At 45.2% G+C, this 264799-nt stretch overlaps 1 protein-coding gene across 2 annotated transcripts; it reads left to right on the top strand.

The window, feature by feature from the left end:
* Window positions 1-32737: 32737 nt before the first annotated feature.
* On the top strand, window positions 32738-252121 carry LOC135899988 (uncharacterized). 2 transcript variants are annotated; one of them, XM_065429406.2, is made up of 7 exons: window positions 32738-33164; window positions 233894-236067; window positions 236577-236644; window positions 238892-239049; window positions 241264-241394; window positions 244271-244480; window positions 246159-252121. In XM_065429406.2, exons 1-7 carry the CDS (start codon window positions 32999-33001, stop codon window positions 246774-246776), a joined length of 3525 nt encoding a protein of 1174 aa, XP_065285478.1. In that variant the 5' UTR covers window positions 32738-32998; the 3' UTR covers window positions 246777-252121. The 2 variants fall into 2 exon arrangements, with proteins under 2 accessions (XP_065285478.1, XP_070393858.1); XM_070537757.1 differs by lacking the exon at window positions 32738-33164 and adding an exon at window positions 126423-126459.
* Window positions 252122-264799: the final 12678 nt, after the last annotated feature.

The raw sequence follows: 264799 nt of genomic DNA, 5'->3' as shown, positions 1-264799 counted from the left end.
AAGCATATTACGAGGGCTCAACCCAGCTCCTCAGGCGCGGCGGTGACCATGAAATCACGTGACACCGTGACGTCACGACAGAGGAGAAGTGGCTTTGGCTCAACTCTTGCAAGACGGGCTGGGTGGGAATCGAACCAGGGTCTCCGGAGTGTGGGACGGAGACGCTGCCACTGAGCCACGAGTACAACGCTTCAAAGCGGTACAAAAGCGCCTCTAGTGAATGCGGTGTTGCCTTAGAAACGCGCTGTTTCTAAGGCGTGCGTCTCTTGCTCAGGCGCACATTTCGTTGCCGCGCCGAACGCTGCTTTGCTCGACGCTCACCGCGTCCAATGCGGGGCGCGTAGTCGCTGCCCTGTAGCCCATTGTCTTACACCCCTTGGCGGGTCGACGGGAACGCTGTCGCGTTCCACTCTTGAAGGCGAAGAAGTAATGCATGAGTTGTTTCTTCGTCTAGCCGAACCAAATATAGCCAAGCAACAGCAGTTCACCAGGCTAAACAGTGGTTCAACAACTAAAATAAAGGCTAGTATGCTTCGCATCCTGGGCTTAACCTTACCTAAGCCACAGCCATTTTTTTATTCTCATTCTTTCTCCCTTTGCAGAGTAGCATGTCAGTGTTCACATGCACACCGGCAAAAACACCTGCCTTCCGATAAGAATCTTTTCTCCACCCTCTTTCTCTCGATTTATTTTGCTCTTTCCGCAGTTGCTCCACTGCTGTGCGATTGGTCATGAGTATCGCATACAACACCTTTATGAAAGGGTAGCTTGAGCGTGTGGCCTGCGATAAGGTGCCGTCGTTTACGGCGTCACCGCTAGATGGCTCAAAGCAGCTTGAAAGATATTAGCCGCAACTACACTTGATGATTCGATTGTCGCCGTAAGTTGGCGTGCGTACAGTCTATCTGAAAACCGGTACGTACATCTAGTAGCTTTCGGGCCTGGTCGCCTTGCCTGCCGGCGGCGCCAAGAGGAAGCTTTAGCTCGGGTGCTCCTATCTAAATACATGTAAATCGAGCATCCGTTTTTCTCAGCAACTACTGCACCAAATTTGATGAGGTTTGTTGCAGTTAAAAGAAAAACTTAAAATACAGTGACTGTTAGTATTCGAATTTTCGATTTACATCCACAATGTTTTATAAAAAATTGGCAAAAATTCAAAAAACGCAACTATAATGTTTACAACTCTGTAACTCAGCAACGAAAAATGATGATACAATTCTGTGAGTTGTATGTGGTAGTACATCTAAAGCGGACAAAATTTTTGTGCTGCACATGAATCTAAAAAAATTTAGTAATATGGAAATACAGCTTTTTCAGAACCCTTGTAAACAACGTAACAAATTCACGTAACATGTAAAATCACATATCGAATATGTCCGCTTTGAATGATCTAATACATGCCGTTTACAGAACTGCAATATCTGCTCTTGATGCAGAGCTATGAATTTGTAAACTTCGGGCTTCTATTTTTTTCAGACGTTTGAATTTTTGAAAATCTTTTTAACAATATTCAGGACCTAAATCGAAATTCCGCTTGCAACCGTACTAGAATTTAACTTTCTCTATCAAATCTATCTATCTCTATCAAACGTTTTTTGCATTTTATATGTATTTGAATAGGCCACGTCGCAGTTGGGCCTGAGCTAAAGCTTCCTCTTAAGATGTGGTTCGGGGAGCAGGTTTAAAATTCTGAGTCAGAGACGCCTCCGAGGACCGCAAGGGCCGAACGGCAAGAATCACCGCACACAAATATTGTATTCAAACATCCAAAATATATGTACACGGGCACAGGGCATGGGGGCAAGCAAGATCAAGCGTCCCTACACAGCGCTCAGAGCGGCTACCTCCACGCACTCACAGTTTGGTTGGAGTTGTGTCGCTGGACAAATTTTAAGAGCTGAGGTGGCAGGCGGGCTCTCGAAGACAGGTTGGTTGGCTGGATGACTGGAGCAGAAGACGTGTCGATTAGAGGTCCCCTCGTGCGTGGGCGGTCGACCGGGTCCCTCCGACAGCGGTTGGCCTCTCGGACGTTGACGTCCGTCCGAAGCCAACGCTGGCTCCTCTTCCCTGCTCCGTTTCCCTGCCGACGGGGGTGGGGTCTCTTCGCCTTCTCCAGGCTGCCTGAGCCACGAGTTTCTTGCCGATTCGCTGAGCGATTTGTTCTTGAACTTGCTTATTCGTCGTTGTTTTATTGCGATAGCGATTATATATTGCGATTGTATGGACATTCCAGGCGCATTTCTGGCGTCACCGTCAGCGTCGCCGCTAGTTTCCGTATGAGTGAAAGCGTTGAGGGTGAGCCTGCGAACGCGGTTCAATCTCGCGTCCGCGAGTGAGGAACGCGGCCCGGATGCGTGTCCTCTCCTGTGGCGCGCGAGGCAAGGGGGGTCAGGCGAATGAGGATGGGTGTCTTCCTCGCGAGCCGCTCCGTACAGACTGGAGACGACCACTGCGACGTTGGCCACGCGAATCGCGGACGCCGTAGGGACGCGTTGCTGGCGCTTGTGTGTCTTGAAAGCGATCTGTGACGTGGCTAAAGTACGCGCCGGCGCGGGACTCATCTTAAAAGCGATCTGCGATGTTTTCAGAGTGCGCGTAGCTTCGTATGCGCTGTTTCGTCGCGCTGAAGCGCCGACGTTTCGTTCGCACTGAAGCGAGACATGCATGAAGGTCAATTCGCTTGCTGCTGGCGCGATTCCTGACTCCAGAATTTTCACAGCGAGCTTCCGCTCTCAACGAGCGAGATGGGTTCATGTTTGGCTGTGCGCAATCGTGACACCATGCTGGTTAATTTCGTTGAAACGCAATGACGGGCTAGTTTGTTTGAATGCATGATAGAATGCGTAAGCGCGACTGAACAACGACGTAGAAAAAAGCAGACCCACAAAGACAGCGCTATCTCTGTTTGTCTGTCTCTTTCTACGTCCTCTTGAGTCACGCTTACACATTCTATCATTGTCAATCTAGTTAGTAAGCGAATGTTTGCAAGTCTACATGGCACGTAAGACTACTATTCTTACTTTGTACAGCTATCCACTAATTCGCTATCGCTTTCGGTGCTTCGCCTTTCATGCGGAACTGCAAATTTTTTCTTCTTTATTTTTCTTCACTGCACATGTGACACCGGCCATCTCGCGCTTCCACACTCGAGCGCGCGCACAACCACGCACAAGGTTGTTTGCTACCGCGGGTGTGCCGTGACACTCGGTCCAATTAATGGCGTCAACTCCACAGGCGCGCCACTTCTTAACGCGACAGCGTTAAAGAGCTCGTGTTGCCAAAAAGCCGGTGTCCTTGGCATCGGCATCGGCGGCGTTGGCCATGAGCGAAAAATGTCGGAAGACAATTTATAAATAAAAACAACTCGCAAGATGGGCAGGGTGGGAATAGAACCAGGGTCTCCGGAGTATGAGACGGAGACGCTACCACTCAGCCATGAGTTCGATGTTTCAAAGCGGGACAAAAGCGCCTCCAGTGAATGTGGTCGTGCCTTAAAAATGAGCCGTAGAAACCGTTATACTGCGGTGCATTTCGGTAATTATGAGCATGTGAATGACAGAAGTCTCAGTTAAACGCATAGCGAAGTACGTTCCCGCTACATTTCTTCTGCGCTTGGCGCACACGCAGAGCCATCTTGCGGCAAACACAGAAGACCCCCTCCTCGCAATGTAGCGCGTTGCCCCGACAGGTGGCGCGTCACTCGCCCGCTCCTCCCATTCGTCTCCTTTGAGCGCATTGGGGCCGTGCGGGGACCGGTGCGAGGATGCCCCAATACCCTTGCGTTTAATAAGTTTTGTCGCTCCCTCCCCTTCCTACTTGCAGCGTGCGTCACTCGAACCCTCGTGTTTAGGCGACGCGGCTCTTCTTTCCGCTCACAGCGCGATTCCGAGGTGCAGCGTCCGATGCGGGACGCCTCTGACGTGATCGCTGTGCCATAGCGTGTCAGGTGGGAAAGCATCCCATGCGATGTGTGCCGTGCTGCTGGCGAGGAGTCATGCGTCTGCGTGGTGCTCCCATGTGAGATAGAGGATGATCCCATCGAGGCGTCAGCCCAATGATCGCGTCCGCCTTCGTGGCGCGTCGCGGCCCGGCTGTCCGTGCCGATCGCTACGTTTGGCTCCCGTAGATCGTTTCTCCCTCCGAGACACCGAGTTCTTTGGTTCGCTCCACTTGCTCAAGCGCACGTTTCGTCTTTGTGCGAATCAAAAGCATGCCGAGCGAATGAGTGGGTGGTGCGAACGGGGTGCGATAACGCTATCGCGTTTCAACCCTTGAAGGCGGAGCTTAAAGGGACCCTGAAACGATTTTGGCGATTTTCTACAAACGTACTGAGTCGTTAGAGTAGGTTCTTCTGATCATTAATTGACGCATCTAAGTGCTCTGCGTAAAGCGTGTATTTATTATAAGGTTTTAAAAATACACATCGCTGCCGATCGCAGCGCAGTGCTCGGCGGAATTTTAAGCCGCCCCTACCCATATGATGCAAATAACCCATATTACGTCACATGGGCGAGCTATCTGATTGGCTGACCAGGGCGCGTGGTCGATAATTTTTCCAACTTTATGGTGAACAAATGATGCTCGTAATAGTTGGAATGTTAGTTACTTTGTTTTTGTAAAAAGAAAATAACTTAAAGAGAATACACAAGAATAGTTTTTTAGTACACTTCAGCACTTCCGGCACACAGCAAGTGTCGTCTGCTTGTGTTACAACGTACTCCATTTTGACGAGAGCTCCGCGGTCAGGGTCGGTCTCAGTCTTTTCGCGAGCACTATGATTCGACTTTGTTGCCTTGTGGACTGCAAACCTAGCGACCTGCAAACCGCGAGTCCAGTATTAGGGCAAACGCAAGCGCAAGGGGACAGGGTCTGGCCGCTTGACTGTGCCGGGATGAGCCACGAGATGAGCAGAAGGGCAAATGTGAACGGTCTGCACGGTGCAGCCACCTGGTGGCACAGAGCGCAACCATACACAGTAGCAGCAACGAAGTGTATTCTTTGCTGCTGGTCTGTATTTTTCGCAGGAGTGTAATCATCAACACGTTGATTTATAAATGTTTAAAATGCTTTACACTTGGTTAGAGCCATATTAGCGCTTTGTTTGTCTGGTTAAGCGCTGCGCCAGCAAGTGTCTGGACCGTGCAGACCGATCAGGCTGCTCACGTACGTCTACGCTAAAGTTCCTTCATCAGCTTGAGTTTATGCCTCCAGTCATTTGCCGAAATGACCAGCTTGCCTGTTTTTAGCGGAGTACCGGACACGTTCGGCGCTACGACAGAATGCTCGCAACGCACGCTGCTTCGATAGCTCTCGGTCGACGGCCAAGCGGCTAGCGGAGAGGTCTCGCGCGGGAGGGGGCGTGCTCCTAAACAACCGGAAGTGAGCGATGTGACGTCGCATCGTGACGCTAAACCAGTGAAGGCGGAGCTTAGCGCCGCTCGCTCGGCGAGCGAGTTGAGGAGGAAAAGCATAGCTAGGGAGGAGGGTAACTTCTAATCGCTTGCAGCTCCATTAATACGTAACGCTTCACTTAAATTGTGGTGCGAATGTTCTACTTAAGCTGTACCCTACGCGCCTACAAAATTTGTCCGAACCGTTTCAGGGGCCCTTTAAGCGTCCTCTAAGTTTTCTTCGTCCCAGCTGCGTAAGCCATACACTCGCGTGTTGCCTTTCATGAGTGCGCTGCGTGTATATGAATTTTTCAGCAATTTAACATAGAGAGAACTCTGGCGAATGTATATATGTAGAAGCTGGAATGATGGCAGTTTAGCCAGCATGGGAAAGACTGTTAGTAAATGGGCTTGCCTAAACTCCGTCTTTGTGGCTTCAGGGGGCTTTGCTGCGTTCAACAAAATATGGAGTAATAAACACAGCAACCAGTAATAATTCTGCATGTGGGCAGAGTCTTACTGCCTTTTGCGTTTGGAAATATAGAATTGATTTGAAAGTTAGGCCAATCGAGTCAGATAAAGAGCTGCAAATAAAGCCGCAAGAATGCTTCAAGTCACAAGCCCGAAGACCAGACTATCATCATCATCATCATTATCAGCCTGGTTACGCCCACTGCAGGGCAAAGGCCTCTCCCATACTTCTCCAACTACCCCGGTCATGTACTAATTGTGGCCATCTTGTCCCTGCAAACTTCTTAATCTCATCCGCCCACCTAACTTTCTGCCGTCCCCTGCTACGCTTCCCTTCTCTTGGAATCCAGTCTGTAACCCTTAATGACCATCGGTTATCTTCCCTCCTCATTACATGTCCTGCCCATGCCCATTTCTTTTTCTTGATTTCAACTAAGATGTCATTAACTCGCGTTTTTTCCCTCACCCAATGCGTTTTTTCCTTATCCCTTAACGTTACACCTATCATACTTCTTTCCATAGCTCGTTGCGTCGTCCTCAATTTAAGTATAACCCTTTTCGTAAGCCTTCAGGTTTCTGCCCCGCACGTGAGCACTGGTAAGACACACCAGACCAATCCTTCCACTAATCATCACTCCTATGCTAACTAAACGGTCGTAGCGGCTGTGTTCCCTCTAATTATTTCTGCGGGAAATTCTATGCTCCAAACGCGACATTGTCCGGAATGCGTTATTCGACCCAGAACTGCCCACTTCTGACGTAGTGTATGCTCAGGCATGCCTGCAGCGAGGATCACAAACCAGTTTTATCACGAAGGGAACGATCGTGCTGTATATTTATTGCTATATTTGCATTACGTATTAGCTGCAGGTCGTTTTGAGCGCTTCTTGATCTACATTAAGCAGTGTGAGCGAGAGCCCTAGAACCCGACGGAACCGACAGGTATTTTTTACTCGGAGTATTCACATCTCCGTCGACAGAATGAGAGAGGGAATCTTGCGAATATGGTGTTCGTTCTTTTTTTTTTTACGCAGTGACTCATGGCAGAAAGATAAATAAAGAATTGATACTCAAGGTGTTCACGGAAAAGTTCTGTGCCGTGCTGCCCATCCTGCGTGCATATATTTACATTGACAAAATTCTGTGCTCAAATATATGCGAGGTGTCTCTCCCAACTCGGAAAATTGAATATCGGCTCTTCTCAATTCCGGAAAGCTCGCGAGGCAATTCGGTGCGCCGCGCTTTGCTTACTTACGTTTGTAAGCATACCAGAGTTCTCGGTCGTGTTTTCACGATTGCTGTCCTGCATATGAAATAGTTCTTGCATACCATTTCCGGACGACGCCATACGGCCGACGAAGTAACTAAGGCAAATATTTTCGAACCTATGCAGTTACAAAGAAGTGGAACCTGAGTTGATGACATTGCAGATCTCTGATTTCTCGAACATTCTGTTCGTTGTACCTTTTTTATCTTATAATTGTTCTTTCCCTTTCTTTTCTTTTTATTAACGGCTGGAATTTATGATCGTATATATGTATGACGATATATCGAGTAGACGCGTAAATATATTGATCTGCAGAATGTTCATGTCCAAACTATTTTCTACTCCTGCTGTTCCACGGCTACGCTCATACTCGGCGTGCATCCATTTAAAGCATTGTAGCAGGGCCAGATTATGGAACACAGTAGTCTGGAACTAATGACTGCTTCGCCAATTTATAACTCTCTACGCGAGGACAGCTTGATTATACAACATTTATTGGATATCAAATATACTTCGAGGCACATTGTTAGGACAGATACCTCAAACCTTGAGCTATGACCTTCGGATATCTGCAAATGAATATTGTTTCGTAAACACTCGGTTGCGACTCTGTAGCTATCACTTACGGCCTACAGGAAATAATTAGGAAGCTAACTAGAGAGGATTGTTAGCTAACTGATAATTGCGATTTCTCTAGGAAATAATATCAACATTTTGAAATTCTTAACCAAATAAGCACAACTGCAGCATATGCCACCACTGACAATACTTTAAATGTCTCTATAGAATAATATAAATAATAAGGGTACTCTCTGACCACCCACATGGCATACAGAAAATTTTACCTGTCTGATCACTGCACCTAGTTCTTTGTTGCTCTTATCCCCCTTTTATTCCCATGGTGCGCGTTGCACAGTTACACAGAATTGTGCGGCTCCTAATAAAAATAAGGGAAACACTAGAGATTACAAACGCAGCAGTATAATAAGATCAGGTTGTAAACACCTGTGAGTGCAACAGCGTGACCAGCGCTCCTGTGACAGTAATCTGTGGTTTAATAGTGTAGTGAAAGCTTCAACTGCAGGTCTTGCAATGCATAAGATGGAAAATAGTCTGCTGTGTAAAACAATAGCCGTGACGTTTACACGATGCTATAACAGCGATGCGTGGCACTGTGCAAGAACGTCCCTCAAGAAAAGTTCTTCTTGTATTATTGCAATGTCAAAGCATAAAGTATCTTAAATTCCATTGCCAAAGACTAATTCTATGTCAGATCACGTCTGCGTTGTATGATTATTTCTTTAAATAGAGGTAAGTCGTTAAATTTGTTGAGCGCAACAGTAAGCGAACGTCTTTGCACACAATACACCAGACAGTGATGAAGAATGTGGCTGATAGTTTCCTCTTGAGTACAGTCGGGACAGGGTGCGTAGTCGGCTACTTCCATGTGGAAGACAGCGAAAGTGTTATTCTACTTCTTGCGCGCCATCGGACCCGGTGAGCGCCTATAGTAGCAGTCATTGTTTTTTTTCTCTCCATCCTTCTCTCTTCTTTCTAACTCCCCTTCTCCTAACTCACGTGCAGGGTAGGAAACCGTAGACTAGCATGTGGTTAACCTCCCTGCCTTTGCTCTCCTTAAGTAAGTAATTTGATCAGAAGAGCTTCTTGGAGAGCGATACAATCCACCCAGAACGTATGTGATTCCCTTATGTCGTATTGGCACGCAGATCAGCTCCAGTGGGATGTCAAGTGAAATCAAAGATGGCTGACAGTCACTTTTAATGACAACTATCACACCACTTCCTCCACCTTCGTTCCTATCTTTAAGAAGTATCGCGAAGTGGTTAGGCAGAGATAGCTCGCTGTTTTCAATATCTGCCAAAAACCACGTTTCAGTTCCAATAATGATATCTGCCGAACACGTGTTTATCATTGAGTTTGCCATATCAGTTTTTTCGAGTATGCTGCGGAAGTTGGCGAGCTAGGATAATAGATGGCTGTCTACCGTTTTTACGTGTACTGTGCGCTGAATTTTCTGTCAGTGATCATGGCGCCCTCCTTGTTCAACTATCTGTTTTACACTTTGTGAAAGTGCATCATATGTGTAGGTCTTGCCGTGAAGGTGTAATTTATTTTATCGTAGTGTAAAAAGATTCGTTGTTCACGTGGTTGTTTTTCGCAGTCTGTCACTTTTTTACACTGTAGTTGAATTTTTGGTGAAAAATTTTCCTCTAGCCACTCTTTGGGTGCACGTACGTTATTTCGTACGCATTCCTTAAAATTTGATCCTTCATTTTGAAATTGAGAAACTTAATAATAATAGGGCACATTAAGTCGGTCCGGTGAGGGCCAATGTGGTGGGCACGTTCGATGTGATTAACTTCCAATTTTAAATTCAAATTAATAGTCACAAAGTCTCGAAATTTTCTTTCAGTTGTCGCATAGTCCTCAACATATGAATAAGGCAAGCCCTTTACAAACACATTATTTCGTGTTGATCTGTTCTTAAGGTCGTCAACCACGCTACCGACTTCCCTGTTCGTCTTTGACACGGCTGATTTAACCTCATTTGCTGAACCTCTAAAAGAACACACATTGCTTTTTTAGTTCAGAAGTACCATACATGTTTTGCTCAATGAGGCTAACCTGGGCCACTATTTTGTCAACGTCCTGTTTAATTTTGTTCAGAATCTCAAAAGTATTGCTCCATGTTTGTTCATTCACAGCCATGAATACTTTCAGAAGGACTATAACATCTTCAGTCTTAGGCCCAGGGTTTGCCTCAATATCACCAGTGCGAAGAAGTAACAAGGCAAAGCACGCAACTGAGAGCAGAAAGCATGGTCTCGGGAGTAGTAAACTAACGAACGCGGCGTCTACATAACACTAATTCCAGTGCCTTTGTCGCACCGCCAAGAAACGTAAGTCCCTATTCGGACTCGATATGTACTGACATCGACACCCATAGTGCGTTTCATCGTCAAAGAAAGTATAAAACAGTTCGGTTGGGATGAGCAGCCACGTAAACTGCTATCAAAACAGAAAATTTTGAAAACCTACCTAGAACAAGGCAGAACTGTGTTTGCGCGTGCCACGCGTGGCTGCAAATCCCAGAGATTCAGTGATGCTTCACCGTTCTTATACGGTCAGATGATTGTGCCAGGAAGGGTGACGCCATGCAGCGAAGCAGGCAGGAGTGCCACCAATTTCAAGGCACCAGAAGCGAGGGTGACACCATGAAGCGACGGAGTGCCGGAATCGCGTCAATGCTGGTATCCGCGGCCTTACAACAGCGATGACGGAAGAAGTACCAGGGTGTTTCCTCCTGGTGTCCGGCGGTCAGGCAAGTCAAGGATACACGCTCTTTGCAGATGTTGAGCAGATCCAGAACAAGGCAGAACTGTGTTAGCTCCTGCCGCGCGTGGCTGCAAATCCCTTGCCTTTATACAACGCCTTTGACTTTATGTCACCAGCGATGATGTTCTGGCACTCTTTCGTAGGTACGCTCCTGAAAGTGAGCACATGAGTGAATTGCATTCATAGCGCCTTTTAGCATGACACCTTGAACTGACAGTCCGACCTAACAACAGCCACAACTGAATCCACACAAGGTTTCGGTATTTTTTGGTGAAAATTAGATACTCTTGTTCCTGAAGGCGTTCTATTGCCCGCCTAATTTTTCACTCACGTTAGCGCATTTGCCATTCAACGTTATCAACAGAGCAAAGTCATTTTGGCAGTAATACTCAACCGCGTCTGTGTTTCGCTTTCAATGTCCAGTTGTCGGAAATAACTTTTTTCAGTGCAAGTGACACTTGGCTCGCCACTTGAGTTATGATGACTGCGGCTCTTTGTGTAGTCATGGTAAGAAAGCATATTTTAAGAAAACACACACACACACACACACACACACACACACACACACACACATACACACACACACACACACACACACACACGCACGCACGCACGCACGCACGCACGCACACACACACACACACACACGCACACACGCACGCACGCACGCACGCACGCACGCACACGCGCACACACACACACACACGCACGCACGCACGCACGCACGCACGCACACACACACACACACACACAAAAACACACACAAACACACACACCACACACACACACACACACACACACAAACGCGCGCACACACACAAACGCGCGCACACACACACACAATGTGCGCAATAGGCTGTAAACAAACCTGCGCCTTAACGCCTCTCCATAGATACTTTCTCTATTTGAACACTGGCGCACTAACCATTTCGTAGAGGCCCTTGCATCATATGTATAGTTTTCATAACAGAGAATTACTTCCAGGCAAAAGAAAGAAATATTGATATGCGTTGGATCCTTTTTCTTTTTAGTATACCTTCAGTATAATTTGAAAAAAGAAGATAGAAATCTTGACGTTTAAATGGTACACCATAAGGTTCATAAATAACAGTTAACTTCGCTCATTGCCGCACTCGGCAACTATCCGGTTATTGTGCAGGTGGCGATCGCATCTCTCTATTGAATCTGCATTGGACAGTTCTTTATGGTAAAACGTATCTCAATACAGACAGAAACCGTCTTTCAAGTTGTTTTACTGTACAATATACAATTTCATTTCCATCAGTAAAGATGAAGGAAGCTGTGGGTCAGAACTGCCCCTAAGAGCAGCTTTATAGCAGCCCACAGCGTGCTCAGTATATTGCAATCGGCAATAGCAGCAAACGTGAGACACTTCACTTAACGCGGAAACTCCTATCAACCAGATGGCAAGGAGAAAAAATAACAGATTGAGTAGATGGGCACTCGTTTACTCGTCGTCATCAAAGTAAGTAAAAGCAACAGGACAATTCGTAACTTTAATTAAATGATTTATTTACGTAACGAAATACTAATTCTAAGATTTCGTTGTGCAGTTCTTAAGATATCAACTCCAGTTCTATTGTGGTCGGTCAATTCAAAAGTGTAGGCAGCACACTTGGCAACTTTTTGTTTGAGTAATCCGTTTGTGCAGTTACCACCTTCCAGATGTCTTTATGGCGAGTGGCACATGACGTCACGTTATGTTGAAGCCCAGCAAGGTTGCCTAACAATCTGCGATTCTCCCTTAATTATTTTATGAAAGCCATGTTTAGTTTGTACTGGTGTAAGGCAAATATGAATAGTGTATCTGCCTGTGGGAATAGGCCAGATGTACTGAATTGCACTTTCACAATCAGTGACGTCTCAACCAGCGTGTTTGCAAGAAATATACTTTTGAAGGTCTTATAGCCATTTGTAACCTGCATAAGGCACATCTAATTTGGTCCCTGAAAGTGTTGTATATTTTTCATGGTATCTTTAATTTAGGCAGGTTTCATCAAGCGCAACTTTCCTGAAACGTGTGCTTAGAGTCGTCAAGTTACGCAGAAATCATTCTGGGTAAACACGAAAATTTATGAACCATTCACTTTGCACACCGGCTGCTGGACTCTAATGCGCTGCGCGAACAGTGCGTGCATAGCGAGTGAGCCACTACATTCGCCTAAGCAGGCGATGCGTCACCCTCTAGCACTTCCTTTATCCTTTTGAGAGAGTGCCGTGGACATTTGTGAGCCTCTCACCGGACGTGCGCTTCATCCCTCCGTATAGAGCCCGAACGTGCGCCCCAGCGCCCCAGCGGCCAAGCACAGCAAGGCGGCCGGAGTCGTAAACAGGCTCAACTTGCCTGTAAAGAGAATAAGCGCACCGTTCTCCGGAAAGTGGGTCAGCGTCGTGGAATATGACCACTGAGGCTGTTGCTGATGTTCAGTCGAGCCATCCGAGAAAGGCTGTCCCCACATGGCTTCTCCTACGAATAGTATGCAGCAGTGTCGAGGCTTTACCTGGCGCCACTTAGCCAACTGTTAGAAATAATTCATTCCAGTCCGCGAAAAGTAATCTATAGACGATATCTGCGTATAACTTGTCTAGAATGTCCAATAAGTGATTCGTAGTGATCGGATAATTATTACGGCGTTATACACCAAGGCGAAGGAATCCAAGTAGGAAACGTAGTCTATCAACGTGATATCGATGTCTGTCAACGGCTGTTCGAATATATCTTGATGAGGCGATGCATTAACCGACTCATAAAGCTCAACGCATGTGAAAACGGCTCGACCTTATGTCGCCCGTGTAATTATCAATCACCGATTATTTGAGTCCTGCAATACAAAGCGCGCAGGATCGTTTTTAAATCGGACCAGCATTGTCACCAGTTGTCTGACTATGCGAAAGGGACGCTACCTTGCACTGTGCTGCACTGTTTAAGTGCACTATAATGCCGAAAACTGGCTTGCTTTCCATTGCAGTCCTTCCTATCTTTGTTCCTTAGGCTCTTACCAACATTTTTTTTCTTACACGACCCTCGGACGTGCAGCACTGCCAGAGCTTTTTCAACTGAGAGGATTAGGTGCTTTGTCGTGGACGCGATCGACGACCCAGCTTCAGTTTCGTTGGAGAAACGCGTTCTCTCCTTGCAGTTTATTACGTCTTTTACTATTACTTTCTCATTGGGGGGAGTCTGTAGGGGCGTTGGAAAGTCTGTGCGTATAGTGTTCATTATTGTTGTTGGTGACTTAGAACTTTTAAAGAAGTTAATGATAGTGAGACCTCGGTTCTGAACAGAGCGGTATTTCTTTTTCTGCTTAAGAGATCTGCACAAGCGTCCATCATGTCGACGAGGCTTGGTCGCGGCACCACGACGCGTCCACAACGCACTCGGACATACGCGAAAAAGATACGCGAAAATAAAATGCATGGGTGCACTTAGCAACTAACCGTAGCGGTCTCTATTTCCAAACAATTCCTTCATGTTTCTCACTTTCAAGCGTATGTTTCACTTGTTTTCATTCTGATTTGTAGATACAAAAAATAAAGGTAATAAGTACTTGAGGCCCCGAAGCGTTAACTTCTCGCCCTTTCATTCATTTTTTAAGTGAGACACCCGGTTCTCAATAAATTTATTTTGCTTATCTGCACTTCATTCAACTAGAGCGGTAGGATACTCATAATAGGCGAAAAAATTGCAATCTGCACCATTTGCACAATTTATTGCACTCTTTTAAGTTCAAGGAAAGTGTGTTCTTGAACTTTTCTTTGGATGAAAACTTTGTTAATTACTTTTATGTTCATTGTCATATTGTGTTTCTGTGGTATAAGGAGTGGAATGGTGATTGCAGGCGGATCTAGCCTTGCACTTCTTTGTGCTATTGCTCCGCGCAAACTCATCGTTTTAGGAAAGTTTGATGAACGCTAAATCTGTAAATATTTCGGTCAGAGTGTCACCATTCACAAGCGCCGATTGAGGAAGGTAAACAAGGTGACACACACAACGAGGCTGATCAAGACGCGAGCCCGCAGCTTGCGGGCATTCAGCGCGCGATGCCACGCAGGCCCGGCCACACACCAAAATGAGCCTCGCAAATGTTTTGGAACGTAAAGAATGCAGCAAACGAAAACAGAAAGAACAGACGCCACGATACGCTGACTAACAACTGGATGTTTTATTGCAATGGAAACAATAAATTACATTAAGAAACACGTGGAAACGAGAGTTTATTGCCGATTAAGGACGCTAGATCACATCGCACGATTAGAAAAAAGAGCTGTAGAGCGCAATATTACATGCAGTACGTCTGATATTGCTCGTATGGTATTGATTCGAGCAAATTTTCAAAGACGTACGTAGAAATCTGCATTCGAGGAAAAAAAAAATTTCTTCAATGTCGACTCTAGTCCATGTGTCTGTGCCAGGCTATACTGCTTTAGTACTTGTCCTCTCCTCCTTGTTTTTGTCTTCTTTTCATTTTATTTTTCTAAAGTGTACCGACCTCTTTGATGGTAAGCTAACCACACGTCAGGTTTTTGCTACAAATAAACCTCTCCCTCTCTAGCTCACGTCACCTTCCTTTGTGGAGGGTGGCGCTCCGCGGTAGTACAAAAGTGCATATACATGGCTTCTTTCTTTTTCTGTCCTATCTTGCCTTTAGCTTCTTACTGTTACTACCTTCTTGCCGTAGCTAATTTCTTTCAGCTCGGCGGTGTTTATAGATCAGCTGTAGAGCGTGGCGTCAGCCGATTACTGCTCGCCAGTTGAATTATTCTTTTCTTTTGTAATATCTGCAGGATCACAATATTATGCGCCGGAAGTCTCGCACATTTTCGTGCGGGTGAAATAAACACCCAGAGTAGCGCGCGGAGCAATCGCCCATCGAGGAGATTGATTGATTGAAAACATCTTTATTTACAGGATATTCGTAGAACTCGTGGGTGGGCCGCCTATTCCGGTAGCCCACTGGTTACTGCTGCTGCGCTGGCCCTCCCCACCAGCCAGTGCTGACGGTCAGGATCATCGCTGAGCAGAATAGCCTCCCACTGCTCTTTTGAGGGATTTGGGATGGGGTCAACTATGGGATTAAACTGGCAAGCCCACACCATGTGGTAGATGTTAGCTGCCGCTCCACAGTGCGGGCATTGCGGGGAGTATAGTGTAGGGTACCACTGGTGTAACTTAGCTGGCGTTGAGTATGTATTAGTTTGTAGCCTCCTAAGAGTGTTCTCTTGCAACTTATTGAGGGATTTATGTGGTGTCGGGTACTCTTTCCTGGCTGCTCTGTATGGTGCGAGAATGTCAGCATACACTGCTAAAGCAGTTAGGTCCCAGCACTCTTCACGGTCATCAGGGGGAGACGCCCGGTATAGAAGAGCTCGGGCATGCCTGTGAGCGGCTTCGTTTCCTCCTGGTAGTTCCAGGTGACCGGGAAACCAGATGACTGAGGCTTGGCTGGGTGGATGCTTAGTCAGCAATGACAGCCCTGACCTGTGAATTAATCTATTATTGAGGTTGCGACAGGCGTTCTGGGAGTCAGTGAGCACATCGGCGTTGGGGTTAGATGCTATAGCTAATGCAATAGCTGCTTCCTCTGCGTGAGTGGGGTTGGAAGTTTTCATCGAGGTGCAATTCACCATCGATCCTGAAGGCGTTGAGACCACAATAGTCATCACTCCATTCTTTGGCCCTGCGGCGTCCACATAAAGGGTATTAGGTTGCTCGTCCCATTTCTTCTGCAGGGCTTCCCCTCTTGCTTTTCTTCTTTCGATGTTATATACGGGATGCATGTTCCGCGGAATGGGGTACACGTTGATGCGTCTCCTCACATCATGTGGTACCTCTTCCCTTTGGTCTATCGTATAGGGCAGATTAATATGGATCTTTTCGAGCAGATCTCTACCTGGTTTTGTGAGTGCGAGCCTATTGAGTTGTGAGAGGCATTGTGCTTCCCACATCTCTTTCAGGGTATTATGTACTCCTAGAGCCATGAGCTTTGCCGTTGGCGTGGAGTTTGGTAGCCCCAGTGCCGTCTTGTAGGCCTTCCGGATCAGCGTCTCCAACTTTTCAATTTCCGACTTGAAGAGGTTAAGAAATGCCGTCCCGTACATTATCCGAGAAATCACGAAAGCCTGCACTAAGCGGATGGCGTCCCTTTCCTTCATGCCATGGTGCTTATTTCTAATACGATGCATCATCCGAAGGATTTGCTCGGTGGATGTTGTAAGCTTCTTCACAGTGGTGGTGTTCTGTCGCCCCTGCGGGATATACAGCCCTAGGATCTTGATCTCCGTGGGTTTCGGTACTGAGTGGTTGTCTATATACACCGTGATGTTCTGCGCCAGGGGCGTCCTTGGGTTCTTCAGGATGAGCAACTCGGACTTTTCCGGCGCACACTGGAGGCCTCTTTCCCTTGCGTACTGGTCCACCGTGTCCGCTGCTGCTTGAAGACGCTCCTCGATCTCGGCGTCACTGCCCGAGTTGCACCAGACAGTGATATCATCCGCATACAATGTGTGTTTGATACCCGGGATTTCGGAGAGAAGGCGTGGGAGATCTTTCATAGCCAAATTGAACAAAAGGGGTGACAGTACCGCCCCTTGCGGAGTTCCTCTCGGGCCTAGAGTGATGGGATCAGATTTTATTCCACCGAAGTTTATAGTGGCTTGCCTTGCTGATAAGAAGTTTTTGACATAGTTGTAGGTTCTGGCGCCACAGTTGGTGTCGGCGAGGCTTTGAAGAATATTTTTATGCAGAACGTTGTCAAACGCTCCTTTCAAATCAAGTGCCAGGATGGCCCTTGTCTGTGACTTGGGGGGTGTCTCAAGGAGATCCTTGTACAGGTACAAGAGGGCGTCCTGGGTCGATAGGTGAGGGCGAAAGCCGAATTGAGTGTTAGGTAGGAGGTTGTTCTCTTCTAAGTATCTACTGAGTCTCGTGTTGATGACCCTCTCTATGAGCTTGCCCAAACACGAGGTCAGCGATATCGGTCTTAGATTATCCAGTTTAAGGGGTTTGTTCGGCTTTGGAATGAACCGAACCTCGGCCGTCTTCCAGGATATTGGTAGCGTTCCTGTAGCCCAATGCTGCTCGTTGAAGCATTCCACCAGCGAGGTGATGGTGTCATCGCTGAGGTTAAACAAGAGCTTAGCTGTTATTTGATCTGGACCTGGAGCTGCATTTTTTCTCATGGCCGCTATTTCTGCTTTGATCTCTTCCTTCGTGAGTGGGATGTCCAGCTTCGCATTCGGCAGCCCAGAATACTCCGGTTGTTCCACGACTGGGTCCGTGCACAGATACCTGGTCTTGAGCTTTTCCATCAACTCTGTGTCCGTACCCGGGATGGTGTGTACAATCTTCGTGAGCCTGTCTTTAGTGGCCGACTTGCTGCTGCTGGGGTCGATTAGGACACGCAGGAGCTTCCAAGTCTTTGACACACCTAGCTTCCCCTGAATACCATCGCAGAGCGTATTCCAGTTCTGTCTAGCCAAGGATATGGCGTAGGATTCTGCCTTTTTGTTTATCTCGTCTATTTTTTTCCTGAGTTTGCGGTTAAGCCGTTGTCTTCGCCATCTCTTTGTCAATGAATGTCTTGCTTCCCATAAATGCAGAAGGTGCGGATCGACCGCTGGGCAATCTTCTGTCATGCAGACCTCTTTCGTGAAGGCTTTCAAAGCTTGCACCTCACCCTTAACCCATTCCTCTAGGTTTGTAATAGAGTTTGCAGTAGATGCCCGGGCCTGTCTCCACCTGTCCCAGTTCGTAATTCTTGCGACACCTATTTTGCGTTTGCACGCGTTTGTGCTTATCTCCAGAGAGAGGATGAAGTGATCGCTTCCCAGGTGCTGTTCGGTATTCTTCCAAATCGCGCTGTTTATATTCTTGGTGAACGTCAGGTCCGGACACGTGTCTCTACTAACACTGTTTCCCAGCCTCGTAGGGTAAGTGGGATCGGTGAGGATCGATAGCCCTTCTTGCGTCACCACTACTTCCAGTTTTCTGCCTTTTGGTGTCGCCGCCGGGTATCCCCATGAAGGGTGCGGTGCGTTGAAGTCGCCCCCAATCACGCAGGGGGCATGGCCCGCTAAGCTCAGAAATTTCTTTATTAGGGAACCCAATCTTGCGTGCCTGTCTTTGGGAGGGCTGTAAACATTCAATACATGCGTGCTTGTCGCTCCTCTTTGGAGAGGAAGAATAGTAATGTAGCAGTGCGCAATATCCGGCTCGAAAGGGTCGTGCAGTATGGCAGTGTATAGTTTGTGCACTAACGTGGCAGTTAACTGGTCTTGCTGATAAGTCACATAGCCTTGGAGTTTGATAGGTATTAGGTGGGGTTCTTGAATTAGGATAGCTGCCGGTGGGTCAGATTCCTGAGATAGTAGGAGATTAAGAGCCGCCTGCTTTCTCCGGTAGCCCCGGCAGTTCCACTGCCAGATCTTTATTCTAGGTTTGGCTGGCATGGTGAGTCTGTATCGGAGGGCTCGTCCACTTGCATTGTACGAGCGAATTTGGACTTATGTCTTTTATCCGCATGTTCCTTCCGAAGTGCAGAAATTGCCGTCTCCGTGTACCGTCTGTTGTTTGCAATCTGCTCTCGAATTTCTTGGAATTGGGCGTTCACGTAAATTGGAAAGGCTCGAAACTCCTCCTTGAAGGATCGGAGTTCTTGGATAATTTGTTGGTAGACCTCGCCTAAAGCAGGCTGGGAGCTAGGTGCTTGCTGTGTTTGGCTTTGAGGAGTCGGCTGAGTTACCGGCGTTATTGCATTAGTAGTGGCTCGCTTAAGCTCTTGGTTTTGGATTGTTAAAGCGCTGACTTGTTTTTTAAGACTTTCTATCTCTTTTTTGAGTGCTGCCAACTGCGTGTTATTATGGGGTGGGGAGGACGAGGGGAGGGGAGGCCACTCTGCAAAGCTCACCTTCGAATCTGAGAGCTGACCCCAGGACGTCTTCTTCAGCGCCCCGGTGGTCTTCGTGTGGTTCTCCTTCCCTTGTTCTTTACCCGCCTCCACGTGACTGGCGTTCTGGTTGGAGCCGGTTGCCCGGCGTCTCGAGCTCGAACGGCCGCGAGAGGTGGAACGAGAGTGGGAGACTGATGACGACGCTCCTCGCCATCGCTGTTCAGGTTGCTTCTTCTGCCTTGGCCTGCTCCTACCTTCTTCAAGTTCCGTTGTTGATGCCGCGTTTGAAGACGTGGCACTGGCGTTCTTGTTCAGTGGTCTGTGGAATTTCTCCTTGCAGTCCCTTGAATAAGTCTTGTGCGGACCCTTGCACAGCGCGCAAACGGGTGCGCACTCGTGCGTCTCATCTGGACTCGGCGTTCCACAGTTCTGGCAAGCAGCCCCCTTGGGTTTCGGGCAGACGTCTGCTCGGTGACCTCGATGACCGAGGAGAAGAAGAGACCTTCATTAATTCTGGAGGTAACTTCCCTCGGTAGTGAAGTGGAGAAATACGGCTGTTCCTTCTTCCTGTTTCATTTACTGCGTGTTTGCCTATTACCGCTGACTTCATTTAAAATCGTTCACTTGTGGGCTGGTTCATAGGTAAGCCGCAGCGCGTGGCATCAGCCCATTATATAGCTGCAAAGCTCCCTTTGCTACCCTACCTGCTCGTCCTCCAGTACTCTTGCCCATCGCGACAACCAACCGTCAGCAGGAGGCGTTATATTCTGCTCTTGGCGTGTCCGTGAATCTTGCTTCCAGGCCATCCAAGAGGGTTGCCTTAGAGAGGGTAAAGAGCACGCCATAACATATTACGTAATTCGTATAGTGGAACACGCTGTATGTGCTGCATGTCAGATGTCGCGGTAGCTGCGGCTTTGAAGTAAAACGGGTAAGGTAAGACAAAGTAGACTTAGAACAGATTAAGAGATTCAGAAACGAACTACTGGAGAACTCGTATGCAAGCTAACTGGACGTCCAAAATCTACAAGAGGACGAAAGCAGACAACAAGAAAGAAATACTGCTCGACAGCTCCTAGGAGAGCGAGAGAAAAAGAAAGACAGTGAAATCCCGTGAGGTTAACTAGTGTCTTTGGCTACTACGCACGGTGGAATGGAGATATCAGATTGAAGGAAAGAAATAAAAGGGTAAAGAGGGAAGAGTTCCCGTCCACTCGTATAGCAGTAATTAGAGTATCATTAAGCGTTTTCTCAGGCCCGTTTATTTAAAGAAAGTCATCAAAGCGAGCGCAGTTATCTGAATTGATGATAGGTAAGACGTGCACCCACAATACTTGCCTCTCTAAAGGGTTTGTAGAGGCGAGACTTTCCCTTATGAGCCCAGGGCTGGCTGCTTGAAGACAAAGTTTAATGTCTTAGGGGTATTTACCGCAGCTGTTAAAGACGGCGAATCGATGGAACATATCTTCATGATTTGTAATCCTCCTCGTTACTAAGTGAACAATACAAGCACCAAGCCCTCAAGGGCATTGCGATTTAAAACCCGATAAATGGAGATTAAAACTAAGAGGTAGAGATAACCAAGAGCATTCCGGAGAAATGGTGAACAAAGAGTGACAGAATAGGTTTGTCTGGGCACGAATGAAATTTTCTCTTTAGGGTTAGGTGACGCCTGTAACCACCACAGCTCAAAGAGAGGCACTTAAATATGTATCACTACATTCAATAAGAATTGGTTTGCTAAAGCGACACTAAGCTGAATAAGACAGGCACACGTGGTTGCCTGTCTCAGGGTTATTCGGCGTGCATCAGTCACATTTTGAAGATAACAAAAGAAGGAAAAGTAGCGACATTAACCAGGTTACAACTGGTTTGCTGCCCTACAGTGGGCGAGGGAGAAAGAGAAGAAAAAGGAATTCTTTATGATGTGAACGCGGTGAAAAGCGTGGATGAGTGAACATACTTGATATCTATGACTACTAAAGTCACGCGTCCTTGCGGGACATTTGCTGTCATGGCACGCAAGTCTGGTGCTATTAAAGTGCGCGTTCAGCTAACGGGTTTATGAAGCGTTCTTCTACGCGGCTCTCCCCACTTGCGGTGGTGTGAAATTTCGATTGAGTATCATTCCTATTCTTTGGCAATAAATTCCCGGTGTTATAGCTTCTACGAGAAGAGCGAATATCTCAGCATTCGCCATTTTAGACCAAAATTAAACCCTCCGATCAAAGCGTTCTTCTCTTCTCGACAACTGATAACTTATTCCAGCGCCTTCAGTGTCAGCCTGAGGCGCTTCCGCAGAATAACGCGACGCAATGCAAGCCTCTTGTGTGGGAATTTATTGACAAAGGCGTACTGGGCCGTTGTCTAGCGTATTTGACTGGCAACAGTGTGCGCAATCTACGTAATGCAAGCCTCCGATAAACAAATGAAATAAAGAAAAGCGATGAAGCAGCTACAGGAAAGAAAGCATCAATGGCGCATTTCTTTCTTTCTTTCTTTCTTTCCTTCTTTCTTTCTTTCAGGATGTTGTGCCTTGGCTATCAGAAGAGCACAAAGGTGGCAGTCGTCAAAAGAAACGTTCAAAGGTGTCGCGAAGTTGCACTTATTGTGTCTAGAACGCTCGGTTACACCATCTTATGGCACGTATACGGGGTAAATAAGCTGGTTGCACTCCCACCTGAGCACCTGTCGCAATTCTGTTTAGAAGAGCCTAGCCTGTTTGATAGCCACTGTAATATACAGTGTGTTCTATATGACATCACATATGCTTGATACCATTGTATACATGCGAGTATACTAGGATCCAAGCATAAGCGGGCTCAAACTGATCGGATAGCAGCGTCGATCTGCATTGATATTAATCTTCACTAAACTAGTTCGTCTTCACCAAGGCCTTGCTCGACTCTTCAACCAAGTGACAACCATAACTAGCGCCTTGTGATTGAGTGATTGTGTTGGAGGCCGCCGACATGTTTACAAAAAGAAGCATGGGCGCAGCACAGTATCAGCCGCATTACCTACTAAGAATTTATTTATAGAGAGCGAGGTATGTGTATCTGTATTTTATCATTAGGCACACCGTTATTTATACGTGAGGGCTTTCATGGAAATAAAGCTTTGTTGACATTTGTTGTCTCCATTATGTAGCTCGTCTGCAGAGAGAAGCAATAGTAATGGAAGCTGGAGTTATTGGTCTGGCCACACGCCGAGCATGCTACCCCAGAGGACAGCGATGATGCGTGAAGCGACCCACTCATACATAGTATACACGTGCACACATACCAAAAGCACAAACCGTAACAGCCACTAGAATGTCTAACTTAGGCCAATGCTCCAAAGCAAAACTAAGAGGGCCTTCGTTGCGCGCGAAGCACTACCGGCTTTGTTACAAAGTCCAAATGAGGAATAGCGTGAATTTAAAGCGGATTGCGTAACGACTATTGGCACAGCAAAGCATGCAGACACAGGCAGACGCATGCAATTCATCGTGCAGATTGTGCCCATTACAAAGTGCCGCCCGCAGTTCACCTATGAGACTCAATGCTGATTATGATTATGACGAAGCTAGCTCCCATGATTGGCGTTATTAGGAAAGGCTCTTACTGCCATACAACTTCTCTTCACGTGTAAGTTTTCAACAGAGCGTTTCGTTATCGTGTGACGAACTCGTTCGTAAAAGAACTTAGAACAATATTCCTGAAAGGACACGCTACTGAACTTAAAGGAATTCTCTGTTAATTTCAGCAAATGGTCGCTGATGTGTACTTCTTGGACGCACTTGTACAGTTTTTTCGGTGATTATGTATTTGGCGTTAAGCTTTTTCTTAAAGTTCATGTTGTTGAGATATTCGTGGCCTCATGGGCTTTGCAAGGGCAATGGTCGCTAGCTAGAAAGTTGTCCCACTTCTAATATCGCTTTTTTTTTCTCAATATACACAAGCTTTCTTTTCTTTCCCCTTTTCTCTCTCCTCCTACGCAATTTTTTTCTAGTGTTTTATTATCCCCTTCCAACTGATTATCTATGAACAGCACGCACTTTTTATACGGCCGCGTTCCTTATGTACAAATAAAGAAACCTACGCGTTTACCATGTTTCTATCTTCCAGCCTTGCCTGCTTCCAATGCACTTCACCAGTCGGCTCTTCTGTACTGCTCTTGCATCGCCTTCTCTGACTGAACCGTATCCCTAGCCTTTGTTCGATCGCTTCCTTCTCTTCTCGATTTCGCCTGCGATGCTGTTTGCGCGTCTATACGATCCGTCCCCGGCGACTTTGTTGTATTCCCAGTGGTGCACACCAATCAAGCGCTCTGCCCGCCAAGGTCGATCTATGGCTAGCTCGGCCAATTCAAGCTGCCCCTTGAGCGTTTGTTGACAAAAATGTATGGACGCGACCCACACTCTTGTAATGCGGCCTGTGTGGCTTTGCCGTTCGCTTTTTGCGGAAGTATAGTGAGCATACATGAACACTTTTTTTAGTGAGGTACATCGTATGCAGCAGGAGTGTACAAAATAATTCCAGGGAGACTTTTAGGATGATTATGAGAATAAATATAACATATAGAGTAGCAGAAAATGCTATTGTCAGACCAATTTATTTAGATCACTGTAATATTTGTAAAACTGCCACCGATGAAAAACAAAGTTCTTTCCGAACATGCCAGTGATGAGTAATCAATAGACTAAATTTAGTTGATGAATTAATTCTCATTTGGAGGCAGTGACTTTAGTAGAGGCAGGTAGTACTATTCTGGAGATTGTCGAGTTCTGTCATATTGGGAAATTATCTGTAATGGCGAAATACGAACCAATCAGAGAGGCCGTAGCAGCTCTCTGGGCCAATCGCAGCTGACAAGATGGAGAATTCGACAATATGCCGTAATTCGACAATGTCCGGAATAATACCAAAGGATTTGTGACAGTGAGATTACTCGCCGTTGAATGAATGGCGCGATGGTTTGCAGCGTGTTTCTTTCACCAAGTGCATTTAAACTTGCAATAGTGGCGCGGCTGTGCTTGGGCGGCCTATCTCGAAGGTAACTCAGCGTTATGGCGTGAGCCCTCCTCTCGGCTGCGAGCTAGATTAAAAACTTTTCTCACGCGCGACAGGCTTTCTGCGGGAGGTGTTGTAGTAGCACACTAGCTGCCCTTTTGTCATGGAACGAAAACGTAACTGTGGCACTTTAGAAGGGGCCATTCGCCCAGCTTCAGCTAGCGTACTTTTCTGTGTCCTAAGTTAGCAAAAATTATTCCAGAGTCTTTTATTACGGCTGCAGAAGAAGGAGACAACGGTGAGCGGACGCCCCCACGTCGGGTCTGTGTTTCTCGAGTGATTCTTGGCGGAAAATCACGAAATCCAACGGAAAAAGCCCCACGGACCGACGCAGCAAGTCATCGCGATCATCCTGACACCTAATTCAGCTGGGAGGACAGATGTTTTACCACATTACGCCTGCACGGCAGCCATCTGCGGCTTCGCCGCACCTCTGGCGACGTGGCTTCCCGCGCGCTTAGTGGGCTAGAATTTTAGCAAGATGAAAGTATCGGTGGAAGAAGAAGACATTGCGCAGAAAGGCTACGAGCATAGCACAGGCTGGCATCCGGTTATACGACGTAAAGCCAAGGAATCAACGCCACAGCGGCAACACGTGCCATCCCAGTTGACGGGAGTAGGCAGCAAAGAGATAGAGCGGCGTATGCGACAGACCACCAAGGCGAACAGAATGCCGTATCTACCCAAGGGGGAATACAAGATAATAGTAACACCAAGAGGGGGTTTTCGAGTCTCCGACTGCACGAGTGCCCACATTGTCCAAAGCATTGTCAAAGTGGCCAGCCTACCCGAAGAAGCACAAGAGCGAGACACGATATGTATCAACTATCAACAGAACATAATAGTGATCAGTTCTCCCACAGAAGAACATGCCGACAAGTGCAAGAAGGTCGTCTGCATCAGGACGAATACACAGGAATATGAAGCTGGCGCTTACGAAGCGGCCGCGGACAATATAACCAAAGGAGTGATCCGAGGCATAGGACGGGACGACAGCACAAAGAACATCGTAAGAAAAGTAATAACTGCAAGAAAGCCTGCGGCAATCGCCGCCAAGCGGATCGGCAACACAGCAAACGTGATTGTACTGTTCTACAGATACATGGTTCCAAGCTACGTGAATTACGGTACGGCCTTGTTCTGGTGCACGCTATAGAAGAAACAACTGGACATGTGTTACCAACGTGGACGATTTGGACACAGAGCGGACATGTGTTCTAACCCCGACGACAAGATTTGCTGAAGATGCGAGTTGGTGGACCCTCCCTAAAACCATCAATGCAAGGCTAAGTGTCAGCTTTGCTACATAGATCACCCTACAGCACATCGAGAATTTAAGGCAAGATACAAGATCCCTTTCCTGGGGAAGAAACGTCGCTGGGAAAGAATCAAACAAGAAAGAGACAAAGAAGAAGAAAACTACACGACGCAAGATGAGCCGCAAGGCATAAGCATCTTGAATAATCAGCCGGAACCCCCTTCGAAACCTCCGAAAGAAGGGCGTAGCAGATCCAGGTGCAGGAGCCGAGCCAGGTCCCAGGCCAAGGAACCCCGGAGCTCTGGGCGCACTACGGCAACACCAACGGTGAGCTGGGCAAGCGCGCTCAAGGAGAAGCGCGCGGAGGTGGAGGCTGTAGCTAATCATAAATTACAGGAAGAGCTGGCACAGCTGAAACAAGTCGTTGCAGCAATGAAATAATAAATGGTAGTATTGAGTGAAGAGAATAAGAAATTATAGGAAAAAGTTTACTTACACCGAGCTGAAAAAGGAAAACATAGGGAAGATACAACAAACAACAAACACAATGGAGAGCGAGAATGTGAACATGGAAGAAAACAGCGATACTCCGCAGCTTAAACGCAAGACGGTAGAGATTATGGAAGACAACGGGTGCAAACTGAAGAAAACTAAAACCGCTAGCATAAGAAAGGAATGCCTAGAAGAATTTGAACCCAGACTTGAGAAAAAGATAGAAGGGCGCATGAGCCAGACGGAGGAATCGATAAAGGGAGCCATGGTCAGCATAGTCACTCAACAACTACAACCCGTACAGCAACAGCTTGATAATATAAACGCAAGAGTAAAGAGTTTAGAAAAAAGAATGGACGCTGTAGCCCCTGCAAAGGAAATAGAAACATTCAAGGCAAATCCCAAGTCTCCCTTACTGCTCAAGCCGTCAATACTAGACGCGATGGTCTCTAAAATCATAGCATAATCATGGCCAGGCAAAGAAAAAGTAGATATACCATATGGCGATGTAATTGCAGAAGTTACCAAAATAAAAAAGGCTGATCTGTATCAATACTTAAAAACGAAAGACAAGCCAGACGTAATAATTCAACAAGAAACGAATGGTCTCGCCAGACTATCAGGGTACCAACCCATAGGCAATGCTGTAGGAGAAACTAAGGCCCTTACTACCCTAGTGAGAGGAGACGGTACAGTTGTACAAAACGATACACGAGTCACACACAGAGACAACATACTAATTGAAATTATACCATCAAGGAAGGCACATAATAGGGTATATTTATTCTAAACGTATACAGCACTCCAAAGTTCAAGAGACACAAATTCTTAACACTATTCAAACACACGCTTAACATAGCAGGTGATCGGAAGGTGACAATAGTTGGAGACTTTAACGCCGCCCACATCACCTGGAGGTACAAGTACGTCCATACCAAAGGCAAAAATCTATGGATCGATTCCAAACAGGAAGTTCTAACCCTCGCCAACTCCGACCTCCACTCAGACTTCCTCGACGTGAAGCTACGCTTCTCTGTCGCCTTTGGCTAGGAGTTGCCTTTACAAAAGCATACTCTACATTAATTGGAATGAGTGACAGCACAGCATGCGAGGTCTGTGGCACCGAAGAAAACATCGACCACCTGCTGTGCCACTGTCCACAATACACCCCTGAGAGAGAAGAACTTTCCAAAGCCTTTCAAAAACTGGACAATCGGCCGCTTTCTGTGCAGGTGCTGTTGGAACAGCGCCCCCATCGCCCGTCGGCCCATAAAGCGGTGAAGGCACTTTTGCGCTACTTAAGGACGACGGGCTTGTGCGACCATCTGTGACTATTAATGAAATTTCTGTAAGCCCACACACGTCAGCGAACTCACCGCAATTTCCTTCTTTCTTTCCCTCCTCTCTTTCCCTGTTATCTTTGTTATCCCCTTTCCCATTCCCCCGGTGTAGGGTAGCAAACCGGACGTTATTCTGGTTAACCTCCCTGCCTTCTCCTTATCTCTTTCCTCCTCCTCCCTAACCCTCGCCGCGGACCCAGCGACGCCCAAAAGGCAAGGCAACAGCGTCTGTGACGACTCCACACCAGACCTCACCTTCGCTAAGAATATACAGTCAATAAGATGACTGAGTCAATAAGATGACTAAGTAAACAGGAAGACCTAGGGAGCGACCACACGATAATCAAAATCCAGCTCAATGGAAGCCCCAAAAACGCAGGGGTAATCAATACAAATTAGTTGATTGGGTGAAATTCAGGAAAATAAGGGAAGAGAAGAACACAGAAACCATTGCAGACATTGATCAGTGGAGAGCCAACTTAAAGGAAGATATCTGCAAATCAATGCACGTGATCCCGCAGTAGGCTCAGCTACAAGCGATAGACAGCAGGCTCTCGCACATGCGGGAGGCCATACAAGGGCTGCAGAAATGATGGAAAACGCAGAAACATAACAAGCGAATAAGGAAGAAGATAGTCTTACTAAGCAAAGAAATAGAACGATATACACAACAGCTCCAAATACAACAATGGAGAAACTATGCACGGGTATAGATGAGCAACCGAGCACGAGCAAGACGTGGAGGTTGCTCAAATATCTCCTTAACCCAGAGGAAACAAAAACGCTGCACAGGCAAAACCTACACAAGATCCTATACGCGTATAAAGGAACTGAGCAAAAATTCTTGAAAGAGGGCGACCTCAAATACATATGACAGGCATCGCCGTGTATCCATCCCGATTACGAGGGAGAACAGAATTCCGACCTCGATGAAGAGTTAGCGAATCACAAATAAAAGCAGTCCTGCACAAACTAAACACTAAATCGGCACCGGGCCTAGACGCCCTCACAAACAAGACACCCAGAAACCTGGACGACGCGTCCATTGACAAACAGAATATATCAACGAGTGCTGGAAACAAGGAAAAATACCGCAGCAGTGGAAGAGGCACAAGTCATCCTAATGCCCAAGCCTGGCAAATAGCTACAACTCGGGAATCTAAGACCCATATCGTTAACTTCCCGCGTGGGCAAACTAACGGAGCCTGCCTTCCTCGCAAGGCTCACCAACTACATAGAAGACAATGGCTTACTCCCAAAAACGATGATAGGATTCCGAAGTAACGTGTCTACACAAGACGCCATGCTGAAACTGAAGCAGCAAGTAATAGACAAACTAGGGATGTCGACTCCAGCCATCCTCGGGCTAGATCTCAAGAAGGTACTCGGCACTGTGGCACACCAAACCACACGTCATCAAATGAGCAACCTTGACTTGGGCAAGTGGACGTACAACTATATACGAAACTTCTTAATGGGCAGAGAAACAAAAATCACGGTAGGAGATCTCGCGTGCAAGAAAGTGCCTATTGGCATTGGAGGCATACCGCAGGGATCGGTTATATCACCTATGGTCTTTAACCTGGCTCTGATTGGTATTCCTAACAAACTACAGGGAATCGAAGGACTTAACCACACAATCTATGCAGACGACATCACGCTATGGATAAACGATGGAAGTGATGGATCGATTGTCGATTGAACAGAGACTACAAGAAGCAGTTGAAACAGTCGAGAAACACCTAGAAGGCACCGGTCTAACATGCTCAGCCGAAAAAGCTGAGCTGTTGCTGTACAGACCAACGCTAAAAGGAAGACCTCCCAAGGACCACAGCACACAATCCTACACAGACACACAACTCAAGACCCAAGATGGACAGCCCACACCTAAAGTCGAGAAGCTAGGGGTGTTGGGAATGATCAGAGAAGCCAAGGGCACCAATGGAGAAACCATTCGCAAAATCTAAGCCAAAGTTTACCAGATGATGCGCTTGATCAAAATAGTCACCAACCGGCATGAGGGCTTGAGAATCATCCAGGCGTTCGTCATAAGTCAGATCACGTCATCATCATCATCATCATCAGCCTGGTTACGCCCACTGCAGGGCAAAGGCCTCTCCCATATTTCTCCAACAACCCCGGTCATGTACTAATTGTGGCCATGCTGTTCCTGCAAATTTCTTAATCTCATCCGCCCACCCAACTTTCTGCCGTCCCCTGCTACGCTTCCCTTCCCTTGGAATCCAGTCCGTAACCCTTAATGACCATCGGTTATCTTCCCTCCTCATTACATGTCCTGCCCATGCCCATTTCTTTTCCTTGATTTCAACTAAGATGTCATTAACTCGCGTTTGTTCCCTCACCCAATCTGCTCTTTTCTTATCCCTTAACGTTACACCTATCATTCTTCTTTCCATAGCTCGCTGCGTCGTCCTCAATTTGAGTAGAACCCTTTTCGTAAGCCTCCAGGTTTCTGCCCCGTAGGTGAGTACTGGTAAGACACAGCTATTAAACACTTTTCTTTTGAGGGATAATGGCAACCTGCTGTTCATGATCTGAGAATGCCTGCCAAACGCACCTCAGCCCATTCTTATTCTTCTGATTATTTCTGTCTCACGATCCGGATCCGCAGTCACTACCTGCCCTAAGTAGATGTATTCCCTTACGACTTCCAGTGCCTCGCTGCCTATTGTAAACTGCTGTTCTCTTCCGAGACTGTTAAACATTACTTTAGTTTTCTGCAGATGAATTTTTAGACCCACTCTTCTGCTTTGCCTCTCCAGGTCAGTGAGCATGCATTGCAGTTGGTCCCCTGAGTTACTAAGCAAGGCAATATCATCAGCGAATCGCAAGTTACTAAGGTATTCTCCATTAACTTTTATCTCAATTTCTTCCCAATCCAGGTCTCTGAATACCTCCTGTAAACACGCTGTGAATAGCATTGGAGAGATCGTATCTCCCTGCCTAACGCCTTTTTTTATTGGGATTTTGTTGCTTTCTTTATGGAGGACTACGGTGGCTGTGGAGCCGCTATAGATATTTTTCAGTATTTTTACATATGGCTTGTCTACACCCTGATTCCGTAATGCCTCCATGACTGCTGAGGTTTCGACAGAATCAAATGCTTTCTCGTAATCAATGAAAGCTATATATAAGGGTTGGTTGTATTCCGCACATTTCTCTATCACCTGATTGATAGTGTGAATATGATCTGTTGTTGAGTAGCCTTTACGGAATCCTGCCTGGTCCTTTGCTTGACAGAAGTCTAAGGTGTTCCTGATTCTATTTGCGATTACCTTAGTAAATAGTTTGTAGGCAATGGACAGTAAGCTGATCGGTCTATAGTTTTTCAAGTCTTTGGCGTCCCATTTCTTATGGATTGGGATTATGTTAGCGTTTTTCCAAGATTCCGGTACGCTCGACGTTATGAGGCATTGCGTACACAGGGTGGCCAGTTTCTCTAGAACAATCTGCCCACCATCCGTATGTGGCGGCATACCGCAGGTGGAACGCCGCAGAAAAGAAGAAGCTGGACGGCCTGATTAGGAAGGTATATAAACAAACAATTGGACTCATGCTAAGCCCGAGCGCAGAGAAACCCTTAGAGCTGGGACTGCGCAATACGCTAGAGGAACTACGAACGCCACTCGAAGACGACTGCAGAGACATCCTAGATAAATTAGGGATCCGCTACCACGCACAACACGGAGACAAACGGGAAATAAAGGCCAAACTCATGGTACCCCCACTACGCAAGAATATGCATCCTGTACACCACGAGGGCAAGAGAAAAAAAACAGGGCAAAGAACATGGCGAAGAACTACGGAAGAAACAAGGGCGCGGTCTCTGTAGATGCCGCACGTTAAAAACACAAACGCAGCTTTGTAGCAGCAGTACTTAACCACAACAGACAATGCCGTACAAGCTTGAATATAAACATGACATGCATCGAAACGGTGGAGGAAGCAGCTTTAGCGTTAGCCATAGCACTAACCAACGCGTACTACATAATCAGTGATTCCCAGATGGCAGTACGCAACTCCGCGAACGGCTGGATGGCATCTGAGGCGTTAAACATACTCAGAAAAGCAACACAACAAGGGAAGACAGATGCGTCCAAATGCTATGGATACCAGCACACACCCCCGACTCAACGGGAGAGGACAACCCTAACGCGGGAGCACACAACGTAGCTCGAGGACTCACTTTCCGAGCTGCCACGAACGTAGACCCCTGGTCAGGGCCCTCCAAAGTATGGGAATGGGAGGACAGAATGACCAGGTTCAACGACATGAACAACCATTGCAAGATGCATAGATGCACTTATCCACAACTCAGTAGATCGCAAGCTGTCCAGTGGCGACAACTACAAACCAAATCATACAAGAGTCCGACACTAATGCGGGCTAGTTATCCAGACATGTACACAACGGACAGACGCAAAGTGTGCGGCACCAAAACCACGCTAGAACACATGCTATGGGAATGCCAGGGACTAATACACGAAAGCAAGAGCAAGACTTCCATGGACAGCCTCTGCGCTCGACGGCAGGCCACGCTGCTCAGCTCGAACCTGGAAGAACAACTCTGGGTTGTCCAGCCGGCCAAGGAAGCCACCGGGAAGCAAGAACTGTTGGCCGTAACCTCGGCGGGTGCCGCAGCCCACTAACTTGCCGGACGCGAATCGTACTGATATCGTACTCACTTTTATTACAAAGCTGGGCATTCTCTGACAGTTAATCTCGTTGGCAGGTTATCATCGGTAGGGGAAACGAATTCACTATGCAACACACCGGTCATGCACGATGGTTGTCCCGTAAAGCACGCTTCTCCTTAGTGACAGCAGCTCGCGCGCCCTCCGTGAAGCAGCTCCCTCTCAGCGGGCTGTTTCGCATCCCGGAGGAGGAGCAACGTCTGAAAGAAGAGCCTGCACGAAGCGGGAGGCGAGCGTTCGAATCTTCCTCGTGCGAGGAGAAAGGAACCGCAACAACAGCAATGAAGTAAGCGGATTCCGTGAGAGTTATAGGTGAGGATGGAAAGAGAAGGTGTATATGCGTGCGTGTGTGACCGGACGGGTCTCCCACTTTCCACTTCCCGAGGCTACCGAAAGGCGGCGCTGTTCAGGCGAGCTGCCGCCGTCAATCGACCGCGCGAGAACCACGTGCTCCTCCTCGTAGCGGGGCGCTCCAGGCAGGCTCCTCCGCAGAAAGAAAGCGCACAGCAGCGCGTCACAGAACGCGCGCTCCGCTCGTGTGCTGTGCAGCTGCGGACCGGAGCCCCAGTTCCAGGAGCAGTGAGCGAAGCCGCGCCTCCGTCGCGCGCTTTGTGCTCTCCGTGTGTGTTTCGTGGGCGCGCGCGCGCGCGTCAGCCTCTTCAGGGTTTTCGTTTCTGCGGCGGATACACACGTGTCACGAGACAACGACGGCGCCTTAGCCGTCGCTGTAGCGGAGAAGGCGATGCGCTTCCCATGTGAATTCTGCGCCGCGTTATTGGTGGTGTTCGCACTGGCGGTCGCCGTACTGTGCGAAAAAGACGGCGGGAGCCTCGTCGTTGCTACGGCAGTGCCCGCTCAGGATAACCCCCGCATCGGAGAGACTGCCCAGACGAAACACGCGGAAAACGGTGAGTTGGTGCCGTTCCTTCCGATCGGTAATGCGTTGACCGGTAATCGTGGCTGCCTCTGAAACGAAGACCACTACTGAACAGCACTGGCACGAGGGCCCTATCTGCGGTGCACGTGGGCATTTGATGGGAAAAGCCGCGTGTCCTAGCTGATCGCTATCTTCGAAGAACAGTGCGATAAGCAGGGGACGAGAACACGACACAAGCGCAGACTGGCAACGTCAGAGACAGTCGCTAGTCTGTGCTTGTGCCGTGTTTCCTTCTTTTCTCTTGTTTATTGCGCTAGTCTTCCTCAGTATGGTATACCAACACGCCTAGCATTCGGTGCTTCTGATCGGTATCTCGTGAAATCAGAGACTGCACTGCTCGCGTAGAAATAGCATTGAGAGGAATACTGCTACTGAGAGACGTCTAGGGAACGAAGATCTTTACTTACGGTACACATAGAGAATACACCTGTGGCAGTACGTTCCCCTTCTGCGCGCGTCACTGCGACTCGCGCGTGTTCTTCCCGTTCTGTCGCTGGGCATGACCTTGTTGGCGTTATAACCACTACCGCGTTCTGAAACAGGCGATATGTGAAGGAAAAAAAGTGAACTTATCGCTAGTTTCGTCTCGATGTTTGACATCGTCTTCGGAGCTCTCCAGAAATTTTACGATGCTTCATAAGACCATGGGATGCTAGCAGATAACTTTTGCATACTTGGAGAAAACGCCGTGTCGTCTGTGCCATCTGTCACCGGTGTCAGTCAGCCACCAGTGAATAGTAGTCTATGAAGCAGAGTCAGAACAGATGCTTACCTCTCAGCCGTTCTTTGCGCTCGCATTAACAAGCCAAGCAACGAACAGCTGCCTTCTTCAAACAGTAGCCGCGACTGCTCTATGTCATTACCTGAATCGCCCATGGCGTAGCACAAGGGCGTTATCGTCCAATGAAAAAATTCATTCTAAGAGGGCATAGGAAGTCTATAGTGGATGTTTTTTCGAGTTGGTAAGACTATCTATGGTAATCCATATACTTACGGCACGTAGGTTTGATAAAATATTGTCCCACAAGTTCGATAGCTTACGTCAAGAATAAAAAAAAACGAATTAAAAATAGACAAAGTAGTCCATGAGTTATCTATATATATGATGTATAATTTGGTGGTTCTTGTCTATTGTTTAATATTTGTAATTTTTGTTTAATAAATGACATGGGCGGGTTGGGACAAAAAGGCGTTCTGTATTTGCCACTGGATTGACCAATGGCAGCCTGGTTCACTGAGGTAAACTTCCAGTATAGGCATTGTATGGATACGGCTCTTTCTTGGCTCACGATCGCTGACAGTCATTCTGAGCGGTGTTCTGACAGTGCTAAGAAACCGACTTCACGTCTGATCGGGGGGTGGGGGGGGGGGGGGGACTCGAATATGACCCTCGCAAAATCGGCGCTGACAGGTCTACTGTGACAAAAGCTTTTACCGTGAGTTGCTGCTGTTCGACAACCGAGTTTTAAAGCGTTTAAGTCTTTGCACTACGAACGACATCGAGAAATGAAATATATGCGACACACGCAACCACTTCTCGTTCAATACACAAGCCCTTGGGCGTTTTATGAACTCTTGTTCAATTTTGTTATTACTAGCGGAACATTAGCAGTAAAACGACTCCGTGCTATACTGAGCTGAACGTGTACTGATATAGCCCAGTGATATTGGAAGAGGTACCCAGGTGGGGCAACTGCTATCCTCGATCGCTTCCTTCTGTTGATTCAATTCCCGACCAACAGCACTGTCTGCGAACTTACTCCAACCTGCTGCACGGCGAGAAGTTTCCCTTTTGCTCATTTCCTGTGACGTCATTTCTTTTTTTCACAATGAATGCTTCTGCAGTTGATGAATTTCTTCATTGCGCTTCCTAGTGCAACTTTCAGGGGTGCGTTTTCATGAAATTCCTTGCACCATCATTTTTCGCGTACGTTGGAGAGTTAAACCTCTTTCCTCGAGTAATGGGTGCAATCGCGACGGTCTTTCAATATCCCTTCAGCCCCATTTTATAGTGGCGCATCAGTTGTATTGGTCTCTACGTCTGCACAGCTTAGTTTTAATCCACCCTTCTCATCTGTAATGGGACTTTTCTTGAAAGTATAACGATACGGAATGAGGACAGCTTGCGCAGTTGGCTAAAACCTGCTAAACAATATTACTACTGAAGAAAGACGCGTAGGACTTTTCCTCAGCGCATGTTGGAAATGGTGCTGTGCAGGGTTTGTCGGTCTTTCGCGCTAAAGCTTCCGAATCGTGTCGCCCTATATATTTTCCTTTAAGTAAGGTAGCCATAGCAAGAACACTATATTTTCGGGGTTACTTAGTAGCCAGCATAAAACGTGAGTTTCCTTTTTCTGGTCACAGGCTGAAGCTATGCAGCGCGTCAAGTGAGGAGGATGTCGGGTATAGAAATCGACACATTTCTATTCGGTGTGTTCGGAAACCACAGCCTTGATCACGCTATGGGCTTGCAGCGAATACTTTCTTTCCTCACTGACGTCATCTCACCGCGCGGGGGGTGGACGAACGGCGTGGGAGCTCGCGCATGCGTGGGATCCCGCTCTTTCACGGCATTGCCGTGTGCGAACAGACTGAAGTGCGCGGCTGTTTACCGGACCGCGTGGGAGCTGTGTCAGATGCTCTGCTTTCGGCCTGAATATCTGCCTGAATACGCGCATTTCGCATGAGTAGTGTTGTTCTGCCATAAAGGGGTAAATTAAATGTGTGGAATTCAAGATCCTTACATCCGTATGCATTGCACGCCTTGGGCTGGTATGCGTCTGGGAATTAGCGACGAAAATGACGCTGACCTCTGGAACATTTAGTAACGCATCACAAACAGTGAACAGCTCTCAGAATCTCTTACGTCTTAACGCCGTTGCTGCTATGAAAATTCCTCGCTCATCATGGCACCGTGAGGAATTTTCAACACATCCTCTTTACGTTCAGCAAGAAAGGCGAGGGCAAGAGATTTCAGTCCCGTGGCCGAGAGAGCACGACAATCTCCATGGTGACCTTAACGCGATGGGCGAAGATAGAGGACAAGAAGTTGTAATATCGCTTTCTCAAATAAAACTAACAACGTTTGCCGATAGTTATATTGTTCTACATATTTCATAAAGTAGGCGGCGAGAAAACCCTTCTTGCAACCTTGGTAGATTTGTTGCCCTTTTTCTATGAGATATAGCTTATTGAGAATAAGTAACCCAGTAATTTTACCAACTTTCCGACTTTCTTGAGAGTTTGAATGAGGACAAATAATATCGTAATGTCATACATATTCTGAATCCAGTGCAGAAATGCTCGTCATGAAACGAAGCGGTGTCATGATAGCCGTAGTCGTCAGAGGGAAGCACACAATTACACGCACAGGTTTCCAACAAATGTGAAATGGCTGGCTGAAAAAAAAAAAAATACTCGCTAACTTTGCCACACTGCGGCTTGCCGCGTCACCGAGCTGATTGTGTTTACTTTTCTTTTGCTGGCTTAAATGTATCACGCTGTTGCTCATATTTCGGATTTTCTTTGTAACAGTCAACCAATTTTTATTTGTTATATGTGGTTCATATGCACAGCTCCAAATTACACTCTATGTGAGTCAATTTATATGTTGTAGGAAATGACACGTTATTCGGTAACAAATGATTTATCGCATCGGCATAAAAAAAAAGTAATGGCGTGTTTATTCAGGATTGTTGTCCCTACAAGTGAAACGTAGTAGCACTGTCGAAACATAGGGTCAGGCACGTACCCAAGGGGGGGCCCGGGGGGGCCCGGGCCCCCCCCCCCCGAAATCAAGTGGCATACCCCCCCCTCTCCACCCACGCCACCACTTCTCACACATTCCTAAAGCGCTGCCAGATCAATGTTGAGACTTGGCAGCTATTCATCGGTCAGCATTATGCTGCCTTTTTCACTCCTTTTGGATGGCGGTAGTTATCAGCATCTCTTGGGATGTGAAGGCCAGTTTTCATAGATCCGGCGCCCGCGAGATCAACTCAAGATGCGTTCATTTGTAACCATCCATTCAACTGTCACGCGCATAGCTGTTGCTTTTGTTAGTTCAACCTTCTTTGTTTAGGCTCATCCTGGGACCAGGAAAGGGATGCGGCTGTTAGTCAGCTGGTCTGTACTCTCGTGGAACGAGTTGCGGGCGGAGAAAACGCGAATTGCGTTTAACGTTTCCTTTTGCTTCATTATTTCCTTGAATGACAGCTCGTCGAGACGCTGGCAGATGCCCGGAATCATATACACGTGATATGGGTTAGATAAGGTGGGAAATAAAATAATGTGAAACAGCATCCATCACGAAAACCTGCAATAACCCTCAAACCGATAATCAAGATGACTGTCGCCCGTTACCTCGTCTGGGTTTTCCTTAATGGATAGCACTTTTCATGCAAAATTGGCAACTGGAAACAAAAATCGCAAGGAGTTGAGAAATCAAGCGGTCTACTAAGGGAGAGAGCCAAGGCAACAACCAAACTGCAAGGAAAAGCGAATTTAACAACAAATCTAACAAATATAACCCTTGCTTCATAAAATATTTATGGATCAACATCTTTTTATTTAAATAGGAAGTAGAGAAAACGCCGTCGGAAGCGGAGAACAATTACGTGTTTTGAATGACGGTTCTACAGTTATCGGTCGAACTGCCTCCCGTAGCCACTTCTCTATTGTGCTTATGTGGGTGTTTTTCTAACCTTTCGCGGTGGGCGCAGTACGTCTACAATCGCAGTATCCTGCGCTCTACGCGGTTGTATGGGACTGGCGGCCACACAGCGGTACGCAACTTCCCAAATAACCACACGAGTCGTTTTCGCACTTGGAGCAGTAAACGAGGAATCCAAAAGAACTGTGATTGTTCCGCAAATATATATTTCGCTGTAATTCTTCCAGAGCTAATACAAGAACTGCTACTATAGTCGGAGACAACTTAAGTGTACAGTGAAGCCTCGCCCACGCCCTCATTACAACCAGCCACTGTTCCTCCACGAGGCTTCCAATAATCCGTACTTCAAACTTTTCCTGTTACCCAAATAAGGCGGTAACCACAAAATAGTAAAATTATTAGCGCTTAATTTTACACGTTTTCCCTCGCCTATTACAGTGGAGTGACGAAAGCCTAATTCTTTATTGAACTGAAATGCTTGCTTCGCTGCAACCATTTATTGTCAAGCTTCACTTCAGTTGACAGTGAAGTTTCATGAGTAAATCGGCTCAGCAGTGAAAAGAACTGTCCCGCAGACTTTTGAAGAGTGAAATATACTCAGACTCTGTACACTTTGTCCATGCCTGTTGCATACCTCATTGGTTCCGCCGATGGAAAAACTCTTCAAGAACAGCGGACGATCCGGAGCTATCAAGCACGACGCCATTTTGATAAGGCCGCATGACGATGATTTTGTTTGCTTCTGTGATTAACTGGCGGAGTAATATTGCTACATGCGTGTGGTATTTGTTTGAACGAGGCGCGTGGGTGCCATCACTCCAGAAAAGAGGAGGAAGAACGAACTGGGCTCGCGCTGTGAATCTAACCGGTCAGCGCTGCAAGCGTTGTTGTAAATATAACCTATAAATAGTTTATCGTCTTACTGACTCGTCTTTCGCGTAAGAATATCTACAGAGGTTCTACAGCTACCTTAATTCTACACAAGAAAAGCAGGGAGATACCTATAGAGAAAGGGGTCAGTCAGGGAGACACAATTTCTCCCAAGCTATTCACTGCTTGCTTAGAAGAATTCAAGCTATTAAGCTGGGAAGGCTTAGGAGTAAAGATCGACGGCGAATATCTCAGCAACCTTCGGTTTGCCGATGACATTGTTCTATTGAACAACAATGCAGACGAGTTACAACAAATCATTGGAGACCTTAACAGAGAGAGTGTAACCGTGGGGTTGAATATTAATATGCAGAAGATAAAGTTACTGATAAATAGCTGGGCAAAGGAACAAGAGATCAGGATCACCAGTGGGCCTCTAGAGACTGTGAGACTGTGAAGGAGCACGCTTACCTAAGCCAATTAATCACAGGGAACCCTGATTATTAGAAGGAAATTCACAGAAGAATAAAAATGAGTTGGATCGCATACGGCAGACATTGCCAGCTCCTGACTGGAAGCTTGCCATTATCATTGAAAAGTAAGATGTGCAATCAGTGCATTTTGCCAATGCTGACATATGGGCCCGGGCAGAGAGTCGGAGACTGACAGAGACGTTTGAGAGCAAGGACCACGCAAAGAGCGATGGAACGAAGATTGCTAGGCATAACATTAAGATACAGGAAGACAGTTGTTTGGATCAGCGAGCAAACGGGTATAGACGATATTCTAATTGACATCAAGAGGAAAAAATAGAGCTGGGCAGGTCATGTAATGCGCTGGTTAGATAACCGTTGGACCATTAGGGTTGCAGAATGGGTACCAAGAGAAGGAAAACGCAATCGAGGATGACAAAAGACTAGGTGGAGCGATGAAATTAGGAAATTCGCGGGCGCTAGTTGGAATCGGTTGGCGCAGGACAGGGGTAATTGGAGATCGCAGGGAGAGGCCTTCGTTCTGCAGTGGACCTAAAAGAGGCTGATGATGATGATGATGATGATGATGATGATGATGATGATGATGATGATGATGATGATGAAGGTGGTGGGCCCCTCCCGAAAAAAAATCCTGGGTACGTGCCTGCATAGGGCGTTGTAGCTCCGTCGGCTTTAGTGCAGTGGCGTCACTGTCGCGTGTACTTCTTTCAGAATACAAGCACGGCATTTCTATATCTTTTTGTCGGTGCGAAGATACGGTGAACCTGCGGTATCCGAGATAGACTCTTCATGCAGCTTGCTTATCGACGTTCTATTACACTAAAAAAAGAAAAAAAAAGCCAACGGAAGACGCCCTGAAGAGGACAAATGTTCATCTCTAGACAACTCTAATGGTACCACGGTTCATTACAGGTTGCAACTATTCGCCCTTTGGTCGCCTGACGAGAGTCAGTGCATTTGTTATTCCACGCGCTTGACCGAATGAATTACAGCGACGGAAATGATGAGAAAGACCGATTCTTTACATACTGGACATGTCCATAGGCAGCATGCAAATCCGTTTTCTTCTGCGGTAGGTGTCCCTCAGCTGATTATTTCTTCCATTTCATCCATGAATAACTTCACACATTTCCAATCACATCGCCGATGTCAGCAGGGCTGTAAAGTAGGCTGTACCGTAAAAACAGAAGTACTGTGTTTACTAGGACAGATCTTCAGCATTGAATTTTATGGTGTGTAACATCCATAATAATTTGGTTTGTTTGTAGACACACTACTCTCAACTCAAACAGCGCTCTTTCTCCTTCTCTTTTCCTTTTTTTAGTTTTGCTATCCATCTGCGAAATTCGGCGCTGTCGTGCTCCCAGTTGTCAGAATCACTTATGCTTGTCCGCATTCGACCTCTGTTGGGACGTGTAAGGGTGCGTGCAATAAACAGATCATGAGAAATACTCCGCATTTCGTCTTTAAATTCTCTCTTTTCTTCTCCACTTTTTTTTTTATCTTGCATCTCTCTGCAAGATTGTTGGGGAGCATCAGGCAAGGAGCCTTTCATCTCATCATCCCTATTTTCGCCATGTGTACAGGGCCCCGAATCAATTGCACCCGGCGCGCAGACGCGTCGGCACCGGATATCGTGCGCCGTAATAAAAAGAAAAAGGAAAGAAAAAGGAAAAATCGAAAGGTATAAGCAGCAGTGGGTGCGAAAGGAAGAGCAGATGAGCAGGAAGATCCGTTCCTTGTCGGGAACTCTTCAGTGTGTTCGCGCTTCCGGTGGCCAGGGCTGCAGAAGTACGCGCACCGCACAGTGGCAGCGTCGGCCCAGGCGCAACGACGGAAACAGGAAGGAGGCCCCATGATTCGCTGCAGAGATCCACGAGTCGCCAGTGCACACATGACCGATGAGAGGCGCGTGACCGTGGTTGAAAACAAGCCTGCGTGTGGGGCACTCGCGCGCGCCGTGGTTTCGCGAAGGTTGAGGGAAAGGCCGCATTTTTCGCTATTTCGCCCGCACGAGTCCCCCGAAGATGCTTGGTTGTAGTTATGCGCAACTGGGCGCGTTTCCTTTTACCTCCCGCGCCCTTGCTTCTTCCGCGCTTACCGATGAGGGCTGCAGAGCCATCCGAAGTACTTTGCCCGGGCTTTGTTCTTTCGGCTCTGAAGTGGGAAACGCTGCTTTCCCCGTTCCCAACTGTCTCGCCGAGAGGGATTCGAGGATGCTTCTTTGCTTTCACCTTTGATCTATTATTGCTTTTCTTTTCGTTGTTATTTTTCCGCGTGAGCACCCATCTCACGATCTTCTCAGGTTACGAGAAAGAAGGGAAGAAAAGCGCGCGCGATGTTTCTCAGCGTCTTCCATGGCCTGTTGTTTTCCTTTGCGTCGCCACTGCAGTTTTCGGCACTGGCGTTCTTCAATCGCCACTCACTCTTCGTCAGCGTTTCCAACTTTCTCGTCGCAGTCAAGTTTCGAATCTATTTTCGTTTTGTTTCGCTTTCGTTCATCTTTTTATGGGCGATTTATTTTACTACTTTGGCCTGCATCTCGGGACGTTTCCAGAACTCCTGTGACGTTTTCGGAAAGCGAAATGGCCATGACGTTTATACCGGCGTCGTTCGCATCTTAGTGTTCTTTAAACTTTCTTTCGTCGTGGCTGTTCTTTTCGCATTCGCGTTTGCCTCGCTCCGTGCGCAATAGTATTTCTTGGCGTGCAATCTGCACTAGGCTAGAACGTTGGAGACGTCGTCGAGAAGGATCAGCTCAAAGTAATATACCTCGCCGATACATGTATAAAAAGTGAGAATTAGCGTGGTGCGAACAATACTTAATATATTTTTTTAAGGACAAATAATAGAGAGGCTCGAAAACCAGGCGTCAGCATGCAACATCGTACCGTGCTAAATCATGTAAATTTACACAAAAAATGAATGAGGAGGTTTCACGTGCCAAGACCACTATCTGATTATGAGGCACACCGTAGTGGGGGACTGCAGAATAATTTCGACCTCCTGGGGTTCTTTAACGTGCACCTAAATCTAAGTGCATGGACGTTCTGGTATTTCGAGCTCATTGAAAGGCGGCCGCCGTGTCCGGGATTCGATCTCGCAACCTCGTGCTCAGCAGCGCAACGCCATAGCCGCTAATCAACAACAACGGCTTACATAACGAAATGTATTGTATGCTAGTGAAAACCACTACAGTGACACTGTCAGTATATTGATTGAGAAGAGAATTCTAAAATGACATATTTTAAGCGCAAATCGTCCCTGCGGAATATAAAGCGAGTGAGAACTGCCTAAAGAAGAACGTTTTACTGTAAAAATAAACTAAAGGGAAATATTAAGTTCAGCTGATTTGAAAGATTAGGCTTCTGTAATAACGAATTCGTCATTCGTAGCGAGAACAGAGCGTAGAAAAATACGAAAATCGCAATGGAATTTTCACTCATTTAACAGCTTTGTTTTGTGCCTCCACGCTGAAATAATCGCTCCGCATTTTATAAAGAACTAGCTACGTAAAGAAAAAAATAACAAGAAATAAAAAAGAAAAAGAAAGGTTCCACGAGAAAGTTCTGTGACTTAGGAAAAAAAAAAAATACGCCTCACCGTAATCATGACGCAATATTTCTTCAAGTATGGCGCTTAATCTTCACAGCTCTGATTCTAGAATTCGTGATGAGATGCGTCGCTGTCCTATTGCAAGCGTATTCGCCTTGTCCAGCCGCAGCAGCCGCCTAGTTTCGAGATGCGAGTAGGCTCCTTCGGGAGGCGTCTCTGCGTGGCGATATTGGTGTCTTCCTTGATGTTTCCATCGAACAGGGAGTAATCTCCGAGGGTATTTGTATGCATGTATGCAGTCAAGCGCCGAGAAATCTCTTGCGCCGGCTGCCGAACAGAACACGCATGTTGCTTGCACTGCGAAAAACAAGCATTGCGACTGAACGCAGAGGAGGTGGAGGAGGGGGGGGGGGGGGAGGGGCGCAGGTCGAGAAGAGCTACTCGCGCATCTGGCATGTGTGCCCTGGAATTCTTGGCGAACCGAACCTTTGTTCTTGCGCAGTTTCCAAGCAGGAACCTCGTGGCATATCTTGCACTCCTGATGCTGCTTTATGCTTCGTTACTTCCTCTTCGCAATGCCACTCTCTCTCTCTCTCTCTCTCACCTGCCAAGATACAACACGTAGGGACATATTTATTTTTCTTATTTAAGAATAGGTTGTTGCAATTCAATGCGAGGAACCTTCCAACACGTTGTACGTCTCGTAATAGCCTATGTGCTACAGTGTGGTGTACTGTATTGAACACCTAGCCGTGCATACGCATCTGACCTTCTAGCCCACGGTTGATGGCACGGGAACATGACTGCGAGCACGCTAACAACAGATGACACGCTCGTTAGTATGGACGCGCGACGTACAACGTGGTATACATGAGTGGCATGTGTCGGAAACATGCAGGTAACTGCACCTGGTACTAGAAAGATAGTCATCGTAAATATGTTTACAGCGCCAGGCTAAACGTAGACAGCGACAAGAAACAAGAAAAAATGCGACCAGCGCTGTCGTTTCTTGTCTGTGGTCGCTGACTGCGTTTAGCTTCGGGCTGTAAAGTTGTTTAGGATGATGCACCAGTAAGCCCATATTTTTACTTTGGTGGAAGGATAGTTTGTATCAATATGATGAGGGAGTTAGGGAACCCTGAAAACCTAACAAGCTCTAAGCTCAAGAGAAGAGCTCCATCACAGCTGAAGTATTTGCTAAGGTATTTGTCCTTACTGCCAAGCAAGATTTATCTCCAGTAGATAGCGTGAAACCTCAGTACAGACTATAATGAACGCCGCCGTGCAACGCGGGTACGATTGAGATAGCCCGCCTATTGGTATGTATTCTTATTACAATAACTGCACCCACCTTTTGGTTGGTTCCCAAGATGTACTGAATACTATCTCGCTTGGGTAAGAACCTCTCGGTACACTAGCATTCAGTAAGAACCACGATTGGGTAATAATAACTGTGACGCCTTGAACAAAAAAATTAACCGAGTTCTTGATTGATCACGTTCGTCGATGTCAGTTTGTTCAGAATTTCGAAGTACGAATCGGACGAGGCATTTGATTACAGAGATTTGATAACCTTGCGGGTTTCCGCAGAACTATTACTTCATACAGAGTTTGATGCTTGATTGCTTCGATTATTCAATCGGGACCAAACATACCGAGTCACCACGATTATTGTATAGAACCTGCGGGCCACAGAAAAGCATTAGTGCATATAACGAACAGTTCATTTAAAGAGACCGTTGTATGCTAACTAGCACGTGTGTTGAACTTTCGCTTATTGTTCACTTGAAAGCTGCTGAGCCGATCGAACTCCAGAGTTGAATAGCATTGTGTTTGTGCCACTTTTTGCTTCTTTGTTTCTCGTTCCCTCTCCTTCTCTTAAATTTAAGAAGCAGGATACATTGAGAGTGTAACCTTTATACTAGAAGCTTGTGTTTTACAAACATTCATAGATTCAGCAACTACTTCAACACCTGTGATCGCTCTGGGCAATACCTTAATCTCCGCGTTGCATTATAGTACTGATGTATATAGTCACAGGGCAGTACGCGCAACTTTTGATAACGCTTGTAAAAAATGTGGACGAACGCATATTCCCTTCGTTACATCTAACTCGACTTCTTTTATCGAGTGTGCGTACGCTGAATGGGATATTTGCTAAAGTCATCCGACGAACATGCGGCTCGAGGATACACCTTCACAAGCTTTCGGGCATCTTTCTCATAACATAGTGAAAATCTCCATTACATACTTAAACGACCTGTCAAGCGCCATTATCTTTATCAATGTGGAACGACGCAGGCATGTTTAATGGTCATGAAGAACGTTGACCAAGTGGGTTTTTCGACAATTTAGACTGAGGCGAGAATCATATTGTGAGCTCAACAAATGCCCCTGCAGTGCGTATATACCTGACGACCTATTGACCTGGAAGCCGTTTCTTACGTGCGCGACGCCTTCTTTTTGCGAAAGAAATATTGACTGAAAAGAAAGGGCTTGGAAGCAGGATGCGATTCATAGTGCTCTCGAAATAAGACGATGAGCACGAGCTCGTGACCACGTCGTTTTCCTTGGGGCGTGCGTGTGTGTCTTCTCGGGCTCAGATACATTTCTTAAGATGTTTATTCACCTCGCCCCAAAATAGGTTTCTCATTAATCGGATATCTTTTTGGCAATACGTTAGAACTCGAAAATGTCGACTGTTGAAAGTCATATACAGACGACGAAATCAAAAGACACTGTACTTGAGCAAATGATATTGCCGCGGAAAACGTGGCCTTGGGCACCTATACTTCCCAGCAGCCATAAAGGCCTCGTTCTAAATGATTTCCGTCAGGAAATGCAAACTACTTTTGGGGTCGCGTACAGGGTGCGTGTGGGTGCATTGCAAACACTCTCCCCGAACGAGCAAATCTGCGCTAATCGACGCCAAAAGGACGCCGATATAATCGAATGCCGGCTATGCTGTCCAAACACCGTCGGAAACAAATTACCGCCGGTGTTATCAGCAAGCGTGGTATGTAGAAACGTGCGACACGCCGGCGCGCCTGCGCGATATTTTTTTTTCTCTCTTGTTATTAAGTCAGAGATACCAGCACTGCTTTGCATATTGAGTTCTTGTTTTGTTCTGGTGCTGGGAACGTTGGGTTATCTACAGTAAGAAAACCTTCTTGGGCACTGTTGTTCCGCTGTTTCTTTTCGTGAAGTAAGCCGTGAAACCTTCTCTGCAGGCGCCCGGTTTCCGCAATTGAAGGCAACACAGAAACGTGTGTTCTAAGAAAATTACCAATTTCAACTCAATTTCTGTGCAAATTTTGGTCACTTAATGCTTCCAAATTTGTCGTAATTAAACTATCATTGTTTATAGCACACCTCCTTGTGTAATGTCTATATCTGATCGGGGGTGTATATCGGAAAACCAGCTCATAAATTATTTTGTGATAGCTACGACAAGAGCTCTTTGACCAGTGTCACCTGCTTCTACTGAGTCCTACATAATTCCTTTACACGTGTATTTTGTGAATGATAAAGAAAGCAAAAAGAGAAAGCTGCAAGCAATGCAGCTCTAAATCTAATTGTACCAGGTAACCTCACATCACAAGAGTGGGGTTGAAGATTAATATGCAGAAGACAAAGATAATGATGAATAACCGGGCAAGGGAACAAGAGTTCAGGATCGCCAGTCAGCCTTTAGAGTCTAGAAGGAGCACGCTTACCTAGGCCAATTAATCACAGAGAACCCTAGTCATGAGAAGGAAATTCAAAGAAGAATAACATTGGTTGGATCGCATACGGCAGACATTGTCAGCTCGTGGCTGGAAACTATGCATTATTATTGAAAAGGAAGGTGTACATTCAGTGCATTTTACCTGTGCTGACATATGCGACAGAGTCTTGGAGACTCACAAAGAAGCTTGAGAACAAGTTAAGGGTCGCGCAAAGAGCGATGCAACGAAGAATGCTAGGCATAACTTTAAGACACAGAAAGCCATTTGGGTCAGAGAGCAAACGGATATAGCCGATATTTTGAGTGACATTAAGAGAAAAATATGGAGCTGGGCAGGTTATGTAATGCGCAGGTTAGACAATCAGTGGACCATTAAGGTTACAAAATGGGTGCCAAGAGGAAAGAAGCGCAGTCGAGGACGGCAGAAGACTAGGTGGAACGATGAAATTAGGAAATTCGCGGGTGCTAGCTAGAATCGGTCGGTGGTAATTGGAGTGCAGGACAGGGGTAATTGGAGATTGCAGGGAGAGGCCTTCATCCTGCAGTGGACAAAAAATTGGCTGATGATGATGATGGTGATCAACCTCACATTGTCTGCTTTCGTGTCAGAAAACTTCGACATTCAATTGCTGCTCCAGCTAACTTTTTTTATTGTTCACTTCAACTGTGAACAAGACCTGATGTGGCGGGATCTCCGATTCCACAGAGGGCTTCCGGGACAGACGTTTAAATATGGCTATTAACTTTCACTTGTGTCGCCGCAAGGCCTTTAATCATATGCAGCACGAAGACAGCGTCTGTCCTCAAAGCAGCAGCGAACTCCCGCCGCTGCGCAGTTGCATCAGAAACCTTTTCTGCGTACGGGCTCGCGTTAAGCGCTTCGTGACCGACGCTCCCCTTCGGGTTTGGGCGGTGCTCCGAAAAGCAAGTTTGGCTGAAGGATCGACGGCTTTCTTCTTCCTGCTACTGAAATGCAAGCCTTTCCTGCCTGGCTATCACGCGCCGTTCATTCTATTATAACCTCGAGGATCACAAAACAAAAACAAAGATAAAGAGAGGGAGGGATCAAACAGGAACGAAAATGGAAGGAAGACGGCAAAGCGGCATGTATACAAAGCTAGAGGAGCAGACGCGCCGCCAAGAACGGAAACCGTCTCCCGCTCCTGCGGGGATCGCTCGCGATCTGTATTTCGCCCCTCTTTGTTGTTCTTTTTATGTGGCTTCTCTTCTTGATTGCGTGGAGCAGGGAGCACGGTCTTTGCTCTTCTTCGCGTTTTCATTTTGTGCCGGCGGCGCCGCCGGTGTGAGGCCCATTCTATCGCGCGGAGGATCAAACACCCCCGGGCGACGGCCTTGGTGGAGCGGGCGTCGTAGCTGGAAAGTCAGGGGCGACGCCGTGAGAAGGGAGCGAAGCTTAGAGAAGCGCGTAGAGGAACAAATACAAAATAAGTAAAGCTCAAAGTTAGGAATTATGTGGCGATCGCTTCTCGATCCGGGCGACCAGAGAAGCAAGAAAGAAGCTGGGCGAGTTTATTCCCTTCCTGGCATTCCGGAGCTCGCCTTCCTACATTTTTGCTTTTTTTATCTCTCTGACGATCCCTTGTCATTTCTGTTGACGTTTCTGTCAGGTTGTGCACTTCATTCTCTGCGGCTTATCGTACTGCTAGAAGGAAAGCGCGAAGCCATGCTGCACCACTCGTGTACTCTGTGGGATGCGGGCACGAGGACGTCTATGAAGCGGAGCAAATGACGCGTCCTTTATTTGAGCCGGTGCAGTGAGCGCTTCTGTGTTTGGCACCAAGTATGATCTTCGTCGGACGTTTTACTGCCACGTTCCGTCTGGTTTATTCATGTGCGTGCGATCAAACAGATTGAACTTGTATAAAATGCAAGCTCTTAGCAGCTGCGATGGCTGTGTGGCTTTGGCCTCCTGGTACTAAGCACGAGGTAGCAGATTCGATTCCCATCAGGTCGACGCCTCATTTGGGTGGGGAAGGAGCTAACCCTTTCTGGTCCATGGATTCCTGTAGGAATCGTGATGTTTTGCGGAAAATATCTGACGTCGGAAAAAACAAAACTGTTTTCAGACATTTGAGTGCCAACAGTGCAAGCTGCGTAATTTGTCAACTTTGTGGCGCATATAAATATGGCTCTCCCTCGAATTTCACAGATGTCCATGCGTTGCATCGCGTTGAGCTTAGGCCTTTACTCTATATTCTTTAAGCCTATTGCCTATTGTGTGTAACCTGTCTTGGGTGGTACAAAAATGGTTTTCAAATATTTCGTGGCCATATTTCATACCATTATGATTGGGAATATAAAATCTGAAGAAACGCATGCTGCTTACAACACATTGAGTTTTTGGTAAGTCACGGGAAAAAACTTCTATTTATTGCCAACAGGTTTAGGGAGGAGTTTTTGTTATTTTTCTAATACTCTTGTCATCGAAATGCTCGTAATATAAAATTTTCACTTCATTTAAAGGAGATGATTTGGAAAAGGCTAAATACAATGTAATTCGTATTTTCCGGAGAATAAGTTTATGTGTTATTTGGTGACAGCTACCTATCTCCAACATGGCAACATATATAGGGCTCTGCACACCAAACAACAGGAAACATTGAATCTGCACTGCCTTTTTGAAGGCGTGTACCCCGACACAGTTACGCGTTAAAGCGCCTCACGCTCTCTAGACTACGGCATCTCTGATGACCCAGTGGGCGGATATTGGTCTAAATCGCCATACGCAAGCCTCTTAGTGGTTGAAGCGTGCTTATGCTTCTATCCCTGTGTATGTGAAAATGGTGACAGACGTTCTCTTCGACAGCACTAATGTATATGTTAAAGTAGAGAAAAAAAAGAGAAAACATATTTTCCTTACCCGTGAGCCCTTTTTGTTACTCCATCGTTCTAACTACGAGTAGTACGTCTGTAATCAGCGTTCTTCGTTCTTTCCCCGAAGATTGAGTTACCGGAGAGATTTAGCTGTAAGGCTTTCGCTCGATGAAGACAGGAAATTTGCATCAAATTATTATGGAGGCTCATTAAGAAACGCATGCTTATTTTCATACTTGTTCAGCTCTCCTATGCAAAGTAAGGGTCATCAGTGAAATAGCGCATCCTTATCTACTTGGTTGAGTTCAGACACATATTCGAGCCTGCGATCTCCCTCTTTTCCACATTTATGTTAAAATCTAGTGCGAATTTTTTTACTTCCTCCTTTTTTTTCGATATTTGCTTCTCTCGTTCATTAGCCAAATCTACTATCTTATTGCTTGTAATAAAGAACAAGAAGCACTCGCAGCTGAGAAAGTTGCATCTTGAAAATTATTGTACACCTGTAATTCCTTGTAAAAAAAGAATGATTTTAGACGTATCTTTCCTATTTATTTAGGTTGGACTTTTGCAGGTAGAAAAGAATAGAGGAAATGAGTTCTTGCTATGAATAATTTTCCCCGAGTCCTTCCATAAACAGTGAGCATGTAGCTAAAGTCAACTCCAGTCAACAGATTGTCCTTTGCCAAACGAAGAAAGATAGGCGTTAGAAAGTGTAAGAATCGTGAAATCAAAACAACAAAACACTGTTACATACTATGTATGCGTTATGTTTATCTGGTCGATTTTATTCGTGGCACACACATTGTTCAGCGGCCCAAAGACGTACGCGCAGTTATCGTATTCAGACGTCGTGGCAGCTGAGACAATCATCAAATATGGCTACAACCATCTCCTCTCGCTGTTTTGTGTTCTGTGAGTTCGATGACTTTCAGCGAGCCTCTAAATGAACACGACAGCTTGCGCCAGTGTCAGTCATCCGCAGAGAAACAAAACTCGCCTTCTTTCTGTGACAGTTCGTAACACAAGCGGCTAAGCTTCCCACAGCAACGTGAAAGCCACTAGTGGGAAAGCGTCCCAGCTGGGACAGCCGTGTCTCCTTCAGATTTCTCGCGTCACGCTTAAACTGAGCACGCGCCGTTCATTCCGAAGCGCTCTCACTCGCCGAACCTCCTCGGCCTGCGCAAATATGCGCGCTTCCTTGTCGAGTTCGTCCAAGCGAGAAAGAGGGAGAAAGGAGCGAGTGCGGGGGTAAGCCTGTTCTACCTGTCGCGCAGGCACACGCGTCTCGCCGACGCCGCCGCGAGAGATACAGCGCCGACGCGTGCCGCCCACAGCAATTTGGGCAGAAGCCGGGGCCGATCTCCGTGCCAGAGAGAATGGGCCGCAAGTCCTTCTTGGCCTTCTCGGCCGTATTTGCTGCCAAGAGCGAGCGAGAGGGCGTCGTTGTGTGACCGCTCGTAACGGTCCGCGCCATCGCAACGTGTCATGTCCCCAAGCACTGGGCGCGTTTTACTCGCTTCGGCTTTTCTCTCTCTAACGGAGCGAGCGCGACTCATCAAGGTTGGCGTCATCTTCGCGTAGGTTCTCCGGCTGGCCTTGACTTCGCTGCAGCGGGACCTCTCGCGTCTACTCATTCGAAGCGTTGTTTTGGTAGGAAATAACATGACCGGCTCTTTACGAAGACGCGCGTTCCATGTGTGAGCGCTGATCGTAGAGTGCGCCGACGTGGTGGTAGAGTTTTCTTTTACTGGCTCCTTATTCTTCGCATTTTGAGTATCTGTAATGTCCGAGCAACTCCCTATTTATAAATTTTGATTATTTCAACACAATTTTAACGTTTGTGAAAATGGACGCGTCTAAATGCTCTTCAAGTGACGGTGGCTTGACACTACTAGTCGTCTTTCACTTTGATGTGGCCGCTGATGATGCATTAGCTCCGAAATTTGGCGCCACGGAATAAGCCACGATATATCTTGGAGGCTTTCGCCCGCGCATTCTTTCAGTACATGCGTGAAGATACAAATACATATATAAATGCACATTCTACTCTTCAGTTTTTCCTATGCATGTGTCACCGCCCTGCAATGTTTTTTTCGTGTATCAGTTTGCTCAATTGTACCTCTTTGGTTTCGCGAGCTGTTTATTCGTGAACGTGCGAAGCTCAACAGATTTGTTTTATTTTATAATAGCCTATTTTCTCAACAATCGGTTCATCACTTGTATGCGTGAAAAAACAAATAAAATAAAGCTGTCATTCGTGATCGTTGGCAAACATGTTTGAACCAATGTCTCGCCCGTACAATCACGGCGAAATTGTCGTTTGCACATACGAAGGCCCACATAGCCAAGCGTTTTACCCTAAGTGCGTGCTTGCTGCACACGTTACAAATTGGATTCCCATGGCCAAAGCTGGTCACGTTTTTTCCATAATCCTCCCTTGCGCGGTTTTCCAGCACATTTCTTCATACGCCAACATTGCTAAGACTATAATTGGGTTGCCTGCCACCCTTGCAGAACCTATGCAGCGCGAGCCAAAAATTGTTTCACGTTTTCTTTTCAATATGACTTACAAGATTCCTTTAGTACGCAGCGAATAGCAGGGTTGCAGAAGCCTGCCAAGCACTTCCACGTGCGCGTGGTTCTATGGCGGGTGAGAACAACTTTCTACAATTATTTCACTTTCCACATTGACGGTGGCCGTAGTGCTTTCGATGAACTCACGGAGGCCACTCTGATGTGACAGCTTCACTAAAAGTGGTAGGGCAATATTGGTTCGACTCAATATCTCGGCATACCCCATTTATTTGTCCGAACAGGCCGTACCTCTCCCTCCTTCGGTGAGATCCAAAATTACAGTAGCTCGAATTCCCAAGAACACGAATTCTGGATAGAGCAAGGAAAGGTGCAAGGCACGCGCATAACATATTCAATCGATGTACTCTAATAACCCTACCAAAGGAGGTACGCCCTGGCAGTCGTGAACGCGATCTGCCAGCAGCAAATAACCTCATCGGCCACGGCGGGATCCCCAACCTCGGCCGAATAGTTAGTAGTAGCGATCGCCCTCGCTCACGCAGAGCTTTCGTAAAGGGACTCAGTTGAGGTCACTGACTCCCGGGAGACATGTCACATGTCTCTGAAGAAACATGTGACTGGGACTAGCTTCGCGACAATTCCCGAATCTTTCAACTACTGTCATCGCCTACTCTGGTGCCCGGGACACGCGGGGGTACAAGGGAACGAACAGGCTAACGCATTAGCTCGAGGGTGTACCAAACGAGCGACGGCATCCTTTTCCAACGATAACCACTCGCACTATCCCTTCAAAATCCCATCAATTAAAACACCAAAGACATCCTTGATCATCAGTGTGGAGTCCGCAGAAAATACCCGCCGCCTCACCCACAACTTAGCGGGAATGAGGTCGCCGATTGGCGCAAAATACAGACTGGGGTATTGCCCCATCTAAAATTGCTAAACGCCATGCTATGCACCCGCTATTGGGCCAACTGCCTTTGGTGCAGTGGTATACCCACCCTAATACATGTAACTTGGGAGTGCACTGAGCGTCCTCATAGGCCAAACAGCAATAACAAAGTGGAGCAGTGATAGGCACAGTGCGCCCGTTCCGACTTGGCAGGACAAGAGTCCATAAGAAGCCAGGTCAGGTTGCCGGCAAAGGCCAGTGGGGTCGTGGAATCGGGCGCTCCGACCACCCCCCTTAAATATCCTTTCCTGTCAGATAAAGCTTCTACATATATACACTGTGGCCTGTTTGAACTTAAGTGAAGCTTCTCGATATTGCGCTCTTTTACCACAAGTATTCATCATTTAGTGCGAGAATACAGGCTGACAGCATGATAGGTGTCAAAGCACAATCTCGGCTGTGCCGCACTAGCATGTTGCAACTGTCCTAGTGCAATTTTGGAGAGTCACCTTCTGGAGCTCATAACACCCCCCCCCCCCTCCCCCCTCCGCCTACCTTAAGAAATCAAATTAAAAAGACGCAGATGCAACACACAAATTGGAATCTACGGGAAGCGAAGGTTTAATTCGGTTGATTAAATACTGTACAACCAACGGCGAAGAGTACGTCTGCACTTACATTCAACCTATGCAACATGGTTAACCATGGAAGCTTCGCTTTAGAACTGTTCAAAATAAACCGGTACGCTTAGGGGAGAGATCCTTGAAGTACTTCAGTGAGGCTCCATCCATAATGCGTTCACGGCGTAGTAAATTAACCCACGTTAAGCTGGAACACCTGGATATCACTTCATCATAACTTCCAGGTACAGCCATGAAGAAAGTGTGAGTGTCATTAAATCATCTCTAGGACTCGAACCATTGGTGTTGCGTCGGAAAATTGCGAAACTGTGCCTTTTCCAGCGACATTATTATATCTTCCCCGAACTGCATGGAAGGCTTCTAATCCCACCAACCCGTACATCTCGTCGCCTTTTTAACTCTTGCAGCATCCAGCATATGCACGGTTCAACATTTTTCTTTAATCAATCGTTTTTGCCTAGCGCCATTATAGAGTGGAACAATTTACCAGATAGAGTTGTCAATGAGCGCAACCCCATTATCTTCAAGCAGTTGCTTACTGATCACCTTAAACCCTAACCTTATAATGACCGTACTGTGTCTTCATTCTTTTGCGATTGCCGTCTCACATTGTGACAGTTCTGCTGATTTGCTTTTGCATTCTATTCAGTGTGCCTCTTGGTTTTTTTGTTGTTGTTTGTTTGTTTTAATGCGAATCCACAGGCTGAGTCTTGTAAGAAATTGTAACCATATCTTTGTTTCTATCCTTTTCTTCTGTAATCCCCCCCCCCCCTTTTGTAATACCCCGACAGGGGTCCTTAAGGAAAAATAAATGATGATGATGATGATGATGATGATTATGATTATGATGATGATGATGATATACTACGCACGCCAGGCGCTGTTTTGTCGCGGTATTGTTTACAGTTTCGGCAGGCAAGGTTAAATTGATGTACCTTCTAGCGAGGTATGCTCAATATCCTGGCAGTTATCGTCTAGCGGGGTGCGATAAGACATTGCTTTCGAGATATAGAGAAAGCAAGGAAAGCAAAGGCAGGGAAGTCAACCAGATGAGCGTCCTGTTTGCTAGCCTACACTGCGGGTAAACAGTGCCCTTCCATTCTGTGAAGAAGGACGACCAGCGAATCTGTGAAAGTGAGCCCGCTGATCGGCCTGGTATTGCACACCTTCGGAATTGGCTCTCCTATGGGGAGTGCTTAACGCCTGTTGTTTACACGTCTTTATTCATATTTTTGCCCTTGGAGGGCTGCGGTGAACGGGTTTGGGAAGTGGCGGGGGTGAAAAGGTAAGGGAGACAGTGATAGGTGAGACTTAATTATCTACATCATGGGGTCTGACGCTTTCGCTGGTACGCTCGAGATGAAGAAGCCTGGTCCTAGTGGCTGGAGTCTCAGGTTCATCCAAGAATTCGTACAGTGGCCGCCAGAGCTCGTTGGCGGTCGCAGCCTGCTTCGCCTCCGCCGCGGGTCGGCCTGGCATTGCACTATCTTCGGCATCGGTCCAGGTATGGGGAGTGCTTAATGCCTGCTTCACCTCCGCAGCGGCTCGGCCCGACATTGTACTATCTTCGGGATCGGCTCGCATATGGAAAAGTGTTAGCCGATGTCCACGGAGATGCGATCCACCAGAACCTAGCCATAAACATCTTCGTTGTAAAAAGGGGGCAAAAGAAATAGGAACAAAACAAAGTCAACAGTTCAGGCACGTGGGAGTGTGCATAGGAGTACTGCAAACGGTCACTCCACTCATGCCGGTGCGCTTCAAAAATTGCACTAGTGCGCAAATACCTTTCGCGCCAGCAACGGATGTGGTCATGGTGCGAGTATGTTTGACTCGGGAAATGGCCTCTAGTTTAGCCGGTTTAAAGTTGCGCGGAGAGAGAGGAGTTGGACGTCATACGTGAGGGCAGATACACAAGTGCGCGGTAGTTTACTTACACCTGCAAGAGTCACGAGAGAGAGAGAAAACAAGGGTAAGAAAGGCAGGGAGGTCAACCAGAACAGCATCCGGTTTGCTACCCTACACTGGGGGTGGGGGAAAGGGGAATAGAAAGCGGAAGAAAGGGAGAGAGTAAACACTGAGTACGTGTGGGAAGGACACCAAACACAAGGACACTATAAACGGTCTGTTAAGCCCGTGCACTTCAAGTACTGCACTAGTGCACGAATCGCTTTTCGAGCTAGTGACGGGTGTGGCCACGGTCCGAGTATCTTTGACTCGGTGAAAGGTCTCGAGTCCAGTCTGCGTAAAGTTGCCCGCAGAGAGAGGCGTTGGACATCGTAGCGAGGGCAGGTACACAATAGGTGCTCGATGGTCTCCTCACACCCACAGGAGTCGCACATCGGGCTCTCGGCCATTCCCATACGGTAGGAATATGCCAGTTCGTCGATAAATGTATATAGATACAATCCTATGCCTTATGCAAGAAAATATACAGCTCATTACATATGCCTGAAGTAGATTCTTAGCGCTTGTTGCCGGTGATAATAGGAGATGAAAAATCAGGTACTCGCTCCAAGGCGAAATATCTAAGTCACCTGTGTTGATACACGACAGGTGCCACACACGATCGCGCTGTGTTGCAGCTTTTGTAGATTTAACAGCTCTGTAAAGATCACTTGAAATCGCAAACTGAGCAGACTGTACAAGGGCCTCAGGCTGAAATTAGTAAGTGGGTTATTCTTCATTCGAATGAGAAATAAAATAAAACATTTATTGCCATTTAATCTGTGGGATGTACTTGGACTATGAAGGAACACTGCCTTTTGGAAGGGAATGTTGCCATCCACTGACAAAGCTACAAAGCAACTCACTGGGGATGGAACAGATAAGCAAGCTTAGCAGTTGTGAAAAAAAGTATTTCGTCGGGGATTCAGCCCTGCACTACCACTTTTCCCCAGGAGTTGATCTATGCAATGAGGGCTAGGAGATGGTAGGGCATGAGTGGATTAGATGACACCTCAAAACATTGCAATACTCATTAGCAAAGGTGCTCTGCGGAGCAAAGAATGAACTGTTGCGCTTGTTTCTTTTTTTAGGATTTACAGGATGTTATGTCTCGTAGCCGAACAGTGGGGCTCTCACGGACGCCGATAAAAGGCTCCGCTTTAATTTTTGCCGTCTAGCCTTCGTAGGTTTTCTGTGGTCGGAGTTACTCAATTCGCCTCCATGGGAATGCGGGGCGCCGAGGCCTATGAATGGAACCCCCAATCTCATATTCGTGGCACAACGCAAGGGCCACTGATCCACTGCTCCTGGGCAGCTTCTTGTTTCAGACAGGGAAGGTATGTATGTCGTGTGCTATAATTGGACTAATTTCGGCGTACCGTGTGCAAGCATTCGTACACGGCTGACGCCTGCGGCTCTGTATCGCCGTCGCCACCCTTCGGGCGTCAGTCGACAGCCACAAATAGCGAAACGGACGACCCGCGGCGCGCGCTCGCGTGATCGCAAACCCTGGAGCATCTCGAAGACCTGTACTTGTTACACTTAGGTTCAGCGCAGGCGCCTGCCAAGAAGAAAGCGGAAGGAGACGCGGAAGCCAGCGGAGTGGCCGGAAGAAGAAGCAACCGGTGAGGCCAGGTGAAGAGCAAGAAGAACACGGCCGGAACGTCTCGCTCGTCGCTTCCCCCGGTGTGTTCGCGCACGAGGCGAACGAAAGGCCTGCGGGAGCTAGCGCACAGCGGGAGCCACTTTCTTGCTTCCTTAACCACGGGTTTTGCCTTTCTTGACTCGAGTTTATTCGCTGCTTTCTTCGTCTTGATTTCCTCCTCACCCGCGCTTCCTGAAAACGTGCTTGTGTCGGGTGATTCGACAAGCCCTGTACTGACATCTTCCGCCCCTCGTGGAGTTCTGTAAGGAGACTTCCGTCGGCATCGTACTGTAAGCAGTGACAACTGGGGAAGAGTCGTGACTGCAACCGAATTTCAGCTTCAGAAGCATAAACTTTCAATTTTGTTTCTTCGTCGTCTCTGTAGTCGGCGTGTTATTATGTTGTGTCCAGACATAAGAGGTTTTTCTCCGTTTTGTGCGTATGGTCCACGTTTTCGGAAGGACTGAAGTGCCAAGTTAAGTTCACTTCCTGCTGTGGCTGTTTCTAGCTCGGCGCAACGCTTTCTAATTTCGTCAGACAAATGAGAAGTTGTGTGAAACGTCCAGCACTCAGGAACCGAAACACACTCGGTTCACCTGCGTTGTTCCTGCGGGTCATTTCAATGACACGTATTGTTCTTTTACACCGTTCCCCTGCTCAACGCACCAAATTAAACATTGTAGTGCTTTGATAACTCTTTAGAGCGCCGTATCTTTTGTCACTAAGAGAGGCGAATTCAAGATGTAATAAATTACTCGCCCGGTGTATTTATGCGCCACGAACATCGCCCTGGCAACTTTTCAAATTCCTCACTGCAGATTTGGTGATAAGTAATTAAAGAAAGGCTGGTCAGTGGCATGGTTCGACATTGCAGCTCGCCAGCGTCAGTCATGATATGGAAATCGAATAGCAGAAGCAGCCCATAACACGAGATTAACCCGCATACTGTCCGCCTTATTTAATGTTTCGTCAATTCACGTATGCCGTAATCTGCCCGGTCCTCTATACTCTGTTGCTATACATTGAATTCTCAGGCGCAGTTCATGCGTGCAAACGGCTGTGTGAAATCTCGATCTGAGTGTGGAGGAGTTCCCGTTCAACATTCCGCGCGCCATCGCTACCCGCAGAGTTGCGAGACCATGCAGCACGCAGTGGAAGACAAATGGCGCGGGCCGCAAACGCGGTGCCCCGTGTTTACGCGTGCGCCGCAGCGCTGCGTGCGAACGCGGTCCGCTCGCGCGCGGCCTGCTCGCACAGTCGCGAGCGTGCGTGCGTGCGCGCGTGCGTACGTGCGTGCAGCGGCAGCTTGCGTGTGGAGGCCGCACACTAGCGTGTAAGCGCGCGCCCGCCGTCCTCTTCCGGACGGTAAATTGGGCACGACGCGCAGCAGCCAGTTGGGGTTCCGAGCCCCCGCGCGCGCCGGCACACGCTCCTCTCGTTCACTTTGCCAACCGCGCGCACACCGGGTCATTAGCCGAAAGGAGAGGAGCTGGAAAGGCCCCGAGAACGCCGTATAGCTGGGCCGAGGAAACCAACGGGCGAGTCCTTTCCGCTCGCCGCCGGCGCGCGTCGCCAGAAACGAGGCTATGTCGTGTCAGGCAAGACGTTACACAGCGTGATGTCTTCGTACTCTAAATGCTTTCTGTCCTTAAGGCGAGTTACGAAGACACGCTGAGAAACGTTGCATGCGGGGTTGATGATACGCTTGACGTAGCGGCTGCTTAGCGAGAATTTTCAGTAACGTAGCAATAACAAATTATTTAGGTACGTGATGTCCCGAGTTTTCCTCAGTTATGAGTTGGACGCAGTCGTACAGAAGCAGACAATCATGTATACATAGTATGATTAGCATTGGCCGCCTTGAAACAAATTAAGCATTTGCACACACATTGTGCCCAGGTCTGCTGCGTACTATTCGTGTGACATCCGGAACAGTGTTTTCCGGTTTTGTGAGGGCAATGTTTTTGGACATAGTATAAGTTTTTCTCTTCAAAACATACTTTTGAGGGCATCTTTAGTTTGCGTCTACAATTTGTTATTGTACTCGTCTGTTCATTGCTTCGCTTGCGCCTTCAGTGTCTCCTTGCTAGTATATTTCTCGTTTTTCCTGACTCAGCGATCCATAATTTCACCTGACAAGTCAGGAAATTAAGTTGTAACTGATTATCGGGCGCATGTTTGCTTCAGTAAATGGTGCCAGCTAGCGCCCTAAGTTCATTTGCCAGAGAGCAATGATCTTGTTTGCTGCGTTTAACCAGCATCTATTCGTGACAATGTGGCGATCACCCCATTCCTTTTAAACTTGTTTTAGAATGGTGCATCCCGCCTTACTTAACAGGTTGTTTCATGACCATCTTCTAGCTAAACTTGTGACGTAACCGCACACTATGCGCTAAGTTGCCTTTTTTATGATGTGTAGGGCTGTTCTGTAAGGGTAAGGTGCGACAAAAATGGCCAGATAATCCTTAAATAAATTATAATTGATTAAATATTTGTATAAAACATTGATTGACTGATAAATAAATAAATAAATAAATAAATAAATCACTCACTCACTCACTCAATCAATCAATCAATCAATCAATCAATGGATCAATGAATGAATGAATGAATGAATGAATGAATGAATGAATCAATCAATCAATCAATCAATCAATCAATCAATCAATCAATCAATCAATCAATCAATCAATCATTTGATTGATTGGCAATTGGAAATCGATAGATCTCAACGTCTCAAAGGAACACAGAACCAACGGGAGACACCGTAGCAAAAGCCTCCGCAATAGTTTTCATCATGCGGAATTTCCGTAACGTGCACTAAAACCTCGGTGTACGAGCATTTTCACAATCCGCAACCATCGGAATGCGGCCACTGTGGCCAGGACTGGAACTTGCGAACACGCGTTCAGAACTCGGGCATAACGCTGTGATGACAGCCACCGCGAGTGGCAAACGTTTCGTGCTCGAAGTGCTTTGAAGACAAAATACGGGTCCTGAGACGTCTGACATTGCATTGCGAGGTCGATGCACCTTTAACTTCTATGCTGAAGGAGACTATTGGACAAGCCATGGTGCTTATACTATGCTAGGAAGCACTGTATTTAGTGCATCCAGTATTTTTACAGCATTTCGAGCTGCTGGTGTTGGTAGCTTGTTCAGTATCATGCGAATTGTATTAACTAGCGATTGCAGCATTACAGCCACTTGCCTGTCTTGATCGGACAAATCACCGACAGTAGACGCCGGGGCTCGTTCATCAAAAGTTTGCTGTAATTCTGATGGTGATTGCTGTCGTTTTGGTAGGGCCGGCCAAGCTTCGGCAGATGTTATCTTCTCAGTGACCTTGTCCTTCGGGGTATTTCCACGGCAGTGCGTGGCCTGGGCGGTAGCAGAGGAGGTGATGATGTGGAAAGTGACAAGCGCGTCGCAAGGGTAACGGCCTTCTTTGAAGGACGTCGGCGACAAGAACGTCGCCTCCTGATTTTAGCGGCGGCTTCTCGATGAGATGAATGATCATTCACCGTCTATTTCAAGATGGTCATGTCCTTCTTAATATGTGGGCGATTTTTCGATGAAGCCTTATGAGACCCGCTGTAGTTAGAACACTTCTTTGCAGTGCATCGTGAAACTCGGCGCAGCGGGAGCATGCTGCCTGGATTTCGGAGGTGCTGCTCACGTGTTCTAGCTTCTTGCAGTTGCGACATTAAGAAGCTTCGGAATGAAGGGCACCACAACATGTCTGTCCTACCTTAACATGCGAGGGTAGATATTTACCCTAGAATGCAATCTTCACTCAGCGTGAACTGCCTAGCCGAGTAACATCAACAATGACATCACCATTTGCTGGCTTGACAAGAACCGGCTAGTCATGGGCCGAATCTTATAACGGTTCGGTTGGGGAACCGTTCCTTTGGCCTCACCTGATTGGCCAAAATTTTTTATTACGTCACAGGTCGTCAGAGGCAGCGGGGCGGTATCGCAATTTTCGAATACGTCACGCATCTGTCAATCATCTTCAAAGCGAACCGGTCGTAGGAACCGGCGAAGGGGTAGTCCGCTTTGGGTTCCGTTGCTGTGGCTTGGCTTTGGCTTGTGACCCTGGCCGCGCGCGCCGGTCGCGCGACCCCGGAGACACGCGGGCGTCGCGCGCGCGTGCGTTGGTTGCTTCGGAGGCTATTACTTGCCTTCGTCGTCTGCTTGGCGTTCCTCTTTCGGTGTCGACCACGGCTGGAAGCGCGATACGCGTTCGAAGAAGTTACGGATAATGAGTTGCACCGCCCTTGCTGGCTTTCTAAGTAAACCTTTTGCAGGCTACGCTATCAAATGTAGGGGACTCAGGTGCAAGCGTACGAGTGGCCATTCCACGCAGAGGAAGGAATATTGCGCGCTGCGGTTCATCGCCACTGGCCTGCAGCTCCCAGAGGTCGGTCGGACGTGAAGCATTCATCGGAATGACCTAGATCTCTGCTGCCGACACCGTCCACAATGTTGCTCTCGCAATTACTGTGTTGGCCGGTTGAAGGGCTGGGTCAGCTTTCCCGTGACCTCAGCTTCAAAGCCAATGCCAAGGAGATATTTGCATGGTGAGATCGAATTCTCAGGGCTATCGCCAGCGTGAATAGCTTGCAGATCGCCGTTCAGCAGTCAGAAGGGTTCAACCTAGGCTGGTTCAGCACTTCCATCGTTCGGCTGATAAAACTATACAGTCAGGACGGGAAGATATTGTGGAGATCTCTTATTTGGCTGCCTTTCTTTCTCTGGTTCGGGAGTGTCGCACTTTGTTACTCAATTTTGCGGCACAGCGCGCACCGTCAGCACCACACTATTCGATTTGACTTCGCGCAGGCAATGCAGGGCCCGTGTATCGTAATGTTCGATTTCAAGTTCCACTGCTTTTATCACGCGACGCGCCGTGGGGCTTATCGCAGGGACAACGACAACGGCAGCGCGGCGGCGAGCGAGTCATGTCCGAGCCGATGACTAAGGGCGAAAAAAGATGGAAAATTGATATAGTCGGCTAGTAAAGGTGTCCCTAAGAACCAGTTCACGGTTTTGTCGCGCTCGCTACTTGAGAAGTGCCGGCCGTGCGTTCCTGTTGCGTGCATCCTGCGAGCTCCTGGTAGCAGACGACATAGCGCTGCGCTCTGCCAACTCATTCACGCTTGCGATACCACCTGTCGGCTGAGAATAAAAAAGAATGACATTAATAAATTATTTCTGCATTGCGTAAACGCCCGGCACCACACGTTTATACTTCAGAACTTGGCGTATAATATTAAATTTATATTTTGAATTTATTTAGCAAGCGGAAACATTCTGCAATTCCTCGATTAGCTCGTCATATAATGACGTACACTTCAGAGGTGGCACCCTCTCATCTATTGGTCGCGTCCTCCCCTTCTTCCACCGCCGGCTTGGGAGTGGCACATCTAGTGACGTAAGCGGTGAAGCGAACGGTTCGTATTCCGAACCGTTATAAGATTCGGCCCCATTATTACCGGTGGCTATATTTACGTCCTAGATTACGCAGGTGACTACTTCAGATCCCAGAGAGGTGTAGCAGTGCATTAAATACCATCAAGGTATGTTACACTGCGTAGATTGGTCAGAGCACCCGCATGCTGGACATCCACCGCCAGCAGATTTTTTCAGGTGTTCACTAGAACGTCGGATATTTAGTTTGGCACCAGGGTTTCCAAAGACATCAACAAAGGTTGCCTATTAAGTAGCTTCATGTGGGCGGTAAGAATCACGGGCACAAATATGGTGGTATTGGTGTCCGGCCTTTGCGTGTGTCTTTGTTTACATGCTTGGGGATGATGACGTCATGCTGTTCCTTCTCTTCGCTTTGCGGCTCTGCACAAGTTCGAAGTCGTCATCGTAAGGGCCCTCACTGCTGAGAGAGTAAACATGGGTGTCCTCGCTGTCGCTGTCGCTGTGCTGACCGATCCGCTTCCTGGAGGCGGCCGCTGCTGACAACGGCGTCGCCTGCAGACGCCCGGGGTGGTCCACTTCCACCACCACCGAGCAAGGAGCCAAGACCAACGCGTGCATTTAGATTTTGACAGAAATAAGCAGCAGCTGGAAAGAGCAGCACTGTGTGAAAAGACGTTTGTGGAAAGGCTGTGCTGGCTACGCCAATGATATTTGCACACGTGTGCATCTACGTTAAAGGACAAAACATTTGTGAACAAGAATATTCCATAAATATCCATCTAATGAATTTGATAACAACTTTGTATTATTGTATGACGTTTATAGTACAACCTTGAAGATAATCGCATTCGAATACAATTACATTTTCTTTAATTCTTCAAGACCGCTCCTGTGACGAGATATTTCTCTTCAAGTTTGACACCAAGTTCGCCGATTTCGCGCGAAGATGAGCTATTCCATGTATTATAGCTGATTCCTCATAGGGCGCCAGTCTAGAAGCTGAGGAGCTGATAACCTTCTATCGACTGGAAATAAGAAGACTCCCTACTCCATTTACCTCCCTATGAGCTGCGTCACGTGGTGGATTTGTTTTTGTATCGAGACTGCCACCTCTGAATGAGAAACTAGTGTACTTCGTATCAAATCTGGTTACGAACATATCTAATCAAACGCCCTCTTTAAGTAGACAAAACGAAAAGGGAGAGTTGTCTTTGAACGTGAGCATACACCACAATTGCTATATTTAATATCTTGATTGGCAATTATTTGTTAATTCTGTATTGTTTATTTCATCGCAGAAATTGTCTCCTCCAAAACGCAAAGAGCACCTGTTGAAGCGTTATTTGCGTAACTAGCATAGCCCTTTTATAAATTTAGTTTTCATCTAACTTTGAAGGGCCCCGTAGATTGTGACCACACGTGACATAATTTTCGATCATGTCGAATATTTCCACGACATTGTACATGTTAAGGCGCCTGCCGGCTGTTCATTAGCCCGCCAATAAAGAGGTGAGCAGGTAAAAGGATGCAGCGGAAAGGATGCCATTGGCTTTCATGTTTGTTCAGCCTGTGAGCGCGCTTATTTGACGACCGAGAACGCGGGCATGGATCGACCGGGCATCGTCTCTGATCCGGCTAATTGGAGCAAGCGCCAACTCATTACTGCGCACCTCTGATGCGGGCGCGTAGTGCGCCGCCGCTTTATGGGAAGCGCAAGCAACAAAATACGCTTTACGACTCTATTTACTGTTAGACAGAACCGTTACTGTGAGAGCCACATCGACGACCACGTTCAATGCGATTACCACGCCTTGCCCCTCTCCTTCCCCCTCTACTTATGCAGATTACAATGAATGTGTCACTCAACCTGCCAATCGAGCTCCTTCACGTATTATACAAAAGTCTGTGTTTAATACTTGGCTTGGAAGCTTCTGTGTGACACCGGCTGCATATTGACAAGGAAAGTGAATACATAAAGAATTACTTCGGAAGAACTTGTGGTTAGTTTAATTGGCGCTTGGTAAAAGGGCATATTTCGACCTAGGCAGACTGTTTATAATACTTGGGTATCGCACGTTAATGATTACTCATTTTTGTTTCTTGGATGGAGAAGGGGCAAAAAAGCATTTCGTGAAAACGACAACATCGGCAGGTGTGAAATGAGTACACGACCAGGTTCGTATCCTCTGCTCAAGCGGGAAGGGAACAACGTCGCTTATAATGACTGCTACTGAATCACGTTGCCTCTTCAGAATCGTGCGCACCGTCTCAAACTCGCATCCAAGCTTGCCACCGACCTAGCCCGCACCGACCGTCCTTTCGAGAGCAAGGCAAAAACAAAGGAACATTCTTCGGGTGGCTTTAGTGGCCACGGCTTAGTCCTCGCTTCCTTCTCCTCAGCTGGCCGCACTGGCCTGTAGAATTACCGGACGTTTTGGTAAACTTTCTTCTTCGCGTTTCGGCGCACAGGTTTTCCCCTCGGAGATTCCGCTGGGTCACGGACGAGCGATTAATCAGCGTATGAGGGGCGACCGCCCACTGCTTGCGCGTTGCTTTGCTGAAGCTGTTTACTTTCTCGCGAGCGGCCCTTGGCTTTTTCTCCGTGGGAGTTCTGCGATATTGATGCGTCGGCGCTGCTGCCCCCGACCACCGAAATGTGGTGGGGCGCTTGCGAGGGAGTCGGGGAGCTTGCCACCGGTGAGGTTCCGAGAGTGGCCCGTGACTGTTGCTCGCTCTGCGAAAATTATTGCCGCTTTTCCTTGCGGTCGCAGAGGCGTTTTCGGTTGCGTGACCTCCGTTCAGGCAGAGCAATCGACTGTCGGGATGTTCACCAAGACTCGAGAGCTGTACGAGGCGACCTATCTGTAGCAAACCGCGTTGGGCGTCAGAACTGATGCGCGGCGTGAATGGCAATATGTTATGACAGCTGTTTGCATAGCCAAGCGAAAAACAGGCTGTTTATTCGTGTCAACGTGTTGCCTGTTGCGATAACCGCTAGGCGACCATGGTTGGTGATTTACTTTCCACTGTGCTGTTTTTTATACATATTTGTTCTTACTAAATATGTATTTGAAATATTTCTTACGTTTCGTCGACGAGAAGTAGTTTATGCGTATTTTAGAGCTTTTTGCTTGTACTATCAACCATCTCGTCAGTCGTAGCCATGATGTTATACCATTATGTTATATCACACAAGAAATCATTGCTCAATGATATATGCGAGTGGCGCTTATGATTTTGGCATAAGCACTATGATAATGCGGTAAATGGGGAGAATGATTAACACGTTTCCGTAAAGAATCGCCGTTTATTTCCTAGGAGTAGAAACGTAGTGTTTGCCGGCCAGCACCACGCAGCAGATTGTCCAAGCTCCAGAAGGCGCGCAACAGCGCGCGTCGGCCGGGGTGGGAGCCGCCCTCAGCATTGGCGTAATGTGGTGCACCGCCTGTGCCGGCCAGGGTCTCACTCCCATGAGGGAAGGAGCACGCGCCGGCTGGCCAGTCGCTCTTCTTGGAATGGTTTGGTTTGGTTATTTTTGAACTTTCAACTTTGTTAACGGCATATATACATCTATATTTAGATTGTTCGTTAACGAAACCGCCTCCTGGGCTCAAGCTACACATGTTATGCAAATATTCTTGCAGTCTCACCCGTTCCCTCTCTTTCTACACATGCAGACTTCAACAAACATTAAGAATACAAGATATATATATATATATATATATATATATATATATATATATATATATATATATATATATATATATATATATATATATATATATATATATATATATATATATATATATATTGATCATATCAAGCCGATAGTCAATGGAGCCAAGAAATGCGTCGGGGAAATTAGCTGTCGTTGAAATTAAAATGTAGAAAATAAAAAAGAAAATGGTAGGAAGGTCGACGAAAACATAACTTGTTGCCGCCGGAGTACAAACCCACAACCTCCGCGTTACGCATGCGTTGCCTACGCAGTTCTGCTACGGCGACGGCCATAGAGTTTCTCACTATAACACCTAGAGGGTAATCTGGCGCCACCGTCTATGGGAGTTTCTTAAGGGGGCACCGTGCCGTCATGGGAATGACGGTATATGTGTCTGCGAGGCTCGTGTTGGCTGGTGTTGTAAAAGGCTTCGTCTAAAACGTGGAAATGGCTACGCAAATAACGCGTTCTCAAAGTAAAATCTTCATAAAATGTTTCCATTCACGCATATTACATCTTTACTCACCCACGATGCATGACCAAGCGAAGAAAAGCAAGAACAGACGACCAACTGTTTCAAAGCGAGCGCGAGCCTTGTCGTCTGTCCTCCAACTTTAGCGGCCTGCTGATACTTTTTACGTAACATGTACTCGTACACACAATAACAAGTTCTCGTAGTTAAACAAAACATGTTTTTGCGTAATAATAAAGCTAAAACAGCTTTTTACGTGCTGTTCTAGTAGAAAATGAATCATTGTGACAGACGGAACGGTTCTTGCCAAGCGCGTCTTCAAGGTGTCCTGTCTCTACGAGAACGATGTCAATGCGAATCCACAATATACCGGCATTCCCATGCATACCACAGCGCAGCAGCGCCAGATTTCCCTCTAGGTAATGTAGTGAGAAACTCTATGGCGACGGCTATCAGTACATCCACTAAATTAGGTATGTATGTTTACTAGATCTAGCCCTGGTGGTGTTAGCCAGCGCCACGCAGACCCATTGTGGGTGGATGCGGAACATCCTTTTCTGCCCAATGGGGTCACGTTGCCCGTAAACTTAGGAGAGCAGGCACGTGGCTAATAAAACCTCACATGCTACCGAATGACATCAATGCTGCCAGATTCAAGACCCTCGCTATGAATGCAACGAGAAAAGAAGGGGAAACGAGCGCATGTATATATATAACGGGAAAGAAGGAAACCGAGGTGCTCGACTTTTATTAGTCACATAAAATATCAAAGAGGCCAACAAACAATGACTCCAAGCAGAGCATAGGGGAAATTATCTGAAGTTCCTAATTGAATTAAAGAAATGTTGGACAAATGGTAATGAAAGTGTATTCAAAAGCAACTGAGCGCAGGTGTGATAGGAACCTACGTCTTCGCATTACGCGTGCGATGCTCTTACCGATTCAGCTTCCGCGGCAGCGTTTTCCCATCAACTTCCTGGGGTATTTATGTTTAACTACTTGAGCTAACTCTAAAAGTGTTGGCCAGCGCCATCACTCATGACCCTGGCAGCGGATGTGGAACGTCTTTTTTTGCCACAGGCGTCACGTAGTACATGAACTATTTGGGTAAAGCGACCGGTTTATAACTTGCTCTCCTTGGTGTCATTGCTTGTTGGCCTCCTATGATTTATATATATATCAGTGACAACATAACATTTTTGCAGCCACCGTTAAGTCAGATGTTATGAAAAAGACCTTCAGTCATCGGACACGGTCTCGCATAGTGAGTTATGTTTCCAATAATTAATGGGGTGGTTTCAAATTGATTTTGCGAGGAACAGTCAAGCCTGCACAAGATAGAATAGCAACACTTTGACACTACCTTGGACACGCATAGGCAGTGCACCGGATCCGTATCAATATCGACAGCAAGCATTATCACACGATTCCACGCGATGTAGCAACCACTTACTATTGCACTATTCTTACTGTGTAGATTTTCACAAAATGTGTTGCAGGCTTGCCATACCGAATGTGTGTAGAGAGAGAGAGAGAGAGAGAGAGAGAGAGAGAGAGAGAGAGAGAGGATATATTTATTCGGAGCATCGAGGTGGTTGCTCTTGAGGTCGAGTGGGTGGTGTCCTCATTCCAGGACTCCACTGGCCATGGCTGCTCGACGTACTTGCTGGACGAGAGCTTCTTGTCCCGCCAGGGTATACGAGGCAGTTATACTAATGCTGTGCAAACTATGAATTTTTACCATACAATATATTCCTGTGGAAGGTAGCGGTAATTCTGAATTGAAGAACTCTTATTTATTATTAACTGTAGAGCGACAGCAAGATAAAAAACACGAACGAAGTGAACGCATAGAGTGCTGACTCGCAACGGCATGTTAAAAGAAACACAAAAAAAATAATACACTTGCATAGATTACACATTTACGAAACCGCCTCCTGAGCTCAAGCTACACGTGGTATGCAAACGTTATTGTAGTCTCACTCTTCCCCTCTCTTTCTACACAAGCACACTTCAACGTTAAAAATAAAACAGAGTGAGAAAGAAAAAGAAGTTCTTACTTATGTTGCAGTGAATTTTCTGTTACTGCTAACACTCGGCGCTTTCGCCTTGCCACGGGGTGTGTTCATCTTGTCACGCTTTCCGAAAGATGATGCGATTGGAAAGCGCTGAGAGAGAGGGTAAAAAAAAGAGAGAAGCATAACATGAATTATGGCAACGCTCCCATCGTGTATACGTCGTCAAGCCTAGCGACGCTGGTCGTCCGTTTCGTTCCCCGATGCCGCAAGACAGGCCTCGACGCGGGACGTGACAGAACCGGCTTTCCCCTGCGTCCTCTGTGTGTCACGAATATGTCGGGAGCTCTCTTTCATTTCGCAATAACCCACAGGCGAAAGCACGTTCCCACAGGAATGTCGACTTTTCCTTCCCTCCTTAAGATCACGAATCGTGCTCATTGCGCGTTCTTCCCGTCTTTCGTGTTTCTTTGTACTTAATATTTATTATATTTTTCTGTTGTTACACTGCCGTGCTAACCCCGTCCTGCCAGTCTCACTCTCTTTCCGCATTTTTAGGCTCAACTTACGAGCATCTAAGTGTTTCGTCTTCTGCTACTTGTATGTTTGTTTCCATAAGCTGAAGAATCAGCACCTGAATGGGAACTTGCGGTTCCGCCTACCCCGTCGATAGCGCATGCAGTGTTGCGGTGTAGTTAAACACCTGGGGCTAAATTCACAATGCTTTTCGCTCGTAAATGATCTTTGCCAGTGCCTGGATGCCTTCGCTATTAATATATTCAGCATTTGGATTGAGAGGAATTTGATTTTTACAAAAAGCTTCAGCGTAAGAGCTTTTTGGGAATACGGCCCAGAGCGTGCATTCACAAATCAATCAACCAATCAATCAATCAATCAATCAATCAATCAATCAATCAATCAATCAATCAATCAATCAATCAATCAACGTCAAGTGCGTTGTTTGTAGAAGTATTCCTCCACCTTTCTCTTGGAGCAGCAGATTTCGGTTCGTTATCGATCGAAGAGCTACTGTTCGGGGAAAACAGTCTACGCGAGTTCGAGCTATGTTACGGAGACATGGTTACGGTTACAGCTTGGACGCGCCGGTTCTCCCACGAATTAAGCATGACGACCACGTTCCGGCCTTTCCCTTTTTCTCCCTTCAGCGCAGACACTATATATAGGACGCACATCTGCAGACAGCAAGCAGCGGGTGCCAAGCACTTTCAGTCTTCCTAACAGGAGCGCAAAAAAAAACACATAACGCATCCACACATAAAACATGAGCTTTAACAACAAAGGTTCAGCCAGTGAACATAGTCTTTGCAACTTTTCTTTTCCGATTTCAGTGCAGACGCTATGGTTGTCACCGGAAAGATCACGCGCTTTTTTTCCCCTCACTCTTCTTTTTAGCGTCTAATAGACTTTACCCACTGTTGTGCTGGGAAAAGCAGACCTGTCTTTTTTAAATTATTGTTGGGCTCGGTGCCTCTCTCACCAGGTTGAGCGCACCAGAGGTGAAGGCGACAGGCTTTGAAAACGCATACGATTTGTTTGGCAGAATGTAATGGGCTGGGCGCCAATAGCTTTGAGGAGAGAGCTGGAACACATATACGTTTTGGTTCCAGACATACATCGTGGGTCTATGCTGTCGCGGAATTACGCTGCATATGTTACGTGGTGAGGCGTGCAGCAAATATCGAATGGAGCGCGCAAATTGCGCAATAGAGATTTTGAAAAGAAAGAACAAAATGAATACAAAAAGCGCAGATTACGTACATTTGGGCTACATATGACATAATCAATATCATACACTGTATATTACTTGCTTGCCTGAGATTTCTTGCTTCTAGAAGTCATATAATTGACCCGCCGTGGTTGCTCAGTGGCTATGGTGTTAGGCTGCTGAGCCCAAGGTCGCGAGATCGATTCCCGGCCACGACGGCCGCATTTCAATGGGGGCGAAATGCGAAAACACCCGTGTACTTAGATTCAGGTGCACGTTAAAGAGCCCCAGGTGGTCGAAATTTCCGGAGTCCTCCACTACGGCGCGCCTCATAATCAGAAAGTGGTTTTGGCACGTAAAAGCCCATAAATTTTTAAGTCATATAATTGCCAGTAAGCTTCAGTAGTATCGTCTATTTTGCAGTATTTTTGGCTAAACACACCTGCCTGCTAATCACCAAATCAGAAGTTTGTGGAGAATGACAGCAGCCACAGGTGCTCTTTCTGCGAAGCACGTGCAGCCAAGCAGGCGTATTTTAAAGGTGGCCTGTCTATAGCGAGCTGTCACTGTGAATAGAGGGCTCATGTCGGCTTCAGACAAAAATGAAGTAACAAAGTTGAGTATGTTTTCTCTTTTTGTCAGGAAGATTGCCACATCCAAACTTTCCGCGGCACTGAACCTTTCAGCGGTGTAGGGTGCAGAAATAGACTTGACCCGATAAGCCGACGCGTAAATGCAACAGTCCCGGCTTGCAGTCAGTTTTTTTATGCTTCTCCGTGTTCAGAGACCCGTGTGATGGGTACAGACGTTCTCTTCTTTCTTTTTCTTTCTTGGGGGGGGGGGGGGTGGCATTGAAAGGAGCGAGGTCTGTGTATTCCGCCCGCAAAGGAGAAAGTAGATCCGGCTCTTCCCCAGCGTCAATCGCTTAAGGCATTCCAGTCTTTGTTTCCTTTTCTGGTGTTTCGTTTTCATTCTGTGCCGGTCACAGCAGCCTTAATATTAGTTCGCGGCGCTCCGAGTATGTTTTCGAAAGCTGCGCCTACATTTTGCGAGATAGTAACAGAACGCTCGGGTTGAATACATCTTTCTGTGTTTTTGCCCTTCCTTTTCTCTTCTGATGATGCGTCAGCGGCCCATAAAAGGTAGTAGCAGCTAGACTGAGGAATGAATGCAACCACGCTGCAAACGCAATGGTGTCGCTTTTATTGCTTAAAATAGCGCTTAGTTGAGCAGGTCACGTCGTTCTGGTCAGCCTGTTTGTCACCAGTTCTTTTGTACGTTGTATTTTCTTGTTGGTTTGTTTGTTTGTTTGATTCAGTACAGGAAGTCCGTGAGAAAGAAAGAAGGAAAGAGAAAACTGGCAGAATTCCGCTGGTCACAGCCCAAATTTTAGCGAACTAGAGTTGGAGACAGTGAAAGAAGCCGCGTTTCCCGGCGTTCTCGTTTCCACGACAAAGAGGCGTTTCCATTTTTTGTGGAACTTTTTCTCAGCCGACCTGTGGCCTTTTGCCCTCGCCTGCGCGTGACGTTTACAATTAACGCTCTAAAATTGACGATATCGAATTTAGAAGGAGGCTTCCATCAACTGATCGTAAGTGCAGATGGCCACCCGTATGCGTGTGCGCAAAGCTTTGAGCAAAAATAAACTGTCACATTGTTTCTTATGTATGCGTGTGTGACGTGCTTCTTTTCGTTCTCTCGGTGTGTGTACGGGTTATAAGAAAATTACAAAGTCGATATCTCGTGCTTAGAAACGCTACGTTTATGTGGACTACAGTGCAACTGGATTTATTGTACTGCAATATCCCAACGACCACTCATACGGGACGAACTATTTGTGAGCCCGCAGATGTGGATCCCGCTTACTGTGGCTAGCGTTCGTTGCAAGTGGTAGCAATCTTATGGATCGACTCTGATGAGAGCCTTGCTTTAGGCTAATTTGACACCACAGTCGTAATCACTGTAACTCGCGCCTTGAGTGAAGTAATCTGACATGCAGCATAGGTTTAACACTCCACCGCGAATGGAAGATTTTCTCGAATGTTGTTGCGTATTCGCGTGCACGTGTGTTTTCTGTAAGTATTCAGTGCGCCCACTGCATAAACGTGGTACTGCACTCACACTGAAGTAGTAGGTCTGCGGTGGTATGCTACTATAGTAGAAGCACGAAAAAAGGCTTTGCTTGCCGGGAAGCTGTAAGGCGCGAACCCGGGAAACAGATAGCACCATGTATATGTGGGCGGGCAAGAATGACTTTGCTATTCGCGCTGATATGATATGCGCTGATAATGATGATAGCTGTATCCAAGATAATTATAGTTGAAACAAGCGAGACTGAGATAGTGTTGTTATTATTGACAGCAAAGGCACGATAGTCGGCCTGTGCTGGTGAACTCTACCCTGTTACTCTGCACTGCGGCAAAGGGTAATATATATATATATATATATATATATATATATATAGTCATATAATGAGAAGCCAACAGCACTGACACCAAGTACAACATAGGGGAAATTGCATGTGCTTAATAAATGAAATAAAGTAATGATAAATTAATGGAAATTAAAGTGGATGAAAAAACAACTTGCCGCAGGTGGGAACCGAACCCACAACCTTCGCATGTCGCGTGCGATGCTCTACCAATTGAGCTACCGCGGCGCCGTTTCCCCATCCACTTTCTTGGGTATTTATGTGTACTAGTAGAACCCTGGGAGTGTTAGCCAGCGCCCCCACTCACAGACCTTGGCGGCGGACGTGGAACGTCCTTTTTGCCACAGGCGTCACGAGAACGTGATCTTTTCGGGTGAAGGCAACTGGTCAATAAACCCACATATGCTACCTGAAGGCATCAATGTTGCCGGATTCGAGACCCTCGTTATGTAATAAACGAGAAGAAAGGGGGTTAACCGAGGGACCCGATATTTATTAGTCATATAATGAGAAGCCAACAACACTGACACCAAGTACAACATAGGGGAAATTGCATGTGCTTAATAAATGAAATAAAGTAATGATAAATTAATGGAAATTAAAGTGGATGAAAAAACAACTTGCCGCAGGTGGGAACCGAACCCACAACCTTCGCATGTCGCGTGCGATGCTCTACCAATTGAGCTACCGCGGCGCCGTTTCCCCATCCACTTTCTTGGGTATTTATGTGTACTAGTAGAACCCTGGGAGTGTTAGCCAGCGCCCCACTCACAGACCTTGGCGGCGGACGTGGAACGTCCTTTTTGCCGCAGGCGTCACGAGAACGTGATCTTTTCGGGTGAAGGCAACTGGTCAATAAACCCACATATGCTACCTGAAGGCATCAATGTTGCCGGATTCGAGACCCTCGTTATGTAATAAACGAGAAGAAAGGGGGTTAACCGAGGGACCCAATATTTATTAGTCATATAATGAGAAGCCAACAACACTGATACCAAGTACAACATAGGGGAAATTGCATGTGCTTAATAAATGAAATAAAGTAATCATAAATTAATGGAAATTAAAGTGGATGAAAAAACAACTTGCCGCAGGTGGGAACCGTTTATTATGGGAACCTTCTCGTTTATTACATAACGAGGGTCTCGAATCCGGCAACATTGATGCCTTCAGGTAGCATATGTGGGTTTATTGACCAGTTGCCTTCACCCGAAAAGTTCACGTTCTCGTGACGCCTGCGGCAAAAAGGACGTTCCACGTCCGCCGCCAAGGTCTGTGAGTGGGGGCGCTGGCTAACACTCCGAGGGTTCTACTAGTACACATAAATACCCAAGAAAGTGGATGGGGAAACGGCGCCGCGGTAGCTCAATTGGTAGAGCATCGCACGCGACATGCGAAGGTTGTGGGTTCGGTTCCCACCTGCGGCAAGTTGTTTTTTCATCCACTTTAATTTCCATTAATTTATCATTACTTTATTTCATTTATTAAGCACATGCAATTTCCCCTATGTTGTGCTTGGTGTCAGTGTTTGTTGGCTTCTCATTATATGACTAATAATTATCGTGTCCCTCGGTTAACCCCCTTTCTTCTCGTTGATTACATAACGAGGGTCTCGAATCCGGCAACATTGATGCCTCCAGGTAGCATAAGTGGGTTTATTGACCAGTTGCCTTCACCCGAAAAGATCACGTTCTCGTGACGCCTGCGGCAAAAAGGACGTTCCACGTCCGCCGCCAAGGTCTGTGAGTGGGGGCGCTGGCTAACACTCCCAGGGTTCTACTAGTACACATAAATACCCAAGAAAGTGGATGGGGAAACGGCGCCGTGGTAGCTCAATTGGTAGAGCATCGCACGCGACATGCGAAGGTTGTGGGTTCGGTTCCCACCTGCGGCAAGTTGTTTTTTCATCCACTTTAATTTCCATTAATTTATCATTACTTTATTTCATTTATTAAGCACATGCAATTTCCCCTATGTTGTACTTGGTGTCAGTGTTGTTGGCTTCTCATTATATGACTAATAAATATCGGGTCCCTCGGTTAACCCCCTTTCTTCTCGTTTATATATATATATATATATATATATATATATATATATATATATATATATATATATATATAACCTTTAGGGGAAGGGAAGGCCACAACGACTGAAGTCGCTGGCCGCTGATTCATTATTGCGGCTTGCAGCGACTCCAATAACGCTTTTGTTGTGTGCATCACGGTTGTAGTGTCAGGCCGTGGGCCGATAACTAAACTCTTCCCCAGCAGATGCGTGCCATCGCTGTCTAGGAAGTCGTGCAGCACGCGGCTGTATCTCACAGCGTCCGCAGTCAGGGCCACTCGGTTAACCCAAAGAGAAAGGATAAGAAGAGGTAAACAAGTGGTGGCCACGATAATCATAGTTTTGAACAAGAATCACGGACGACTGCATCATTCGTATACTATAACGGTTGCACATCGAATTATGTGGATGAGCGAGTTAAAGCCCACGAGGCGCCGTTTCTGACAACTGTAGCAGGGGAAAAAAACACAAAAAAGCAAGCATCACCTGCGTATCGAACGTAACCGTACACCTTTTCGCTTGCACTAATCGTAGCCAATCCGTATCGCAATGCTGCCTAATTCGTCACACCCACGCTGAAAGACAAAGACCGCCACAGTTGGCACAGTGTGTCCCGTTGCACGGCGTCTTCGTACAGGCATTGCTAAAGAAAAGCCAGTGTCACCGGCCACGAGTCGATGAGGGCCGCATGAGAAAGCAATTAATTACTCGCGGTGGCCGCTGGCTGTCTTTATCTTCGGATCGTCGTCCCACTGCTCGACATGTGCCACGATAGACGGCCCACCCATCGATCACGGTCTCGATGGGGGAGAACACCGAAGTCCCGCTATTGGGCCAGCAGCAGCGTAGTGGCTAGCCAGTTGCTTATTTTGGAAACCCACACCAATCGGGACCCCACGTTCGATATGGCAGACTTAAGAAGGGGTTGCGATACGTACTTTGCGAAAGCTTCTAGCTGTGTTTTCGTTTATTTGCAGATCCAGATTTATCTTCAAGATACTCTTGTGTGCTTTGTATACAGGTCATTTGCGCGGGAGAGCAGCGTTTGGCTTTCTCACTTGCATGTTATGTGCGAGGAAGTTGGGGACATTATCTCTGCCTCTTTCAATGAGGTATACTTGGAGGTATGTAGCCGACGTCACCACAAACGTTAAGTTGTTCAATTATTTAAGCCTGATAGCGTGACGTGAAACAAATCTTATTGCAGAAACAAAGGAGTTTTTTGCGAAGGTGCGCGCAGGCAGCAGATTGCTTGAAGGAAGAAAAAAAGATACTGACAATGTAGCATTTTCTGAAGTTAAAAATATGTCACTGAAAAGTAATCTATAACGCAGTAAAGACGATAAACACTGTCAGCATTGTGCCACTGTCATTCCTAGTCCTTTTTAAAAGAGGCTCTTCTATTTATTGAGTCCGCGCAGTGTTCATTGTCTTCCTTTTTTGTTGGTTTTATTTTCTTTTCTCTTATCCGTATGTAGGGTAACCAACTGGCCGCTCGTCTGGTCGACCTCCCTGCCTTTCTTTCCTCTGCTTGTGCTATCTCCCTGATGCCAGCTATTACCACTTTGTGTTAGACTCTCTCTCATGCATTGTGCAATATGCATAGTTCGAGCGCAGACCCTAAAGATTATGCTCATCAGTTGCATGTGCTGCATATACGGGGTGTTTCACGTAACTTGAACCAAGGATTTATAAAAGTGGTTAACCGCAACTGAATGAAACCAAGAGAATGGTTTGCCGTAATGTGGCCCTCCTTAGGATTTTTTTATATTGTGCCTAATTAGTTAATTAACTAAGATTATTTATGCAAAAATCTTAATATTCTCTTTAGGGTCAAGTACGTTTCGTTGCGTTGTCGAGGGCATTTCAAGACGACCGATCCAATTTTTTTTTGCGGCAGCGTTACACGCTTCGTGGTGACCTTTCCCGGCGTTTAAACAAAGCCCGCGAAATATGAAATGAAATCGCGTGATTGCGCTCGTGCGCTATCGTATTGCAGTGCGATCGACCGTGCGTCAAGCCTATCGCTTATCAGGGACGACGGTGCTTCCTTTCCATGTGCCACCGCCAAAGATGTTGACGCTGTGGGAAGCCGAAGCCTAAAACCGCGGGTAGCTCACTTCGCCACGGTCCATGCGCGTGGTTCTTTCGCAAGAAGCGTGGTTGAGAGCACTGCAATACGGTAGCGCATGAGCGCAGTCACGTAGTTTTATTTCATATTTCGCGGGCTTTCTTTCAACGCCAGCGAAAAATTGCCACGCAGCGCGTGCGTTGCCGCAAAAAATTGGGTCAGTCGTTTTCTAATGCCCTCTACAACGTAACGAAACGCACTTGGCCCTAAAGTGAATATTAAAAAAATTGCATAATTGATCCTAGTTAATTACCTAATTAACCGAGATGCAAGAAGTTCTCTATGGAGCACCACAAGACGGCAAATCATATGTCGTTGGTATCCTTCAGTTGCGGTTAACCACTTTCTTTAAATCCTTGGTTCAAGCTACGTGAAACACCCTGTATAGTATATACATTTATCTCGCTGTCGATGTGTGTGTGTGTGTGTGTGTGTGTTTTCAAAGCGGGTAATAATGGAGGCTTATAATATACAGCTTCAATTATTTCAGGTACGCTAGAAAGTCTCACAATAATGGCCGGCTGTATTAGCGAAACTGCAAATAAGTTTGGTATAACGCATAATTTTACGTTTTTTAATTTGCATAATTGTATAATTCTATTCTTTTGCACTTGTAATGTTGTTATTCTGTTTATTCAATTTTGATAATTGTTTATGCACAATTGCAGTTAATTTGGCTTTCTTGTATATCGCATGATGTTTTCTTTCACTTTGCTCTTGGTCATTATGTTACCTCCATATGATGTCTTGTGTGAGTCCAAAACTACGTATACGGGTAGCCAACAGGAGTAGGAGCCTTTGTCAGGCCTGGTAATCTTTTGTTAGGGCTCCCGTTTCGATTTGTAATAGAAACAAAAGGACTTCGGGCTTCATACACGAGCATTCGCAGTTAATGTGCATCGACACCCGCCGTCACTGCTCAGTGGCTATGGTGTTGGACTGCTGAGCACGAGAACGCGGGATGGAATCCCGGCCGCGGCGGCTGCATTTCGATGGGGCAAAATGCGAAAACACCCGCGCACTTAAATTTAGGTGCATGTTAAAGAATCCCAGGTGGTCTAAATTTCTGGAGCCCTCTACTACTGCGTGCCTCAATCAGAAAGTAGTCGCTGGCTGGAACGTTCTTTTCGATCGTCGTCTACCTCGTCGGCCGGCGCTGCAATTGAAGATGGCGCCGCTACCCTAACCAAACACGCAAACAAAAGCAATTTATCGAGGCTTTGCGGTTGGTTCAGCTGATGCAATACCACTAGGTGCAACAGCAGAAAACAGTGAGCCAAAAAAAAGAGAAAAGAAAGTATTTGCTCTCTTCCAGCGTGTTCGTTCTTCGCAAGATACAATGGATGCTTTCGGAGTAATATTCTTTCTTCCGGTACCAGAGCGAACGTTTGTTGGCGAAAACGTTGCATGAAGAGACACGTGAGACAGGTTGAAACGACTGCGTAACGCGTTCCTATTAACACAGCTCGATAAGATTGAAGGCATACAACTCGGATGAGTGGAGGGGACGGAGCCTCACAAATGCGACACGCCTCACGCGCAGTGTTTACCATTGCTCCATTTAATATTGGCCGCCGACGTCAGAGCCAAACTGGAGCACTCGCGTGCGTGTGCTTTTGGGGACAATTGGGTGGGTATGGGAACAGCGGTCGTGATAGCCACTTTTATTGCGGTGATTTGAGGCTCATGTCGTCGTTAATCGCGACCGTGGACGGCGTTCCGAGACCGAAAGAAGGGAAAATGTAATATAGGAAAACTCCGCGGTGATACCGTGGTTGGCGAACTGGGCCGCGTTTGATTGCGTCGTAAAAAGCTGGATGCAAATATTGGCCAGTGTCCCTTTGTGTCCCTCCGCCCTCGGTCAAAGCGTGGACACGCGTGTACATTACGCGACAGACCGGAGCACTATATAGCCCAGCACGGGGCCTACATTTACTGCGCCAAAGTGTTCTCTTAAGGCCGCAGCCCTGCAGACGTTTCTCAAACTTTTGCTAGCTTTTCATCCCCACGTTATTTCCCGCACATATATATGCTTTCCTTCGGCGATGATACGTTTACGTGGTCATTCACGAAACTATTATATCAACGCTGGCATTGTAGAAATAACTTCGAGTGTACTGACAAGGATTAAAGAGAGACTGAATAAGTAAATTGTAAATGATGCAATTTAGGATACAGGAGAATAAGGGTGTAGATTAAGGATTAAAGGGGACATGAAGTTAAAGGGATGTCATAGCTAAGCTTTCTGTTAACCTTAACTAACTACGAATAGGAAGCATGTGTAATAGAAGATAGATGATTTTTTATCGAAAGACGAGCTTTCCTTTTTACTAAACCTTATAATTACCGCACCAATTTGCTGTGACGTCATAGGCTGGCGCACAATCTAGCTAACGCCAGTGACGCTAAGACGACAAGACTACGCTAATAGAGAAAATAATGGGCGCAATAAATTTGCACAAGAAGGAAAAGTTGTGTTCAGGAAATATTGAGTTCATTGCGGCACTAAAAGAAAAAAAAAGAAAAACAGCCTGCTCAAAGATACTGCGAAATTCATGACATCACAGCGACCTCTTCTGCAGCTCAAATTTTAAGCCAAGTTTGTGAAAGAAAACATTCCTATTTGTTCCCGCCTTTAGTAAGCTTTTCATTTTTGCCTGCCAGTTGGATCAAACTTAAAAAAAAGGCATCTGCTGGTGTAGCCTTAATAAGTGTTTTTATTTCATGTTTTTCAAGTGAAAGGTAACGTTTAGCAACAGCACGAATATTCACTCCTCCTGGTGGTCTCTCACAATTTTACGACGTACGCAAGATACGCTTCTAAGTCATCACGGGATGGCTGGATCGCGATATCATTTGCGAATGTGCATAAACGCAAGTCCTCTTGGCATAACTTGTGATTCCATGCTTAAACCTGCACGTGGGGAGTCTTTTTCCGGCTCTTCACAACTATATATATACTTGCTTGACCAATAAGATCGCCTGTACCCAGCGCTATACCGGAGGCAGAGCAAAACACGCGCTGCCACATTCTGCTCCTTCACTCCAGAAAAGTGTGCTGGCGGTCACCCAACTCAATCTGAATAGCAAGGTCTATGAAGCTTGAGAAATTGCTGTTCAATAGCTCGACACAGAGCATGGCGTCTGGTGAAATGCGATAAGGTGATGCAGCGGGTTATAGAACCTCGATGAGACATCCATTGTTTTATTGCAAAAAGTGTAAATATTTAAAGGTTCGTGACTCTTTGCTTGCTGATACGCACCAGTAAATGTACCAGATCAGTCGGCGCCAAATATCAAATTGAATGCACCGGAGTGCACGGAGGCTTACTCAGTCGTTGCTCTGATTGCATACGCTGAATATCGACTCTTGCGTGGGCCGTTGCCTCGACAAGTAAATCACGCACCATTAGAGGCGTGGCTGCCTGCTACCATTGCCTCTTTTCCCATCACTGTGTTCTCGGTCTGCCTTGCACTCAGTGGGCTGATGCATATGCCTAGCTTGGTGGTGGCTGCTCGCATCAGTGTAGTCCATTATGTATCCCGTGTTCGTGCGTCTTCTCTTTAGGCTTAGTTTGCCACCAGGCGGCGGCGCAAGCTACAACCATTTGTGCTCTGTCGTGGCTCCCGCGTTCTAGCGACCCACATAAAGAGCGTGATCAGAAAGTCTTGTTGCTGTTGTTCTTCACTGGTCGATGCTTTCCATGCGAGACCACTCCCTCTGGCACGACGCCTGCATTAGAAGGGGTGGGGTGTTTGTAAATGCGAGTGCCTTAGGGAGAGGGGGCAGCGGACGACTTGCAAATACAGGGGACGATGCGCCTACAATATCAAGAGCCGGATGTTGGTCCCACAACACGCGAATCGATTCTGGTTCGCAGGGCTGTGCGCTGGTTAATTTTTTTCTTGTGATTTCTTTGGCCATAATTGTTGTTTCATGTAACTGCGGGCCACTTTTCTGCAAGAATTTCTCAAATGCATTAGCTTGACGCCATCAACAACTTACACACTTGACTTAACTTCTGTTCCTGTAACGTATGCCTATTTCACCCTGTGGATTGCTTACTTTGCTCCTCAGTATAGCGTGGCAATATTTTTTCGGAAAAAAGAAAGGCAAAGACGCTTAAGATAGGTGGAAATAGAAGCCTTTTGTCACTTTCGCAAGTCTGTGATTCTTTTTTCAGAAAAAGATGGTTTGTTTAGGTATATGCCTCCCTTCCTACCGGCGTATGCCACAAGCTTACTCTGTCGCAAGAACATAATTTGAGCCAGAATGCCGGACAAGGGAACAAACACGAAATTAGGAAACAAAAAAGAATGTAATTAAATAAGTAATAGAAGAAAGGGCAGCACCAAGCTGCAGTATTCGCAGCAGTCGAGTCGAGTGGTGTCGCCGCACGACCTCAGAGTTCGAGGCTGAGGGTTGCAGGGGCGGGCCGCGAAGTCAAGCGGAATTCGCGTAAAGCAAGATCTCTAGGGTGGCAGGAAGAAAAAAAGAAAAGAAAGGAAATATAGGCACTGGGTCGAAGCTATTGATACGAAATCGCAACCGGCTGTTGTGTGGTCAGGCGTGACGGGGCATAGAAGCGAGCAGCGGGCTCCACCAGCTGGCGCAACTGTCTCCACAAAATCCTCGTAGTGGAATGCCCCTCTCCCCGCCTCCGCTTGTCTCTTCCTACCTTCCTTCGCGAAGAAAAGTACAAAAGAAGTAAGCAAGAGTCAGGGAAAAATACAAATATAAGAAAGGTCGTTAGGATGAATCGGTTCCAAAAGGTAGGTTTCGTACAAAAAAGGAAAAAGGAAAGATAGGCAATGCCGTTAACGCGTCGCGAAGCATGTGCTTTTCGAAACTATAATAGTTACTGTAATCACAGTGATGAGGGGTCATAGCCATTGCTCGTATTCGCTAAAGTGCTGGCCCCGTATTCACAAAACTTTCTTACGCTGTGTGTGTGTGTGTGTGTGTGTGTGTGTGTGTGTGAGAGAGAGAGAGAGAGAGAGAGAGAGAGAGAGAGAGAGATGAAGTGGAGAGGCAGGGTTAACCAGGTATTAGTCTCCGGTTTGCTACCCTACACTAGGGTTGGGAGATAGGGGTTATAAAGAGGACAGAGAAGGAAGGGCTACACAAAAAGAATTTTTTCTTTCAAAATGCACACACAGAGACGCACACACGAATGGCGTTCCAGTTAGAGAGGTTCACAAAGGCCAGTAGATCGCAAGAAGCGCAGTAGCGCTTGCACAGCCTTATTCTGCGACGTTCTGTGAAAGGACCTAACGTCTTACGCTATATGCGCTCGTTTCCGCCGATAGTGATGTAAGAATATTATTACCGAAGGCGATAAGCCAATGAAAAACTGCACTTGCAAGCGAAAAGATCATTTCTTCATTGGCCGGCGCTCGGGAGCCCGTTTGAGGTGACAACGGAAATATCGTAGTGGCTAAGGCGAACATCAGACCATGGTTCCATGCATAATTATCGTCCTTGTGCATTTCTTTTTGATACAGTTCACACTTCACAGAAATTACCCTCAGCATAGCGTAACGGAGGTGTTCATTGTAACGCAAGTATAGTACAAGAACACGGGGGAACTCTGTGGGCGTTCTGGTCTTCTTGCATATCAATGTACTGTTTTCGCTGCACTGAATGCCCTTCGCATCGACATAACAACGAGCACAAATTACAACCCTGATAGCGTAACACATCGCGGGAAGCAGCTGAGGTCTCAGCCGAAAATCTTCTAAAAGTTGATAGCTCGCCGTGCGACATAAGACGACGTAGGATGCGCCGTGCACCTTATGATCAGCGCAGTCCAGAACAACAGCAGAAGAGATGGGGTAGGTAGAATTAATGATATTTCTCTTCACATGGTCTCGTGAACCATACGCAGTGCGTGAAACCGCCGCCCACATAGGAAACCCATAACGCGCGCCGGGTTGAACGAAGCTGGAAGGCGTGACCAGTTCAACAAGGAAGGGGCGAGTCAACGCTACACGTTATCCTTTAACTACCTGAAAGCCGTACGCGGAACAACGTGCAGTAGCGTCTAGTTTTCACCCTGGGAAAGGGGACGGTGAAATAACAAGGTGTGCCTTGAGAATTCACGCATAGCAAAGTGCTGTGCGCAACCGCAGAGCAAGGAAGCTACGCATTAGACTTTCAGATATACCCTCGTTTATGCTACAGGAAGCTCGCTCGCTCCTACTGTTGCCGCCGCTTCAAGATCGGCTTAAGTTCGCGGAGCTCGCTTTACTTTGTTCCAAACATGTCTTTTTTTTTCATGTTATTTTTTAAGCGAGGGATCTGAATGCGAATAACACCGTCGAAGCGGCACCGTTTAAGCGCACTTTGAGCCTTTAGCTCCTTCGTCCAGCACATTAAGCTTCAGCGGCGGACTCACAAAATCAGCAGCAAAAGCGAAACTGCGCGTAGAAAAGCAGAATTCTGCGTGCTCGTGCTAAGTCTTGCTGGCATCCGCGCTCGGTTAAGCTGCAGTATCAGAAAAGGTTGAACTCTTTTGCCTTTCTTTTAAAAAATAGTTTTTTTTTAATGCGACGGTAAATGCCTCCGGGCATACAGGGGTATGGGATGGGGGTGAATAAGGATTATTAAATCAATGAAGAAAGATTCGCTAAAAAAATAGTTTGTTTCTCCTTTTATTCTGCCCGAATGTAAAAGCTCATATATGCCAGTTTTAAACGTAAGAAAATATATGTCGATTACTTGCTTCCTTTTCTTTTCACGGTCTGATCTGTGTATTTGTTCTTTTATTGATGCTATGTTGCTACTTTCGATTACTGTGAGGGCGTAGCTTTGTTCGCGAGGTTTTTGCAACTTTTCTCGAGATCTTTGAGGCGCCAATATGAGGCATAGTGTGCCTGGGTTCTTGATTAACTCCTACTCGTGTATACAAATAATGATATATTTCGTCTCGAGAACAAAAGAAGACCGCGCCTGCATGACGATACGTATATGTGGGATTTCAAGCACACGTGTGTCTATATAAAAATACGCTTGTCTATATAAAAATACGGAATGTAGGGAAATGTAAATATTTTCTTCGAAGGGCGAGAGCTCTTAGTTTTACGGTAGGATGCATTCTAATCGTATTCATGAATAACGACAGTCCTTATCACTATTTTATATACAATGATTTTTTGCATGAGATGAATGCTCTTAGGTGCCGTCATAACCACGGAGCCTTATGAATAACTAATGAAACATGTTTGGCGCTATCTTTTAGTAGTCAGCTCTTATCAGAGTACTGTAACAGATATAACACGCGCTTACATATTTTGCAACTGCAGCAAGCTAAGTTCACCGCGGCCTAATGTACGTTATTACATTATAAATGGGGCAAGTAAGTAAGTAAATAAATAAATAAATAAATAAATAAATAAATAAAATGCGCAGACCTACTGCTGTAGACGTAGCGTACGTGCGACCTGATGTTATGACACATGTACAAATCAGCCAGCGTGGCATGAAGTCAGGCGAACCACGACACCCATCAGACAACTAATACGCTATACAATTTCTTTTCACGGTGCACCCTCAACTACATATTCCATTGTCCTCTGGTCTTTCTAGCTCACAGCTTACTTAACGAAGTAATGTGCCGGGTTCTTGTCTCGTCTTTCTTGTCGGCGTTTCATTGTGCGTCAGTTGCGTTTTATTGCGATAGCAATTATATGGACATTTCAGGCGCATTTTTTTTTTGTGGAGGATGGTTTTTTTTTTGTTATAACGGATCAGTATGTGGTAAGCTGCGTAAGCAACACATAAATGAGAATCAGAATTGCTTTTACTGTGGTGATTAGAAACATTACATGATGTTAATTAATATACAAATGGAGGTCCCGAAGTCAAAGACGGCAATGGGACCTCCTTTACAAACAAAACACAACAAAACACAGATTACAGCAGTTTCAACAAATCGTTAACAAGTAAGAATTACAGGTTTTAGTATGAATAGCATAATTCATACTAAATAAGATGTGCATAAATAAGAGTCATATAAAGAAGCGCCATAGCATAATCGCGTTTAACACTAATTAATTAACACAGTACATCACATGACGCACACAGCACAATTTACGAACTTGGATATACATGCATGGCAAGGACATCAAACAGAAACCTACTGATATGAGAATAAAAATGCAATGAAGGCACACTGAAAAAATGGTTCCCAGCATGAACTAGGCATCAGTATTGGACAGAATATATTCTTTTAGTTGTTTCTCAAATTCGTGAATTTTAACTGTTTTTATATCTAATGGTAGTGTGTTCCAGGATGCGATAGATGAAGAATGGATGCTTTGCTTGCCATAATGGGTATGTATTTCGGGCAAAATGAAGTTCCCATTTATTTGAAGCCTGGTAATATTAGTATTTATTAGAGACGATTGTGGTATCAAGTTATCCCATTGCGTGTAATTTCTTTGACGGAAAAAAAGGTACCGAGGTTATATTTAACGAGTTGTGTCTGAAATAATGGGGTTAGTTCGTAAAGAATATCAGATGTTGTCGTTGTATGGGCTAAATATAATTATCCTAATAGCCTGATTCTGTAAAATTTGCAATGAGTTTAAAGGGATTACGTAAGTGTTTCCGCAACAAGTAACGCAGTAGTTAATGTGGGAATGAATAAATGGAAATTATAGGGATAGTAGTATTTGATGGTTAAATATGTTTCATGCCTTTAGAAGTACCCTGGGGCGCTATAACGTAAAGCTATTCCAAACTTTCCTATTCCAATTTTGTAATCGGCCCTCCGCGATTGGTCAAAAACTTTTTTGGACCACCAACACTTCGCCTGTCTGTCATTTCACGTCACGAAAACCACAATAGCTTCCAATCTGACATAACGTGTACGCACTGACTGTGCATCATTCGACCGAAGAAAAAAAAATTATTTCTGATTCGACGCCTTTTCGCCATTAACCCTCTGCTATTGGCCAAAAGGTTTCAGGCTGCACCCGCTTGACCTGTCTGCCACTTGACGTCAGAAAAGCGTGAAAACTTATTTTGTCGAAGTGATGTGTACGCGTTACAGATGCATTTATATGCCAAACAAAACTGTTTTTTTTTTCTTGAATAGCCGCAGAGTGCCCCGTTCCGAATAGAATAGAAGATTGCTGCTCCCGATCTCTCAGGCAATGGCTACTTACCTGCCAGAAAGCCTGGGTTTATTCGCGTTTAACAAAACTTTTTGCATGGCCATATAACGTTATCGAGCCCTTTCCGCACGTCCTTTCCGAGCCCTTTCCGCATCCCTCTGCCAACTCTTCTTTGTTGAGCATCCATTTTAGCGGCAGTTTTAACTGTCCGTTACACGCCGCCACGATTTTAGAGAAGCCACCACAAGCTAAGAAAGGAAAAGCGGAACAGTCGCAGACGCCAGCACCTCCCGTTTCATTCGGTTATCTATTTTCAGTGCGCTGGCTCTGCGCCATCGAAATGCTGTCCACTTGAGCGTGCTCCTCGCCTCTTGTCAGCCAATTAGATAAGAAAAACCAATTAATGTAGACAATGTTATTCGTTTTGAAAGCAAACAAAAGTGACCTCCTTTAAACAAAGAGAACGTTTCATTGGGCTGTTCAGGCAACGCTGCGGTTCACCACCCGATGCTTTCGTCGGCGGTTACGTAAAGTTGACGTAAGGAGATTGGAATAAAACATATCTGAATAGTGTTACGCTATAGGGCCCCTGATCCGGTAGTTAATCTTCTGTTTTACTTTGGTTATTTGTTCAAGTTCTGTCTACCACTATACCAGGATAATTAGCAGGCCCGGGGTGCGCTCGAAAAGTACAAACCTCACGACCCACTACTAACAGGGGTAAACTGGTTCAACTGGGGTAGTGCAGAGTAGGGTATAACCCCGGGCCGACGCTTGGCCAGCGTCACGACGCGTTAAACCGTCGTTTGCCGGCACTTCATTAAACATATCCCTATCCCATCCTACAGGAAAAACTTGCAGGGATAGGACTGGCGCGAAGAAAAGTATGAGAAATGGACTGAAGTGTTCGTTGGCGGGAAGTTAATACAACACATTTTGTTTTTGACAGGTTTATCTGTAGCTGGTTAGTATGGCACCACTATAGCAGGCTGCCAGTGAGGTTATATACTAAAATTGTAACACATTTATCGGAGTTAATAATAGTGGTATCATCTGCATAAAGTATACACTTCGAAGAAAAGAGGCAGTTAAGCAGATCATTTACATATAATAAATATAAATGCCGACCCAATATGGAACCCTCGGGCATGCCAGTATTAGTGAACATGGTTCTAGAATGAACGCCTGAAATAGTTACTACCTGCATTCTGTCTGTTAAGTAATTATGTAGTAACAAAAGTGCTGGGCCGGTAATTCCTAATGATTCAAGCTTATGAAATAAGATGCGATGATTTATTTTCTCAAACACTTTGCTTAAATCCACAAATACTGAAGCTGCATAATTGCCTTCATCGATAGCGAGATTTAGTTGATCGGTTAGCGCAACAAGAGCAAGTTCGGTCTAGTAACCCGGGTGAAAGCCGTATTGGAATGGTGAGAGAATGTTGTTTTGTAAGATAATTAGGTAAGTGTTTTTCTACAAGCTTTTCAATTACCCTGCTAAACAAAGGTAGTACACAGAGATGGGGCGATACTTGGAGATTAAGGAGCGGTCACCTTTCTTAAAAATTGGGGTGATCTTGCCTTGTTTAAGTTCCGGTGGGAAACTGCCTGATTTAAGCATGACGTTGATTATGTCTCCAAGGGTATCAGTTATTAAGGATGCATGTAATATTATATGGGAAGGGTGTAATGTATTAATGCAACGATGAATTTATCTGAAGGAGACGTGTCATGGGAAATAATAGACGTAACGTTAAGAGATACGAAGAAGGCGGAGCGGAGGCAATTCTGCAAGCATATTTGCCGTTGTCAGCGAACGCAGGACAGGCATAATTGGAGATGACCGGGAAATACTTCGTGCTGCAGTGGATTCTGCTAACCATATGATGGTGGACCACACAGTGATGGTGACGAAAATAAAGGTGAGAGTGGCGAAAGCGGGATCACCGTAAATACACACTCGAGTGGCTGAAAGCGTAGTCGCCGTTCCTGCAAATCCGTCAAAAACTAACTACTTTCATCTTTTAAATAAGATAACACCTTTCTTTCGCCCAATTCCTGTGATCCGTAACTTGGCATCCCCAGTGTCTACTACAACCAACCCGGCTCAGCCTATTCAGGTTTCCCGTCTTTCTCTTATCACTTCTCTCTCTGTCTTTCTCGCGAGTTCTTCTCTGGTCGTGGCGTTTCCATGGAGAGGTTTGAAATACAGGATGCATGTGTCGTTGGCGCGGCAGTGTTTCCAGTGCTTCCCCCTTCCCCCCTGTTTTAGGCGCTCTTCCGTGAGACGTGACCTCGAAGAAAACATTAGCAAAGGCCGCTACTCGATGGCGGAAGAGCCGCGTGGTGATAGCTGACCCCTTCGTGACACCTGGGTGCTACGCGCTTCCGCGAATCGCGCTGCACCCTGCTGGTCTCTCACCCATTCCCTGCACCGTGTACGAAGTGTAAACTATGCGACATCCTCCAGCCATTTTGGCCCAGTCTGATTCTGTCGTAATCGGACGCTCCTGAAAAAACAACCTGTTATCCCGGCCTACATCAGTTCACTGTAAGGGGCCATTTGATATGCACGTCGATCTCGAGAGTGGCCCAGTTTTCAGTGTTCGTGGGGTACCGTCCTTTCTTCGTGTGCAGTCAGTTTTGTTCGTGCTGTAGGTAAAGACCACGTTCCGTCGCAGAACCATCGCGGCCGCCTTTGTCTACGTAACAACACACGCAGTATTATTGTTATCACCACATTTGGTGTGCCTGTCATGTCTCAATGGTGCGTAGACAGAGACGAAGAAATAATGCCGATGCTTTTCTTCCATTGCATCTTTTGGGTGCGCATTTGCACAGTATATGCACTGTGCATAATTGCAACAAAGATATATAATGAAAGGTGTCTAGTTGACCTATTATATCTACCGCGAGGTGCAAGGTTTTGCCAATTCTTTTAAAACTGAGCCACCCTCTATTAGTAGCGGGCAACTTCCCATTTTTTTCCCCAGCAACTTTGCTTACACTTTCATGGCAACAAGTTAGCTTGAAGACGACCATTTTGTATACTTCTGAGCATCTATAAATTGCGACAGACATAAAGTGTTAACATTTCTCGAAATGCCTGGCTTTCAGGGTCGAAAAAATAAATGCTACCGCTGCAGAAAAACGAATGAATCATGAGTTTGATTTTTCAGTCAGGAAAAAGTACCGTGTTGGAATGTAGAGAAAGAGAGAGAGAGAGAGAGAGAGAAGACAACAGGAGAAATACAGAGAGGTCAACCAGAATAATTGTTTGGTATAGGAATGTAATTTACTACAAGCGATTACGGTTGCAAGAATGTAAAGCGTACATGTCGTCATCACTGCAATGATAGGACCTATATGAGTTTCCCTAATAAATTTAAAGTAATCCTGTTAGACTGGATAAATTTCTGCTAGATTATTGATGTATGTTACCCCTCTGTATTGCGCTGGTAACACGAATTCAAAATTCGTAACTTTGTTTCGCTTTAAAATCGAATTCGACTTTCCTTTTCAGAAATTTGCGGGCACTATGCGGAGTGCCACAAATTTAATTTGATATTTACAGTCATCATCGTATACTTGCTGCCAAAGCCAATAGTGTCGTTGCGTGTAGCGGCTTTAAGTATACCGCCAGCGTTCCCCAGTCACGGTGACGCCAGTGTCCGCAGAACTGCACGCAATATGAGAGCGCGCAGCGTTCTGTTTGGCTCGCTTCGCGGTAGCCGACGGTCCTCGCTCTTGCGCTCCCCAGGCGAACCGGGCCATCCGGCCGGCTAGGCGCATCGCTGGCACGGCGACTCTCTCGCGCGGCCTTCTTCCGCGCACCGCTCTCGCCCCCGACACATCCGCCGCCGGGCCGACCTCGTGCGCGTGTCGGCGCGTGCCACGCGTGCTTCGTGCGCTCAGAGTGCGTGCGGAAGGAGGTGCATCTTTCGGCCGCGAGGAAAAGCCAGGAAAGAGGACGCCTCGGCCGGGGCATTCACTTTCTTCGACTTGCGCTGCTTTCTTTTCCTCCATTAAAATTGCTAGCTCAATGGACGGATGGGGGAGAATGCAGTTTTGCAACAATAATAAAATACGCCAGTCACAAGGTGCACTTTCGATCGAGCCCGAACGGAATTGAATTGTTCGATTGCGATTGAAAGTGCGCAGGGGACTGAGGTAAGGATATCACAACTTGCTTACTCAAGCACTCCATTTATCGAGGACTAAATGGAATGACAATATAAATTTTATGTTTTATTATATATATATATATATATATATATATATATATATATATATATATATATATATATATATATATATATATATGTGCATAGGAAACTATTTCATTTTAGGTGACGCCATTCAGTCCTTCCTGCTTAGATAAACAGTACTTATTAAAGTTAAGCCGGCTCAAACAAACAAGCAAGACTGGAAAATAAAATAACATGCTAATAAAAGTCGTATCGTGCTCTGGCAACGTTCGCAGACAGTTCAAATATGTACATTGTATGTCACAGCAGAGACAAATAGCGTAATTTCAAGTAACGACAGTGTGTAAAAAAAGAAGCATACACAATCGTTTTCTGAGTCACTGGCCGAATGCAGATATAACTGGACTGTGTTCAGGTGCCTTTTCTTTCGTTAGAGCCTCACTTCATTGGTTGGCGTTCAGGCGCCTACCATTCAGGAGGCCGATCGGTGTGATAGCGACACGATCGCAGCGGCGAAAGGTCAATCGCATAGCACACCTAAATTTAAGGCAAGACCGGCCCTCATCTGTCACATAACCTCTTTCTCATTGGCCGGCCCTGTTACTAATAATACTGGTCTTTACTATATGATTCAACGGCATCTCTTCTTGGAACCGCGCTTGTGTAGCTTTGTTGATACGAAACAAAAGTTGAATTCAAAATGGCTTCTTTTTTTATACTTCGTGATTAGCCAGCTTCCCTTGGTAGTTTTATGTTATTATGTCGACTGTCACGATTGACTGATGCTAGTCCTGACGAACCATTTACGCGTACTAACTAAGGTAAATACATCTGGTAGCGCAGCTTTCATAGGAGCCCATACGTTCAAATTCAAGACATGGAAGCTCATCAGCGCTTGATCGGGTTGGCGCCATCTGTATGTCCAAGGGATACTTTCGGCGGAATAAAAATTGATGAAGTCAGCGGTGCCAGTTACGCCTGAGCAGTTTTGGGCACGCGCGCACACAGATTCCTGAAATCCGGTAAACGAGGCACACTGCAAGCTTGTATGCTGTCGTTGCAGGGTTTCGTCGCGTCGGAACTCGTCTAATTCAGAGTGCCATGTTCTGTTATCAGTCGGTTTCTGTTGTTGCATTGCGCACAACGAAAGTCATTCCAATATATTCTTTAAACTGCTTGCCTTGGTGAGGCTTTATGAACAGTTTGAGTGTAAACGTGTGCCTGTTGGCGCATGTGACATTCTTGTGTTTGTGAGGTCACTTGCACATCACAATTTTCACCCAACACATATAGCACCACGCGAGGCCGTCAACCATGGAAACGTATTCCTAGCTTTTCATCAAAAACAGTATCTATCTCTGTACGACAGCGATCTAAAGGAAACAAAAATAAGAAAGTAATAATGTGAAACTATAATTCACGCAAGTGCATAGGAATCAGCTTGCTCGAAAATTCGTGATATGCCTCCCATATAATAGCTACCTTGGCATTCTATGTTGGGTACAATGATTCAATGTTCGTATTCATAAATTTAGAACAAGGTCGATCCAAATGGGTCGAGAAGCTTCGGGCAAAGAGCGGTTCAGAACCAACTGACAGCGACGTCAGCAAGGGCGTTATGGGAGCAGCGATTGTAGCACGACTATGCGAGGAGGGAACAAATATTCAGAAAGAAACTCCGTTCCTTTAATAAAAGTGATGCAGGTCGGATTCATTAAATACAAATAAAATTGCTAATGAATGTTATACGTGTGACGAGAAAAGAAAAGACTACCCTCTTTTACTGTATCATAATCAATAAATGCCTCCTTTTATAGCGGCCCCTATAGAACGCCCACAGATACGCATTTACACTCAAACTCTTTAGAAAGTCTCACCAAGGCGTGCAGATTAAATAACACATTATAATGGCTTTCGTTGTGTGCAATGCGCAAGTGTACTTCTCCATGGACCAAGAACATTCCGCAGCTTCAAGCCTGAGTGGTGGTATACCACTACTATACAAATTGCAACGAAGCCTTCAGAGCTTGTCTATGTGTTCTCAGGGGCATTGCAGAATTAGAGTATCTGAGGTGCTTTCTACCTCGATTTCTCCACAGAAACCGACTTATAACAGAACAGAACATCGCACTCCGACTTGGACGAGTTCCCACGCGACAAAACACTGCAACGACTGCATACAAGCTTTCGGTGTGCCCCGTTTACCGGTTTTTCAGGAAGCTGTGTACGCCTGTGCCAAAAAGTGCTCAAGCGTAACTGGCACCGCTGACCTCATCGCGCCGAGGTTTTTGCCACGCGCAGCTGCTTCCCTAACGACGCCTTTCGAAAGCCCGTGTCCTTGCGTAAGCACAAAGAAACGAGGTCGCGGGGCCGGAATATCGAAGAGATGAATCGACGCGTCTTCTGCCGATAGAGCACCACTCGTTCAACGAGGACAAACTGGATACGTCTTGTTTTTATTCGTACTGGTAACTAGGTGGTTGCTGGATTAGAACGGGAGCGTTCGGGACTACGTGATGGTGTAGAAAGCAAAATTCTCGTTCTGCTGTAGCCTCTGTTGGCTTAGCACTTGCATTTGCAGTTTCGAAGTTCTCTGCGAAACTTGCCACTCAATGTATTTAGGTACTTAAATGCAGCGAAGTTACTGTGTCGTCACGTGCTAGCGTAGTCGTATTCTGGAGAAAGTTCTTCGATCGGTCGCAATCGGTCGTTGGCGAACATGAAACAAAAACGGACGAACACACAAGGCGAGCAGAAACGCTAGGTAATAGAACGGTCATTTGATCTAAATGACACCTAACATGACTGTCCTTTTTCCCGCTATTCTATATCATATTGTACATCGTCTTATCCTGCGCGAAATCATTTCACCAATCATACAGCTTATAGGTTCGCAGTGAAACATGAACGAATCTGCTTTCGACGTGCTTGTCGGGCAAACGTTCCATCAGTATATGCCTTTTCTGCAACTATTGGGGATGTAGCACAGTGCGTGTAAAACAATTAGTCCAGTTTATTTATTTTATTTGCGTTTCCGCGCTGTCATTATGCGTGCTCACAAAGTTGTTTTTCTTTTTTTTTTTGCACCCTTTGAAGGCGCGGTTGTTGCATGTTATCCTACTTACCGCGCCTCAAAGTCGCAGTTAGGAAGACTAAGGGGCTTCCCGCTTCTGCGTGTGTCCTTACTAGTTGATGAATTGGCAGTGCAATCGCTCTTCTGTTTATGGATTTCTTTGCAAGTATTTACCATTATCTATTCAAAACACCGCAGCATAATAATTGAGACGTCGTTCTTGAGCATTGGAGTTACTCGTGGATATATTATTTGGCTAGACGAACTGACTAGTCGAAAATCCTGGTACCACTGAAGGAACTACAGACGAACAGACAATTGTTTTCAATTACGTGAAAAACATTCACGTGTGTGTATGCGGCTTTCACACTCTGTTGTTTTTCTTTTGTTCATATTCTTACGTCACCTTTCTCAGCGCCCTTGCCAAGAGTGAGTAAACCAGATGAACGGGGCCTCGAGGATCGTCGAAAAAAAAAAAAAACGTGAACCCTGTAAATCGTATATAGAGACAGTGCTGTGCAGGACAAACCAAATCTTAATTCTACGAAGGACTCCTAAACTACCCGCTGTACTTCGGTCGGACAAAAATGACCAGACAAACGAAACGAGACGTCGAAATGAAAGCGTCAAAGCGTCTCAATTGTTTACATGCCTCTAGCCGTCCCAGAAAGTCCTCAAAGTTTCTGCCTAGCTCGGACGACACTTGGCTTCTCTAGCTGAGACGTGACGAAAGGGTTTGATGGCAACCGCCCCTGGAAAACTAGCGGCTCTGGAATTCCTCCTCCTGTCTTTTATGTCCACAAGGCGCGCCTGTGTCTGAAGCAAAGCCAACTTAGAATTGCAAAGCGCAGACGCCTAGACCGAGGACGTATCCTACACTGCGGGAGTTCTTTCTTTTAGGGTTGCTTTTATCTTTCCTCTTTTCGTGCTTTTACGACGAGTGCGGCCAGATTCTCAATTGGGCCGCAGCTGTTTTGCGGGCTAACTTCCCGCTCACGTATAGGCGGAGACATTCAGGACCGCTTTTATTTTCGAATGCTTTATGCTTTTCTATCGACTGAAATGGAGGGAGCTAGGCGACAGTGGTAAATTCTTTATGGTTAAAATTCTCTTCACGGTAAACGATGGTGCGCTCGGTTCGCGAGATATTTATCGCAGCGTCTCTGCTAACGTGTCTCGTGGCTCCGGTAGGATCGAGGCCGCGGTGACCAAAGCACTATAAACAGTGGTGGTGCGTCGCGAACCATCGTCGAATCGTCGCAGCACAGAAATATTTGACGTACGCAACTCCAAATTGCTGGTCAAAAGACATGTAATAAATGAACAAGCACCTTATATACTTCGTGGAATGACTGCTGATGTCGACTACATAAAATTTGATGAAACTTCTGCCTATACATTTAATATTGTCAGCCGTCCTGAATTCTTGCTTCATATTTTCGCTCTTTTGCGGAATTCGCGCGATGCTGTCTCTTACGAAATGCACAACATTTTTTTTTCATTTGATGATGGTGATTTATTGGCATCCCCTTTGAAACGGCGTGGTAAAAAACAGCCACCTAACTTGCTTGAGTTAATCAGCTGTGCTATGTGCTTTTTTATTGTAACATTTTGTATACATCTCCTCGATCTTTTTTCTGTTCCTAAAAGCTTCTCTATATACCTAGTAGCTTTCATAGAAAAATAGACCCTACCTAACGTCCACCAATCCGAACCACCAGACGTAATTTGGCCGGCCTTCAAGTTTTGAGAAATATCGTGAATGTTTGTCCTGTGCCAATGTGTCATCGTACGACGGCTGCCTGGGAAATTATGGCAGTTCTGCACACTTCTGCTTTACGAAAAGTGCTCCGTATTAAACTTACAATCCCGCAGAAAGTCACGTGATCGCGTCTGTAAATGCTGTTGGCAAACTTGCGTCGGCGATTGTGGGAGTACAAAGAAGCTCTCCGGCGCATTTTGTGAACTGTTGAAGTTCAGAGGTATGGCTATATTTTGCAGAACTATAGCGGACCAAACGTGTTATTTTTACCTTTTATTTTCCCGTAATATTACTTGATTATACACATAAGCTCACAGTTGTAAACGATATACTTCTGCAATGCCGTTAGTGAGCGGATCTTGGAAATTAGTTATCTTGGCTGCCTACCAAAAAAACATCAAGTTAGTACTTACCCACTTCTATATGTTCATAGTAGAGGATTCGTTCTAGAGGATTGTCAGAAAGTTTGTCTTGGCAATCTTGGACATTCTGTTGCCGCGTTTGCTATACTTTATGATAGCGTCTTATAGCGTTTAGGTCCCTGCTTTATGATGCGGGTGGCAGCGCAGTCACGTGGTATTCTACATATTTCGCGGGGTTTATTTAGCAGTCGGAAAAAAAATGTAGTGCATAATTACTTCGTCGCTGAAAATACCGCAGTTGGATGTTCATTGGCTTGCCTTCAAATGCCTCAGTGATACTTTGATAATTAGGACAGTACGTTTCAACTTAAATAATTAATTACAATTACCTTATTACATTTTAGTAACGAGAAAATTACTTGCAGCTACTCCACTCCATGGTAAACCATATGCAATATGTCTTGTTCGAGTAACGCATTGCTCTTTCTTTAAATTTGGTGCATGATAGTTACTTGGGACACCCTGAATATGTTTATGGTCTTCGCATGTAACTGACGATGTTTCCATCACTAATACATGTTGTAAATTATTAGAAATGTTTTTTTTCATGAGTCGTTAGCCTAGCATACTCGAAAGAGAAGCAATACTGAGACACACAACATTCACGTGCATTTCACACGCCATTGATAAGACTCTGCCAAAGGGGTCGCTGCGGTCTATAGGTTTTTTTCATGGTCAAGAAAGCGCGCAAAACAATTTCAAGCGTGATGACCATACAGCAACATAGTCATTCTCCAGGCATAGGCCATCCGTACCTTTAGAAATAGTTTTTAATGCACTACTTCCATCTCTTTCAAAATATAATAAGCTTTGTCCTGTGTGTATATTTAAATATATTCTGTATGTGCTTGGTGTTTACAGTGGAAATTTAAGACAACGTTCAAGTGAGAAAATACGGATGAGGAAGCCGCCCCTAGAGCTTCTAATGCGCGTGTCCTCCTATTGTAAGGATTTGCAGAAATAAAGTGAAAGTATGAATTAAAAGCTGTACACGTCAGCGACAACAATGATGCAGTAACCATTAGTCTCAGGGGGCTCCGGGGCTCGAGCCTCGGAGCGCCCTACCACCCCTGTAGTCGGCGCTGGAGCTGTATGTACGAAGCCTCATGTGACGTCGCGACACCACCACGCAGAGAGTTAGGCATTGCTGTGTGAACAGATTAGGAATAAAACAGCCTAAAAAACAAGGGACGTAGAAATGATGCAGAGAACACACGCGCTTAACTCGCAACAAAAGCGAGTTAAGCGAGTGTGTAAGCAGGCTAGAAAACATAGCGTTTTATCCTGCATTGATAAATTCATGCCTGTAAGTTTCATGTTTATTGTTCATTGCTCTCTTATAATGTAATTATCAGACCATGTGGTTAATGCATTCACTGTAACTGGTTTGTTGGCCTATGAATGGTAGATGAGCGTCTTGAATAACCTTTTGAGAAACCTTTTGAATAATGTTTTTCTTTCTTATTCCCAGGTGAGTGATCCGATCTGACTGAAGACTGTCTGTCGACAAAATATGTGAGTTGTGAAAGGAAACTGCCTTATCCTCAAGTCACATATACTGTGTTTCGCACACTTAAACTTTGTTCTGGGGTTTCTGGATTAAACTGTGTGCTCTAACCTTGATGCATTTGGGGTGGAATAATAATGGCTGGTTCTTCTGTTAGCTATTATGTGATTTTTTTATTGGCTTTCTTCACAAAGGCAGCTAAGCGTATCCACGGTATAACAAAGGCTATTACTTTATCGAGTTTACAAAATACCCTTGTTTACTCCATCAACAACCACCAAGGACACCTCCTTTCGCTAATATGACATACGACCAAGCGCGCACATTGGGTTTCGACAGCTATTCCTCTTAGGGGCCAATATCGCGGCCCTCGCCCGGAATCGTGCAGTCTCGCATTCGTCTTGGTTAAACATGAGGAGGCTAATATGAGAATCTAACGAGGATGAAGCATTACGTTCAATCCTTCCAAATCCTGCCCCTCGTTACTTGTAGAGAAAGTGAACGAAATATTTTGTAACAAAAGTAGCCAAGAAGAGCGAGCCTCAACTACAGGTATCGCAAGTATTTTGGTCATGTGGGTAGTGACGTGTATTGTTGCAATTCGGTATTCTCAGAACTATTGTGCTATCCGACATAATCTAGTTTTTGTAAGTCTACAACTAACCTTGTCTAACTACTGCTGTTTGACTATTGACCGTTGAATACAGTATTGTGACTCTTTTCGGAGAATAGTTTTTTATTATCCCTCCTTTTATTGTTTCTGATAGCTTCTGCATCTTCGTACTCGTGCTTTAGATATCCGAAAAAAGTACTATACTACTCCTCCCCTCTGCTCAGTGTAGGGTAGCAAACCTGGTTTTCCTTGAAAAGTTATCTCCCGGCCTTTCCCCTTTCTCCTGTCTCTCTCTACCTTAGTGATGACGCAATTTCAAGCACAAGCACTGCAGTTAACATCTCTACCTGACCCTCATTATTCATTTCTAATCTCTGCGGATTCTTCGACACACATGTTATAGTGAATGCGCCTGCAAGGCATAACAAGACATCGCGGCTACAATCAGTTACCATGAAAAAAGAAAACACTAGAGAAGCAGGGAAGATGTTAAAAAATCAGAGCAGAACCAGCTTGGCACGTCAATATCAGTGATTAACCTAGTCTAAAATTGAAAACTAGTTTTTGGAGGGCTATCGAGGGCTGACTCAAACAAATAGTGCTTGCATTTTGTATGTCATTCAGTTATTTTGCGCTTCCGTAAATCGACCGTTCTTGTTTGACTTGAATGCATTTTCTCGGCCATCGTAACTGGTCGGACCATGAACCTTTGTCACGTCCCTTTGGTTGTCTTGTAAACGCATCCACAGTAACGTGTATAAGTTGTAAAGCTTTTCCCAATAAATTTTCAGCTGATAGTCAGTGCTTGCGTTGTCTTGCTCTCCTTCGTCTTGGCCACGCGGTTATTATGCGTCACATGCTGTCACATGCGCAGGACGTGCATCCTGCGCATGTGTAGTTGTGTGCATGGACAATACATCACGCCCTATTCATCCGTCAAGATCTTCTAGAGTCACTAAACTTGCTAAGTGGCAACTATTTCGCGAGTATAATTCTGCGGTACTGAACCAAGTAGATGACCTGTACACAATCGTATCATCGGTATTAGTGATTACTATAGGGCTACGTGATACACAGCTGTTCCAAAAGGACAATACAGTGTCGAAGCGAACTGTGAACGACTCAGAGCAGTTAGACGGAAAGCAGAGCGTCGTTTCGTATTCCGGACGGCTTGAAGATCGTCAAGAAAGTCAAGCTGCACACTGAAAATCTCACCGGAACACGGAAAAACGGAGACAGCAACGGTGGCGTGAGTTCTGTACGTCACTTACGCCCTTCCCTCCCTTACCGAAAATCTGGAGGTTAATAAATGCCCTTGCTCTTGGCTTATCTAAACACGAAACTGCAAACACGTTCAGCGCAGCACTAGTAATTTTCGCACAGCCTGTATCAATTCAAGATCAATGTGTACCTTTTCGGTGCAGCAGCAGAATGAAGATGCTTGCAATTTACCTCATGCCCAATTGGATATTCTGTTCTCCCTAAAAGACCGGCTGCGTGCTTTCTCGAAGACACGCCAAAAAACAACGACTGGTCCTGACAACATCTCTTATCGCACTTCGAAAAACCTTGGCCCAACAGGCACGTCCACGTCTTCAACAAGCTGTTGGAGAAAGCACATGTTTCTATAAGTTGTAGGATCGCTAATGGGGTCTCATTGATAAAACCTGGAGAAACGACACTGTCTCTTGCCTTCTTCCGCCCTGTTAGTGGCGTCGCTCGTGGCACCCTAGGACGTGGTTTCTTTTCATTTTCTTATATATATTTTTTATATTGTTTCCGCTATGCGAAAAGGAGTAGCTGTCACTATTAAAAGGTGACTATGTCTGTTTCTTTTATTTTCATTTCAATAAAAAGAACATCTCACCTCAAACCTTATGCGTGAATGTATGCGTAGCTCTTCGACAGATTTAACAAGCATTGCTTCTGTCCTACTGTCAACAGAAGGCAGTCACGGCCTCAAGAAAGGAATGCGGCACATGGCCGAAGCGCGCCGTGGTGGATAGGTTGTTATGATGTTCCGATGACCACAGGGCGCAATTTAAGCAAGAACATATTTTACAAATGAACTTGAGAAAGTCTTTTTTTCTTTCTATACAACAGTTCCAAGCTTTCCTTTGGTACATTCTAAGACAGTGAAAGTAGTGTACTACATCTAGTGACAATGTATCAGCGACATTCGCCACTGCATCGTCATATGATGAGCAGCGTATTTCGCTAGAGTTTTTTGACGCACAAACTTCTTCGGGGAAGTTCACTGTGTTGTTACAACACGAAGTGAAATTTTATTAAACCCTGGAAGAACAACGCGAAGTGGCTTCTGGAGACGTCGAAACGCCCTCACCTTTCATCCTTCAACAGCGCGCAGTAGCAACTCCTGGTTATAAAACAAATGCCGGGGCCGCCCTTTCTTCTTTTTTTCTCTCGATGTTATTTTTAACCTTGGAAGGAAGCATGAGGAAAAAAAATAAAGGCCTGCATTGTCGCCATAACATGCAGCAGCTTTTCTGGCTATGCTCAGCTTTCGCTGTTTGTGCATCAACTTTTACCATGAGCCAGCGCCCCGATGCAGGCTTTTCTGTGTGCAAACAAGGGCATTGTTCGTACATTGTTCTTAGCATAGTCGTATCTTTAGGTCAGCCTTGCGTCTTTATTTACAAGAGTTTACTTTGATCGAGGCATGCGGAAACTGGACACCCAGCGGGCGCCTGGCACGATAGCGCGTACTTTGCATATGAATAATGGCGCCCGTCGCCGCAGCTGCCGAGCTGGCGTGCATCGTTTCCACGCAGCCACCGGTGCACCTCGCTGAGTATGAGGCAAAGGTCGCGCACCACGGTCGGTCGGTGGGTCGCTCTGCACTGCATTGCGATAAGGCACACACCTGCACTCACAAAGTTCGCCAGTGGGCCTTGCACTTCTTGCTTTTCTGTCACAAGTCTCTCTGCCTTCCCATTAACTCCAATTAGTCGGACGCAAGGGCAGCGACTCCGCTGCTTTCCGGTGACAATTAGGCGCGCACGCGGCGAGCCTTGATTGGCGCTTTTGTTGCCCCGAGGAGCTCGTGTGCGGTGCTAGGCTGTAGCGGGTTCTGGGCAGTTACGGGACTGTCTGCATAAAGAATTAGTTGCCAGTGGCTGTACCCAGAATTAGTCAAGATAATCTGTGTTGGTGGGTGAACTTTTCGACTTCTATTTCTTTCGTTTTTTTTTCATACGAAGATTACGGACCTTACAGTTAAGTGTAGTTCAATGTTTGCTCAGGGCTGCCTTTGGGTTTCCTGTTGAGCTTGCGTTCAATACATTGTAACCATACAGAATTGCATTGTCACACGGCGCCCTGTCGCTCAGTTGTCTCCGTATGTGCAATGCAACAGCTACGGCACCAGTTGTTATTTTTAACCGTGTTGATTAACTTAAAGAGAGGCATAATGTGCTTCGAATAAATATGAATGATGGTAAAAAACGAGTAAAAATGTTTTGATTTATTGGAAATTCACCAACTGTGATCCCATATTTACTGAGCTAAATGACCGTAAGGTAAGAAACTTTACGCCAGCAGCCAGCTAAATGAAAGAATGGGTTTGCTAAGTTTGGATACTTGTCTTCGCAGTTCAAACGAGTAGGTTTTTATTACTGAGAAAGGCTCGCATATTTTAATCGTTCCCCGCCATCGACAACCATAGGGCCTACTTTAAGAGCGCTGGTCTAGCGCCGCGTCATTAGCAGATTATAAGTCACTTGCTTCATGATGTTATCTCGCGGTACGGCACTTAAGTTGTTTGCTTTATATGTCAGCTAAAGACAAATTACTTTCTTTTTTTTCAGACATGTCTACAGAATTTTCACTGCGTGACCAGTGTGTCGCATATCGCGTGTTATGTGTGTAGCGGCAGTCACGTAGAGAACAGTCCGCGTGTCATCAAGCAGCCCAGCAACACATTTGGACCTTCAGTGTTGAGCACGGTCTTTACCAGTGACCCAGGATTCTATTTACTGACAAAAAGCGGTTTTCCAGCTGATAAAAAGTTCTTCACTAGATGATATATATATGCTTTATTTTGTGGCACGGTACTGTTCTTACCAGCTTTGCTCACCAAGCTTGAAGCGTAAGCGATTATTACTAAGCAAACGGACACATGCACCATTGCTTCAAACGTATCCATCACCTTCGCGGCTTCGTGAGCTACCACATAACTTAATCGCGCTAATGTAATTTTGGGAAGTTACCGCAAGCAAAACGCGAGACTTGAAGGAAGGGAGGTAACTTTCCAATATCATGAATCAACAACTGGCCTACACCCATACTCTATATGTTAACTGCGCTGAGGGGTGGTTTTGACGCATGCGTCACGCCATTTCGGAAAAGCTCATAGAGGACTGCTAAGCTGTCACTGGCTTATTTGGCTGTCGAACACGTGCCGAAATGTTTTTCTCTGTCTAGTAAATTCTTAAGGACTTGATGGTCCCTTCAAGAGTTAGTGGCGGCCCCGCGCAATCGGTGATACTTGTTTTAGTGCTGCTGCTGATCACCGAAGCGAAGTAAATGCCGACTAGGGCAGCGTCTTTGCACAATGAAAGAATAGGTTTTAAGTAACATCATAAAGTTCTCTCTTTTCCAGCGCACTCGTCTAACTTGTTTTTCGGGTCACCGAACCAGCCCACTACAGGATAATTATGTCGAATAGAAGGCGACCGCACATAGTCGTCGATGCGGTTACTGCGGTCGACCTCTTCAATATCAAGAGGCAATAGCGGAACGTTGTGTTTTGTGTCCTTAAACCAGTGTGGTAGCTTAGTGGTTATGGCGTTGCGCTGATTAGCTAGAGGACGCGGCTTCGATCCTGTCCGCGTTTCAGTGGGGCCGAACTGAAAAAACCCTCATGTAGTGAGAATTAGGGGCGTGTTGAAGAACTCCAGTTGCCTAAATATAATCCGGAGTCATCCACTACGGCGTAACTAATAAACCCGAATGTAGTGGTTTTGACTCTAAAACCTCAGAGTTTAACTTATTTTTCGGTCCTTGTGGTAAGAGGCACATGTTTTTTAACATGACGTCGACGAACTAATAGGTAGCGTGGACCTGCAAATCACTTGCTTTGAAATCGACTGTCATAAAACGGTTTCTTCTGTAAACCTCTCATAAAATGATAAACTTTCCCGTGTTTTCCATTCTTTCTTTTGCAGCCTAATCGTTCCATTGTTAGGTCATGTAATCCGCTTTATTGCTGTGAGGGGGTAGGAAGTACTTCACTCTTGCAGGAATGTGCATAATAATTTATTGGTTTAAATGTTCCCAGGTGCTTTCTGTTTGACTAGTCTGCATGCATGTTCTGCTTGTATTTAATACAAGTGGGTGAAAAGAAACAACAACAGTTCCTGAATTATGCATTTTTGTGACTTTGCTGGCAAAACCGCTGCAGAAGCTTTGCCTCGACTGGTAACCTCTAACTCTTCCATTACCAGGGATGCTCCCGGAAAACGCATTTCCTAGTTTTAAGCGCCCCGTTTACGGTTGTCGCGTGTCTGCCGACTGTCAGCACCAATCGTCGCTCGGTAGAGAACGCTCGTTTCTAAACTTTACTACATAAAGCAGGCCATACGGGAGCAGGCAACTGTGGAAACTGCTTATTATCCTTGCTCAACTTAAGCAGCAGCAAATATTATACAGCACGTCATGGCATAACGTTTAGTAGGATCTGAGCCATAAAAGTAAATAGGACCAGGCAAAGTGTAATTAACGTTTTGTGGCACCTTATTTCCCGCGATTATCTGCATGTCGTGCAGGTATGTGTATGTTTTAGATTCAATTCTACCAGTGGGTTTCATGAACGCTATCTGAGTTTACCGACGTATATGTGCGACGTGTTTATTGTGGTTGTTGTTCTTTTTTTTACCCTTTGCCATATATTTCTACTTTTCTCGCGAGGCTGTGTGACTAGCGCCATCTCCTTGTGGCAGCATTCCTTTATTTTGTCACGCCAGCTAAACATACAAAGAGGGCGCCACCACCACCACCAACTACAGTAGCGATAAGAGCCATGCTCACACGCGCCCTATGTAGAGAAATTGCCGTCGCGTGGCGTACCGCGTCGCCAAACCGGCGACGCGGCATCCGACGCGCGTCTCTAATCCCGAGGCGGCCTTCTTTCTCCCATCCTTGCGCGGTTCAAGGCGAACGAGGACGGAACGCATCGTCCCGTTAGCACGATCGGGTGGGCTGCTTGCTCAACTCGTCGGCGAAGGTTGTCGCCGCCGCCGTAGTGCTTCCGATAAAAGCGGAATATCAAGTTATTCCGGCCGCCAGTTGTCCCGCAAGAACGGGCTCTCTCCCGACGGGTAATCGCGCAGCCTTTTTCGAATTCTCTTTTTGGCGAGTACATGTTTTGATTTCTAGTTCTTACAGCCGACAGTCCTTTCGCGAATACCCCAAGGCTGAAGAAAAAGATAAAAAAAAGGAGTGAGAACCTTCTACCTCTACACATCCCTCTCGTTATTTTTCACCATCCGCGACAATGCATGCAGGAGTAGATGTTGAGTGTTTACACGTTCGCCGTCTGGGATGATGTACAATCCGGTATCCGCATTGTCCAACGCATCTCTCACATTTGTGCGTCTTTCGCATTATGTTTGGGTTGCGTAACAGCACCGGTATTATCTGGCGCTGCATGTGCTGCTTATCCGAGTTGTTGCGACACGTGGCGACATGGGCGCGCCATTCTCACTTTTCATTTCTGGCGCTATACTGCGTCAAAGTGAGAAGTTGTCCGTTGAAAGGATGGCTCAGTTGTTAGGTGCATGAAAGCTGGTGAGAAAGCACCGCATTTTTTTTCATGTCACAAAAAGGCATTTATCTTCCCGGTGTGATTTTCTCTTGCTAGATTTTTGGTTAACATGGTTCTTATATATGATGTGTAGGGCATCTGTGTAGCCCGTACGCTAGGCAAAATTTAGAATATTCATCTAACAACTCATATAAACAGAGGTTATAGCAGCAACTTAACTGAATAACCTTAAAATGCTGTCGCATATTGGTACAAATGCTTATTGATCCCTAATCGAAATGGCCAACAGTGCCGCATGAATTTCTTGCGGCATGACAAAACAATAGAGCATATCCTGTGCTACTGCTCATTCTTCGGCAGACAACGATGTACTGAGCGAGCTAGTCCCAGGCACTTGGATCACAGACCGCTCCAGGAAGTTGAAATCCTAGAATCTTATCTGAAGCACTTCTACAGGCACAAGGCAACAAAAGCCGCATTGCACTTCTCGAAGGTGACTGGACTGTACGACCACCTGTGACTGGCAATGAACGTTCCTCTGCGAGTTTGTTTACACTTACTGCTTCTTTCTTATTATATTTCTATCCCCTTTTCTTTTTTAGATTTGGAGTAGCTAACTGGGCGTCCTTTTCCTTGTTATTTGTTTTACAGCAAAGCTGTATATGGCTAGCCGATTCGTCCGTCCGTCCTTCGCCTGTACACCGGAAACTCCTCCGGCACAACCACATGCGCGCGCGCGGGAAAATAAGAGAGAAAGAGGGGCGCGCGATTGGCTGCGTAGTAGTGACGACGTTGCTGTCCGTCGCGGCCGAGCGCGCGCAGCAGTTTTTCTCCGTTTCGGAAATGGATAGGCCACGCGTCATACGTACCTCTGAGGAGCAGGCAGCTTTCGATCAGCAACGCCGCAAGCAGAACAGGGAATGAGCTCGTGTTAGCCGTGCCGATGCTGCAGCACGGGCACATGAACAGGCTCGTGCAGCAGAGCGCAAGCAGAAACTGCATACCAAGGATCCGGCAGCCTACCAAGCCGTCGTTTAATGAACCATCGCGATTACCCCACTGATAAACACCAGTGCCTTACGTTTGAGCTTCGGTGATTAATCATCTGTAGGGAGTGCTTGGGCGGTGATTTCTTTAATTCAATGCTGCCTTTTGGAAGCTTTTTCTTTTTTCGGTTTGAGCAGCTGGCCTCCTCAGGGGTTACATTTATCGAATAGTTTGCTTTATTTTCATTATACAAACTTGGCTGAGTGCGTTAGTAAAACGCGCATTCGAGCACTTGACAACATATACACAAAACTACATGCATCGGTCCGGGCTCCCTCGAATACTTCCTTCAACGTGACGTGACATTGATCGAAGATCTTGTCGCTCTGTCGCTTCGACATTTGCATATTGCCTGCGCTTGTCGGATTAGGATGTTTTTTTTCAGGAGCACGTAGTCGGACAACGTTGGTCGTGCGTCTGCTACAGGGATCCTCAGGTGGGCGCATATATCAGCAAAGCGCATAGCATCGTCAGGCGAAAATGTTCTGTAAGCGTCACGCGTATGAACCGCCCGGTGCCAGCAGAAATGAATATAGGTTCATAACCTTACTTTATGCGGAACGATCCTGTCAATCATTGGAACGGACAGAATCCTGTTTTCACGGCATGATTGCCTTACAACCATGCAAAGAGACCGTGGAAACAGAGAGGGAAAGGAAATTTGGATAAATTTATAGCAATTTATATTAGCGTGTCAATATGGGCGTCAATTGCGAGATTATTGTTTAAAAAAGAAAAAGAAAAGAAATGTTCGATGCAAAATCTCACCTCAATTTATTCTCATTCATTTCATATATATAGCTATGTGTCACTCTATATGCTGGGTGGAGAAATTGGAAGACACAAATGAATTGTAGTCACGACTCATGCCCACTACAATGCATTATTTACGCGAATATCCCTCGCAAGCCATATTTGGCCTGTGTCGCTCCAGGAAGTTTACACAAGCGCACAATAAGCACTAAGACGAAAAGGAAGCGGATACTGAACAGACGCTCGATGTACGGCGTCCTTATACAAAGTGTGTATGTGGTAAAACCTGCAGTTGTAAACGTACTAGTACAGCAACACGTTCTATTAAGCTATGTCATTCGTTGCTGCTGCTAAAATTTCTGATACATTGGTGGTTACGATACCTTCGGCTATTTTAGATCCTATTTATTATTCCATCAATTCGATATGTGACTGCAGCAAATGCGTAAACGCGCAGGCAAAACTGCTGTGCATATTGCGAAATGAAAAATAATGAATAGAATTAGAACGTTAACCACATTTAGTCACGGTTTCTTGAAAAACGGACGACGCGTATTGTTTCATCCTTGCTAAAGCGAATGGGCTGAGCCATGTTACGATTTACTTCTCGACGAAAACTCCTCCGTCTCTGCATAGATGGCGCACTAGTAACCTTTGCGGAATAAAGTAAGGTCGTTCAGTTGATACACTGTGCAGAGCCTCATTGGCGTACAACGCAACGAGCACCATATCTGTTTTTGTTTCTTCTGGAAAGCTCAATAACTGTACCATCGTATAATATAAACAGGGTATGCATATGAATATATTTCGTCATCGAAACTGAGCCTATGCCTAAAACTTTTGTCGGCTTCGTCTAACAATAAATTAACCATTACAATTGGCTTTTTGCTGCCGCAAACGCTAGATGCGACGCGAACTTTTCGCCTTGTTTGTCGCGAAAGATTGTAGAAGGGCTTGTCTTCGTTTTTCTGTCTGGGCAAGCGCGCGTACTCTGAATCATGGGTAAAATAATACGAAACTAGGTGGACATATGGACGAGCCTTTAATAGACCGTAGAAAAAGAAAGTGCTAGGAATTTTATGATGTTTGAAGTTCAGATGGGCATTTAGTAACAAACATAACGTGCTGCATCTCCTATAGCAAAGGAGTACAGCAACAGTTTCCAGTGCTGCCCATCATAGACAAATAGTGAACTTAAAGCTTTCAGCAGGTACTTTTAATCCGGAAAATAAATTGACTATAAAGCTTTACAACCGTGATACAGTGAAGAAGTATGGCTAAGTTATTATCTAGGTGCAACTAAAAAATTGAGACGGTGCAGTATTGCGAGAAGATGGCGCAGCGTGCGGCCTTACGGAATTTTTCTGCGTGAAGTGGCTTCGCCTGGGGCTACATCAAAATTGAAGTAGCCTTCTCCCTCCTTTTGCGATCATAGCATAATCACGAGTCTCCGTGTGCAGATATCGTGAGTTCGACGTGTCCATGCTACACAAATATTAAAATTCAGATTATACAGGATTACTGTATACATAATTCTGTGTAGATCTGATCCGCATCGTCTACATTTAATTGACTGGACGACGCTGTATGATTTAAACAACGCGATAAATTTATACACCATCTTCATTTTCAGAGCCACGATCGTTCGTGTAGTTAACCTTATATTACTTTTTTCTCTCCTTTTTGACTGGTAGTAAAAGCGAATTGAAGAGCAGTGGAGAGCGCCAATCGTCAGTGCATTAAACTTTCCCCAGGTCTGTTCTCGAGGGCAAGGAAACATGGGTTCTGTGATGTCACGACTGCACTTGGTGTAATGACAGTGGGAACAGATTATGCCTTCAGCTGAGAAGAGGAAGAACTAAGGATGCGCCTCTTATCAATGCGAAATCAAAATTTCAATAGGAGTTATCAGCTGTAATATAAAAAAGAAATTTATTCAATCGACCATTTTGGGAAGGTGCGGGTTTAGGGACACATATTGTACCAGTGTGTACGGTTTGTGCCTTACCCAATACTTTAGTTTGAAAAATTTTGCAAGAATAGATAAAGAGAAGATGCCATTGGTGCTGTCTTTTTTTCTTTCTGTTATCTTTTACTGCAGAGCATGGACAAATCACAAGTGAAGTCCACTTTCAATACATGGGAACTCCTGTTGCCCTGGCTTTGCGGCACTGGGATCAAAGAACCAATGCTGGGATAGTTGGGGCATCTAGCAAGGGGAACCAATGCGCAGTCGCGAGTCATTTGCAGAAGCGTCATACTGACACGCACCCTCGTTTACTTAGGCAACAAGACATTACTTATCCGAGAAATATGTTTTAAAATGATCCGAGAAGGTTTTTCACACTTGCAAGCTAATAAGTAATTTAAGTAATAATAACAAATACTTAATTTAATAACAAATTTTGATTGCCTGTAATGTGACGCTGTTGATGCTTTGGTACGATATCGTGAATCATTTGCAGTTCAATTGTTCGCCATGTTTTGACCAGGTGATAGCGTATCGCCTCTTTTCCTAGAAAATGCTGACATAAAAAAAGGGTCCGCATTCACTGTTTGCATTTTGTTGGAAGCGTAGCAACTATACGAAATAATTGGCAATGTCCTTTGCAGAGATGACGTTTCTTTCGAATATCCTGGTGAAAAGAACAGAAAGAGGGTGAGAGATACACATTTATTGAATGACACGTTTCATTGCCTCGTAACTCTTTTGTTTCTACGCGTAATTAGTAACAGGCCACTCGGCCACGGTCGGCAATGGGCAACTGGCATTTTACTTTTTGTGACCGAGTGTATATGCACATCGTACTAACTGTTACCGCATCAAACAATTTAGCACTTTTTGTGGAAGTGTAGAGCTTAAACCAGAGTGGACTAAATCTCGCCGACACACAAACACCCGTATAATTGTTACACAAGGAAACGAAATAAAAATTTGTATCTAGTGCCCGGAGCAAACGTGCGCAAGGTGCACGAAATCACGGAAGAAACCTGATGCGGAAGTTGCATAACAGCGCAAGAAACAAGAAGCAAAATGATCACGAAGGAGAAAACACGGTTAACGTGAATGAAGGGCTTTGGCGCAACGCGGCGTGGGCACGTTTTCTGCGCAGTTCTAAGTGCCGGAGAAAGTAAACGCCAACGCGTGACACTCGCGGGAGCCCGGCTCCGCCGTGGCTGGTCCGCTAGTTTCTTCGCTTCTCCGAAAATGAGGCAACATTGTTTTATTGTCGTGCTGCTGGTACTGTTGTTTATCAAATTCCACTGGCCGCTAGCTAGTGACCACGTAGGCCTAATTCGATTGTATGCGGCATCCACCGTATGCCGTAGGATCGTATGTCTACGCTACTTTCTTTATCTCTACTTTGCTATCACTTTACATCCCCTTTCTCTCTCTCCCCAGCGTAGGGTAGCAAACCGGATCTACCCGTCTGGTTAACCTCCCTGCCTACCTCCTTTCTTTTGTATCTTTCTCTCTCTATGCGGCATCCACGTTACAGGAAGTATCTGCGAATACTGGATCGGTATATGAACTTTATAATATATTATTAAAAGAAACAGTCTCATGAGAGATCCAGACCATGTACGCAGGCAAACTGAGTAAAACGAAATACAGGTCGCGACATCAATATCAAATTGTTGATCCAGCTACTCGTGGCGTCATAGATAGAAGCAACGTATAATCAAGATTAGGGAACATTGTACAAAAAAAAAAGAAGAACGGATTACATTGCATTTTATGAACAGATTACATCGGAGCAGAAATCACCTTGGTGACATTTGTAACGTCGCCCTCACCTGAAGGTATGGCCCGAATATTTAAGCGTCGTCAAACGCACGCTGAAAGGTTGCGAGCATAGTGCACGACCATAATGGTCCAAGCTACGTCAGGCTACTCGGAGGTGTTCTTTTTATCTTTTGTTTGGATTTGCTTGGAAAAAGAGAGGGCAGAGAAAAGAGACGCACCCTATTAGCTAGGAAAATGAATCCGCGCTTCGGTTCTCTAATTTCGCACCCAAAGAGCGGCGCCGATGACGTGGGTGTCCCGTCATGGCTGTTTCACAAGAAAGAGTAAATGAATAGGGATAAAAAATACATAAAAATAAATTAAAGGACGGTTGGCATTTGGTTGAGGCACATTACCTGAGGCACTAACATTCTATGGACCGCTATTAATAAAGCTTGCTGGGAACATATCGTATGGTTAAATTGGGGCTGACCTTTCCCTTTCGATATCTGGGCAAACTCAACGATCAGGCTTCTTAAGCAGTCCCGAGTTCTTTCATTGCTTAACCCATACATTCGAACTGGCGTTCCGGTCATAAAGTCGTCTTCACCTCGTCGCGCCAAGCGCACAAGAAAGTTATTATATAAAGCTGCGCATACAGAGCAGTGACCTCGCAGAGAAGGGCGCTGTATCGTACTCGCCGTTTTATCGCCGTTCTTGGCAGAAATTTATACAGAGCGGTGCGGAGTCGTTTCGTTGATTCTTGTGACAAGAGCAGCTCTGAAATGAGAGCAGCACAGGTTGCCAAATATTTTCTGATGCTTATCCTTCGATCAACAGAGAGACAGGCTGGACGATCAAACTTTCGTGCCGACATATTGGCCAAACCCGACCATGCGGAAAAGTGTCTGGAGATAGCATTGCAAAAGACTCATTAAAACGTACGCACTCGTGTCACGAATTTGAGTAGATACACGACGGTCACGCTCAAGTAAGCGCAAACGCCCTCGTTGAATGTTTTCGTTGTAGCAAAAATGAGCAGCCTGTTCGTTCCCCTCGCACTACATTGCAGAATGCTATGTCCACGCCGCTTCAAGCGATGTTTTAGGAGGCTGCATGGCTGCAGTGAACAGAGATTAAGTGCGGCATAAGACATGAACTTTATCTACATGTTTCACTACTCTATTGCAGATTAAGTTGCAGTGGCAGTAGCGAACAGCGGCTTTCTCACCAAATAAACATGATTTTTGGTCGCAGGCCACATTTACGAGGCTTGGAATGCATATTTAGCGCCAGCCACAAGGGCAGAAGGGAGACTACACCGCCTTTCTGTCCTTGTTCAACGTCGCAAAATATGCTTTCCACGTCACTTTACCAACACGCCCAACAAATGGCAATGCTGAAATTTACGAGGCACCTTAATTTTGTCTTGACACTAGCCTTGAGCTGCGCCGCAATACTTACATTAATTAACAATACATACATAATTCAAGTAACTTTTTTTCTATAATTACAAGATATAGTTCGTGTTTGTCTTGCTCGGATTTGTATTATATTATCAAATGATATGATGTGAGATGTTCATATGAAAAAAGATATATAACTAAATAGATTCAACATCCAAAAGTGATTCCCGGGCTGGACGCCGTAGCGGAGTTCATCAGTTTTATTTTTGCCACCTGAGATTTTATTGGACACGCAGTTATAAGTACATGGGTATTTATTTCCTTATTAAGTGTCTGCTCTCCTTTCAGGTACATAACCATGGTTGTAGATGTTCACGTATATACAAGTCAAAGCTCGCTAAGTGAAGTCGACGGCTGGTTACACCGGAGCAGTCAGGTCCTTCGATCAACGGGATTCTTGTGCTTCACCTGGGGGGAGGAAGACGAAGTGATTCTCGTAGAGACCACTATTCCTTCGCGCTGCAGTATTTTCGGCTTTTTCCCGTGTTTTACTGGGAGACGCCGCTCTCATTGCCACGGCAATGGAAGTGGAGTCGGCAGAATGCCGACGCGACGTGACTGCTTCGTCAGGTACCGGCCCGAGGAAGAGAAATTGCCCACCGAGTCAAGCTGACAGCGAGGACACTGCGCTGTACTCCTACTCAAGCGATGACGCCTCAGATGACGAAGGCTTCGAAAGAGTGGTACACCGGAAGGCCAAGAGAAGAAACATCAGCGGACGGTCTCCGTCAAGTAAGTCTACCGTCATTCCACAGCGCAGGCCATCGGCGCACACAATTCTTTTTGTGCCGGACGCACCCGCCGACAACCTCAACCGCCTTAATCGACAAGCGATTTCCGTTTCTCTGGAGGCTCTTGTCCCAGGAGAAATCAAAGATATCAGAATTAATACTCGAAGGAATATCCTGGCTATTGACGTCCACAACTGAAGCGCAATCAATGCTTTGATGGTAGTCAAGCTCCTGGGCAACATTAATGTCCACTACCTCATTCCGCAAGACAACGAAACAACGGCCGGTGTTGTTTATGACATTGACACATCCATTAACGACAGCGACCTGCCAATTTTAATCAAACCTGCGACAGATGGTGTTGCCTTACTACAAGCTCGGCGCCTTGGCAAGTCGACCTGTGTAAGGCTCGTGTTTAAATGTGACTGCCTACCATCACATGTAAAGGTCGGCCACTTTCGTCATGTGGTACGACCTTTCGTACCAAAACCACTTCAGTGCAGAAGGTGTCAAAGAATTGGACATGTCAGTGCTGTCTGCCGAAATACAACGATATGCCCACGATGTTCCGAACATCACGACACCGACACTTGCCGTGCAACAGAGCTCAAGTGCCCAAATTGTCAAGGATCGCACGCTGCGTCCTCAAAAGACTGTCCACGCCTAAAGAAAGAGCAGAAAATCTTGAGAAAAATGGCCAGAGACGGATCGTCACACAGAGATGCTTCTGAAGCGATAAGGCGACATCGCTCCCGGAAACGAAAGTCCATGAAACCCTCTTCCGGTTCAAGGGAAATGTCTCGTCCGGCAACGCCACCTGCTGTTCCATCTGTCTCGAGTAAGAGCACGAATGTCAACGAAAGAAGTGGCCATGCTTCATCAAGTGATGCGTGGCCGGCACTGCCGAGAACATGCCACGCGCCAGAGCCACAGCAAATGACTCGCCATTTACAGTCAAATGTCACTACAGTTGACCAAATGCAAAACAAGGACTCACAAGTGATTGCCATGCTCAAATCGCTCACGAATGCCATGCGTCTGCTACTGACGAACATGGACACTCCAGCTGCTCGTAGCGCACTGCAAGTATTGGACGCGCTGACTCCAGTACTTGAAAGCATCGCATAGCACCATGGCCCGCCCCTCGCTGCCCTTCCACAAGGAAGTCAAGAAAGCATCTTTACTGCAGTGGAATGCCCATGGTCTCAAATCAAGAATTTCAGATTTTAGACATTTTGTCTTCGAAAACCGTTTTCCCATCCTTGTAATTTGCGAACCGAACGTGCAGAATGCTATACGTATTTCTGGCTATGAGGCATTCATGTCCTCTACCTGTGGTGATGTAAGCAAGGTAATTGTATATATTAGAAGTGATCTGACTTACGTGTTGCACCCAGTTCCGCCTCACGACGACAACCAGTACGTTTGTTTAATCGTGAAATCGAATAAGCTTACGTTCACACTCGTTGCTGTGTACATTGCTCCTTCAAGTGGCTTCGACCCTAAACGACTACACGACGTGCTATCAGCGACACCCGGCCCTACGATTCTCACAGGAGATTTTAATGCTCACCATCCGCTTTGGGGGAGCCTGAAGATGGACTCCAGGGGAAGGCGAATAGCATCCTTTGCCACACAGCACGACCTTTACTGCCTCAACGATGGTAGTCCGACATATTTACGCGGGCCTACCTACAGCAGCTGCCTAGACTTGACCCTGGTTTCTCGGCTTCTTGAAAGAAACTTGCAATGGTTTACAGACATTGAAACACATGGAAGCGACCATATTCCGACGTACCTGAAGATCAAGGGACTATCGAAATACTCCTCCATGACGCTCCGGCGAATTGACTGGTCGGCGTTTCGGTCGCACATGGAGGGAGTATGTCAGCAAGGGAACCCTTCAAGTCCGGAACACGAAATTCAAAAAGCCATGCAAGAGGCTACGCGTAGTTTCCAGCCTTTCCCTAAATATGCAGAATTTGAAGCAGAACTGCAGCGACTACGAGCAATTCGCCGGCGGGCTGAACGAAGATACCGGAGAACTAAATCCATCCATGATCTCCGAGAGGCAAGGCGGATGCAAAAGAAGATTCAACGTCGCATCGATGCACTACAATCTCAAAGATGGAAACGTTTCTGTGAGTCCTTGGATCCACGTCAGCGATTATCTCAAATATGGAGAACCGTGCGTGGGCTTCGCGTATCACCACAACAGCGTGTCCCTTTCAAAGCCCTCGCTTTGCACCAAGGTCGCAGCGAAATTGACATTGCTGAAGAATTTTGCTCAAATATTGCCCAGCTTGCAGATCCAACGCGCAATTACACCATGTGCTACTCCTGTGCCACGGGATTCCCGCATGGATGTAATTTTTTCGCTGGAGGAGCTTGAAGCGGCACTGGCGACTTGCAGGCGCTCTTCGTCACCTGGCCCGGACGGGGTTACCTATGCGGCGCTCGCCAATCTTGGGCAGACAGCACGACTCATGCTACTAAACCATTACAACGAGCCTTGGCGCAACGGTTTGGTTCCACGTGACTGGAAATGCAGCCGCTTGGTTCCACTTCTCAAACCTGGCAAATCACCGTTAAACTTGTCATCGTACCGCCCCATCGCTCTGGCGAGCTGCATAGGGAAAATAATGGAACGAATGATTTTGACTCGCCTGGAATGGTACCTGGAAAGTTACAACGTGTACCCAGATGCTATGGCTGGCTTCCGGCGTGGGCGCTCATCCATAGATAATGTCATCGATTTGGTTACATTCGTTCAGCATCAAAAACGCCGGAAACGACTCACTGCTGCATTATTCCTAGACATAAAAGGCGCCTATGATAATATAGCACATTATGCCATTATAAATGCTCTTACTGAAGCCGGAATCGGTGGCCGCACTTTTCAGTGGCTGTGCAGTTATCTGACCGACAGGCATTTCTTCGTGATGACCGAGGATGGCGCCACAACTCAACACCAAACGTGCCGTGGAGTACCACAAGGCGGAGTGTTAAGCTCGACGCTTTTCAACCTAGTGCTCGTTGGCCTAGTCCGATCCTTGCCGAACACAGTTCAGGTATCAATATATGCCGACGATATCTGCATTTGGGCGTCTGCCGTAACACGGCTGCAGGTACGAGCACGGCTGCAAAAGGCAGCTACGATAACATCTCTGTACTTGCGAAAACAGAACTTAGAGCTGTCTTCAGAGAAATGCTGCCTTGTGGCATTCACTCGGAAGGAAATGAAGCGTTACAGTGTAAAGGTCAATGGGCAAGCAGTAGCAAATGCACGAAAACACCGCTTTTTAGGGGTAATTATTGACCGAGACCTATCATGAAGCCCTCATGTTTCATACCTGAAGAAGAGATTATTGACAATAATACATCTCCTCAAATTTCTCGGCGGAAAGTCATGGGGCACTTCGGTGCGGTCAATGCTGCAGCTGTATAACGCCTTGTTCCTCGGCTTCGCAAGATACAGCCTCCCTGTGATTGGCAACACCTGCAAAACAAACCTGCGTGTACTCCAGGGACTACAAGCTCAGGCCCTAAGGACGTGTCTCGGTCTTCCGAGGTGTGCGTCTACAGCGGCAACGATCGTCATAGCTCGAGATCACCCAATATCAACGTACTTGGCAACCGACGCTCTCAGGGCGCATATTCGGCACGTTGCCCGATTACCTTCTCACCATCTTGCCGCTCTACCCACAGAAAGGCCACACACAACTTTCAGTCGTTTAATTGATGCCAATCGCCCCTCATTGCCATCGAACTACATGCCTGCAGCAAGACCATCCTTACCTTTATGGTGCCTGCACAGACCTGACATACGCCTCACCATCCCAGGAATCATGAAGAAAGCCAACATGTCCTCGTTTGCCCTTAAGCAGGCCACGTTAGAACATTTACATGAGGTGCACAGTGGCCGCGTACACGTTTACATCGACGGTTCAGTTACATCTGCAAGCGCAGCTGCCGCTGTGCTGATACCAAGAAGATCCGTCAAGATACAGCTAAAGACGTCACATGTATCATCAACGACAGCTGCTGAACTCGTAGCCCTGCGTGCGGCCCTTCATTTTATTAAGGAGGAACCATCCCAGGCATGGTCAATCTTCTGTGATTCCAAGGCAGCCCTCCAGAGTGTACTCTCAGCACTGCGCCATGGATCACATGTGCAGCTCGCCGCAGAGATCAGATAAGTCCACCATCGACTAGTTGACGAAGGACACGATATAATATATCAGTGGTTGCCTAGTCACTGTGGCATACATGGCAATGATCGAGCAGACGCAGCTGCCCGATCTGCCCATGACGGCGTCAACTGCGTTGCCATTCCCCTTTCGAGAGCCGACGCAGCGAAAAAACTTGCCACACTTGCGCGTGACCTGACATTAGCCCAGTGGAATTCATCCGATTTCACAAGTGCACGCCTCCATACTCTGGACCCTAATTTACGGCTCCATATTCCGTCCGAGCTCCCACGACGTGACTGCACCCTTCTTATCCGTCTATGGCTTGGAGTAGCATTTTCAAATGCCTACTCTTTCCTTATCGGAATGGCCAACAGCCCACTGTGTGACTTCTGCGGGTGCAACGAAACGATCGAGCATCTTCTTTGTCAGTGCTCTCGTTTTAACCTACAAAGAACTGTCCTCTCAGCCACCTTAGACAAACTGGACAAGCGCCCAATGACAGAAGACAAGATCCTTGGAACCTGGCCTACGCGAACATCAGCGCCATCCGCTATGAAGGCGCTGCTGCGATACTTGAAAGACACGGGACTTTCTGACAAATTGTGACAGTACACTGTGTGGCGCAGGACTGTACGGTGACACTGCGTACGACTAGGAATGCCTTTGCGGGTTGCGGGACAGTGCCCACAGAAATAGTTCGTGTGTACGTGTGTGTGTGTGCTTAGGTTTTTTTCCCTTTTTTTATCCTTCTTTCTTTCTCACCTATTGCATCCCCTTTCCCTTCCCCCAGAACAGGGTAGCCAACCGGAGATAATCTCTGGTTAACCTCCCTGTCTTTCCTTTGCCTTTCTCTCTCTCTCTCTCTCTTGTGCTTCACCTGAAACTAGTGCAGCGCCAACCTACCCATTCATGTAATCGCTGAAGAAGAATAAAGCTGAACGTTGATGCCCACTCTTTCTCCTTGAAGAAACCATGAATCGGTTTATGATTGAAGAAATTCTAGCAGTAATATTTTGCTATTGTTCTGAGACAGAAAGAGCAGTGTGACATGCGACAGAATGCTCAGAATTACTCAGATCGGAAAGTGGGAAGAAAGATACGAAGGAAGGAGAGTCAGTGTGCGCACAACTATAAAGGAATGTTCACTCACGTATTCGCCGCCAGATCGAACTATAGGTGACAGCACAGTCACCACTTTAGTGCGGATAGGTGGTCGACGGCGCGCATTGGAATGTACGCGTCGGCGTTCCGCTGGGAACAACTTGGCCTGATTTTCCGACAATGAAACCCGCTGACTGCAGTGAGCTGATGCTATATTGCCCTCCAATGCCACATTTTTGCACAAAAGGCGCACAACGTTTCCATTTACTTGAATGAAGCGCAAGCTGTAATTCAATGGAAGACTGGCACTCGCCCACAAAGTCGGCACTTTCTCGGGGCTTTTCGTGCATGTTTCGCTTGCGTTCCGCCTACTCTGTTACTATTGTTGCTTCAGTTATCAATACCGCATTCTGTGTGAATCTTGGACTGGTTTGAAAAAGTCTGTATTACTGTACAACGAAGGTAAAGCAGCAAGTTAATGCGCACTCTACACCACCAACTGACAATCATTCTACAGCTCCCTTTCTTTATTTAATTCGATGCGAAATGCAAACAGTTAATGACTTCAATTAGACAAGCTAGCCCACTGTGACAGTACGTTAGTACAGGATCGTCAGGCTGCTTCAGACGAGATTATTTTTATCGCCCGTACTCAGTTACGCGACCGACAGCGATGTGATAAAGTTGTGATTACTTGAGGAGCTAAAATCATTAAGCAGTTTTACTTTAGCTAATAGTAGTCACTGTCTTGCACCAAGCTAACAATACCACATTGGAGAGTGAAAGGCAATTTTAATAGCCGCCTTTCATCTCAGTGTTAGGACGTCCACCGTCTAGAGACGGCCGTGTCACACATGATTTTCGTGTAATGCCATATTTTAGCTTTCCTTTTGTCGCAGCTAATCAAAGTACAAAGACCCACGACTTAATTGTGAGGCAAAATTAAATCGCCTTAGTGGCATCAGAATCCCCACATATTGAAAGAACATATCTTGTCGCATAACCCCTAAGTGAGAGACATGCGATTATCGCAATTATCAGAATGCAGTTGTAATATAATGTCTATGGTGCAATATGATATGAGTGCATGCACGCTTGCGACTCTTTTTTTCTACTGCTTCAATGATGTTCTCACCACCTCGTTCATGTTTCGTGGCATCACAGAGTTTTCGGAGTAAACAACACGCCGTGACGAGTGGCTTTCGAGCGCAGTATGCATGTCTTGCTGCTACCACTTCATTTAATAAAAACAATTAAGCTCAACTTTGTGATGTTCTCGAAAGACGAAGCGATAATAAAATGTACGTGCTTGCGGCGAGCGCAGCGTGCGACAATCGCAGATCGCGCGCTTGACACGGGCGTTCACTGATCTTAGCACAGCGCAAAGACGAGAGCAAAACGCTAAATGCTTTTGTACACCGTCAGAAAATGCAGACGAGCATTTATGAGTCTGCTACAGCCACAGAAGAGGCAGCCTTTAAAGATATTCACGCCGATACACGCACGTGTAAACACGTAGGGCCTAGCAGACGAGGTGCGGTGCGATCCGCACTATCTGGGGGTCAGCCAGCGCCCGCAAGGCGGCGACTCGGTTCGATCTCGCGGCCAATAGTCACGTGCGCTCGTTAGTCTAGGGGCCTTTAAGAAGCACATAAGGGCTTTATAGGGGTATTTTGCAACGAACAATCTTCGATCAAGATCCCGGCATCTTTACCTCCGAGAATGGTTTGTCGTCTGAATGAATGACTGAGATTTTAGCACGCAGAGCATATCGTTGACCGTCAAACGATGGGCAGTGATGCAGAATCTGCGCTATAGTTTCTTTATATCCGCAGCAATGGAATGCGCCGCTGTTGTTCCTTCTGATGAGAAATGAGTCAGCATTAGTAAACATCCGACAACCGTAAGCTTCATCCTCTGCTAGGCATCCCAAGTTTACTGGCAAGAAGGCGAAAGAGTAGGCGGACAGAGGAACAGCTCTGTTTTTAAAATTATGCGTGTGAAAGAAAGTGAGTGCGGCCGTAACTGCCGCAGAACGATTTGTTCTCGTTCGACCCATTTCTGCCGAGCTAAGCAACCCAGCCGGTACGTCTCCACAAGTTTCCTTTGAGCTAGCGGAGAAAAAAGAAAAAAGAAAAACGTAACGCACGCCTACAAGTACTATGCGACGAGACTGCGGTGTCCCTCGTGGACTGGGTGCTAATGAGGGCCGCGCATGCGTGCTAGCGCGCTCAGCGGAACCGCAGCCGGAGATGGCGGTCGGTCATTGTGTTCTATACCGTTTGTGAACGGCTCATTGTTGGGGCCTCCAAGTTTGCTCAAGGCCACTGCATCGCGAGATACTGGTGAGAGAGAGAGGGGAGGAGGAAACAAGCCCGCCATAGCGGTCGCCCTTATATGTGGTTGGCGGCTGGTAGCAGTCCTTGAAAGGTCGCGCTCGGACGATCATTTTCCGTTACCTCCCCCCCCCCCCTCGGTGCTCTGTTTGGAAGAAACGTTACCGGAGTGTGGCGGCTAAGAGCAGGTGTATGATCGCGTCGAGGTTGTAGGTTCACGGTTGTTGAAGTAAGTACACTTGTGCGACATGTGAACGAAATTATATCTTTCAGAGAAAAAAGGAATCTCGAGAAATTTAATCCTAAGAAACTAGGTGAAAATTGAAATTTGGTCACCAGCAGACTGGGAGAATACGCAATGCAAAGCCCTGCCATTTCTAATCAATACAGAAACCAACTGAGACAACCTGTACACTGTCTAGTCACTTGTGGTCGACCGCTTTGCTTGCTCACAGGTTTGTCGTTCAACTGTACACGTAGTGTTTTGTAGAGATGGTCCATAAACGAAATTTGTTGAGACTACTTTGTTTGCTTCATCGTGGTCTGCAGAGTTCCGAGTGAATTGTTTGCAGAAAGTAAATAAACAGTAGTTACCAAAAGGTGTAAAAAAAAAATGTCGACAGGCTATGAATGATCCGTCGGTTAAAAAAAAAAGTTACCTTGAATTTTCTAAAGACTGTCTAAATATGTTTGTGATGGCATATACTGATGAAGCATCCGGAATACAAAAGCGTATTTCGCTAGCGTAACGCCTAAACGCGTCGCAGAAATAGAAGAGTTTGCTTTTCCATGACGACCCGGCTTTTCTAAATGGCTGTCAAATGCGGTCGACAGCGACGGCCGGAAGCTCATGCAAATGCAAAAGGCAGCCCCGTGACTGGAACAGCTTGTGCAAGCCACATATAATTCTCGTTCCTATATAGATGAAGATCCTGGTTGATAACATATGCACATATTTTCTTCCTTCCCGTTTAGACGGAGAAAAGATATAAATAATATGGGTGACTGGAATGTTGTATCTAAAAAAGAGAAAGAAATCGAGCCTAAGGTATTTTTCTTTAAGCAGAGTGTTTAGATCGATGATGGCATAAGCGATCATCTCTGCTGCCTCCTTTTATAATTTAAATTTTATAGCGCTACTATGGTTGGAAAGCGGCGTCGGAGCTGAGAGCTTGACCCAGACTTTATTTGTGCACATCACATTTGCGGCCCGATTTATCCGTAGAGATCCCAGGGCAGTTGAATAGTGTGATCAAAAAGTTTTCTGTGAAAGGCCTTTGAAGTAAAGAGTAGGTGCACTGGCACTACAATAAAAGATGCGTGTTTCTGTATTTATTTCACTGGAAATTGAATTTATTGGCTCACTTTCGTTATAGTGAAGCTTTGAAGTCACTCCAAAGAGTTCACTCTCAGCAATTCTTCAATTCACTCATTCGAATCAAGGTATTCGTATTGTCGGCATTTAAGCCTTGAAGGATAAACAAACGCGAATATAGCGAACACAATCAATGTAATAAACAATCGCGCACGCTGTTAATGAGAAAGGCAGAACCCTCACTGTAATGTGTGCAAAGATAGTGGATCTTTCAACTGAAAAAAAAAAGAAAAAAATGTCATTTTATTCGATGCGCGTCGCTGAAAAAGTGTAGTGTTAAAGTTATAAAAAACCCGCGAGCTAAAAAACAAGAAAGGCTGTATTTTCAAAACTTTTTTTCTGTCAACTACTTGAAGAAAAAAAAAAATTGTGGTGGTTACTAATGTGTCAACGTTATTCGCACAGCATCAACATCAACGACGGCGATGACGGCAACAGCAACAACAGGGTACAATAAAAGTAATGTAATTCGATGTGACCCTGATGCCGAGAGGCAGAAAAACTTGGCAGTTCCGACATTCGGCCGCCGAGCGAAATTTAGGACATGCTGCATCGAGGCCGATTCGCTAGCTGTGCAGGCTTCCAGTAAAACTTGCTTTTGACCTCGTTGGGGCAGGTTAGGTCCTCAGAATCAAAGGTCAAAGATCAATGCAGCTTACCGGCACAGCCATTTACTTTCGCTGCTCGGTGATTTTAGCCTTTGTCCATTGCACATTTTCTTGCTTTGCGAGCGAGGGATTGTAAACGCTCGTGCATCGGCTTTCTACGCTCATTCCACCAACCAGTATTAATGTTTATTCATGCAACTGTGGTTAAGGACTCTTAAAAACGGACTCTGCATTTTATATAAATTGAAGGGTACCTGTCTAAAGAGAAAAAGTTCTTGCAAACATTTAAAGCGTGAATGCGTGAACCACGTTGGTACAGTTATTGGTCGTTGTGGCAGAAAGCTTTAAAATGATAAGAGCTTGGAAATCGCAGTTGGAGTGGTAAATGGTGGTGGAACGAACGATGGAAGGAAGAAGAAGGTCGTTAGGCCAGGCCCCAGAGTAATGATGCTTCGAGTGGTCCAATCTCCGCCAACTTTTAATCTTTTTTCCCTATAGGTACAGTGAACATGACACTCCTTGGTGCGTGACAGATCAGGGCGGTGCGAGCAATAGAGTACAATATACATGGAACTCTGGCGCTGCAGTCGTTGACGTACCATGGGAATGGTGGGAAGTGCATGGATTTGTCTGATCTTAGTGCTTGTGGATCCAAACATTCTTGTAGCTTTGTGTATTATACTATATGGCTTCATTGTCGTACATTTCAGAGCTATCTATATTTATAGAAGAGCACAAGACGCTGAGAACACGCACGAATGTTACTAATTACAACGATTGAGCTTGCCGAGGTGGCCAAGTCGAAATGCGCCATGCGTCTCAAGGCACTGGCATGCCCGTGATGAATTCATAAGGACGCTTCACATCGCTAGTCGATGCATGTGTTCGGGGCTTAATGGTTTCCATATCAGACTTCTGTGCTAGAGGTATTGTGTTCGAATCCTGCCATCGGACAATTTTAATAATATTTACTTAATTATTACGCAGTACATCGTATAAAATGACAAGTTTACAAAGTCACGAAGCCGTTTGAAGCCAGAAGTACGAAGTTTAGGCAAACCCACGTACTTTTCCATGCTTACAAAACTGTTCCCACTGCAGCCCGCGTAGACACTAGCGCCAGAGTTCCTTCTAGTAGTTATTGTATGAAACTCTATGGCGCGAACAACTGTCATTTTTCATGACAGTGTTTCCTACACAACTCCAACCCTGCAGTGACATCATGTCAAACAATGTACTGCGCTGCGTGAACATCGCAGACTTGCAGATAACCGCAAAAAAAAAAAAGACGTGAAGCTCAGCCGATTATTTTCAGCAATAGGCACATTGCCTTTACTTGTTTGCAATACGGTGCACCTTGCTAGAAGCCGTCACTACAAAAAAGCAGGCAGACCGGTTGCGCATGGCAAAAGCGCGTAGCCCAACAGAGGACAGCGTATCAGGATACTCGATCTGAGCTTATTCTCGTGATTCATGGAATTCGTTAACCCTTTAGTAATGGGCTGCGTATAATACGAACGCTCACTTTTTGCCTATGTTAGCTCTTCATGTTTTCTCAATTTTTTCAATTGCGAAGAAGAAACGCGGGGGCAAAACATGTTCGAACTCCATAACGAGGATCCTACGATAGCAGCGACGATGCAATCAGCGCTTTTCTCGGCAACGCGGACTGCTGGTGGAAGTCTCATCGCATACAAGTGTGGCCTAGGGCAACACATTGTTTACTTCTGCAAAGCGATCTGAATGAAAACGCTAGTGTTTTTCGAGTCCCTTCATGCCGACGTCAGTAGCCAGGGATCTTCTTGGACACGGAATAGTTGCTGAATGTGCACTGCGACTGCAAATCGGCTCGGTTGCGAATTGCTTCCTTTAAGTTCTTGACACACTGTCTAGGAATTGGTGGCGCGAATATTATGCACATCAACTCGTGCGCGAAGAAAGGGTACCTACTCTCCGTTGGTGAGCTCCAAGTAAACTCATGTATTTTTTTTCTCTACTCGTCTCATCGAACAGAGCTACTGAAAGCGCGTTGCTAGGAAAGGAAACCAGGAGCAACACGGATACTTTCCTTCTACCTTTTATTCCAAAGAACTAAGCATGACAGCTACGATGATACTTGGCTGTGCTCTTGCGAAGGCCAAGAGGAGGGCCTTCGAGGAGGGGGAGCCAGGACATCTCGTGGCGTAGCGCGTAGGTCATCGCTACGACCTTTACATTTTGGAGGCTGGCCTACTAGCTTGACAGATGGCATGTTTGAAGCTTAAGAAGAGGGGTGTGCTATAGGCAATGAAACGGCTCGAGCGTTCGAGAATTTTACGCGTACTGTCAATTGATATCTGGGCAGGGAGAGATGGTGGGGATTGGAGCAAGCTAGAAAAACATCCATTCGTGAGGCGTAGACTATCTGCCAAATATTTAATTAAGTATTCCCTTAATGACATAAAACAGTAAAGAAAGAAAGACAATCTCAGTGATGACTACGATCATTTAGAAAGAGGGAATGATGTTCATTTACTTGCCGTGTGTCTTGAAAGAGGTGTTGTTTTCCTTGTAGCCGCTGATCTACTTTCTGTTGCTGATGCTGCATTGGATGTAATACTACCGCGCCTAACATTTCAATTTTAGCTATAAGCATAGAAGGCTTTAACCGTGTCTGCAAATGCACTTGTCTTATTCATGGATTCGCGCGAGATCTGCTTTACCGCGGTAACGATGACAGTGATAGCATCGCTACAGGCTGGATTAGCCTGGAAGTGTGGGCCTACAATAGCTGTTTCTTCAGTGGTCACGAGGCTCTTAGCTTTCTTCTATACATGTACTTTGCGTGTATGCATATTCAATCGGATTTTTTTTTGTGAACGGACGCGCGCCAGCTAGCACTTCGATGGTACCTTTTTTTTTTTTTTAATCTGGTGTTGGGCTGCTGATCACGAGGTCGCGGGATGGAATCCCGGCCACGGCGGCCGCATTTCGATGGGGGCGAAATGCGAAAACACCTGCGTACTTAGATTTAGGTGCACGTTAAAGAACCCCAGGTGGTCAAAATTTCCGGAGTCCCCCACTACGGCGTGCCTCATAATCAGAAAGTGGTTTTGGCACGTAAAACCCCATAATTTTTTTACCTTTTTATCTTAGCTTTCATTATATTGGGTGATATTGGTACGTGTACTTGCTTATCCTTTTCTAGGGGACTGCATTTCACCTGCTAACAACTTAAATTTATCGCTCAGCGTAAGATTTGAAACACTACCCGAAGGTTATCGTTGATTCTGTCCCCTGTGTCTGTAGTCACCGAACCTTGTATAATCTGATTGTATGCGCGACGCGAATTGTGTGGTATTTTCTGGAAGGCAAGTGCGCACCAGCGATTACGCTGGAACCTTTAACGAGTCGGGTATAAAAGCCGACGCGCTTGACCCGCAGATCAGATTTTCGATGATCACCGACTGTCTTTTCCGCTACCGTTGTGCTTGAGTATTACTCCTTTTTCTGGGCACAAGTTCGCCCAATAAAGAGTTAAATTTGTAATTCACAGTTTTGCAACTGCGTCGTTCTTCACCATCACTACAACCTGACAATATTGCGCGGTGAGGTGATGACAACAGGAAATGTATTTGCCATGTCTTGGGTGGGTAGTTTCTATTCCACCTGGCCTGGGCTTCCAGTTACTGTCGACGATACATTTAAGTTGTCCCGACTTCTCGTTTAAAACTCGGCGCATCGATAAGTGCACGTCCGAGCGGAGCGAGATTTATTCACAATTCTCATTCAAATTTTTTTATAGCATCTCGCTTTGTTTCGGTATGTCAGTATTCGGTCTGAGTTTTCAGTATTCTTTATTATACAATCATTGGTTGCTGTGTACAAAAAAATTATGGGGTTTTACGTGCCAAAATCACTTTCTGATTATGAGGCATGCCGTAGTGGAGGATTCCGGAAATTTTGGCCACCTGGGGTTCTTCAACGTGCACCTAAATCTAAGTACAGGGGTGTTTTCGCATTTCGCCCCATCCAAATGCGGCCGCCGTGGCCGGGATTTGATCCCGCGACCTCGTGCTGAGCAGCCCAACACCATAGCCATTGAGCCACCGCGGCGGATTTGCTGTGTTGAGATTGAGGTAGAGAGTACCTATGCTACACCATTTCGCTATGTTTTAAAGCAAATGACAATAACACTGATAAATAAAAAAAACAGTTGTGATAATTATACTAAATATAACGTCATCGCACCGGGTAGGTCACTTACCCGCGCATCCGTAAGGCGTTCCTCGGCCTGGTACGGCAACCGAAGCAGCAGAGCCAATGTCAGTGAGGCTGGTCCTGACTTCGGAATTCACCCACGAGAAAGGGGAGAGCACTGTACCAAAAGGGGCACCCATTGTTGCTGTGCGTGCACAATTTGGAGCGGGCCTGGGCGAGGTCGTTCACTGTGGGCGGTAATGTGAGCCAAACTTGGAAATTGGACAACTGCCGTTCTTGCTTGCAGGAGTCTCATCTGGCTGACATCGTGAATAGCGGCTCAATGACGCTGAAGAGCATTCTAACCGCGCTGAAAGGCCAGCTTAGTACTCTCCTGCGGCACGAATGGAGTGAGCGGCTCGGAATGCCACTCAGCCAAACAAAAGGTAGGCGAGTGGACAGTAACGACGAGGATTCGCGAGAAGGCAGCGACCCTCATCGATTCCTACGCTTTGCTGTTCCACGGTTACAGAATCTATCTTATATTATGGATTACAATGCTTCAGTATCTTTTTCATAATTTTGGTTACTACTTGAAAACCACAATCTAGAGTTCGTGTGTTAGAAGCTATCCGACAGAGAAACTTTCTTTCTTTCTTTCTCTATTTTGTTTCGTAGGACACTGCATTAGGCTTTTATTTAATCTATTACGTTGAGTTAGATGCTTCCAATGGTCCTTCTAGTGTTATTATCTGTTACTTCGGGCTAAGTGTGCAATAAAAACTTAGTTAAAAATAGTATGTTTAAAGCCATTCTCAGATGCTTGTTCAAAATAGTTATTTGCTATTCACCCGGAATGTGCCGCGAAACCGGCCTCTAAGATTCGAAAAAAAATTAAGAAAACTCCGACAAATTTATATTCAGTTTTTGTGTTGAACGCAAGTTGCAGCACTACTACTGCAGTATATAGTTTGAAAGAGCTTGAGAGCATCCAGCACTTGCATTGCACTTCGCCCTGTGTCTCAAGCTCTTTCAAACTATATACTAGCAAGTCTTCAACAAGCATCATGGCTCATCCGCAGCACTCTATTCGAACTGAAGTCAAAAAGGCTGGGGTTTACCTTAGCACTATACAGCCACGTACAGCAACGTACGTACTGCTCACGACCACCGGCTCCGTGGCCTTCACAGGTGACTTAAACGTACTACATCACCAGCTATGGGGAAGCACCAAGATTAACTTCAGTCAGCAGAATGACGGCAGCTTAATGTATCGACTGAGCACTTGCTTCGGCTTGACTTATTTCAAGGCGCTTTGCTGCGTGCACACACATGTTCCCTCTATCCCGCCTTCCTCTTTCTATTCCCCTTTCCCTTACCCCCAGTGTAGGGTAGTAAACCGGACGCTCGTCTGGTGGACCTCCCTGCCTTTGCTCTCTTTGCTATCTTTCTCTCTCTTGAAAGAGCTTGCCTTCCTACGCACTTGTTTTTACAGTGATGTCCGCATAGCATAACTGTACTTATTGCGCATGCAGACGCCCACTCCTTGTTCTGCTCGTATTGAGCGATGTGCACCTTAGAAAGTGCACTAAGCTGTATTTTTTGTCTAAAACGACTTTGAGAAAAGGCTACGCTCTTACCGCGATTGTGTTTTCGCTTAAATTTTGCAAGATTGCATTTTGGCCCAGATCGTTCAAGAAAAAAAAAAATTACTGATTTGCTCGTCTCATTCGTCCTGAAAAAAAAAAAATGTGAGAAACCTTCGTCACATGGGCAACTCGCAATCGAGGATGCGAGCCGCTGCTCAGAAATGTGGTAGTCGTTTATTTCCAATAAGAAATGTCAGCAGACCCAGGGTCTGCGGGCCCTTTCTATTTCTGAAGACAGTGTGAGTAATCCATCGGCGTGCAAAAAGTTTAGGAGGTTCAGCGCACTCAAGTTCGTCCATGTCCGGCGGGCCTTAGCCATATCCTCGCCTGAGAAAGGCCGCATTTTTTGACAGGCTCAAATTAGGTGGGGGACACTCACCTTGTCCACCGGGGCACTTATGTGCATTGTACAGTAGATACATCCTGCGCACCAGGGCATTGCACATAGCTGTACTAATTTCGCTGTTTTGACGAACAATGCTGACCAAAACATGTAAATTACAGCTGCGAAATTAGAAGGAAGACAAAGCTATGGTAGGCGCAAAATCTTTTATTTGTAAGAATTTGTTAAAAGAAGAATTGAGCTCACACAATTTTTGTGGTTTCTTATCCTTCCTCCATGCTCCCGGCTGCATCTCTCTCAGACGTTATGACGTTACATCTCTCAGACGTTATGGCTCCGTGATAACGTAACTTAGTCAACTCGGCATTGCCGACGGGACGTGACACGTGTCAGTGCTTCAGGGGGTGATAGTTCAGCCTCAGAGCTGCCGACATGGGGCGCAGCAGTCTTCTGTCGAAGCGTCCGCTCGTGCGGGCGGCATAGTTTGTAATCTCATTTACAGAAGATGGGATCGAAACTGGTAAGCCTTGAACAAAAATCTAAGGATGCCGTGCATCCAAATTCGCTGATGCACGACAAGCAGAGGAGCCCGGGACGCTCGCGTTCGCCGTCACTGCTCTCAGCTCGTCATCCATCACTGCGCCGCGAATGCCGACAAGGCGCGGGCGGCGTTGCCGCGGCCAAGGTCGACACGGCGATTGATGGTCCTTCGGCGCCGGCACCGGAATTCCTTTTTTCCGCGGCCTGCGAGGCCAACGAAGACGCGCTGCACTGAGCAGCGCCCTCGGAACACAAAGAAGGGCGATCGGGGAGCGATTCGAAAGCGGAAAGTGAGACAGCTTCGGCGGGTGGAAACAATTTGAGAACAGCTGTTCGTTTCTACGTATACTACGATTTCACATTTTAATGCTAGAATATTACTGGGCTCATTGTGCGACCCACCGTCATTACAAAGCTGTGGGAGGAAAACGGCTCACAAATTACGTTATCTTTATCTAACTTCTAAAACGAAGGAGTCGCGGTGAAGATTCCATCATCTGCCTCACCGCCCCTGTTACCTCTGCGTAGGCGAACGTGCTAACCAATGCGCCACGTTGCAACAATATCGTCTCAAAAGGCTGTGCACGTGGTTGGGCTCTGCCTGGCGGGTGATTGACGAAATGGCGCACGGCGCGGTACAAACTCATGGCGGATCGGGCAGTATGCCTCAACGTGCGTTCTCTACCGAAACACATGAATGACGTGGGGCATGATGTGAACGTCTACAGAGGCGACATCCTCACAGAGAAATGGACGAGGCGGGAAGACAACACACAGATCACGAAATACTCGTTTGTGTTCACCGCTCAGCGACCCGACAACGTTGCCGCCAGCGTCGCCGTATACGGCAAGCCAGGATTTGCACAACGACCCGTCCAGCTCGGAGGCTGTTTTTGTGCAGACGGGGAGGTGTGCGCGTTGCAGTTCATCGAAGCGGGACTAGCGGTTCTATCGTACACGGGGCGCCAAAGTTGCCTCAAACGTACACAGAAGTGCTCGTGTACCGGAATCTGTTTTCAGTTCTACGTTGGGGTACGCCCATGCTCAGTGTAGGATACTTCAATCAGGACGCACGTTCAACGCAGTAACATTAAACTCAGCAACATTTCGCCACAACACTAAACTGAGTCACATAACTAAGTGACGCGCTCGGCAACAATTAATGCTCCCGCATATACATATCATAATAGTTGCTTAGGTACCCCCATAGCTTTCTATTTATTGAAATAGCAATTATATGGACACTCCAGGCACATTTCTGCCGTCGCGGTGATGTTCCGCGATGGCAGAAATGGAAGCGTTCGAGGGAGAGCAGACGATGGCGGCTCAATGGCTCAATCTCGCGCGCGCAAGGGAGCAAAGCAGGGAAAAAACGGACTGTTTTCCGTGGGGTACAAGGCACCGGGGAGAGGGCATTTTACACAGGCGGCTGCTGCGTACGGTGCGGGCCCTATCTTCCAAGCGATCTGTGATGAGTAGCGCATAGGTTCGTGTGCGCTGTGTTCGCGCCGCGCAGTTCGCGTTGAAGCAAGAAGCATCACGATGGTCAATTCCCTCGTTGTTGTTGCCGGTCTTCTTGACACCAGCGTCTTGACAGCGAGCGTCCGCGCTCATCGAATGAGATGCGTGCATGTATTCCTGTGCGCGCGTGACACCATGCTTGTTAAATCCATTATTAAGCGAATGTTTACCAGTTTTCATGGCCGACAAAGTCGTTATCCTTGCTTCGTATAGCGGTCTACAAACTTGATATCGCAATCGATAGTCCCAGTTTCGCCTTTTGGACGACACTGCCACTTTTATTTTGTTCACACTTTCGTCGTTTTTGCTGGCTGTGTACATTAGATCACAATTCGGCATGTGAGGCAGAGAAAATCGCCATTAGTCACGATTGAAAGATAGCTACATGTTGTTGATTCAATGTCATAGTGTTGTTTGAAGAAATGGTAAGAAACATCATATATATATATATAGTAGTCATTGAATAACCAGCAAACCTTAAATAATGAGTTCAAGTTCTGTGAATAAATAAATAAATATAGCAACGATAACAAATTATCGGCCACAAAAACTGGTAAACATTCGCTTAATAATTAATTTAACAAAAGTTAAGAAAATCGCAAAAGAGGCCTTCGTATTGCAGTGGACATAAAAGAAGAAGAAGAAGAAGAAGAAGAAGAAGAAGAAGAAGGAGGAAATGATGATGATGCTGATGATGATGATGATGATGATGATGATCCAATATATACTTGCGTGGTGTCGCTTAAGAGTTGGTGAAACTAAGCATGCAGAATAATTTAGGACGCCAGGCATTATAAAATTTATTGAGTTAACGCAGGAAAGAACAAATGACAGATCATGTTTTATCCGCGGCAGAACCGAAACAATGCGGAAGGAATGCTGAACCAGAAAGTATTCGATGTTTGTTCCCCACTATCTGACAGATAATATGTATTCTTAACAAGTTTGTATTAAGAATACGTATATTATACGTAGTCACATTGTAGTCATATTACAATACATATTAAGTCATCTCAGCGATAACTTGTCTATGTCGTACGACAAGATCTATGCCTCAATACTTCTCGTACCCGCTAGGCAGACTGTCCTCTGGAGAACGGGAGTGTTCTCTTCATTCTTACGAATAACTCCCGTATTTGTCACTGATTACTTGAATTCACTTGAATATAACGTTTTCTTCATTGTATTAAGCACTAATTTGTTTTTAGTTTACGTGGAGAAACCTCGGCTGAGTAATGGAGGCTTTCAGTAGCCGTTCCTGACATTGCTCCAAATGTAAATCGTAACCAATCATAAGGTCGTTCTTTGATTCTTCAGCATTACATCTTTATTTCTTTTTTCTCTCTTTTAAATATTACCGAACTAAATGAGTTGGTTTGATAAAGCCTGGAACGGCGTGAGAAGAAGCCGTAGTTTTTTTTTTTTTTGTACGAAGTAGCTAGTATATCTTTTCCAACTTTTCTTCTTTTTGCAGCGCCGAACTTGATTGAGAAAAAAGAAAAGAAAAAGAAAAGCTCAGCCATGCTTACTCGGTCCCTGGACTCCTTTGCCGTGAGAGCCAGTTACTTGCCCGACTACTCAGAGGCCGCCAACTCTGTGCAAGGCTCTAGCTTTCCTGTTCAAATTCCCCGAACTGAATGCGACGACGGAAACACGACGAAAGCAATGGCGGCATTACTATGACATCACAATAGTGTTGTGACTAGCGCTTTCGACACTTAGTTGCATAATGACATAGTGCCTGGAGCTCGACAGTAGCGGTGATTGGAAAATATTTCATGTTTTATTACCGCATTGCGAGGCCTAGGCTAAAGTTGAAGACAGATGTAGCGTCACGATAATGGCGTATCGCTAATGCTTGTCAGATCAACGGACATACGTAAAAAAAAAAAAAATTGTTTCGACCTCACAGGCGCTGTCGCAGAAAAATAAAAGAAAAAAGCAAGTGAAGACACCCCATGAGCCAGCTGCGTTCGGGTACTGAGTTCTGAACGACTAGCCAATGTCAGGAATATTTCGACCTTTTCTCGGAATCTTCAAGGGCTCAGCCTACTTAGTTGTGCGGCCGCCACTATACAGATCTTAAGCCCTCATTTTTCAGACATAACCTATAAAAAGGCCCTCAGCTTGAGCACGTATGATTGATTTTAAGCTATGCATAGACGCTTTGCGCACCCGTTTATGCCTAATATACTTGGGTCCTTCTTCCCCGACTCAACAGAATTTCACCCCGCGGTAATTCCAGGTTATGACGCTGTATGGGCCATTCATTCAGAATTCATGGCAGTATTTTGCCGGTAGTTTTATGTTTGGTGAGTAAGTGTAATGGAAGCCGTCTCATTCTGCTCGCAGTTTCTGACCGAACAATGGGCCCCGTTTGCTCGAGACGTTTTATCATTCGCTGAATGCATTTAGAGCTCGGAAACCCTGCTTGCGTCAGCGAACGCCTGTGTCCAGTTTTTCTCTGCAAGCGGATATGCAAGTGCACATCCGCATGCAAAGCAGTGCCTCACCGAGTATATGCGCGCGAATTCTTGTGGTCTGGCCGTTTAATCTCCCCTGACAGAACAAAAATAGGGATATTGCCCGCCTCCTTTACGTGAGCCATGTCGCTGTGTATGCAGAGCAGCTAACGGTTAGATGAGTGTATTCTACAACAATGCCATAAAAATTGGGAAAGCTAACGCGGATCCTTTTTCATCTCACACGCAGAAACAGAATTTATTATTTGAAGATTTGTTTGGGCGTTTTGCATTAACAATAGAGAATCTGAGAAGCCCATGGTTTCTTGAACTGCCGAAACTTTCGAACAGATCGAGGAATAATTTTTTTAGGTTCTTGTACATTGTCGTCCTGTAAAGTATTGATAAATCATCTTCGGCATTCACAATCTTGTTACATTTTTCAAAGTGCACTTCAAGAATTTTTAACAGAAAAAAAGAAACACAGAAGAAGAAAAAAATTTCCATAGCGCATGCATGGTCTGCTTCCCACAGTACTTGATCATGAGCATTCTTCGTCAACTCGATTATGCTGCGCATTTTGCTTATATTTGTGTAATGTTATTGATTTACTATAAATAAATGTGCTGGTGCAACTCAACAAACCTGTGTAAAGGGATATCTGTGTTTTCTATCATTATATATATATATATATATATATTTGAGCTGCACACGTACCTTTAACTACGTCTTCTGACAAGCGCATTACATGATCCCCTCTTCCCTCTCCACTGTCATGCGCTTCGGTAGCTGCAATAGGAAGTATTGCACTTCATAGGAGATGCGTTATGCAAACGATTAAGATGATAGCGGCGGCTCTGCACCGCAACAACCTCGAACGAGCGCAGAGCAGCTACTATGGTTACTTTCCGCAAATTACGCTTCCAGGCAACACAGCTAACTGAATTGGGGGTCCCAAGAAATAAAAGCAAAACAGTAGGAACTGTTTCGAATCGAGAACTTGTGTTTTGTGCTTCACTGCTGTGGCTGGCCTTCGTGCTTTCTGGAAAACAAAACTATTCAGAAAACGGGTAGATTGCGGTCAGGGTGCTGGATGCCGTCAAGGCCACTCGGAGCATCGTCACAGCAACAGCTGATAATTTATCTCTCTCTTTCTTTTATCCGACTTTCCCCTTCGATGCACGGCTAATTTAAACAAATTATGTTATCCCGGCACACGTTCTGTCCTTCTTGCGACACTCCAGCAGGCGGTGCGCGTCGCCACATCTGTGCGCTTGCGCAGTTGTTGCCGCTGGACGCCGCTCGCCATGCTGGCTTTCGCAATTGCCTCATTATTTGGAAGCCGCTGTCTCGAGACCACCGCGACGAAGGCTGTACCACCAGTGGTCATTTCAGAACCTTGTCACAGGGTTAAAGGTGAATAGGCGAGTAGCATTCGAGAGGATTGCAATTTTTAGTGTTCACCTCAGCGCATAGGACATTGAACTGTAAGAAGCCACAATGGTTCCTTATGAATGTACGTCAGCCTTTCAGATCTAGCCGAGTTGAATAACTTACATATTATCAGGCTATTCTGGTTATTGAAATCATGAAGTGAATGAAGGTGAGCGTTCGGCTCAACAAAAGCATCAGCGGGTTCCTACATCACTTTCCAGAACTGATGCAGCGCGACAACTTTAATCATTTGCTCGCCACATCACACTTCTACCATAACTTGCGACTTCGCGTCCCACTTGGACTCCCTCGTCGTTAAACAACTTTACTGTTTTTCAAGTGGTTGGGCGTCGCATTTACGAATTCCTATTCTTATTTCCTGATAGGAATGTTCAGCAGTGCGGCGTGTAATTTGCGCGGGTGCGATGAGTCTATAGAGCAAATTCTGTGTCACTGCCCATCCTTTAACACTTAGCAACGCCTTTTACAAGCGACAGTCAACATGTTAGGCAACAGAGCGCTCTCATAAGAAAATATCCTAGGACCATGGCCTATGGGTTCTTGCATGCAAAAGGCCAAAAAAGCCCTTTTGCGCTTCTTGAAGGACACTGGATTATATGAACGCTTGTGACAGTGGAGATTCCTCTGGGACTGACTGTGAATGACTGACTATTCTTTTTCTTTTCTCTCCTTATCTGCTCTTCACTTTTCCTCGTCCCCAAGTGTAGGGTAGCCAACCGGGCACGTCTTTGGTTAACCTCCCTACCTTTCCCTCTTCGTTTCTCTCTCTCTCTCTAATGAATTCACGGAAACATTTGAAATTAGGCGGAGTATACATTTTTCACGTACGTGTGCTTCTGCAATGCTTCTGCATTCGGGTAAAGACAAATAATAAATTTCAACAAAACATTATGGCCATTGTCAGGAGCCGAATTCATTACATTATACTGAGTCTGTCATCGAGGCCTGTGGTCGATTACTTTTTTTATTTCTTATGATTTGGTGTATGGCCGAATATGTATAGCGGACGGCGACGCGGAAGAGGCGGTGCCGTATGATGGCAGGCTCGGCGCGTTTCCAAAACTTGCATTCTAGTTCTTGCGTTGGACGGAGTAACGGAATCACGGGGTTTGGGCAAACAGTTCCAAAACAGTGACCAAAGGTCATATCCCTAGAAAACTACGGCAACACGTTTGACATACAGATATTTGTTTTCAGCGGTTCTCTTTAATCGTGCTCGGGCGAGTGCTAGTGCGCCTGTTCCTGTTGTTGTTTCTGCACAGCCCCCCCCCCCCCCCACTCCTCTTGCTTCCCTTTTTTTTTTATTGTGCTCTACACTAAATCTCAACGCCAGCTGGAAAATCTCACGTGCTCCCGGAGCTTTCGCGTGCAGAGAAATTGTGCGCCCAAACACCGCATCTGGCGACCGGTGCTCCTAAGTTTAGAACTAGTGCGGAACTGTGGTGATTGGTCAGGAAGTGTCAAACGCTACACGCGGTTGACTTATGCCTACTGAAAGCCTGACATCTTGAACGCCTCAGAGCGCACGTCCGGCTCCCGTATTAGATTGTTTATGCCGGTGCACGGGAGACGCTTCATGCACGCGGAAATATTGCCAATGCGCGAGCATAATTTCACGCTTGGCCTCAAATCAGTTCCCACTTTTGCTTGGTCAAGCGGAACGGCGGTGCTTCTCCGCCTGCGCCGGAGGGGAAAGCTTCCTGGAGGCGCTTCTTTGAAAGAAAACCGCCGCCGAAAAACCGGTCGCAGCAGAAGCTATATTCTGTGTACCTTCATTTCACTGTCAGAAGTATTCGGGACGTCAGTTCAAAGGAGCATGGCGAAAGAGCCGTGCTTTCCGAGGCGACGTCGAAAGCGGAAGAATTTGTGCGGGGCTCTGTTGTAACTCTTGTGACGAGTAGAAGAAATTATGCAGATCTAAAATGCTACCTGGGCTGATAAGGAAACGAAGTCATTCATGCAACAGCGACGTATTATACATTGTTTACTTTAGCTGCCACGGAAATATTTGCGTCGACGGAAACTGGAAGTGTTACAGGGGTCTCAGTTCTGCTGTGCAACCTTTCTCAACGTGACTTCGATGGATGCCCGTAGCAATACCGGAAAAACTTTCAAAGTTGTCTTATCCTAGCGGCCTCCTTTTGTACAAGGATAGGCGCTCCTATGGCTCTCGGTATATTTTGCCTCGTCTACCTCATGATGCGGGTACACACGTCCCCGTTCGGTTGCTTCGCATTCTGTAAGTAAAGGTGATTTCGCCGGTTTTCTTATACGAAAAAAAAAAAAAATACTGGCGATTGTGTTTGCTTGGGCTTTTGCTGTTTATTTAATGTCTTTCTGATGTAACGCGCTGATCTCGATTTTAAAATTTACTCCTCTGGTCTTCACTTTCTGTCCATTTAACTAACTCTGGTAAATTATTCACTGCGAATGTTGTTGCCGCGATAAAGATGTCGAATCTTTAAAAAGCATTTTTTTCTTTTTTTTTACAATCACGTATCAAGTATTTCCGGCCTCTAGCTGAAATAGTTCCAAAGATATTTGTTTTCGTTGAAATAGTTCGCTTACTAGATCGTACATATGTATAAAGCTCGCAGGCTTATTTTTTTTCTTATTTTTTACTCAAAATTACTGTTAGCTTCAACAAAGACACTCCCTCACCAGAACAGGAATCGGCGTCCTTGGTTCAGTATTCGGCCAGTACCTCCCAGATTATTCCTTCAATAAATCCATGACCCTCACTCCCCAGCAGCTGCGGAGCACCTGAACAAGGTGGCGGTCAGACCTGTAACGCAGCAGAGGGTGCTAAGAATCTCTGGGTCCGGACAGGCCGCCAATGGAAACTGACCCTGTCAACCTTTAATTGCAGAATTCTGTCGAGTGAGGCTAGCTGGATTTTTTGAGGAACTATCAGACATTATTTGGGGTATCATCGGCCTCAGTGAGATTAGAAGAACTGATGAGGCCTATACATTGCAGAATAACGGCCATGTCATCTGCTATAGAGGTTGCCAGATAAAAAGCAATAGGGCTAATATTCCTAATCGATAAGGATATAGCGGGCAACATTGACGAATTCTACAGCATTAGTGAGAGGGTAGCCGTAGTCGTAATAAACCTTAATAAAATGTATATATTAAAGGTGGTACAAGCGTACACTATAACATCCACTCACGATGATGATGAAGTAGATCAGTTTTACGAAGTTGTTGAATTATCGGTGAGGAAAGTGCAAACTCAGTATACTGTAGTAGTAATGGGCGACTTCAATGCAAGAGTTACGAAAAAGTAGGCTGATGAACAACCAATTGGCAACTACGGCATCGATTCTAGGGACGCTAGAGGAGAGACGCTGGTAGAATCCGCAGAAAGGAATAAGCTCCGAATAATGAGCACCTTTTTTAGAACGCGTAGCAACAGAAAGTTGACCTGGAAAAGTCCTAATTGTGAAACAAGAAATGAAATTGACTTCATACTTTCTGAGGACCCCAGCATAGTGCAGGATGTAGAAGTGATAGGTAGGGTAATGTGCAATTATCATAGGTTAGTCACGGCTAGGATTCAGCTCAATTTGAAGAGAAAAAGAGTGAAATTGGTCAAGAAGAAACAGGTCAACCTAGAGGCAGTAAGGGTAAAAGCAGACAAATTCAGCCTGCAAGGAAATTCAGTACTTGCAAAGAAATGTGCAGCCTAAGAACATAGCGATGAAGATGAAAGAGGGATAATGAATGAAACCGTAACTAGGCTAGCTTCAGAGGCAGAAATTGAAGTGGGAGGCAAGGCTCCAAGGCAACCAATAGGCAAGCTCTCCCAAGTAACAAAGGACCTAATAAAGAAACGACCAAGAATGAAAGTGTCCAACTCAAGAGAAAAAATAGAATTCGCGGAACAGTCAAAACTGATCAACAAGGCAAAAATAAGTGATATTCGAAACTATACCGTGAGAAATACTGAAAAAGGCGTAATAAATGAACGCAGCCTGAACTCAGGCTGGCTTCATGGAATCAGGGAACAGGCTGGCTTCAGGAAGGGCTACTCTACAATGGATCACATCCATTTCATTAATCACGTTATCGGAAATCCGCAGAGTACGATAAGCCTCTCTATATGGCTTTTATAGGTTACGGAAAGGCATTTTATTCAGTAAGGATACCAGGAGTCATAGAGGCATTACGTAATCAAGAAGTACAGAACGCTTACGTAAATACCTTGGAAAATATCTACAGAGGTTATACAGCTACCTTAATTCTACACAAGAAAAGCAGGACGATATATATAAAGAAAGGGCTCAGACAAGGAGACACAATCTCTCCATTGCTATTCACTGCGTGCTTGGAAGAAGTATTCAAGCTTAGAAGTAAGGATCGACGGCGAATATCTCAGCAACCATCGGTTTGCCGATGACATTGTTCTATTCAGCAACAATGCGGACGACTTACAACAAATGATTGAGGACATTAACAGAGAAAGCGTAAGAGTGGGGTCGAAGATTAATATGCAGAAGACAAAGGTAATGATGAATAGCCGAAGAAGAGAATAAGAGTTCAAGATCGCCAGTCAGCCTCTAAAGTCTGCGAAGGAGTACGTTTACCTAGGTCAATTCTTCACAGAAAAACCTGTTCATGAGAAGGAAATTCAAAGAAGAATAAAAATTGGTTGGATCGCATACGGCAGACATTTTCAGCTCCTGACTGCAAACTTACCATTATCATTGAAAAGGAAGGTGTACAAGTAGTGCATTTTACCAGTGCTGACATATGGGGCAGAGACTTGGAGACTGACAAAGAAGCTTGAGAACAAGTTAAGGACCGCGCAAAGAGCGATGGAACGAAGATTACTAGGCATAACGTTATGAGAGAGAAAGAGAGCGGTTTGGATCATGCAGAGAGAAAACGGGCATAGACGATATTCTGCTTCACATCAAGAGAAAAAAATGCAGCTGGGCAGGACATGTAATGCGCCGGTTAGGTAATCGTTGGACCGTTAGGGTTACAGAATGAGCACCAAGAGAAGGGAAACGGTGGTTAAGGACGGTAGAAGACTAGGTGGAGCAATGAAATTAGGAAATTAGCGGGCGCTAGTTGGAATCGGTTGGCGCAGGACAGGGGTAATTGGTGATGGCACGGAAAGGACTTCGTCCTGCAGTGGACATAAAACAGGCTGCTGCTACTGATGGTGACTGTTATTAGATACGAAGCGTACTGCTGCCTCATAAACAGTTGTTACAATGGTTCCTTTTTCTGGAGGCAATCATACTAGAGTTCAGCATCGTAAAAGAGAGCGTACTGACGAGATTTCTTTGGGTTTGGTGCAAAAATGGTCTATTGTATTATTGCAGTTAGGTCTGACTGCGGGGATGTCTTAGGTGGGTCTATTCGTTCACTGGATCTAATGAATCAGTTATGCTAAATGAGCGCAGCTTCTGCTCTGAGGAGGCACTTAGCCGCCGGTGATAAAGCTGATGAGTCTGCAGTGAATGACGGAAACAATGCGAGTAGCCGAGAAGGAAGGCAAGAACTACTTTCGATCCAGTCTACTCTATTTCAATGCGACAACACTATTTGGCTCTTTGTGCGACCTCGCCATCATCAGAAAGACGTCATCAAAATAGGGCTCTGCCTGGCTGGCGATTCACTAGATGACACATGATAAAGGCGGCACCATGCACTTTCGGCGCTATCATCGTCATCGTGCCGAAGTTGAATCGATCGCCCCTACATCATCAGGTGAGACAGCGAAGCGTGGCCGGAGGTGGCCGTTCACTGCCGACGACGTACGAGGCCATCGCAATGCAGCGAAACGTGCGAAGGAAGCTGCTGAAGCGAAACAACGTTCACCACCCAATTCGGCGACATCGCTCGGCAAAGTGGTGTCATTGTGCCGAAAGGTGGTGTCATCGAGAAAGAACACTCAATACACTGTGTGAAACCCTAGTTTAATGAGAACAAAGAAAACAAAGCTCAAAGCAAAGAAAACTCAGCTCAAACATTACAGTAAGGCCAGTTCGTCGTCTTGCGTTGTTGCAACCTCGTGAGCAGAAATATGGCGCTCGGAAACATAACGCAGCAGCATTAAACTCAGCGACATTTCGGCGCAACACTACACTCAATGACTTAACTCAGCGACACACTCAGCGACAAGTAATGCTCTCGCATTTACACATAGTAAGAATTCTTTAGATGCCCCATAGTTTTACATCGAAACTGTTAACGGCTAGTTCCACCAGGATCGTGTCCGTGTGGAGACACAAAGATCCCCATACGTGCGCCGATCCCGAAGATAGTGCAATGCCGGGCCGACCCGCGGCAGAGGTGCAGTTTTCCGTGAAAGGGCCGGCATGCATAGCTTCGCTGATCATCCTTATTCACAGAGTGAAGGGCACTGAGTTTCTTATTAGGGAAGCGCTGATTAATCAGTTGTTAGAATAACAATGGCCCAGAGCAGTGCTTGAGGCAATGTCGAAGTTTTAAGTAATTACTAGGGCAATATAACTGCAACATCATCGTTGTATATTCTCGTTGATTTTCTTCTTTTTCGTTTTAGTTAATAAGCACATACTATGTAATAGTATGTGCTTATTAACTAAGTTAATAAGTTAATAAACACATACCATGTACGACATAAAGCAAGGCTCTACCTCATAGCTTCCAAGGAAAACGTACCAAATTGCGCAGTCCTCAGTCAAAGTTTTGTCAAAGCTAACGCCGATAAATTATCTTGTAAGAATGACTCCAGACAGTGTATATCTGGTGTCAAAATTTAAAGTAAAGGGTCTTGCTCCCCTATAGGCTTGATTGTCTTTAGTCTATGGCGTATACAGACATCCTGCAAATTATATTCGTTAGAAGTCTGTTTGCATAAGCCTGCGCGCCTTTACTGTAGACAATACATATATATCACTGGACAAAATATTTAAGCTCCATAAGTATATAGACGTTAGATGAGCTCCAATGAAAAGTATACGCGCAGGTTCTGCATCTACCAAAATAAATATTCTGCAAAGTGAGGGCGAGGCAGTGACAGCACAATTGCCATTGACCAGAGCTAACTGACTAAACCAGCCGCCTGTAGCCTCTATGTTGATGCCATTCAATTTAATGGGTGACATCCCTGTCTTTCCGGCTATTCCTGCTTCCGCCTCCTCCTGCATTCAATTTTTTAATTAATTGCAATTATCGGTTTCCTTAATTACTGCTCTGAACGTGCTCCTTAACGTTTGGTGAACGAACGATGCCCCAGTGGCTGCATCATTAGCTATGGTGACTGAACGTGTCAGCACATGGACCAGCACAAACGTTCTTACCTGCGAACTGTTACGTGAATTAGGTGGCCGCAGGATAACGGACGCCAGAGATAGCTTCTGCATTAACGCCCACTTCCAATTGGAAAGAGAGCATAGAGCTGCTAACATTTTCCCGCAAGCACAAGCGGTGATTTCTTGCCTCGTTGTCCAGCTCAGGAGCTATAAATAACGTTGTACTTCCATACTTCAACGTAAAACCTCCGAGGCATATGTTGTATAAGTGCCTTACGAGGAGCATCGTTGCTGAGCGATGCCATCGTCGCTTATAAAAGCGAATTTTGCGGAGCGCAGCTTCGTGGCGTAACGACCGGAGAGGGACCAGGGTCCACGCTCGTTGTGGCCTTCGCTGTTTGTGTGCTCTTATGCTTTTGTTCTCAATTGCGCTTCAGTCTACGTGACGCATTTACGCGTTCTCGAGCGGCCGCACCGAACCAACGACAACCGCGTGCCTCGGTGCACGCCCACGCCGGGGCGTCAACGCATCTCGGAAGACGAGCGCTCACGCACGAACGCACGCGCAGATGCTGCCCACGAGACACGGGATTAGGTGGGCGACGGGGGCCTGTTCGTGACCCACTGCGCAGTGTGCTTGCACAGCGGGGTGGCTGGCGAAAAGAACGGTCGTCGCAGCGGGATGCCGCATTCTCTTGCGGGCGTGGCTAAATGCACGTACACCGGCGCCGTTGTCATTCGTCTCCTGCTGCGCTGCGCACAACGGAACGGCGCTACCGACACCCGGGTGTGCACAATGCACGAAATACATGACCACGACGGCGTTGCGCCGTGGAGCCGTCATTTGCACTTGTACAAGCGAGAGAATGCTTCCTTGTACTCCGCATTCATCGTTGTTTGGTCAGAAGCACTTTGCTGACATTTCTCTTTATTCGCGGTCTAATGAACAAAGCTATAGTTGGGCGTGATAGCAGCAATTGAGATGGTAGAAATAATTTCTTCTCAATTAAATTACAGCGTGGAGGACAAATACAAAGGCTTGGCATAACCTTTACTGTAATACTAGCGCCAAAGATGGGACTAAGCGAAGCCGACGACATAGGCGCTGTTACTACAATGCCGAACTCGAAGCAAGTAGCCCGACATCGCACACTTTTAAGGCTCATGTTAGCGACAGAGCAGATTTTTTTCTTTTTTTTCTTTTGGCTTTTCCCACATCCCTAGAATACACAGTAAACCGGTGAAAAAAGAAGCATTTATACCTCGCTAGCTCTCCTTACGAGAACATCGGTTTTTATTCTGTGGGAGACAAGTTAACAAATTGTTCGGAGCAAATGCGAGCAATGAAGTATTTGCGCCGTGAGTGCCGTGAAAGGCAAATAATATAAATAACTTCGTCAGCTGGGAGAGCAACCTAGATATGGAGCGTGCAGAACCTCGGTTGTACGCCTTAGCGCTCGTTACGAAGAGAAGTTCTTGAACCTGTTACTCGTACAGAAGAGAGCTGCCAGAGCGGGTCACACATCGTATAGGTGGGATTAATATTATTAATATTACTGATATAAATGTGCGTAAACACCGCAAGTACAAAGAGATGAAGAGAACCAGGCTAGCAGTTGTCTCCTGAAAAGAACGCCCCACCCACCCGCTTGAAAGGCAGAAAAAGAAAGGAGAGATATAAAGCGAAAAAGGAGGACATCATATCACACAGAACGTATGAGTACAGTAAACGATAGTCGAGTCTCTATATTTGACAAGAATTCTAGTACAGCCTTGTGAGCATCGCATTGAGCATAATCTGAATCTTCCGAAAAAAAAATTCTGTGAGTGCAGTTCGAGGAAGATAAAGCAAAGCAGCTGCAACTTGCGCAGCGTCACACTAGGACATCTGTTGAAAGTAGGGCATTATAAAAGCAAGTGCTCAAGTGTTTGGTTGCACTGGCTCCAAGCCGCGCACGACGGACTCGGCGAACGTCCTTGCCGGCGGAGAAAGAAAAGAGAGAAAAAGACTACGTATCCAACCATTTTATTAGTAGGTAAAAAAAAAGAAAGATTCTAGCGTAAACCAAACACAACTTCACTTTGTGAGTCGCAAGGGCTGCCCTAGGTGAAGGCCTCTACAGCTGCAGATTATACAGCTATCTCTTGTGGAGCTGCGTCTTCCCCGTTTATTGACGTAGAGTACGTGGGAAGCCATCCACAGGATTTAACGGCGCGGAATCGAAGCAGCAATAGTGAAAAAAAAGAAATGAAAAAGTGAGGGGTGGAATAAAAACGAACACTACTGCGGCGGCGAAACTGGATTATTTCTAAAGAAAGCACAAGAAATCGTGTGAAACTTTGTCGCTTGAGGAAGACAAAACAGAGAAGGGTAAAAACGTCACCTGCTTGTGACAAGCTCGATCCATTGCAACCCCCACTGCCTGAGGGTGTCTTCATTGAGCCGTGTTAGAGGTTACTCGAGGAGTGGGACCTTAACTCCCCTGCTGCACTGCACGTGTTGTTTCACCTCAGCTTCCGAGAGGTTCTTTTCACTCTGTATGTTTCGTCTGGTTCTCCTACGGATGATTAGTCTCGGATGATCTAAAATTATGCGCTCGTGATTTATGCTTTATAATTTGCGCAGATGAACACAGCGATTCTGACTTGTACTCTGCTAACTTCATTTTGCAGTTTTTGTTGATGCTCGACACGAAAGAGAATTCAGGAAAATTCAGGACCGCGAGTGCGCTTTCTTTTTCTATTACTAAATGAAAAAAAAGAGTTATGAATATTATCGTTTGCTTTTCTGTAGTTCGCTGCTTCGCTGTCTTTGTAAAATCTTGAACTTCACCAGGGAACAAATTCGCAAAATTTTTCGCGCATTAGAATGGTTAGTTTGTTGAGCTATATGCGAGAAATGTGTAACGGCTGCCGAAGAAAACTGTACATTGGTTTCTTTTCGTAAGTTTCCGGCTAGGAACTTATAATGGAAGAAATACAAATACATCTAACATTTTTTTCAACGTTATTTTATGGTGCTCGATTATCCACACAAGGTACCGGATAGTGTTGAAGACATCTGGTTGGTGTGCTGTATATTGCTAGTTTTATAATCTTATTGAAGTTGGTTTAAAGTGAAACAAACACCTCTCTAGGTGAGAACCCTTTGCTTCATAGTCTCTTTATGCATGTACAAGTGAGGACCAGAACGTACAAACATTGCCTGGACATCACTGTGTACTTGGTTTGATCTGCACCTCTGATCCGGTTCTCGCAGGATTTTGTTCACGGTGAAGTGCCTCTTAGATGTGCTCAAAAACACAAAAAATTTTAAATTCTGATCACATATATAAATATACTGAACTCAAGCTGCAGTTTTTTTTTCCTCTAGTCCACTGTTATAAAGTATTCTTTCTTTTTCCTTTTCTTTCCAGGTGAGTGCTAAGACTCTTGCAACTCACGTGGAATTTTTTGCAGATACAGCTGGACGTGAGTATTTTTACACATGCCATAAGACCTGCATTCAAATAAAACAGCCTTCTTATCAATATACCAATATATACAATATATTACTATATATATATATATATATATATATATATATATATATATATATATATATATATATATATATATATATATACAATATATATATCAATATACCAATATATACATACCAAGCGATGCACTCTGGTACTGTATGCGCGTTGTATACATATAAGTTTTCATAAGAGGTGCCATTTCACTCGCCATTTCTTAGCTTTGCACAAAGATGTGGCGCCGCGGAATCATGTTTCTGTGCTAAACGTCTATAATTTGAATCCTCGTTCCAGCGACTAATTTTGCAGGCTTGTAGAGGCGCGACAATACCACAATAAATTAAACAGAAAAGGAGAGCTCAAGACAAAACTAAACAACATGCGAGAGCCAGTAAGGTCATTCCAGTTCAGGTGCAAAAAAGTTAGGAAGGTCCATATACCTTGGAAAACGCTACTTCCTCGCAAGAACAATAATTATACTGCATGGCGCAGTCTTTGACAGCTACCTCCCTCATGAATCTCGCAGCAGGCATAGGATGAAACGGGCTGATGCAAGATCGAGGTAATTGGACATCACTGAGAAGGGCCTACGCCATAAAATGGACAATGGAATCGCTAATTGAAGTCCTGGCCCCCTCAGTAATGACTAGCGGAGAAAACAATGCTTCTTGCGCGGAAATTATTCGTACCTCACCTCTAGCAAATTGAATTTGTCTTCAAGAGAACCTCGTTGATGGGCGGACTGCTGAGCGCCCATTCCGTCCAGCCAGACATATTTTCAATATCTTTGGGTGCTACAGTGGCCAATTGTTAACAGTTTTCCACTTCGCCGGGAGCTCTCAATCATTGACAGCGACTCCTCCGATTCATGATAAGTGGGCGGCGAATCTTTGGGAGGCCGAACTTACGGGTCTTCGCAGGCTACGATAACTTCACCGAGCGCTATTGTTCCAATATTTCCACCTTGCGACCTCGAATGAATTGCATACGTGCCCAGACACTATCGAGACGCGACTCGTACTACGTGAATGTGGTCTTGCTGAAAGCAACGCACGGACCGTAAAGCTGCGCACTGGCGCATCTAGCTCGCGTGCTTTCCCCTCCAAGCGATATTGGCCATCAATCTTTGACCCGTTCGCAAATAACAAGAGGGTCGCGGCCCGCCGTAGGAGCTCGGTGGCTGTGGTGTTTCGCTACACGAGGCCTTGGTCGCGTCTTCAGTCCCGGCCGTGGCAGTCGCATTCCAATGGGGTGAAATGCAAAAACACTCGTGTGTCGAGCTTTTTTCCAGGCTAGAAAAAAAAGAAAGAAAAAAAAAGGAACCCCGGGGGTCAAAATTACGGCCTGTCTCTTAAGCAAATTGTAGCTATGACACGCTAATACCTCAGAATAATTAAAAAGGCCTCGTTTTGAAAGTAATCTCTCGTCATCATCTCGTCCTTTGCTCCTCAAGTGGTTTCGTTAAGTTTTGTAACAAATCTGTAGCGGCGCCGAAAAAATAGAGACGCGTGCCCCTCCCTCCTTCTCCCCTTTTCTTTTTTTTTCCCCGGCTGTCAGTGCTTTGTCTTGATTAAGTGGCACCAGTACCAGACACTGCTGGATGCATGGCTGTTTCGATTACGCACATTGAAGGCCTGCCAGGCATTGGCCATTTCCGCATAAGTTTGGATTAACCGAACCGCATGGCAAATCTAAATGGGTTTGTGGTATCCGATTTTTTTTTACATGGTACTTGTTAAAAATAATCCAAGTGCTTCGAAAGTGTTCATCGTATCTGCAAGGTTCGGATTAAGCGAGTTAGGGGTAATGGGAGGTTATTGCACGCAAAATGAAGTGCGCCACTACTAATGTACAGGAAATATGGGGACGAAATGTACAGAAGAGAGAAAAGCGGCTATCGTAATCAAGTGAATGACCTTCATCTCAGTATAAATTGAACTCTATGTTAGGTCGCGCTATTTAGTTGTACCATTGGAGCCCGAGTTTGGCACTGCGCAGTCCTTACTTCTCTCTACCCACCGGACAGAGAGATCAGGGGATTTCCTAAATGGCTTTAGCGCTGCTTTTGGTCCCTGCCACCTTCGCTTTCTTTCGTCACAAACTGAGGCTCCAAGTAATCGCCGGCTGTATCTCGCACCTCGCGGTGGGCCAGAGTCTTGTTTCTTTCATTTGGCCCAGCTCGATCAGTTTCATCATAATCAATAATACAGTGTGATGGAGGTATACTTGTGCAGGCATGCAACAAGCAGTCGTTCGTTTTGTTGCTTTGTCGTTCGTAATATTTCGCCCGGACTTTCTTGTCGTTTTCTCTGAGCGTCCCGCTTTATGGCATGCGCGTGTGGCGCCCTTGCCTTAAATCCCACCGGTTGTAAACTGCATCGATCATGACATTACGCTCGCCAACCCGGTCGTAACCCGGTGACCGCCTTTCGGAACAATAAAAGCACGCGTAGTGTTTATAGGGGCGGAAAAGCAAGCAAGCAAAAAGAACATGTGGGCGAATGTGGTGCAGGCGCGCTGGCTATGTTGTGCGCAGCCCTTAGGCCTTTTGTTCGCGGCTTGGAATTTGTTTTACCGGCGTAGGCTTCATGCTTGCTCACCGAGTTACGCCCGCGCCGCGCATAAAGGAATTCGTAAGCGGACTAGGGGTATATCGTAGTATGTGCCAGCACCTTGGAGCGGCTGCGGGCTGTTGCGAAATTTCGGCCCCTTCGAGAGGGGCCACTTTGGCCAATGTCTTGGAGACTTACTAAAAAGAAAGAAAAAAAGTAGACAAGCCCACCTTCTAAAACGTGATTACTCTCTCTATGTACTGCAGTGCCGCGTTTAGTCGTTCTCCGCATTATTCGTATAGCGACTCGTCAAGACCCCATCATTTTCCTTCTATGCCGTCTCTGCGTGCGTAGCTGCGTGCCGAGTTGGAATATATTCTAACCTGAGATGCTCTTTTGTTACGAACATATAAAAAAAAGTGCCTTATGAAATGCATTGACAGTTAAAGGGACACTAAAGGAAAATATTAACACAAGCTAAAGTTATAAATTAGTGCTCGAGGAACTCTAATGCGTCTATATTATGGTGAACAGAGCCTTTATAATCGAGGAATTGAGGTAAATGCAGGACATGATTAGAGACTCCGCCGGGACGTTGAAGTACTTGCCCGATGACGAAAACGCTCCTCGGGTAAATTCTGCCACAAGGACTCAACTACTCGTAGCAAAAAAATAAAAATAAATAAACCATGCTTTTGTTGTATTACAAGACGAAATAAAATGCTACGTGTCCAAGTCTTTTCATATTTATAATAAAGAACACATTAAAGTCACCCTTGACAACAACGCGGGCGGTCGAAAGATTTCGTTTTCGCTGGACTCCGCGCCGCCTACGTTTCACTAGCTTCGTTATCGTGCAGTGCTGCGCTGGTTTTACTGGCTTGCGAAACTCGCACAAACTGTAAATAGTAAAGAATTCAACTTCCATGTGATGTTGCGGAATGCCCGAAAGGTCTGCGCCACCTGACCAAAAAGCAGCTGCAGCGGTGAATCCACCGCTCTGTCTTGGCTCGGTACCGCCGTCTGTCAGGCGCCGTTTTATTCACCGACGGCAGCAAAGGATAGTGATGACGTATGCGACGTCACTACTCCTCCGGTTGGGTGGCTGGAGATTTGAATTGCGATAACGGTACTCGGACCCTTCAGATGCAATTTCCTCGTAAGCTAAGCCTTTTCTTGGCACGAAACAAGCGTTGCGAGGTTTCTGAAACGATACTTAACCAGTCCACGCCGACTTAGTATTTGCCTTTAGGGACCCTTCAAAGAAAGATTCGAAAGAAAATACCCACCTCTAACCTAAGAAGCTGTGATCACTTCTTATGCTCGTCTGTCTTTTTGTCTCTCTCTCTCCCTTCCGCTTTCTTTCTCTTTTTAGCCCTCTACTCCCCCACCCCGTGTGCAGGTTAGCCAACCAGAACTACATCTGGTTAACCTCCCTGCTTTTCTATGCATCCTTTCTCCCTCATTTCTCTTATGCATAAGTTTGCTCAAACACACACACACATATATATACTAGCGCATCTGATGGTTTGTTGTGTTCATATAGGAGGTTGTGGTCAAATACTGCACCAGGGTGGCCAATCCTGCTCTGGTGAGGGAGTGCGTTACCGGTTCTGGTCACCGGGATCAGGCCACACTCCAGGCCTGTTTGTGCAATTTTATCAACACGCGGATTTTTTTTTAATCCGGTGAAAAATTGCCGCCACCGGGATTCGAACCACGGACCTCTTGCACGCGAGGCGGGTATTCTACTTCTACGCCACCACTGCATGACTCAAGACGACTGCATGACGGAAGAAACTGGTACATAAGAAGCGGATTAATGAGTTAGCGGTAAGAGGGAAAATAGAGGAATTCCAGATCAAGCTACAGAACAGGTATTCGGCTTTAACTCAGGAAGAGGACCTTAGTGTTGAAGCAATGAACGACACTCTTGTGGGCATCATTAAGGAGTGTGCAATGGAAGTCGGTGGTAACTCCGTTAGGCAAGATACCAGCGAACTATCGCTGTAGACGCAAGATCTGATCAAGAAACGCCAATGTAAGAAAGCCTCTAACCCTACAGCTAGAATAGAACTGGCAGAACTTTCGAAGTTAATCAACAAGCGTAAGACAGCTGACATAAGGAAGTATAATACTGTTACGAATGATAGAATTAGATAGAAATAGATAGATAGAATTGAACATGCTTTCAGGAATGGAGGAAGCCTAAAAACAGTGACGAAGAAACTAGGAATTGGCAAGAATCAGATGTATGCGTTGAGAGACAAAGCCGGCAATATCATTACTAATATGGATGAGGTAGTTCAAGTGGCTGAGGAGTTCTATAGAGATTTATACAGTACCAGTGGCACCCACGACGATAATGGAAGAGAAAATAGTCTAGAGGAATTCGAAATCTCAAAGGTAACGCCGGAAGAAGTAAAGAAAGCCTTGGGAGATATGCAAAGGGGGAAGGCAGCTGGGGAGGATCAGGTAACAGCAGATTTGTTGAAGGATGGTGGACAGATTGTTCTAGAGAAACTGGCCACCCTGTATACGCAATGTCTCATGACTTCGAGCGTACCGGAATCTTGGAAGAACGCTAACATAATCCTAATCCATAAGAAAGGGGACGCCAGAGACTTGAAAAATTATAGACCCATCAGCTTACTGTCCGTTGCCTACAAACTATTTACTAAGGTAATCGCAAATAGAATCAGGAACACCTTAGCCTTCTGTCAAGCAAAGGACCAGGCAGGATTCCGTAAAGGCTACTCAACAATAGATCATATTCACACTATCAATCAGGTGATAGAGAAATGTGCGGAATATAACCAACCCTTATATATAGCTTTCATTGATTACGAGGAAGCGTTTGATTCTGTCGAAACCTCAGCAGTCATGGAGGTATTACGGAATCAGGGTGTAGATGAGCCATATGTAAAAATACTGGAATATATATATAGCGGCTCCACAGCCACCGTAGTCCTCCACAAAGAAAGCAACACAATCCCAATGAAGAAAGGCGTCAGGCAGGGAGATACAATCTCTCCAATGCTATTCACAGCATGTTTACAGGAGGTATTCAGCGATCTGGAGTGGGAAGAATTGGGGATAAAAGTTGATGGAGAATACCTTAGCAACTTGCGATTCGCTGATGATATCGCCTTGCTTAGTAACTCAGGGGACCAATTGCAATGCATGCTCACTGACCTGGAGAGGCAAAGCAGAAGAGTGGGTCTAAAAATTAATCTGCAGAAAGCTAAAGTAATGTTTAACAGCCTCGGAAGAGAGCAGCAATTTACAATAGGCAGCGAGGCACTGGAAGTCGTAAGGGAATACATCTACTTAGGGCAGGTAGTGACGGCGGATCCGGATCATGAGACGGAAATAATCAGAAGAATAAGAATGGGCTGGGGTGCGTTTGGCAGGCATTCTGAGATCATGAACAGCAGGTTGCCATTATCCCTCAAGAGAAAAGTATATAATAGCTGTGTCTTACCAGTACTCACCTACGGGGCAGAAACCTGGAGGCTTACGAGAAGGGTTCTACTCAAATTGAGGACGACGCAACGAGCTATGGAAAGAAGAATGATAGGTGTAACGTTAAGGGATAAGAAAGGAGCAGATTGGGTGAGGGAACAAATGCGAGTTAATGACATCTTAGTTGAAATCAAGAAAAAGAAATGGGCATGGGCAGGACATGTAATGAGGAGGGAAGATAACCGATGGTCATTAATGGTTACGGAGTGGATCCCAAGGGAAGGGAAGCGTAGCAGTGGGCGGCAGAAAGTTAGGTGGGCGGATGAAATTAAGAAGTTTGCAGGGGCGGCATGGCCACAATTAGTACATGACCGGGGTTGTTGGAGAAGTATGCGAGAGGCCTTTGCCCTGCAGTGGGCGTAACCAGGCTGCTGCTGCTGATGATGATGATCTGATGGTTGTTTCGTCAGTTACACTTCGCTCCTCGACGAGGCAGGACGTTTGTCGATCGAGCACCTGAACAACACTTTTCAATGTGGTAAACGCACTTTAAGTCATGGATCCAGAACCCCAAGGATGTGCGACTATCACTAACGCATATTCCCCGCACTTACCGGTAAATAGCCGTTCAATTTTTTTTTTCATGTCTCTAGAATCTGAAGAGCATATGGTACCAATGTTGGTACCAATGTTTCAGAAACACACGCCGCAAAGATTCGCCTCAACGTCGCTCTCTAGCAGGCGTTGTGCGGAGGTTTTGGTTTCGTGTTTTCCCGCATGTGTTGTCCTTGTAACCTTCATATCCGCTTCGTCAAAGTATTATATCTGGGATTGAATAACGTCTCAAGACGCCGATCATTCAGTTTTGTCAAAAGAAGGACACAGAATTGAACGCGTTGCTTGTCCGCAGTGTGATTGTGCCCAGGCTGATGACGACGTAGAATGCCTTCTTCTCGAGTGCCTCGACTGGATACCGCGAGGCGAGTACTACTGCCCGATTTAATGTTGTTAGACTGCAGACCGTTCACTCTGAAAAAAAAAAATACTTGGACCATGGCCAATAGAGCTACAGAAAAAAGCACTTGTAGGTTTTAATATCTTTTTGGAATAAGCGAATATATTAGGTTATTGCTAGATGTATCGTGGTTGACCGCACTATTACATTTCCTTAGTATGCCAGTGGTCGCGTAGTATGTTGCATGCGTGTAGTTCACGTTTGATGTTGTTAAATTTTTTTTTTGCGTTTTGCTGTGTAGATATGAACTAACCTTATGTGCGTGTCATCAAACTCTTTTGTGCACTTTCATTCATTTACAGCATTGCGTATGTTATTTAGTTACCTTATTACTTTCTGCTATGGGTAGAGCTTTGCGAATCTGAGTATTATTTTACTGTCGCCGGGCATATCGCTGTTTCGCGCTTTTGTTTTTCTTGCCCTGCAAGAAGGAGTGTGGCGCCATTAACGGTGCCGGTATGACTTTTCCGTTAACATTAATAATGCTAAAAAATGCAAACCATATTTTACGCAACTGTCTTATTGCCGTTATCACAAAGCACTTAGGGGTAGAGACGTAATTAATTCTTTAAAGTGCACTGTTTTCGTTGTGAATGTCTTGGACCTTCTGAAGCAACCTTGAGATGCAAGAGTAGGAAGGCTGGAAATGGGATGCACCATAAAACGTTAAACGTTCATGCAGGGCTTAATTCATCAACTTTAAGCACTCTTGGGGGCTTGCTTGTGCGTCGCCGAAGTATTTTATTTATTATTGTTCATTTATTTGACCACTCTCACTGTGTGTCATTAAGCTAAGTGCTCCATAAAATTTCGTCTCTGCTTCGAAACTAAGGTTCACTATGGCAGATGTCTAGTTAAGTGAGTAGTTCCCTTATCAAACGGCAAAATAGAGCAAGGAAGTTTCTGCCTGCCTTTTTTTTTATTCATTTCGTTTTTCCTAGTCAGGTCCATTAACCATGGCGGGCGGAGATGAATGCTTATATTACAACGCGAAAGAGTGACGCACGTGTTCAACTAATGCTTCGTCGTCATTTCTGTACTGTCCACGAGCTCAGACTGTTTCTCAGAAATTTTGAGCTCTGAGCACTCAGGCATATATTACTGCTGCCAAGTAATTTTCACGTTAATGTTGTTGCTTTATGGTCATAAAATGCTAATGAAACGTTATGAACCAGCACAAACAAAAATGACAAGAGCGCAAGCAAGTTATATCAATAATAATAATATAATATTTGGGTTTTACGTGCCAAAACCACTTTCTGATTATGAGGCACGCCGTAGTAGGGGGCTCCGGAAATTTCGACCACCTGGGGTTCTTTAACGTGCACCTAAATCTAAGTACACGGGTGTTTTCGCAGTTCGCCCCCATCGAAATGTGGCCGCCGTGGCCGGGATTCGATCCCGCGACCTCGTGCTCAGCAAGTTATATCAATCAATCAATCAATCAATCAATCAATCAATCAATCAATCAATCAATCAATCAATCAATCAATCAATCAATCAATCAATCAATCAATCAATCAATCAATCAATCACTTTTTATTTCGGTCATAAATACAATGTTGTAGGTATGTCCACGAGGCGTGGCAAAAGGAAACACGAATGTTTCCTGACAAGGCCTTCGCCTCGGGAGTACACATCCGGCAGCATTTTCACCAAATCAAATACAGTGTGCAATGATATCATACCAAATAAGTAGAACAAAACAGACGTATTATAATACATTGGGAACACAAGCAAATGTACACTTGACATAGATTATAATGAACTGAATAATACACATAGAGTAACAAGTCGTACAAGATAGTGCAATACGTTCTGTCACTATATAAATATGAAAATATCGGATGAAATTAAAGTCACGATATGCACTACATGCAACGGTAAATTTCGTGACCTATTACACAGCAGGTCAAGCACCAAATAAAGTCAGAAAAGATGGGGTATTTTTAACAATAGTAGTTTTATTTTCTTTTTGTATTGCCAGATTGTTTTGCTGTTGAGAGCGTGTTCAAATACAGAAGGATGTCTGTTACAAAGGGATATTATTTGATTATGTATTGTTTGGGTACCATAGTTGGTCCGGGGTCTATGTCCAACTAAAATATTCGTACGTAAATTAAATACTACATCCCACTTTAAATATTTTTCGAAGAAAAGTGTGTAGTTATTCTTGATTTGACAATAAACAAACATTCCTACGAAGAAACTGTAGAGGTCGGAGTAAGGTAATATTTTTATAATCTGGAATATACAGCTGTCTGGTACAAATAATGAAAAGCATACTAAATGCAAAGCTCTTTTTTGAGTGCTAAGAGCCGGTCCGAATCAGTCTTGTTGCCTAATCCCGAAACTAAATGATAGTACCCAAGATGTGAATGAATTAGTGAAAAATATAATTGTTTCTTCAAACGCATTGGTATAAGCTGTTTCAGCCGGTATATCAAGCCTATGGACCTAGATACCTTGAAACATACATGGTTGACATGGTCGGACCAGCTTAAATCAGATTTGAAGCAAACCTCAAGGAATCGACAGCCATTTGTTAACATGATTTCAGAATTGTAGATGCGTAATTTGACATAACAGTGTATGGGTTTATTTTTAGGAGCGAAAATGATATATTTTGTTTTGTTTACATGCAGTGCTATTTCATTATTATTCAGCCATACGTATGACACGCTAAGCCAGACATTAGCTTGTGATTCCAGCAAAGCAAGATCAGGTCCGGAAAGGAAAACATTTGTATCGTCTGCATGAATAACGATATCTTGGGTTAAAGGTATATACGTATTAAAGGTTAAAGGTTAAAAGTATATGTATATTCCTCATCTGCAATTACCATCGTCAGCCGCACAGCTTGTTCTTCTTTATCGTAGGTCAGCTGGATTGAACAGTTCCTTATAAGGGATGGAAGATGCTTTTCGTACCACGCGCACCTCTACCACTTATAAGGCACCGTTTAATCCAGCCGAGCTCCAGCTGTACGACGTAGAGGAGGAGGTGGAAAAACTTTATTTACTCTAATTGGTTAGAAATTAGCGGTGGCAGATGTGGTCGGCCGTCTTCACGGTGTTATTCCCCATCTGCGCAGGGTCGACGCCCCTATTCCAGGGCACCACTGAGGGTGGCTACTCGGTGAGCGTGCCTTACTAGTCCATGCTGGACTTTCGGGTCGCTGCTGGAGAGCACCCTCTCCCACTGCTCCGCACTCGTATCTTTTATTGAAGGAGTTGTTGATCCTGAACGCATTCCCATGTAATGTGATATAAGGTGGTCTTCGCGCCGCACCAGAATAAAAAGCTGTTCGGCTGATGATGATAATTACGGATAGGGAATTCGTACAAGTGATGATGATGTGTACGATGAAGAAGAGTCAGTCATGGGTCGCTCTCACACACACACTATATATATGGTGTTTCAGCGAACACTTTCAAAATGTTTTCAAGGTAGACTGCGCCATATAGCTCAATTTAAGTTTATGATCCGGATTACTCGAAGCGGCGGACACTACTTGCACAGGAAGTCGACATGCAGAGTCGACTAATTAACAATAATTCAATAATTAATTTTAGCTAATTATCTCATGACCCATATTGCAATTACTTGCGTGCTTCAGTGCATGAAACGAAGTCTTGTTAACAAATTAACTGGAACGTCAATGCATTTCTCCGGAAACTTTGGGAATTGATATCTCGAACCTGGCGTCATATTGAAAATTCCTTCCAAGTGGATCCGCCTTGCGAACTCCACCGCTAGAATTTGTAAATTGCAATACGTGCCATAACGTAATTAGGTAAAACCCTAGTTAGCGAATTTATTAATTAGTCGATTGTGCATCTCAATTTTTTTGCAAGAAGTGTCCGCCGCTTCGAGTAGACCAGCTCACGAACTAGCATTGTGATATCTGCCACAGGCGAATTTGCAGGATCTTTATATTCCATATATATATATATATATATATATATATATATATATATATATATATATATATATATATATATATATATATATATATATATATATATATATATATATATATATATATACACACACACACACACACACACACACCAAATATTGCGGGGCGCTCTCTCCGCCGCGCCTTCTCGCGGCGCACACCGGTTGTCGAGACCGACGCCTGCGCGCATGCTCGTCTCTCCGGGACTGCAAGCGTGCATGTTTCCACGCTTCCTGCTTGCGCGTCGGCGATAAGCGAGTGCAGCCGCGAGGTGCTCCTCTTGCGATTGGCACTGTGCGCGGCAAAGCTCCGCTTATGTAACGGAAATTAAGGGTTCATTTTCATCTTTCCTGCCTCTTTCTACCGACCGTTTTATAGCGAGGAGGAATGTAGCCTCGAACCAGCGCGCCGTACCGCTCTCCTCCCGCTGGTATGTGCAAAAATTAAATTATGGGGTTTTACGTGCCAAAACCACTTTCTGATTATGAGGCACGCCGTAGTGGAGGACTCCAGAAATTTCGACCACCTGGGGTTCTTTAACGTGCACCTAAATCTAAGTACGCGGGTGTTTTCGCATTACGCCTCCACCGAAATGCGGCCGCCGTGGCCAGAATTCGATCCCGTGACCTCGTGCTCTGCAGCTTAACACCATAGCCACTGAGCAACCACGGCGGGTCGCTGGTATGTGCAGGTTTCGTTTTCTCCCAGCGGCAGCTTGGAAAAGTGGCGGTGTAATCGCGAATTAGTGCGCTTATAGGCTAAACCCCATGAGATCGATTTAGAGCGCGACGGCGACGAACTACGGCTTCGAGTGATATAACGGGCCGTCGCTTGAACAGATCTCTCGGTCTTGTCGCTCGATCTCTCGAGGTTCTAGAAATCTAAAATTCGTCGCTTGTCGCCCGAAATGGCTATGAACGAATAGCCAATGGTGCGAAGCCGGAACTGTATGTACATCACTCAAATACTACCGTTTGTCGCGCGGAACGAGCAAATGATTGAATTTTTAAACGTGCAAGAATAAGAACCTATACTGAAAGACGTTTAGAAATATTTTATGCTGCTTTTAAGAGTAAAATACATCAACCTAAATTAATAAAGCACGCGTCATGCTGGCTTCAGCGAGTAAGTAGCGAGTAAGTTGCAGCCCTCATGTCTCATGTGCCGGCAACACCAGGGAGACGTCGCTCTACATCGTCGCTTGCGTGCGGTACGGCTTATAGGCGACGAGCGAACGTAACAGCCGTTCCCACCGTATCGCTTGTCGCTGTTGCGCGCCAGGTGGCTTGTATGGGGTTTATAATTGTAACGTGTTCTGTCTGGGTTTTCTGTGATGTCAGATGACTCATGGCCGACGGGCTACCACTCTGCTGTATTCGGTTGCAAAAAATATCTTTCGGAAGCAAGCGTGTAGTGCATCTCCAGCCGCGGAGACCTTGTGGACACCGTCTCCGCGATAGCAGAGAAGCTAGCATTGTATTGTATTCTTCTATTCTCCTTGCATGCACTTCATATTTATTCTGTTAAAACGTGTTCTAAGGTTATGATGCTAGGCAGCCAGCTTTCTGGACGAAGTTGACCGAGAACGTAATAAGAAAACAGTACGCGCCGACTAAAAGAAATGAAGGGGTGTTCTTTTCCATTCTGTAACCAAAGCCATGCCTACCGGTGCCGGCCGGGCCTGCTTCAAGTGGGTCTCCCGTGCTTCCGAACCTCGCCGGCAAGCTGTCGCAGCCGCACATCGCGCGTTGTATTACTGCAGAAAACGAAGTTGCTTTTGCAAAGAGTAGTTGTTCCTTTTTTGGCTCTCTCGAGTTGTGTGCGCATAATCTTTCAACGCGACGAGTGCGTCTGGTCGATCGTGGCATTTTCGAGACCACTATCACCAGCTCATTTTATTCATGTTAACAGCGCTTTTGATCGACTTATTTCACACTTTTTTATATTGTAAAGCTTGATGCCCGGGTGCCAGATAAACAGCCTTTAGGAAATCTTACCACAAAAATTTTCAGTAACATGAAAGCTAGCAAAACGTGTTTCCTCGGAGCTTCGCAGTTACCTGGATGGGGATGTACTGTGGTGCGGCACACCGCGTAACGCATGGAGACACCTCTGATTGTTGCCACCTGAGTGATACCTTAATGGAGTTCAAGGCTAGACCTACAATAACACGTTACATGTATAGATTCCGTATCAACAATGTTCAAACTCGACCACCCTCCTATTTCGATGGTGGGCAGAGCTGCGGCAGCGTCTCTACGTGCCCATCGCCGTTCGATATTGTAGCTATATCGAAGCTAAAGCTTAGTGACGACACGCTATGAAGTTTTCCAATCCAAACAATTTGTTGACACCTCCCGGCGAAGCGTGAAAACTTGCCACTCGTCTTCAACAGCACGTTCGCCGTGCTCACTCCAGCGCGATCCCACATTCGCATGACGCCGTACGATAGACGGCGCCATGATCGCATAATGGCGGCGCCCCCAATAATGGGGTCTGTAGAACGAGTTTTCCGCCATGCTATTCTACGGGACAACGCCCGGTTCGTAAAAAGAAAGAAACAACGAAGATAGGCCTCGAGAAGATGCAACGTAGAAAATAAACAAATGACTTGCTTCGTTCGTCACCGGGCCCTATGCGTCCGCGCTCGTGACTCGACAAAAAGTGGCCTCAGCGGCGTGCGCAATAAGCTCACACTTCACACGCTTCACATAGTTTTCTTAGTCGAAACCGCCACAGCGCCAATCACAAGAGGGGCACCTCACGGCTACATGCGATCTTTTGGCAGATTTATCACGATCTCGCATATTACGTAATTTTTGAAAGGCTGCATGACGTATCTGTTTATTTCGCTTATCTGTTTCTAATTTCTTCTTCATGCCTCGCTCCATTTCTCCCATGAAATGAACTCTCGAATGTCGAGCTTCTCTCGATTGCGAGTAACAAGACTCACGATCTTCCCAGAGCAGGTTCCTTATGGGCCTCAGGGGTAAATGAAATGCTGCGCGGTATGATGCTTCTCTCCGTGCCCTGATCGACACCGCCTCCGACCTCTTTCGTTTTCCTCGTGACCCCCGCTGGCGTTTATTTCACGATGCAAGGTGCCAAGCGATTCGCCGTCGTTCCAACGCTTACTTCGCGTGTCCTCTGACCTTCGAAACGAGGCGTTCGGAACCAGTCCTGAATGGGGTGCCCGCTTCGTTCCTTCCCTCGACTTCTTCGTGCTGCCCAAGCTGTCGTAGCGCAGACAATGCACTGCAGTGCACCGTGATGACCCTCAGGTCTGCGGCATCTCCTGCGACAGCAGCGTTGATTGCGCATTGACTGGCGACCACGACGAGCGCTTCGGATGGCGTGAAGCGAGGGCTACGCGTTCACCACGCGTCAGCCGCTGTCTGCGTCTCAACCCGGTTGCCCACATGGAAACCGCTGTGCGCCCGCCTGCGTGGCAGCGACGAACAGAGCGTCGTTTCGTGACCGCTCCACGACCGCATCATGACCCGCTTGGTGGCCCTATTCCTGGATGAGACGTTGCAACGTGTCGACACAGCAACGTTCAAGGCCTTCCAGGGAAATCTGATACTGAGACAGGCGAAGAAAATTCAGAAGAAGCTCTTGTCAGTCGCGTCGAACATGCAGCCTCTCTGGCAGTACATGAACTGGAAGGACAAAGCGATGCATATGCAACGACTCTTCACTTTGTCTATTCTTCTGCGCCGGTATTTCCGGTCAGTCGCGTTGTTCATTTAGTCTTGTGCTACAATACCTTGCGCAACCATCTCGACATTGTCCGAAGAACCCCAATAGTTGCAGAATGTTCACTTACTCTCGAATGCGAGGCGAAGTTTTATGGCCTCACTGATTGTATCTTTGTCAAAAGTTATGCAACGTGCCGACTTGATGTAGCAACGTCATCGACGTATGCACGGTGATAGCCGGCTTAGATTTTCGCGAACTGCCAGCGGCTCTTTGCAATCAGCGAAATATTGCAACGGTAGCTGTTGTGAAGTCTCCTCGATTCGCAATTCCGGACTGTCCAGTGCTACCAGAGGCGTCGCTTTCAGTCAGTGAGCGCTGGCGCACGTGGCCTCTCGCTGTCTTGTCCTGTCGTCTTTCTTGTGTCTGTTGTTTTGCGCTAAACAAAGTATTCATGGATTCTCTCGCTCTAGTTTGACAAGTTCTGGGAAGGCAACTTGCCGGGTTCAACGTCATACGCCAAGAAATCCTGACGCCAATGTATCGTTCATGATATAAAACTGCGGGATTTAAGTCATTAGATTGAAGTTCTGGTTGCTTTTACAACAGTCTGTCTGTGGCAACAACGCTTAAGGTCCACCTAGATGCTCTTGTCATGCCACTTTCTTGCCATCGTTCCGAGATTGTTAGCGTCAGTATTGATCTGCATCGGGTCATCGAGCGGGAATCCTCAAGTGCGGCAGCTCTGCATTGCCTGAGGGAATCGGGCTCAGTGATTGCCCAAGCAGGCAAAGACTTCTTCATTTGTCCGCCCACGTACGGCTTGCCACAGGGACTGGTCGATGGAGCAAAACAGACACCGATCGATCATTGCGCCGAGGTGCAAGGCCAATGGATTTTCCACTGAGCTGTTTACCGCTCCGCGCGCAACTAGTGGTGAAATGGGAGCGGGAACGCTCCGAAGAAAAGAAAAGAAAAAAAAAGTCGCAGAGGCTAAGTGAGGCATATTTGTTGTGCCTGAAAAGTGGTGATGCCGAATTAGAATGCTTAGATGTTGGTGTCTGATAATTGCAGATTATACTGTCTCCAGCAGTGATTACGCTATGTTGACGAGTCTCGATCAAAAGGGGAAGGAAAGACAACAATGGAAGATAAAGAAGAACCAGATAAGTGGTGCGCGCGCAAACAATGGCGTGACGAAAGAATATGGAGAGTTGTATGAGTTGCGCAGAACTGGTAATGGTATTTTTAGGACAGAAAGTTTAGCTGATTGTAGAGATTCAGGTTAGAAAATTTAGGCTTGCAGACATGGGCGCAAGAAGAGGGAAATGGACAGTGGTTCTTGTCTTGCCTGTTTGTCTCTTTATGCGTCCGTGTCTGCACGCTTGACTTTTTTTCTAGCCTGAATCACTACTGTAGTGTCCACATGCTGTGCTACTCAGTTGACTGGAAGTGAAACCAGAACTCTGTATGCTGCAACCCCACTTACAGGGCTTTATGGCTACAGAGGTATATGGTCCTGTTCTGGACATGTGCTACGTGGATTTCAAGGCCATTCCTCGATCGCGCTTGAAAAGTTCAAGTATGTCGTCCCTATGATGATGGGACTGAGCACTGGACAGGTGGTTTAGAGACCGAGTCACTTTTGCACAGAGAATAAAGGAGCCAAAAATGAGCAAGAGAGGACTCCTGTGGTTTTTTCCATGCTCAAGGTGTTTTTTTTTTTCGGAATATACCAGGCGGGCGAGATCAATGAACGGAGTTTTTTTCATGGGGCTCATCTGAAGCAAATTGCCATTTCGGAATGGTGACACGCGCACTTGTTTTTATCTTTTTGCCGTGACACTTCTCACCGGCTAACAAATGTTAAACATTTTCGCTCGGCTTAGGGCGTGCCTGCATGTATCAGAACATTCTCCATTCTTGTAGCCGATTCTGTAAGTTGTATCCGTTGTCGCCCAACCTTTCTAAATGATATGGCATGCATGACGCGAATAGGGTTGTATTTTCTAGAAGTTGTGCGTGCACCAGTGATTACGCTGGAACCTTCGATGAGTTGAATATAAAACAAGGTCGATGCAAATAGGTCGTGAAGCTTCGGCCAAAATGAGGTTGAAAACAAATTGTCGCCGAGATCAGCAAGGGTGGTTATGTAAGCAACGATTGAGGCGCAACTATGTGAGGAGGCAACAAACATTGCAAAAGAAAGAAATCTTGTTAATTAAAACGAGACAGCTTAATTCATTCAGTGAAAATAAAGTGCCTAATAAGTTTTGTATACGTGTGGCAAGAAAAGACAACTCTATTTTATTTTATCATTATCAATAAATACATTTTTTTTTTCCAACCATAAGAGGGGGCCCCTGCCCGATAACGCCGCTGTCACTTGCAATGCAATGCAGCCATCGAATTGTACCGAAAGGCGCGCTCGTAAAGTTCACCTGTTACAATACGACCACCCCTTCCCCCCACCCCTACATTACACGTTGTGTTGTTCTGCTTATCGACGCTCGACTGTCTTTGGATGCGTGGGTAGTTTGGTCGTTTCTAAACCTGTTAAGCCAAACGTAGTGAGTTATGGCTGGCACATAATTGTTTGCATTAGCTGTTTCCATGCGGCCGCGTTGGCCAATGGGCTCGGCGTGTGACGATGGGAGCACCACTCCCGAACGACCACCCGAACCTTTCGTCAGCCTCAAAAAAAAAAAAAGCATGTTCTCTGCAGGGGTGAGATTTCGACACCCCTGCGGCTGACCTGATGCTGCATTGCTTTCTGCGCTGAAAGCACGAAACGCCCACCGAATCTAATAGCGGGGCATTTGAATATACCGCTGCATTGTCAGCTCACCAAAATTAGTTTCGTGCCTTTGAGAACAAAATGACGTCATTTTTTTTACGGATATGGCGTCACACTATTTCTTCTTCCGCCGAAAGTGTTCACTCGTCGCAAACGTGGCGGTAAGCCGCATGAACTACCAATGAACCACCATGGTTTAAACGTATACACTAATATGGGAGATTGCTAGCAAATATATTTACCTTTTATAAATAGTCGATGCATCTGACTTGCAGATGAGATTTCGACGACTCGCGAGTGTGCTCGTCGCTATTCCAGTGATAAGTGTTACTTGTTTCTGCTATGCACAGGTTCGCCCAATGAACACTTAGTTCCGTGACTTGCGCTGTGCTACTGTGGTTGTTTACCGTCACTACAACGTGACAATAAGAATCGCACCACTCCGTGCCATAACAGGTTTTATATTTGTGATCTGTGCATGTTTCATGACATAATTTTCTTCATGTGTCTCGAAGTACATCTGCGATGTTTTATTTTCTTCCACTTGCTTGGATATATTTTTTTATCTTTGTGTTATGCTATGTTCACACTACGGTCGTAACGCGCGTAACAGCTCTTTTGGCGTATCGAACGTAACGGCTGTAAGAAACGTTACGGCAGTTAAGCCGGCACCTTTGTTCACATTTACTGCTGCTTAAATTACGGCTTTTACAACAGGCCAATCAAATTTGGAGATGCAGAATCGACGTCACCAGCGGTCCAATATGGCTCCTGCCAACATACGAGCGCTGGCCGAGATCGAAGAAATTCACGCTCAAAACAAACTTATAGTCATGTATTCAATCGCCCAAAGCCGACGAAGGCGACGCAGAAGGGTTTGGGTGCGGCAAGTATTTCTCGACAGGGCCGCGGACGGCGATTTTCACAACCTTTTCGCCAAGCTCCGAGTTGGTGACGCTGCGATGTTTTATAACATCATGCGCATGTCGCCCCAGCAGTTCCGCTTCCTTGAAAACCTAATGAGACCACTCATCGAAGTTCGGAGCACGCATCTGCGGCCATCGATTTCATCGGCGGATAAACCAGATGAACAGAAAACAGCCTCGCAAAGCGCACTGCAAAAAATTTCACGAACACAGCCAATCGTGCGCACGGAATGGCGGAATGGCACTTCCCGCGCCCGGAGCTGTCTGCAGACGGGAGGACGGAAGTGTCGTCACCGGTTGTTGAAAGCCGAAAGCTTATCGGTCATTGGCTGTGTCGCAACGGTCGTAACATAACAGTCGTAAATGTTGCCGACCCTGTAACACTCTCACCCACGATTTTTGGGAGAATTGTGCACGTTGGTACCTTAACGTTCGCAGTCTGAACTAGACGCATACGCTTGTTGCGCTTCCGCTTACGTATGTTACGAAAAATCGGCGCCTTACGAACGTAGTCTGAACATAGCATTACGGTGATTCTGGAGCTCCGTGTGCTGTCACGAATTCAGTCAGCGTGATCAGGTGGTTTATTCGCACTTAGAATATTCATCAGCTCTTGTCTTCTCCGTGCTAAAATTTTCGTTCATTTCATTGCGTCAGACGTGATATATCTTTGTATCACAAGACAACATTTAAGCTGCAACCATGACAGTCGAGAAACTTTACTACGCATTGCACGCAAATTCCTGATGACATTATCATTCTACAGGCATTTTATAGACTTCATAAACAAGCTGAAAAATAAATCTTATCAGTGTGAATTTTCAAATTATATTTCTGTTCTGTTCGGTTATAAATTGAATGCTACGGAAAAACTGAGGTAGAAAGTACCACGGCTGATTGTTTTGTTGTTGCTGTTGCACAGCAAAACAGCGTATCTGCACACCAGCTTACACCACTGCCGGCTGAGACATCGTAGGATGAACACAGAACAATGCCATCCCCGTCAGGACAGAGAATGAAGACGCGAAAGCGGTGACAGACACGCACGGCGTTTCGCAAAACGCGCAAGTGGGCGTGGTAGCGCACCTTCCTGATTGACAGCAGCTGCCACCGTTGCCACTCAACGCGTTGCGCAGTGTCATCGGGACCTGATAGGGGAGCGAAGGTGCTGTTTTATTACGAGCTTCCTTTGCGAAGTTCTGTGCAGCACAGGCGATCAAGGGTACCGAGGCAGATTTACCCGGAGACGCTGTAGTAAATCTTGCGATGACTGAAAGTTGCTGAGCCTTGGCGAGCTGCGCCAGAAAAAAAAAAAAAAAATAAGGAGCCATACTTTTCATGCTGTCGCAGTCAATAAACAACACCAATCAAACTGAACCACAAGCATGATCTACTTCTGTGCGTCACACACACACATACACACACGCGCGCACACCCACACGCACAGTGAGCAAAAGAAAATCATGCTTTTTGTGAGCGTTCAAGAGCCGTTTATCTGAAAATCGTAGTTGAACAAGAATAATAAAGAGCGTTCAGTATGGCTTAGAGTGGAAAAAAACTCTCAATGTACACTCTACAAGCACACAAAGGCACCGTTACGGTTGGTTAGGTATCATAAACCATTAGATCGAACGTAGAAGCAAGAATACAGAAAAGTCACGAGCACGAGAAACTTCTCAGCGCGTGCATATCTTGTAGCGCTAGCTTACTGAGTGCGGTAATTTTAGTTGTTTTGTCTACTTTCTTGCTGCCGGTGAACGGCGACGTGGTAATCTCTTGGTAAAGTGGCTAGGTATCCGTGAACGCTCAGTGCACACCGGATAGACCAACATTGGAAGTTAGCGTCAGGCAGAACACAGGGAACACAGACTGCTCACATATGCAAGAGTCGAGTGCATACGGTAGTGAGGCGTTATGAGGGAAAATGAATGCGAGGATGTGAAAGCTATTCCCAGAGCCCACATAGCAATGTTGCATCGCATCTCCATGGAAACGCAGGGCGGTAAGTATGTATATAATAATGATTGAATAGGGCATACGCGACGATTATGGTTCTCCCACAGTGTGAGTGCGCTTCCATCTGTGTCCTCCTACGCCGGAAATAAAGGCTAGGCAGTGATACTACTGAGCCACATTCAAAAGTCTCACCTCTTTGAAGCGTTTACAATATTACAGGCGAGTATAAGCATTTAAAGCAAGCAAGAGCGTCGATAAACGGACTATGCTTGTGGAATGGCAACGAATTCTCACGAGATAAAGTTCAACTACATTTGTGCTAAAAATTGCTTTTGGGACGAATGAAAGCCTTGGTCCGGCTACTAGATCCTAATCTTAGCAAAGAGAAAATGAACTGGTACTATTGAACGAACTATTCGAGGTAGAGGACGCCATAAAATGTCCGTGCCTGTTGCCTGCAGTCGGCAAAGCCTGTAATTGATTTCCCATCGGGTTGTGGTTCGGCACGCGATGTCGTTTTACCCGACTGCGCTGTTTCGCTTGACTCGTGGTGAGACAAAGTGGATTAGACATGTCGCCGGAGGCGCGACATTACAGTCCAGTTTACGCGCCCAATTTGCAAACAGCCGCGCTGATAATGTTGACCAAGAACGCTTGAGTGACTGTTCGCGCGGCGCCATGTCATATGAGTGCGTATGCTTTCTTTGACTTCTGTTGTTTCGTATCTTCGGGCTAAAGCTACCAGTATGCTTTCTCCTTGAAGCACATCCCTGAGCAAGTAAGCGCTTAGAGACAAAAGGAGGTGTATAAGTGATCAAAGTTGTTGGCAAATATATCACTGGAAAGCTGCACAAAGGTTGACACGTTTCGTGCTAGTCCCAATTCGTAACATGAGTTCGATAAGCGCGCAAAAATGAAGTGCTGATAGTACAATTTCAGTTCACTACTCATTTTGCGCTCAAGTGATAGTGCAGGAAAGACGTGTTACGTCACGCTTCAGTGTGTATCTACGCCTTAATGTGCGAGCATGCTCAGCGTCTCATAATTAACGACTCACCCAGCTGTCCCTACGTTCATCACATAAGTATACCCTAAAAGGTTCCAGAATCCTTTTTTGAAATGTGTTCAAACAGTCCATAAATAGTCCATAGAAATCTTGTACACCACTCTCCTTTCTTAAGGACTTGTGCAACTGGCTTTGTAACACCTATAAAATGAGAACACAAAATATAATTAACAAGTATGTTTCTTGTTTCGTTTTCTCTACAGCGCTTGTAGGCTTCTGAGTAGTTTCCTACAAAAAGTCTTTATACTACTTACAAACGGACAACCTATGGGATTTAGAAACCAGCGAGTACCTTTTCTTTACCTTTCTTTTTGTGCCTTTTTCAAGGCCTGACGCAGCGCATCCGCCTTAACTTTGGATAGTATTTCGACGCAAAACAGTACAACAATGAAACATCAGAATTCAGTAGAATTATTTAAGTTTTGTCGCCACTACTTAGACCCGTCGATGTGCCATCGACGGGTCTAGACAATTCCCTTTATAGTAAATTGTGCTTGGCCGCCCGTTTAAGGACGCATACTGTTTTCGTAGGGAATGATGGATGGCGTTTCATTCAGCTAGTGTGGTTACAAGGAGATGCAGATAAATAATTTTTTACCGCTGGACACCCTAATTGCCGCGCTTGTACAACGTGAGACCGCTGCAAGAACAAAAGATATAGGGAAATCACTACGCAAGGTTTCAGTTTCATCATCCTTAAAGCCCTGCTGAATTTCCAAGCCAGACAACAAGGCTCTGAAACTATCTCTGAATGCGCACTCGCCACTCCGGTGTGTACGCAGGCATCAGCTCTTGAAACTTTCGGTTTTCTTTTCCATTCCCTTCGTTCTTTTTCTAGGGTAGAGCCAGTTGTATTGCGGTTGTTCTTCTTTTTCTATTTATCTTATTTTCGCACTCGTGTGTGTGTGCGCGCGTGTGTGTGTGTGTGTGTGTGTGTGTGTGTGTGTGTGTGTGTGTGTGTGTGTGTGTGTGCGTGCGTGTGCGTGTGTGTGTGTGTTCGTGTGTGCGATTTCCTTTAAACATAGTGAAATGGTTTTTCCTTGCTGGTGATTTCCTCTCTTAATATGAATGAACTAAAACCTGATTTTGCCATTCTTCTACAAACACAGCTTCTTTTTTTCAGTCGTTCTTTCTGCATCAAGAAACTTGTGTTGAGAAAGAACTGACATGAAGCTCTTGTCATTTCTGCAGGTTACAATTGAGGATCAGGTTTTGGAAGCGCAACTGGCTTTATAGACTGAGTTACACACACTGCAGCAGCCCAATGGCGATGGCGCTGCGCTGTTAGATTCGAGGGTGCAGGTTCGGTACCAGCTGCGTTGGTTGCATTTTTGATAGGGACGAAATACAAAACACGTGGCGTGCATAGATTTAGAGAGAGAGACGGAGAGAGAAATAAGGAATGCAGGAATGCTAACCAGTAAAAAGTCTAGTAGGCTACCCTACGCTGGGGGAAGGGAGAAGGGGAACAGAGAGAAGGAAGAGAGAATGGGTATAGAAACGTGCACTGACAGTACTTGAGTCACAGCCGCTCGTACAAACCAGACGTTCTCAGAAAGCACAAGAGTGCCTTCACTGCCTTCTGAGCCAATGATCAGTGGGGACGGTGCTCTAGCACTGTCTGTTCACTCAGAGGACGATCATCTAGTTTCCTCAATGTGGACGTTATCAAGTATAGGGGGTCTCTTGGAGAAATAAATGAATCTTTAATCTTTACTCTTTAATTTTGAAATTTATCCGCAGTTCTCAACTATAGGGCGTGTGTTATTATGATATGATAGTTTTGACACGTAAATTCTCAGAATTATTTTTATTGTATATTTTTTTTTGCTTGGACTGAATTGGTTATGTCTACGTGCCGCGTTTTGAGCTCTCTTTAGCGGACGCGACTGCAAGATATCAATGCCAGTGTCCACTTTTACAATGAGTCTGAAAATTTTTCGAATTTTTTTTCTGGATTTTTGTTTTGATCACGCTGTAGTCTTCGAAGGGAGTCTTTATTTATAGGTTTGCTCAGAAGCTTCACTATTTGCTTCGATATGTAAGATACTTGAGCAGCTAGTTCCATGATGGGAACTTGACCTCTTCGTACTTTTAATGAATTTTTCTTATTGACCTCTTGAACGCATTTAAGACACAGTTCCTCAAGTCAGCGTTCAAATTACTTCAGGCTCGCCCTTGCTACAACGTATGACACCGAAGAACTCCTAAATCGAAGCTAAAAACGTTAATGGCCGAATAAGAGTAATTTAGCGCTGGTTCATCGTGTTTTCTTTATCCAGTGGGAGTCACTGAATACTATCAGGTATATGTATATCCACGTGAGCAATAACTGACAAACTTCTCCTGCATTATTTTTTTAATCTTCTTTAATATTTGCTCTTTTCTGTCAGTGAGCGGCGCTGAGCGTCCCCGCGGACATATCAACGCGATTGACGATACAAATTTCGTTTCGTGCTGTAAGACAGGAACTATTTCTGCCCAGCAAAGCGGGCACGCGCAGAAGCCAGCGTGCCTGAGAAATACCGATCGCAAATCGAAGGCCCTCGGTCGCCCCACCCGTACAACCGTGCTGCGATTATAGGAAAGGCGTAACATACCTACCGGACAATAGTAACAGCGACAAATGGAAGTGCAAATGGAAGTGCGTTTCACTGGGCATTATCGACGTCTACGCATACGTAGCGCTTGCGCACTTGTTGAATATACAGAAACGAATGGCATGCAAACGACGTGTAAATTGGCGCAAATGAGTTCTGCCGCTCTTAATTGCCGCACCAATGTCGCCTGTTTCACTTCCCGCGGCCTTTCTTACGGCCACTCTCCGGAAATCGCTGGCACGCCAGGTGACTCGCGAAGGTCCGCCAAAGAACGATCGTAATACGAGTTGTCGTTAAGTGGACGATCGCGGTGACATGTGTGGGCTGTGTAGCGGAGAAGGCTATACCCTCAGGGGCATCCGGTTCTGGAAACGTGGCTCGCCGAGCATTCTTCCGAACATATAAACATTATAAAGAAACCGTAGATTACGCAAAAGCCATGTTTTAGCTCGTTTGCTGGCGTCAAGCGCCTCCACAAAAGTCCTGCGTCGTCAAAGGGCTTATTGGCGTATCAGTACGCGCGTGCACAGGAGTGCTACTGGTGGTGCATAACTCGTCACCTGCTGAAAGCTGACCTTGCGAGTTACTGCAGCAAAGTTTGATGCTTTTGCACTTCTCAGCGAGGGCAGCACACTTGTACAAACTGTTTCAGCAATCATTAACTTCAGGATGTGTCGTTTGTGCATGAGTATGTACGAGGTTTCTCTTAGCCGCTCTTTTCTTATGCTCCTACTTTCCCTTCTTTATTGTTTTGGATAAACGCGTTGTTTTGCAGAACGTCTCTTGCTGACCTACATCCTTTCTACTATCGCAACTCCAGGATAGCAGACTGAATTTTTATGCTATGGTTGACTTCTTTGCCTTTGTCATTTCTATGGTACACTTTTCGATGAATAAAAGCTACAATAAAGTTTCAAGAGTTGCGAACGGATACAGTTGCGTTAACGATGGCAGGATTTGCCCGGAGGTTTGGTGACTGCATTATGCAACATTAGTTTGCTGCTGGCAATTTGCTATTACTCTAGAACGCTCTTGTGCTACTCAACTCAACATTATTTGCCTGTGCGCCTCAGCATCGCCACATTCTAGTGAACGTTCCACGCTCCATAAATTGCCGGTCGTTCCTCCGTCTCTTAGAAGTTGCCACCAATTCTTTCTTCTTTTTTCGAAACATCTCTTACACTTCCCCTTGGTTTGTATTTCAATAGCCCCCACGAAATGAAGCAAACGGCAAACAAGTAGCAAAAGCTGTTCGGCGATGAAGTGCGTTTGCGTGTAAAATCCCGTTGTCGAACCTCAAATTTTCCGAAGTGCACCAGCCGGAAGATAGATGGATTCTATGCTCCTCTGAGAAGTTTTATGCTGTGCCACCTTTCTTTTTTTTTTTAATCTGATCTACATGCTCGATAAACGTTTTCCTTTTATTCTGCGTATGCAAAAGGCTGCCAATGCCTATGTCGAAATTCGTTCAGTTTGGGAATTTCCTTTTTGTTTTCTTTTCCAACATCTTTAATGGTCTCTGCCGGAGAAACGCCAAGTCCCCGGCTTGCGCCATGGCGTTAACCCCGAGTTTTTACAGACGCCCACAAGTCTTGGCTGTAAAGTGCATAGCGCTGTCGGTACTCGGGATGTAAAAGCAATTCGAAAGTGCGCACAGCTGAGTATCTTGTGGAAACAGCATCTCGGAGGTGGCGTGATGGCTATGTGTCGACACGATTTGCAACTAGCGTGCCAAAGATAGCTCCGCAGTTCGTCGGCCTGCAGATAGCGCTTGTTTAAGCCGCTTAAGACATGCTCAGCATTAAATAGATAGTAAAGAGCGTAGATCCGTTAACTTATGTCACTAGCGCTGACGATATTTGCATCTGCTATGTGCAAGACGTGAAGACCTTTAATTATATTCTAATCCATTTCGTGAATACACAGTCCTTCACTAATTAATGCGTTTGGTGATTGGTTCTCAAAAGCACTGAATAAAAAATTGGCCCCCGGATAAATAATACACAACCAAAGTACCGATCATATTTGGAGAATACGATAGCTTAGAGCTGAGAATTCTGGCAAAAACGGCAATGCTAGCTCGCAAGGGTGGTTTGAGTGGGTCGGTATTTTATTACTTTTGGTAACATTAGTGCCACTCAACATGAGTGGAGGAATAGTTGAAAAAAAGACAAAATGAAGGAGCCCTCCTTCTCCCCTTCCTTGATTCGTTTTTGCTTCTACTTTTCGTTTACACATGCTGAGTAGCGGTAAACAGAACGTCAGGCAATAGGAAGGTTTAGCGTAGAGGTCTAGTGATTAGGGTTCCCAAGCAAGCTACTGCTTTGCGTTCGCAGACTGCCCCGACGGGAAGGTGCTTTAGTATAGCGTTCCTGGTTGCGTTAACGTCATTCGATTGCAGAGCCCTTCCCACACGAGCAAGAAAAATTAAAACATGATGCCAGAAAAAGAAAATACATGAAATAAGGCAGTTCGTAATATTTTACAGTATGAAAACTATAACTGAGAGCTTATTATTTTCAATGAGGAGGCGTTGACGCGTTTTTTATATGTTAGCCGTAACGTTGAGACGACGCAAAGTAGTTTTGGGGAGTTGGGCCACCCACACTTCCTGAAATTTAGCGTTAGAGGCATGCGAAAACCCAACCCAAAGATACCGTTTGGGTTCCGTATCTTTGCGCTAGGCTGTGGCTCTGTGCTGTGGCGAGACGCTAATTGTTAAGGCCCCCGTATCTTTAGCGGTCCTTGTTCTAATATTGGAATCTTTCTTTCTTTTCTTCTTTTTTGCAGTGTGACCTCACTGCTCTGTATAAGGCAGACACAAAGATGATGGAGACCATTGATATTCCTTTGTGATTTCGTTATAGATGACAAAGTGCATGCTACAAAGATTATTTTTTGACGACTGGGAAGGAGGCTGCGTGAACACAGCGTCCTCGTGCGGGTCGTTCTTCTGGAACTGATTTTTTATTTATGCGGAAGCCTGCCTTTGGCCATTACTTACTGGAAACGGTCGCAATAAATGACACGGAAAGCAATAGCTGCGGGATCCTTGGGACACACTGGCTCGTTCATTATGTGCCCGTATGAACAGTGGGCGTCAACAGGTGACTTGCGGATACCGAATTGAAGGTCGGAAGAAAGAAAGAAAGGATAGCGAAATATTCCGACGCCAAGCGAGGTCGCGCATTCTGTCGCTGAGGCCTGAGGCTTCATAGATAGGAGCGACGATCGGAAAGTTGTTTCATGCAAAGCCGTCGTATAAACAGTGCCGAGGCTTTTGTGCTCAATCATGCTCTTGGCGCATGTTCAGAGCGAGGTGATGGCTTGAGCACGCAATCTTACAAGAGTTCTGTAATCAACACCGTGATCTTATGAGCCTAACTCAATGTATATTTTTTTTATACAAGCTTCTCAAACTATAGCAAAGATGCTGCTTTTTTTATCTGTGCCGAAATAATGCTTGCTTTTATTTTACACTGTCCACATATTTTATTGCACGTGTTGGAGACTGTCGATACTAAAAAACTATAACCGTTCACGCACATGACATTTTCTTTTCGAGCTTCTTGCGTGTAGTTGCAATGAAAATAACTACAAATCTGGAACAAACAAGGACATGTTTCTAGGCACCTTGTGCAATTCTGCCCGCGTTATGGGAAATCATAGTGACTTTTGTGTTTCTTACAATTAATATTGTTATTATTTCGTTCATTTCTACAAGACAACCTCTCGGTAGATTCAGCATGCCGGAGAAAGAAGACGGGGCACATACTAAACTGTTACTCGTTTTATATACGGCTATACCGAATATGCATAGTATTTCGCGAATGTTTCTGAAAGGAATATGGTCCTGTGACTTGGCTCCATGTATCACTGGTGCATTACTTTCTAGGTATCACGAGAAGCATTCCCCTTATGCATATCCATCGTTTCTATTAGCCCCGAGAAAGAGGAATGGCGCCCTCTCGCGAGTGACGTCACGGCCAGGACGCCGCTCGCTCCGGCTCGCTCGGCTGCCGCGCGCGCTCGTTCCCTTCGTGTATGCTTGGGGTATAGGTGGCTCGAGCCGTACGTATTGAAGAATACGTCGGATTCTTTCAGCTGCAATACCTTAACCACAGTTTCTTCTTCAAAAGCGTGTGAGTCGAGAAACTTTGCGACTTGGATATCGCAAGCTAAGTAGCGTTAAAGGGGTCTACAAGTTTTTGCAATGCATATATGCGCCGTGTCTATCGGTAAATTTTGACTAAAAAAAGAATATCTGCAAATTCAACGCGCGAAGTTGTGTATGATGCTTCGCTAAACACTTAACATTCCTTTAGTATTTAGCTATGAGAGGTATTGCATTTTACGTGGAAGAAAAATTTGGTAATTGGCGTCAACATGTTATCCGATGTTAGAAAGACACTGCCCAGCGAAGCTGTCATCATGATTCCTATTACTCTGGTGTGTTGTTCTATTCAAATATGGCCATTCATTAATGCGTAAAAAAATAGTTAGGCGCGCATTTCTTATGAAAATGTTTGCTGCTACTTTCATCCCCCTCTGAAACAGGCCTCCAAAAAATGAATTGCTCATGGCTGCTAACACGACGGCGTGTCATGTAGAGTATTTACATAGTTAATTCACAAACACCATAGTAGCAATCACCTGAGAGAAAAGTTTCGTTGTTTAGATCGACAGCCACTCAATTGAAAGTGATGAAATGTATCATAGTGGCCCTCAGTAGCCTTTATCGACAATATGGCACACCCCTGATCACGTAACGGTAGCAATCGACTGTCCGTATGGCGAGGCACGCTATGTTCGCGAAACCCATCAGTTCACTTCAACTTCGAATTAAAACGATAAAGCATTTTTTTACAGCGCCAACTGGAATGGCTAAAGTATTCTCGAGCTACTACTACGCAGCTTAGATTGCCTACAAAAGGAAAATTCAAGCACCTTTTGTCTCACCATGTCTCGATCCAGCGTTATTTAATTATACAAACGGATAACTATTCGCTTCGTCGGTACATAAAAGATAACCTTGCAGGCTAATTTAAGTTTGCTCCAATACAATCGCAAACATTCATAAAGAAAGCACCACAAGCCTTGCATATACTTTCACTTGATTTCTGACCCTCCACCGGGGGAATTTCGATATCTTCAATATGTCCCATAGTACTAGTCATTGACGCTTCGACTGCTTTCTGGCTGCAGCTATGCGGTCCAGCAGGCATACTTCACTAAAAAAATTGGGCCGAGCAGCCTGTGTCTGTTTGCCAAACAGATTCGTCATGTATATTCCTCAAGCAACAAGCACCAGTAAATTTCTCAAGTGAGTTTGATTTGATTTGATTTATTAATTTCCATTTACACACACACATGTACAGAGGAGTGGTAAATGGAGGTGGATGAGGGAAAAAAGCCGCACAGACGCGGCTTGAGGTAATCTCACCCTCTTAGGTACAATATGGCTGCATGGGGTAACACATCAAGCGCCATATAAATTACATTTATATAGTGGCCATAAGACATTGCAGTTATACAATATATGAAAGCACAGTGAAATATTTCCACGATAACAATGCAAAGCACACTGCGGCATTGAAATAAATAAATGATACACACTTGGTAACATAGACAAAAAAAGAGGAACATAACATGCATTATTAATAATTAACAAACGCGCTCTAAAGAGGTGAGTTGAACGTGTAGCACGGCAAAGGGAATATATATTGGTACATTCCTATTTGTACTCTGTAAATAGCTGTAAGCCTTCATTAACTTTACTTCAAATTTCCGCCGCTTAAAAAAAATAAACACGTGAAGAACCGCCTAATGTTGACAAGCAGTTAAAGAAGCAAGTGAGGCGTGTAGAATCTAAGCTCTAGTATTAGTTAAGTCACCGTGCTACTGCCTAGCGTTTCTGTGAGGAAATGCAAAAATTCGATATTATACCATGAACTACTCGTCGTGAGCAAACCTGTTTTAGCGGAATAAAATCAACGTAACTGCTGTAGAAGTCATATATAGCCAGCTTTGTGACATACTTGTTGCACAGCGGCAGGTATGGTATCATAACTGGATTCCTATAGGCTATGCTTTTGCTATTGTCTATCCGCGTATGAAAAACCCGCAATGGGCTGGTCTGCGTCGCTTCGGCTGGCACTGTAGCGTTGCCTTCGAGAGCTGCATTGTTGTCTAAGAAATTAGCTCTTTGAATAAATGTTCGCAAAGGAAGACGTCATAAAAATATATTTGAGACGACCACCCGGACCTCAAACTACAACTCAAGGCCGTCCAGAGGGCCCAAGAACTGGCGGAGCGTCACCACGTTCCCGTCCCGACTTGGGTGTCGCCTACGGTTTCTGCCGGAGGAGTTCCCCGCATGGGATCTCCAACGGATTGAAACTCCTCAGGACTTCAATAAAGTTCTTGACTGACTGAGACGACCACCATAAGTATACAAGGAGAGAGAACGAGGGCGAACAAACGAAAACACCGCAGAAAGCGCCCGCACAACGCCCGAACTGTAGCAGACGACAGGCGCGAGTCCGTGCCCTGACGTCACGCGAGCGGCGCTCGCAGCGCCGCTCGCGTTCGTTCTCGGGGCTAATAGTCCTACGTACGTGGCGTAATATTAAAATGGTCTCCGCCGCGCCAAACTTACGTGAATAAACTGCTGTAGTGATTTAAGTACTGCACAGAACCAAATCCGCCCTCCTCTGTCGCATCCGCACATGCTCAGCGCCAACTTCAGCGTGGCGATGCAAGAGCAGGCTTAGTGGCACCGTCGCGCGTGCGATGTCAAGCTCTCGGTGACGTCGATGATTATTTGTTAGTGTCCCGAGCCTGAAAGTGGACACAAACTGGGAATAGATCGTCTGACGCACAGGATGGTCTCACATGCAAACGCCAGTGGTGTTTGGTTCCCGCTAGAATATTGAATATCTAGGAGGAAGGTGTTGAACAATGTAGGCGGGCTAGGCGCTCTGCCTATGGCGCCGAGAGAAGCCCTCCACGGAAGCACACCGTAAGCACTCGGTGAGTAAATTCGTACGACGTTGCGGGCTTCTCTATCACTTGTGAATTCGTCGTCCACCGCCTTGAAAATCATGTCGCTACCGGCCACCCGCCGCAGCAGCTGTCAAAGCGCGGTTTCGACCGCAAGGAATCGTCGCTTTGTCTGCGAATCGGGTGCATCTGGACTGCCGAGTGCAGACTCCATGGCCTTGTAGACCCAAAGTGCAGCGATTGTGCTCTTCCGAAGTCCCTTACTCATCTACTGTGTAAGTGCCCAGTGCGCGAGGATGCACGAAAGTCTCTTCAGAATGTATACGATCGATTAGATTTATCCGGCTTCTCTAAAAAAATATTTTTCCAAAGGGCCTTTGAAGCAATCGTAAGGACGCCCTTCGGCGCCTTTTCCAATTAAACTTTGCCCGCAGCTCCGACCGTCTTTAAACGCTCCTAATGCGTCAAAACTGCATAACTTCGCTGCCATTCGCTCACCCCTCGCACTCTCTTCATTATTCCCTTCTCTCATAGTGCGGTGCTGTTGAGATGTCCTCCTAGCGGTAAGACAGGTACAAGCGTCGTACAATACCATCATGCTTTACCCAAGACAATATCGTAAGAAGCAAACAACCAAAGACACCAAGGACAACGTAGCGAAAATTACGTGTATACTTACTAATGAACTTAAAGAAACGATCAATTAATGGAAATGAAATTTGATGAAAAAACAACAGGCCGGAGGCAGGATACGAACCCGCATCTTCGCGTTACGCGTGCGTTGCTCTTATCAGTTGAGCTACCGCGTCGCCGTTTTCTCATCCACTTTCTGGACTATGTATGTTGGTTCGTAACTCACCTGCGGTCAATTGGTTTTCATTCTCTTTCATATCCATTAATTTATCGTTGATTTAACTCTACTAGTAAGTACATGTAATTTCCCCTATGTTGTCCTTGGTGTCTTTCTTTATTGGCTTCCTATGATATGATTAATAAAGATCGAGCCCCTCGGTTCCCTTTCTTCTCGTTCTTTACCAAACACAAAAATCATAAATCTGTTGAAACCCGTCCTCGCCGTTAGCCTTCCCTGTACGTGTCGTGGCGGGCTTCAGACTCTACTACAGTTGATAAGCGGTGCTTGTGCGGATCAAACTTTCCGGCAGCTTTTCCAAGTCAAGTTTCGCGTCCAGCTAGCAATACTTCTCTTCCTCCTAAAACGGCCGACATTGAACGTAGCCGAATGCGGTGAAAAGCACCAGGGGCCGAATTCACAAAACTCTGCGTTCGTAAGTGGTCTTTGTCATTGGCTGGCAACCTTCGGTATTATTATGTCCAGCATCAAGATTGGCTGGAATATTTTCTGGCGAAGAAATTTTAACGCAACAGCTTTTTCCGTATACTGAGCCAGATGCATGCCGCGTGCTTGTGGCCCCTCTACTGTCGATACAGTAGACCGCGCCACACGTTCGATTGATCCCCGCAGGTGCGATCAATCGTCGTTCGGTGTCTGGCAACCGGATTCCCACAGGAGCTGCCGCTGGCCGCAGACGTGACCGGCGAATCGACGAGAATGCGGCGCGTCTATGACCCACCGCTTGCCTTGGACTTGGCCTTCTCTCGCTAGGCGTGTCCGGTTGTGCGCGTGCTATGTGCAGAGCTCGAGGGCACGGCTTTGGCGTACGCGTTAACTAGGAGAGCGGTTTTATGCAGGCCAGTAGAGAGGGACAGAAACAGAGAGAGAAACTGCTGTTCGCCATTCCAGCACGTATAAGCACGTCGATAGAAAGTCTGAAAGTTCGTTGTTTAAAAGCTTAGGATAGACAAACAATCCACAGTGACAAAAACAAGAAAGAGAGAAGAAAAATGAAACCGATAACAAGGCAAATCTGGAACAGGAGTAGCAGGGAGAATATTATAAGAATAAGTTTCTGCGTAGCTGAGAATCTAATTGAAGAAGAAATGATCGTTGATCTAGTATTGCTGATTCTGACCTCAATGTAAACTGTGTGCCTCAGCGTATTCTGGGCAGAGGTTGTTCGTTGGGTATTAGGTGCTTATACGTACGGCTCGAAATTTAGGCGTGAGCTTCTACGCTGTTATCTAGGTGGGATATTAAGTCGGGCGCGCTGGGGTTAGGAGTGACATGTGAATTTCGTTATCCCGTATGGTACTTAAGTACGGGAAAGCCTATTTGCAAGATTTCGCGTACCCTTCTTGGGATTTCATTGACGGGCCACTGGAATTACACGGACCTATGTCGGTTACGAGGAGTCTATATTTCGAAGCGCACGTCCTTGTTGGCCTCTACGGGCCGTGCCGTGCCTGCCTCGCACGACCTCTGTCCCGCCCTCGATTCTCACACAGATGAGCGGCTGTGCGCCCACCGCTCGTCGGCCAAGGCCACGCACAACGCTTTGCATTTGGGGGCGCCTCGCGAACGCAGCAGGCCTGCTCCGAGACAAATAGCAGCTCCCGCCATGTGCTAGATGGGCTTTTGCGATGAGGCTGGCGCCGGGCATTGCCTGGCGCAGTGTTCTTCTCCTACTTGCCACTCACCCTTGCCTTTAGAGTAGTGCACGATCTCGGTCACACTGATCGGGAACGCACGCTGGTGGTTTTACGGGCCAGTTATTCTTGTGGGAAAGCGGTAACCGACAAAACCGAAGCTTATCCGTAGAAAAACCAACTGCTCACGGGTGGTAATATTCTTTTCGTATGAAGCTTAGCCCTTTCTGTATTTATCTGTCTATATTTCTACATTTGTGTCTGTAACCTTGTTCGCTGCACGCGCAAGTGGCCTCGAACTCTACTTGGGTTAGTTCTGCTAATGTAGCCAAGTATGTGGTGTTGACTTGTGATTAGGACGTTTTGAAGCAACGAAGTTCTTATACCAACGGAGCTCCTTCTTTAATGTTCTGTCCTCTTTGTCCCCGTGTCTCTCTCTCTCTCTCTTCTTTACTATTATTTTTTTTTGACGCGCCATAACGAAAAATTGTTCTCGCGTAATTGAGAATCTGTATTTCTTTGGTGTGAGCATATATAGGGTATCCTCACCCATGGTTGTATCGAGTGAAAACAGCTACTAAGAAGGAATTTATTAATATACTTGTCGATGTAAGAACATCAGGTCTTGCGTGGCACTGTTAGGTCTGTTTAAAGTGTGTAAATAATCTATGTCTAAACCGGTAGCGACCTGGAATATGCAGGTTTTAATTTGCGATGACGTGCATGAAATCTATGAGGATGATCATTTGCCCATTGTTTTTTTCAAAATGTTACAATTCTCTTAGCTCTGAGCTCACTTATTCAGGAACACACTATATTTACGACGGCGAAACGCCCACGGCCGAAGAAGAGGAATAAAATAAAGGTTTCCGATACATGTAGTAACACAATTTTTCTTCATATATTGCAGGTGTAGATGAAAGAACGAGACTAACAACATACGCTGTTATACATACCAAGTAGTCGAACGCTGAAATATTTAAGAGTATCTTGTTCTTATTGCACTCAAGCATGAAGATTACAATGAGACAAATGACTTAGATTGAAAAAGGAGACCGAATTACTGATCAGAACTAACTCGGTCTTTAAGACCAAGGCTTACTCCTTTGCATGTTCTTGCAGAATAAAAGATGTCGACGATGAAGTAGGACGTGAAGCCTTTTTTTTCTCTTAGGTTTTCGTGCCGAGGCTAGTGTCACGTAACCTTGGCTTTTCATATGCGTTATTATATCACGCTTTAAAAAAGTGACCGTGGAAACAAAGGCAGTCAGCGAGTCATCTCGCTTCCCCTTCCCTGCTTCTTATGTGAAAAGTGGAGCACATACTTACCAGAAGTAGACACGACTTGCACAAGTTTTAAATGGTAGTGGAGGCATACAGTGAACCACAAATGTCGTTGTGTGGCCTAATGCATTGCATTTTTATAGAAGCTCACTTAAAATATAGTTTGACTTAAAGAAAGGAAAAAGAAAAACAAGCGCTGGCTTTCGCTTTGCGAATCGAAACAAGTACATAAGGGAACAAGAACGAGAGCACAGCAAGGAAGGAAGTAAGGAAAAAGTGGAGAAGGAAAGGCAGGGAGGTTAACCAATTTAGCTTAACCGGTTTGCTACCCTACACATGGGAGAGGGATGGGGGAGATGAAAGATGGGGAAGGGGGAGAGGGAGAGAGAGCACATAGCCCAGCACACACACATCGTCCGTCGGAGTCCATCAATCTGGCATGGTACGTGATATCACTGTCACAGCCGCTTGTCCAATCCCGTCTCTTTCAAAAAACAAGGCGTGCACACGGACCTGGCTTTGAAACTTGATTTCCAAGATAAACGAAAGCGTGCCTAAACAGGGTTAGTGTTAGGTGTGTCGTTCGTTATAGTGGTTATGCATTGAAGTCATCGAGGCCACCATATTGTTATACAGCCAACAGGGTGGAAAGCTCCGCTTCAGCTGCACAGTGGATTCTGTGAATTTGACAACGGAATGGCAACCCTGATGTTACGTGAATACTTTCTATACGGGCTTGTTGATTGCGCGCGACACTGGGCTTTAATAAAAGATAGAGACGTCAAATTACGATGACTTTGGTGACGGCTTCGTGGCCTTGCATGACCACCCATTCAGCGGACGTTGCGAGCTCATGAACTGATGCGTTGCGCTTCGAAGAGCTGCGCGGTGTTTTTCACCCCTCATAGCTAAGTCCCACTAGCACTTCTTCCTCTATTTGAGACATTTGCTGCTCTCTTTCGCGACGCAGCGCTAGGAGTCTGTAGTGTGTTTCGGCTGCACCGAGTGTTATGGCACGCGCGAGAGCTCCTAATTGCTCACCAGGGGCCATTTGCCGAACGCGATAACGGGAGATGGAAGGAATAGGGAGAGAAGAGAATGGACAGATCACGAAGTAGACAGCGATCAGTGAATGGAGGGAAAAGGCGTAAGGGACTACTGATGGGCTAAGGAAGAGAGAGGTGAGCTCAAAAACGGACTCAGCCGAAGAAGCTGGATGGCGGGAGAGTGTTAGAGCAAATAGCCATACAAAACGGCCTTGATGAACACTGGAAGTAAAAAATGCAACAGCCAGGGCTTAGCAAATAATTGCTCCATGGATGATTTATGGCAGGTGTTACATTTAAGCTAGGGAAATAACTTGGGAAATAATAATATTTGGGGTTTTACGTGCCAAAACCACTTTCTGATTATGAGGCACGCCGTAGTGGAGGACTCCGGAAATTTTGACCACCTGGGGTTCTTTAACGTGCGCCTAAATCTAAGCACACGGGTGTTTTCGCATTTCGCCCCCATCGAAATGCGGCAGCCGTGGCCGGGATTCGATCCCGCGACCTCGTGCTCAGCAGCCCAACACCATAGCCACTGAGCAACCACGGCGGGTTAACTTGGGAAAGTAGTAACGCCAAGTACAGGGCTTATACAGCACAAACGAAAGCCTGATGTTCTGGCATACATACATACATACATACATACATACATACATACATACATACATACATACATACATACATACATACATACATACATACATACATACATACATACATACATACATACATACATACATACATACATACATACATACATACATACATACATACATGCATACATGCATGCATACATACATACATACATACATACATACATACATACATACATACATACATACATACATACATGATTTGTGCGTTTATTTGCATTACGCCTGATTGGGAAATAACATCCAACTCTAGATATGCACGGGTGCACGGACGCATGACAGAACTGGCAAGTAAGATGCAGCTCCCGCGTTTGGCGAGTTTCGATCCTACATCGTGGAAAGTCCTCCTCGCCAAGGCGCGCAAATGGCCTTTGTCTCCGCACAATGGCAGCAAAGAGTTGGGCGGGGCGTGGCGCGGCGACGCTTCGCGCTCAAATGTTTACGGCTTTCATCGTCGCGAGACAGGGCGCCCACCATGCGCGCACTTTCCGATCCTCCAGCGGCAGCTCGGAAGCCAGCGCGCTCCTCGGCATCTCAGCGCAAAGGGGGCAATTTGTATCCGCCGACGCCGGCGCGCCCCACGGAGCGCCGCTGCATTATAAGGAGTGGCGGTCGGGCCAGTCCGAGGCCGTCGCGCTTGGTTTGGCGATGCTCTCGGGAGTATACCGCGCGTAATGACGTTTGTATCAGATGCAAACTTTAAAAAACAAAACTAAAAAAAGAGAAGTGGCGTTGAGTTGAAGTATGCATGGCGGTGAGGAAGCGGAGGCTGTTTAGATGTGTGTGTGAGAGAGAGAAAGAGAGAAGAGACGTTGTATGATTTTTTTTTATTCGCTTCCAATAGCAACATGCAAGAGACAAGGAGATTGATACTAGCTTCAAGTGCTCTACGAAGCGTTCTGATCGTGGTATAATTAGGTCATGCGAAATTTCTTTCTCTGCACTGATAGCGAGGTTCTCTTTACACGCAGCAGCATTCAAATACAGATATGCTTGGAGGACAGATGCGTACTCGGCAAAGACGACTGCTCCGTTTGGTATCATCTAAAAAGAATTAACCGGCTTGGACTGATTTATGATCTGGAGGTTTCCTCTACTAAATCGTTGTGATTTCTGTAACTGTAATTACGTCCTACAGTCCAAGTTTACGTGCGTAAAAACTAAGACTGTGTTTTTGACTTTCCAGCCACTTTAAGTTTCGGGTACTTTTTGCTATAGTCTATAAAGTTTGAATAACAGCGCAATGACACTGGAGTGCACACAAGAAAGAACTAGAGCTCTATGGCCCTTGCACCGTTAATCAAACTTGAAGCATGGTTCACCAGCAAGCCCAATCCTACACCCTTCTGTTATGGAATGTGCAATTCTTACATAGGCGGAGTGAAGATAACTTCGTGTCTCTTTATTTATATGTTAATTTTCTTTTGCCTGCAAAGCATAACTTTTGAGGAATCACCGTATTGTGCGTTGGTGAAGGCGCACTTATATATGTAGTACTAATCTTTAAATGTGCAAATGGCTTAAGTACATTGTTGCATTGCATTCTATTAAAATTAAATTATGCATTTTCACGTGCCAAAACCACGATCTGATTATGAGGCTGGCCGTAGAGGGGCTCTCCGGGAATTTGCAGCACCTGGGGTCCTTTAGCGTGCACGTAAGTATAAGTACACGGGTATTACGCCCCCATCGAAATGCGGCAACCGTAGCCGGGATTCGATCAGGCGACCTCGAGCTTAGCAGGCGAACACCATAGCCAATAAGCAACCACGGCTGGTTGGTATTCTGTATATGCAACAGAAAGAACAGTCGAATTAAAATATAGTTGACGAATACAAACATATTTAATGCGTTAGCATTAGGAGTGTTAGCATCCGAAAGCTTAAAAAGTGTGGTCTTTGTGAAGTGTGAGAGCCGGACACACACGTATGCACACCGGTATATATATACACTTCTGCATATACATACGTAGTGCCATGACGGTTGTCTACGCCGAACCACCGTCAGTTGCACTTCATATTGGCATAATGCTAACCCATGTCTCTCACGCTTACGACTAAACTGCCACTGCATCTTTATTTCTATTAATTGTATTTGTTTTATTTTCACATTATAAGGACTATGCCATTGAATGAGCTGTCGGTTGCATTCGGGAAAGGACAGCCCTCTTTTTGTGATTTAGAAGTGCCCCTAGAACATAAATTGAGGAAAGTAATTTAACAAGCATATTATTCTGCAAAACGAAATGGAAGCGGTTCTTTTATGGTGAAAAAGAAAGAAAGAAAGAAAGAAAGAAAGAAAGAAAGAAAGAAAGGAAGAATAAAAAAAGAAAGAAAGAAAGAAAGAAAGAAAGAAAGAAAGAAAGAAAGAAAGAAAGAAAGAAAGAAAGAAAGAAAGAAAGAAAGAAAGAAACGAACGAACGAACAAATGGAAACAGCTGCCAGTGAGCGTCTCTGGTCGTTAATCGGATTTCGTGCCCATATACCAGTGACAGGAGTACAAAAGCTACGAAAGAAAAAAAAATAACTCATAATTTGACTGACTTGGTGATTAGCCTGCAGGCAACTAGACCAGTGCACATTTTCCCTAGTGCGCTTTCGTTTACATAACCACAGTAACAATAGCTGTCAGCGCGGACGTAGTAATTGCAGCATGGAAACATGACCTTCAAAAATTTAACAGCCAGTTAACGACGTGTAGTGATAAACGAAGCAATGCATTGCGCGTATACTACTAGCGGCATGACAATCTGGTAGCCTATGAGTCAACAGCAGCAGTTCTCGGTGCGAACTTGCTTTCGTGACATCGATGCGAGCGGCTAGTGAGGTCATTGAAGCCTTCGTCCTTGGCACTTCCTGAACACGCGCGAAGCTCGAGGCGCAGTTCTCACGTACAGGCGTGATGGGGAGTAACGTTCTTCAAGCAAGGCTGAGTCGATTATGCAGCGTTACAAATAGTGCTTGAGGCAAGTACGCTCGCTCTGTTACTGAGTATACGTACGTACGCTCGCTCTGTTACTGAGTATGCGGACGTAACAGGCACCCTGAGAAATAAATAGATACCTCACAGCCTTCATAAGAGGTATTGTAGTCTTAAGTTCTACTGGATCAGCCCGCTGACAATCTAACGAAGTAATAACAAAATTTAGCCCTTTTGAATCGCTCCGCTGACAGTGATCGCTTCGCAACTAATTTTTGCGACCCAGAATTACTGCGGATCTGCCACGTTACGATAAGTTTTGATTGTTTTGCACTTATATATACTGAGTAGTCGGCCATTTATATAAACAAAGATACAACAGATACAACAAGAGCACAAATAAATATTGCATGCTCTCAATATCTGCAGCGCTTCTAACAAGTGCTTGTTTCGTGCTTACTTCGCTCACAAAGTTATAAACAACAAATACAGCGTAGCAGGTTCCGCATTTTTACGCGCGCCGCCCAAACACGTGAAAACGAACGCAGCTCTATTACAGCCTCTTTTTTTTTTGCGCGAATACCGGAAGGCATGAGTGCGTGGCATTTCGCTGCAGCTTAGCCGCAATCAGTCCGCAGTTTGAAAATTCATGGCTTGAACGAGGGCACGCGCTGGACGCCGATGGCAATTATACTTGTATAACGCGGCTCTCACTTTGCGTCTCGCGTGCGTGCTTTGGAACTACAGCTCTTTCACGTGAGAGATTGGCCCCGTAGCACATACTTGCAGAATCGTCGCCATAGCAGGTAGACGCGTAAACTTCGGCCCAAATGCTAAGCTGCCTAAGCACGCGCGCGCGTGCCCATAGGCCTGGCGGCGATGCGTCGGTCGTGCGGCTCAATGACGCCGGCGTGCCGCGTTCCCTGGCTGGGCGGAAAGCCCGCGTGTACCAGATCGGCCGAAGGCGATAAGGAAAGCCGAAGCCCGTCGCGTGAGAACGTAGGAGACGGGGCGATCTCTCGCAATTAAACGCACTGAGAGGGAAGCATATCGCGGAAGAAAAGTAATCGTAACGCCGGTCCCCCGGTAGGGCACACTGCCCACATGCTCACGCCGCCAAGGCGTATAATGCACTCGGCAATTTGCATTGTTCTGGGGTGCGTACGGCAGAGAGCGCGCGAGTACACGCCCTGAATTTGTGTTCGTTCCGTCCTGTGCCTGCTGCTTTATGTTATCGTCGTGTTTACTTCGGGCTTGCGGGAGGGCGTGGCCGCTACAGGAAGTGTCAGGAGTGACGAATAAGGTGTTGAGCGCGGGTGCCTGAAGCGTGTACGTATACGCTTCTGTGGCCGTGGCTGTGAGATACGTTTTTAGACCTTCTCACAGCCACCACCCCGAATGGCGGTAAATAAGAAAGTACACTATTAGACAGAAGTATTGAAACAGCTTGAAGTATGCTAATTACGTGATGACGTGACCGTTACGCATGCTTTCTTGGCTACGACTGAATTTTCCATAGAACTAACCTTCCATCAACGAGCAACCTGTGCACCTTGCTTCCTCACGCCCCCTTCCTCTGATGCTCACTGTGTAGCGATTTCGATTGTTTCCTGCTTTCCTCAACGTTTCTGTTGAAGAGGAGTAAGGGGTATTTCCTCAGGCCTAATGTATTGATTGAAACTGGCTCGCATGGTTTTTCCGAACAGCGACCAAAGAGAGAAGATTAATCAAATGAACAGTGTCTAAATCTCATGCGGTTTAAAACAGTGTGTAGATTAACTTACATTTGACCACAACTTATACGATTTTAAATTTGGCGGCCAACGTGTGCTCCGCTTTAAACTGTAGTAAACATTCGTTGGTGTGAAAATGAGACAGCGACGACGACACGACACACGTGTATTGTAACGAAGCTTTTGTTAAAAGGACCACTTCTCCAGTTTGATGAGCTCCTACATGCCCTATATATATCGCAACATGGCGCGGATCTTAGTTTTGTGGAAAAGGTGCAGAACAACTTTAAGACTAATGATGGTCTGCGTGCGTAAAATTCGCCATGTACTCCTACCTTAGTATATAACACAACCAGTAGCGTCTGTTTTGTGAATTCTGCGTGGTGTTGCTTGCAGCTGAAAAGAAAAGATGAAAAACAATCTTGGCGAACGCGTACTTCTCATCACAAATATCGCAGTGCCAATTTCGCTTCTTTTCGCAAAGCGCGCACCGTGACGCAAACGTCGGCCCCGCCGAGCCGATGTTTGGTCCGACATGATGTCACCCTCAGCGACAGCAAATTCTTCACAGGATCCATACCAAGTTGGAGCCGCGGTAATCTGGTTGTTCCGCTAGCGGCTCCTCGAAAGATGGGGCATACTTCTCGGCAGACGTCGCGAGACCGGCTGTGTGGGAAGCACGATGTGCACTCAGCTACTAGAGAGGTCTCGGTCACTTTTGACGTCAATGACCAGTCTGTTTCATTTTACATCTCGACATGCGCCACGCAAGGTTTCCCGCGAGAGCCCAAGCCTTCTTGGGAGCGACTTCTGAAACATCACGTTTGAAGAGGGCTACATTGGCGTACTGTTACTTATCGATTTCATCTTGTTTGTGAGGGTGAGTGAAGCGACCCTTGAACCCTTGCCTATCGGTTCACCTTTTCCATATAAATGACCGCAAAAATATTTGTAAAAAAACACAAAGAGAAATAATAAGGATCCGTGTGCAGAACTACATAGATCTATGTGCTAAACTGTCAGGTGTATGAAAAGGACCACCCCTTTTCTTTACAAAATTTTTACCCTAACTGACGCCAGCTTTGCTGAAGACCAAAAAAACGAGCGTTCGTTTGAATATTTTTTGATAGCACGCTATAGCGAGTAGTGCAAGCCTGATGTCTACTAAGAAACCCAAGCACGTCTTCTGTGAGGTGAGGTAGATTTCTTTTGAAGCGATTCATAAGTTCTTATCTTTTCTTTGATGACATTTGTTTACATGTGCTTTGTGCTCTCGGTGCATAAGCACGCGCTCTATGGCTTTCAAGAAAGTCGTCTCTCCAAGAAAAGACGGCACTGCAGGGCATATCTCGAATGCGGAATGATGGACAATGCTGAGAGAGGGACGGGTAGGTGGTCTATGAATTTCAGAGTAGTGTGTATGTTGTTTCATTAGTAGTTTTCACGATGCTCAAGTTTAAGCGCGTTCTGAATTATTAATTAGGATCCATCGAGTCGACTTTACAGTGCGCTACGGAGGTGTAACGTTGAACGCTGTCTGCCTTGCAAAGTGAAATTTAATCACGCTGCTAAGCCCGCCACTTACTCTTCAATGGTAGATGTTGAACTACTAATTAAGGGAAGGCTGCGTGTTACTAGGATGCCACCCAGCCGTCCGAAGGTGAGTGCGATCTAGATTGTTATGCATTTCTAATGCTCGTTACCTTTGAGACGTAGGATGTGTTGAAGTAACGTGAAACGTCAGGATTCAATACTTAATGTTGAGAGTGATGCTTTCAATGGTTCTCTCAATAGCTCTTAAAAAATTTATTGAGAGACGAACAGGTCTAAGATTGGCATGCGACGGAATGGTGGGGAACGAAAGGACCAGTGCCTCCATGTAACGTAGGTGTTTCGAAACGGTGCTTGAAAACAAGACAGGAAAAACAACAGAGGCTGTCCGGAAGTTCAGACTATATAAAGAGTCAGTGAATGCGAAATGCACATGTGTGTTATTTCATCTTACACCTGCTACAGGAACGGTACGTTTAGCACTGCGACAAAGACTGTAGGGAACGACGCGCGATGGGCGTATATTAAGGCTGAGGCGCAGCCAAAACATACTGGAAAGGGACGTCGAAGCAGGAGGGGCTTCGGAGCTGAGGCACAATGGCTCGGAGATATACGTCCATTTGAACAGGGCTGCGCATGAATGCTTTTCAGATGGAGAATGCTTACATTTAATGGCCGACCATTTTCTATTGTTATTTCCCTACTCCATTGTTTGTGTGCCGAAGTCCTTTCCTAGAGCAATTCCTGCTATCTGAAATCAGAGCGCCATGACAGTAAATCCGTCTAAACCGAGATGATTCTTTGCTACGTCATGCAATGTGTTCTGTGCTGAGCGTTTCCTTAACTTACCTGCCGCGGTTGCTCAGTGGCTATGGTGTTGAGCTGCTGAGCACGAGGTCGCGGGATCGAATCCCGGCCGCGGCGGCCGCATTTCGATGGGGGCGAAATGCGAAAATATCCGTGTGCTTAGATTTAGGTGCATGTTAAGGAACCCCAGGGGGTCAAAATTTCCGGAATCCTCCACTACGGCGTGCCTCATAATCAGAAAGTGGTTTTGGCATGTAAAACCGCATAATTTAATTAATTTTAATTTGAGTTCCTTAACATTACTTGGCCAACAATAATGCTTCGGTGGTGACTAAAAAGCCTGTTAGCTTATGCTTAAACGCAGTACGTGTATAAATATGTTTAGATTTAATGAAACCTCGTTAATCTATTCCACGTGTCTGTACATAAGCAAATGAAATATGGAATAGGAAATTTAGTGCTGTATTTCTGCAGAATACAGCTTCAATCGAATTCCTTCAGAATTTCCTACTGCATGACTCAACTTTCGTTACATGGAAGACAGACAGAGAGAAATATAGATAGATAGATAGATAGATAGATAGATAGATAGATAGATAGATAGATAGATAGATAGATAGATAGATAGATAGATAGATAGATAGATAGATAGATAGATAGATAGATAGATAGATAGATAGATAGATAGATAGATAGATAGATAGATAGATAGATAGATAGATAGATAGATAGATAGATAGATAGATAGATAGATAGATAGATAGATAGATAGATAGATAGATAGATAGATAGATAGATAGATAGATAGATAGATAGATAGATAGATAGATAGATAGATAGATAGATAGATAGATAGATAGATAGATAGATAGATAGATAGATAGATAGATAGATAGATAGATAGATAGATAGATAGATAGATAGATAGAAATATCGGATGATGGAGACCGAAATCTGCACACCGACTGGCAGTGGGCGAGTGCTGTCAGCGCCTGCCAGTATGGGAGCGCTTGCAAGATGAGCGGCATCGGAGCCAACTGAGAAAGAAGTCGACGACGAACGCGCGAGCAGCGACACGAGCATGTTCGCGCGGTTACTCCGAGGGACGGCGGCGCTCCACCCAGGAGCGGGCTCCTAAGAGCTGTGCTCTGAAACAAGTAAATGCAGGGAGGCTAACCAGGTAGTCGCCCGGTTGGCTGCTCTGCAAGGGACGAAGCGGCTGAACGATTGAAAGAATTAAGTTGAAAACAAATGCAATAGGTGAAACAATTCACGTCCACACCAGTAAAGAATGCTTTATGTGATCGTCTTCTAAAGTCCACTGAGTTTAGAATAGCTATGACAGCACACATCGTTTTCGTGTTGGTGACAGTTCAGGCCATGCACCCAGGTGCGTGATCAAAGCGTGCGTGAGCTCCAAGCGCACGCTTTTTCCATGCATGACAACTACATTTTTTTTTTCGCTTGAGAGCGTTTCTTTTCGACCTTGTTGACTCCTTTGTTCATACTGAGATAATTCATTAAACGCTCCCAACAATGCGCTCTTTTTCTCTCCGCGTGACTGACCACGAAAACAACTCCTTACAGGCACAAACAGTTCTGGGAAGCATTCATTAAGAAGGAACTTCCCTGAGACGCATCAGTTAAGCCATCATCTCTACCTGAAAAACAGGGCTCACCATTGTGCTGCCAACGGTTCGTTGAACGAGTTTGCAAACGCCCGTCACGCTTAGCGTTACCGTCCTTACCTCCTGATATATTCCAGGGCGCTGAAATGTGTGCTTTCTTGCCGTTGCCTCTGTTTTACGATTTTAGTAACTGTCTCTTGTGTCACAGAGCAAGCGAAACAAAGAAAACAGTGTGACGATTGGACACTCACAACAAGGTATTTTTGCTTCTTCGAGCGTCCGTGGAGCTTGTCGCAGAAAACTCGACGCAAACAACGAGCACCTAATCCGATGAGTTTCAAACAAGCAGGCTTTTGAGTAACCCGGATAGTTAGTTATGCGCGGCTGACTACGTAAACGAATCTCGTTTGCAGTTGACAGGCACGTGTGACTGCACACACGCACACAGTAAAGACTTCGCCAATCCAGCGTAGGACTTGAATTAGTGTGTGATGCGCGGGACTCTTTCTTTTCCGGGCAACTCGCGGACATCACACCAGAGTTTGCACAAGAAAGAAGCGTACGCTGTGCGTTTGTTTGTCTACATTAGCCGCTAGTTAGTTGGCACAATCGCTATAGTCGCTAGGCTATTCAATTCAAAATTGTAACCTAGTCTCTCCACAGTGACTCACATCCTAAGTGGTTGCCAAAAGCGGTGAAATTAAAAGAAGGGAATAACGATTTGAAGTTTTATGCATACGACAACAGCAAGCACTCAGTATAATTTAGTAGGGCATGGCGAGGAACGGAATGTGTGCATCGCCACAGTCTAGTGACGACAAATTATTTCCTCTGCAATGTTTTATGCATAAAATTCTTGCAGCAGTTTTTGCTGTTTTATGAAAATCAAATGGATTTTTGTAAAGGTAGTAATTATGACTCCACTGAAGGCTGTAGAACTTCTACCCGCACAGTATGAGGTGTTGCGGTTTGAATGAAGCATCCTGGTGACTCTGTGACTTACGAATGGCTTTTGATTTATGTAATCATTACGTTCTGCCGTCATTTAGTTTCTATTTGTTTTCTTTTGTACTCGATTTCCCAATTTTCCGCGTGCGGCGCCGCCATTCAGAACGATTATTGATTGAACGTTCTTACCCTTCCCTTTATCTATCACACATTTATTTGTGTTGCCACCGTCATCATCAGCTATTGTGGAAGGTGTCAATTGTGTATAATTACCAGCCGTATTATTTGATGCAACATAATACAATTAATTGGCCGAATCATGAGGTCGATACATGGACGTTTTATTGCAATACCAATTGTATTAATACTGCATACGAATTGTTGCCGTCTTCGTCGCTGTCGCTGTGTGGCGCAGCATATATTTAGGTATTTGTGTGCTCTGTTTGTAGCTGTCCTGTGTTCCGTATATGAATATTTTGCTATTCAACCACCAGGTTGCTCAAACCAGGTCTTACGTTGTTCACTAAATATTCCTCGGAATTTTGAGAATGGTGGCCGGCAAAGAAAACTATTGAAACGTAACATTCACAGAGCATGACCTTTACCTTAAAGGGACACTAAAGTGAAGAATGATTTATTCTGCATCAGTAAATTACCGTTCTACAACACCGAAAACACCTCTCTTACAACGATGAGACGTATGGTAAGCCAGAAAAAGCGCAAGAACGAAATACGGGTGGCGACGCATACTTAAGTGCCCGCATCAGGGGGCGGTGACGTCTTGCATTTTGATGACTTCTTCTACGGCCTACTAATTATATATAGCGGCACAGATTGACTACATTGTGTTCTAAAGGAAACAAATATTAAACATGGCAAGTTTCGGGAACCTTTATTCAGCCAACGCGGCCCAAATGCGAAAACATACTTTGGAATCCTTGACGTCACGCTGACCAACCGGTGCTGGGGTTTCGGCGCGAAATTCAAGTAATGATACTTGGACCTTCATATTCTCGTCTAATAATCAAACAATTTTTTTTTAAAAATGACTGCCTGCAGGGTTCTCAAACAATGCTTCATTAGTCTAAACTGATTTATTGTTTCGCTTTAGTGTCCCTTTAAATCTTCTCAGACCATTAAATAATAAGAGTACAAACCACTGTCAGGGCTCAAATCTGAATTCATGTAATATACTGCAGCGGCTGTTTACAAGCAGCGTAGATGTGCTCTTTAGGCCCTACATTACATTACACATAGATTACATTACATCTAATTACGAGCCCTACACGGAGTGCTAAAGCTTTTAAGGGTGGGTTTTTGGCGCACCCGTGTATGCCGCTTCCACGTTAGGCGGGCCCACGTATACTTAGAACACTGCCCGAAGAATTCAAGCGCAACTCTAAACCCTTGCTATCGCATACAGTGCTTCGCCCTTCGAACGAAACTGCCATTTTTATATTTTTTCCCCTTTCTTTTTATGCATTTCGCACCCACCTGTGTGCGGCGCTCGCTGCCTAACATAGCGTCGGAAGCTCGGTTTCACAATATCGAAGTTTCGAACAGTGTTGAATGTGATATTACTGAAGACTTTCTTATCCTGCCATTACGCGTGTTTCTTTGATAGTACTCTTACGAGTAGGCAAGTACTCCGAACTGTCGGCTGGTGTGCTGCAGGTATCCCACGCTTGTAGTTCTCCTTGAAATTCGAATAGGCCTGTGAACTAAGTTTAGATCGCACACCATTGTTCGGGACTTGAATGAAGCCCGTGAAGGCACCACTGGCGTTATTATAATGTTTCCGCCTCGCTGAGAGTCAGTACCTCGCTCACCCTATGCATACACATGGTGCGGCTGATCATCAATGCCGCGCGTTGCACGCGCCGCGCGCTAGGCTGAGGTCGCACCGTCCGTTAAACCGTTGCCTCCGACACGCCACGGCAGCTATCTTCCCGCGGAGAAGTGTCTGGGAACATCGATTCCTTTCATTGTTGCTACGGGCGAACATTAGCCATGCACTCGTCCTCATTGTGTTCTGGCGGAGTCTACTTGGTTTTTCTCTATTCTACGTTACGGTTCTGCCGACAGCCGATTGTTCTCGCGAGAAGCTTCATCGCCTGCTTCCTTAGCTTCACCATTGCATGCCGTAACTTTGCTCGTGCGCGCATGTTAAGCCTTCGAGAGATCCGGAAGCATGTTCTGTCAACGTAGCCACGCGTATGTTACGGTCATAAGCAATTTATATCCGCGTTGTCAGATGCAAGTGCTACCATTCCAATGTTTCTGTTCTTTCAGTGCGAGTTTATTCTTCAGCGCGCCTAATCCTTCCTAGTCCAATATATATACCCAGCATTCATCAAGAATAATTTTACACCTGCATGCGACAGCCCTATTGTACGATTAAGATTGAGTATTGCTGCGAAACTGAGAAACTAATTGCAAAAAAGGAGGTGTCAAAAAATTTACGTAGTATGATGACACCAGCTTATTAACGACATCCACAACTTTTGCGCAAGTGACGTGCAGGCTATAGACTGCTTTGCCATTTTAGAGCTGTGTGTTTGGATGTATGAACTGTATATATAGGTCTTCAGTATTTATAGAATTCTGAGCCAGTTGTTTGCAGAGTGTTTTTACATTATAATAAGAAAATATCTAGGCCCATCGCTCTGGACGCTTTGCAGAAATCTTTGGTAATCTTTCTATACACTGCGTAAATAAATTGTTGTGAGGGTTGGTTTAGAAGCAAAGATTCCTTCAGATGACGCATGGCGTTCTTCACGGAATAAAACAAACAGAAATACATAAGAAGGCTGTCTCGTGTTAAGCTGCCAGGCAGATACGATATATCTTGGCAAAACGATAAGCTTTCCCTTTGTTTAACGCACGCCTTGACTGCGACCTCTTGCTAGATTCGTAGTTTCTTCGGTGGTCTTTGTTCCTTCAGTGCACTCGCTGGGATTCGCTGTGTAGAACAGGCAGCTCGTGTAAGGCGTCGTCGGCTTGCAAGAATGAACGCACAAACGCACGAGCCACTGGGAGCACAAAGTGCAGGCAGAGCGGGAATCGTTTCCGGGAGGGATGACTGCCTGGTCCACCTGTCGGCTACGTTTCAGGTCACCGTGGCAGACAAATGGCATGGCCAGTTTGTTCCTATGAATAGAACATGTCATTATTCGTTTCTTCTTTTTTTTCATGTTGTCTTCTACCTGGCATCTATACCTTGTCGTACTGCTTTACTTGCTGGTAACCTTTCCGGATCAGAGTACATGGGCAGGTACGGACGTGCGTCTGTACTTCTGACGTTCAATGGTGTGTCTGAAATGAGACGCCCGTAACAGAAAACAACCTCACTGTTTGCGTATCGTTCGTTATATTGATCTGAAGGTGGGCGTCGACTACGTCACTCACTTTGGTGTGCCTCTCCCGAAGTCTCAGTCGTACAATAATAATAAGGTTGATAGCTGGGCAAGTATTATGTGAAGGCGTTGCGAATAATTTCGTGACAGATATACCTGCACACTGTTAAGATTGTGATTGCAAGCTGGATTTCGAGAATGCGGCTGTCTTGTCAGGAGAGAGAGGCTTCTTGAGTGCATAGTGTCACCGAGGCATTACTTATCAGCAAGCGAGACAACTGTCAGCTACTCTTTCATAACAATATCAAGAGAACAATATAGATTTATCTAGTTTGCTTGTAATAGAAAGACACATATCGTGCTGTACAGTTTCTTTATGGTATATTAAGCTTTCCCTTCTGTAGCAATGGTGACTACTAGGAGTCCGGTTATTCCGTATATAAATCGTTTATCGTCTGCAAATAATAGTGCGTACAAATAACACTGCTAAATTACAAACGTCACAATAAGCTGAAATAAATGCCACATAAGAACAAATTTCACTGCACTGCGTTATGGAAAAGTTGAACGAAGGACGGCCACTGCATAACGCTACTTGTAAGGTTGGCGGAAAGTGCACGATGGCTAAAGGCAGTTGTGTAACCTATAAAACTGAACAAAGTCAGGGGTAAAATAAGTGAAGGTTTCTTGAGGGAGCCTATTAGGTGTCGACGGACTGCATTACCAAAACGTATGCCAGCGATGCTTGCTGGGGTGAACGTCGTCTATAGTCACTCACTGCGCGGGGTATTGTTGAAACATCGAATCAAGGAACAATGACTGGGCTTATGAAAACTTATTCGAAGTTGTCAACTTTCAAGTTTTCATAGCTTTCTATGCTGACTGCAGAGACGACAGCTCAACTAAAGGCTTTTTCGAGCGCCGCCGAGGTGGCTTAGCGGCTATTGCGTTGCGCTGCTAAGCACGAGGTCGCGGGGATCTAATCCCGGCCCCGGCGGTCGCATTTCGATGGGGGAAAATGCAAAAACGCCCGTGCATTGGGGACACGTTAAAGATCCCCTGGTAGTGTTAGTTAATCCGTAGTCCCCTACCACGGCGTGTCTCTTAATAAAATCGGGGTTTTACACGTAAAACCCGGGAATTAAAAGGCTTATTTTATTCGAGGAAGATTTTCTAAGTTAAATAATGGGGTTTTACGTGCCAAAACCACTTTCTCATTATGAGGCACGCCGTAGTGGGGGACTCCGGAAATTTTTACTACCTGGGGCTCTTTAACGTGCACCTAAATCTAAGTACACGAGTGTTTTCGCATTTCGCCCCCATCGAAATGCGGCCGCCGTGGCCGGCATTCGATCCCGCGACCTCGTGCTCAGCAGCCTAACACCATAGCCACTGAGCAACCACGGCGGGTGCTTTTCTAAGTTAACACGCCTCTGTACACTTGCATCGTTATTGTTATAAAATGAACTCTGAAAGTCTAGACACGTTTTTTCTGTGTAAATTAGGCGACATTGCACATATCTGGACTATAAACAGGCTAAAAGAACGTTTTCTTATGCTATATGACTAAAGCACTGTGCTAATGAAATAAAATGATGCATTCGTGGATGTTGCTTTGTACGCTGAAAATATTTCTTCTCCTTGGCATGTGAACGTTGAAGGAACTGAATGAGCATTATCTGCTCACCCAACTGCTGACAATTTCGCTATGACTTGGATTAGGATGTTAAAGGCTGGAATTACATGCGGAAACCTTTTCTCTGAAATACTAACTTAAGTCGCATTATATAGTACTCGCATCATCATAAAAACATACTTTGGTCTCTGCATATTAAGACATATGTCTATTCATGTGTTAACTTTTCTTGAACCAGAGTGCCGTTTACTAATCGGTTTCATTTTTTTCCTCTTCCTTGCAGGTAAGCAACTCGACTCGGAGCCTCGTACACATTATACTCATTGTCTTGTACGTACGAAACTGATCAGAATCCGTGAAGCGGTAAGAGCTCCAACTACACGGCTTTTTGGAAAGCATCGACATTACCTGGCCTTCCTGAGCTGCTTCCTGCAGCTTGTCCAGTATACAATTTATTCTTTTTTCTTATAAATCCTTTTCTTACCTGCGTAGCAAGTATACTTTGCAGCTTTATTTAAAATTTAGCAACTATTACGGTTCGGAAACTCTCCGCTGAGATTGCATCGGCAACTCGTTCTGAAAAAAAAAAGAAATCTTCTTTGAACTCGTTCTGTAATTTTTAGAATTTCATGACTCTTGATGGTTCACTTACAGCCATTTCTATTCACGGTTTACCGCGCCACTTGAACCAAACCAGGGATTTAAAAAGAAAAGGTCATTAGCCGCAGCTGGGTGAAACCAAAGACATATGGTTTGCGGTCATGTGGCGCTCCTGAAAATATTTTGTTTATGTATCGCTTAATTAGTTACTCTATTGAGATCAAATATTCAAACTTCTTTATATTCACTTTCGGGCCAAGTGCGTTTTGTTACGTTGTAGAGGGGTCCTGAAACGACCGATCCAATGATTTGTTGTAACATACATGCTGCGTGGTGACTTCTTTTGGCGTTTAAAGAAAGCCCGCGAAATATAAAATAAAACTACATGACTGCTCATGCCCTATCGCGTTGTAGCATTCTCAACCGTACTTCGAACCTATCGCTTATCAGAGACGACCGCGCTTCCTCACCGTGTGCCACCGTCTAAGATGCTGAGACGCACTGTGAAGTCGATGCCAGGAGCCGTGGCCGCTCGCTTCGCCACAGTCGGCGCGCAGGGTTCTTTCGCTCGGAGCAAGGTTGACTTGACTTCCCGTATTCACGATGTTAACGAGCCCGCTGATAGCTGCATAAAGTGTACTTGCTCAATATTTCACAAAAAATGAAGGTAAACACCACGATATACGGCGAGTAGAGTAAAAGAATGACCTTTCATGTCTGCGTAACGTCGACTTCCATTTTAGTCTTTTATTACCCGTGTTTGTGTTCTTTGTGTTTTCTTGCGCTAACCCTAGTTTCAATAAAATTTTGACAAACAGACAGACAGAAACACACGCGCACGCACACACACACCTTATTGCTCAAACAGGGTGTTTCCGCTTACTTGTGCCAAAGCTTAAAAAATCTACGTGTGCTCAAGAGAATGCAACCGACTTAGTATTGTTCACTGTCCTCTTGAGAAAGTAGAATAATTTTTGCTATGAGCTTAGATTATTAACCAAGATAAATTTTATTGGTTGGTGCATACATGGATTTCTGAAGCCTTGGCACAAGTAAGCTGAAAGACCCTGTTTATTGGCTAAGGCTCCATGGGTAATGAAGATTACAAGAAAAACATGCGATAGACACGGGAGAAAAGAGAAAAAATAAAAGTCAAATAAAAGACACAAAGAATACATGACGGAATGTCACATTAAGTGCCAAGCTTAAAAAATAAAGATAATGTTCCAAACCATGCACACCTGTCAGTACTTTGAAGGGTAGGTCGCAAAAAAAAAAAATCTGAACAACACATAATGCTCTCTTCGCAATGTCTGCAGAAGGTCACTGCCCTTGAATGAAATAAATTGAAATGCTGAAATACTCCCTAAAGAAATTCCACGACTCCTTCTTGGTGTAACCTTGACATGCAATACCCGCTTTGCTGGGAATAAATCAGTTAAGTTGACATAACACGTGAGGTGCGTGCATCTGGTCCATGAGAAGCACATGGGGTTGAACCAACTCCATATTTTATAAAGGAAGATGTTGATCAAGGTTGATCAAGGCCTAGATCAAGGTTGGTAGGGCTCATGTCGGTGAAATAAGTTTTCCATGTCGCTCGGCAAGTGTAGGGTCCACTGCATAAAGAATATATCTTTTAGCTGCATGATTAAATCATGCTATCAAATCACTCCCAGGTAGAGCTTCAGCACGTGCAGTGAATTACCCTCCACTATAAAAGAATTTCTGGACATGTTTTTTCGAATGGCGGTTGATAAGGGCGAGCTGGCCGCACTAGAAATGTGCCGCGCCAGCTACCATTGCTAGCATAGCCACAAAAGTGACTGTGCAACTGCAGCTACTGGCGCCTAAAGAATGCGTATTCTGAGATAAAGATATACTAAAATATACTGAAATGCTGAATGCAAAAAAAAAAAAGATACGATAGGTGCGATACTACGTATCTCACAAGTTCCCGAGCTGCATACGTTCTTGTAGCGAGACTGGACATAATACCACGTGGTAGCGCTGTGCTCACTGGCCTCAACTTAAGTTTTAGACCTAGTGGTGTACGTATGCTAAGTGTTATCTACTATACGGACAGTATACCGAGCCCATGTTATGGGAGTGCCACCATCCGGCTTCATATGAATTCTTTCGACGAGAGCTTTCGTCTAGGCGCTTTTGACACCTAGCACATGACACATAGCGCATCTGTCATGTGAGGCGGTCTCTTACGGTATGCGGAGAGCAGAGGGCAACAACTTGCGAGTGAAGGCCTATTAAACGTTAAAAAATTTATGGGAGGCCCGCATCATGTCTCCACTGTAAGTGCAATCGCATTGTTAGCACCTCTTACCATGAGGTGGGAAAATGCGTATGGAGCGATCTTATTCGTGTTTACATGTCCAGTTTGAAGGCACACAACAGGCAATGTAGCTGTTTCTTTCTACACTCAGGGTGAAATAGGAGGCTGCAGCGTGCCACGGGAGCGCCCATGTCTTGCCCATGCCGTTCTGCCTCCCAGCTCGCGTGTGCGGCTCACCCGCGTAAGCCCATTAGGAGCGGTCTCGTCGGCGGGCAACGCAGTGGCAGACAGGGAGGGCGCGAAACCTCGTAAGCGTGCCTCACTGCTACCGGAGCGTAATGCACGACTAACGGCGTTACGACTCGGAGCGCCCAAACGGCCCAGCACCCTATGTTTACGTCGGGAAAGCTGTCGCACTCACTGCAGCGTGAAGCGATTGACGGAAGGCGGTGGAATGTAGACGTGAATGTAGGCTGCTTGTGCTGCTTACTTTCTTTGCCGGTGTTGCTGTTCCGTTCATTACGGTGCTTGGAGGTGACCTCGGTGGTAGCGGCTCACAATTTCGGAGGCTACATGGTGCAACAAACTTGGGATGCCGGTTTCGTGTCAAACCTCATGAAAGGAAATAACTGCTGTGAAGTTTCTTCTCCGGCCACAAATGCACTTTTGGTCTTTGCCGGCACATCAGTTTGTTTTTTACAGCTGCGTTCGGCAACCTTCTCATTCCTATAACTACATAATATAATTGGTGCATAATTCACAACTAGTTGACAGCAGATATCACATGGTGTAAAAATTGAAACGAAAGTTTTCTTTAATATTTCGGGCACCGTTAGAACAGGTTTTGAACAGGTTAGAACTGAACACCGCTGGCCTCTAAGTAAGCGATAGCATACTTTGATGATTGTGATGTCTCGATAGCTACACTCACATGCGTCACATGTGACCTTGCAAATGCACACTTATCAAAGCAATATTTCGATACTTCGTACCTCACAAGCTTGCGATATCATGGGAAGTGTGACGCGCTTGCGTACGTTCAACGCATGTTGAGTTTTATGTTAGCTTCAAAGTGGGAGAAGTCCGCTACTAATGCTTTAAAGAAATGCGTGACCGATGGTGGTATTGAGCCTCTGTCTTCCGCCACAGCAGCCCAGTGCTCTAGCTATTAAGCCACCATCACACGCATGCTTCGCTCATGCCAAAGTCGCTCTTTGAAATGTTTGGCGTGTGTGTCACGTGCACTCGCATTGTTCTCTCGTGACAGCTGGCACTCTGAGACGCTGCGTTAGACTGCACTGCGTTCGCGCTGGGCCCAGGTATTTCGTCAGTGGAACGTGTTACCTCCAATGTGTGTGCAGTACGTGTATAATGCTATTGCATTAGAATTCTTCAACAGGAGGTTGGACAAGGAAAGGCTGAATTTCAATCAGGCATGTATCACAACTTGGCAAGCTTTCCGTCAGCTTATTGAAGAAAGTGTCACAGCTTTTCATAGGCATCCGTTTGCCACCAAAGCACTGTGCGCTGCCATGTTTTTCAGAGTTGAATGGGCTCTTTAATGAGACCCAGCCCTGTTCCTTAGAAAGCTTATGTTCTTTAGTTCGGGCGTTGACACACCGCTTAATGTGGCTAATGTATGTACCTTGCCGCATCTCAGTCGTGTATTGTGGAATACTCCCATAGCGCAGCTTTTGCAAGACTTGGTAATCTTCTTTTTGTAGGGCGCTATCTTTGTAGGCGCAGGAGTTGAGAAGCATCGACAGCAGTCACGGAAGAGAAAAAGAAAGAGTGCACGCACGCACAGGTGCACGCACACGCATGAACGCACGTTCGCGTGGAAGCATGCCAATCTTTCTCGCTGCAGTGCGCACTCAGTCAGACAAAGAGAGATAAATGCGAGGACTGAAGCACGTGGCGTGAAGAAGCAGCACTTGGCCGTGTACCTTTAGCGCCGGAAGGCTGGATAATGAGGCGACTGCTCGTTATACGTTGCTGTCTTCAAGAAAGGCCGCCGCGTTCGCCTTCCTTTCGAAGCGCGCGTCTTCATTGTAGCGAGCACCACTACGGAAACGAAGGCACAGGCTCGAAAGGAACTTTTTTTATGGCATAGCAATTGAAGCTACTGGGGCGTTGACGGAACGGCGGGCACGAACAGTATTATTGCTCTTGAATCACTAGTATGCGCCACAGTCGAACGAAGGCAAGTTGAGCATATGGAGTTCAGGAGGGTTGCAACATGGGCTTGTTGGTGACGCATCTTCAATAGGTGTACGGTAGCAGGATTAAAAGACAGCAGAAAACAAGGCGCATAGGCACAGACACAGGCACACAGACACACAGATACGCACAGCGCTAGTGCTGTGTGTATCTGTGTGTCTTTTTTTGTCCTGTCTTTTAATCGCGCTACTAGTACACCTAGTCATTGAGCATATGGTTCTGGCGGGTTACGTGCTTTCAATACCCGTGCTCGTGCGCTCGCGTGTTACGCCCGGAAAGTCTGTTAATAATCGTTAGATTTCATTTAGCACTTACTTTATCGCGCTTTCACTTATGCCTTCGTCAGACCTTGTGTTGCTAACTCGTCAATCATTTGATTCATTTTCTTGCTTTATCGCACAACTCCCACCTAAGTGCTCAATATTATTCTCAGCGCCAAAATCACACGTTCAGACGGTGATAACATTCATATCATCGAGTCGGTACCATTATAACACATGTGGATTCTTATTTTCGAAGTAAATTAGATATTCTCCGACAAGCTAAAACGCAGTAAAAAGATCGTGATATTTAAGAAAGCCACAAATCTATAATAAATAATAGGGGAACTTTCCTTTTTCTTTTTTTTAACAAGTGCACTAAAGCTAATTAAATAAATACTGTCTGATTATTTTGTTAAGTTCAACTTGCCTCACTGAAGACATTTAGGGTTTCGATCGGGCTTCACTATTAATTTTGCATTTGTAACTTTTGCTGAATACTGTAGAGTAGAGATTGGTACATGAAGTTACGTTGGCTCTATCTTTCTGGGTTTACTAAAATATTTGGCATAATTAATAGGTTCATTCTTCTTTGGTTTTCAATATGGAGTTATAAAATATCTTTGGAACGCCTCATAAATTATTTAATAGCTACCTACACAACCGCAAGCACACCGTCAGCTCATAAGGTGCCTTATTTCTTACAAAAATCACCACATATTTGTGCTTCAATGCCCCGTTCGCGGTCTTCCTTTATTATCAATTTATATTAACGTCCTTCCCTACTGTCTAACTTCTTCCGTGACTGTCATCTATGCACCAGCATTACAACGCTTATTGCTTCTCAGACTTGCTTACACAATTTACATACGCATGTCAATCATGACCTCATGGCTTTATCATACTGGTGTAGAAGCAATAGGCTTCCCATAAACACTTGACAAACTAAATGAGTGGTCTTTACCTCAAAACTTCGAAGTCCTCTGGATACTCCACAGTATTTATCAATTCTTACCCTGTTCGACCATGTGGCGACTGTATATTCTTAAGATTTGAGCTTGACAGCTCAACGAAGTTTAGCTATTGTATAACATCTTGTCATCTCGCACCATTAACGTAAGATGCAGAACCAAGCCATCCGCAATATCACTCGGCGTCCACGGGATTCCTTTACCTCCCCGCTCTCTAAAAATCATAATATATTGCCTTAAATGATCTCATGAACTGCAATCTCGGTAATCTGATGCATTGGGTCCGTTACAGATCGCAACCTACTTCAGTTTATCAATAAAGAAAAGTTATCCAACACTAAGAGGACAAGATTTGCATGGACGAATGAACGAAAAAGCATGAACGAATTATGACACTCACACTGGGGCTTTTTTAGGAGTCAAGCTGTGGGATTTAGTAGTCTGTGAAATAAAAACTAAGTAATGTTTATAATTATTCACACGCGCTTTCCTATCTTCTATTCAGTGTCTAATGATTATTTCATGATTGTGAGTTGCTGCTGCAGTTTTACACATTCAAATGTCTTGCCTAAACATACTGAAATGATTGAAATCTTACATTATTAGTATAAAGCACAACAAAAGAGCATTAAGGAACAATAAAAGAGGAAACCAACAAAAAATTATCAAGAAGCACAATAAACACGTGAACACAAACGCACAAAAGATCCTCTACGTTCGCCAGCACCAAAAATACGATAGGGCCAATCATTAGCGTTAGACTAGTGACGCTAGGATGGTCACTCATTACACAGGAGTGAAAGAGACCACACAAATATTTTCCTGCCTACATACTCATATATAAGGACAATACTGCCATGGGATCAGCCCGTTAAGAAAAGCACCATGTAGGGAATGAAAAACAGTGATGTCACTTGTATGCAGTCCATAAGAGTAGCGTCCAACATTATACTAATCCATAAAAAGAGAGACATCAAATAATTTAAGAATTATAGGCCCATTTACTTGCTTTCTGCATGGGGAAGATATTTACCAAGAGAACTTCCAATAGAATCAGGGCAACATTTGACTTCAATCAATCAAGAGAAGAGGCTGGCTTCAAGAAGAGATTTTCTACAATGGATCACATCCATGTCATCAATTGGGTAATAGAAAAATTTGCGGAGAACAATCAACCTCTTTATATGGGTTTCTTAGCTTATGAAAAGGCATTTGATTCAGTAGAGATACGAGCAGTCATGGAGGCATTCCGTAATCAGGTAGTACAGGAGGCATACGTTAATATGTTGCGAAACAGCGACAAAGATTGTACAGCTACCTTGGTTCTGCACAAGAAAAGTCGAAAATTACCTGTCAAGAGAGTAGTCCGGCAAGGAGGCACAATCTCTCCAATGCCACTGGCTGCATGCTGAGAAGAAGTATTCAAGCTAATATACTGGGAAGATTTAGGAGTGAGGAACAACGGCGATTATGTTAACAACCTACAGTTTGCAGATGTTCAACACTGGGTATGAATTGAAACAAATGATTGAGAACCTTAACCGAGAAAGGTTAAGAGGGGCTGAAGATTAATATGCAGAAGACAAATATAATGTTGAATAGCCTGGCGAGGAATGAAGAATTTATGATTGCCAGTTAGCCTCTAGAGTCTGTACAGGAGTACGTTTATCTAGGCCGACTACTCATAGGAGACTGTGATCACGAAAAAGAAATTTACAGGAAAATAAAGAATGGGTTGGTCCGTATGCAGCATGCATTATTATATCCTGACTGGGCGCTTACCACTTGCGTTGAAACGAAAACTCTGCAATCATCTCATTCTATCGGTGCTACATGTGGAGCAGAAACTTGGAGGTTAACTAAGAAGCTCTATAGGCTAAGTCAGAGGGGGCTATTCAAGCAACAATATAAAAAGAAAGCAAAGACCTCCTCGTTCTACATTTTTCTGTCAACAACAAGACCGAAAGAGAAAAAGACAGAAGATAAAGCAATGTTACTTTCTTGAGAATTGAAACCAATAAATTAGGTGCTTGTAAGTCTAAGAATGGACTAAAACCGTGGTGAGAAATATATAAGAAAGTAAGCTTTCCAGCGGATTCTGCTGCCTTTTCACTCGGTGTTCGATGTCTGGAGGGCATTATCTAGTGTAGAAGCGTATGACACCAGCGCAGAAAAGGCATTCGCACCCTACAGTCTCAATGTTTGCGGTTTCTTTGCCTTTCGTTATATTTTTCTCGTAAGCCTCGCAGTAAAATAACGACCTCATTAGTCGCTGAGAAAGATACGCCTAGGAGGAAAAATCGTCAAGAGGCAAATGCTGCAGATGCTGACTTAGAATATAGCACGGTTCCTTTCAGGAGCGGAAGCGACGCTCGAAACCCCAGGATGCCAACACAGCAACTGTACAAGTTGTACAACAAAACAAGTAGCTTAAATAAACGCGAGTGTATCAAACCAGGACTAAAATAAATGCTCTGCTTTTATCTCAGAACAAAATGTTATTCTTTTTATTGAGACTTTAGCGTACCTTGCAGTATCCGGGTATTTCACCGCAAATTGATCATATAGCGAGTGCCATTGCGCGTTTTCTCTACAGCAAAAGAACCACCGATAGTTGCGCAATTCTGCACGAATACGCACAATATTAACGTTAAGATGCGCAGTCCCCTAGGGCTCTTCATTACCTAGAGCCATGGGGATTGTATCTTTTGACCAGGTCGCAGTTTCTTAAACGTCCGTAATGGGCTTTAGAGTAACGAGCTCATCCAGATATGCCGAACCACCCGATACCTGCAAGCTCGCATGCTTTCTTATCAAGTAATTCAGTATTTCGCTCAGTTTCTCAATGCCGTCAGAATCGAAGACAGCCGCTTGCATTTTGTTCACTTCATTCCTCAACGCGATATGATGTAATTTCTTGGGTACATTAACCGACAATAAATATTACTGACGGTGGATATCCAATGCACTGATGCGTTTTTGTACGCGCAGTGTAAATGTATTAGTGTGAAAGGAGAAATTGTCAGTGTAGCACGAAGCGAAAAAGGTAATCTGAAAAACCTGAATAATCTTCATTTTTAGCTTCGGGCTACAAACGGATGAATCACAATATTCCATTGCGTGAACCCCCCTCTCACTTGCAAGCTTCCGCACAACTGATTTGCCTATTCTGCGTCCATGTGCTTCACGTTGTCGAGTTATTCGACCTCGGCCTGTGATCTACTATCCTCGTGGTTAGCTTTGATGGTAGAGCAATGGCCCCAGAAAGGAGCTGGAACTGTGTTCAATTCCCAGACCAGGAGGAGCACGAGGGAGCTTTATTTTTGAAAAAACATGTATACCTTTCCTTTTTAGTTTCATGCTGTAGTCGGGTGGACGATAATTTTTCCTTTCGTGAATGTTCTAGCATCTTGCGGGCGTGCGCAGAACTTGTTTACCATAAGTTTAATGTACAAGAAGACCGTCCTTTTCAGCTGAGATCATGAATCAGGCACTTTAGCCCCGAGAACCGCTTATACTCATCAATAATATATCACTCAACGGCCACTAAAAGAGCACAAACAGTCATCCGTCTTTATTTAGCAGACGAAAGTGTTCTTTTGTACATGGTGTAAGCTCATAAGCAAATCAAGTAATTGATATGCGCCCTTAAAATTTCTGTTTAAATAACGCTCGTTCATCGACGGTAGGCGCTATCAGAGAAAGACTCGAACGTGAGAGAAATGCGATGGTTAGTGAGGCCGACGTTAATGACAGTTCGACCGCTTCTTGTTTTTGGATAAGGCCAAAGGGAGGCGAGTGTCGGCAGGCGTGCGCGGCCTTCCCTTCTATTGACCACACTTTTCTATGAGCAGCCTGGTCAAAACAGCGTCACCAGGCAACCAGAACAGCGAACGATAATCAATGGCGGCTAAAGTAGGTCATCCCACGTGCCAGGAATGGCGTATTAGCACCGGCGGTTATTCGTGTCGGGCTGGTTTCAATGAAAGCGTACGGCACCATCATGTATGCTTGTCCAGTGCTGTGTTCTTTTTGGCCTCTCTATGCGGCGTAATTGAAAACTGCGCGTCTTTGTACTGCAATTGTTACACTTATTTCAATATAGAGCGCGTCGCTATTCCACACAGCATGTTGCAGAAATGAACGTATCGGGTAAAAATTATATATTGGTTTTAACCTCTGCTTAGTTCTCGCCAAAATTACGCACCCCCAGCCATCATACCCTGCAATTTTTTATTTCTACGTTTTTCATCAACGAACTTTGCCCAATGCCAGCCACCACGATACGTTATCTGTTGAGACAATGGACGAATGCTATGTTTCGCCGTCCGGGGTAGTTGGAGAAGTATGGGAGACGCGTTTATCCTGCAGTGGGCGTAACGAGGCTGATGATGACAGATTTCGAATCTGATCTACGTTCATTTTTTCCTTTCGTTGCAGCGTTTATTGCAGTTTGCCTTGCTACCTTATCTGTATATTCTGTTATTGTCAATTTCTTTTCCTTTTTCTCAAATGTTGTGTAGTTTCGCACACGGCCTAAATATTGCAATGTATTTTTAATGCTCTTGTCGCGCGTTGTATAGGAGGTCCCCCATCCGTCTTTCACTGGGACCTCCTTCTGTAGGTTCCTTAATTTTATCGTGTTTGCATATATTTGCGCTAATAATAATACATTATTATTATTATTATTAGTGGCTTGATACTGCCACTAGTAATAAATAAAGAAACACCATTATACAGCGCTACTAAAAGAAAGAAGGTGGCTAGACTGCTGACGTGTGCTCCTTATATTTGTTCACGAACAGAATGCAAACAGTTGTCACCGAAGTAGTCGGGAATTCTCTCGAGTGCTCGGTTTTCCTTCCTGTTCCTTGCGCATGTCAGACGCATACGCCGTTCGTTGTTGTGCGATAACGCTACACCAGAGCTGACCGCACGGTACTATAGCCCTGAGGCAGTAGTATACAAACACCGACTGAGTCACGCATTCCCTGAAGCACTCACGGAGACGGCACTCGATCGCGGCAGCCGCTGAGATATGAGCGCCGTACACTGTCTCGCTCTTCGAAGGCAGCGGCCTGTTGGAAACGCCTCTGTGCTTATGCGAACGAAAAAGAAAGGAATGAACGAGTATGCGCATCGATTGTGTGCTCCTTTGATCGTGACTGCGAACAAGAACTTTTCTTTCTCGGCAGTGCTCGCTCCTATTGGCCCCTTGCGAGTGCTCGAATGACCAACGTACACGAGAGTCAACTCTCGGGACGAAGAACGACATTCCAGCGATGTAGGGGAAGTGTTTTCGGGGCGCCGGTCACCTGATTTTTTTTCGTCTGCTGCAGTGGTTACATGGCTATGGGGCTGTGCTGCTGAGCACGAGGTCGCAGGTTCGGTTCCTACTTATAGCGGTCGTAATCTGACGGGAGGTGCAGAGCAAGAACTCTGGAGTGTCGTACTTTGTGTGAACGTCAAACAGCCGTACATGATCGAAATAGATCCGGTATACATCATACGATGGTGCCTCTGATCTATGCCATGGGCTGGTTTGAGGCTTCAAGCCCCATACTTTAGTAAATTGTAGCGTTCTCATTCTAAATAAAACCAAACCGTACAGAGCTGCAGGGGCTACAGTTTGCGTCACTTTTACGCTTGATGATTTCAAAATGAACACTGCATCAAAACATTTATTCATTCACCTGCTTGTCGGGCGGTAACGAAAGAAGCGATAATAGACCCATATACAATCGTACTTATAGAAATTGTGTCGACTGCTCACATAATTCTTAACGATGACTTAGTTTATGCCTGCGCTTAACCTATTATCCTCCCGCGGATCAGGGTTCAGAGTAGCATGTCATAAGTCAATTTGTAAACAGTACATATGCATTGTATGAAAGTACCTGTATATGTTCTATGCACCCGCAAAACAATTTATTTCGTTGATTGAGTCCAGAAAAACCAAAAAGTTTTCTAACTTCCTAACTAGGCGTCGCGAGCTGTGCCTTTGATCATGCAAGGCGAGGTACAGCACCAGCTGCGTTGTACCTTTTTAATGAAAGGTGATATAGACCGTCATGAATATCGTGTGAAGACATCGGGGCGCTTGTGGAAGGCAGGGCAAACGGGAATTAACGCCCCGATGCCATAAGGCTGTACCGGTTAGCGGGGCTCACATTATAACAACTGAAAGATAACATAAAGAAAATAAGATGTAAAGGGAAAGCAAATGACCATTGAACTATGGCTATAAATTCTAAAATAAGTATCGAGTGTGCTTTCCTTTAGGAACCGCGAATAATTTTCCACATGTATCCTAGGAAATGACCGCAAATACAGAAATAGCCACTAAGTAGAGGGAGAGAAGAAAGCCCCACCGGTACCATGTGCGAAAATGATTTTCTTTTTTTTCTCCTTTCTTATTTTGCATTGTTTTTAACGTCGTGTACTTGGTGGATGCACTCTGAATGGGTACGAATTGGCGCCGCTCACGGTATATCAGTGCTGAGTGACGTTATTTGGTGATCCATGTGTCCGAGATGTTGCATTACCATAACCCTACAAGTCTCGAAAGAAAGAAATGAAAAATAAAGAAATGATAAATGAATGAAGAATTGAAAGACGAGCGAACGAGTGAGTTAATGAGTTGATGTCAGCAGACATTTCGAATACCATGTCATTGGAACTGAAGCGACACAAACCTAGTTGGTCCATAGCTCCGGGAAGCGTAGAAGTACTCTAATTGCCTTACGGGATTTTATTGTTGGCAAGTCTAAGTAATTTACTTTGATTTGGGATTGTAGGTGGCCAGCTATTCTCACACTGAGCGTTTTCTACGGAGTTACGTGAACAATGAGATATTCGTTAATGTATAATAGTGATTTTAGTACACAGTACAATGAACTTCTATTAACCCACGTGTGTAAGTATTGGACAAGCGCGTTGTTTGTTGTTTCTATTTCCTTTCTTTTCCTTTCTAAGCAGGTGCCTAGGCTGGGGGAGAGTAGCTTTCATGGGATGGCTGTCTTTGGATTGCCGGCGCCAAGGTATAGCGTCCTATAGATTTTCCGGTATTATTAAACAACAAACAACAGGAACAAGTACAGCTTAGCTACATGCGGGATAAAGGTAATTGTTGCCAGAACTTTCGTTTTTGACACGATATTTAGAGTCTAATATAGATTGTGGCGGCAAATCTTTGTACGTCGTGGCCTCCCTCAACCGAACGAATCGTCATTAGTATATTATAGTTCTCGTATTTGTTTTGAGAGATAAGAGTGTAGGAAGGGAGGTGGGCCTCTTATTACAGCAGCAGCCAGCAGCAAAAGTAGCAGAGGGCTGTGCAGAGGCATCGATCGAATTATCTGGACAGTGGCGTCCGTTCGGCCTTCCGGAGCTGCTTTGCCGCTGCTGCTGTCGACGATAGCGTGCCTAGTGAGGCGGCGAACGCAATGCGGGCACAGAACAATTGACCGCCTTGATCTCCTACTGCTGCTCTGCTTTCCACCCTTCTTGCTTTCGTTATTTGTTGTCATATTTCTCCATAAAGAGAGCGCAGGCCTTCACCGTGTCTTTATTGATTGTGGTAGCTATTACTTGTGCAAACGAACTGCAAGCCATGGTGCGTTGTATACCTTGTTTACCGCATTATTCGGCAGGTCAAAATTTGCAGCTTTATAGATGATTGACTGCGATGGGACGTGAAGGCAGTAAGAAACTTTGGAACAGTTTGTGCAGCTTTTATTCTCAATGAGAGAGGATCTTTACTGGTTTGTTAGTTACTGACAAAGTAATCCGCGAACATTGGTTTAACACTACAAACCTGCGCTTTGCTGTCTGCTTTTTTCTTTATTTGGGAACGGCAGCAGACATCCTTGCAGATATTCGAAATGTAGATGTCTTTATAGTTTAACCAGGTGTAGGTTCATGAGTATTTGATCAGTCCTGAATTTGAGTATACTTGCATTATATGGGATCCGCACACAAATGGTAACATTATAGTGCTGGATAAAATTCAAATAAGGGCTGTGCGATTTATAATAGAGCGAAGCTATGTAGGTGCGAGATCACAGATGAGGTGCGGGCCCACATTTACGTGGACCCCATCCCGAAGAACATGCACCCAGAGTACAACCAAGAACGGCGGCAGGCGCGGGCCAAGGCTCTCACCGAACAACACACCCAAGACCCGCACGCCCGGTACGTGGACGCAGCGGAATACAATCGGGAAGGCTTCGCGGCAGTGGTTGTTGCGGCGGCTACAGTCACCAAGACAACGGCAGCGAGCGTGCGGTGCGCGAACGCTACAGACGCTGAGGAGGTTGCCATCGCTCTGGCGATCACCGAGGCCGAGTGTCGCACCGTGCTCAGCGACTCGAGGAACGCCGTGCGCAACTTTGCCAAGGGGGGAATATGCGCGCCGGCGGCCGCCATCATCGGCAAACTCCTACTTCAAGACCGCGGTAGCACCATCCGTATCAAATGGTTCCCGGCGCACACCGGCGAGTGTGCATCTTCACCGAACCACAACGAGACGGCCCATTCGGCGGCGCGAGCGCTTACCTTCCGCGCCCCCGAGAATGACTGTTCGGTGTGGTGGTTAGGAACCAAGGACAGATTGACCAGCTATGCCGAAGTAACCAAGTGTTACCGCTTAGCTCGACGGACAATGCCACCTCCCCACCCGGCTCTCAGTCGGGAGGAGGCCGTAATCCTAAGGCAAATACAGACCGCGTCACTCCTCGCCCCCGCAATGCTGCACGTGCTTCACCCAGAGCTCTATCCGAGTGGGCTGTGCGGTGTTTGTGCAGCGGGTCCGGCGGACAAATGGCACATCATGTAGGACTGTGCCAGGTTCCCCACGGCAGCTACCTCCAGGACTTCCCCGTTCGAACTTCAAGGTGCACTGCAGTCTGCAGACAAGGACACACAACTATGGCCCGCCCAGCAGGCCCGGGGTGCGCTCGAAAAGCACAAGCCTCATGACCCACTACAAACGGGCCGAACTGGGGTAGTGCAGAGTAGGGTATAATCCCGGTTCTGCGCTTGGCCAGCGTCACGACGCGTTAAACAATCGGTTGCCGGCAATTGTTTACAGTTATTCCTATCCTCTCCTTAGGGTTCCATGCAATTTTCTTGTCCGCCAACAAATCGGAGCGAGCAAAAACTATCGTCACCAGCAATGGCTCGGGCATCGTCGTCTTCTTCCACCAGCCGGCTCGTTCGCGCTTCTTTGCGCATTCGCCCGAACGCCCTCGTGCCACTGGCCGCGCATTCGTCGTCGTCTTCCACAGCTGGCTCCGTTGCCGCTCATCATTCCAGTGTAGAATGTTACTACTGTCGTCGTAGTGGGAAAGCCATGCTAAGCTTTTTTATTATTTACGGAGGTATGAGCCATTGCTTTAAGGGGCTATGAGCCATTATTTGTCTAACATGATGGACAAATTTCTCGTTGGGGAGGCATAGAAATGCTTACGCGTATAAAAACAGAGCTGATACGAGCATTTGTGTGCATACATGTTGTGACAACGACCACTGATCAGGACAATAAATATATTCGTAACTTCGTTTAAAGTTTGGTGTCGTCTCTGTGCAGTGTGCTTAACAGCTTCGCAGTCATCCACGTACACAGAGTGGAATGGCTCATTTTTCTCTCTATATGTTCGCCATTTTCTTTTTGTTTTGTCAGTTATGGAATCTAACCAGGTTACTGCGTTACAATGCCGGCGCAAAGTTCACTGTTTGATGTGTTTTTTTATTGTTTAATCGTAAGCTCGAGCTCAACTTTAGACGGTACTTATCTCCACTTGCACTCGTCATACACTCAAGCTTTCGCTAACTCCTTATTTTGGCCGGACGAGTGTATATTAATTATCATTCTCTCCATAAACAATAATTCACTGGAATAATCTGTCACCTGACCGCCTGTTGTCTAGTCGACAGTTGACAGTTAAATGATACTGCCTAAATTACTTTTTACCCCATATTTCCTTGGTTTTGTTGTGGAATTAACGCTTCTTTGCATTTGATGTCGCTTGATATTGCGTAGATTTTTAATGTGTTTGCACTTATAGAGTAGTACTAATGACATGCAATATCTTAGTGTTGCGTTGATTTTTGACGCCTGTACCAATTTGTCAGTTTGACTTGTGCTATCATTATTACCATTGCTGTTTATTGTTGTATCGTGATATATATATTAGCACTCCTGCTTGGGATATGTCGCTTGCTGTGTATATATAAATAAATATAAAAATAAGTTGACTGGCCATTCCGGCTCTGCGAAAGTAGTTGTCCAGCGAAAGTCTTGCAAAACCACCATTATAACAGCTAGGGGGGGGGGGGAGGTACGAAATGATTAGTTTATTGTTAAGATGCTTGTTTTAACGCCATAACGTTAAGGGCCTCTTGTCGCAGAACATAATTTGGTGTCCGTGTCGGTGGAATTGTCCGTGAGCGAAAATTTTCGTATATATTTAGGTATAAGCATATGCCACGCCTTTCTATAGGACATGTGTCATTTGCGGTTTATAGTGCCACACCATTCTATCACTAAAGTTGCTCATAATATATCAAGCCTGCTTGATATAATCATGTTTTACTACTACTACACCTATCACAGTCTAGCATTTTGCCAATGTCTCCTTGATATCTACGCCTGCAACGGATTCTATTTTATCAATTTCTTCCCTGCTGTTCTTTCCTGCCGCGATGCGCGGAGGTTACGCCATCTGCTTATGTTGGTAAAAAAAATTTTAAATGTGGTTTTACCTGCCCAAGCCCCTTTCTGATTATGAGGCACGCCGTAGTGGGGGACCCCGGAAGTTGGGCCACCTGGGGTTCCTTAACGTGCACCTAAATGTAAGCACACGGGTGTTTTCGTATTTCGCCCCCATCGAAATGCAGCCGCCGTGGCCTTTCGTCATGTTACCGATCCCTCCTCTCTCATTGGTGCAAGCACGTTCCCGCGGGCTGCTCTCCTCTCTCACTGCTCTCACGTATATATCTCTCTCTCGATCTTTGAACGACTTCACCGACAACACAAAACTGAGGAGCGTGCGAAGAAAAGCTGACGTTTTAAAACCGGAAAAGAGTTTTCGTTGTAAGCCGTCACCACGCTTTCATGCAGGCCGATGGATCACAAAAGGCGCAGTTATGCTGGCACGACTTCCTGGTGTGATGATGAGTGCCGTTAATGGGCAGTAAAACCATTTTTTCTATACAGAGGGTACTCGTCCAACTGGTATTCAATAAAAACAGTCAACAGAAATACAGGGCCAGGAAATACCTTCGGTAAAAGACTATAAATACCTTCGTATATGGATAAATCAAGGCAATAGATGTATGGAAACACAGGAAAAAACAATAGCAGTCAAGGGGAAGAGAAATTCAGTCACAATGAAAGACAGTGTGCTATCGAGATACAATATGTAGGAGGTGCTCCGAGGTATGTGGAAAGGTGCAATGGTTCTAGGACTTACATTTGGAAATGTGGTTGTAGGCTTAAAAAATCAGGGGTACAATCAGGCCTCGATGGCAACCAAAGGTCAGTGGTACGCCTCGCATTGGAAGCTCGCGGGAAGAATACAAATGAAGCTGTGCAGGGTGATATGGGCTGGACAAGTTTTGAAGTGAGGGAAGCTCACAGTAAAATTGATTATGAAGAGCGACTGAGTAATATGAACGAAAGTAAATGGGCTGAGAGAGAGTTGAAGCATTTGTACCGGAAAAACATTGATCCACAGTGGAGGAAAAGAACTAGGAAGCTTACGAGCGAGTATGTCGCCTGTAGGATGAGCAACGCAGCAACAAAGAACGTCAAGCGGAAAGTCAGAGAGACTGAAATAATCTCATGGGTGGCGCCAATGGAAAAGAAAGTTACCATGAGTAACTACTTCAGAGGAAGGAAAAAACGAAATCAGGAAAGAAATAATTTAGGACTCAAAGGGAAGGCCGTTACTTTTCGAAGCGAGGTCAGGATGCCTAAGAACATGCACCTATAAAGCGAGATATAAGAAGGAAGAAGAAGCATGTGCTTGCTGCGGTAAAGCTAGGGAAACGATGGAGAATCTTTTATTAGGATGTGAAGATATCTGCCCAGTAGGCGATTTAGGCACCACTGGCCTCCTTGAAGCCCTTGGGTTCAGCGAGAGCAGGCGGAAAGTAAACATGTCTGCAATAGAGATTAGTAAAAGGCGATTGAAAGATTGGTGGAAGAAAAGTAGGGAAACGATAAAAAATTGGAGAAGTACAAAAACAAAGTTCACAATAGGGAGTCAGAAAATTTGGTAATGGGAATTCATAGTGTTCTTTTTTGTCCTTTTCTTTTTTTTAAAACTTAGGTAGGACGTTAGGCAATACAATAGGAAGAGCTTGGTGGCGCAGCCCAGCGCCCCGTTCCAAAGGGAACACGCATACCATCCCTCCATTGTCCCTGTGATTGTCCCTGTACGCGATAATGCGGTCACTGGCAAAGAACATGACACACAGTTTTCCCGTCCCAGCATAGAGATGGCTGACACAACATTCCCAAGGTGATCGCAGATAATCCAGGGTCACTATACGGCGTTCCTCAAAGCTTGTACTTCTGCCTTGTGTCATAAGCTCCCGTGATTAAAACACAAATACCCGTGTTATAACTCCCAACTATATACATACGTGGCTTTATCTATGTAACTAACGTTCTGTTGACTGTTAGCAAACATTGTGGACAATTTGCTCTCTCGAAACCGAGGCACGGATGCTCCTTAGCAATTTTTCAAGAATAAAATATGAAGTTCAACTGTTTGCAATCGCATTCAGTGCAGTTCTAAAGCTTTCGTTATGGCGACCGCGTATGCAGGCGGATAAATTATGGGTTGTCACGCTGCCAAAGAACGGTCAGCTATAGATGAAGCTTGTTGCTTAGACGCCAGCGGTGGGTGTCACGTAATCGTCGATGGTCACGGCAGCTCGCCAGAAACGTTCAGAAGCCGAACTTATTGTCAGCGGTCACGCCACCCTGAGATCGACATCGGTCAGTGGTGTACTGCAACATACTTTGTCTTTTCCACGCATGTTGTATGCTGTACACTCTACTACAAAAGTTTAAGGCCCACGGGATCTTAGAAAACGTTCAGTTCCGAGCAGCCTGTAACAATAGTCAGTTAAACAGAACATCACAATGTTGTTCACATATACTGGTAGACGCTGTAAATGCGAATATAGGCAGTGCTGTGAGGCTGTGCAGACATTCAGCTTTTTCTCAGATTTCGTGTTCCGTAAAATTTTGTGGTTGACTGTACTTCCCGGGCCTTTTGCACATCCTTGCGGACTCTGCTGTACCACTTGCTTTGTACTGAAGTCAGTAATCGGCTTACCTTTCGGAATACTGATGCCAATGTACAAATTCTCATGTATAGAAAATTATAGCGTTATTTAGGAACCACAGTCCCGATCTCTGCCACTTCGCTTAAATGATATTGCAAGAAAATAGGATACTTACCCGGAACAAAGGTTGACTTCGCTAAGCTGTGAGTACTTGCGATTTAAGCAGGAAGGTTGTTTTAAGTGCTCATTTCTTAAATGAGTACGTATTACAAAACATCGCTATCCTCATATTATTGTCAGTGTTATTTGACAGCATTTAGGAAACCGACCAAGTAAAAGAAAGCACTGCTTGGAAACATGGCATGCTGTGATTTAGTCACCCTAGCCATGAACCATGAGATATTGCACCAGCGGGATTTCTATACTAATGAGATCATGCTCATATATTAAACAAACGTACAGTTGCTTGATAGATAGGTGTCTGTACAACCTTGCTTACCCTTTGGATTCGTATATAAAACAAAAAGATTTGTTAGTATTTACTGACCATGAAACCTGAACGTCACTCTCAATTATTTCATTTTTTTAGGCAAAGCAGTTCCAATTTACGTGAAGACATTATATATTCGCCATCAAGAAACATTAAGACGTAGTGACGTAATTTCGCACTTGTACATTTACTATATCAAGTTCTTTGTAATTATGGTTATTATTTTCACCCATTTCGGGACCCTCAATCTCGTAATGAATTGGCACCAGGTTCTGTATTTTGCAGTATTAATTTCGGTGCCTAAAGGTGAAAATACACCTTGTCTGTAACAAAAGGCGCATTTCTCATCTTTATACCAAAATTGGTCCCGTTTGATGAAATGGACTCTGCTATGGCTGACATTGTTGCCCGCATCGCAGCAGAGCGAAGAAGACCCTTTTGAGGGCATAAAAGTTAGTGCTTCATTCTGTTTAATGTGTTCGAGTGGCTATTACTTTCTTTATCGCGTTATAAGGCCGATGAAGAGAATGCCTTGGGACTACCACAATATTCCACGCAATCGACAAATATGAAGTCACGAGAGAAGCACACGACGCAAGGTACAAACGCAATGATTCACACCAATGTTTCTTTTATTCTTTCAGAAAAAAAAACTGAGCGTCTCTATTTCTTGTCCGAAAAGTAGGACCGATATGCAACATTTTCCCGCATGACCATTGTGTCGAGCCTACGAAAGTACGTTTGACTCCTGCATGATCATTTTTATATTCCTTCGTGGAAATATACTGTGCTACTAACTTTGCGAAAGGAAGGTAACGCTAGATACCCACTTGGGGTTCTAAAGAACGCAGTGCACACTTTCATGTCATCAGCCCAAATTGATTGGCTCAAAGACAAAACCTTAAGCATGAAGAATTGAACACGTGAATGTAAGAATAAATTCATTCGAGGTACTTGTTTTATTTCGCATTAATCTTTATCAGTTCGTGAACTCCCATCGTGAATTAAAAAATGAGGTGGCCAGTGTTCTTCGATAGCTGTCTAAGTTTACAAGCTCCCTAATTTAACTATATATCCTTGCTTTGCCAATTTTGTGTACTATTATAAGCGTACAGAAGCCACTTCTAACCGATGTGGCCACACAAGTAGGTACAATTGTAGTTGCATAATTTTGCAACGACGAGCTATCAATAGGAATCTTCGAGAACTTCTCCGGCCTCAATTAGGCTTGGTGCGAGGAGTATTTAACTCGTTTGCTGACCTTGAAGATCACAATAACTCGTTGATCCGGCAGGTATCACAGTTTTCAATATTAAACTTTGTTTTAACATTCTCTTTTCTTCAGGATACATATGAGGAATTGGAGAAAAACAGAAAGCGTCTTCTTCGATTTGGCTATGGAAATAGCAGCACTAGAGGCTTCAGCTTCTGCTACGGTGAAGGCTAAATGAGCTGATGTTCCACGGGTAACGATGTGGACTTTAATCTGTATTGTATTGATCGTAGAAAAGTTGTAGTTATTGCGGCGTACAATACATGGTACCTACAATTCTTAAAATTATTAAGTGCGCAAAGAGCATTTCGCATGCATGCATGTTGCCATTACTGACTGTTAACACTGGCAAGCGACCTTTGTTGTGCTCGGATGATTTGACATTGGCCTGTTTTTGATGGCAGAGGCCTAGTCAACTCACAAATATTAAAATACAGTGCGTTGGCTGACATCGCTGACCACGAGCTTTCGGCGTGAAACTGGCAAGAGACAACTGTTTTGAGAGAAACCAGTGCGTTGAAGTCTATGCTGAGTAAGGAACCATAGTGGACGAGGCTTTGCAGTTTGGCTGAAATTGTTGTTGCACTGCAACGGCTGGCCCACGGAACGATTGTTGTCAGTAAATTTCGTAAACTGTTCGCCATTGAACGTGCTAGTTATTGACATGTACCAGCCACGACACAAACACTGTGGTTTTAACTGCTTCAGGACCCCGCAACATACATACCGGTATAGAAAACGAAGCGGCAAAGTGAAAGCAGTAGTGGAGGCCCGCTCTATAATGATTGACAAGTTCTTTAAAATGCCAACGATCCGTTTTCAGTTGCGTCGGCTTCTCCTGCTAGTTCTTAATTGTGCAGAGAAGCATGCTTGTAGGCCTGTTTGCCTTTTGTGTCGACCTTGGCAAAAACGACGTTCTGCTTTCCAGTTCCCGGTCTCGCTAATGGCGACATTTTATACTTTCTTGCCTGTCAAAGATGTCAAATGCATATGCTTTGTATTACTTTGAATTGCCATATCAAGTACCAAAATTGTTTCCGAGATTGCCGTCTATGATTCTTAGAATGACGTCGCAGTTTTCATTAGTTTACATGCATACGTTAATATATTTTTTGTCGACATTGAATTACTCATACTTTTGCTTCTCGTCCACAAAGAAACAGCTTATACATCATTGCGACTTGGCAGACGATAATCTTGAAACTGAGCTTGTGTTCAAATTACTGTAGTGCCTCGCAGCCACCTCTTTCTTAAGCGTCGCTTTTAATGAATGCTACGTAAGATACGCTGCCCAAATCATTTGCTGCGCTAAGCCTTGCTTCTTCCCGTAAATTTTCGTAATTTTTTTTCACGCTACCTTACTTTTCACGCCAGCAGACAGTGTTCACATTTAAGCAGCGATTTGCCAGACGTCCGAAACCAAGGCGTCGTATTTGTCTCAGTATTTTTTTGTTTGTTAACGCTCAGTTCCGATTAGTGTGTTCAACGCGCCAAGTTTATCGGTAGTCCATGGCTTCCTAGATCGAACGTGAGAAAGTGACAGACACGAACACACAAAAACAAAAGGCAATCGAAATAACCACACAGCTTCATCGTGGCTAGAATTGCCCTCATTTTGGAAGCTAGTTTTGATTGCTCGGTCATCAGTCGCAGCTGTTCCGTGCAGATGTACTTCAACTGAAACGGGAGCCGCTCGCTTTTTCGACTTAGGGCAAGACCGCGCTGCGATCGATGACCTCCTAGGTCGTAAGGAAGGAGCTATGGGCTGCCGCTTTTACTGACAGTGCGTTGGTTGATTGCGGGCTCCGCCGAAGGAGCCCGACTGCATGTAGTACGCGCAGTCACCGCAATATCTTTCAGAAAACGAGATTTAGGCAAAACAAAACAGGTGGTAGATTCAATGCACTTAAAGGAACATGCATAAAGCGAGGCTTTCGTGAATAATTTCATATAATTTAGCTATGCAAAGAGACACTCATTACTATTTCAGCCTGTTTATTTGCTTACACCTTATATGTAAATTCAAATGCAATTTAACATGGCTTCATGGTACGCAGCAGGGATGCACGATGACTTGCAGCTTATGTGGCCTTTTGTGTGTGGTCAAGGAAGAATTGTGAGAGGTGCATATTCACAGAAGTGTGAAACGTGACGATGCATGTTGAACGTTTCGAACCTTCTGATAAATACGCCATCAATCTGAATAAAAAAAAGGACTCCTTAAATTTGCCCGAGCCAAATTGACATTAAGAATGACAGCGACCGCACATAATTTCTTTACGCGATCACCATAGTGCTCCATCGCATACAATATCAGCAACAAAGCGACAATAAAGTGTTACTCTTTTAAGTTTTCATTCCTGCGAAAGTTCTTGCAGTTGGTCGCTTGCGTCGTTGACGACATCAGTGAATTTCACTGTTCCATTTTTTCTTCATCTGCTGGCTAACCTACATGTTGTACCAACAGTGCGGCTAACACTTCCACTACAACTTAATAACGCAGATGACTGCGTTATTTATTGCAAAATTATTAAACTTTCCTATATAACATGCATTCAATCTTACTTAAATAACGTCCATGAGTGGAGTAATGCTTCTCGGATGGAACTTAATCATAACAAATGGAAAGCTATGCGAATCTCCCCTACTAAACAGCCTGCTCAGGGAACGTACTCAACGATTCACCACAGCTGCCATCTGTAACATCGTATCGTTACCTTGGCATTTACAAAGCTAAAAACATACCCTGGAAACAAGTTGTACAACACAGTATCGAAAAGAAACCGTATCTTAGGCTACCAAAAATATCTTTTACCTCGCTCTAGTTTCACTATAGCTACTGTTATACCCTATATACGTCCGTACACAACAGTAATACGCTACATTTATATGGGAGCCTTATCAGGCCACACTTATAGACGCACTTTATGGCTGGAAAAGTAAGATCCAATAGAATACACAAAGACAGATGGAAAAAGCAAGGACAAGCGCTCTACGATCTGTTTATTCCTATAAAAGCTCTGCCGAAATATGCGACCTTTCGAGCACATGCCTCCCGCCACTTCTTGTAGTGAAACTGTGAAACGTATCAGCAGGAACTATGCCGTGTGTGAGAAGCAATCCCTCAAACAATCAAGCTCGGCCTTGTGCAATACAGTAGACGCCTCACTTATGCAGATAGTTGAATGATAGGTGAATACTGAATGCATTGGATGTAATGTTTTCGGTAGCGGAGCTTGAAGCGCCACTTGCGACTTGCAGGCGCTCTTCGTCACCTGAGCCGGACGACGGTACCTAGGCGGCGCTCGGCAATTTTGGGCAGAAGGTACGACTCATGCTACTAAACTATTACAGCAACTCTTGGCTGTAAGTGTCCACCTAGTGGACGTGTCCATTTTGTCTGCTGCTCAAGTGCTGATTGGCTAGAGGCGCCTGCCTCTTTCTGAAACGTGTCCCAGCCCAGCTAACCAGTACTTCAGCAGCAGACGAGATGGACATGTTCACAATGTCGACACAAGATTCTAGGTCCTTTGTTCTTTTTTCTTTGTTTCCCGAGCATGGCCGGTGCCGCCGCTGCTGCGGTGATGTTGATGCTGCCGTCGCTGCTTCATGATTTAGAACGGGATGACGCTAGCGCTGTGCCCTAGCCGTGATAAGAAGAATTAAAACAATGAAATTGTTAGATATGTGATATATGTGTGTTCTGTGACGTACAAAGTGCCTCCTTGAACTTTCTATTAACAAGGGTGAATGTGACACGGCATTTATTTACACATTAATCTGTCTGTCTGTCTGTCTGTCATTATCTGTCTCGTTCAGCCACTTTAACTTCGATATACATGTTATAACCAAGCGAGGAGTAGCCGACGTCCCACGTGATGCTAAACTCTTCTAGACTCACACGAAAAAAAAAATGGAAGCTGGGCACCCTGTCAACAATATAAGCTTCCTCTTCCCCTTCCTCCAATGCTGAGTAGCTGGCTGGAGGAATATACCTCAGGCCGAACTCTCAGCATTTCGTATTAACAAACTTATCTCTCTCTCTGTCTTGTGGCAATAGTCTTTTCGTTGTGGTCAGTAAGTCCACCTTACGCAAAACTAGGAGGCTCTGTTCTAGTCTTCTCATATAAAGATTCATAAAGATAAAGGAAAGGGGCAGTGGGCTGTAGTTCTACCTCCCAGGACTTAATATCAATATTTCGGGTGGTATGGAGGATTGTAGAAGCACTGGTGGAATACTCACTGCCAGTGAGCTGAGAAAATTAATATGCTTGAAAGCCAACTGAAATTTTTCACGTCGCTGCATGTTGAAGCTTTTTTTGTTGCTCTCATGACCTCTCTCTGCCAGTTTATTTTTCTTTGCTCTTTTGAGTAATCGCTTGTTCTCATCAAGCCTGAATCCCTTCTGATATATAGTTGGATTACAGTGAAATTGTTGAATGTTATATAGTGTTTCCGTGGTTTCTTGTATTCGACACCTCTGATATTCGAATGTACATTGATGCCGACCCATTCGTTTTATTTATTTTCACGGAGAGGCCCAGCTACGACAAACAGCTCGAATTTCCCGCTCATCTATCTTGATACTCTCTCGCATCGCAGATAGAAAGGTCAAAATTGATGGCTAAAATGATAGAAGAAGGTATCCTGCCAAATCATAGCCTGTTCTGAAATTTTGTGAAGCAATAGTAAAAATCTAATGGTTGAAAAACACAACGAACACTGACCAGGTAACAAAAAAGTGAGAAATTTCTATGTTTTATGTAAAGACAAAAAAAAAGGCTGAAAAGAAAATACAAAAGATCAGAAAACTCAGATAAGAAAACTCAGGCACGTGCGTAGTGACAAAAAGCTCGATTCTGATCTCTGGTGGCATTTCCCATTTCGTTTTCCCAAGCACTATACGGCTCATGTGACGGGAGCAATTTCGTTCGATAAAGAGAGCACGTAGAACTGTTTTCAAGAGACAACGAAATTGGCTTGAAAGTGGCTTGTCGAATCAGCAACAAAGCGAACCTTGTGGAAGACGCCAGCAAGTCGTCAACTTAGATGGTTTCATTGGAGCCATTGGTATTTTATTTGGTCCATCGACCCATCCCTTACAGGAACACAAGTCAGAGTGCATTCGGAAAAAGAGAAAAGATATAGAACTGTGTCACAGGTGCAAGAGAAATGAGATATAGCTATGTTTTCTTTTATCTGTTATTTCTGGTTTCGCTTTAGTTTATGACCACATCTTTTTCCCATCGCGGTTGGTTTAGTACAGCGCAAAATTGGGAAAATAAACTCAGATTTTGTAGAATAAATGATTTGACTGTAGTCTTGACGAGATTTCTACTAGTTCTTTTCCATTCCAAATTCAAGCGCTCAAGCTAGATGAAGTAGCGAGGTAAAGCCCTGTTACTGGACACGATGGCACCGATACTCCGGAGCCATCTGCGATACAAACGTGCTGACGACTTTGAACATCACTTTTTTTTTGTGTCAGCCAGAGCGAGAAATTAGGAAACAAAAGTGTTCCAGCCCCTGTATGACACAGAACCAAAAACGTGAGGTGAGGATTTCACACATTTCGCAACAGGAGAAGCAAGCTATTTTCAAGCTAGTGTGACGCAACTAAAGAAGATAGCGTATAGGAATGCTGTTGTTAAATGGAAGGTATTGTTCATTTCTTGAGGCAGGTAATTTTACAAAGTAGGTGCTTTATAGTTACGTTTACTGTATTTGCACGTGTGCTTTATATGTACAGCCGACGTGGGTGGATGTATGCATGTGCGCGTTTTCTGCGCAATGACTGACGTGTAGGAGTGCACTGAATTGCCTGTGGACCAGAATTCGAAATATAGAAATCAACTTTCGGATAGCCATAGGCAACTGTACATTTTGTTTACTTTAAAACCTTTAGGGCTATATTTATGCAAAATGTGGTATAAGGGACGTTTGTCAGAGCAGAGGTGGAATCAAGTTCTGTGGTGCAAGGTTAGAAATAACGCCGCCTTGGGCTTTTTATCATAGAGCAAGCTAGCGGGCCATTCCTGAAAGTGACAGGGCGCATGGCAGTGAGTGAGATCAGACGCATTACGCGTTGCTGCCTAAAGGTCCTGGAGATTGGTCCTCGGCTAAGAAGGTCAACAGCGCCCATTCACTGCCCTTATCACACTTGCACACTCGCTTTCTTATCTTCGGGCATGATGCGGTAAAAGAAACTAAAGGCTCGGAATAAATGAAGGACAGGGGTTTGTAGAGAAGCTGAACGATATAAAGGAACACAAGCCATTGTCCACGTGCACAAGTGAAAATTACCACGCAGCCATTTCTCTCTCCTTTTGTCTCTCCTTTCAAAGGATGTGTTCTCGCGTTCCTTTCATTTTCACCTATTGTTATACGCCTTTAAAGCCTTCCGAAGGTCTCTGGACATCCCTCCACTTCTGCTAGTTATCAAAGAACAGTATAGAAACTTCAAGTAACTTGGTAGCGTGCAGACAGCTGCAAAAAATTTTTTTATGTATTCTATGCATTTAATAAGATATTTGGTGGCTCCTTCATTTGAAGAATTGATCGTTGGGCTAGTTGGTTTTCCATAATTGAACTAGGAACTTAGTGAGATAAAAATTTAGCACTTGTATTTGTCCTCCTTTCTTGTCTGTGTGGTTTTTTATCGCGGTAAGTTACTAGCTGCTTCACTTGGCTACATCATATCAGTTTACGGAGGATATAAGTAAAGCGTTTTGTAAAAATAATTGCTTACTGAATTGCTTACACACTTGCCACTTGGTGTAAGAAGATTCAGTGTTCTTGATGATGGCGTTGTGGAGATACTATTGAACTCATTTCTTCAGACAACGCAATATTTGCGGCGACGGGGGTCAGTCCCAATGTTTTGACCACTCCAAACTAACTACTTAATTTATTCTCGCTAATCAAGCTTCAATTAATTAATTTAAGCCATGAGGTACAGTTGGCAGTCAGTACTAAAAACATAGAAGCTTAGCGGTAATCGTGAGATTTGAGATATCCAGTATCCAGTATACCTGCCGTGGTAGCTCAATGGCTATGACGTTGCGCTGCTGAATTCAAAGTCATGGTCTCGATACCCACCCCGACGGCCGCATTCACATGGTGCTTGAATGCAACAGACTTTCACTTTTACTTGACTTTATTGAAATTCAGACAACATACAATTGTCCAGGTGAAGAGGGCCAAAGGCGACCCACGGGGTCACCTACTAGGCCCGAGACACCCTGCATTCATGCAGGCACAGTTTCGACATAATGAATAACGAAGTAGAAATATTTCCTTAGAGGAAGACTACAGCAATTCACGTATGACAATATACATATGAAAAGTATACCGTACATTCAAATCAATCTAATTAAAAATTTGAAATAACCACAAACATGTTCACTTGACAAAAGACAAAGCAAGAAATCCTAACTGTATATCCTAAACAACAATAAAAAATGTTCACTTGACAAACATGTTCACTTAAAAAAAAAACAAAAACAGAAGAAGAAATCACAACTGGCTTAGACACGATTCAAGAAAAAAACTCTTTGCCTGTTTTCAGAAAGCAGGCAAAGAGGAACATGTTTCGATGATATCAATCAGACCCGGATAAAGGTTTAACAGATTAGGAATTTGCCAACGTAATGGCAGTGTTCCGTAGTTCATCCTACATATAAACTTGTTGAAATTGTTTCTTCTAAATTCGTAATGGGATTCATGTTTGGTATACCTCGAAAAGAAGAGTTGTGGATTAATTTGAAATCTGAAAATGCGAAGACACTCGTGTACTAAGAATAGGGCGCACGTTAAAGAACATGTTAGTAGACATTATAGCAACAGCGGCGTAGTATATGGCTGAAGTTGCGGTTATAGAAGCGCAAGCGCCCCTCTTGTAGCGTTTCATTTCTGATGGATGCTAATGGCTTTCAGTTGTTCCCGACCCTCGTTGCGCAAATGCGCACTTAGGGTTTAGCCTAGTTTACTGGGACGAATGCAAGAGCACTCACTACACTGCCTAATTTGATATAAGTCACGTGTCTGAGTGATGCCTCATGCTATCAACAAAAGTTGCTTCTTAGCTGCCTACATTCGTAGATGCCTGAATAGAATTGAATTTATTGAAGCTTTAAGGAAACGCCACTATCCTGAATCTAATAGGCACCAAGAATAAAGTGACAAAATTGGTAACGAACGTCCAATGAGTCTCTAAGCTGGGTTTACGAAACCGGTTGGAGCGCCGACTGCACTTTGATGTTCTCCAATTATAATTGAGCAATCAAGTGGCTAACTCTCATTTGAGCGCCTAGTTAAACTTTTATGTTCCTACTTATCTCAAGGGGGGCCAGCGACAGATGCGCATATTCATATTGTAATTGAAGCTCCAATGGTAAAAAAAAGAAAGAAAAACACAAGCTGGTAGTCTGAAAGCATCAATAAAGTAGAACTCGCTCACTAATTGACTCGCATTTTGAAATGGCTCTTCTTTACAGTGTCTTTCACAATCATTCTCCGAGCGTATTCCATGTAATAGTTTAAAACTGCAGACCTGAAATTTATCGCCACGTGGACGTCTAGGTGCAGTTTGGCGCCGTTTGCTACGCCGGAGACTGCTCTTACGTGACGCAACTGGCGCAGTGAATATTCCGTCACACACCTCACATTATTTCTTTTGGCGTTTCTCCTCTGTGCAAGGAAATCATAATTTCTTGGCATATTATTTCCAGATCTTAGGCCGAATTTACAGAGCTTTTCATTCTTAAGTGTTTTTTTTATTGGGTGGCTGCTTGCGCTAATATGTCCAAGATCACAATTTACTGGCATTTTTTTTTCATGCAGTTTTAGCGTAAGAACGTTTTTGTGAATACATGCCCTGGAAATTTCATCGAATGAATTAATGAGATTTTATTATTAGACAAAATGCCGCTCAAATAGATATTGGACAGAAGGAGGTCCCCAGGTCAAAGACTGTAATGGGACCTCCTGGACAGCGTATAAGTAAAAAAATAAACAACAGTTGCAACGAATGATATAAAACATTTAAATTAGCAAACATAGCATTGGCTTAAGACCGTACTAATAGAAATAATATCAGCTACAGATATGAAAGTTGCAATTGAACATGCTCTCAGCAACGGAGGAAGCCTAAAAACAGTGAAGAAGAAACTAGGAATTGGCAAGAATCAGATGTATGCATTAAGAGACAAAGCCGGCAATATCATTACTAATATGGATGAGATAGTTCAAGTGGCTGAGGAGTTCTATAGAAATTTATAGAGTACCGATTGCACCCACGACGATAATGGAAGAGAAAATAGTCTAGAGGAATTCGAAATCCCACAGGTAACGCCAGAAGAAGTAAAGAAAGCCTTGGGAGATATGCAAAGGGGGAAGGCAGCTGGGGAGGATCAGGTAACAGCAGATTTGTTGAAGGATGGTGGACAGATTGTTCTAGAGAAACTGGCCACCCTCTATACGCAATGCCTCATGACCTCGAGCGTACCGGAATCTTGGAAGAACGCTAACATAATCCTAATCCATAAGAAAGGGGACGCCAAAGACTTGAAAATTATAGACCGATCAGCTGACTGTCCGTTTCCTACAAACTATTTACTAAGGTAATCGCAAATAGAATCAGGAACACCTTAGACTTCTGTCAAGCAGAGGACCAGGCAGGATTCCGTAAAGGCTACTCAACAATAGATCATATTCACACTATCAATCTATCTATATATCTGCTATAGCATACCAATCAGCTTGGCTAACTGAATCAATGAAAGCTCCTTTGTCAAGTGTTAGTATAAGTGGCTTTGACTTAAACTTCAGTACTCTGAAAGCGTAAGAATATTGGATATTGATCTGACAGATTTTGTAATTGCACACATGCGTTTGGTAGAGACAACAAATTTGAAAGCGCGTGTTCGATGAATGTACCATCCTCATAGTGTACCAATATCGTCTAGGATCAATACGTTTTTATTTTCGATTGGGGGGGGGGGGTACTCAATACGTCTCAAAACGAGACGCAGAAACTGCTCACAGACGACGTAGTCGAGACATACACACAACCAATTATTATATATTTGTTGTCCACATAAAGAAGGTCATTTTTAAGTTCAGCCCTTACCGCTTCACAGGTACCTACGTTCAGAAGCTCGTGCCTTCTTCTTTTCGTGAGAGCACTTGAAAAATAGAGTGCTGCACCGCCATGACAGCTGTACTGACGATCTGAGTATTCAGCTTCATAGTTAGCAAAGCAAATCAGGTTCTGTTCGTGTTTGCTTAACCAAGTTTTGAAGATCCCAATAATTTGGCATGTGAAATAAAAGTGTCGTAATTAGATGTGAAAAGCCATCATTTTGTCTGCGTAGACCACATTAGTGTAAGTTAATGATAATGTATAGCGACCACCGACAGGGCAACGCGGGGGCGCTTTGGTCGGCGCTCGGAGGAAAATAAAGTTGGGCGGCGCGTGCTTGAGGCGCGAGATCGGCACGGCGTTGTGTCGTTCTAGAAGGCGGCCACGTTGGTCACCGCAGCCACAGCCCCGATTGCCGCCTTCGCTCTTCTCCTGAATTAAGTGTAGGCACGACGGCACGGCTCAATGGCCGCCGTCACGTCCTCCTGCAGTAGATTTGTGATTATTAGACATATTTATTTAGATTGGTAGTTGTAAAATACGGCGACTTTGTGTTACATGTATGTAGTCGTTTGGTGGCGCCCCCTTAGCGCGAGACTTGTGCGCGCAATAAACAGAGGTAGGGCTGGGCGGGCCCTCACAGCTTCACCGCCAGCAAGTATGGTCGTGCGTCTCAATACTACATGTTGAGATTGCGACACCTGTGAATGTCTCTCGCGATACGATTTTTCAAAGACGAAGGCCTCTCCGTTGCCATCAGGCTCACCGAACCAACTTAGTGGATGCGCAGTTGCGAAATAATGCAGATAGCGTCACCCTATAAATGAACACTTATTTTCTTACTTTATTCTTTTGTATCACAGCTCTTTCATGCTGTTCGGCTTTAAAGCTTCAGCTTTATAGAACGGCGTCCATTTTCTATCACGCCTTTGCTTACTGCTCCATTTTTAATCGGGTATATGAGTAAACACAATAGAAACAGCTTTACGGAGTGCTAAAAGTCCTCAAAATGTTCTCAAATTGAAATTTTTGTCGGCATTCCATCGCGGAAGGAAGGTCTGTCAGTTCTTCCTACGCCTGAGGTGTCTGGGTGACTTTCTTTTCTTTCTGCTTTTCTTTCTTTCATTCCGCTTGCAAAAGATTTGATATTACACAGTAGGAACTAGAACAATGACGGATTTGGTCATCCGCAATGTTGGACAATAATAACAAATATAATACATCCTAACACTATAGAAAAGTTAATAAATGCTGCGTAATACAAGAATGAGAGAAGACAAATTTGTGTGAATAAATATTTTCCACGGATTATAATGTCAGTAATGTGCTGCTAAACTAGAAAATTTGCAGGCACAGCTTTGAATCAGCTTGCACAGGGTAGGGTTGAAGGGAGATTGACGGGAGAGGCCATCGTTCTGCAGTGGCCATAACAATAGACTGATGATAATGAAGAGCAGGTTAGCGGTTACAGATTTTTTTTCACATGTTTGAACCTCTACTTAGGTGTGTGATTTTAATGCGTTAGTATTCAAGGGGTACTTCACGTGCTTCCCGGGGTCTATTTATCAATGTTTGCACGTTTGGTCGTACTTGACCGTTTTCGCGCTACCTGGGTCGCTGGATAGTTCGTGGTCGAATGGGTTGCGAATCGGGCTGCTGTGATGAGCCAACAGAGTTCACATTTAACAATCAGACCACCTTTGGCCACTGGGTAAGTGGCAATGTGTACATACGTGCCGCTCTTCAACAAACTTCTTTCACGCCGACATGCTGGTCTTCAATGAACCTCTTTGACGTAAACTTGGGGCACTGGGTATGTTCCAGTAGGTCTGTGCATTTTTAAATGTCATTCTTTGACGTCAACTCTGCCACTAGGTATGTGCCACTGAGAATGTGCCTTAAATTTCTTTGAGGCTCAGCTGAATCGAACCCACATCACCAAAGTTCCACCAAGGACAGTAACCAGACGCTTTATCAGATTATCAATGAGCGCCTCACCAACTCAGTCACTGAGTATGTGCCACTGAGCGTTCGGCAAACGAGGGAGCGATTCCCAGAGTTCGCAGGCACCGATGCGCCATGCTTCTTGTCTGGGAGGCCACGCGTGCACTTCTCAAAAGTGCCACCAGATGGCGCAGTGTGTTCAGAAAGAAGCTCGAGGGGAGTTCGGTCGCCGCGTGATGTGCTTCGCAGCACTTGCACGCACCGGCGCGCCATGTATTCCGGGGCCATGTGCAGACTTCACGGTGGCGACGGTAGTGAATGGCGCCGAGTGTTCTTAGGGAATCGCGATAAAGGAGTCCCGCTACAGTACATGTCTCGTGCATGACTCGTCTCGATGGTGGGGATATGTTGTGTCGATATATTGATTCAACTGTAACACATTTCCGTCGACAGTCGTTGTGAGATGGCTTCTGCCCCAATCGTTTTTTAAAGGAAATGAGGACACAGGTTCGCACGAAGATGAAGGTGTGAGGTGATCAACATTAGTAAATCAAGCGATTTGGCTGACGAAGACAAGTCCTCCTGTCAAGACGTCAATTTCAGCGGCATATGTGTTCGCTCACTCTATGGTAGCAGTTTGACATGCGTGTGCGTTAATTGCGCCCGGTACGACTGTGTATCGCTGCTCACCGGTTGCGTACATGACAGTATTTTGCCAACCTACCCGCCCCTACGCCTGCTATTTCATTCCTATCCCATTCGCGACAACTTACCTTCAGAGGCTTCGTTACGTGGAAAAGAATTTCAGCGTCCTGAGAATGGTGCGCACGGCCACACGTTCATGCTCGCCTCAAATAGTGAACCTTTGCTGCAGGGCACCCTCGTTATCAGATATACACGATTAAAAGTGAATCCTGGGCTTAAGCTGTGCCTTCTTTTTTAGCCTTTTTATTGGTAAAAGAACTTAGTAACATGAATAGGATAGCGGCGGCTAAACAAAAGCTATAGGGCTTAAAATAGCCACTACTGAGAACCTACAGCCGTACTTACCAGTTTGGTTAAAGCATACAGCTGCTGTGGTGGGTAACAGAGGTTATTTTTTTTAAATTCTAGTTCATGCACGTAAGACTCGAAGATACCGTTACTCGCGTCATTGCAGATATTGGTGCCCAGTGCAAATTGATCGTGCCCAGTACAAGCACCGTGGATGTTTATTAGGTGAATGAGTCTCAGCGCAGAAGGAGTGCCGTAGAGACAAGATCTTTAAGCGGAACAGAAGGCACGTTTACATTTTTGGGGGGGGGGGGCGATAAGTGCGGCAAAGTCAGTCTTCTATATCCAAAAGATAACATCCATGAAATAGAGCACTGTACTTTTACAAAAGACAACCGTATACTGATCGTCGTGTTGTAGTATATAATATGGTTGGAATCTACAAATACGAATGTGCAAAGAAAGCGCGAAATCACGTGTATTGAAAATACCAACGAAAGGCCGAGCAATTTGATACAGCGTAAAAAGATTTGAGCTTCACTACAGGCGCTGAACAGAAAGAGATAATGGGAAGACCGACATGTATTCAATTGATGTTTGTTTCTGCAGGGATCAAGAAAAATGCTGTATTTTCCTTCCGCAGCGTTCAGCTTTTGAAGCAACTCATTCTCCCTACAGAAACGATTTTTAGCACCGCATCGAAAGACGCGAGCCTGGTTATCCCTTTCTGGCGCACTTCTTCTTGCCATTGTACTGTGAGCGTGCACGTTTTCTTGGCATCGAACCAGGAGAAGAAAACAAGAAAGCCGTGTTCGACAAAATGTCCCGAGAGGGAATGTTTTGAAAATGCTCGCCTGCCATCTCTATGGGAACCAAGCATCAGGGGTCAGAGCTATTGATTGTCCATATATATAGTTCACGCCGCCAAGCAGCCGCACTTTTCTTCGCTCCTCTCTTCTTGTCTCGATGGCTTGATGCTTTGTGAGGCCCGCATATATTGCAGCTTGCGAGTGAATAGTCCAGTTTCCGTTCTTCTTCTGACCGCTCTACTTTTTCATCTGTTTGCTTGCGCAAGATATGCAGTAACACTGCGCCATCCTTTCAATATTTACATTCATAGGAAGAATGAGCATTTCTTAGACCGTGTATAAACACGCGTTTGTGGGAAGAAAAACAGAATTACAGTTTGATCCAGTGGGCGGGGCTTACAGTAACTGAAACTGTTAGCAATAAAACTTCGTAACGTAGAGAGGTGCTCACAAAATAAGAACTAGGACATAAGGTAGGGCGTGATGCTTTCAACTGCGATTTTATCTGAGCGGAACTACGACTTTGTTCATGTGCACATTGTAATTTATTACCCTCACTTGCTGTTTTGGTCTATACATAATGCAATAAAGAAAACAAGAAAGGAAAAAAAATCTAGTATTTTTGCGTCCAGTTTATCATGGGATCTATTCAGAATTAGACCTGTCCACAATTTCCTACAATGCTTTTTTTAATACCGCATGATGAAGTCATGCCGGCATTGTTCCCATACTACGATTAGATGTGGTCATTAGGAAATGATATGTATATCTACTTCAATGTGTCCGCAGCCCAAAGGCTGATGGTTATGACATACCACGAACTGTGCACCGCGTCCTTCGTGCTCGCCGACATCAGGTGTGCGAATGGGAGGCGTTGGTTGATTCGCCGCCCAAAATCGGTCATAGACCGCTAAACCGGGACTTTCTCCTTGGACCTGGACTAGACTGTAAATCCAGTTTAAGTGCGGCCATTACTTGCATTCTTGCGAAGCGTGGGGTATGAGTTAGAGTTAGATATGACGAGAGACATTTTTTTAAGACGCTTCGTTCTCGTCGTCATTTTTTCTAGCTTTCCATTTCTCACCTTCCCTTTACTTCGATGCAGAGCAGCAAGCTCTGCCATTTTTAAATTTAATTTAATATCTCCCTACTACTTGCAAATGGAGGCGCCCAAAAATTCGAGGGCTATATTTTCTGATTGTATTTCTCTGGTGTTTCATGTTATCGTTTTGGCGCTAGAAATGTCAGCTGGGAAAAAGCATCTGCAATATCATTATTTGAGACTTTATAGTGCTTAGTGGTGCTTTTCACGTATGGGCATATCACCAGGGAAAAAAAGTATGCACTACTCGATGTCGTCCATGCGGCTGTATGAAAAGGCCCGTAAAACTGTTAGTAGTTACTTTCATCCTGCGGCATTTTGTTTAGTGTAGCTCCAAATAAATGCCCCGCCTAGAGAAGTGCTACAATCAGGGAATGAAGAGGTGGGTCGAGGTATATTTTGTGCTGATAGCGCAAGATGTACTTGTAAACTCGTTCGTTTAATTTCCTTTCTTCATTATTTCGTTTGGGGAGCCATACAAAATAATATGAAAAAGAGGCATTAACAGTTTGACCAATTGTCTCAGCTTTTTATCCACTTCACTATATTGACAAGTGATAACTTTACCAGACGTGGTTCGTATTACGTTTTATATAGTCCAATAAAACAATTGAGCTGCAGACAGTGGTCTTGGACAACTGTGACCAGACTTCTGTGACCGTCAGTTCCAGGTTTCTTAGAATTCATGTAATATTTCTTTCTTTACACATTTACCTGCACTAAACCTGCGATAAACATTGCCGCGAGTACTTGAATTAAGTGAGTAGAATGTCCGAGGAATCTCAACTCGATCCTCCTTGTGCTGCATTAAGAGCCAATGTAACTTTTACAATATCAACACATAAAAATACCAAGACGGTCTAAAATTTGGTTTGCGGATATATTGAGTTGAATAAAGCACTTGCATACGTGCAGGTCACACAGGAGAGTGATTTTTGATTGCTATAGCAAGGTTGTGTCAGTAAACACGCTGCCTTTCTCCCGCTTTAACTGTATACGTTTGTGCGTGATTATTTCCTTCTCTTCATGATAATTTATGGCGATGAACGCTGTTGGCTTTTGACATGAGAAATAATGTGTTAATCTAATTTACATGTCCTTAACGCGCAGTTTCTTTAAAAGATCTCTAACAGCTTCACCACTTTAAGATGCCTATGTTCACAGTTTATACTGAGCGCAAAGCCCTGTTCACACACAGTACAACGTTTAGACAAAATTTGTATCTTGATATAAAACATCTGATTACAAACAAACATGATGCTGAATGCACAGAGCAGTTAGTGCGTAAGTGGTATTATTGGCGAGCCGCCTTCGCTAATGGTATGTACGTCATCAGCATTGACCAAAACTTTCCCTTGCTAACAATTATAGCGTAATGGCTGTTTGAGAATACGAGCACTGATAACTATGGCTGTCGTAAACTTACCGCAACAGCACGATGTTGAACGCGCTGATACCTATTTTCACGAATAAACTTTGTTGCATCAAACAGCCTCATCTTGCTAAAATCTTGAGCAGGCACTATCGCATAATAATATTATTACAGAATCTGTTTACTTGCCATAATTTATCTCTCGCTAAAACAAGTGAAAAAAGACCGCTGTTCATGTCACATTTCTTTTTGCTTCTTCTAGGAACAGCTGAGGTTGAGCCGACCGCTACTTCTCGGAAGGACGTGGTACGGGCTGGGCAGACCATTTCTGCAGAACACTCAAGCAGGAACGACGTTTCGAACGAAGAGGCAGGAAGCACTCCTGCGACATCACCGAATAATGCGCCCACCGCAGCTGCCAGTGAACGAACCGCTCTGAACTCTACGAGCAGCAGCAACAACAGTACGAGCAACGGGGTCACTTTCGGCACCTCTACGGCGTTGCCTCAACAGGCGTTCAGCGCTGCTTCCGTGGCTCAAAACGCAGACCACAAGCTAGCTACGGCAACGTATAAGAGTCGCGATGAGCCAACGCCGCAACCGACCATCCACAGTTCTTCATCTGATACCACTACTGCCGCCACTCAACATGGCATCGATGTCCTGGCACATGTGCAGGAAGACCGACCTAGTCAAGACACCGAGGACGCTGTAGTGACCGGACGCAGCAATTCATCAACAACACAGGAAACGGTTGCTCCTACCACTCGGTCTACGATTTCCACGGCGGCGCCGTCTTCGGTTCGACCAGAGACGGCTACTGTGCTGATGAGGCTAGACGAAGTCGCATCGTCGCTAGGAGCATCGCCTACACGGCACGGACCACATTCTACCGTGACGGCGCCTCCCAAACTAAAGAAACCGCCCGAAAAGACTAAAACGACTTCCTCTTCTGTCACTCCTTACCAAACAGCCGCAGCAAAGGAAGTAACACCGTCGCCGTCTCGAGAAGTAGCCAAAAACACTTCGTCATCCCCTCCTAGCGGCGCAGCCTCTGCAGTCGCCGCGATGACAAACATATCAGAAGGAGAAGAAGTAAGTATTACCGTGATACCAGAACAAGAGGAGCAAGTATCTAAAAACGATTCCACGTCTTCAGGACATGGGAAAGCCGTGACAGAGAGGTTCAAGGAAACCACAATAAGAACTGATAGCGTAGAGGGGTTACCATCAGCGAGCACGACTACGACAGTGCGCAGCCAAATTTTTTCATACGTGAATTACACGGACGAGGATGATGCCGCTGAAATAGCGCACGAAAAGTCCTCTACTGATAAATCCAATGAAACGGAAAAGGCAACCAATTTAACGACCATAGATTTTCACGAATACTCAACACGAGAAACTCACCAATCGGTTCTCTCTCCACTCCCGTCGGCATCTCAAACGCTCCAGCCAGAAGTTCCGTCCACTTTAGGTGAGCGGGAGAACGCCACACTCCACTCTATCCCTGAATTTCCTGTGAACTTATCTGGCCTGAATAGCTCTACTTCGGTCGTAGTAAGTGTCTCTTTTGCCGGTGATGACAACGAAGCCTTTGTGGCCACCAAAGGCAATGTATCGTTGCCCATTATCATACCAGAGCCATCTCAGTCATCCGACTTGCAGAACCTGGTTTCGAATTACAATATTAGCTCCCCGAAAATTGGCGAAAATTTCACTTCTGCGAAGAGCACCAACGGATCCGGTCATATTTCAGTTTTTCGCCCAAGCTCTACTCAGCACCGTAAGTACAGTCCTCCGACGAGAAGGACCACGGCCGCACCATCGGTGACCACGCCCAGCGTTGTCGCCGCCAAAAACCATCACCCTGGTAGAGCTGGTCTTCACTTACCGACGCGCAAAACCACTCCCGGTGCGCCGGGCTCTGCAACACACAAGCCTCATTTGGGTCGCAGCGGCACTCGTGCTCCATTCGGAAACATCGGCAGCACGCGGCGCACGACGCTTGGAACCAAGGCCACGATCCGACCGCTGACCAAGATCTTCGACCGCGCGCGCACACGGCCGCACACAAAGGCGACAACACCGCGTCCCAACCGGGGCCCCCGTATTCGAATCACCACCGGCAAGCCGACGCGTAAGGGCTTCCCCATCGGGCCGAAGCCGACGCTGGGAAACGAGACAAACTTCGACCTGGACGCCTACACTCGCCTTCTGCTCATCACCCGACGTCCATCGCGTCCTCCGGAGCCGACATGGCGCACGACGTTCTTCAACTTGACGGATCCAACGCCAGCGCCCAACGAAGTCGAGGCGCCCGTCATACGCGTGGCTGGCATTGCGAAGATCGTCGAGGGCTGGGACTGGTCGCCACTACTCGGCGATCATAACACGCACGAGTTCCGCTACTTGGCCTACACTATGCGGCGAATGGTCAGTATTTGCTTTCAGTATTTGCATTTTTCCACCCAGATATATATTTTATTAGAAGTTTTCTTTAGCAAGCACTTGAGAAACTTAACTTTGTGATGGCAGTTTCTCCCTCCGTGTGTTATGAAAACGATGCCTTAGAAGGCAAGTGTTTGTAGCATCGATGGCAGTCGCACACTAACCAGACAGATATGTTGACGGAGGGAATAGAACTCGTATACAAAGCATACGTTGCATGTTAAAAAAAAAAAATGGGTAATCGAAGTTTATTCAGAAGAAACCGTTAAGATACCTGTGCCAGCCGCTGTCTTGCTTTGGTACGTTCAACTAGTTGATAAATAAACTGCTCAGTTGGGAACACACAAACAGTTTACACTGTTTAGATAGTTTAAAGTGTTTAGGTTTCATGTTTCCATCTCCCCTCCCGCCCTTCACACACACACGCACACAATTTTATGACAAATGGTCAGCACCATTCACTTCAGCTGTATGTGTTCTCTTTCTCTCCACAGCTTGCATCGATTTTCCGCAGGACTTCTGAAGGAAGGTACCTTTACCGAGTAGATATCGATGGATTCAGGTGAGAAGTAGAAATAAGCATTGTGCCTACCTTTATGTATTACAGGAAAAATATCATTTTCCTTCACCACAAGCAATCTCAGCTGTGTGTTTTCCTGTACACATAAGGTCATACTTGCCAACTAAATCTCTTCTTTGGGCGGTCTCTTTGGGCGGTCTCTTTCTGCTTGCCCGCACTTTCTACCAATCAGCTCTACTTTTTCGTTAAGCTAATACGAGTTAAACCTACTTCAGTTAAACAAGTGAGTTCTGCAATGCTTCGCATTTCTGTGCTTGAAATCAGCGATGTAGCCTGCACTTTGGTTTACTAGTATCCTCTGGCGCGAAGACCCTCCCTCTGTCCTGTTTCTTTTTTTTAAGCAATCACGTCGGGTTCAAGTGATTCTTCCTTGATTGTTGTAGCCGTAGAGGCATTACCATTCATTTCATTGCATCTATTTTGAAATTATCCTGCGCACTGAGCGCGCAGTGAACTATAGTCGCCAGGGAATGTCACCAGTGTGCCAGAATATCGCACTGCTAATGCACAATTCAGTTCAGAAAGTCGTTCTGTTTTCTTACCGTCCGTCTGCGGATCCTCCTCGAGTGATGACTCATGAAAGCCTACCAAGAAATATAGATAGATCCAGACTTGCGTCGCCGGGAACGAAGCAGGTGAACCCGCGCATAGCGCTTGGCGAGGCGCGAGAAATTACGACGTAATGTTGGCAAACTCGGTGCTCGACGCGAGAGGAGCATGCGTGGTATGAATGCGCGTCCGTCAGGATGTCACACGAAAAACGAGGTTTTTGCCACTCTTTAGTTTCTTATCTAACCCCGGAGGTGTTTCATTTGTCTCTTGATTCATCAGAGCCTGTGCGCGCACTGACGAGACTGACTTCGCCCTTCTTTTTTCCTCATTTGTGCTCTAAATTCCATCATGCCGATCATGACTACTTCTTCTCTCCTTATTCTTTCTTATCTCTCTCTCGCCTTATGTTCTTCCCTTTATATGGAATAGCGAACCGGGTATCACCTTAGTTATCCTCCCTCCCTTCCAGCGTTATCTCATTCTCTTCGTTTTCTTAAAACGCAGGTGCTTTTCCCTTTCTCTGAAGTTCGATGAATTTTTAGCTCTGAATCTACGTTTGTTTTATCCAGTCAGCCTGTGGCACAGACGAAATGCAGTTGTATCTGTTTCCGCATTGTCTCGTTCCCAATGATTTCATTCGTTTTAGATTCATACCTCATACATGTAAGGCTGTTTCTTCCATACCACACACATCTCCGTCTGAAAAGCTCGCTCCTGCTATTTCGGTTTTCTTCTAGGCACGTCTATTACACCAGCACAATTTTCTCAGCCCGAGGGAAGAATCTTCTTTTATTTAAGGCAATCATTGGCCTTTCGATAGCTGCCTTTTTTTCGATTATGTCGAGTGTTATCAGGCGGTCTCTATTAGTGATGACCTTTTTTTCTTCTTCCCATTGTACCATTCATTTTACTAGAGTCTTTCTTCCTCTCATTCTTCCTTTCTATTGCTCATCTTTTACTCTACTGCTTCTCTTTTTTTAGAAGGTGCGAGCTTTTTTTTATTGCATTATTGTAAGCGCATAAATCATGGCTTGTGCTTGCCACGTGATTAATTTGGTTTTGCATCCGTGATTACTAAATTTGTTCCGACTGGGATATTTTTAATCAAGCGCAATACAAATGCAAGAGAAATACGTGGTCTCAGATATCTTTCTTGATTTAGAAATACCGAAGAAATAAAATGAATAACAAAGGAGAGAAAAATTTTTACAGAAATAATATTTGCTTCAATGCATGCTATGGCAAATTGGAAGTCAGTTCGGCTGAACAGCCGTTACGAGAAGCGAAAATACGGCGACAGGTCCTGGTTCGATGTCAGCGAGTTATTGAAGCGAAATGTTTATTATACCCATGGGCCTTTTTCTTGGTCGCCAGGCTCTAAAAATCGCAGCAAACCACCACCATCACCACTATTCAGTTATGCCCATGAGGCCATGACTGAATATATTGCAGGAAATCGAATACTAGCTTTGTTTATAAAATTGATTTGTTAGATCTGATATAAAATTGTTTGATTGGGGTTGTAAATTGCCAATGACTGAGTATTCCAGTTTCAAGCCTGCTTCAGGTATTCTTTATGTTTGTTTTTCCTTTGAAGTTACAACACTTAACCGAAGCACAAAGCGCTAATGTGTGAGCTTTGTTAATTTGGTGCAATGTGCTTATTTTCGGTTGCAGTCCGGGCAGTGTCATCGTGGACTACTTCGTCCTGTTCTATCAGCGAGGCGGACCCGTGGATCCTATTGAACTTGCTTCGGCATTCAATTCTCAGCTTGGCACCAACGGGTCTCTAGGCGAGGAGTTCTTCCTGGATCCCACATATACACAGTTTGAAGGTGCGTTCTTCTTTTAGAAAAAAAGACAGGAAGAATGGCACCCAAGGAACTTGATGCTAGGAGGTGCAAATTTATGAACAGGATAAACGAAGCTTGAGCTCTGGTCCCTTGCTAGTCTCATAAGAACGTGCAGTACGGTAATGTTGTCACTACATTGGCGGCAAACCTTGTTGCCTAAAAAGCTATCTGCTATAGGAGACTGCTCGAAACAGATATTGATTTATACTCTAATGTGCTAATGTAAAAATTTGGCAATCGTGAAAGAATCGTTAAAAATTGAATGATCCGAGTTAGGTATTTCTATATAAAAGCACAACTCATATCGCAATTTTGTAAACTGCGTTTGTTGGAGCGTCTGAGGGGCATAGATATGTTTTGTTACACGCGACTCAGTATTGTAATTTTGAGATAGGAGTGCAGTAAAGATCACGTACGTAGCCATTTCATCTATGTAAGCTGTTCTTTCTGTTGATTTTGTCTAGATTTGATTCTATATATTTACGCAAACTTGCGTTATGCTTGAAGAGATGGTGTCACAAAAGTGTTGTAAGACAGTAGCTTGCGCATCCAGGAGACACCTAACGAACTATAGAGCAAAGTTCTTTAGGAGGAAAGCTCTTCGCTTCATTGCAATTACGCGAGTGGTGCGCCATTGCTAAGTAACTGATGTCGGGGTGAATAGCCTTGGTCTATACTCAGTGCTTCCTCCATTCAGTGGAGGGGAGTTCCACCATTAGTATATTCCATCGGTGTTTAGCACCAAGTACCGTCTGCTAGGACGGATGTGTGATGTGCTGTAGGATAGCAAGCTCTACCCCTTTTTTTGTGCCAAGTTCCCAAGTTAGCATCAACGCACGCAGTATATAGCATAGGAATGACGAGAGTGTGGGAACCGGGAAAGCAGAACTGCCGTGCACTTGCAGATATAGGAGACAATCCATGAACTTCACGGATGTAAATATGAGACGTGCTGCGCATCACCTCAGCGACAACGTTAGCAGTGCAACAGAGAAGAAAAATAATGTTTGTTATCGGCTATTGGCAGCGGCGTTTGCGGAGTTTCTTTGTTCCGTGACGTACACACGTATGACGCAAAAAGGGAAGAGCGGTTCATTGGCGACGGCAACACGAGAAACGCCATACCGGGATTGGCATTACTCCTGCACGGCAAAACTACATAAGCGAAAATTTCAAATCATATAATTTCACAGCACGAGTGGCTGTCGTGACTTATAGGCAAGTTTTACATGTCACACTATCGCTTTTTTTGCTTTCAAATGATTCCTCATTAGTGAACTTGTGGGAGTGCGTTAACCTGGGCTAGTTGGTACACGTTGAAGGGAATCGAACAGTGGACTATGATAATACTGCCGACCTTTAGCCGTTCCGGATTCGAAGCCCGCTTGTACACAAGGGTTCCATTGTTAGACGTCAAATTTGGCTTCGATAAACACCCGGCGCCAGCCTCCATTTGTCATTCCGGAATTCAAAGACGTTCACGTAGTTTTGAGCGCGTGTCCGAGAACTCCAGGTAGCCAAACTTTATCGCGGGCCCCTCACCACGGTGTCTCTAATAGTTCATGTGTTACTTAGTACATTAAACCAGATCAATCAATCAATAATTCAATTAATTTGATTGCACTGGAGGCCTTGCGCCACAAGAACTATACAGGATCTCTTGAGCGACACCATTAGCAGCACGATGGGGCTTGTCGTACATTGCTTCGAAAATACAGTCTTTTAGAACGAACGCCAACGACAGATGGGCAGAAAGATGTTCGCATTACGGATGAGTGGCCACGCTTTCGTGAGCGCAGGAAGCACATTTTCCTAGCCAATTTTATTATGTCCATTCAGTTGCATTCACAACATCGTTGTGCGGTCTATGGTAGGAACTTATAACTCCATCTGCAATGGGTACAGGCACATAACCGCTTTCTCTCTCACTGTCTCCACGTTGGTGATATTTGTTACGACGGAATCATGCGTTCAATTTCCAGCTAAAATGGCCTTATTGCAATACCGATGAAAGGCACGAACACTAATGTACGGAGCATTGTGTGCATGCGTGTTGATGAACCACATACGGTTGCACTTTATCATCCAACGCCCCGTCCTAGTCACATATAATAACCAATGTGTTGCTTTGAATGTTAAAATACGTAAAAAAACAATATTCGTTTTCATTGCTAATGCGATTTTTGTGTATCTCAGTGGTCGGCGTGGTACGGCCCAAGCCACTGGCATCGTCCTCTGCCGAGCCACCGGTGCCGCAGTGGGCCATCGCTGTCATTGTCATCGCCACAGCGTCGCTAATCTTCATCGTTCTCTTCGGAGCTGTCACGGTGAGTGTTGTGTCATCACCCCTAAAATAGAACGTGTAGTGGCGCTGTGAAGTCATTGACGTCTTGAATTGTTGTAGCTGAGATAGAACGTACGTGCTTGTGTGTGTCTGTGATGTCACTGATTAGTAACTCTGTATAGCTTTATAAGACGGCCACGTAAGTGCCTTGTGGTTCTTTTCCGTCGTATTGCAAGTGGCAATAAACATGTGTTCTGGCTAGTAGGCTACTGCGTACTTGGAGACACAACAGGGAGGGCAAAAGCTCTTGCATTGGTAGTGTCGAGGGTAACGAGCCTGTTTTCCCGCAAAGGCGTCGCTGCCTCCTGCCGTCCTGAGCTGTATGATTGGCTTCTAAAATGAAAGATAAGTCACACGTTGAGGGAATTTGAATTTCTGATGCGCAACCCTGTTTTAGCTATAACTATATATATCTAAAAACGATGCGTTCATTCTCAAATATGACATCTGGTAGGTGTTATTGCTGGAGAGAGAGAGAGAGAGAGAGAGAGATAGCAATATAGGCAGGGCAGGGATGTTAACCAGTCAAAAGTCTGGTTGGCTAGCCTACGCCTGGTAAAGGAAGAAGGGGAAGAGAAAGAAAGTAGATACAAGCTGTACATACGTGTACGGGCAATACTTGAGTTAAAGCCACTCGCGCAAACCAGATGTTCTGAGAAAGCACAAAAGTGCCTTCACTGCCTTCTGAACCGATGATCGGCGGGGACGGTGCTCTAGTACTGTCTGTTCACTCAGAGGACGATCATCTAATTTCCTCAATGCGTTGGACAAACATTGTCTTTGTGCTTGAAATTGAGAACAATGGCACAATAAGTGGTCAATGCTCTACTCGCATCCGCAAACGTCACATGCAGGACTATCAGCCATTCCAATTAGTGCTGAGTAAGTATTCGTGAAGGCAACTCCAAGCCAGAACCGACAAAGGAGAGACGCTTCGCGTCGGTGCGGACCGACCGGAGGTCTGAGTTGCAGCGACTGCTGTAGTTTAACGCAGAACATGTGGGCACAGTTCAAGTTTAGCATTTCGGCCACAGAGAACCTGTTTTGCATTCACCAAATAGGCAAAACACAGATAAATATTAGTGGAGTTATGCAACTGTCAAAATTTGCTCAGAGTAATGTCATATCACGGTCCCGCAAAAAAAAAAAGATTCAAATCACGAGGGTCAACCTTCGTGTTTTGATTTTTGTGCGACCTATGTCTCTTCGTAAGAATACACGTACTCGCTTTCCTAAATTTTCCGCGGTAACTTAATCCGTCGTGACTGTTTCCGCATTTGACGCCTGTAGCTGCGCATGCACAGAAAGGATTATAGAAGCAACGATTTGGAGATTTCGCAAAAAGTTTCGTCCGAATTTTCGCTGAGGATATCCAGCTTCATTCAACAGCTCAGTTTTCACTTATCTTGCCCTTGTTCTCCACTTATAAGAAGGGAGGTCTTCCGGAAGTTGCTGTTGTTCAGCGCCCGGTTACGGCAACGTTCTGAGTAACTTGTTTGTCTGGTTGCCTTGTTTTCAATCTGTGTCTCTTACAAAAATATTTCTTAATTATTTGCTTCGTTATACCACGCGCTGTGGTATTGTTTCACCTTGCAGACGCATATCTTTTCTTACTGACCAGAGCTTAATTTTGATTATTGAGATAGCCGTTCTCATCGGTAGCCTATATTCCCAGAACGTCATCATATAATGAAAAAAAAAAATTGGCGCCTTCTGAAAAAGCCTTAGTCGACATTGGCTCATACATATAAATCGACCTCCCGCTGCTTTGGTGGGCCTTCTGGCTGCCATATTTTACAGCTGGTTTCTGAACATGCGAGCTGCGAGCCTTTCAGAATGTGCGAACTTGATACGTACACGACACCAGCCGTACGCTGAAAATGAAAATCTTGCACCGACCAATAAACTACCCTGGGTCCGTTCACATCCGAGACAGACATTCCTTCGTTACGCTTTATTTTTTTTTAATGAAGGTTGACCTGCGGAGTAAATGTTCACTTAACTAAAATGGTGGAGAAATTGCATGCTTTTCCTCATGCAGAAATTGCAGTGGTGCCTCCGCAAACTTATTGCTCAAGAGTCGATGCCTATAACTGTCCATCTGGTGAATATTTAGCTTGGGAGCTATTATTAACCTTTCTCCGGTAGCCTTCGTTTCTGTGCAGAGTCACAACAGGTGATTAATGTCCACTGGCTGCAGAAGCCGGAGCAGAACACTTTGCGCAGTTCGCTGGGCATTCAGATATTGGACCAGAGGTCTGGTGAAGGAAGGTGTAAGAGACACCGCAGATCACATTCTCCGGAGAAAGACGTCTTCCACCCGACAAAGCGTATTCCGTTAAGCTTGCTCTGAAGGTGGAGAACGGCTGCACATGTTTTACAAACAAGCTACCACCACTCTTTCGAACCCACACAGCGAGTATAAACGACAACGTATTTACAGGATACATTTAGGAATGGGATCCGGTGGAGACGTATGAAGCGTCTGCCTCCGTGCGACTCGATTTTATTTGCATATTGAAACTGGGTTACGCTAGGAGCTAAGGCGCTATGAGTAATAAAAATTACTGTACGGGAAATGCTGATGGACTAGTGAAAAATGAAAAACACCGAAAACAACAAATAGTTCACGCAAAATGAACATGGCTTCCACTACCGCAATTTTTCATTTTACTTTGTAGTAATCCGCATATTATTAAATTTTTGAGACTGTATTTAGTGTTATTACACACTGCATGTCTCCAGAATTGTGTTGATGAAGCTACAGTAGACATAAATCATAACTAGTCATTATAAGACAAATCATAAGCCATAACAAATAACTAGTCGGTGCACTTACACTTCCGCTTGCACCTGCAGATATACGGTCGCACGGCTGAACGGCGCAAGTACAACAATCGGCTGCAAGACGATGATCTGGAGAACGTGACGCCATCTCCTAGCAAGGAGTGGGAGAGCAAGCTGGCCGCGTCGTACGAGAATTTCGCCGCCGACAGCGTCTATGACACCGAGGACCTGCACTCGCCCCCACCTTCTCACGATCCGTTCCAGTACGACGACCGGTACAAGGTAACCTGTGAATGGGCCCTGGGCAGCCCACATACGCTTTCAAACTCACCAAGGAAGGGAGACTAATATAAATGGGATATGTTTGCTGGGCAGCTAACCGAGGATAAAATTTGAGCCGAAAGCGATGTTACAAATGCACACTGCACATGCACGATATCAGCAAGCGTACTCTTTCGCAGCATATCCCAGTATCGGGTTGATGCCGGTGTACTTCAGTAAAGACAGAAATTATTTTGTCTGATGGTACGCAGAGGCAGTGCTGCGCTAGCGACAAAGTACGGCTGAAATATCCAAGTTTGGTCCATAGCGTATATCCAACGCAGATATTAGAGCGACTCCTCGGAGTACAAAGTGGCTGCAGGAGTAGATGAACATGTCTGTATTCTTCCGCATGTAGTGATTAACAGTGGCAGAACAAGGAATGTCTGTGGGAAGGCCGCGTTTAGACAAGAGGACTAGTCTTCGTCAGTCCCCTTGGCGAAACGCTGGATTCAGCAACATTCCTTGTTCCAGCACTGTTAATCACTCCAAACCTGTATTTCGCTGTAAACTATTCCTCGTGTTTTAAGCTTCCGCATAATAGACACGAAATGCACAAATTAAGTGCACATTTCCGGATTTCGCGCCAGAACTTGCGCGGACATTGTCGCTGAAAAAAAGTTTGCATCTCGCCGAGAAGGCTGATCTAGAGCCCGATTTACCTTATGCTCTTTTTATGTGTTGTTATGCATTATCGCTTTACTGTATTAGTTCTACACTACAATGGAGAGATCAACTTTACGTTTTCTACATTTGACACAGGGCCCTTAAAGTTAATTGTGTGCACACTTCTATTACATTGCCATAGTTGTTAGTGGTTGACCTAGATTCACAAATCGCAATTTTGGGAAAAAGTACACGTAAAATCGCAACCTATGCATTTGAAGCATTTAATATCAAAATGATAAGGAAATTTCTCTCCGTACCAGTGTCCTCTCTATTAATATGTTAAATTAGTTAACTTCTTTGAAGGGTTATCATGAATCAGTATTTATCTTAGTGTCCCGTGTGTGCATTTTTTTCCTGGCTTTCTTGTTTCCTTTGGCGCATGTGCCAACATTTGTGTACACACGAACAGCCGTTAAGTAAGCTTAGTTGCAATGGGAGTGCACATGCGTTATTTATTCCTCGTACTGCGTTCGTCCCCCTTTTGCCCTGGGTGCACCCGGCATCCAATGTTCTGTTAACCAATGGGAACACTTGAGCGCAATGTTACCACACGAACAAAGGAACGTTCAGTCGCGAGGTGACTGGTTCTGAAACCACCATGTAGATTTGAGATTTTTATTGCCATGTCATATGTGCAGTATAGTCATTACACAAGTGTTGACGTGTTTGCGTCTTACCTGGAATATTGAATGTGCACTCTTGATGTTCATTATTATTTTTGTGATCCTTACTTTTCATGCAGTCATGGTAGGAGGATATTGAGGTAAACTTTCTTTTCATGATCTTTTTGTCTTACAACTATTTTTGCAGTAAAAAGCATAAGTGAATATATGTAAAAGAAAAACCATTTTTGGTTATGAGAAACGTTCTGTACAGTAATTATCCTACGATGTCAGAGAATGTAACAAGGATTTTCCTCTTGGGCTGCTTCTTGACGCACACTTCTCCTTTGCTTTTTCTTTCACTATAGCGGAAGCAGCATCATATGCAGCTTAAGCTCGAATACCAGCAGCGTCAGCTAAAGAAGGAACAAGAACAACAACAGAAACAACAAAAACAGTTGTATCAGCAACATTGGTGGCAGCGTCAAAAGCAGCACCAGCAGCCAGCACAAGAACACGAACTGCAAAAGCAACAAAAGCAATGGTATCAACAACATTGGTGGCAGCGTCACAAGGAGCACGATCAACGGGAGGCACATGAACAGCAAAAGCAGCACAAGCAATTACAGCATCAACAGCAGCAACAACAAAAGCAGAGGCATCAACAGCAGCAACAGCAGCAACAAAAGCAGAGGCATCAACAGAATTGGTGGCAGCGTGTGCCATCAACACTGGAAAAGCATTGGCAGCAGCACCAAAAAGAGCAAAAGCATCAAAAGCAGCAGAAGCTTCAGAAGCAGCAGCAACAGCAACAGCAGCGATTGCAGCAACAGCACATAGATAGTGAGCGAGACCAGCAACTCAGGCGGGAACTAGAGGAAAAGGCGGCAATCGAGGCTAGTCTCAATGCTCAGGACACGTGGCGCAACAAGTGGGGCGTCCTGGTCAACAAACTGCCCCTGCACGCACGCGACACCGCCTTCTGAGCAAATGCGTTCGTGCACATTTGTACAGGCTCACACAAGTCATTTGGTGGAGTGCTTCAGGCATAGCGTTTGCAAAACTCCGTGCGATTTTTCCCTCGACCACTTACTTGGCCACTCACAGGCACAGGCATTCCATGTGAAGGAACAGGAAGAAAAAAAAAAAGCATCAGAAGCTTATCATGCTAGACTTCCCATTGCTCAAGTATGCTACCTTCCTTTGTCGATCGAACAGAATATGTCATTCTTTTATGCAAATCATTTATTTCTTTAACTGACATTTAAACAGTGCATCCGCATGGAGTTTTGCAAGTGGCTTGGCTGAAGAGCGTCCCCCACCACGCACCTGATGTCATTAGTCCTGTTTGTTGCAACACGCTCCTGGGAGCAGCTGATCGTTCCTACCCCGAGGCGGTGCCACCATCCCTCTTGACGCCGGCCTTATACACTCACGAATACTCATGGGACCTCGTGTTGCCTGCCCTCTTAAGGTCCCGCCAGTAACTCAACAACACACTTTTGCACTGAAGCAGTCGTTATATTCATTTTTAGGCATGAAAGACATAGAAAGGAGTGCAATTGTGAATAGGGTTAAATATTATTGTAGGGTTTTTGGCCGAGGTAGCTAGTGGTAATTGCCTACTTACCAATGCTTTCTTTTTTGTATTCATTAATATTTGCTTTCTACGTGGTATAAACTGAAACAGTGAAAAGAAGGAGCTCTCCGTGTTGGATGTATTTTTTCCAGCACTCGTAACGCGGAGATTATTGTTAAAGCATGTGTTCAAGGTTGCTGTCACCAATCTAGTTAACTTATATAAGTACTGTACACTTCCGTTGCACTGAGAATGCTGCACTGAGAAAGCTGATTTGCAGCGATGAGCCAGCCTTGCAGCTATAAAAAGAATTCCTGTGCTACCTCGGCCATAAAGCCCCGCTTTCAGAGGACTCATTGCGCTTGCCGCCGACATACCCTGGCGGAAGACTTCTCGGCAGCCTTTCGGCTCTAATTGTCTCTTGTATGGCCTAGAGGGCACGCTTTGATTGACTTTGCTTGGTAGAGTACTGCTACACGTCCAGGGTCAGTGGGGGGGGGGGGGGGGGGGTCTGTCGACAATGAAAGACATGACTTAAAGTCGTCTCCCAGGATTGACAGAATCTGCTCGAGGAGCAGCAGCGCCCCTCAGATTTCTGAATATTGTAGGTGCAGGCGGAATGGCCTTTGCAGCTTCATTTTCACGCGAGTACCCACCAACGCATCTCACGTCAGTGCCAGTGCTCCAAAAATCTTCGGTCTGCTGGAGAGCACCATACCCAAGCAGAAATCACAATATGCGTCAGCTCTTACTCTATTGCTGGGCACATGTCTTTTTGTAGCTGATTTATTAGACTCTTAGATCTTTTTGGCACACAAGTCCTAGAAGTAGTTTTTTTGATCAAATAACATATATGAAAATTTTAAGACTACAATGACAAATAACTGAATGCAGCCTTCTTTCTCCGAATTTTTTCTACCATTATCTTTAGCGTTGTGACCACGGCTGTTCAGTAATAGCAGAATGTGTGTTACGCCAACTATTCGACGTACGTCAATTTTATGCGCAGTAGGAAAGAGCATAACTGAGATCTAAGACATGGACGGTCACTTCGTAACTTATGCCGCTGACTGAAGCATACTAAGAATAATGTTGCAAAAAGTGAATGTGAAAGACCAACGAACCAAAATAACGTTACTTATGCCAACAATCTTTCCTTCTGCATAGCTTCTGCGCCATATTACTTCACAAATGCATCCAACTAGCTGAAACAAAGCTTTCTTTACTGAGTTTAGCTTTTAGTCAAAGTTCTCTAAATATGGAAAGAAAGTTGGCTTTTGACAAATTTTGCTTTGAAGCAAGAAGCTAATTACTCACGAGTGTTTCAAATAGCCGCAGGTCTTACACCAATTGGTTGCTTTCCCGGCACAGTACATAATTGTTATTATCTTCAAGTCTCATAGGAGTGCCTAACATTGAGTGGGATTTGTTTCCTATCGCTTAGTCGCTTGTGTTAGGACGTTGTGCTCGCCTCCGCCGTTTCTCCTTTTTTATTTTTAAATTGTGGTAAGTGCGTGCTTCTTTCATGAGGCAATTTTTTTCCCTTTTTGGCATGAATGTCGTTGAAATACAGGATAAGGTGCGTACCGTCCCCTGCACATCTGCATTCCGCCTGCAGCTGCAACATTTTATATAAAGGCAATCTAATTTTCGAGCCATGTTATGTTTAGCTTTGGGAGATTGACGTCACTGATAAAAAGCAACGCTCGGTATGGGTTAACAATTACTATTAAATTTTTTGTCTATTTTCCGACTGGTGTATGAAAGGGAACATTCTTTTGGTATTTATGTCGTTCAACTGATTCACACAGACGGTGAGGAGACATAACGCCTGCGAAACGTCTATTTTGGCGCGGACAGACGCTTCACAAACAGGAGTAATTGATAATTAAGTATGCATGATCTAGGCTCAGCCCATTCCTATCAGTGAAGTTACAAAAGTTAAAGCATCCCCCAGTCTTTATCGTTCTGCTATGGTGCGAACCTTAAAGTTGTAATGGACGTGTAGCCAGTGCTCTATGATGTGCGCGTAATGCTTAATGTAAAGAAGCAAGAGGAATCAACCACGCATTTTGCCAGGACCATGCTATTCAGGCGGAATGAAGGCCCTTGTTCAGTCTTCACCACCTTCGCTGCCTGCAAAACTGGATAATCTGCGTGGCATATTGTGAGTTACAATCAAGACATCACCCCTTGTAACAGCAGGTGTGTTTTAGCTATTTATATCTCATTCTTTCATAGCAAGTGTTCTAATGACTTCAGCGCTTGTTCGTCCAGTTAACACATTACGCCTCATAAATGCTTTGTACAGCCACTATAGCATGTAGTAATCATGTATGCCGAGATCTCAAGGCAGGAAGGTGCTACTACCACCCTTGAGTCTATTTTTGCATGAGTCATGCTATTTATTGCTCTGTATACTTTAGCAGAGGGAGCCTCAGTAGTTCACCTTGTTCGTAGTTTATCTTATTTGTCACGTCATCGTCACACTCACTTGTAATACACATAAAGTAGATGTTCACGAATCTAGAAAGTAGTTTTGAGATAAAACAAGTCACTGTTTCTTACCTAGAAAAGCAGAAAACATCATGATCAAGCCCTCCAAGACTCTAATAACAAAAACATCCGAGATGTATAAAAAGATACATATTTTCCTATTTACTGCTAGAAAACAGAAAAGTTGTATACAAGCTTCGGCTAACAGAACATTTCCGAGCGTAGTAATCCCGTACGCAATTTTCTCCCCTATTTTTTCTCTGGAAAAAAAATGTTTACATCACTTTAAGAATACCCTATCCATATTCATCCTTACACAGTCCGAAACGCATTCTTTAGCATTTGTACTTTTTTGTCTCTAGACAAAAATGACTCTTGAAAGATAAGAACTAGCCGTTGACAGTGATAACTTGAACCCTATACAACCAAAATTGCACAGGTATGTCTAGAGGATGCCGTGACATCTGTCATATCCTTTACACTGATAGCAGGCCACTGTGAGATCAGTGTGTCATATGCGATTAGTGTTTCTCATGTCCTGCTGTGGCACCATAATGTAGTGTCACTCAATACCAAAATATATGTTTCTGACACAAAGTGTCGGCCAACTGCCTCAGTTGCTGGAATCGTAGCGTGAATGTGTTAGCTTTCTCTGACTAGACTGTAGTGACTGCTTAAATATTGCAATGGAGAGCGTGGTTTTGTCCAACTAACCCTCAAGGAACCATCATTCAGCTAGTCAGGATGGGTCAAGTGGTTACTGTTTTTAACTGCACTCTAGGTTTTCGTTTATATTTATGTGTGCCGCAAATTTCTGTACATTGCCAAGTAAACGCCTGTACATTTTTGTCGTATAGATTGCATATTTATTGAACAGGTGCAAAGCAATGTACCTACATCTTTTGCCTTCTTGTAGCGCTCAACATATGTCGTGTTGATTCTTGTTTTTGTGAGCTGTTGTAACGTTCACTAACCAAGATGTTAGCCATAACAAATATTTTTTAATGATTGACCGATATTTAGGGTGGCAGCGGAATGACAGATGTTATGTTTTTCTACAAGTATCCTGTTAAATATAATTAGGGCCAAATAGTTTCAAGGTGATTCAATTGCTGCCGTTTAAGTACAGCGATTCATAAAATTTAAACAAGTTCGAATGGAAATGAACGTTTTTTTCTGGTGTACGTCTTGGTTAGCGCCAATTGGAGGGCTTTTTTGAGCATCTTTATGTGCAGACACCAATATGTAGTCAGCTTGGTGCAGAACCATGCGTGTATATTGACTTACATGCTTAACTTCTAAGTCACCTCCACTTACTTCTGCAGCGTGTGTTCTTGTTTGCAATCATTATGTACGGGTGTCACCAGATCAAACAACAGAACAGAAATCCGCGGAATAATTTGCAACCGAACAAAATGAATGTGGAATTAAATTGATATCCACGTAATAACGCTATATATTTTCTGCACTATATATTTAGAGCATTGAGCTTATTGTACACGAAAGGGAAATGTTGATTCGAAGGTCGTATTACGCAGCGTAGCACCGTCAGTCGGAAGTTGATTAACTTTACGGGAGAAGATGCGTCATGTTATTGACAGCTACCCGGGCAACTAAAAATGTTGTTGACGAGCGATAAACAAGAAGTCCATTTGTCACATCTAATGCGTGAAGCGGCTATAAACACATCCATTGTTAGAGCTTAACACTAGAAGACGCAACTCACTGTTTAGAAATACTTGGCATATGTTGGCCGACATTTTCTTTGTTGACCAAATAAAACAGAAATTGTAGTTACATCACATTGAAACAAAAAAGAACGATCATATCACACTCATGCTTGCGCGGGCTATTTTTGTGCGCGTGTATAGATGATATTGTCACCACGTGACCACATTGTTACAGTTTAAATCCTGTGTTATTTACAGCAGACACAAATATTAAGCCTGTATAAGTCTAGTCTCACTCACACAAAAGCCTCTCGTATGTAGCACTGTAGGTGACGGCACAAGGCCTGCAAGTGGAACACTACGGACGCAACCTAGTTTTCTGCCTTGCACCTTCCAGCTTTGACTTCTCGCACATAGCAGTGTCGCACTGCTTTCGGAATTCGAGTTGTGCCATCCATACCGTTTTTCCTCTTTGCAGTTTGGAAACACGATGTGAAGAGGAGAGGTCTTTTGAAGTCACGCGTTGCAATTGTGTTTTTGTACCACACGCTTACTTTTTCTCAAATATATATGCTGCTTCCGACAATGTCGCTGTCCTCATGTGTGCTTTATTTTCGTCATTGATGGTGCACAACCTTTCTCGATAGGACTTAAGCTCCAAATTTTATCCAGCTACAAAAAGCGTGGTCATCTGCGCCGGTAAGGTTGTGCAGTGAAAATGTCGCTTACGAAATACGAACAGCTCAAACAGCAGTCGCAAACAAAACTGATTGAGCCAGAATAGGCATATTATGACGGCAACAGCTCAACGTGTTTTTTAAACGCGTTTTCGGTTATCCGCAATTAACAGAATGTACAGAAAAGTCGCTTTCTACGATTCGCTTTCTACGACAGAGTACAAACTTACTCATGATATCTTCCTATGCAAGCAGATAAAGGGTATCAGTGACCATGCGTTTCTGCCAAATTTTACTGCGTGGCTGAACCTAAAATATTGGTTATTAAAAAGCGTACGGAAAGCTCAAAGGTAGGTGTGAATTTTATTGGTGCAATAAAACAACAATTTCATTGTGCTTCAGCATGTCGCACGTCTCTACGATTGTTGGTTATTGCTTCCAGCCACACTGAGCAAGACTGCGTCTTACATGCAGCGAGTACTTTCGCATTAGCCATCTGTCACCCTAGGAAGAAGCAGACTAGATGTGTCCGTAAGTAGAGCAGGTGGAATGCGACCGGCCCTATAATATGTTAAGCGTAACGACAGAATGATATATGTGCGCACAGCTAAAGCGTAGCGGGCTGACCTCGGGAGAATATTAAAAAACTGATTTTTTACTTATCCGATTTAAAACAGGTACTCAAGCTAAATGGATAATATATTCATAGCTTAATATTGCGAGAAGTTTGCAGAAATTGTGGGAATTTTTTTTGTGATAAAATATATAGATTCACTGCTCTGCCTGCCTTCGAATCAAGGCGGACCCTTTAGAGGAGGACAACACCGCTGTTGTCACGGCTTACACCGCAGCTGTGAAACGTGATCCCTATTTGCGCAAGGTTGTCATGACGTTGCCACAAACGAGGAAAAAGGAAAAAAGGAGTAGACGGCGCGAAGGGTCAGGTATTAAGTCGGTCTGCTTTTGTGGCCTCGGTGATCAATCACAACCCATGATAGCGAAAGAAAAGTTGCCGAAGAGCGTTTGGTATACCTAGCAAATACTATTGCCTCTACTTTTCTTCCGTATTTTTTAAATGTTTCGCTGAGATAGTAGGCCGTACGCGGGAATAGCTTTGCCATTGCCTCTGATGCGAAGCAATGTTATGAACATGAACTATCCCAATGAGACGTACCTGTTGTTTACGGGCGCACTTGTGCATGGTCGTCCTAAAGCTCTAATTTTTTGACCGCATAACTCTCAAAGGCACGCAAGTGTGTTTTAACATTATGTGCTTGTTTTGATCGTTTACACCACCGAAGTCTTAAATCAAATAAGAATTCTCACATGCTCAGCTACTTCTCCGTCCATCTTTCGACGTTTAACTTCGCGCTTTTCGTGGCTATGCGCCACTAATATTCGCGGGAAATGTCAGAGCGGCTCTTTTTTCACCGTCGCATTCATTTAAATTGTGTACTTGCACAAATTTAGAACCATCTGAACCCCTGTGGTGTAACCAACGAGAGTTTCAACGACGTGAAGGGAAATCCAAGACAAAATAAAAACTCTTGCATGAGTGATGAGCGGATGTTGCCAGGTTGTTCTATGGTCCTATGGGCCTATGGTTCTATGGTCCGCAAACAAAAGGCTCTACTTGGATAAGACGTTCCAAGAATGAAAGAGACATTAAGTTTGTAACTGTTCTTGGTGAATGAAAATTAACACGTGACGAGTAGTCAAGTTTAGTAGATACTTGCCACGTAGTCAAATATGTGGCAACTCTTCAAATGACAGGAAAGTTGCTGTCGCTAATGACGTCCTTATTGTTGACTTCAGTGTGCTATCTATAATAATGGTGTAATTGTCAACTGTATACGGAGCGAAGTTTTAGTGACTACGGTATTGTGAGAATCAGCTCGAAGAATAACAATTCTAAAGCATCGCTTATGTTAACTTTTCTAGCGTCCAAATTCGTTAATTGTCGCTGCTTACTCTGTGTACGTACAACGTCACGCCTGCGTTTGTTGAGGCTGATTGCTAATAAACTCTACGCTCTTGCTTTGCGAAATATTCCAACCGGAAATATCTTCTGGCGCGAACTAAGCCGAGGCACCGTTAACTAGCTGTTGACGCTTAAATCATCAATCGAAATTAGAATTTGCTATCTTGCGTTTCTCTATGTGGTCATACAGAAGTTAACGGGCGAAGAATATCTTTAATCAAGCCTCCGTGCAAATGACCTGAAAGAACAATAAAAAAATATTCATAGTGTAAGTAGCTCAATCTGAACTAGTTGGTTCATTGCTGGCAGATAATCTTAAGCAACACTGTACAGACAAGGATTCGGGCAGTAAACAGCGTCCATGGATGTGTCCCTCTTTCTATGTCCTTGACATCTGCACTACTAAAGATTCTATTCACAGTGACTGTTGTCTTTCTACCATAAAAAAGAAACTTACCCACCGCTGTAGCTCAGTGGCTATGATGTGGCGCCGCTCAGCACGAGGTCAAGGCTTCGCTACCGATCACGGCGATCACATTCCAATGGGGCTTGATGTAGAAACGCTCGTGTACCATGCATTGGGTGAACGTCAAACAACACTAGTTGGTCAAAATTAAACTCGATTCTTCCATCATGAGGTGCCCGATAATCATATCGTGATTTTAGCAAGTAAAACCTCTGAAATAGATTGAAAAAAGGGAACCTTCGGATTCCCGTGGGGGAGCTCAAGGAACGATGAGCTTCAAGCAAAGAAAGTGTCTTTATTAAGTGCCAAGGCCATAGGCGACAAAGGTATTTACAATTCGGATATTTCTCAAAGCAAGTGCGTGAAGTTGGTGAACAACCAGCCTCAACAAACACAGGTGTGATGCTAGTCGTACATGGAGTAAGCAGCTAGAATTAATGAATATGGCTGCTAGGAAAATTAACATAGGCGATGGCTAAGAATCGTTACTTCTTTCGGCGGATTCTTACGATACAGTTATCACTAAATCTTGGCTGCGTATAAAGTTAATAATTACACCATTATTAGAGACAACACACTGAAGTCAACATCATCCGCGACAAGAAATTTCATATCATTTGGAGAGTTGCGATATATTTCACTAAGTGTTAAATATTTGCCCAACTTGACTACTTGTCACGTGCTAGAGAGAGAGAGAGAGAAGAACGGCATGGAGGTTAACCGGAGGCGAGTTTCCGGCTTGCTACCCTGCACTGTGGTGGGGGATCTAGGGGTTGTAAAGGTGACAAAGAGCGAGGGGAGAAAAATAGGAACAAGAAAAAACAGAAAGAGAAAGAAAAGAGGTGACAGAAAAGGCGTTCCTATCACAGGCGTTCACACAGGCCGGTCGATCTCAAGAAGCGCAGTAGCGCTTGCACGGCCTTCTGAGGCGATGTTGACTCGCGTCGATGTTCCAGAATTCTTTCTTCCGTCAGGGGCTGGTCGTCCAACTGGTTCAGCAAGATGAAAAGCGATGGTCTCTGCACACTTTACTGCCGGCATTGGCATAGAACATGACGAGTTGTTTCCGCGTCGCCGCAATAGCCACATGCTGCGGTGTCGGCCATCCCTATGCGGAATGCCTGGGCATTGTGGCAAACGAGACGCCCAACCGTAGCCTACACAAAAGGGCCGTGACTCTTCGGGGAAGTCTTGGTCGAAGTCGTAGGCTTATGGTTGGATCCAGGGTGTATAAACCGGCATGCATAAAATGTGGTTCATTCCACTCTGGTGTAGCGCATTGGCGTGCAAAAAGGCGGAGCATTCTTGCAGCTTCTGTCATAGACAGCGGGATCAATAGGCGATTGTCTACTGCAAGGGCTAAACGAGCAGCTTGATCGGCACGTCCATTGCCCATGATGCAGCAGTGACTTCGTATTCACTGAAACATTGTTGCATGTCCTTTCTCAGTCAAGTGGTGTATGGTTCCTGTGATTTCAGATAACAACTGTTCATGCAGACAACACCGTATGACTGAGAATAAACAATGTAGGGCGACTCGAAGCGCTGCGAGTGCTGCTGCCGTCGACGTTGTCAAGTGAAATATTTTCAACTTGATAGTTGTAGTTTTTGCTGGAATGACGACAGCTGCGGTAGAGCTCTTCGGCAGGACGGAGCCATCAGTGTATATATGGGTGTATTACCACTACTTCTCATTGAATGTAAGTAAGGTAGGCTGTTTAAGAGCCGGCGATGACATATCTGCTTTTTTCCGGACGCCACGTATTGTCAGGTTGATCTTTGGTTGAATGAGGCACCAAGGAGGTGTCGAAGGTCTCGCGGTAGGCGTGTGAAGCAAGATGGTATAGCCTCCGGATGTGCGGATACCGTTCGGCAGGACGAGGCACGTGGTCTCTCCGCAGGTAGAGAGGCTAGATGGTGTCAAGGAGTGCGGGCAAGGTGGCTAACGTGCACTCTTATTGCATCATCTGTGATGTGGGTCTTCATGAGGTGGTCCCTGGTGATTAGAAAAGTTGCCGACGTCGGTCCGCTTCGAGATATGGTTAGACAAATCCTGAATGCTTGTGCCTGAACGCTCTGAATAGTACGTAGGCTTGGTTTACTTGCGTTAATCAACGCTGGTACGCTGTACCGCAAGAAGCAGAGAAAAGGTACCCCATATAGCCGCAGCATAGCGCTCATGGACATTCCCCAGGTCTTTCCAGTGAAGGACTTGAGAAGCCGACAGATACCTGGTCAACCGCTTCTTCGTGTACAATGCATAAGGGCTCCATTACATATCTCTGTCAATTATGACACCCAAGAATTTGTTAGAGCGTACAAATGGTACCACCTGCCCAGTGATTAATGTGCTCTAGAGCGTTGTGGGCTTACGCGTGCATGCCACACGTGCACATTTATCCAATGAAATCTCCAGGCCTTGGTAGTAGAGGTAGAGTGTAGTCTGAGTGGCAGCTTTTTGGAGCTTTGCTCAGCCTTAAGCGGGTCACTCCAGACGCCCAAACGCATATGTCGTCCGCGTAGATTGGTAATTTAACTGTGTTTGAAGGTGATCAAGGAGACCAGTCAGTGTGATGTAAAACAACGTAGGGCTCAGCACGCCGCCCTGGGGTGTGTGGAGGCCAGGGCGCCCTGGGGTTTGCTGAAGAGTGTGGCCGTCCTAGGTGCTCACAAAGAAATGTCGCCTAGAGAGATAACTATGTATCCATCTAAACATCCGACCCCCGAGGCCAACGTCTTCGAGAGCGGTGCGGATGGCTTCATGTGTAACGTTGTCCCACGCCCCTTTGACGTCGAGGAACGAAGGAGCGCACAGACGTTTACATCCTTTCTTGTGCCGAACGTAAGTAACTAATTCGACGACGTTGTCCATCGATGAGTGGCCACGTCGGAAGCCTGCCATGGCATCTGGATTTATGTTGTGGTATTCCAAGTACCACTTCAGGCGTCCTAGGATCATCCATTCCATCTTTACCCGCACTTCTCGCCAATGACAATATGGCGATACGATGAAAGCTTCAATGGAGGGTTGCAAGGCTTCAGAAGCGAAACTATGCGCCTAGTCTTCAATCTTGGGGGAAGTGTGCTTGTGCCAGTTAGGTAGGATTCATTACACATTTCAAGCATAACACTCCTCGCCCGCTTACCTAGATGACAGAGAGCTCTGTAAGAAACTCCGTCAGCTCCTGGTAAAGATGTACGTCTGCATAAAGCCAGCGCCGCCTTGAGTTCATGGATGGAAAATGGTAGATTCGTGTGGGGGTCACGTGATGGCGGGGAGCTGATGGAATGTGACAAGTTTTTGCAAGCTGTGAGTTGCCCGGATAATCTGGCAGAGATGTCTTCTGCGACATCAATACCTGGTCGCTCTTGGAAGAGGGCCAGAGCCTTGAATGGAGACCGCTGTATCGATGACGTCCTATGCCTTCACACCGGTCCTCCGTAATTGCGATAGGGGCTTACGAGGGTCTAACGATTCACAGAAAGCAGTCCAGCGCTGTTACTCCAGTTTACCTAACCGGTGCCGGATCTTCTTTTGTAGGCGTCTAGCAGTCCGTCGATCATCCATTGACTTCTTGTGTCGGCATCTACGTTGGGAACGTCGCCGGATTGCTCAAAGTCGCTCTAATTTTATATCAAATTTAGTGAATTTTGAAGAGCACTATAGAGCACGCGTATTACCTTTCATTGTGCTCTTTATTGCGTCTTCCAAATTATGTAATAAAATACTCTGACAGAAGTCTTCCATAACACACTGGAATTTGGGCCAGTCCACTCTTTGGATTTTATCAGTTGAGTTGGAAGAGGAAAGTCCTCTGATCTTGACATACGTGGGAATATGTTTCATTCTTAGGACGTCTTATTCAAGTAGAGCCCTTTTTTTTCGGACCATAGAACTACGGATTGGACAAACTGGTGACATCTGCTCACCACCCATACAAGAGTTATTATTTTAGCTTAGATTTCTTTTATTTGTGTCTTCAACTGGCTTTGTTTATTTCCTATTATAATATTACATGTTTCTCTAATTCATATTTAGTGCATGTTTTTTCTTTAACAAGCTTTTTCCTATTACACTGTGTATTTGTATTGTGTTAACGCTCCTGCGATGGTAGTTAAGGGGCTACAGTATGTAAAATAGTTGCTTTAGTGCTATAGGTGTATCAACAACAGTGCAGACTTTGTTCTTTATATTACTACGCTTCCCAATACAAGAAAGGGGCTGGCAGATGGAATGGCACACTGTGGTACTTCAACCCTGTTCATCTGATCATCTGAGGCACTTCAACCCTGTTTTAAAAAAGTTTATACGCTTCCCAATACATCTTAGAAAGATTGAGCCAACCAGCCTAGCAACAAGTAATAACACGTACAAAAATATAAATTAATAAAAATTATATATATATATATATATATATATATATATATATATATATATATATATATATTTGAATTGTGCGCCTAGGTTTCAACAACTGCAAGTAGCATTGGCAATACTGACAGCCCTGAAGTTATAAAATCTGCAGGCAAGAAAAAAATATTAATTTATGTAACACATCAAGTTAAGTTCTTAGAGCCCGGAAAGAAAGAAGAAAAAGCAATTGGAAGAGAGCTGCGGAAGGAGAGCGCGGGTGTCACTGTGCACACCCTTAGTCCGGCAGGAGGCTAAAGCTATTTAGATTGCGGAGGCCGGCGGAGGCCGCAACCTCAAGGTCATCAGTGTGGAGGATTAAATAAAAAAAAATCATATGCACCGGTCCCATGTACATCTTAGACACAAACTTGAAGACCGAAGAGTTGACTGTTGGGCTAGTTGGTCGTCCATATTTGAAGTAGTAACTTAGCGCGAATAAAATCTAATAAAAATAATAATAATAATAATAATAATAATAATAATAATAATAATAATAATAATAATAATAATAATAATAAGGTCTGTGGTCTTATTTGCGCTAAGTTACTACTTCAAATATTGAAGACCGAGATTTTGAAAACTGACTTGACTTTGCCAAGTGCATTTTCACGAAATGTGCAGAAGAACCTGACTTTCTCACTCGCGTGCTTGGCATGGATGAGGCTAATTTTTCCATGAACTCAAAAGTTAATCTTCAGAACGCGCACTACTGGAGTGGTAGGAATGCCCACTGTCTACGGTGGGGATCTATAACAAACAAGAAATGTCAATATTCAGCGAAAAGAGAACCGCTGTTTCAATAACGTGCGTAAAGTATAAACGCGTCGCATGATTAACCTGAGACTTTAAAGCCGAGAAGCTCGTAAATACCAGACACCGTAACGATAGAAAGTGTCACCATAGAATCATGAGAAGGTTCGTCATGCGATACTATTCAACATTGGCTACTGCTGTACCTCCATTTTATCTGTACACTAACAAATGTTGATACGCGCAGATCTATGTTTGCGTCACTTTCGTGCTACCCGGAACCTGTAGGAAACAGTTTGTAAGGGAACGCCTGAATATGCAGTATATTGCTGTCTTCTCCTATGAAAAGTTGACTCCATCACGCAGGGTAACACATTTTAGGCATTTCAAGAAATAAAAAAAAATATTAAGTGCACATTTACTCTGGCGTATGTCCCTTTACTTCACGTACTTACAACAGCGGCAGCAGCAACAACAACAACAAAATTAGTTGAAGATGGTGAAGGAGCTGCAGAAATGTAAACTTCCTTCCCTGTGCTCTCAAGGCATTGTCACGAATCGCGATGGCAATTATTAGGAAATAATTTAAGTAAAGTCGACAGTTATAAGGTTTGGTACCCGATCATCTCATTAAGGGAAAGTGCAGAACAAAACACAACACAAAGAACAAAGTGGACGACTCACTTTGACACTTCGTGCGGTTGAACAGTGAGCCGGGGTAGCCGAGGCGTCATGTAGAGCCTTGGCTATTGGAAGTGGTCAGATAGAGAAGGGAATCATGAGTGAAGACAGAGGTTGTATCTTCATAGATTTACGTTCTGTGTGTAGTTCATGAAGAAGAAACCGTGCGTAAAAACAAGAAGCCGCATTCATTCGCTCATCACTTTAAACTATTTAAAGATTCAACAGATTCATAGTGTCAGCCGTACAGTTTCGCGTCAATCTTGAGCATCGTAGCTTATTTAGCCTATGTCACAAGTTCATTAGACGAGCGTTCCCGTACACCATCCCCATTATAATGAGCCCTCCGTGCTTGGAAATAAAGCTCCCTAACTACGCCGGGATGTCGGGCTAGAAAAAGAAAGGGGGATAAAGCTAGCAAAGGTAACATGATCCCACTTTCATTTTTCGCGATTCCTTCTCAGCCGCTTAAGAAAAAAGAACATCACGCATCCAGCAGATTATGTGACATTTTTTAATCCTTATTCGTGCAACCACTGTGGGCAATCTTCTGTAAAGCGAACTTGTTCTTTCTGAAAATTGAAAACGTTGCTCTTTTAACCTTGTACGCTGTGTCATATTTCAAGCAGAGTGTTAGGGCCACTTTCACTGGTGTAGTATATCATTTGATGGGTGAGAGAACTAAAGGAAATAAAGTGGAGAGATGATAAAAAAAAGATTGCTAGATTACAAGAAATTGTTTTCGCAAAGGGCATTTTCCTAATTCTCGGCTAGACTGTCCCGCGGTAACCAGAGAATGGAGGTCCAAACCATTGATTTTCGCGTGCTTCAAATGAGAGCAAAGGTTGTTTACCTCTAGCTGTGGACTCTCCTTCTCTACCTTCAATATATACTGCTGAAACAGAGGTCAGTCTTTCCACAAACTTCTTTCAAAATGACTGAGTGTTCAACAAGCTCTAAGATCATGTTCATTTGGAAGTTGCAGCTTGCAGTGCGCATCTCTTGCGGTGCTATTATTGCGGTGCTGTTTTTTCTCCTACAATTAACAATGGTCTGCATTACCATTGCTCTTTGCATCTCGAAGTGCTTTGGCCTCTTCAAGAGAATGATTCTGCTCTTAACAAACTTATAGTCGGTTTCTAGTTACAGTGTGTGGTGTAGCAGAAGGGGCTGACCTGCCAGCAGCAGTCACAAGGTCTATAAAGGTTCGTAGATAACAAATCACAGGGTTTTTGCAAAATTCTCATTTGGGCAGCGTTCTCTGTAGTTATGTTTACACGCAACGTGTACATAAATGAACTTCTATGCACTAGACCATTTTCAAAGGGCACATTCATTGTCTACAGTTGCAATCTACAGAGAGAACCTCCCGGAAACAGTGACATCGTAACCAGCTAACTGCATTTATCTTTTATACCTGGGGTTTCGCAACAGAATTTTGTCGACAGATATACCAAAGCCTGACTGAATATGAAGCACTCTTTGAAACATTGCCACCTGTATTTGATTCATCCATGAAGTTGAACGTTCCAAAGCATCCCACAGTCTATAAGAAAAGCAGTATGTGGTCGCTTCTAATTAATTTTGTTCACCTGCGGCCCTTCCAACTCAGGTGTGACATAGTTACTAGCTCCAACAAGGCTAACGAAAAAAAAAGTTGGACAGAACAGAGCGCTCTGTCCTATCCCATCTTTTTTTCCCGTTAGTCTCGTAAACGCTAGCAGCTATGTCACAGGAAATGCATCAACACCAACTCGCCCAACTTTCTGCGTTAATTTAAACTACGCCCATAGCACGGCACACTAGCATTTTTGTCTTCCACCCCCACCAACATACAACCCCCAGCCAAAGGCCGGCAAACATAGGAAAACTCTTTGGGAACACCCTCCGGCTCGCTAAAGACAGTCCCTATAGGCGACTTCAACGCTCAGAACACGCTATGGGGGTACCAGAGGCAGGAATGGAAGGGTCTCCAGCTACAAACATTAATTGAACAGTGTCACCTCACGCTCATCACAGACCCGAACATACCGACGAGGGAAGGGAACAGCGTAACACGCGACACCACTCCCGACCTCGCCTTCATCACTCAAACCACGTGAGCCGAATGGCTCAACACACTCGAAAACCTAGGCAGTGATCACTACATACTAAACATAACACTACAGACTGGACGCCTACGCAGGAAGATCGGCACAGCTAAACTCACTGACTGACGAAAAATCAGGGAAGCCCAAGAACAGGACGCCGACACAATCACGAACCTGGACGACTGGTGCGACAATCTCCGTCGGCATAAACAACGCCACACAAAGGAAATCGCCAGAACGGAAGAGACCCCAGAAGTGGATCCCCACTTACTACACCTGTGGGATGCCAAAAGGGGTCTTACCCACGGCTGGAAAAAACAGAAATATAACAGGAAACTGAAGACGCGAATAACACAAATAACAGCTTTTAAAAGGTTTTAAATAAAGGTTTTTCGCAACTACCGATTAGCATTATATTTAACTAAAAAGTATGAATTCCAGAAGTGGCGATGAACAGCAGTTTGTGCGAAGAGAGAACGGAATGAGGGAAGACGTAAGAACCGGAAAATATCCGCCCCGGATGACATGTGACAATTATACGCGATGCTCTTTAACATGCTTTTTTAAGAGGCAATCAATTCGGCAATGCCAACGAGAAGGACATGAAGCAAATAAGGTGTTTCCATATCTAAGGAAGTAACAACAACAACAACAACAACAACAATAACAACAACAACAACAACAACAACAACAACAATAATAATAATAATAATAATAATAATAATGTTTATTGCCACAAAAAATACAAAACAACACAAACAGGCTGGTCTAAGCCTCAGTTGGCTTGTAGGACCGCGCCCAGGAATATGACAGACATGGCAAGAAAAAAAAATGCATAAATTGATGAGACATGTAGAATAAAGAAATAAAACAAATGAAAAAGAAATGTAATAGAACAAGATAACATTTGGTTTATCTACTTAAAGCAAAAGAGGTTGAAGAACTAAATATTGGGATGCAAAAATGTTTGCCGAGATTGTAACTGCACGCCAGAGTTAGATGAATGCGCGATATTGTACAGGCATAAGAATGAAAATACGCGTCTTATGGTAGAGGCATGGCATATCTATAATGGTGGAAGTGCGTGCGTGAGTCAGCTTTCGATTACTTTACATAAGAAAGAGATCAAGCGCCTTAACAGTTATCTCTCGCGTAGACCGGCACGTGCACCCGATTGACACGTGGTGTTACCATTCCTGAGCATGCGCAGATGAGTTTTGTGTCTTCTTTCTTTTTTCGCATCAGTGCTCCCTTCAGTTGATAGTCGGCGTTAAAAAAAAAAATTATGGGGTTTTACGTGCCAAAACCACTTTCTGATTATGAGGCACGCCGTAGTGGAGGACTCCGGAAATTTCAACCACCTGGGGTTCTTTAACGTGCACCTAAATCTAAGTACACGGGTGTTTTCGCATTTCGCCCCCATCGAAATGCGGCCGCCGTGGCCGGGATTCCATCCCACGACCTCGTGCTCAGCAGTCCAACACCATAGCCACTGAGCAACCACGGCGGGCGAGTCGGCGTTCGTGTTGTCCACTTCTCTACTCTTGTGTCCTGTCTGCACGCCTCACTTCTATTTTGCTTAATGAAAAATGTTCTGTAGGTTAATTTCAACATATCTGCTTTAATAATTCTTTCGGCGTGCTTTCCGATGTCGCGTTAAACATTTCGTCAGGCAATTTGTTAAAGATGTCCGGTATATATTCGCAGCGTCTGGCCGCACCATACCTTGTGGCTGAACGAGAAACTACGTAACGGACGTGTTTTATAAGTTCTCTGGAGGCGGCACTTTTTTGTTTGAAAGCGGAATTCCAACAATGTTTAACGACAACTGTTTCTGTAAGCAAAGAGTGAAAATTCGGTCGACCAAGTTAATAATAATAATAACAACAACAACAATAATAATAATGCGCAAAATTATAATTTGTAGTAAAGATTATTATTATTATTATTATTATTATTATTATTATTATTATTATTATTATTATTATTATTATTATTATTATTATTATTATTATTATTATTATTATTATTATTATTATTAAATAAAGAAGCAAATAAAATGAACCAAGGTAGCACCACAGACCACCGACAATTGAGTGGAACTGTGCATTTTCACCGCTGCCGAGTGCTGCGCGCATACCACTTCGCTGTCAGACGGAAGCCGATAAATAACGCGGCATCGGTCCCCGTCCCGCTGGGCAAAGA

The sequence above is a fragment of the Dermacentor albipictus genome, chromosome 4, assembly GCF_038994185.2.
Source record: "Dermacentor albipictus isolate Rhodes 1998 colony chromosome 4, USDA_Dalb.pri_finalv2, whole genome shotgun sequence".
Taxonomy (NCBI): Eukaryota; Metazoa; Arthropoda; class Arachnida; order Ixodida; family Ixodidae; genus Dermacentor; species Dermacentor albipictus.
This window is presented reverse-complemented; position numbering and strand designations above follow the sequence as displayed.

Excerpts from the sequence above, each read along its gene's own strand:
- LOC135899988 (XM_065429406.2), top strand. The coding sequence starts at position 32,999 with ATGCGCTTCCCATGTGAATTCTGCGCCGCGTTATTGGTGGTGTTCGCA. Across the intron at positions 236,645-238,891 it reads GTAGATATCGATGGATTCAG|TCCGGGCAGTGTCATCGTGG; the intron begins GTGAGAAGTAGA and ends TTTCGGTTGCAG. Across the intron at positions 239,050-241,263 it reads CACATATACACAGTTTGAAG|TGGTCGGCGTGGTACGGCCC; the intron begins GTGCGTTCTTCT and ends TGTGTATCTCAG.